We start from the raw sequence: 288,358 nt of genomic DNA on the forward strand, positions 1-288,358 counted from the left end.
GGGTTGGACATAGGGTGTGAGAAAAAGAGAAAACCCTGAGAGTCCCCCAGAAGGCTGGCGGAGGGTGAGTTCTCTCTGCGCAGTTCACAGACCTGATGATCTGCCACCTCAGCGTTTGTCAAACTTATCAGATCGCAAGAATCACTGAGATGATTACTAAAAACACAGATTCCTGGGGCTGGCACCATCGCCTGGTGGTTAAGTTCAGCGTGCGCCACTTTGGCAGCTTGGGTTTGGTTCCCGGGTGCAGACCTACACCACTCTTCGATGGCCATGCTGTGGTGGGTGACCCAGAGAGAAAATAGAGGAAGACTGCCACAGATGTTAGCTCAGGGCGAATCTTCCTCTGCAAAAACAAAACAAAACAAAACAAAACCCATAAAAGAATATAATAAAATAAAAATTAAAAAAAGACAAACAGATTCCTGGAAACTCCTCTGAACCTGCTGTTCAAAAAGTAGTAAAGAGGAGAAATCATTGGGCCTAAGAAAAATAAAACTAGGAAAAGGGAATAACCTTGAGGAGACTCAGAAAAAGCCTAACTGGAAATGGCCCACCGCACAAGGGAAACAGCCTTTGTATTCCATGTACTTCTTCTGGGTGAAAACTCAAACAGCTTAACCAAGAAAAAGGAAGTATTTATTATAAGGATATAAAGTACATCCTTGCAACAGAAATGCAGAGATGCACTCGGCTTGCAGGAAGGGACTAGAACAAAGAAGTTGGACAGGTCAGGAATCCAGGCAATCGTCCCTCTAACCTCTCTCGTCTTCGCCTTTCTTTGCATTCTTCTTTCTTCTCATTCTCCTTTTCTTCCTCATCCTCTTTCTCCTCCTCCTCCCCCTCTGCCCTCTCTCTTTTTCTCTGTCTCTGCAGATCGGCTTTCTCTGCTTCTTGGGCCTGTGGCGAAGATGGCTGCGGTGGTGTGCCGGCCCTGGCTCTTACGGACTCTTGAACAAGCCAGTTGTTATTTTCAGGAATTTCGTAGGCCAGCTGGTAAACATACCCATTATTAAAAATTAAATTATCTAAACTCAAGATAAATGAATTATATTAAAAACAAAGGTAATAAATACTCATCATGGAAAAGTTATTGATTCCTAATGATGTATTTTACTACATTTTTCTACTATCTGTGATCTGGAAGCTGTTTATGTCTAGTGTATCAGTATGTTAGAAATACTATATTATGGTATACCATTGTGCATCTTTCTTTTTTTTTTTTTAAGATTGGCACCTGAGCTAACAACAGTTGCCAATCTTTTCTTTTTGCTTTGTTTTTTTTTAATTGCTTTTTCTCCCCAAATCCCCCCAGTACGTAGTTGTATATTTTAGTTGTGGGTCCCTCTAGTTGTGGCACGTGGGATGCCGCCTTGGCATGGCTTGATGAGCGGTACCATGTCCGCGCCCAGGATCCAAACCGGCAAACCCTGGGCCGCTGAAGTGGAGCGTGCGAACTCAACCATTCAGCCACGGGGCCGGCCCCCTGTGCATCTCTTTCTAACTCTACCTTCAGTGGCCTCATGTTGGTAGCTTGAATTCAGCTGTGGTGGGAATAGTTACACCACAGAAATCGGCAAACATTATAAATCAGAGCTTGATTTATTGTTGTTGATTGTCAAAACTTAAGAAATCAATGGTGAAAATGTTAATAATGCAGAGTGGACTTAAAAATGTGCCATATCTGTAGCCTTAGCATTGGAAAGAGCACAAAAATTTGAGGAAATATTCTTTTTTTTTTTTTTTGAGAAAGATTAGCCCCGAGCTAACTGCCCCCAATCCTCCTCTTTTTGCTGAGGAAGACTGGCCCTGAGCTAACATCCAGGCCCATCTTCCTCTACCTTATATGTGGGACACCTACCACAGCACGGCGTGCCAAGCAGTGCCATGTCCGCACCCGGGATCCAAACCGGCTAAGCCCAGGCAGCCAAGAATGAGAATGTGTGCACTTAACTGCTGCACCACCGGGCCGGCCCTGAGGAAATATTCTTCCAGTGTTCAAAAACTATGACTCCTTTCAGCAGAGAAGTCCTCATATCACTAACCAGTAAAGTTGTGAAATATGTTTTTGTTGTTTTACTTTTGTCTTCCTTGATAACATAAATGAAATTATCAACCAACATTCATGTTGGAGCTATACTCATTCATCAATCACAACCATCGCTTTGCTACAAATATGAGTTCAGCAAAAATCGTTGAAAGCATTCTGTTAGAATCAATTGGCTATGTGGAATTTGCAAAAAAAGACTATGACATATTTTATTATCTATAAATTGTATGCCTTACATTGGTAAAATTTATAATAAACGTATGTATTAGTAATATACACATTTATTTTTCATGAAGAGTTAGCTGTTAAACATCTACCAGCACACCACTGGATGGCTGCATCACACTCTGAAAATAACATCTCTCATTCCCAACCAGATTAAAACATTGCCTTTAAATTCCAATTTCATATTCCCAGAGGAGGTCATCTAACCCACTAGAATGAGTCAATTGGTTGCCCTTGTTCCAATCAGCTAGAGCTGAGGATGCAGGATCACATAGTATGAAATCTTCCTTCAAGGCCAGGGAGCTTATTCTTAGGGAAGAGGGGAGGGTGATGGGTTGAGCAGGCATTCTAAACAGTGTCTACCATAACTCACTCAGTAGATAAGGAAAAACTCTGGCTTCTTTGAAAAGCAAGCAAAAAAGTCACACAGAGAGAAATGGCTGAGATGAAAAGACAGTAGAATAAGTTAGAAGGGGAAAGATGAATGAGACCAGAAAGTATTGTAGGAAAAGTAAAATTTAAGTACAGAATTAAAATCTATTTTGGACGATGACCTTTAAAAGTTCACCTTGCTTGTGGGGAAAAGGACCAGAGAAGGTGATAGATACAAATGATTACAGAGGACAGAGAACACATAGCTGTGTCAGAGACACAATAGAAATAACCGTGCTACCCTTTCCTGTACTGACCTAATCCTAGTTTTGTTGGAGGTGGCATTAAAAGCAGCATTTCACCATCCCCCTTGCAGCTAACGGTGGACTTGTGACGTAGTTCTGCCCAGTGAGGTATAAGCTGAAGTCTGCTGGGAATTGCTGGGACAGTTTGCTTTCTTGAAAAAGATGCTATCCCTTCCTCCCTCCAGCTTCTTTCTCCTTCCTTCTCACTGGATCATGGTTGTGGTGGCTGCTGCTGGAGTAGCCATATTTTGACCACTAGGGAAAAGACCAAGGGAATCAGGGCTTTAAGTTCCAAGACCCTTAGGACACTGAACCAAGACCAGCAACTGCCTATCCCTGGACAACACCATTATGTGAGCAAAATTGACCCCTATTTTATTCAAGCCACTGATAATCTGGGTTTTCTGAAACATGAACTCAAAATCCCTAACTGATGTATTAGCATGAATATAATTAGTGCTTCTCAGGAGAAAAGCTGAACAAGTGGATTAGACCTAATAATTGAAATTATATGAGAACAAAATTATCCCGAGATGAAGAAATACACAGATAAGAGAGCTTATTGTCTTCTGAATAAAATCAGCAAAAAGCTCTGCATCTAAAGATGTCCCAGCAAAGTACCTAAACTGTCAGGGAAAAGACAGATCCAGGTGGAAAACATGGGGAGACCAACAAAGGAACAAATACCAGCCTGGTATTAATAGAGGCATCTACAGAGTGTTATGGAGGAAAATATTGTGACCCAAGCATTTTACACCTGATGTGTCTTTCACGTGTAAGGAAAAAAGAAGAACATTCTCAGACATGCAAGAGCTCAAAAATATACCATACCTAACATACAGTGAAATACCATGCATTTATTTTTTTAAAAAAGAATAGGGGAGTTTTTTAGGTAGTGAGATGGAAAGATTGCCAAGATATAGTGTTACGTGAGAGAAGGAAATTGCAAAACGGTATTATAATATGCTACCTTAGGAGTTAAAGTGGTGGAAAAATAAGAACCTATATTAATAGTAGCTTGTTTTTTCATAAAGAAGTGAAGGGAAACATAAGAAACTAGAAACTGTGGCCAATGGTTTTTGGGGGAGGTGACACTGGGAAAATGGGGGGCAAGAATGGGAAGGAGGCTGACTGAGTAATTCTTCATACATTTTGATTTGGGTTTTGAACCATGTGGAAGTATTATGCATTCAAAAAGTAAACTTGGAATAGTATATTTTGAACTGCCAAATAGTATATAATTTATACATATTCAAATTATGTATTTAACATCTGCTCAAAAAAAGTACTTTTAAGATATACACCAGCTGGCCGAAAGAGGAAGCAAAGTTAAAGACTCAGGAATGGAGAAGCATATGACTGGTATAGAGTGGGTTGGCACACAAAGTCCAAGTCAAACATCCTCGTAATTATTGTAGAGCTGATTTCAATGCTAAATGCCAAAGCCAAAAGAAAAATTGGGGGGCCAGCCCCGTGGCTGAGTAGTTAAGTTCACATGCTCCACTTCAGCGGCCCAGGGTTTTGCCGGGTCAGATCCTGGGCTCAGACATGACACCGCTCATCAGGCCATGCTGAGGTGGCATCCCACATGCCACTACTAGAAGGACCCACAACTAAAAATACATAACTATGTACCAGGGGGATTTGGGGAGAAAAAGTAGAAAAAAATTGGAAGAATACATACAATATAAAATATAGTAATTTAGTAATAATGTTGATCAAAAACTTGGATTATATTATCAGTTTTAGGAAGGTCCCAAAGATAGTTTCACTTTGACAGAGGATCATAGATTAAAGAAAGCTTTTGAGAAATGTGAAGCCAACCACTGACAGGACTGAAAATAGGATATATGCTTTGCACAATATTGGAGATTATGGAAGAATAGAAAATGCAGTCCATATAGCAAAAGGTAGAAAATAAAGAAAAGCATAAGCACAAAACTAAATGCATAAATAAGATGAACTGTGTCAATTGTAATACCAGCATAAGCTGATTAAACTCTGTTACCAAATGACAATGATTTGCAGATTAGGGCACCATAACCATATGCTGTTTACAAACTACACCTATAATGAAGTAACCAAAAAAGCTAAAAATAAAAAAAAGTGAAAATTGTACCAAGGAAATACAAGTAAAAAGAAAGCAAGGTAGTAAGTTGACATCAATCGGGTAGGATTCCAGGTGGTTTTGTTACATTGATAAAATTCATAATTTTATTTCTATGCATTAAGATATTTGAAAAAAAATTGTTTGAAATCTTAAAAGAAGTAAAGAAAACATAATCATTATAGAGATTTAATTCACTCTCAGTATTAACCTATCAAGGAGGGCAAGAAGTAACACTACAGAGGATCTGAATAATACGATTAATAAAATTGATTCATTAATTATAAGTCAAAATGTGTCCCCTAGAAACATAGAATATGCCATTATATTCAGCATCCAAGGGACACTGGAAATATGCACTATTTATGCACTACAAAAACAAACAGAAAATCAAAAAACTCAGTATGTTTGCAAAAGCAGAAAATATCCAGACCACTTTCTCTGACCATGATACAATAAAAGCTATAGGTGAAAAATAATAGTTTTAATTTTCTAAATTAAAACTACTTGGAAATTTTTAAAAATCACCCTTCTAAATAACATTTAAAACAAAGGAGAAAGAATAACCCAAACTGCAATTGCTTAGAAAATAAAAATGATAAAATTGTACATCAAGATTTCTACAATAGGGCCAAAAATGTATTCCAAGGAAAATTCATACCTTAAAAAGTCTTCAACTTTAATAACACATAATACAAATAAATTAACTAATACAACTCAAGAAGTTGAGAAAATAGCAATGAAGGTAAAACTAGGGAACATGAGTAAAGGAAATCGACCAGTTGAAAACAACTAATAAATCAGTAGGATATGGAATACACTTTCATTTATATTTATATTAATTTTTTAAAGAAGGATCAAACTTTTCCACTGTTGAATAATATTTATAAGGAGGGTATCTTATAGCTCTTCAGAGGCTCTGTCAGGAGTGATGCAACACAAGGTCCTCTGGATTATCTGATTATCACTTACCTCACGCTGTGGCCTGAATTAAGGGTAGAGGCTTTATTGAAACCACGAAACCTTTTGTTAAAAATAAATAAATCGTGAACCTTGACAAAGGTTACTTTATAAAGGTTAAACAAACTTTTAAAAAGGTGAATTATTTGAAAAGATCAATACAACGGACAAGTCTCTGGCAAGTGTATCATTAAATATAAATATATTTGCAGTTATAAATATCTATGAATATTTTTAGGATTAAAGGATTGAAAGGATTTTGGGAGATTATAAAAAATCCCACTGACTCAAAGAAGAAAAAAAAAAAGTTTAAGGGAATAGTGTGTTCAACAAAATAGCGCAAAAGAACGGGAAGGATTGTTTAAAAGATCACATTAGTGGGGCCAGCCCCATGGCCGAATGGTTAAGTTCGCACGCCCTGCTTCGGTGGCCCAGGGTTTCACAAGTTTGGACCCTGGGTGCGCACCTGGCACTGCTCATCAGGCCATGCTGAGGTGACATCCCACATGCCACAACTGGAAGGACCCACAACTAAAATATACAACTATGTACTGGGGGGGATTTGGGAAGAAAAAGCAGACAAAAAAACAAAAAATGATTGGCAACAGTTGTTAGCTCAGGTGCCAATCTTAAAAAAAAAATCATATAAGGATAACTGATTAGTAATGGAGGGGAAAGATATTTAATTTCTCTTTTCACATAATTCACCAAAAACCAATTTATGGTATATTATATGCTCTCTCTAGGACTGATTTTTAAAGTTTTTTTTTTTTAACTTTTAATTGTGGAAAAATACACATATAAAATTTACCACCTTAACCATTTTTAAGTGTACAGTTTATTATTATTAAGCACATTCACATTGTCTATCCAATCTCCAAAACTCTTTTCATTTTGCAAAGCTGAAAGTCTATGTCCATTTAACAACAACTCCTCGTTCCCTCCTCCCCTCCGCCCCAGGCAACCACCATTCTACCTCCTCTCTTGATGAATTTGACTACCATAGGTAGCTCAAGTAAGTGGAAACATAGACTATCTGTGTTTGAGGACTGGCTTATTTCACTTAGTGTAGTGGCCTCAAAGGTTCATCTATTCGGAGCATGTGTTGAAGTGCCGTTCTTTTCGAGGCTGAAGAATATTCCATTCTACGTGTACACCACATTTTGTTTATGCACTCATCTGTTGATGAATGCTTGGGTTACTTCTTCATTTTAGCTATTGTGACTAATGCTGCTATGAACCTGGGTGTAATATCTCTTTAAGACCCTGCTTTCAGTTCTTTTCTATATTCCCAGAAGTAGAATCGCTGGATCCTATGACAATTCTATTTTCAATTTTTTGAAGAACTACCATACTGTTTTCCATAGCAGCTGTACCATTTTATATCTCCATCAGCAATGCACGAGGGTTCAAGTTTCTCCATGTCCTCACCAATACTTGCCACTTTCTGTTTGTTTTTCAAAAAATTATAGCCATCTTAACAGGTGTGAAGTGGTATCTCATCGTGGTTGTGATTGGCATTTCCCTAATGATTAGTGATGTTGAGCATCTTTTCATGTACTTAACAGCCATTTGTGTATCTCCTTTGGAGCAATGTCTATTCAAGTCCTTTGCCCATTTTTGAATCAGGTTTTTGTGTTGTTGAATTGTAGGAGCTACTTATATATTCTGGATACTAATCCGTATCAAATAGGTGATTTACAAATATTTTCTCTCATTCTGTAGGTTGCCCTTTCCCCTTGTTGATAGTGTCCTTTGATGCACAAAAATTTTTAATTTTGATGATTTACAAATTTATCTATTTTGTTGGTGTTGTTGCCCGTGCCTTTGATGTCATATCCAAGATATCACTGCAAAATCTAATGTCATGAAGCTTTTTCCCTAGGTTTTCTATGACGAGTTTTATAATCTAGGTCTCACATTTAGGTCTTTGATTCATTTTGAGCTAATTTTTGTATATGGTGTTAGGTAAGGGTCCAACTTCGTTGTTTACATGTAGATATCCCGTTTTCCCAGCACCTTTTGTTGAAAAGACTGTCCTTTCCTCGATTGAATGGTCTTGGCACCCTTGTCAACATCATTTGACCATACATGCAAGAGTTTATTTCTGGCTCTCTCTTCACAATGGAATCACCTGAGAAGCTTTAAAAAACACTAAAGCCTGGGCCCGGCCCCCAGGAGTTCTGACGGAAGTGCAGCCTGGGCATGTAGATTTTTAAACCATCTATGGATGCTTTTAAAATGTAGCCAAGGTTGAGTAATGAAGAGCTAGCATTGATTGAGAGCTTACCCTGAGCCAGGCCCCATTCGGCATGTTTTACGATCTTTAAACCTCACAATAACCTTATGAGATAGGTCTATTGTTTTCTTATTTATGGAAGGCCTAATGAGTCACAAAGAGGTTAAGTATTTGCCAAGGACACATAGTTCATAAGTTGCAGAGTCTCCACTTGAGCTCCAGAGCCTGTGCCCCCTACCGCAATGCTGTCCCGCCAAGGGTCACGTGCCAGTCCCTGCCATGATCCTTGCCTCCATTCCCCTGGGCAGAAAGATGACCTGTAATCTAAAAGGCAGGAACAGCTCCAGCCCCGCTAGAGGGGCCAAGGACGGAACTGATGGACACCAAAGGGAAGCCAGGAGTCTGTTTTAAACTCCTGGGGCCAACTCTTCCATGGACCCTCCCAGGTAAGACCACCAAACCCTGACTGAGCTGCCTCCCAGAGGTGTGTGAGCTGAGAGCCCGGCCCTTTCCCATCCCCTCCTGATTCTCATCACTGTTTGCCTTACCTGGGGCTTGAGGGGTACGAGCCCCCAGCACAGTCCTAGCAAATCAAATATACTTGTTGGGGCCGGTAGATCTGTGGAGAATCAGAGTGGCTTATTTTCCCCGGTCTCCTGGGAGACGTGAGCGTCTTTCAGGCTGTCTGCAACCCGGCCGAGGAGCCCCGGGAAGGCACGGCGAAGCTGGGAATAAAAAAGTCTGTGTGCTCCGCTCCCTTCCCAGTCATTGTGGAAAGAAGTCCTGAAAGGAAAAAGAGGGTGAAAATCAGGAGGAAAGTTGAGGAAGTTTAAAAAAAAGGCCCAAATAAGTAAAATGTGAGGTCAGAAAATAACTTTTATTTAAAAAAAATTCCAATGAGAAAGTCCAAAAAAGCTACGTGTATTAGTTACCTAGTAATGCACAATAAATTACCTCAAAATTTAGCAGCTTAACACTACAATAAACATTATTTCACATTGTTTCTGTGGGCGGATAAAGAATTTTGGGGGCAGCGCAGCTCGGCATTTCCGCCTCGGTCCCTCAGGAGGTTGCAGTGAAGATGTAGGCGTGTGTGTGCGCGTGAGAGAGAGAGAGAGAGAGAGAGAGAGAGAGAGAGAGGTGGGGGGAAGTACAGTCTTCTGTAGTCTTTTTTGTTTTGCGGGGCAGGGGGGAAGATTGGCCCTGAGCTAACATCTGCTGCCAATCCTCCTCTTTCTGCTGAGGAAGACTGGCCCTGAGCTAACATGCGTGCCCATCTTCCTCTACTTTATATGTGGGACGCCTGCCACAGCATGGCTTGCCAATCAGTGCCATGTCTGCACCCGGGATCCGAACCAGCGAACCCTGGGCCGCCGAAGCGGAACGTGCAACTTAACTGCTGCGCCACCGGGCCGGCTCCTTCTGTAGTGTTGACAGGGCTGAAAGGATCCACTTTTGAGACTCACATGGCTATTGGGACAAGGCCCCAGTTCCCCAGGACATGGCAGCTGGCTTCTTCCAGAGGAAGTGATCCAAGATGACACAAGCCAAGCCACAGAAGCCATCCACCATCATTTCTGCAGTGTCCTATTTGTTACACAGGTCACCTCCCCACCACATTCAGTGTGCACAGGGGCTGGAATACCAGGAGGTGGGGATCACTGGGGACCACCTTGAAGACAGAATACCATATTACATAAACAAAAATACGAGCTACCATGTCTGTAGTGCTTATATTGAGCAAGGCATTGTCCTAAGTATTAATACATTTAGCTCTCCCTAGAGCCCTATGGGGTAAATGTTGTCATTCGTATTTTACACATGTGCTAGAAAGAGGCACAGTGAAGTTCAGCTACTGGCCCAAAGCCCCACATCTTGTAGGGATGGAGGCAGAAATTGAAGACAGGTGACCTAGTGCCAGAGACACGCTGTCACCCAGGATACACCACTGCCTCCATGGGGCATTCAATCCCTGAGCATTAAAACAAAGAAGATTAAATCAAGAGTTAGAAAGAAGACAAGGGAAACTTAAAAACAGAGCAAAAAACCCCCAGGGAGTGGGGAGAGAAAGCCAGTGAACTAAAGGGAGAAAGCAGATCAATCAAATGGTGATGGTGTCAAATGGAAGTCATAGAAGACAAGAAGAAAAAGCAGGATAAAACTATAGCTTAAAATTCTGCAAAGTAAGATTTAGAGTTTTGAAAAGAACCATCAAAGGAGAAGCACAGAGCTAAAGCACAATGAAAGAAGGGTTTACAAAGATATGAAAGAAACTGAAACCGAACCCATGCGTGAAAAGCTAATCAGAGAGGAGGTTAAAAAGACAGAGGGTGGAAAAACCTCACTAGAGGCAGCTGAGGAGAGACTGAAGGAGGGTTTTGAGGACACTTTGAGCTCCTAGTGTCCTAAAATAGGCCAGGAAGCTTCAGACACCCTCTGCATCTGCGGCCTCCACTCTCTGTGGCTCCCGGTCCCGTGGGCTGAGCCCCTCACTTCCACCTCAGGATGCCCGGGGCAGAGTTTTCCAGAGCACTGCTTCTCAAAGTGGGATCCTTGAACCAGACACATCCCATCGAGGGAGCTTGTTAGGAATCCAGAGTCTCAGGCCTCCCCCCAGCTCGCTGATTCAGCATTTTATTTTTAATCTTTTTTTTTCCTTCTTCTTCTCCCCAGAGCCCCCCAGTACATAGTCGCATATTCTAGTTGTAGGTCCTTCTGGCTCTCCTATGTGGGATGCTGCCTCAGCATGGCCTGATGAGCAGCGCCCTGTCTGCACCCAGGATCCAAACCGGCAAAACCTTGGGCCTCCGAAGCAGAGCGTGCCGAACTCAACCCCTCGGCCACTGGGCCGGTCTCAGTGTTTTCTTTTTAACAAGATCCCAGGGGATTTGTGTGTACATTAAAGTTTGAGAAGTGCTGCTTTATAAGAAATATCCATTTCTTTCTTTGATTTTTAATTTTTGAAGTATTTTAAATATTCAAAGAAGTGTAAGGATAACGTAGCAAACACTTAGGAACTTACAACTCAGGTATAACAAATGTTAGCATTTTGCCAAATTTGCTTCAGATTTTTTTTTCCTTAATAAAACAGTAGAGGTGTGGTTTCTTCCTCCCCGCACCCCCACCCCCATCTGGTCCCCTTTCCTTTCCTGGAGACAGCTGCTGCTGTGAAGTTCCTGCGTCTTCTCCTCTGTATTCTATTTATACATTTATTACAAATGCAAAAATGCGTGGACACAGAACGGTTTTGTGTGCATTTAATTTTACGTAAATAGTCTCATACTCTGTGTATCTTTCTGCGACTGGCCTCTTTAACTCAGCATTGAGTCTTAAAGGTTTATCCATGTTGACACGTATAGGCTGAGTTCACTCCTTTTAGAAGCTCTATAGTATTCCTTTGATTGCATGTTGTGAAATGTATTTATTAGTTCTTTTGAGTAACATTTAGGCTGTTTCCAACTTTTTGCTATGACAGAAAAAGAAAAGCTGAAATGAACATTTGCGGGTCCTTGTGTACATGTGTGAGAGTTTCACAATGCTTAGCAGAGGGTTTTCTGGGTTGTCCTGTGTTTAGGTCTTTATATTTACTGGATATTGCCAAATTGCTTTCCAAAGTGGTGGAGCCAACTAACACACCTACCAACTATGTCTGAGTACTCTATAGTCAGTTCCTTACCCACACTTGACTGTGGTGGGGTTTTAGACGCTGGGCTGGCTAACCGAATACCCGTTCTAAGCCTTTCTGCCTGGCTTATCTCCATTGTAGACAGTGGATAATGAAATACCCATACTCTCTTCTCCTTTTCATCTGGAGTGGCCATGTAGCATAGTTCTGGACGCTGTATCTCTCCTGTTTTATTTTTATTTATTTATTTATTTAAAGATTGGCCCTGAGCTAACATCTGTTGCCAATCTTTCTTTTTTTTTTCCTTCCTCTTCCCCCCAAAGCCCCACAGTACATAGTTGTATATTCTAGTTGTAGGTCCTTCTGGTTGTGCTATGTGGGACGCTACCTCGGCGTGGCTTGATAAGTGGTGCTAGGTCCGTGACCAGGATCCGAACCGGTGAAACCCTGGGCTGCTGAAGCAGAACGTGTGAACTTAACCACTCGGCCACGGGGCCGCCCCTCTCTCCTGTTTTCTTTAACTTTTTTTTTTTTTTGAGATTTTTTTTTTTTTTCCCCATTTTTCTCCCCAAAGCCCCCTGGTACATAGTTGTATATTTTTAGTTGTGGGTCCTTCTAGTTGTGGCATGTGGGATGCCACCTCAGCATGGCTTGATGAGCGGTGTCATGTCCACACCCAGGATCCGAACTGGTGAGACCCTGGGCCTCCACAGCAGAGCCCGCAAACTTAACCACTTGGCCATGGGGCTGGCCCCTCTCCTGTTTTCTTAAAGAAAAAAGTGAGAAGCAAAATTGGCAAAATGTCAACATTTATTAAGAATTGATTGTAGGTACATAAGTGTTGAGTTATATCATTCTGTCTATTTTTCTGGATATTTGAAATACTTCGTACAGAAAAAGTTGGCTGGAAGGATTTTAAAGCTTTTGCTTTTCAGACAAAAAGGATCAGTGCATTAGCTTTGCTCTTTTTTCTCTGATTCTGGCTTTCAAAGGTAGATTCCAGCTACCTTGCAATCATGCAGCTGAGCTACTGAACTAACGTCCACGGTGGCTTACCTCCAGACTTCTCCAGACTTCTTGTTACATGAGAAAAAGAATCTCATATTTGTTCGAGTCGTTAGTTAGATCTTCTGTTCTGTTACTTGCAGCCTAATGCATTCTTGATTAGTATAGCCGGGCTTGCTAATTTTTGCTGATCTGAAGGATGTAAATGGTATCTTATGCTTTATTGTGCATTTCCCTGGTTACTGAAGAAGTTGAACTTCTTTTTATAAATGTTATATGTTTCGTATATTTACTGGTCATAGAAATTATTCCTTTGCCCACATTCCCTTTGGATTGTTTGTCTTTTCCTCACTATTTGTAGGTTTAATACAATATTTAAAAATACTTTGGATACCAATTATTTCTCAATTATATACATTACAAATGTTGCCTCCCAATTTGGAGCTTTTCTTTTTCACTTTGTTTATGGGTTTCCATAACTGTACATGAGTTCACGTGTCTGTATGAAATCTTTAAATTTTAGTGTAGTTGAATTTGACAATATTGAATCTTGTTAATAATTCTTCCCAGGCTGGCCCCGCGGCCAACTGGTTGAGTTCGCGTGCTCCACTTCAGCAGCCCAGGGTTTCGCTGGTTCAGATCCTGGGCACAGAAGTGGCACCGCTCATCAGGCCATGCTGAGGTGGCATCCCACATGCCACAACTAGAAGGAGCTGCAACTAGGATATACAACTATGTACTTGGGGGCTTTGGGGAGAAGAAGAGAAAAAAAAAAGTTTGGCAACATATGTTAGCTCAGGTGCCAATATTTAAAAAATAAAAACATAAAAAAAATTAGATAAAAGAATTCTTCCCTATCCAGAGGCATAAAGATAATCCTCCAATATTTTCTTCTAAAAGTTTTACTTTTAATATTTAAGCCTTTAATCTACTTAGAATTTATTTTGACTGTCATATGGGCTAAGGATCTTATTGCTGCTTTTCTGTCTGGATAATTGTCCCTGTCACATTTATCGGAGAGTCCACTCTATTTTCTATGTATTTGTAACTCCACCTATTTACTGCAGTGGTGGTAGATAGCCTCTAAGATGATCCCCAAGGATCCTGCCTCTTGGCGCTCAGGTTCTTGTGTAGTCCTCTCCCCTTGAGTGTGAGCTGGACAGAGTGACTCACTTCAAATGAGTGGAATATGGCAATAGTAAGAGTATGTCACTTCGGAGATTAGATTATTATAAGAAGATTGTGGCTTTCATCTTGGGTTTTCTCGCTCTCTCTCTCTCTTTCTGAACCACTCACTGTGGGGGAAGCCAGCCACCATGCTGTGTGAGCAGCCCTGCATATGGGTAGGCCTGTAAGATGAAGAATGGAAGCCTCTTGCCAACGGCCACGAGAGTGAGCTAGAAAGTGGATTTTCCTGCCTTCAGATTACTGCAACCCTGGCTAACAACTTGCTTACAACCTTGGGAGAAACCCTGAGCCAGAACCACTCTGTCACTCCTGGTCTCTTAATCCCCAGAAAGTGTGTGACGTAATAAGTGTTTGTTGTTTTAAGTTGCTAAAATTTGGAATAACTTGTTACATAGCATTCCCTAACTAATACACATACCAATTCCGTATATGTGTAATTCTCCAGGACTTTCCCTAACGACAATCGTATTATCTGCAGGTATGACAGGGTCTTTTTGGTTTTCTTTTTTTTTTTTTTGAGGAAGATTAGCCCTGAGCTAACATCTGCTACCAATCCTCCTCTTTTTACTGAGGAAGACTGGCCCTGAGGTAACATCCGTGCCCATCTTCCTCTACTTTATATGTGGGACGCCTACCACAGCATGGCGTGCCAAGTGGTGCCATGTCCACACCCGGGATCCAAACCGGTGAACCCTGGGCCACCAAAGCAGAACATGTGAACTTAATGGTTGCGTCACTGGGCTGGACCCTGGTTTTCTTTTTAATCCTTTTACTTTTCTTCTTTTTCTTTAAATCTTTCTTTATTGTGAAGAAAAATACTGATAGAGGCCATCCTTGTTTCTGTTTTTAAAGGGAATTCTTGTAACATGTCACCACTAAGAATGAGGTGTTTTTTTTTTTTTTTAATCTTTAATAACAGGAAAAAAACCAGGTTAAAGTCATCCTCTTCTGTTTCTAGTGTGCTGAGCATGCCCCACCCATATCTTAGATCCTTCAGGGTGCCTGGGCCCACATTCAAATGCCAAAACCTAGGAAGGCTGCTTTGCCCCAGTGAAAGGAAGGCTGGACATGCAAGGTAATCAGCAGCCCCAGGATCAGGCTCAAGCAATGACTTTCTCTTAGGAAGTGGTGTATAAACCCGCCAGCACCCTTATCCCACTGGTGGGATAATTGTGAGGCTCTGCTTCTGCAGAAACCCAAACGAAGACTAAGTGTTTTCACAAAATGGTTGTTGAATGTGTCACTTGTTTTTTCTGAATCTATTGAGATGACCATATGGTCTTTTCTTCTTTAATCCACAGCTGTGTGATTTATATTGCTATTTTCTAATGGTCAAACGACATCCTTGTCTTCCCGGGATAAACACGATAGTAGTTTTTGGTAGTGTTTGTTTTACACGTTGCTGCATTTGGTTAGCCAATGGTTTATAGATAATTGTTGCATCTGCGTAACTGAAACTGAACTTTCGGTTTCCTTCTTTCACTGTCCTTTGTGGTTTGGTGTCAGGGTTACACTAGTGGTGGCTAGTGACTAAGCCTCCTACAAACTGTTGAATCTTGTCTCTGAGTTTGGGTGAGATAGAGGTTTTCTGTCCCTTGAAGGTGATAAAAGTCCCTGTGAGGGCATCCAGGTTCGGGGAAGTATTTTGTGGCTGGAATTTTTATTCGGGTTCAATTTCTCTAATGTGTAAGTCTGTTCAGGTTTTCTATTTCTTGAACAATTTTTGGTAATTGATATTTTCCCCGGTAATTGTCTGCTGTATCTTATTTTTCAAATGTATAATTTAACATACAGAGCTCAGAGCTGCCCATCTCTCCTCCGATGTCAGGGTTGGGCAGACATGGAAAGGTGGCAAAGAAAAAAAAAGGATGCTTTCATTCGTCCCTGATGAGCCACCAACTCAAAAAGACATGGGGGAAGAGCTGTTAATTTCTCAGATTTTTCCCATTTACTCTCATTGAAGCCTTTTCACTCTAAATTTTCAAAAGCTCATTAAGTAACACAGACGTTCTGCGTGTAGGGGACGGGGAGAGCTGGGGCCCACAGGCTAGACAGGAACGGCAAAGGTGATTTCAGGCGAAGGTGAGCACCGACTGGGCAGACAGGAGGTTTTCCTGGCACAGGCACAGAGATAAAGCAAGGCACTCACCTGGCACCGAGGCCATGGCCATGTGATGGAGACCCAGAGGCCAGGTGAAGGAGGTGGAACTTTATCCTACAGTGACCTCATCTTCCACTCTTTGCCTAATGCACCATTTTGAAGAGAATTGCGGGGCCAGAGAGGGGGAAAAGACACGGACCTTTTCTTGCTACTTTTAAGCCCTTTTTAAGAGGTAGCTGAGGGATGGAGGAGAGGTAAGGCTGGGAAGAGGCTGGAGCCGTAGGGACAGTCCCCCCAGAGGAGCCGAGGCTCAGGTGTGTCCAGGGTGGGAAAGGTCAGCAATCCAACGGGAGGATTTGGTCCGGGTGCTGGGAGGAAAGGATGGGATGTGGCCTTGGGACAAGAATGCACAGGGGATTTGAGAAATTCAGGGCTTTGCAGCTGTGTGAGCTCAGGCAAGTTACATAACTCCCAAAGCCTTGGCGTAGCAGAATAAGGTCTCTGATTTTCAGCTGAGTTGCATGCAGTTTTAAATTCCTGTGGCTTCGCTATGGGGATCTGGGGATCTGAGGGGGGAGAGGGGGGGAACTTCAGGGTCGTATTTCCCAAGGCCCCCTCTTCAACCTCAGTAGCACCACCATTCCATATCACTTGTATACTGGCACTGGGGATCTGAGCAATAGCACTATATTTGGGAAGCCAAAAGATTCTGTGGTTTAAAAAATTAAATAGTAGGGGCCGGCCCCAAGGCTGAGTGGTTAAGTTCACACACTCCACTTCGGCAGCCCAGGGTTTCACCGGTCAAGATCCTGGGTGCACACCTAGCACTGCTCATCAAGCCATGCTGAGGTGGCATCCCACACCGCAGAGCCAGAAGGACCTACAGCTAGAATATGCAGCTAAGTAAAGGGGAGCTTTGGGGAGAAGAAGGAAGAAAAAAATTAAATGGCAAAAAGGAACTGTCATGGATATTCAACAACCATTGGGGTTTTTAAAACAGTGAAACATAGTGTTCTAGAAAAATAAATGTACAATGACATGCAAAATGGATTAGGGAGGGGAGATACTAAACCCTTGGTCCTCAAGGAAGGGTCTGTAGACCAGGAACATCAGCATCACCTGCAAGCTTGTAAGAAAGCAGAATCTCAGACTCAACCTACTGAATCAGCATTTGCATTTTAACTTTAGGCATAGTAGAAGTCCTTCAAGCCTGTGTTGATGAGGGCCCAAACCGGGGGTTTCAAATTCAGTCACCTGCTAGGACAGAGGGGTCCCATATATGAATGAGGAACCCACTGTGTGGGACTGGCAAATGGCAGAAAGACCCCAGTCCTCACTCCTGTGGGGGTGGGACGGTCACATCTAGCCCCAAAGAGTATGGTCATGCCAGAACAGAGGCATTGCCAGGACTTCTGATTTCTCAAGAGAAGCATGAAATCCAGATTCCAATGTGAAATCTCCTGGCTTTTTAATCTTGGCAGCCAATTTTTAAAATTGTGCTTAATTTTGAGAATTTTTTTTTTAAAAACTGAAGAGAGAACAATAAAAAACAAAACTGTTTTCTTCTAAGCCAGGGTATGAGGGTGAGGAAAGGAAGAGAGGGAGGAAAGAAATGGGGTGGGGGGGGAGGGAGAGAGGGAGACAGAGAGAGAAGGAAGGGAGGGAGGAAGGAAGGAAGGAATGAAGGAAGGGAAGGAAGAAAGGAGGGAAGGAAGAAAGGAGGGAAGGAAAGGAGAAGCTGCACAGGTTAAGCAGACACCTCTGGGAGTGGCAGTTTGTGGATTGGGTCATTTTACAGAGTATGGGGCAAAAGAGCGAGGGAGGGCTTAGGGCCGCCTTCCAGATTTCAGGGGAATCCTGGCAGTAGGAAGCGGTGGAGGGAGAGCAAGCAGGCCTCTGGGCTAGTCTTGTTTCTGGCATGACGAATGACTTGCAGGCTGTCTGGCTCCAGAGCCCAGCTCTTCCCCACAGCCATGGATGGGGTTACTATGTTGCCCTCAAAAAGAATCAGGAAGGCTTAGTGTAGAGACACGGGACTATCTCCAGGTTATATTATCCGAAGCCAGCAGGGTATGAAACAGTATATGTGGTATACTCTGGGTCTTGGTTTGGGTTTCCCCCCAGATAAACTCTGAGACAAGGATTTAAGTTCAAGTTGTTTATTTGGGAAGCGAGCTCTGGAAACCCTAGGAGGGCAGTAAAGAAGTGAGACAGGAAAGGGAAAGCAGCCTGTAATGAGTGGCTTATCCAACAAATTATTACTGTAAGCAACTGGAGCCAAATCCTGCTGAGAAGCTCTGGAAACCTCTGCAGAACTTGCACCCCCAAGGTATCCCACCAGAAGGATAGGTGGGGAGTGGGGTGTTAAAACCACCTCCTGGGGCCACCCCCGTGGCCTAGTGGTTGAGTTTGGTGCGCTCCACTTTGGCAGCCTAGGGTTTGCTGGTTTGGATCCCAGATATGGACATATATCACTCATCAGCCATGCTGTGGTGATGACCCACATACAAAATAGGGGAAGATTGGCACAGATGTTAGCTCAGGGCGAATCTTCCTCAAGCAAAAAGAGGAAGATGGACAATAGATGTGGGCTCAGGGTGAGTCTTACTCAACAACAACAATAACAAAAAGATACCACCTCCTGAGAGTCTTGGATGGGGCTCTCCTGCGGGAGTAACTCCCCCCATGCACAGTCTGCCACTAGTGCTTTGAATATTTTCCAGGTTTCCGCTAAGCCCTTGGGCACAGAACCACACTGGGTGGCAGGTGAGTCTGAAGGAACACAGTGAGAAGATAAGGTCCAAGGGTACTGACAGCATCTGCTATGCAGCTGTTTGGGTTAGAAGTTCTTTTTACTTGCTTGTGCCCAAAATATGTGTATGTGTGTATGCGTACGAGAATGCAAGAAAGCACTAAGAATGGTTGCTGCTGAGGAGGAGAATTGGGAGAGGGGGACAGGGATGTCACAAAGACTCTCATCGTGGAGCCTTGTACCTTTTGAATTTTGAGTGTATTACTTATTTTTAATGAGTACAGTTAAAGCATAGAGTTTTAAAAGTGGTCTGCAGGAAGGGAAAAGAATAAAAATAGTTTACAAAAATGACTTGCCTGTGGCATCTGAATGCAGGACAGAGGAGGTGGGAGGAGGGTGGGCAGAGGTAGAGACACTTGGAGAACAGACGCTGTTCAGGAGGGCTGAAGTGAAGGGTGTGTACAGAGACTGGGCAGCTCAGATTTCTGATTTCATGACCTTTTTTACATTTTGATAAATTAAATATGTATAGCATATAACTAAATGGGATTTAATGCTTTTGTCTTTACCAGACCATGCATTCAACATCTCAGTACAGACATTACAGTCACCAAGCCCAAGAGATGGGTTTGAGGGCAGCAAAATACAGTTGCCAACACTTTTCCTAACGTGTGTAAGCATTGACTGTTAGGGATCATCCCTTCGTTGATGCCAAGTTGAGTCTCCAGGAGCCCTGTTTAAAAAGCAACCACCCTCTCTGAACAGCCAAAACAATCTTGACACAGAACAAAGTTGGAGGACTTGTATTTCCCAATTTAAAAACTGACTACAAAGCTACAGTGATCAAAACAGTGTGCTACTGACATAAAGATGGACCTATAGACCAACGGAATGGAACAGAGAGCCCAGAAATAAGCCCTTGTGTCTCTGGTCAGTTGATTTTCGACTAAGGTGCCGAGACCATTTCATGGAGAGAGGACAGTCTTTGACAAATGGTGTTGGGAAAAATGGATATCCACATGCAAAAGAATGAAGTTGGACCCTTACCTTACACCATATACAAAAAAATTACTCAAAATGCATCAGAGACCTAAACATAAAAGCTGGAATTATGAAACACTTGGAAGAAAACATAGGGGGAAATCTTTATGAAATTGCTGTTCATAACTGCATTGTTCACAACAACCAAAAAGGAGAAGCAACCCAAACAAGTCCATTGACAGGTGAATAGATAATCAAAATGGTAAGTTTTATCAGAATTCTTTAAAAAATATTGCCCTGCACCATCTATAATGGGACAAAACAACAATGTTTCCTGATATGGTGCACTGAGAAGGATATGACGTCACAGTGGTGATTCTTGCCAAAAATGTTTAACCCAAATCTAATCAGGAGGAAAAACCAACAAACCCAAACCGAGGGACATTCTGAAAAACAAACACACGAGGGACATTCTTCAAACACGTGTACATGAAGGACAAAAAGAGGCAAAGAAACTCCTCCAGATTAAAAGAGATTAAAGAGGATTGACAACTAAATGCAACACGTGATCCTTAATTGGATTCAGGATCAAAAAGAAAAATATATACAAGGACATTATCAGGACAACTGGGGAAAGTGAACATAGACTGAATCTTAGCGATCAATACAGTAACAATGTTACGTTTCCCAGGTGTGGTGCTGTGGTTGTGTCAGGGAATGTGTTTGTTCTTAGGAGATTCACGGCGAAATGCTTCAAAGTGAAATGTCATAACGTCTGCAGTCACTCCCAAATGGTTCAGCGGGTAAAAAGGGAGAATGAGAGACAGCAGGGGAGGAGGTGCCATTGGAGAATGTAGGAGGAGGATTTATGGATGCTTATTGATCCTTCTTGTAACTTTCCCTGAGGATCTGAAACTTTCAAAGTAAAAAGGGATTAAAAACAAACTACAGATTACGCCTTGCTTAACGACAGGGATATGTTCTGAGAAATGTGTCCTTAAGCGCTTTTGACCTTGTGCAAACATCACAGAAACCTAAATGGGATAGCCTACCACACGCCCAGGCTATATGGTACTAATCTCCTGGGACCACCGTCCTATACACAGTCCGTCATTGACGGAGACATCATGATGCAGTGTACAACTGTGAACCCAAAAGTTGGAAGTTTATAAGGCACTGCTCCTGTGGGTGCAAGCTACTGTGGAGTTACAGATGCACCCAGCTGCGGGCTCAGGGAGGGGAGGCACCTTGCCTTGGAGTTTTCTACAAGGGAGCTAAGGTGAGCAGAAAGGCCAGGCCTAGTAAAGCTGGCAGGGAGGGAGCCGGAAACCAAAGATGGGGCGCTGAGATGAGCTGTGCCCAAGGGGCAATGGACGGGGATGTAGAGTTGAGGAAAGAAGCACGGGGATGTGATTTCCAGTCTTGATGCCTGGCCAGGCTGCCTGCTCAAACACATCTCCGCCGCTCCCATGACAGTGCCTAACAGTAAGGGAGACGTGGCTTTACTCTCTCAATAAACTCAAGTTAATTCATTAAACCAGCAGGTGCTGAGCACCCACCGCTGGGATATATAAATGGACGTGACTGATGTGGTCCCTCTGCCTCCCAGCGCCCAAAGTCCAGTCTAGAAGACAGACAGGGAAATGGTGTGACAAATGATTTGGAAAGGCCTCTTAACCTGGGCTGGTGTGGTGGGCAGCTGGAAAAGGCCCTCCAGAAGAAATTAACTGGCAAATTGGGGAGTAAGACAAACTAGCTGAGGGTTAGGGGAGCTGAGGGTGTTAAAAGTGAAGAGAAGGAAAAGTGAGAGGCCCCCAATTTGAATGTGCTTTTTTTCAAGGGACAGAATTCAGACAGATTTCTCCGAAGCCCAGCTCTTCCCCTTAATCGCTGTGCGGCATTGAGCAAGGTACTGAACCTCTCTGGGCTCTGGTATCTCTGGGTAAAAATGGAGAAAATAATGCCTCCCTGCAGTGTGAGGGTGAGAAAAATATGGTGCAAGGAGCACCTGGCACCTGGTAGACACCCGTAAATGTTAACTTGAACTTCAGTTTCACAACTTTGCCTTAGGCGGCTCTTGCAAGACAGATATCTGAGAAAGGTCTCAGTACCCAGAGTGTCCAGAACATATAGGAACACTTTTTTTTTTTCTCACCATGATGAAATGCTGTTTATTATCATTTAAAATCACTTACCACTTGACTATGGGCACATAGCACAAATTTCCATATCTTGGGTTACCTGTTGGTTATTTTATATTTTAAAAAATAGCTTTATTGAGGTCTAATTCATCTACTGTACAGTTCACTCTTGTAAAGCGTCAGGTGAACAGTTTTTAGTGTTTCGCAGAGTTGCGCGGCCATCACACCGTGTTCTACCTTTAGGTGTAGCAAGACTCCATAGAAGGTGGGCATTCTGCCTTTAGAGCCAGGTCAGAGCTGGCCCCTGGGGGCTCTGGGCAGCTATTCAGCAGCGCCCCACCCGGAGGAAAAAGGGAGGAGCCAGCATTTAAAGGGTTTTTTGACTCAGAAAGGAAGGGACTTACTGGAAGGAGAGTGAAAAGTGTGTAACACACCTGGCACTGGGCTGGGAACCTGGTACTTAGACCTTGGGGCTTTTGGCCTCATGCTTCCTTCTGCTCCATTCCAACGTTGTTGAATGCTTGCCTCCTCTCTCTTGGTCCCGAGGCCAACGTGCCTCCTCAGAGGGGCCTTCCTGGCTGCTGTATCTAACAAGGCACCAGCCCCGCTCTCTCTCATCCTGCTCCATTTGGGTCACGAGCCATAATCTGAAATGGTCTCCTCCTTGTATTTGTTGACTTGTCATTGACTCCATTTTAACTGCAAAGCCCTAAAGAGCAAGGGCTGTGTCCGTCCTGAGCGCCGTGCTCACCCCTGGGTTAGAGCAGCGTCTAACGGCAGTACTCCTCTACACATGTCGATGGCATCAGTCAATAGTGGCCGTTAATCACCTGGGGCTATTATTGACATTATTGTTCTCGAAAGAAAGAGGAAGAGGATCGTTTTGAGACAGAGCTTAGAGGAGGCTGAGGCGGCAGACGGTGGCAAAGTCCAGACGGTGGAGAGAATGAGGACAAAATCAGCGAGACTGTTACTTCCACTATTATTATTTTTTCACTATTCCTATAATTGACCCATTTCACAGGTGAGGTGTCTGATGCCCAGAGAGGTTAAGTGACTTTGCAAGCCCACCTAGCTGGGTTTTTCCAATCTCGCTCTTCACGTCTGTCCCCAGCGCCACAGCATTAATTCATCACTTCTCATCCACACATTTCGGCACCTTCTAAGTAGTCATCTATCCATCCATCTCTTTGCCCACCTCTCCATCCTCCACACTTAGTGACAGTGAGCTTCTCAAGAGACACCTTAAATGCCTACGTGTGTTACTGGACACTCTCGGTACTCACCCAGATGCCCAAGGGTCCCGTTGACCTTTCTGTGTGTCACTCCCCGGGCTGCTCTGTGCGTTTGCTTCCAGTGGCCTACATCTGTGCTCTCTTTAGAGCTCTGTCCTACATTTATACTGGGATACTGGAACTGCTTTGCTTGAAAGCCCAAAGAGGACAGGAGTTTATGTTTTAAGTAACAAGCACTGGAGTTTGAGCGCCCAGTTCCCTTGCCTTGAGCAGAAACCAACTTGGAGAAATAATTTATACTCCAGAACTCCCCTATGCGATCATGCCAAGGCTGAGACCTTACCTAAAATTGCCCCTCTCTTAGCTCCTGCTCCTTTCCTATTCTTCTTTCCCCACTCCCTTACCACTTTCTCCTGGGAGCCTTTCCTTCATAAATCACTTGCAAACAAACATTTATCTCTGGTCAGCTTCTGGGGAATCTGATCCAAGACACTGGGTCTTAGAATGCGATGCGGGGCTCTCAGCCGTTCAGCCTGGCCTCTCTTGAGTTTCACGGTGCTTGACCTCTGTGAATGAACTATGCGTTTATTAGCCTAGTGGATTGCCTGGAGAAGAGAGAATCTGACTACTTAGTGAGACATCAGTGTAGACCAGCCAAGAAACTCATGGCATGGTGCAGGGGCCAACCCGGGTGCTGTGGAAAAGAGGTGGGAAGAACTGATCAGAGAGAGAAGGGTAATGTGAAGACTTGTGTTCACTGCTGAACTTCAGAACTTCAAATACAACGAAGGGACTGAGTCGCTTGTAATCCTACCATCCACAGCTAATTACAGTTGATATTGCGGAGATTTTATTGTATCCCTGTTGGTTCCCTATGGCCGTACAACAAATTATCCCAAACGTAGAGGCCTAAAACAAAAGTAAGCATGTATCATCTCACTTAGTTTCTGTGGGTCAGGAATTCAGGAGGAGCCTGGCTGGGTGGTTCGGGCTCAGGATCTCAGACGGCTGCAGTTAAGATATCGACTGGGCCTGCAGTCAGCTGAAGGGCTGATGGGGCTGGAGGATCCTCTTCCGAGATGACGTGCTCACGTGGCTGTTGGCAGGAGGCCTCAGTTTCTTGTCACATGAACGTTTCCACAGGGCTACTTGAGTCTCCTCATAACAGGGCTGCTGGCTACCCCCAAAGCAAATGATTCAAGAGGGAGCAAGAGGAAAGACACAATGTTTTTATAACCTAGCCTTAGAAGCCACACACTGTCCTTTCTATAATACTCTTTGATTACACAGATCCACCGTATTCTGTGTGGGAGGGAAGTACCCTGTAAACCATTTACCTTCCTGTAAGCCATTCACAAGTGTGTAACAATAGGCGGTAAGGATCATTGGGGATCACTTTGGAGGCTGGCTATCACAATCCCCTTCCAATCTTTGCTCTATCTACTATTTCTCTCTTTTACCCTACATGCTGTCTTTTGTAGGAAATAATACTGGTTGCTCACCCAGCTGTCATTCCCTCTGTCTTTCTTGTTAACAGAGCACCAATGCATTCAGGTTTTATTATTCAGGATTCTTAGTGGCAGACAACATGACCTACTCTAGCAGAAAGTGACGTGTTTTGGTCACAGAATCATTGGCATGGCTGAAAAAACACGACCTTTTCTAGGGGTGGACAAACTATGGCCAGCAGGCTTGCTGCCAATTTTTATAAATAGAGTTTTATTGGAACACAGCTATGCCCATTTGTTTACATATTGCCTATGACTGCTCTCCCACTACAATGCAAAGCTGAGTCGTTGTGACAGAGATGATATATTCCACAAAGCTTAAAATATTTACCAGGTAGCGCTTTAAGAAAAAGTCAGTGTGCAATATGGAAAATAATATGGAAGTTCCTCAAAAAGTTAAAAACAGAATTACCATATGATCTAGCAATCCCACTTCCGGGTATATATCCAAAAGAATTCAAAGCAGGATCTCAAAGAGATAGTTGCACATCCATGTTCATTGCAGCATTATTCACAATAGCCGAGAGGTGGAAGCAATTTAAATGTTTACTGAAAGATAAATGGATAAAAAAAAATGTGGTATATACATACAATGGAATATTATGCAGCCTTCAAAAAAGAAGGAAATCTCGTCACATGCTACAACATTGATGAGCCTTGAGGACGTTATGCTAAGTGAAATAAACCAGTGACAAAAGGACAAATACTGTATGATTCCAGTGATATGAAGACTCTAAATCAGTCAAAGTCATAGAAACGTAAGACAGAAAGTTGGTGGCCAAGGGCTGAGGGGAGGGGCAATTAGTATTTAACGGGTAGAGTTTCAGTTTTGCAAGACGGAAAAGTCACAGGGATCGGTTGCACAACAACGTGAATATACTTAACACTACTGAACTGTGCACTTCAAAATGCTTAGGATGGTAAATTTAATGTTATGAGTTTTTTACCACAATAATAAGAAATCACAGCATGACTCCCCAAACCACATTGAGAACTGGAATGCCAAGGGCCCTGCTGCCCCGCCATAATCAGGCTGTTGCAAATGAGGAAGCTGCTGTCACAGTGGCCCCCTCCCGATCCCCATGCCCTGTTCACAGTAGCATGTGGGTGTTCTCTGACTCTGGCCTCTCTTCCGTGTGATTCAGCTTTTCTTCATAAGCTCACATGAGCTTTTTTTTTTTTTTTGGGTGAGGAAGATTGGCCCTGAGCTAACATCTGTGTCAATCTTCCTGTATTTTGTATGTGGGAAACTGCCACAGCATGGTTTGATGAGCAGTGTTTAGGTCTACACCTGGGACCCGAACCCCCAAACCCTGGGCAGCCAAAGCAGAGCATGCAAACTTAACCACTATACCACCGGGCCAGCCCCATCTCACATGAGCATTTTTATGGGTGGAAATGTAGTTTTGGCTTCCAGCCTTCCCAGTCCAGGAAGATATGCTGGAAAACAAATCCCAACCTCAACCATGACTGTCCATCAGCCTCCCCCTAGTCATGGGCCAAAGTCATTTTTTCAGGTATTCTCAATTCAAGGGTAAACCTGAATAGTCTAAGTCATTGGTTTTCAAACATAATCACCTGGAGGGTTTGTTAAAACTCAGATTCCTGGGTCCCAGCCCCAGGGTTTCTGAGCTAGAATCTAGGGTGGGGCCCAAGGATTTGTCTTTTCAGAAAAACCTCAGTTGGTGCTGATGGCTTTAGGATCATCCTTTGAGAAGCACTGGTCTAAGCCTCTGTTTCCTAACCTTTTGCACTGCCTGCCTCATCTAGATAAATGGATGCTGCTGCTTAGCCGGTGACAGACTTCAGGTCCTCTCAGCCTATCTGAGGGCTTCAGGGACCAGTATCTTGACCCACCTGTAAACCACCCACAGCACAAGTACATCTTGTCAGTGATTGGTTCAGGGTGGTCACATGACCCTTTTCTGATGAGCGGAGCTGAGATGTGAGGTTCTGATGATGGCCATTGAAAATGAGCTCCTTGCTCTTAAAAAGATGCCTAGGGAAGATAGCCCCTCTTCTTCAGTTGGGCACTGCTGTGAATGCAGGTTACACCTGGATCCACGGAGCCATCAGGCAACCATGAGGGCAGTTAGGCTGATATGTTGACCAGATGGGATGGAAAGATGGAGAGAATCTGGGTCCCTGAAGATGTCATCAAGTTCCTAATCAAATCTAAACCCATCCTTACCTCTGGGCTTCTTGCTAGCAGAGAGAATAAATTTTCCTTACTTCTTTATATCTTTATTCCTTACACAGAAATAGGACTCAGCGTTCTTTGTTATTTTCAGCCAAAAGTAATCTAATTTGTATACATTTTAATCTGCTTTTGGCTTAGATTTCATGAAGAAAATTTTCCTGTCATTTGGTATTTTTCTACATCATCAAATAAAATGGTTGCATAATATTTGTGCCAAAATGTATTTAACAATTCTCTCTGATTAGATATTTGGATATTTCCAGTTTTGTATTATTACAAAGCATAATATGATAGACATTCATGTCCAGAAATCTTTGCACATATCCATCGCGATTTCCTTAGGAAAACTTTATGCGTAGACTTGTGAGATTAAAAGGTAAGCACTTTTTTTTTAAAGTTTTACAATATATATTACTAAGGTTTCCAGAAAGGTTATACTAATTTAACTCTTCCACCGAGAGTAAGAGAGAGTTTCCTCACATATTGCCTAACACTGGGTATTATGCTTTCAGAAATCTTCACCAATTTGAGAGTAAAACGCGTTATCTCGTTTTGATTTACATTTTCTTATGACCAGTATTTGTCATGACAGAATGAAAGATTACAAAATGTTGTATCAACTATCTATATCATTTAAAATCGGTTTTAAAAAATCTAATTGTGGACCCTTTATGCCCTGAATAAGCTGATAAGCAGAGTTTTCACATATGCTTTCTGTTTAAAGCAATTAAGCAGAGAAGACATGATGAGGAGCAAACAGAGTGGTTCGCAGCTTGGGGACAGTATTTTGAAGTGCAGTGACAGAGAGTCACTCTGGCAGAGGCTGTCCTAAGAAGTTGCGCGCTTGTCCAAACAAGTGTCTGCGGAACAGTGGCGGGACGGGCCCAGAAGGCAGGGGCCTGCAAAGACTAGGGGAAGAATCAATCCATTTCAAAATTAACCTCTTAGGCGGCTGTCAACATTTTCCTACACTGAATTCCACACCTCTGTATGTTCGCTCTAGATTCTAGAATAAACGTTACAAAAGAAAATCAGCATTTCAGAACAAACAAATACATATAGATCCTTCCTCTCCAGAGGCAGAAGAACCTCGTGCTAAATGCCTCGGAGGCTTTTTTCCACAAGAGACCTACTTGACGTGAATCGATGAAGGAGAGACCCATCCAGGTGCATTCACGTCCATTCAAAACATTTGCTTAAAAACCCACCATGTGCAAAAATGAGACCAGGTCTGATAGGGTTGCCAGATTTAGCAGATAAAAATACAGGATGCTAAGTTAAGTGTGAATTTCACATAAATAGTAAATAACTTTTTAGGATAAGTATGTCCCAAATATAAATGGCAACCCTAGCTGGGAGGATTCCTACTTGCATGTTCTTTCCATCTCCTTGAGTTTTAACGACACTCTTCTGGTACTTATCCGAGGCCGTTCTTGGAACCACATGAAAACGAAATGCAGTCCTTTTACGAAAGACATGTACAAGAATGTTTGCAGCATATGGAATTCCAAAGTGGGAACAATCCAAATGTCCCTTGACAGGAGAATGAGTAAACAAGCGGTGGTCTTCACCCAATGGAACACCATGCAGCAGTGGAAGAGAATAAACTACTGCCACTTGCAACAACACGGATGAATCTCAGACATAACGTTGAGTCAAAGCAGCTAGACCCAAAACAGCACACGCTGTATGATTCCGTTTATATGAAGTTCAAACATGAGCAAAACCAAATGATGGTGACAGAATATTGGTTTCCATGGGAGGGATGGGTAATGATTGGGAGAGGGCATAAAGGAACTTTCTAGGAGTCTGGAAATATTCTGGGTAGTACTTACACAGGTGCATACATATGCAAAAATTCATCAACCATCACATTAATCTGTGTATTTTATTGCATGTTATATCTTAGTTTGAAAAAAGGGTCTAACCTGTCCCAGACCAAGATCTCTGGTTTTCTCCAGGCCCGTTTCATACATGAACCCACTTTTGCACCATGATTTTCTTCTCTACTCCCTCCATCTAGGCTTCGTATGAAGTTTTAAGGGATGTGTTATTGCTAGAGGGTCCCCGTCAACTATGGAGATGATGTTCTGTGCGCTCTTCACTCACTGTGCTCTTCTGTTTAGAGGCAGTCTCCAGTGCTGGAGGAGCCCCCAGGGCTCATTCCTCGGCCTTTATTCCTCTGCATCCACACTCTCTCCCTGGATGATCCTACTGAATCCACTGGCTTTAAACATCGTGTAGAGCTGATGACTCCCTTGTGCATAACCCCCACCCAGTCCTGCTCCCTGAGCCCAGATAAATGAATCTGGATGCAGCCATGCAACTGTTTCCTCTGGGGATGTCACGGATGGACATCTCCCCACCCTAACACCTCCTCCATCCATCCCCCATCTATGAAGTGGCCTCTCATCTACCTGGCTGCCCAAGCACCAAACCCAGACGCTATCCTCCATTTCCTTTGTGCTCCATGGACAGCCTATTGGCAAGCCCTGTCAACTTTATCTTCAAATTATATTTTGAATCTGCCCCCTTATCTCCCTCTCCACTGCTCTCCCTCTAGGCCAAGCCACCATCTTGCACCTCAACTGCTGTAACTCCTCCCTGTTCTATTTGCTTTACACTTGGCTCTTCCAATCTATTCTCTACATGCAGTGGAGTGATCTTCTTAGAACAGAAATGAGATCATGTCACTCCCTTGCTCCAACCCTCTAATGACTTCCTGTCATACTTAGAAGCCCTGCTCCATCTGGCCCCTCACGGCCCCGTCTTCAATCTCATCTCATTCCATCCTCCCTCCTACCTTTCACCTCCCAATCACACCAGCTGCTTTTCAATTACTCGAACACGACATGTTCTTTCCTGCCTCAGGACCTCTGTACTTGCTATCCCCTCTTTCTGGAATGATCTTTTCCCAAGTCTTTGCATAACTGGCTTCTTCAAGTCTCAGCAACCATATCCCCGCTTTAGCCCTTCTTTGCCACCTTACCTAAGATGGCCTCCTAAGCTGGTCATAGTCAGCCTGTTTATTATTCCTTTTTAGCACTTGTCACAAATATAATTATTTTTTATTTATTTGATGGTTGCCATCCCATGTCTTAGAGACAAGTCTGCTGAGCACCAGGAGCCCAGCCAGATACTGGGTATACGATGATTTCTCTTCCATCCTCCCATACTCATCGGGATGCAGGCTCACTGGGAGCAGGTCGGGTGAGTTTCTTATCCATCTTTGTGTCTTTGGTGTCTAGCTCCATGCTTGCCAGGTAGCATGTGACAATGAAGAATGTACTAACTTATATCAGATGAGTGAATGGTACAGCCAACAATCTGGGCACAAAAGGACCTAAATTCCAAGTTACCTTACATAACTGGAGACTTATCAAAAACAAAGAGAATGAAATTTAATATAGACAGAGTGCAAACATAGTCTAGGGAAAGACTTAGTACCTGATATTATGGCTCAAAACCAACTATGGGCTCAGTCCTACTGCTAGATTAGGCCCCTTGTACTAATACTTTGTATTTGTAAAGGCTATAAAAAACATTTGCAGAAAACACGTTCACAGTAACTATATCATTTAATCCTCACACCACCCCAGGTGGTAGATGGGGCAGACAGAATTATCTCAAGTTTACGTATTAGGAGACCTACATGTAAGTTAGTTAAATGGTTTCCCCAAGGTCACCCAGCAAGGCAGAGGTCTGGCAGGGACCCTGGGCCTTTTCTCCAAGGCTGCAGGAATTACATGACACATTTGTTCTAGGACCAAAGGAATATTCAAAATTAAACCTACACATCCTGCAGTATATACACGCATCTCTGTTTTCTAAAGTGCACATTCCTGGAGACAATAACTTGGTCCAGCTCACCTCCCTGGGCCTAAGTGTCCCAAGGCCCACTCTAAACAGGGGCTTCATCTCTTCTTTCTTCTGGAGATGGATCATGTTATTTAAAACGAGAACAGCCAATTTGTCAAGTATAAATCTGTGAACTGGATTTTTTCCTAAGTCTAATTGTTGGATTTACTTAATTAAAACTTTTTGTAGTATACATGCAGAAAAATGCACATAAGTGTGAAGCTTAATGAAATCTCACCAAGTGAATATGCCCAGATGCCCAGCACCCAGATGAAGACAGAACATGACCAGCTCCTTAGAAGACCCCATGGACCTCTTCTTTGTCATATCCCCCCACAGGGTGACAGCATCCTGAATTCCAACAGTTTGGATGAATTTTGCCTCTTTTCTGCTTTATATAATTACCAATGGATTTTTGTTCTTTTTTACTCCAAAACCCATGTGTCCACAAGGTTCTAGGTTCAAATGGCTCCTTTATTGAAGACAGCCCCGCTTCTTTACCTTGGCATTTCAGGACTTCTATGTTTTGCCTACAACTCATGCTTCCCTCTTGGCTTCCAATTCTCCAGGAGCCTAGGGGTTAATCCTGAATCTTTCTTTCTCTTCACGTCTCACCTGCCATCAGTGGTCAGGCCCTGTTGGTTCATTCTAACAGCTGAAACCATTGAATACCTTCTGAACATCTGCTATGTGGCAGGCACTATGTGAAGAGCTGGCGTACAGAGTTTCACAAATCAAGATTTTTGCCCTGGAGGAGCCGAGAATTGGTGAGGCAGGGGAGCAAGACAGAAAAACAAATCATTTCAGCATAATTTCATTCTAAATGCTAAGAACTATGTTGGGGTACACTTACACCGGCCTAGGGGTTCGGGGGAGATTTCCAGGAAAGACCAAGGGGGAGTCTTAAAGGATGAGTAAGAATGATGCAGAGGAAAGGTTAAGATGATCCAGGCAGGAGGAACAGTGAAGCCCCTGAAGGGCTTTTGAGGGGAAAACAGAAACGAACACAGCCACACTTTTCTTGACCCCAACACCTGTGTTTGAAGAGGGTAGGAGGTACAGGAGTCTGAGAAGGAGACAGAAAATCATGGTCAGAGAAGTAGGAGAACCAGTAGGAAATGCAGCCGCCACAAAGCCCGGGGAGAAGATCGTTTCCTGAGAAAACGCAGCACCAGCTGTGCCAAATGCCTCCAGAAAGTTCCAGTAAGGTGCATACAGAAAAGATCCCCTAGACTGTGCAATTCAGAGGAAAAGGCTAATTTACCGGGCGGTTTCAGATGAAAACAGGAACAGAAGCCAGATTGCCAGGGGGTGAAGATAGGAGGGAAGTCAGAACCAGGAGACAGGGACTGAAGCTGAGCTGAGAAGGTGCGAGAGGTGCAAGAAGTGGGGGTGATGCAAGTTTTAGAAAGGACTGGTCAGTGCTGAGATGCAGAGAAGGACACCTGAGGGAGGGAGGTGTCCGAGGGATCTTCAGTCCAGAGACTGAGAGGAGGGGTCCCTCAAGGGTGGGTGGGGCTGTGGAAAAGGGAGGTGGGGCTGAGGGAATGCACCTCTCATGGATGGTCTCCTAGAAGCAGGAAGCAAGTCGGGGGAAATGGATAGACAGGGAATTTGAGGTTATCTGAGGGTAGGGGGTAGGAGAGGTACCTTGTGAAGGACAAATAAAGAGTGGAGGGTTGCCCAGGTGGGAGACCCCACATGCATCATGGCTCAGGGCTTTGCTGCTGACCCGGGCTGGGCTTCAGTTGGGCGAAGTGGGTGTGGGGCTTGGATAGAGAGTGTGGGAGGGCTTGGGAGGGTAGGAGGAAGGGAAGGAGGGAGGCCATGGAGGGGCTGCTGAGTGAGGAGAGTGGGTAGAGGAGGCTGAGGGGCAGGGAACAATGCTTCCTTGAGCACACGTGCAAAAATCCCCGTGCCGGCCAGTTAGTGTTCCTGCCAGAGAGATTCCCAGAACTGGTATTCTGGGTTAAGGGTGTGTGCATTGAAACAGATAGATATTAACAGATAGATTTTTTTTTTTTTGAGGAAGATTAGCCCTGAGCTAACATCTGCTGCCAATCCTCCTCTTCTTGCTGAGGAAGACTGGCCCTGAGCTAACATCCATGCCCATCTTCCTCTACTTTCTATGTGGGACGCCTACCACAGCAATGGCTTGCCCAGCAGTGCCATGTCCGCACCCAGCACCCGAACTGGCGAACCCTGGGCCGCCGAAGCAGAATGTGCGAATTTAACCGCTGCACCACCGGGCTGGCCCCAGGATTCCATTCCTTTTAAAGGTAGAAAAATGTTCCATTGTATGGTTATACCCTAAAATGACATCTTGCCCACCAGGCTTACCACCAGGAGAGACATAGCCATGGGTACCAGAGGTCAGGAAGCAGTATCCTCAGGGTACCAGCAGTGGCTAGGAGTGCAGGTGAGAAATCTGCAAGAAGCCTCACCACACACAACATAAGAAGCTAAGGATGCCCCTCTGGAGGGTGGGGCGTGGTTGTGAGAACACAAGGGTCCAGGCTGTGAGCCGGCAGGGCAGAGCTGGCCTGAGGCTGGAGCGACTCATGCTCAGTGGTTGATCACTACAGAATATGACCTAGTCCCTCTCCGAGGGCTGAGGCCTCTAGCCCCTAAAAAGGGATCAAAATTTAGCCATCAATGTATTATTTGCCACCTACCAGATTAGCAAAGATTAATAGCATCCAAGGTTGGTGAGGGCAAAGGGAAATGGACCCTCTCAAAATCTGTGGGAGGGAGTCTAAAGGATCTGCCTTTTTGGAATACGATTTGGGAATATCTATCTGTTTAAGTGCACATTTATCTGTTAAAATCTATCTGTTGGGGCCAGCCCGGTGGCGCAGCGGTTAAGTTCACATGTTCCGCTTCGGCGGCCCAGGGTTCACCAGTTCAGATCCCGGGTGTGGACATGGCACTGCTTGGCAAGCCATGCTGCGGCAGGCGTCCCACATAGAAAGTAGAGGAATTTGGGCATGGATGTTAGCTCAGGGCCAGTCTTCCTCAGCAAAAAGAGGAGGATTGGCAGCAGATGTTAGCTCAGGGCTAATCTTCCTCAAAAAAAAAATTAAATTGAAAAAAAAAGGAATGGAATTCTGATATGTGCTACCACAGGGATGATCCTTGAAAACATGCTAAGTGACAGAAGTCAGACACAAAAGGACAAATATTGTATGATTTCACTTGTACGAGGTATCAAGAATAAGCAATTCATAGGGACAGAAAGTAGAATAGTAGTTACCAGGGGGCCACGGGGAATTATTGTTTAATGGGTATGGAGTTTCAGTTTGGGAGGATAAAAAGTTCTAGAGACGGATAGAGGTGATGAATGCACTTAACGCCACTGAATTGTACACTTAAAAATGGTTAAAATGGGGGGCCAGGCCCGTGGCTGAGTGGTTAAGTTCGCGCACTCTGCTTCGGCGGCCCAGGGTTTCACTGTTCGGATCCTGGGTGTGAACATGGCACCGATCATTAGGCCATGTTGAGGCAGCATCCAACATGCCACAACTGGAAGGACCCACAACTAGAATATACAACTATGTACTGGGGGAAGTTGGGGAGAAAAAGCAAAAAAAAAAAAAAAGTATTTAAAAAAGAAAAGAAAAAAAAAATGGTTAAAATGGTAAATTTTATGTTATGTATATTTTCCCACAATGAGTAAAAGGAATGAAATACTGATACATGCTACATTGTGGTTGAACCTTGAAAACATTACGCTAAATGAAAGAAACCAGGCACAAAGGACCACATATTACATGATTCTATTTATACTAAATCTCCAGAGGAGGAAAATCCATAGAAATAGGGTATAGATTAGCATTTGCCAGGGGCTGCAGGGAGCAGGGAATAGGGGGTCACTGGCTAATTGGTATGAGATCTCTTTTGGGGGTGACGAAAATCTTCTAGAATTAGATGGTGGTGATGGTTGTACAGCTTTGTGACTATACTAAAAATCACTGAATTGCACACTTTCACGTGGCGAATGTTATGGTGTGTGAATCATACGGCAATAAAAACGAACGAAAGTGTAGAGGCGGGGTGGGGAGAGGGCTGCCTGGGTATTCCATAGAACGCTTACGCCGTAGTTCATTCAGTCACTCCCCAATTGATGGACATTGGGTTGTTTTTCAATTTTTTTTGCTACTTGAAACTATGCTACAATGTAACTCATTAAACATGCAAAAAAAAAATCATTTCAGGCAGGACAGGGGCCTGCCTGGGCATGTCCCAGTGTGAGACTGATTTAGGAAATGTCAGTACCAAACTCCGCCCCCTCCCCCTCCACCTACCCCCCTCCCCCGTAGAGATGGTGTATGTATGAAACTCTTACCCTTGAGTTGATTTGACCTTGAGATGACTATTGTTTTGCTTTCTTCTATCACTGAAGATCTATTAAAAATTATATTGGTCCTTTATCACCCTGAAGAAACAACCCAAAGTGAGGGGAGTTATGGTTTAGCTCAGGGGTCAGCCAACTAAGACCCACGGCCTGTTTTTTGTACCAACTAAGGACGGTTTTTACGGATGAATATTTGCGATTTGATGACAGGAAACACTAACTTTCAATTAAGCAAAATCTTATTTCTCCCTCCCCCCCAATTCCATTCTTCTCACTAGGAGACCTGTATTACATAAAGATTATATTCAATTATTATCATTATATTTTGAATTTCATCAATAAAAATTTGTGGGAATTTTTTCTCTCTCATTATATAAGTACCTATATAATATCCTTGATTTTGCCCCTTGGCCCACAAAGCCCTGAAACATTCATTATCTGGCCCTTTATAGAAAAAGTTTCCTGACCTCAGTTCTAGACTCCAGAGAGATATTGGAAATAAATATTGTAAAGCAAAGCACTGTGTGAAGACGGAATAGCCCCAAGCTACAATTATGTCTCAAAAATAACACAGCCTGGAAATGACAGAAATTTCAATCAAATTATCCAGGTCACGAAACGTACTTGATATTTTCCGCTGATTTAGTCCAGAGAAGTTAACGGAGGAGGAAAAAACCCTGTGCGTATCAGCTGTGCCAGGATAGGAAAGTGTTCATGTAGGTTTTGAACTGATGATGATGATAAAAATAATTATATAAAAATAAGGACATTGATTGAAAACCTATGTGTTCAATTCACGCACGGAATAAGCACTTTATATGAATGATCTCACTTAACCCTCACAAGAACCCCGTAAGGTTGAAGTCAGGGTCACCCCTGACATCGACTCCGGTCTGCCAGTAGTAGTACTTTGGTCAGAAAAATAAAGAAGTAGCTGGAGAGTAGACGGTGACGGGCCTTGAAGCCTGTCCTGGGAAAAAGCCTGTATTCTGTTTCTTTTTGCCATGTTATTCTGCAAACCAGGAGGCCCTGAAGGATTTCCAGATGGTCAGTTCTGTGTTTCAGGATGATAACAAGAGTGGCTTTGGGAGAGAACTGTTGAGGTCAAAAGGCCAGAGAGAGCTTTTTCAATAGCCCAAGGAAGAACGTGTGAGGGTCTGGGATGGTGAATGCAGAGAAGAGAATTCCAGACACACTTTCCTGCTGGAATGGACCATGGGTGACAGACTGGACATAAGAGCCGAGGGACAAGCAGTCAGAACTGACCTCAAAGTTTCTGGTGGCAAAATGAGAAAACCCAGATAAGAAACAAGTTTGCGGGAGGAGAATAACGAGTAGTGAAGATGCCGTATTTTAAATTATGCCGTATTTTAAATTCTTGAATTATATCCACGGCAAGTTGTCTAGGAGACAATTGGAAATGTATGTCTAGAAGTTCAGAAAGATGTCTGGTCTGGAGAGAGAGATTTGGGAACCATGAGGAGACGCCTGCCATTCAGAGGGGTTCGAGAAGGAGAGAGCAAGGGACAAGATGGAGAGAAGGGAGATGTTAAGGAAAACCAACATCCTAGAATGAGCGTGGACAAATCTTACACCACTGAATGGGAAGTGGGGAGTGTAGGACAGTAAGCAAGACCCAGCGGTACTATTGCCAGAAAAGAAGTCAGTGGAATGCTGCAGAGCCATCAAAGAACAGGACTCTAAATAGGCAGTTGGACTTGGCAATTTGAAGGTCACTGGTGGTGTCTGAAAAAGCAGGGAGTGACATGGCCTGAGGAGTGACTGGGAGGAGGCGGAAGGAAGAGAGGTGGAAAGTAAGGTTGGGGAGGCTGGGACACTGGAAGTTCTTTTAGAATAGAGAAAATCTGTAAATGTCTAGGGAAGAAGACGGAGACACTGAAGAAGCAGCACTTCACTCCCCTTCTTTTATTCGAGCAGATCTCTCCTCTCTGGCTGAGCAGGACGCATGTCACGGGCCCCGCACGCCCGCTCCCTACCCCCGCCCCGGCAAAAACTTGTCTGGAAAATGCTCTCACTGCTGTAGAAGGATGGTGCGGTTGTTAGATGTACAGGGCAGTGGGACTTTTCTCTAGGTGCCGGTCACAGAAGCTTCGCCCTTATTTTCTCCATCTTCAGTGAGGATCGAAACACCTCAGCATGTACTGAATTTTACAAGCCAACTCTTGTATTTTGAAAATGCAAGTTATTAGAGAAGTAACTAGGATGACACATTGCTGATTCTCAAAGATGCAGACCACACCTTCCTTATCCGGTAAAGTTCCCACAGCTGCTGGTCACACCCCTCCCTCCCATTTATATGTGTTGGATATTACAATATCCAGAGCCCCAAACTATGTAAAACAGGCTGAAAACTCTGATGATCAAATGTACTCCTCCGCATGTGAGGTCAGACACAGTCACAATTCTTTAGCTCTCTCAAGAACTGCTTGGGGAACTACTCGGTTATTATTATTAGGTTGTAATAGCAGCCACGACAGTGGTTTCAAGATGGAAGATTCTATGAAACGGTAATTACTAGGTGTTTTTTTGGCCATGTGTTCAGATAGTCTTCAGCAGTGGCTGGCTAAGTGTGATCTCCAAACAGCAGCATCAGCATTACCTGGGAACTTGTCAGAAAAGCAAATTCTGGAGCCTCACTCCAGACCCCCGGCCTCAGCAGCCCTGGGGGTGGGGTCCCGTCTTAATGAAGAACTCCACGTGAGGCCGCGATGCACCAAAGATGAGGGCCACGAATTTACAGGCAGCCTTTCTGCTCAGCGGTCCTCACCCCTGGCCATCGCCTGGGGGCTTTTCAGAAATGCAGAATCTCGGGCTGCGGCTCAGAGCCACCGAATTAGAACCCGCGCTTAGGCACGATCCCCGGGGCCTTCGAGTCTGAGAAGCCTCGGTGTGTCTATGGTGTCCAGTAAATTAAAAGACCTGACGGCCTAACTGGAGAAACCGTGACATCGCCTTAAAGCATCCAAGTCACGGAGCCCCCGGCGCCGCAAACTGCTTGATTATCTTCGCGGAGCGATGACAGGGCTCGGTGTCAGGCGGGGTAAAAATGCGGGACCGGGAGGGGGAGACTCAGGGCGAGCGCTCTGCGTTCGAGGTGGGTCCCCAGGAGCAGGTGTGACGGGAGGGGACCTGCAGGGGGGCGCTTTCCACGAGGGGAGGGAAATACAAGGGACCTGGAGGGGGCCGCAGGGCACCGCGCGGGGGCAGCCGGGGACCCGGGACGCCTAGCCGAGGGTCGCGGGGTGGGAGGAGGCAGGGCCGCCCTCCCCCGGGCGAGGCCGGCGGGCGGGGGTCGGGGGCGGGGAGGGAGGTGGGTCCAGGCCGGCGCGGGGGCGGGCGGCTCGCCGGCTCCCCGCCCCCGGCCCGCCCCTCGGCGGCGCCATTTTGCAGGCGGCTGTCGCGGGGACCGGAGGCGGCGGCAGCGGCGGCAGCGGCGGCGGCGGCTGGCACTGCGGCGCCGAGCGCTGCAGCGGCAGGACGGGAGCCCGGCGAGCGGCAGCCAGGTGAGAGCCGGGCCGCTGCGCTCCGCGCCCGGCCTGCGGGCCGCACCTGCCCGGCCCGGCCGCGAGGTGCCCGCCGCGCCCACGAGGCCGGCCTGGCACGGCCCCCGCGCGCTGTCACCGGCCCTGCGGCGCGGCCTGCGCCCCCCATCCCGGCCCGTTTCCCGGGTCCCCGCGCTCGCCGGCCGCTCGGGCCGCGGGGCCCGTGGATGCCCGGGGACCCCTGGGCGCTCCCCGCTGTCGGCCGCGGGAGCCGCAGCGCGCCGGGGCCCTCAGGCCGCGCCGCGGGGACGCAAGTGGGGTCCCCTCGGGACCGGGCTGGCCGCCGCTGCCTCCCGGGCCCTCGGCCCGCATGTCCTGGGGGCGCTCTCCCCTCGCCCTCCCCGGGCGTGAGCGCGGGCATCCCCGCGCCCCGGAATTCGGGGCCATCGAGCAGGGGGGTGCCTTTTACATTTTCTCTTTCTTCTCTCCTACAAAGGCTGCGCCAAGTAATTTTAGAAGCGGCGGCTCCCACCCCAGGGTCCTTCTGTCTGGCTTGTCCCCCGGGGGTCGTGGGTCCCCCTTGTTGCCACCTTGCTGGAAAGAGAAATTGACATTTTCGATTGTGACTACGTTAAGGGCGCAGGATTTCCTCCTTCCTTTGACTCTTGATGTCCCCTTGGATGGGTAGCTGACAGGAACTCGGCCTACAGGCTGAGGGTTTGAAGCATGACTGATGGGAAATTCTCGATTATCAGGGCAAAGGGTAAATGCGGGCAAATGCAGGTGGAAGAAAGTCACCCATGAGGGACTTCTGGGTCTGGGGCATTATTAGCAGTAGCTGCTGCTTTTATTCTTGCAGTGCTGGGAGGAGAGGCCGGGGAAGATGCTGTCTCTGCTGACATTTGGGTCATCCGTGTGCCGAGAAGCCTGGGGATGTGTGAGTTGGCAGACCGGGAGTCCTGAGACAGTGTGGTTGGAGCTGTCATTAATTGGCCATGTGACCTCCCTTGGTCACTTTCTTCCTTTAAAGCCAGAGACTAGGTGGCTGGAGCCTTTTTATTTTTATGTTTTTGCATTTGAATGCTGCTAGGCTGGACCTCACCATTTCCAGTTGTCTACACCTGACTTTTCACCTTTGCACTTGAGTTTGCCCTCCTGGCCCCTGAAGACATTTGATTCTGGTGAGATTTATAAAGGGCTTTGCAGCTCAAAAATTCTTAATTCTGTGCTGGGTGATGGTTGACTCTATCAGGATCACTGCTGAACCTATCACTCCTGGTCTCTCTTAACTCATCCAAGATTTCATAGTTTTTGGGCACTGGCCTTTTAAAAGGCCTGCAGTGGGTGTGCCCGGTGTAAGCCCTCATGGCACACTTGTTAGTTAAAAGGAGGCGAGTGGGTGTGTCCAGCCTGCTGCCTCTTTCACCTGAGAGCTTGAGCATGAGCTGTCTGCTTTCTAGACTCTTTCCTTTGCCAAAATGGCGCGTGCCTTCTTTCTTTGAATACCAGGGCGTTTGTTTTTTGGTTTCTTTGCTCAAAGTGCAGAGTGATTTTTTTTCTTTTAAGAAAATAAGTATTTCAAGAGCTTTTCATATTGACAGTTTTTTGTTGCGTGGCAGTTGTGTTTTCTGGCTGTGGCACCATTAATTAAGCTGAGTTTTAATGTCTGTTGGGATGTTTCAGAAGTGCTTATGGAAGTACCTGGCTAGAATGTCGGAGAGAGTTTTGCTAGGTTTCACGCTTTGCATAGCAAAGTGTAGTGGACTTAGCGTGGCAGAAATGAGGCGTCGTCCCAGGAGCAAGCTCAGGTAGCCTTCCATCCATGAGCCAATCTGCTAATCCAGTGCCAGGTGCTGTCGAACACATCATTGTTGAATAAAACCCAGTGTTTTGCCCTCCAGGAGCCTAAGGTCTGGTTTGCTGGATATCGAAAATCCTGATTAACTCTTAGTATCCTCTTCTGTGTCTCTGAAGGCAAACCTGGGATCAATTTGGGCACTCCTTTCTGGCACCAGTGGTAGCTTGAGGAATTTTCCCATTTTGGTTAAGAGAATTAAAAGTCAGCAGGCATAATTTGCAATTATATAGTGCTTTGTACTAGTAAATGAAAGCTTTTTTAAAACGTATTTAATCCTCTTAGGCTTTTTTAATTTAAACATTTTACAGTCCTTCCTTGACCCATTTGCCAGCGTCGCCTATAAAACTCCCAGCACACAAGTTGGTTCCCAACGCCCGGTAACCTCATTAATTCATTTTCCCTCCCTGCTGCTCTTCCAGTTATATTCTCCGAGGGCCGCTGTGTCTGGGCTTTCTTTTATTCTTTTGCTAGGGAACGTTCCTGCTCCAGGTTGAGCTGTGCGTTACTGCTGCGGGGTTTAAACGAGCCCTTTGTGGTGCTCTCTTCCTCCTCTCCCTGGCATGGCTATTTCTAGCCTGTGATTTGGTCGCAGGGTCTCGGATGTTGGCTCTCCAATTATTGAGGTCTGCTTGCAGCTTATGCTTTTCATAGGCCTTTCACACCTTTAATACATTTGTTGAGAGGCTACTGATGCCACGTGGAGATTCCCTGCCCACATGGAGCTCACACTCCAGTGGAGGGGAGGCAGACAATGAGACTTCACACTCTGAAGAAGAATCTGGTGGGATCGGGGGTATTAAGTGTTGGGGTGGGAGCTGACATTCTAGGAAGGGTGGGACCGGAGGGCCTGAGTCATCTTTGAGTGAAAATGTGAAGGAAGTGGATCATGTGGGTATCTGGGGGAAGAGCATTCCCGGTGGAGGAAACAGCAGCTGCAAAGGGCCTGAGGCAGCAGAGGGAGAGAATTTGGTTTTGAGGTCACGGAGACAATGAGAGTTGGATCATGTTAGGCCATGCGGCACCTAGGAAGGCCTGTAGATTTTACTTTGAGGGGAGTGGGAGCCGTTGGAGGATTTTGAGTAGAGGAGGGACATGGACTGACTTCGCTTTGAATGGGGACGTGCTGGCTGTTGCTGTGTGAGAACAGACTGAAGGCCCGGAGGACAGGATTGGGCTGCAGGGTAACCAGCTAGTGCAGGGCTGAGGACCCTGGGTCAGTCCGGGAGATGCAGGGGAGTGGTAAGCAGTGGTCTCATTGTGAAGTGGGGCTGAGGAGATTGCTGATGGACTAGATGTGGGAGGTGAGAAAGAGAGTTGAGGGCCGTACTGAGGTTTCTGGCCTGAGCACCGAGCATGAAATTGGCCGTGAACTGAGATGCCCAAGGAGCCGTATAGGTCATGTTAAGTTGCTATGATGCAGTGGCGAAGGAGGGAGTGGATGTTTTGGGGAAGATCCTTCTCTATGGAAATGTAAATCTTCTTGGGAACTTCTCATTGTCCTTTGCTTTATTTCTCTCCTCTGACCTCAGGTCTAGGTGGCCCCTAAGGCCCTCTCTGAATATTTACCCCATGAAGGAGAGGTCCGTCGACTCATTCATTCATTAACCATTTCTTGCACTACTTCATTTTGCGTGTTATGCGAGCCTAGAATCTAAAGAGAGCACGAAAAGCAAAAATCTGGATTTGTCAAAAATGCCCCTTGACAAGTCCCTAAGTCCCAGAAAGTGTGGCAGACATGATTTGCATATACCGAATGCCTAGGTATTCGGGTGTAATGAGTGAGGGAGCGCACAGCTTATAATTTCAGGGAGGATCTCGTTCAGGACCTAAGTCAAGCGTTCGCACTGCCCGGAACGTCTCGGCAACTGTAGATCGCAGCTCGAAGCCTCTTCCTGTTAGCCACTGTCTTGACTCAAATTCTTCCTTATTCATTGTTTCTCTGCAGCCTCAATGAGTCCTTCAGGTTTGTCCTTCAGCGAGAAGGTCAGGGTTGCCTTGGGCCTCTGCTTGCCCGGCTGCCCCAAGCCGTGGCTCTTTCTGGTCCATGGTGGGGAAAGCCTTCTTCATTCACAGGTTCTTTCCATACATTTCCCTCCCAAAGCAGGTGATCCTTCAGGCCTCCTTGTGTCAGCTGCCCTGGGGCATCTCAGTGAGTGCCCGGCTCATCCGGCTCAGTGGCCACCTCTCTCATTGACCTGTCTGTGATCTTACAGAGTTCAATCCCCTCATCTTTAAGTTGCATGAGAGAGCAGTTTGAAAGATGCTCTTCTCTCCAGGAGGGTCTCCAAACAGTAGAGGGGACCCAAGAAAGACTAGACAGTGAGCCCCATGTGTTAGCCAATGCAATAATGGTGGCACCCACGGGCATCAGTTTTGTGCTGGGCACTTCAGGTCATTGTTGTTAGTCCTAACAACTGGTGGGCAAGGTGGTTCTGGTCTGCATTTTATCGATGAAGGAACTGGAGCTTGGTTAACTTCTCTAAGTTAACTCTTGGGTCTTTTTTTTTTTTGAGGACGATTAGCCCTGAGCTAACATCTGCCGCCAATCCTCCTCTTTTTGCTGAGGACGACTGGCCCTGAGCTAACATCCATGCCCATCTTCCTCTACTTTCTATGCGGGACGCCTACCACAGCATGGTGTGCCTAAGCGGTGCCATGTCCGCACCTGGGATCCAAACCTGCGAACCCCGGGCCGCCGAAGTGGAACGTGCGAACTTAACTGCTGCGCCACAGGGCCAGCCCCCTGCGTTTCTAACAAGTTCTCAGGTGATGAGTATGCTGCTGGGGGAGGAACCACCAGCACCTGGTTTGTAAATCGTTTTATTGGAACACAGCCATGTCAGAGACTGAATGACCTGCAAGCCTGAAATCTTTGCTCTCTGGCCCTTTATAGAGAAAGTGTGCTTCCCCATAATATATATGTGATCAGTGCTGAGCATTTTCTGTTGAGTTCATATTTTATTCTCAAGAGCTCTTTTATATGTTAAGACAGTGCTTAACAAATTAGCCCACAAAAGTATGGTATGGGGGAATAGATGCCTATTTTGAAGTGTTAGGGAGTATAACTAACATGACACTTCTTTTAAGTCTTTTGTTTTTTCTAAAAGTAATCTGAATTTTTTATTCCAGAAGCATCAGTGTTTGGTTTAATATGAAACATTTTTCCTCCTTAATCTTTGAATAAAGCTGATGCTACTAAATATGTTGTATTTAATCCTGCTTTCACTGTGTTTGAGAAATACGCTACTGAGATTTGCAATTTTTGGTCATAAGTTTCAAATATTTGTTCTATGCTTTGAATTCAAATCGTCAGTCTTTTTCTTTCCCCTGTCTTCTCTACCCCAAGATTTTATAAATATTCACTTATATTTTCTCTTAGTTTTTTTTTATATTTAGCTATAATTAATGCAATATTTGTATTGGAGTGTGGTATGAAGATTATTTTTTCCTTTACACTTACTCCAGCACCATTTATTCATTAATTTATCCTTTTCTTATTAATGTAAAAATAGCACCATAATCATATGCTGAATCTTTAGATCTGTCATAGGACTTATTCTTTTATTCCATTCCTTTGCCATGACCTTGCTGTTTTCATCATTATAATCACTTTATAGTAGGATTTTAAAATCTGGTATTGCCTATGCTCAATTTTTTTTCCAGTATTTTTCAATTTAAGGTTTCAAAAAATATATATATATATATATTTTTTTTTTTGGTGAGGAAGATTGTTGCTGAGCTAACATCTGTGCCAGTCTTCCTCTATTTTGTATGTGGGATGCCACCACAGCGTGGCTTGGTGAGCGGTGTGTAGGTCCATGCCTGAGATCTGAACTGCGAACCCTGGGCCGCCGAAGCGGAGCACGAACTTAACCACTCGGCCACGAAGCCGACCCGTATGCAGATCTTTTATAGCTGTCATTTTTATAGTCTTTCTTAAGATAGGGGCTGTAGATTTCTTGTTTATTGCTCTTTATTTTTAAATGTTTGCTATTTAGAATGAGGTGATTTCCCCCTTGTTCCTCCCTTCTGCCCACATAGACTGTTTCCTAAGTGGTGCAGAGCATATATCTACGTGCAGTCTATTTGTCTTATAACTGACCACATGTATTATTCAGGGTAGTTAATGCTAGCCAAACCTGTGTCCTAACAAAGTAAACATTTCTTTCTCACGTTTTTCTGGGTGGTTCTCCCCTAAGTGGTGAGTTGAGGAACTAGGTTCTTTCCATCACATAGCACAACTGACTTCAAAATGTGGCCTCTAAATTTGCCGTGGAATTTTGTGCAGGGAAGATTTTATTATGGGCCAAGCTTGGAAATAAGTGGTATTTTCTGCCACAGTCTCTTGGCCATGTGGTAGATGCCAGGGGGCTGGGAAACAGAGTCGTTTTGAGTGTCCGTGAGGAAAATGGACTAGCCCTGTGTCTGCTGTGGTCCTACCTAACCAGACTCTGTTACTCTTTTTTTCAACTGGTTCTCTTGAGTTTCTTGGGTATGCAATCACAATAGCTGCAAATGACCATTTTGGTTTTTTTTCTTCTTACAGTTAATACATTTCTTTTTCTTAATAAATCGTAGAGTACTTATAGAAGAGGTTTAAATGTCGTAGTGGGCCTTATTCTCAGTTTTTATTGAAATGCAGTATTACGTATAATCTTTATTAATATTGAAGTGTCCTATTTTCAATGTCTTTTCCACTAAATTAACATGTCATACATGGTGTTTTTGAATGAACAAAGTTTGTCACCTTGACGTTGACCTTGAGATTTTGTGTAGCACAGAAATTCTTGGTGGACTCTGTCCCTGTTATTGTGGTAATTCTCCAAAGAAGTTCCGTTTCCCTGCTGATTTGAGGATGACCTCAAATTTCTTGCCAGGAGGAATTATGAGAGTTCTGTCTCTCCTTCTGCCTCATCCCAAGGGCTTCTATTTTCTAGCCATGCCGCCCTGTTGTGTGGCTGCTGGCGTCTTTTGTGTCAGGGCTTCTGACCTCCAGTCTTTGAAAATGTTCTCCCTCAGAGAAGTTTTGTGGGTTCTTGTTTCTCTTCCTTTATTCTTTCGTCCCTGTGAAGATAAACTGAATATGCCAGCAATACCGATTTTCCTTTTCTGCTGAAGTTCTCCTTTTTGCTCCTGCTTCTTGACCCCCAGTGTGAGTTTGGGGCCTGCATTTCCAGGCTGCCCATCCAGCAGCCTGCGTCTGCCCCCACGCTGGATGATTGGTGTGGAGCGTGGTGTTTGCACCTTCCCCTTTTCGCTTCCCTGTGGGATCTCCTGTAGAGCTGGCCAGAGGGGCCCTGAATGCCAGGGGAGTGGAGGCTCAGAAGCCCTGGGAGTACGTGCGGTAGGAAATCTTGTTACTTCGCTTGACCAGTAAGAACAGACACGGGTCCACTTCGCTTTTTCTGGTGTTTAGTTCAGTGCTGAGGGTAGTGCTCTAAAGTGGCTTCAACTTTGTTTTCCACTCTGAGATCCCGTACTCATTGTTGTGTTTCTTGAATAGGTGTCAGTCAACTTCTAAAGTATATTTCCCAGACTTTGTTTTGACGGACTCACTTTTCATTGATATACATACGTCAGAGTGTGCGTGCATGTATCTCAAAAAAAGCTTTCACAAAACCACATGTGACCTTATGTGCTGTGTATTCTGATACTTTCTATTCCTATTTTATGAAAAAAAAAATTAGTTGTGATGCCCTAACTTGACTTTTGTGATCTAGTTGTGAAATAACGTAGCTCCGCAGTGAGGCCTTCGAGTTGGAGAACTTGTTTCTCCCCACTGTCACATGGGAAAGGAACCACGTGAGGTTCTGTGGGAACAACGGGGGAGGAGCTCGACACAGAGTAACCTTAAAAAAAAGGCTTTATTGAGATATAATTAACATACCATAAAAGCCACCCTTTTTACGCTTGAGTTGTCTTTAGTGTACTCAGTTGTGTTGGAACCATCACCTCCAACTTCAGAACATTATCATCACCCTGAAATGAAACCCCATACCTAGTGGCCGTCACTCCCTGTTTTCCGCTCCCCTGCAGCCTCTGGCACCCACTCACTTACATGGATTTCCTTTATCTGGACATTTCCTATAAATGGAATCATACCATATGTGGTCTTTTGTGATTGGCTTTTTACTTAGCATAATGTGTTTATGATTTATCGTAAAATCATCGAACATCATTAAAAATGATGTTTGATGATTTATTTATGTTGTAACATGTATCACTACCACATTTTATTTATCCACTAACCAGGTGATGGGCACTGGGGTTGTTATACATTTTAGCTGTTATGAATTATGCTGTGAACGTTCGTGTACACGTTTTTATGTGATCGTTTTCAGTTCTCTTGGGTAAATATCACGAAGTGGAATTACTGGGTCATTTGGCAGTTTTATGTTTAACATTTTGAGTAACTGCCAGACTTTTCCAAAGTGGGTGTATCAGCAACATATGATGGTTCCAATTTCTCCACATCCTCGCCGACACGTGATTGTCTTTTTGATATAGCCGTTCTAGTGGGTATGAAGTGGTATCTCATTGTGGTTTTTATTTGCATTTCCCTAATGACTAACGAAGTGGAGTATGTTTTTAAGTGTTTATTGGCCATTTGTATGTCTTCCTTGGAGAAAGGTCTACTCAAATCCTTTGCCTCTTTTTAAATTGGGTTATTGTCTTTTTATTGCTGATTTGTAAGATTTCTTTATGTAGTCTACATACCAGTTTCTTATCGAATATATAGTTTGTGAATAATTTTTTCCATTTTATGGGGTTGTCTTTTCACTTTCTTTCTGATATCCTTTGAAACAGAAAAGTTTTTAATTTTGATGAAGTCCCATTTATCAATTATTTTTGTTGTTGCTTGTGCTTTTGCGCTCATATCCAAGAAAACATTGCCTAAAGCCAAGGTGACAAAGATTTACCCTTGTGTTTTCTTCTAAGAGTTTTATAGTTTTCTCTCTTAGATTTAGGTCTCTGATTCATTTTGAGTTTATTTTTGTATGCGGTGTGAGGTAGGGGTCCAACTTCATTCCTTTACATATGGATTTCCCGTTGTCTCAGCATAATTTGTTGAAAAGACTATTCTTTCCCCCGTTGAATTGTCCTGGCACCCTTGTTGACGATCACCTGACCAGAATGACCAAGTTTATTTCTGGATTCTCGCTTCTTTTCCCATTGATTTATCTGTCTATCCTTATATCAGTATTACACTGTCTTAATTACTGTAGCTTTGTGTTAAGTTTTGAAATTGAAAAGTGTGAGTCCTTCAGTTTTGTTCTTTTTCAAGATTACTTTGGCTGTTTTGAGTCCTTTGCATTTCCATTTGAATTTTAGGATGAGTTTGTCAGTTTCTGCCAGAAAGGCAGATGGGATTTTGATAGTGATTGCTTTGAATCTGTAGATCAATCTGGGTAGTATTGCCAAGAGTTACATATTTTTAACTGAAAAATTTTAGGAGACAATATTTATCTGCACTAGGAGCAATGCATTCTGACATTCTAGCCCACTCTAGCTTGCCTCATTCCATTCTTTTATTTTTTTTTAATTAAAAAAATTCCTGGGCCCCAGCCCACTCAATTGACTTCTCCTCACTCTCATGAGCTCGTTATCTATTGTTAGAAAGACGTGCTTCAAGGCAGTGGTCCTCAACCTTGACAGCAAATTGGAATCATCTTGGGAACTTTAATAAACTACTTGCTGGTCTCATCCCAGAGATGGTGCAGTTGATCAGGAGTACAGCCTGAGGGTCGGGGTTTCAAAAAAAAAAAATCCCCCAGGTGATTCCAGTGTGCAGCCAGGGTCAAGAGCCATTGCTCTAAGTGAACTAAAATCCAGATATTTACCGATTTTAAAGCCTTTGCATAGTTGACTGAACATAGTATGGGACGGAAATGTACATACTGCTTGCTGTAGATCCTCGTGGGAGAAGCATCAGGTCACATTGGTGAAGAATGCGTTAGAGAGGTCTGTTTATGCACTTTCTCTTAATTTAATATGATCACTGACATTGTTCTCCTGAGAAATTAAATGATTTTGCTGTTGACTTCCTCCTGGGTGTCTGTAGTTGTCCCTTGTCTGTATAGAGAGCAAGGATAGAGCAGAGTCCCTGGAGAATATCTGTCATTTCTTAGGAGTTTGTGTGTCTTTTGCCTTCTTGCCGTAGGAAATGGAATGATTTGAGAAGAATATGCAGGAAATTCATAGCTATTTTAGGGATTGTCATGTAAAGAACAGTGAAGGTACTGGTTAGAATTACTATTGAAGTACATGAAGCTATTGGTGAGAATTAAGATCAGAATTACTAGAGAAATATCTAGAAGTGGGACAGGTCTTAGAATATTAAGGAGTATTAGGATTGTGGAAAAACTCTTACACATAAAGTAGCTTATTTTACTCAATATTGTTTTTTCTAGTTTATTTGAAGGGAAAATTTCTGTGTTTGTGTGTATGTATACATGCACACATATATGTATATTTGCATTTGCTTCAAAATATAAACCTATTTTTTTACTTAGGCATATCTTAGGCATATAACTGAATGATTAAATAACCCTTTAAAACATGATTTTTAACAGCTCATTTGTGCTGAATGCATCATGTTTTAGTTGACAAATCCTTCTATTGTTGGGCCTTTAGCTTGTGAGCTGGTTTTTGCTGTGGTGAATATAGCACAATAATGAACAGCCTTGTATGGAAATCGATGGGCATTTTTCTATTTCTTTAGGCTCCATTTTTGGAAGGGGCATATTTGCATTTTTAAGGCCTTGACACCTACATGGCATACATGCCAGATACTGCAGCCAGGTTAATGGGTTTCTTCCTATATTTCAACTTTTTTCTTTGCTTTCTTTTTAAACCAGTTTGGGTGAAGAATAGAATCATCATGTTTAGTTTGCTTTTTTTTGATAACTAGTAAGTTTGAACACTTTTAATGAGTTTTTTGGCCGTTTATATTTTCTTTGACTTATTCATTTCCTTTACCAATTTTTCTGGTTTCGTGTTTGTCTTTTTCCTGGTGATTTATAGCGGTGCTTTTTATATCCAGGATATTAGCACTTTAATAAATGTTACAAATATTTTTCCCATTTTGTCTTGTAATTTTATTTTAAGATGTATTTGAGAAGTTTTATTTGTAGATCGTATTTCTTGGTTTAGTTTTCAAAATAAAAATCTCAGTTTTCAAACTTTAAAGTTTCAAAGGAAGCATTTTGCTTTTTTTTCATTTTATTTTTTTTATTGTGGTAACATTGGTGTATAACATTATATAAATTTCAGGTGTACATCATTATATTTCCATTTCTGTGTAGATTACATCGTATTCATCACCCAAAGACTAATTACCATCCAGGGAACCATTTTTCTTAAAGATAAATAAAAATCTATCAGAATGTGATTTAGTTTAAAATATTTTTTAGATTTCAAATCTGCTTTGCCTGTTAAAGTATGATAAGAATAATCAGCTGAGCTAAAAAAGATAAAATTTGAATGTGAAGATTTTCAACATCTAGGTCCCAATAAATGAGAACTTGACGTGGGATTTCCTGAAAGTTGGGTACTCTTATTTTAAACAGTCCGAAAGGAGAGCCAGGTGTCATTTACAAGCTTTTCCCTCCAGTTTCGAGTTCTGATGCTTTTGGTGTTTAGTGCTTCCCTCTGTGCACATGTGGTGGCGATTTTGGGCTGATGGAGCTCTTGTGCCTTAATTCCTTACTTTTGCTTCAGTGCTATTAAAAAATAAGATTTGAGACTTTTGCTCCATACTTCCATAATAGCCTTGCATGACTTTTCTAATTATATTCTTTAGGCTTTTTCCAAAAAATGGGCTTCCCTTCGTATTCCAGGTCTCTGGAAACACTTGTCCTAACTAGATTTTAGGTCTTGTTAGTCTTGTTAACTCCTTAAAGTTGTGGATGGGAATTTAGTAATGCGTGTAGCACGCACAGGGAGCAGGCACCAAGCGCCCTCTGCGCATATCCTGGCGTTATTTTCCTCTTGACAGTTTCTGGTGAGCAATGAATCCCGTCTGGGTTCTGGTTCTCCCGCTGCTTCCAGTTGGGTTTGTCTCTGCTTCCCCTCGGTGCCCCCCACTGCCATCGGAGGGTGGGGCTTTGGGATTTCTGAGCCCTTTGTGTTCATTGTTTCATTGTCCCACGCAGTTTTATCAAGCACCCTCTTCGGCTGAGTGGTGGGTCAGACACTGGGGCACAGCTAGGGGGAAACAGCCCGCCTGGGACTCCCTCATGACCGTTTCCAGGTCTTTCCTGGTTCTGAGTTCAGAATTCTGACCCTGAGTCACATTAATCAGATTATGATCTAATCTTGATCACTCCTAGACATTTTGGAAAGGCTTTAGGGTTAGCGTACGTAAAATAGGCTTTTCACCTTGAACTCGACACTGCTTATTCACAGGCTAAGGCAGAGTTTAAGGAGAAAATGGAACTGTTTGTGTTAGCTGAGTTTGACATATTACCACCAATTGCCGTTGGGCTGCGTTTTTAACTGGGTTGTTTTGCCAGGAATGTAAATCAGGCATTACTCCTCAGATCCTCAGGTAACTGGGAAGACTGTCGAAGCCCCCGTGTTTCTTGACTTAAGTGTTTATTGCTTGATTTGTAATATGGGATTAGGTATGTTAAGTGAAGGAAAGGCTTTTAAAATTTTTTTGAAAGACAGTTGCAACTTAAGCATGTGGGCAAAATTACTTTTAGTGACTTGTTTTGCATATGTATTTATGAACTTTAAACTTTTTCTAATCACAAATATTATGCATGTTCATTAGTAATGTGTAAAACAGAAAAGCATAAAGAAATAAGATACCCAGGGGGAATCACCGTTAATATTTAGGTCAGCATCTAGGCTGCCTAACTTGCCAAATAATTGTAGCTTTTATATAAAAATGGAGATGTTCTATTTTTTTTTTTCCCCCACTTGGTAAGAGATCATGACTGTTTCCCCATGTTATCAGATAGTATACTATAGAATGACTTGGTAGTATTTTATTATGAAGTATTTTTCTGTCGTAATTTAGTTAGCCAGTCCTTAAATATTGGACATTTACTTGTTCTATGATTAGAATGAATGTAATTATACTCATCTAGTTATTTTCCTCGAACAGTGGTTTTATTGCATATGCGTTTTTAAAGGGATGGCTGTTAAACGTTTTAAAATGATTTTGACCCAAAATATCTGGCTAAAAATGATGGCAGATATTTCTCTGATCTTGGAATGGGGAGGGACTTTCTCATCACGAAAATATTAGAAGAAATTGCAAACAGATACTAGATTTGACTCAGAGATTAAAAATATATCCTTTATTTCGAGTCGCATAAACAGTGTGGAAAAAAGCAGTCATTTACTTTTTCTGGGGAAAATGTTTGCAACATGATAAAGGGTTAATGTCTTTATAAGGAGCTCTTACAAATGAATAAGAAAAAAATAAACGTAGTGAAAAAATGGATAAAAGGTACTCACAGTTCGTAAGAGAACTGTAGACGCACGGATCAAAGAAGTCAAGAATTGAAACCAGATGTCATTCTTCGCATGTCATATTTGCAAAAGTTAAAAAAGAATCTAGGAATGGCAAGTAAGGTTAACATACAGTTTTCTTTTCTTTTACTTTTTTTTGTTAGCTTGTCAGTTTCCCCAGAAGGAATTGGGAGAGTTTCCCATTTCCCATTTCTTACTGGGAAGGTTAAGAAATAACTAGCCTGTGAACTAGTCTGAGCCTGGCACTTTTTTTGAGGACAGTTCTTCGCTTTTGTAGTTTCCTCTATTTGTTTATTATTTGGTTTTCAAAAAATAGTTTTCCTAAAAAACTTGTCCACTTCATCAAGATTTTCAGGTACGTACGTGTACTGCTTTTGGAAGTCCTTTCAAAAATACGAACTAAATGTTAAAGCGGGAATAGTCCGTCGTGTTTTGTGTTTGCCCTTGTTTTCAGAAGATCTTCTTTGTCATATTCAGCAGGTGTCATTTGAATTTTTATTGAAGAGGTTTTTGCTTTTTAACTCAGGAGTAGGTGTTTTGTCAGCCTCTTTGGCATCTACTGAATTGATGCAATGATTCGGCTGCTCAAAGTTTCCGGCCGGTGGATGGTATTGGCCTTGGGGTTACATCCTTCCTGCTTCTGAAGCGTTAACATCCATTTTTAAGGAAATGGTAAAATACAAAGATGACGCTTCTATATTTCCCCTAAAACTTTTTGGCGAATGTGTTTTCTCTCTGACATCGAAGTCTGGAAGTCAAGGCATATAGTACTTTGGCAAACTCCAGTTAAGAAACAAGAGCAGCACTGTGAACATTTTCTTGTGAGTTCTGAGTGGCCTTTATTGGGGAAAGTCAGGTGGTGTGTCATTGTGCTCTAAGTGACATTTCCTCTGAATTACTCACTGGGGCCTGGGCTTTGATCTCAGTCCTGTAGCCTTGTGTGCAAAGGGCCGGTTTTCATGTTTCCAGAATCTGGGAGAACTTAAGGAGGGGAGGGGTGTTCTGCTGGCGCTGTGACACAAGTTCAAGGATGCTCACTGATAACTCAGTCTTGTTTTTGTTGAGTGGCTCCTCCTGCTTCATTCCTTTCTCAGAGATTCCCTTCTCCAAAATACATGTGTGTTTTTCCAGTATTAGAACTTCTGACCCAGTTCTGTGTTTTGGTTTCCGATAGCTGTTCAGTGGAGTAGAAAGCTGGTCCTTCCAAGTACTCGTCTTACCGATCAGCTTAAAAAAATACTTGCCAAAAATAAATCTTCATGGGTACCTTCACTTGCCCTTTCAGAGTTTTTCTGATTCGTAGCTAACATGACATTTTGTTAATTTGCAGCTTTGCCCTCATGGACCTTTTTTTTAATTAATATATTTTAGCTCTTTAAAGGTTTTACCAAAGAAGCATAAACATGTTGGAAAATAATTCTAACTTGTCAGAATTGTATAAAGCAAATTTTGAAAGTCACACCACCTCTTTACCCCCTACACTTCGAGGTGGCTTGATGTTTATCCTTTCTAACCCTTTGTGGTACCCACAAATATGTACTGTATAATTATACTTTTAATAAAAGTGGGATTATACTATCCATATTGTGCAACTTGCATTTTTCAAAGAACAGTAAATATTATTACAGTTTATTTAACTGAAAATAAGCTGTTCTTCTAAAGCTTTTCTTTTGTTACCTTTTTTCATGTTCCATTCATGTTCCATCTTTCCATTATTCCTCTTCTTGACTAATCTTCATTGATGGATGTTGCCTTTGTGCCTCCCTTCTGACTCTGTAAATTTTTAATAAACACAGCTTAAAATAGATTTGTGGTTGTGAAGATTTTATTTTGGGGAATCAGTTACCTTTCCCTTTTTTTTTTTTTGCCTTGCGTGCGACATATATTTAGAGGAAAACATAATTTCTGCATTCATATTCTCATCACTTAAAATGAGTAATATATTTTGTCCTACACGGCAAAAGACCACTGTCTAGTTTCTGAAATTAAGAAAAATATGGATCACTGGAGACTCGTTGAATGCTGGGCTGGTACAAGTCTAATGGCATATATGTGCTGATAACATCGGTGAATGGTGATGCTAACTCGCCTGGAACAAACAGTGGAATTGAAAGATTCGTAGCCTAAGTATTTTCCAATAAGAAACTTGGGATCTGGCTAAACCTGTGTCACTTGGTGGGTTTTTCTTCATAACGAAGGGCCAGGCTCATGACTGGTGCCACACTGGCTGTTCTGAGAGACAGCGAGTCAAGCTCTGGGTTCTTTTTATTGTAAAGTGAATGCATAGGTACAAGAGTATGCAAAACACATCCATTTAATAAGCAATAAAATGAACATCTGGTGACCTGTTGATAACCCAGTTTAAGAAATAGAATGTGACCCAGCTCTTTTGGAAGCACCCTCCCAATGTTTTAATACATTTTTAAGAGGCTTTAAAAGAACATGATTTTTGAGTAATTAAATCTTCTCTTCTGTTTTCCCCACAAACATAGTAATTTCAGTTTATTCTAGTGGTGGCATTGAGGCATGTGGAGTTACGACTAGAGATGAGGGCTCTGCTGTCATAGTCCTGATGGGCTCTGACCCCTGCGCTGTCACATCTCTTGCATGCTCCAGGACCTTGACCAGGAGGCCTCACCCCTCTTGGATTGTCTTACCTGTAAAGTGTGGGCCCAGGGGATCCCAAGGGTTGTTGTGAAGATGAAATTATGCATGTATAATGTGTCGCACAATGCCTGGCACATAGTGAGAACTAAAATCTTTAAAAACTTGTTTTGAATCAAGGCCTTGTGCTAGGGAATATGGAGTTAAAAAATTATCAAGGTGGGGCCGGCCCTGTGCCTGAGTGGTTAAGTTTGAGCGCTCTGCCTTTGGCGGCCCAAGGTTTCACCAGTTCAGATCCTGGGCGCGGACACGGCACCGCTCATCAGGCCGTGTTGAGGCGGCATCCCACATGCCACAACTAGAAGGACCCACAACTAAAAATATACAGCTATGTACTGGGGAGATTGGGGGAGAAAAAGCTGGGGAAAAAAATTATCAAGGAAAAAACCCAATTGAATGCAAAATTGCTTTTTCCAAGGTGTTCTAAAATACCATATTCCAAAATATTTTGTGCAAACGGGGAGTTTGTGATCCTGCCCAGGGACAGGCTGGGGCCTCAGAGATGTTCCTTAGGAGTGAGGAAGGAATAGAACGGGTTCCAGGATTGGGCACAGCTGAGGGAGAAGTCTGCTCGTACCAAGTGACTCCTGCTAGGTTTATTATTAGTCTTTATTTTTATTTACCATTTGTTTTTCTCCAGCTAGGTCTTGACTCTGCTAACCGGGCCTCCCCATGTGGTTTTGACCTTGGACCTCGGCAGGACAAGGAGATGTAGCTCAGCGGCTGGTACCGGGAAGCGTATGGACAGGTGCATGTCACAGCATTTAGGTGCGTCTGAAACCCGGTCTTTGTCCCGCTGAGTTTCGTGATAGAGTTGTGCTGACAGCCCTTTGGTGTTAGAACTCTTATGCTTGCCCTCTCACCCTTTGCACATGTCAGCAGCGGTCTAAATGCAATCTTGGGAATAATGAATTGTTAGGTTAATGCTAATGATAAGGTAATGGGCTTCTTTAGGCCAAATTCCGAGTAAGTAGATTAAACTAGACAATAAACGGGCATAGTCTTGCTGCTTATACTCATTACAAGGTAGGAGGTAAATATTTTCGTTTTCCTTTACGTACTTTCAATTTTTTTATCAGTGAACATTTGCGTACCTACTGCTGTTGGTGTTCTCCGTCAGGGTCACAGGTCTGAGTCCTGGGGATCAAGAGCTTTAAGAGCTGTTCCTTCACCCTTGTTCAGGCATTCTGCAATTTAAGTAGTGAGACTAAGCACATAGACATTACGAAGGAGCATGCCTTCTTGTTTTTTTTTTTTTTCCTCTGCTGTTGTCTCCTTCATCCCAAAAAGCTTGATGGGCATTTCGGTTATTTTAAAATTTTTGCTATTATAAACAATACTGCAGTGAAATTTCTTGTATATATTTTGGGGAGAATAATCATAAGTAAATTCCTGGCAGTAAAATTGTTGGGCATAGAGTGGAAGATTTTTCGGTTTTTTAATTTTGGTAGATATTGGCAAATTGTCCTGCAGAGAAGGCTGAGAATTTACACCCCTACTGATAAACATTCTCTCAAACACTTTGTCTTCTCACAACTAAATTTATTCAGTCTGGTGGGTGTAAAATGTTATGTGAGTGGTATTTTTATTTATTTACTTTTAATTTACATACAGTACCAGTCACTATTTAGGTGTACCATTATAAGAGCTTTCCCAGATGCTTAGAGTGGATCACTCCTTTTCAGAAAATGTTTATTTTCATTCTCTAATAAAAGAAGGCTGTGCTTTCTATTTAAAAAATAAATTTTAAAAACTTGGGAAATTCCAAAAATTAGAAAGAAGTATCCTTGATCCTACCACCTAATGAGACCACTGTGAACATTTTTGTGTTTTTCTTTTATTCTCTTTGTTTTCTGTGTGTAGCTTTTTTTTTCCCCGTAAGCCGTCATCGTCAAATTGTATGTGTTACTTTCTCAAAAGTGTTATTTATTAACGATGAGGGAGGTGAGGGGGAGACAGTTCCATCCGGGATACCTACAAGATAAGTGGTCTCCCAGCTGGGAGCGTCAGTTACACCTTTGTATCTCCATCCGCAGATCTCCTTCTCTGCTCTGTTCTTTCACGGAGCTTCTCTTTCGAAGCTCTGGTGGTTTTTGGTGAGCACTTGCCAAATGCACCTGCTCCTGCCAGCCCAAAGTCTGCATGCCCAGACCTTGTTCCTCACCTGCCTCGTCATGCCCTTTTCCTTCCTTACTTCCGAAGGACACTCTCTTGTTTTTTTCCCAAAGGTCATCTTTGACACCAAGTCTTAGATTTTTTTTTTCCTTTGAAATCGCTCCCTCTGTCCATCCCTTTTTCTCATCGCTCCGAGCATACAGGTGACAGTTCACTGCCTGGCTGTTCGTAGCTGAGGACACCGGCTCTGCCCACTGCCTAGAACCTGCAGACCATTGCCTGGTTCTGACTGAGGCGCATTTTAGAAGTTGATCCACAGATGCCGAGGGACTTAGACATAAACTGGATCAAAAACTTGAAGGAGTGAGGAGAAATTTTTGTTTTGTTGGTGGCTGATTTCTGAGAGGCCGTGTCTGGTAATTCTGGTGTTTTTGGTTTACAGACTGTGGGCTGTTGACGTCAGTGTCCCAGTTTCTCATTACTAACCATGTTATATAAAAATGCTGCGTTGTTTATAGTTCGATCAGTAGCAACAAGAGAATTAAATATTTACGGGAAAAATTGAGTAGTTTCAAAAACCTCTGTAAACACTAAGGATGATTGCGGAGCTTACATAAGAAGGTGAGGCGGGCGGATGGGAGAGTTGTGTAACGGTCACTCTGAAAGAGGTTCTAAGCATCTTAGATCAGCTCTGGCCCCTTCAGTTGGGTATGTTTTAAAATCAATGTGTTAGTGTTGGATTAAGACCAGCTGTTTACAAATTTTCTGAATCATTTGCTGACTTTCCGTTTGGTATGGAAAAATCTCGTCAGTAAATTTGTCCCATTCCTTCTAATGATAATTCTTTTTAATTACAGGTATTATTTTGTTTTAGGTTTGCTGTACGAAACCAGAATCTGCAATTCAGTAGTTTTGAAGCCCCTCTGTATTTGAGTAGTGTTTAGTCTTGGATGGATCCTGTGTTTTTTTTTTTTTCTGAGGAAGATTAGCCCTGAGGTAACATCTGTCAACCCTCCTCTTTTTGCTGAGGAAGACTGGCCCTGAGCTAACATTCGTGCCCCTCTTCTTCTACTTTATGTGTGGGACGCCTACCACAGCATGGCTTGCCAAGTGGTGCTGTGTCCGCACCCGGGATCCGAACCTGCGAACCCTGAACCGCTGAAGCAGAATGTGTGAACTTAACCACTGTGCCACCAGGCCGGCCCCAGATCCTGTATTTTATTTAGATTTCTTGTGCTGATTCTGAGCTTCCCTGAAGAACCCTTGGTTCCCCTTATGACCTTTGGGCTTGTGCTTCTTAGCACGTGGATTTCTGCTCTGGCCTTTCTCACATCTGCTCTTTCTGTCCTTCTCCCAGTGCTGAGAAGTCAGGGTATGCACCTGCTCCCCTCCATCAGTGCAGGCTGCAGAGCTGACTGTGGTGGAGGGGTGGTAATAGAGGGTTTGTTTTGTTGTTTGGACTCAGATATATGGCCCTGCCTATGTTGTGTGTGTGTGTGTGTGTGTAAATCAAAGTGTCAGAACACACTCCTTGGTTGGAGTCCGATCATGATTACCGTGGTTGTGTGCTCTGAAATAGCATTTACTTTTCTCTTTTCCTGGTATCCACTTTCTTTAGACCAGCGCTGTCCAATATAATTATAATGGGAGTCCCATATGTAATTTTCTAGTAATTATATTAAATACAGTAAAAAGAAGCTGGTAAAATTAACTTTAGTAATATGTTTTATAACCTAATGTATAAAAAATGTTAAAACTTCATGTAATCAATATAAAGTTATTAATGAGATATTTTACTTTTTTAAATAATAATTCTTTGAAGTCTGGTGTGTATTTTACACTTACAGCACATCTCAGTTGGACTGATTGCATTTCACGTGCTCAGTAGTCACATGGGGCTGGTGGCACAGCTCAAGGCCCACGTTGCTTTATCTGCCACTGAGTAATAAGTTTTCAGCTTGTAAGCTTTTGGGTTTTTGGGTATTTCGTAATGCCACCCACTTGTCACAGATTGCATGATAACATATACTCATAGTTGAATGATGCCTCGATCAGCTTCCCTTTTCTCATTTTTTTTCCTTTCAGTTTGAGAGGTTTCTTACTGCTTGGAAAAGGCTTCTGAACCAATTCAACAGGTAAATCGATAGGCAGTATTTCTAGATGTTAATTCATTTGTGCCTGATTTGAGAATAAAATAAATCCTTAACATACTTACACATATATGTATTTATATATAAAATTTTTTTTAGTAATTTTCTATTTTACCCAAGAATCACAAATACATTTTGTAGTTTATAATTTTAGACACATTAAAGTTTAGGGTCCAATGAACGATTCTCATTTCTTTTAAAAGAACTGATGGCCTAGGAAAATGTGAAGTACAGTACTGTTGTTAGACAAGCATGGCCTTTGGAAGATTGAAGAGAGTAGAAGGATATGAGGAAGAACAGGAGAATCGGGACCTCCTGAACACGGCTTTGCAGAACGTTTGGAGAGCCTGCCTCTTGACCACACTTCTCGTCTCCTTAGTTACTCTGCTGCTGTCAGCAGCTTCTCAGAAATGGGGGCCGTGAGCGTCTAGTGACAGGGAAGCGCTGACCCGCCCTGCTGCTGTTTCAGGAGCACAGTGCCTACATCAGTATGGCGTGTGTGTTCCACTTTGAGTCCCTTAATGTCTCCCTCTAGTTTGTCTTGCCTGCATATTTATCTCAGTATTGTCCTTCGGCAGTGACTTATGGTTTAAAAATTAAAGTGATATGCACACATTATAGAAAATTAAGAGCAGAAAGTCGCTTATAACCCTGTGATCTAGTGGTAATCACCCCCCTTGCCAGTGCTTCCTCCGTTTTCTCTCTGTACACACTGTAATGGGGTTATCATGTCTGCTTTGTAACTGGCCTTTTCCTCCACTCAGTGATACACTCAACACATTCCATCCCAGGGAATACGTCTAGTACCAATTTCTTTTTTTTGGAGGAAGATTAGCCCTGAGCCAACTGCTGCCAATCCTCCTCTTTTTCCTGAGGAAGACTGGCCCTGAGCTAACATCTGTGCCCATCTTCCTCTACTTTCTATGTGGGACGCCTACCACAGCATGGCATGCCAAGTGGTGCCGTGTCCGCATCCGGGATCGAAACTGGTGAACCCCAGGCCGCCGAAGCGGAACTTGCGAACTTAACCGCTGCACCACTGGGCCGGCCCCAGTACCAATTTTTTAATCTCCACAATATTCTATTACAGGAATGTACCTACAATTTAACCAGTTTTTTATTTTTAGACATTAATAATTTCCCCTCTAGTTTTGGATTATTCTAAGCACTATTTTAGTGAACAGTCTCATAATGAAAAATTTTAGCCTTTTAAAATTATTTTGTTATGATAAATTCCTTAAGAGTAGAATTGTTGGGTCCAAGGCTATGTGTATTTTACTGATGTTGTTAAATGACCATCTAGAAATGTTAAGCCAGTTATTACTCCCGCTAACAGTATATCCAAGTGCCTGCCTGCTAAAGGGAATTAAAAACGTGATTGGATAATCTTATGAGTTTGTTGAATGAATTATGAAAGATAGGTTTTGTTTATGCTCTTTTGGATTTTTCACATTTTTTATAAGAAAGCTTATACATGAATTATATTCCTGTCAGGAACACAGTGAGAATCACGTTAAAATATAAAAGGAATCTTGACAGTATTAGGAATTCTTACAGCCAAGTAGACTGCTTTTCAGTGTGTGCTGCTAAGGTGTCCTGAAGCCAGTATGCCAGAGAACCTGCCTCCTGAGGTGGTGGCTTGCTGGAGAAAGTTTTAGGTATACTCTTTACTCTCTGAGATCTTATTTTTTGCTAGCCAAAACTTAGGAACTAAATAGATTTCAGAAAAATGTGGATTCTGCACTGCATGAACTCAAGAAGAGCATAAATTTGAATAAGAAGGAGACTTGATATGAATTGTGGTCATTCTGAGGATTACTCCCTTCAGTTTGGAGGGAACAGTGAAGAGAGGTCTGGAAAGGATTTGCTGAGGATTGATAATTTGAAGAGAAATCTGAAATATGAATACGAATTCTCCAGATGTTGCAGCATTCCAGGTGGAAAGACTTAGCAGGCTGTTTTCCAGCCTTAATTTGACATTGCCCGTGAGTTTTGAAGTTCACCCAATCTGTGGTACCACTCTCGCTTTACTTTTTCACCATTGTCTGCCAACTTCTTGGTCATTCCCAATGTTTCTCAAGAATGTTGGCTCTTGGCGTGCTACTTTTTCTTTCCGCTGTCTTCTAATATCATCTCTAAGTCGTTGGCTCATCCGGTCTCTGGACCTCGCCATCCCTTCATATGATCTTTTCCATGGGCGTTTTGCTTCCAGTTCACTTCCCCTCTCCTGGGCCTTGTCATCTCCCACATGACACTCTTGGAATCTTGAGCTTGGAGAGTCTCCTCTGTGCACACGTCCTGTCCTTCCTCGCTCTCATTCGGGCACGTTGTTCCTGTTCCTCAGGCACATTGGTGTTCTCTGTCTTCCTCTTGCTTTCCTCACCCTCTTTACCTGCCGTGGTTGCCACAGGGAATCACGTGACTGTCGTCTTACCAGCATCTTGTTTTCCTCACTCTCTGAACTCGCCCCATGACTTGGCATCCTACCTCAGTGGCTCAGTCCTACTATTGAGATTTCCTGTGTTTTTTTGTCAGTTGCACTCTGCTGGAGACAAACCAGATATCAAGGTGACTTTCTCCATTACATATTTACAAATTTTGGGCTCAGACCCTTGAGTTCTGTATTTTTTTAATGTCATTCCTTTTACTCATCCTTTTCCCAATCTCAGCTCAGCCTCCTTCCTCTCCCCTATGACCTCTGCTTCTTAGTTCATTAAGAAAATAAGTTGTCAGATAAGTGCTCCCTCAACTTCCTGTCTTCCTACCTCATCGAGTATTGAGAAATAGTAACTAGCTGTGTGCGTCTCTCCCCACGTTATTCCACAGAGGATATGAGGCAATCATTACAGATGGTCTGTGTGGAGCTGTTGTAACAGACTGCAGGTCTACGGGGGAACTGCTTATCTCTCCCTGTGGCATAGTTAGACCTTCTTATCTCTGGCTTATGGAGATAGGCTTGTGTTTTCATAGAAGATAGAACTTTAGAAGTGGCACAACCCTTGGAGAGGGGCAAGTTAAATGACCTCCCAGGTGACAGAGCTCGTTCATGGCACAGTCTGGGCTGGAATCTCGATCACATCTTCATTGGCCTTTCCTTGTCTTAAATAAAATTACTTTAGATAGATTTTTTTTCTCCTAGGGAGAGGTTGGATTGGAAGCTAAGACGACATCAAATTTATTTGTAGTTTAAAAATTAGATATTGGATATACATGGAACAGAATCCAAAAGGTACATGAGGACAGACCCGGAAACTGCTTGCCTCCTGTCTGATCCAGCTCCCCTCTCTGGAGGCAGTCACTTCTACCAGCTTTTGTGTGTATGTTTGTGTATCTTTCCTAAAGATTGTCTTTGTCAAAAATTTGTTTTTAATTGTGAAATTTCAAATATGAAGAAAATGAGAGAATGACCACTCATACGCCAGAAACCCAGATCTAATAAGTCTACGCATGTTGTTTTTGCTTTAGATTTTTTTTTTAAAGAAAATAAAACATTTCAGATACCCTCTTTGTATGCTTTGCTAATCTCGTCTCCCTCCCTCTCTCCCAGAGGTAACTTTGCAGTCCCTATTTTTACTTTTATATTACATGTTTATGTATCCATAAACACATACAGTATTGACTGCATGAGTTCAAAGCTTAAATAAAAGATCTTATGTGGTATGTTTTCTGGAACCTACTGGCTCGTTCAGGAATCTGTTTTCAAGCCATGTTGCCCCAAGTGGCTAGAGTGCATTCATTTTAACTGCTCTGTTTTATCCCACTGTTTGAACATACCTGAACTTATTTATACATTCTCCTATTGATGTGTTGGTTGTGTACTGTTAAAAGCAAGGTGGAGTGTGCTGAGAAGTGGCATTGCTGGATCGTAGTGCACACACATCTTCAACCTGCTAGTTACCAAATTGTTTTCCCGAGTCTTTGAACCAGCTTGCATTTCTGGCAACAGAGTGGAAAAAGTCCTGTTTGTCCACAGCCGTGCCCACACTTGCTGTTGTTAAGCTCTTTTATTCTTGCCTTATCTGATGGGTGTGGAATGGTACCTTGTTTTAACAGGGATATGCCATGGTTTGTTCGTCCATTCACTAGTGAAGGTGAATGCTGTTTCAGTGTTTGGCTATTGTAAATAAAACCACTTAAACATTTATGCACAGATTGTTGTTCAAACATAAGTTTTCCTTTCTCTAGGTAGATACCCAGGAGTCCTATTGCTGGGTCTTAGGGTTGATGTATGTTTTAACTTCATAAGAAATGGCCAAACTGTTTTCCAAAGCACTTGTCCTGGTTTACATAACCACCAGGAGTCTGCAAGAGTTCCTGTCACCCTGTGTCCTTATCAGCACCTGGGGTTCTCTCAGCAGTTTTTCTCTTTGTTTTAGCCGTTCTAATAGGTATGTCATATAGCTTTTTAACCCAAAGAATGAAAATTAAAAGTTGATTATTTTAAAATGAGTAAAGTAATTGATTTTTGCCCTCCTTGGTCTTGGATGATCTTTTTTCCGCCTTAATTCAAAATCAGAGCATTGTGTAAGGGTAACCAAAGAATGAAGCAGAGGCAGTACAGAGCAGCATAACATCTGCTGCTAGAAAATTTGGTCAATGTATTTTTTTTGCTGTCAGAGAAGTTTGTTAAGTTATAACATCTTTGATTTTTTGGTTGGACTTTTTTTGGGGGGTTTTATTTCTGGAAAATATGTATTAAAACTTTATGGCCAAGAGTACTGAGATCTCATTTTAATGACGTCATCCACCTACTTGTGTGATTCCCCACCCCCTAGGCTTTGAATAAGATTTAATTTGAGGATGCTTGTTCCATTACTAAAAACAGAAGTGCAGAAGCCACAGATGTAGGCCAACACCCTTATTTTATAGAGCAAGACATTTCAGGTCCACTGGGTAATGACTTTCCTGCACTTACAGCACCGCCCATGGTGTACACCACCACGCGTGTCTACAAGGTGGGCTTCCGGATTCCCAGTGGAGTGCTGTTTTCCCACTACCCCTGTACTCTAGTGCATGGTGGTGACTCAGACACACTGTAATGTGAACCTTGAGTTTAAAGGATGCAGTCTTCGTAATGGACTGACTTTCAGAGTTGGATATGCTTGTTTTTACTTTTATTGCCGAATTCTGACATGTGCTGTCAGCACACATTCTGAGTCATGCTTTGAGATTATGAGTGATTAGCCAGCTTTTAAGCATCTGCCAGAGAAGCCAATTTAATTAGTCTTTGATAGTCAAGGGGAGCAGTGAATTTATTCATCCCACCCAGATGTTTACCCCTTGTCATGATCCTTCCATTTGGTTCCTCTGAAGGAAAATGACATTTAGCCAGGTTTGAAATATGTATTGATCCATTCGTTTTGAAAACTTAGTAGCTGGGGTTATTCCAAATGTGTTTTCTTGCCAGATTTTCTCTCTCTGCTTGTTTTTTATTTTTAGGGTATAGTTTTGACTGTCCTAACATACCCAAATTTGAAGAGAAACTTCCTTTTCATGTAATCTGGTTCCTTTTTTCTTATTGTTTCACCGTTCCTAGCGTATTGATTCATTAACATGGCTCAACATGGTTCCTGCAGCCAGTGAGAGAGGGAAGGGAGAGGGCGTGCTGATTTCTTCTCCAATCCCATTAGCTGAAACTTAGTTGCATGGCCACATCTAGCTGCAAGAGAGGCTGAGAAATGTTGCCTGAATTTAGCTGCTTGTGTGCCCAACTTAAAATCAGGGTTTCTATTAGTTTAATTAGTTGAATGAGAGAGGACTCTTGGAGACATCTGTTGGTTTCTGACACTTCTGCTAATGAAGAGAAGTTGGCACGTGAATCAAAGCAATGTGTAATCAGAAATAAATTGGATATGAAATGAAAATGTATTTTAATTGTCGACTCTTTATGTTTGAAATTTTCCAAAATAGTTTCTTAAAAACAGTTTTTTTTTTGAGGAAGATTAGCCCTGAGCTAACATCTGCTGCCAATCCTCCCCTTTTTTGCTGAGGAAGACTGGCCCTGAGCTAACATCCATGCCCATCTTCCTCTACTTTATATGTGGGACACCTACCACAGCATGGCTTACCAAGCGGTGCCGTGTCCACACCTGGGATCTGAACTGGCGAACTGCGGGCCGCCAAAGCAGAACATGCGAACTCAACTGCTGTGCCACCGGGCCGGCCCCTTAAAAACAATTTTATATTTTATAATTTCTTACTTTTACCAAGTGCCATTTAAATATTGTAACACTAGAGGGTGCTGTTAGTCAATACATTTAATTTTTTTCCCCTCAGTTTGGCTTATTACAGAATCAGAGTAGTAGTTTTTGTCCAGCTGATAATCCTAAAGCTCCTTTGATGTTTTACGCAGTTTTACAACAGTAGGGGCACTGGAATGTCAATATGTAACATTTATTAGGAAAGGAAGAAGTAATCACCAAATGTGTAAGGTTTAAAAAAAAAAAAGGGTAGTTTAGATTATGTCCTTAAAGGGAAAACATACATCAGAGATTACATTAATCAAATTAGATATTTTCAAAGCATAATTAACTTCTGAAGAATTAATTTGGCCAGGTTTAGCCTTTTAGTTGTTTTGCCTTATTTTTTGTTCCAAATGTCCTAACCTTGTAGAAGTACTAAGAATTGAGCTCCTGCTAATTTTGCCCCCAGTACAGTGGGAGGGGCCTGTCTAAAACTAGGAAAATGAGATGAACACAAAGAAAAACACCTCTCATCCCACTTTACAGAGATCACGTCTGTAAACTGCGTGGAACATCCCCGTCTGCTTTCTTAGCACACTTGCACATGTGCGTGTACAGTACTGTGGAAAGGGGGCGCCATGTGAGTTAGTGCTGGTGTGTGTGATGTGTTGTCTGTGTTCATTTTGTCGCTGGCTACCTTCCTGAAGTGACATGTTCTAGCTCTTATTTTTTTTCTTTAAAGATTGGCCCTGAACTAACACCTGTTGCCCATCTTCTTTTTGTTTCTTCTTCTTTTCCCCAAAGCCCCGCAGTACATAGTTGTATACTGTAGTTGTAGGTCCTTCTGGGTGTGCTGTGTGGGAACGCTGCCTCAGCATGGCTTGATGGGCAGTGCTGGGTCCACACCCAGGATCCGAACCGGTGAAACCCTGGGCGGCCGAAGCGGAGTGTGTGAACTTAACCACTCGGCCATGGGGCGGGGCCTCCTAGTGATTTTTTTTAGAACTCATTTTCTGACCCATTACCTGTAAATAATTCTTTTGTTTTCTCTTTTCCAATATTTGAACTTTAAAATCTTTTTCTTATTGTATTAGTTAGAACTTCCAGAACAGTCTTCTATAATGGAGGCCATCAGACTCGCTTCTGTTTCTGGCACTGATGGGCCCCGTCTGGGTTTTTCAGGGTATCTCATTGGCTATTGGCATGAGATAGGAATGCTTTTGTATGTGTGTGTGTGTGTGTGAGGAAGACTGTCTCTGAGCTAACATCTGTGCCAGTCTTCCTCTGTTTTATGTGAGATGTCGCTGCGGAGTGGCTTGACAAGCAGTACTAGGTCCGCGCCTGGGATCCAAACCTGTGAACCCTGGGGCGCCAAAGCAGAGTGGGCAAACTTAACCGCTATGCCACCAGGCTGGCCAGAGATAGAGATTCTTTTTGAGGACATTTTTCTTCTATGTTGGAAGGTGCTGAGGGTTTTATTTGAAAATTGATGTTGAGTTTTGTCAAATGCCTTTTTTGTTTCTGTTGATCTTAGTTTCCCTTCTACCTGTAGATGTGACTTGTAATACTAGCTTTTTTCCTTCTCTTGTGCTTTGTCAAGTTTGGGATCGAGATTATGGTAGATTTCTAAAATAACTGACAAGCTTTTTGTCCTTTCCTAGTGCTTTGGTACTGTCTGAGTAGTTTAGGAAGTGGCTGTCCTTTAATGCTTGGAGAGATGTGCCTGGGAGGCCACCTGGGCCCCGTGAATTTTTGAGTGGAAGGTCTTTATCCACCTTGGCCTTGGGAGGCTTGTTTAAGAGGCCTCTTGGATGTATTTACCAAATGTATCAATTCTGTTGCTTATTTCCTAGCTAATTTTTCTCTTTACTTTCTTTAGGGTATTTTGTTGCTTATTCTTTCTTGTTTAATTGTAAGGGTGTTTTTACAGTTTCCATTTCACCTTTGACCCAACAGTTATTTGGGAGAAAATTACAATTTTTGAAGATTTGCTAGATTTTCTTGGTGGATAATTGTTTTTTCTCTTTTTGGCATCATGGTCAGGCACTGAGAAGTAGAAATTCCTTTTCTGTGGGGGCTGAAATTTTCATTTGACGTGATGGTCAGTTTTCGCAAGTGCTCTTTGGCTGTTGAAAATAAAGCTCTGTTTTCTATGGGGTGCAAAGTTTGAATTTACTATGTTAGCCTTGCTCCTTATATTGGTGAGACTCTTTAACCGATACAGAATAAAATTAACGTGGAGATCAGACCTGTGTTCGTACCCCTCCACCCTCTTGCCCCCCATCTTCCTGGAGACAGATAGGTAGTTTATGAATTGTTGGTCATTACTTCTATATTGCTGACCATTATGGGCCTTACTTCAGTGAATGTTCAGAACATAAAAATTGACGTAATATTTCTATTGTGAATTTTATATTTTAGTAATGTAAAATGACCCTTTCCCCCCTTTTAATACTCTCTGGCATGAATTCCGTTGTGTCTGACATTAACAATAACACAGCATTAATGTTGGTGTATTTTCGTTTTGCTTTGTTTAAGGTCTGTCTTTGGGGATTTATTTTTTTTTTTATTTTGTTGAGATCACAATGTTTATAACAGTGTGTAAATTTCAGATGTACAGTATTACATTTCAGCTTCTGTACGGACTGCATCATGTTCACCACCAAAGTCTAGTTTCCATCTGTCACCAAACATATGTGACCCTTTGACCATTTATTTTTTGATACATCGGAGAATATTTTTGGTTAAATGAATATAATTAATTTACAAGTTTAGTTCGTGTTAGTCTGTTTCAAATTCTAATAGTGGTTTCCTTGAAGTAAAAAACATTAAAAAAAACCTGTTTCTCCAGTTGTCCTGGCTAAGATCTCATGGTATTTTTCCATTCCTGTCTGATTGGGAGAAGGGCTTTAGCATCTTCTTATCCCCTGTCTTCAGTCTTTATTAATGTACCCTTGTTTGATCTGCTCTATTGTCATTAATTACATTTTTTTACATTACATAGCATATGCTTAGAGACTAATTTGATGTATGTGTTCAGTTTTATAACTGGGTTTATGTTCATTATTTAGTTTTGTCCCCATCTTGATGATTTTGGTTGTCATACATTATTAGCAGCTTGTATATTACTGGCCTCTGTGAATTTTGCGTCTTATGTGATTGGAATATAGCCTGAAGCTTTTATTTTTTTTTTCTTTTTCATTTTTCCTTCTCAGCCCATGCATATGTGAGATTACAGTTTTTGGCTTTCCCACATGAAGGGCAGCTTGTCTGGGTATAAAATCCTTTGGGAAAACCTTTTCTTCAGTTCTTTATAGATCTTCCTTTTCTATTAACTTCTAGCATTTAATGCTGTCTTGGACTATCCTGGGGCTAATCTTAATTATTGCTACTATTTAAGTAAACCAAACATTTTCTCTTCCTCTCTAGATGTTTCTATAACTTTTTCATCCTGTAGTTAAATGTTTTCTCTGGAGTGTGTCCAAGTATAGGTTTCTTCTCTCTGATTTTGCATGGATCTGGTGCGTTCTTGTAATCTCTATACTCAGATTTTTATTAATCTCAGAATAGTTGTTTTTTGTTCTGTATCTTTTATATCTTTGTTCCATTTGTTCTTTTTAAAAGAGTTTTATTGAGATATAATTCACATACTGTAAAGCTCTCCCATTTCAAGTGTATAGTTCAATGGCTTCTAGTAAATCAGACTGTGAAACCATCACCATAATCAAATTTTAGGACATTTTCTCCCTCCCATGAAGAAATCCTGAATGTGTTAACAGTCACTCCCTTTTCCTGTCCCCCACTGCCACCCCAGCCCCAGGCAACCACTAATCTACTTTCTGTCACTGTAGATTTGCCTGTTCTGGACATTTCATATAAATGGACTCATACAACATGACAGGCTTCTTTGTTCTGTTTTCAAGTCCAGTTGAGAAGCACTGATTATTCACCTCTTGGCTTTGCTCTTTGCTTTTTTCCCTCCGTGCTACTCATCTCTGAACTGTTACTGCCGTTCTGGACCTTTCCTTGTCTCTTGAAGTTTCTCCAGCTTCTCCTCCACCTTTCAATTTTCTGCTGTTTTCTACAATTTAACTTCTCTTTGTTGCTTCTAGGTTAACTTTGTGCTTTTAGTTTCCTTACAGTTCTTTACCACCCCAGCTTATTGTCTCTTGGTCTCAGTCTGATTTCTTCATATAATTGTTTTATTAGTTTTTTTAATTCTTTTCTTCTTTGTTCCAAATTGAAATTTTCTTTTGGTTCCTGCAGTAGAACCTTTCTGAGGTTAGAGTGTTCACAGAACATCCTAAGTACAGTTCTTGTATTCAGGATACAGAAAGTGGAATATTTTTTCCTACAGGCCACATACTGGATTTTTCCTCTTAGCTCACCTTGAGCATGGGGTGTCTTGTCTACTTGGGTGTGTTGACCTGATGGGTGGGGTGTGTCACATGTGACCTGTGTTTTGGGCACTTGTGGTGGTGACTCTCCTGCCCCTGAACAGCTAAAGCGCTTGGCTCCCAGCCGTCTCCCCAGCTTCTCCTATGGCTTCTCCTCCAGTCAAGTGGCGTCTGCTTCTTAACGCTCTCTGCTGATTTCCTTAAGATTTTTCACGAGTAAGTAACACTTAGAGCTGCTTTTCTCCAGTTCCTCTTCTGCCTTTATCCCAGGGACCCCATCTCCCAAGATCTGCTTTGCTGCTGGTAGATAGATGCCTCTTCTGCCTGGCTGTTTCTCAGCCGAACCTCATGGTCCCTGTCTGGACTGGGGAAGGGCAGCCTGGTTTGGAGAGAGGAGGCAGCTATCTGTCCTCTCACAGCACATCTCGAGGGGCAGAGGTGCCGACCGCTCAGGTTTCTGGCAGGCCCTGGCCTGGAGTCAGGACTACAAAGGACAAAGTGACTACAGCTGTGGCTTCTTCCCTCTTACTAATACTAGATGGTCAGCATGTGTTTGCTTTTTGTTGTTGTTGTTGAGGAGGATTGTCCCTGAGCTAACATCTATACCACTCTTCCTCTATTTTGTATGTGGGAGACCACCACAGCATGGCTTGATGAGCGGTGTGTAGGTCCAGGCCCCGGATCTGAACCCGTGAATCCTGGGCTGTTGAAGCAGAGAGCGTGAACCCAACCACCACACCACTAGGCCAGTCCCTGTTTGCTTTTTTTAGTGTGTTCTTGGGTACTACCAGTGTTCAGTGGGGCCCTGCAGCTGGGACCTGCATACCAGATACCACAGTCACTTGGGCTCTTGGGGTTTAGCTCTCAATATTACAGTGATTTGTTGCCTTTGCCTATTATCTAGGGAAGAGATCATACCTTGAGATTTTTTTTTTTTTTTTTGCTCTGTATTCAGCACTTGCATGAGATCTATTTTTAATCTCTGAAAGTCTTTGAGCTTTGAAAACAGTGTCTTTGGGACCCCAATTGGGGAACTGAAAAATGACCAGGGAGTAGAATTAATCTCCCTTTTGTCTGAGCTGCAGGCAGTGTGGCTGGACTTGTTTGTCCGAACAGAAGGGTTTGGAAAGATAGGTTTTAATTTCCCTCATTTGTGTGGGTTTGAGAAATGTAATCCCAGCAGCTGCTTGGTTTCCACAGTAGAACATCCAGCCTGCCACGTTGAAGCCTGCTACAGACGGCCGGTGAGCGCAGCATACTGGAAGCATGCAGTAGCCGTTTGTAACCAGGTGGTGGCTGTTGTGTAACACAGATACATGGCATTTCTGACTAGGTGGTGTGGTTATACAATTTTGGCGAGCCTGTGTGGGTTATAAAAGCCGAAATTCCTTCAGCACCTGAGGTGTCTGCTCCTGAGCCCCAGGGCGATCCCAGCCCTGCACAGGCACCCAGCGTGGACTTGGTGGTGGCGCACTGATTAAAGAGTATTTTTGTGGATAGGGTAAGATTTCTCTCTGCAGGTAAGACCATTTCTTGGTACATAAGCTCTGCTTTGGGGAATTAGAGTCTTGTGTGTCTCTGTCTGTGTATGTGTCTGGGTCCACAGGTGTCTGTTTCCGTGTGTGCCCCTGTCGATGACCGGGTGTCTGGTTTTCTGTGAGCATCTGGCTGTGTGTGTGTGTGTCTGTGTAGGTGAGCGAGGAGCCTTTGACTCCAGTTTGCTCAGCTGCGTTACCAGAACATCTCCGAAGTCTTTCTCAGTGCTGTCAGACATTATTTAAAAAGTAATAATTGAACATTAACATTTATGCAGTGCTTGGAAGGTAGTACCCTTCACTAAATAAGTGAGAAAAGTGACATTAAAACCTGGTGTGCCACAATTAAAATGTCAGAATCAGTGCTTTTCAGGTGCTCACTTTATTCTCTGAGCGAGGTCCGGTCCTGGGACTTCCAAGGTGCTCCATGCTCCTTTATGTTTTCTTTTACACAGAATTTTAGAGGTTTGGGGAAATGTGAGTACACAAGCAAAAAGGAATGTCGATTGAGTGGACTTTGTGGAGAGCTGGAGTCTCTTTTATAGCTGAAAACATCTATTTTTAAATCCTTTTAAGGTTTTAAGGTTGTAAAAACCTCAGGTTTCAGGTTCAGACACCAAGAAAAACAATATGTCTGTGGCATAGGATTCTAAGTCATTGCAGTCTCTGTATTGAATAGATATATTTTTTATGAATTAGGAAGAACATGCTCCTTTGCAGAAGAATAATGTATAACATACTTACAGGCATGGGATGTATGTTAACGGTCAGGGAAAAGGCTCCCCTTTGTTGAAGGTCGGGAAAAAGCTATTATTTTGGTCACTGCACTTGGTGTTAACCTGGAGAAGAATTCCAGTGTTCCCACCCTGGGTAATGGCTGTGCAGTTTCGGCAGACCCGCTCTTCACCCATCGGGTAATCCATCAGCGTGGGTGAAAGTTCAGAGCACCCTTTTCCTTATCTTGGGAAAGTCTGAGGAGGAGACGGAACTTTTGGTAAACTGGACTAGGGGGCAGCAGGGGTGCGGTGCGGAGGAAAAAGATATTGCAGAAGAGATTTGCAAATGGAATTTCTTCTTCCAGATGATAGGAAGAAAGCAGATGGTTGAGAGAAGTAAGCAAATGTCCCAAAGTCCAGCAAAACTGAGCAGGTGTAATGGGTGGTTAGAAATTAGGGAAACGTGGAGTTTGGCCTCGCTCTGCAGGCGAGAGAAGGAAATTTGGTTTTGACACTTGGGGCAGAGGAAAGGATGAGACCATTCCAGAGAGGAACGGTGTGGTCTGAAGAGTAATCCAGGGAGAGGGCTTGAGCTTGAGGCTGGACTGAAGGGCTCCTTCAAATGCTTCTCCCAGCACACGTGCCTTCTCCAGGGGTCAGCAGTGGTGACAGTGGCTGGAGGTGACCGGGTGCCCTCCAGAGGCATCCCCTTCAGAAGGAGAGAAGGTGCAAGTCATCCCCAGGAAAGGGAGGATGGACCTGGGAGCTGGGGTGGCACTGAGGGGTTCAGGGTCAGGAGGGCAGAGCCACCCCCGGGAAATTACCGTAGCTCCCAAGGCTGACATCCTGGAAAGTGTGTGTGGGGGACATCAAGTGACAAAGGTCATTTGGAGATGTGGAGGGAGAGAAACCTTTCTTTCCCTCTGCTGACAGAAGCTGGGGGGCTTTCCTCGGCTCCCTCCGAAATGACCTCAGACACAGCCGCTCAGGCCTTTTCCGCTGCTCATCTTCAGAGACTTGTTCTGTTCGCCAGACTGTGAGGCCACTGGAGCAGCTTTGTGCTCTCAGAGCCACTGCTCTGCTTGCCGCTTGCCCTTGGCTTTTGTCCAAGGAGAAATCAGCCTCTCTGGCCTGTTTCTCAATTGTGAAGTGGAGACGTTAACAACCCCTCCAGAATTTTTATACGGGTTAAGTGAAATCATCTTTATGTCTTGGATGTGACAGGCAGTCAATTAATTCTGCACATGTTTTTATCTTTCATTAAAATTCCATATAAAATTAGCTTTTCAGTGGCTCCTGTAATGACTGATTAGTACATTTAAAACGCTGTTTAAATACAAAAACAATTTGTACAAGACGTGATAGGTTAAATCATAGAGTAGAAATAAATGCAATAAAACCCATCTTAATTCTGCTTGAGTTTTCTCAAATATGCATTTATATTTTAATTCTGGACCCCAGGCTATACCTTTGGCTCCACTCGCTCTCCCTCTCCCCTCTCGAGTCCCAGCCTCATGACTTCCTTGAATGAATTGGGGAGGTTCAGAATTGGGGCGGTTTTGTCATGGGTGTAGGACTAACTGGCCCATGGAAAATGTTCATGTTTTCCCCAAATATTTGAATGCCTTTTAAGTGATGGACACTGTGCCCCTGCCCCCATCCCTGCCTGGTCAGGGAGTTGGACCAAGAAGCCGTGTGCCATGGAAACAGAAGAGGGACAGCTCACTCAAGAATGCTGCTTGGAGGAGGAAGCTTCTTGAGCTAAGACCTGGGAACTGCAGGTCAGCGTGGTCTGTGCGGATGGTACCTGGGGCAGGAGAGGCATGGTGAGGATGATGAGTCTTAAAGTCTTGTCATAATTTTATGTAAATAAAGTTTGGGGAAGAGGTTGCTGCTGGATGATAGCAGCCACAGCAGCTGATACCTACAACATTAGGTCAGAAAAACAGAGATCCCTGATGACTTTGTATTTTAAAGCCCCCAAACCAACAGAACGTCAGCTGCCTTGACCTTTTACTGTACACTTGACTCCATCTTTCATCGAAGCGAGCAGTTGATGAGTCATTCTTCTCATCTGGATCGTATGACCATCTCTTTCCAGGGCTCAGGCTGTATGTAAACCCATATCAGCAAAACAGTCCGTTTCAGGCTGGATTTAGGAGCTTTTTTAGGATTTAGAGTTTAATTTGGGACTAGAGTTATTCTTTACCAAGGGCTTCTCGGACCAAGCCTCTAGAAGAGACTGAAGGAGTCTTCTGCAGGCAGCCTGTGTTCTTTACGATCTTCTCTTTCATATTATCAGTTGTGTATTTCACTTTATGCTCCATAAAATGTTTGCTTTCAGTTATGAATGATCCTCGCTGCCCACTTCACCCCATGGGTGTTCCAGGAATATTTGCCACCTCTATCTAGCTACTCTTCCTCCTCTCTGGCCCGCTGTGGAGGCCCCTGGTTCTGCTTGTAGGTAATTCCTAAGCAGTGCAGCAGCATTTGCCCAGGGGCCCTTTTCCTCCCCGAGCAGAGCAGGGTTGTTGCCACGGGGCATCAGGGGCCCTGCGGGTGTGGCCACGAATGCTCGGGAGTTCTCAGCAGGTGGTTTCTGAGATGGAACCTGGCAACCAACCTTGGGTTCCCCTTCAGAAATTCAGGTTTTATCCCGCTTCTGTTAAAATTTTCTTTCTCTCAAGAGAACAATCTGACAAATCAAGACAGTGACAGAAGGCTGACACAGCTCACAGGGGTGCAATGGAGATTTTCTTGATTGTAGTCTTTGAGGGGCTTTGGTTTAGGGCTCTGGTGGCTTTTAGAGAAAGGCCCTGATCCTGAATCCTCTCCCCAACGTTGTGGCGAGGGAACATTATGGTATCTTGTTACCAGTCTTGTCATCTTGTACCACTTTGGCAGATTATTTCTGTGAGCCTGTTGATTTAAGCTCAGCAAATCATCTGATTTAAATTGGGTGCTTGAAATATGCCTATTATGTCACTGGGCAGAACTTTCGTTACATCGGTGACTGACTTCTAGGCTTTTTTTGCCTGACCCACAATATGCAGTATTTTACCTTGAAACTCTGGGTTACCCTTATCGTCTGAGAGTGCTCTGAAATTTTCGTTCTGTTAAGTTTCATTGTTTTAAAAACTCTGGTTCAGATCCAGAGTCGATTTCATGGCCTGCTAATGGGTAGTGACTTGAGGTTTGAAAAATGAGAGCAAGGGTTCTTGGAGTGCTTTGGAAAAGGCTGCAAGGGTGATCGAGGTTTTTCAGTTACACCCTGTGAGCATAGCTGTCACCACAAGATCAAGTAATAACCACTCCTTACAGGTTCATTCATCGCGCATAAGTGGAATAATGCTAGCTAGGATGAGCGTCAGAATTGTAAACGCCCTGAAGCAGGACTCTCTGTATTAGGCAACCATTTAAGTCATTTCATTAAAGGGAGTTGATCATATATAAGGTGAAGGTATTTGTTCCAATAATCTTTTTTTTTTGGCTTGGATTAAAAGCGTTTAGGTCAAATGTTAGCATTTAACAGAATTTAATGGAGCAGCCACAGTTCAACTATAATCCCCTAATGATGGGATTAAGCAGAGAGCCACGGATTGGCTTTTAAAATGTGCTTTATCATTGAACCTGGCCAGCTCTGAAAGCTTGTTTGTATCTTGGAAAGGACCAGACTACCACTTGGCAAGTAGAGATTTTGTTTCCTTATCCCAAAGTCTTCCTTCTTAGTCATGCTCTCACCTTCTGGGTAGGTTTACGCAAGCGGAGAAAATCGCTTTATCCCACTCAGCTTGCCTGCCCAAGGGTGTGGGTGATCTGGGGACCACCAGCATCAGAACATTCGTGCATGTGTTAATGTAGGTTCCCATGTCCCAGTGCAGGTCTACAGAATCAGAATTTGGGGGAGGGGACATTTCTTAAGTTGGTGGAATCACAGGAGTTTTTGAATTCTTTTTTTCTTCAAAAGTTGATTTTGTTCAAGTATAGATTATATACAGTAAATGGATATACTTACAAGTGGAGCCATCGGGATCACAAGGAAGATATAGAAGCTTTCTGTCACTCTGAGATTCCTTCCTCTTGGAGTTCCTCCCTCTTGCTCTTGTCACCGCTCTCTGCTTCCTGTCACTGTAGCTCCGGGAAGCAGGCAGCGTGTCTTGTGTCCAGCTTCTTTCACTCAGCATAGTATCTGTGCGATTCCCCCATGTTCTTACGTACATCAGTGGTTTCTTCCTTTTTATTGGCGAGTATTTTTTTGTATGGACTCACCACGGTTTGTTTATTCATTTACCTGCTGATGACCTTTGGAGGTCTTGAGTTTTGGACTGTTGTAGTAAAAATAGCTTGGAACATTTGTCTGCAAGTATTTGTGTGGAAGAAATCTGTCTTTTGAATAAGTCTCCCAAGTGAGGCTTAGGTACATGAACCACGGATTCTTATTCTCTCTCTTCTTCTCTTTGTTATTCCTGGATCATTTTGGAGAACTGTAAGTTTTTGTGTCTAGATCAAAACATGAGTTTGCCATGCATGTATTCATTCAGTGCCGTGTATTTGGGGTAAATGTGTATCTCATTATCGTTTATTGAGTGTCTCTTCTGTGCTAAGAGCTGGGAATATAAAGGTGAATTGTCCCCGGGGGGAGTCTGCTGATCGGGAGGACTCGTAGTGGTTGATTCATTTAGCCAGTGAGTGCTTGGACCAGGGACTGCTCGGTGCTGATGCTGGGAGGACACGTTTTCTTAGGATTTGGTTGTGCTTCCAAGAAACACAAAAGGTCTTGGTGGTTAACTCCAGGAGCAGCTCAGCCCTTAAAGCCTGTTTGGATAGTACCCTCTTACTTCCGAGTCAGGGGGCCGTGGTGGGCCACAGTGAGAAAACTGACACTGATTCTTGGACAGGGGAGAACTGGTCAGATAAGAAAATTAAGTGCAGAAGAAATAATGGCTGGCTGAATGGCTGAGGAAATAAGTACTAATTAGAAGCTGTTATTCTGAATTTGTGTATGTTTATTGGTGGCTGGAGAGCTGGTGGTTCAATCCTTAGGGAATTGAATGATTTGTTAAAGATCCGAATATTTTGCTTTTCTGCTTAGGGCAGATTTCCCAAATTGCTGTTTTTCCACTCTGCCAGGCTTACGTTTATTTTAAGGTTGACCTTTTTGTTCCTTGGAGACTAATGATTTCCTGCTTACTCTAAGGTAGTAATTTTTAACTGCGGCCACAGGGCAGCTTTAAAACATCTGGATGCTCAGGCTGCAAGACCTATTCAGTCGGACTCTCCGGGCGGGCACCCAGGCAGTAGTTTTTTAAGTTCTTAGGTGGCTCCAACATGGAGTCGAAGCTGAGGACCACTTCTCTGGGGCAGCCTTGGTTATTGGTACGCCTCTTTATGGTCAGTTCCCCACTTTGCCTGCTAAGTGTCATTGACAAAGCCTTGGCTTTTCTCCGTTCTCTTCTGATGACAAAACTTACTTCACTGCTTGAAACATGAGAACTTGATTCCACATGGCCTCGTAACTGCAGAGCGGGGTCCCGACTCAGCAAAGAGGACTGGACTGCTCTCTTCCCTCGTTGAGGGGAACGGTCCGCTTCTCTGCCTCTGATTCTGAATAGTGGGCAAGAACCCAGTGCTGGACACCATCGGGCTCTTAGGGGAGAAAGTGGGCATATCTTTCATTGTTAAATAAGTAACTTTAGAAAATAGAGAAGAGTAAAAAGAAGAAAAGAAGTCCTTTATTGTCCCACTCATCAACATTTTGGTTAATATTTTGGTGTGTGTACGGGTGTGCGCACACTTACACATACACACTGGGTTGGTGCTGTACATACAGTTTTTTTAATTGTATAAATTGCCTTTAATTCTTTTCACTGATTGCCTCATTTAAAAAATCGCTATCTTCTATTTTATTACTATTATTGTGGTAGGAACATTTAACCTGAGATCTACCCGCTTAACAAACTTTTCAGTGTACAATACAGTATCATTAACTGTAGGCACGGTCTGGTACAGCAGATCTCGAGAACTTTCTCATCTTGCATAATAAACTTTATACGTGTCGAATAGCACCCCCCACCGGCAAACACCATTCTACTCTCTGCTTCTGTGAAGTTGACTGTTTTAGATTCCTCTTACAAGTGGAATCAGGTGATATTTGTCCTTCTGTGCCCGGCTTATTTCACTTAGTATAATATTGTACACACTATTTTTTTAAACCTATTTCCTTACATAACATGAGGTGAACATCTTTCCATGTCAGTAAATATTTCTGTGCCATCATTTTAATGGCTCCATGGTGTTCCTTTGTGTGAATGTACCACAGTTTAACCATTCAATTCCCTAGTGTTGGATATTAGATTTTTCCTGCTTTTTGGTCTTCTTAGCACACACAATTTTTTGGCTAAATCTTTATGTGTCTTAATTATCACCTTAGGAGAAATTCCTAGAAGTAGTGTTTCCTTAAGACAAATATTAAAATGAATATGAATGTTTATAACTTCTGAGTATAACCAGATTGGCTTCTCATTAGCAAATTTATTTTTCATTAGAAGTGTGAGTTTGTCTGTTCCTCTACCACCTTACAAATAAAGGTATTAAAAGTAACTAACATAGGTTTAGAAAAAAATGGTACTTCATTTCAGTATACCTTGATTCAATTTCAAACAAGGATCGAGCGTTTATTTTGCCATTTGTATTTGGAGGGGATTGAAGATTAGAAGCTTGTATGTTTTGCCCATTTTTATATCAAGGATTTTTGTGTTTTTTTAATTGATTTGTAGGATCTCTTCAAATAGTAAAGATACCAACACATTATCTTATGTGTATTATATTTTGGTTTTTGTTTGTGTGATTTTTCTCCATATGGAAATCTGGAAAATTTTATACTGCAAAATCTGTCAGCCTCTCTCTCTTTTTCATCTGTAATGATATGCTAAGAAAGGAGTCCCCCGCCGTAACATTATATAATCATTTAGTGGCTTTATTATCATTTTTTTAACCTTAGGTTTTACTTTTTCTGGATTTTATTACTTAATAGTGAACCGATTGTCTTGGCATGTTGTGTTGAAAAATCCATACTTTGTCTTACGATTTTCAGTGCCTCCCACATCACATATTCGTGGGTTGTGGGTTTTCTGTTTCTGATCTTTTTGTCTGTTTTGTGCCCATGTTGAACTCTTCTCTGCATTACAGCTTTACATTAGGGCTCCTATCTGATAGAGCACACTCTTCGTACTCTTTTTTCAAATATTTGTGGCTATTCTTGGTTATTCTTCCACAGGAATTTTTTCAAGCCTCTTTTTTCCCCTTTTGGGGTATTGATTTTTATTAAATGTATATACATTATGTTTATAGGAAAATGAATATTCTTACAGTAGCTTTCTTATCCAAGAATATAGTCTGTTTCTCTGGTTACACTGATCTCTTTTGTGGCGCTTAGTAATAGTTTATAATTTTATTCATAAAGGCCATACACATTTTTTGCTAAATTTATTGTGTATTTAATGGTATTATTGCCGTTTTAAACTGGATTCCTTCATCCTCTTATCTTGAGGGGTCGGCAGACTTTTCTGTAAATATCTTAGTTTTGGGGGGCCAGATGGCCTCTGTCACAGGTTCTTCTTGCTTCTTGTTGTTTACAACCCTTGAAAAGTGAGAAAACCGTTCTTCTCCGGGGACCGTACACACCCTGACCAGGCAGTAGTTGGCCACCTTCTGATCTGGCTGCGTCTTGCTGGAGGAGCTCTGCTCATGGCTTTTGTACCTGTTCTGGCCATCTCTGTATAGATTCTCCCAGGTTTACACATTGCTTGATGTGGTTGTAATTTGGTATTTTCCTTTCAATCTTTTCACATCTTTCCTTGGTCTTCCCCGTCATCTTCCTCTGTCAGTCAAATGATAGCAGTGATGTCGACACCCTGGTGTGACCCTGACATTACTGCGTCTGTTGTATCACAGATATGTTTGATGTTAACTGTTAATTTCCTTTCCCAAGTTAGTAACAGTATTCCGCAAGAATGCTGTTATATTATATGAAGAGTCATTATTTTTTTAAGCATCACTTAACTCATTCCACAAATTTTGGGGAGCCTTTAACATAGGTGCTAAGTTCGGGACCAGGATGGGGGGATGCAGGCTGTGGATACTGCCCCTTGTTCTGCAGCTGTCTGGCTGGGCAGGTGGACATGAGCTTGCTGTCTCATAACCATCTTCCTGGTTCCCCGACACCGCGATGCTGGTGATGAGAAGCACTGATGGGAGTTACCCCAATGGGCGAGGCTGAGGTGAAGGGTGCCTATTTTGGAGGGACGGCATGTGCAAGGGCCTGACACCTTCAGGAAACCAGAATACATCAGTGACAGCTGACTGGGGGCCAAGCTTCACAGTAGGCTTCACAGTGACCCCGCAGCCTTGTTAAGGGTGTCGTTCTAAGGCTAATTAGGACGCCATCAAAGGGCTTGATAGTTTCTGTAGCATGGTTGTGCTGGCTCCAGTATGGACTGGTGGTAGGGCCATCAAGATGGAACAAGAAAATGGGACAAGAGGCTTATGTGCTGTTGACGAGATCATGGCTTGCAGGGTGGCCAGAGTGCACAGCTTTGGGAGCTCCTGGTCTGCGGAGGGTGGGCTTCAGCCCTGGAGAAGGAGCTTGGCAGTCCTTGCTCCTGCGAGCTCCCTCAAAAGTCACACGGAGGGCAAAAAACACACAGCGAATCAGGCGGAGACAGTACTTCCAGGCCAGCTGGCTTGGACTCTGTTTGCTTTGGGAGGTCGGCTGTAAACTGAGCTTTTAAAGGACAGTGTATGTATGTCAGTCTTGTGTAAATGTTAGCAGGACAGGAATACTGATTAAAGTTTGAATCCTGCTCCACTGCTTAAAGCTGTGTATCCTTTGGCAAGTTACTTAACTTCTCTGAAGCTTTGTTTCCACTTTTGTGTGCAAATCAAGTAATACTATGCCTACTAGGGAGAAATAATTGCCATTTACGGAATGAGAGGGAAGGATGTGCCTGGCACATGGAGGCGCTCAGCTGGAAGACTGCTGTTATCGCTCTCACTGTGTGGTCGTCATCATTCCCTTTGTCAGAGGACATCGTTAGCGTCTTTCAGCCCAGCCCCTCCTCTCCCTTCGGCTTATGCTCGCTCGGGGCAGGATGGCAGTGGCCTTGCTTATTCTTTCTTCCACAAGGAGGAGGGAGGGGTGATGGGGGAACGTGGTGGCAAACATGGCCCAGGTGTCAGATTCCCTGGGGGCTTTTGCCTTTTGTTTTAACACACATTCTAACACAGATCCTAAGCTCCTCTCCCCCTTTCCCTCCCTCTTATCTTTTGCTGTGTTTGCGTCTGGGCCTTGGCATTTCCCCACACAAAACTTCAGCCTGGATGGATGACACACTCTGATCTCAGGTTGGTGCGTGGTTTCTGGCCTTGAGCCTGTCTTCATCACTCTTGAGTACTTGGCTGTGGGATGCTCTGTCACGAATGGTGACACCCTTCCCTTTCCAGACTTTGAGCCTTCTGCCCCGAAGCCTCTCTCAGAGCATCCTGCCCTGCACTTTCTTTGGCCCCATTTCCTCTTATGCTCACTTGGGTCTGTGTCTTCAGGACACTCCAGAGGCTGCTGTCCTGTGAGAGATGGGCAGAGGGAATGGCTGGGTCCCCCCAGGGTAGATTTTGAGGGTCAGATGCTTGGTAGAGAAATGGAATACAGAGTACTTGATGGAAAGTGGTCTTGTCAGGACGGAACTGTCGCCCTTTGTTCCTGGTGATGGCAGTGGGGAGGGTTGGCTGCTGCAATGGCTGTAACGTGTCTGAAACAACACAGAGACAGAATTAACCTAGGAGAGTAAATGTATTCTATGTGAAAAAGTCCTGTCATTTTCCTTCAAGTTACTGTGGGTGAGCGTGGATTGGAAAGCTCTGCTGGCACGCTCATGGCGATGGGGCTGGATGTGGACCAGTCTGATCTTCTTCGGGGACTCTATTCCAAGGGATTGGAGTGTGCAAAGGGTTTGTTATACAACACCATTATTTATAATTGGTTGTAAACATGATCCTCCAAATGACCCGCAGCAGAGTAGTGGTGATTTCTACAGTGGAACTTCACGTCGCTGTGAAATAGCATAGTTGTGAAGAATGACACACGTCTATGATGGAATAGGTAGCGGTGGGTGTTAAGGTGGTGGGACCACTGGGGGTTATCTGGATGTGGAATTTTAGGATCTGCCTTCTTTCCTCTCAGAATGCTGGGGACATCACTTTTTCTTCTGTTTTTTAGTTATTAGATGAGAAGTCTTTATATAATATATAATAGAATAAAAGACAATATGCTAGTCATTCCTTTATGAACAGTGTTTTTGTTTTTTTCTGACAGAGGTTTTCAGGGTTTTGTATCTGTAGAATTCAGACATGGTCCCGGGATGTGTGGCTGGGGTCGTCTTTCAGCGCTCCTCCCCAACACTGAGATGTCCAGTGGATCAGAAGTCTGTTTTCAGTGTGAGGATACGTTTTGTCTGCTCTTTCTTTGACTCCTCATCCATCTGTTCCATTATCTGGCTGTCTTTGGAACTCTTCTTCTGCGGACATTTGTTCTTCTGGCTCTAATATGTGTTTGTGCAATTGTTCTAATAATCTACAAGTTTGGTTTCCAGTAGTACATCTTCCAAGAGATTTATTTTGGCAATCGTGTAATTTCCAAGAATTCTTTTTGGTCCTTTAGTTAACTACTTTTTCTTGAATTCCACTGAGGATATGAATGAATCAGAGCATTTTAAAGGTACTCTCCTGATTCTTGAATTAATTTTGCCTCATGGGGCATTAATTCCACTCTATCTAGCTTGGTCTTCTTTCTGCTTGTTCATTCCCCTCTGATGTCCACTGACACCCCGCCCACTTCGTGAGACCTGGGAACCAACGCTGAGGCCAACTCTTTTGTGTACAAGGCTCCAGGAGGTATTCTCAACTGTGCTTTTTGAAGTTGAGGCCTTTCTTAGTTGCCAAATAGTTGTACTGTGGGGATTGCAGGGGGAGTTTTAAAATGAGATTTATTCTTTCATATTTCCAAGAAATCTCTGCAGTGTTTTCGTAATCAGAAATAAAATAAGCTGTATTATACATTATCACCATCTCAGACTCCCAGGTCAGAGACCCTGGTGCCATTTTGACTCTTTCCCTGGCCCTACGCCGTCTGCACAGGTAGGTGCTAGTTCTGTTCCACTCTCCAGTTTCTCTCTTACTGCCTTCCCACTTCTTCTCCTGTGTTGCTGCTGCCCTGTGGCCCCTGATTCTTACCTGCATGGACACCCCAGGCTTCGGATCTTCCTGCCTCTACTTCGTGTGCTGCTTTGTCTGCCTTTTGCACTGTAAGGAAGTCCCTTCCCAAAGCACAGGTCTGACCATCATCCTTACCCTCTTTGAGTCTCCTCTTTCTGCTGAATTGAGTGTAAGCTCTTTATCTTGGCACCCTCCGGGGGCTCTGTGGTCCTAGCTAACGTGCCCGCCACCTCCTGTGCAGTGAGCTGCTCAGTGACTCGTGTCCCTGCTTCTCTGAACCACCTTGATATGCACCTGGGTTTGGGCCACTTGGCTTTGGTGGGCAGGGGCAATCTGGAGGTGACAGGAAGCTGGCCTCCTTGGGTTTGCCTGTTGGTATCCCAGTGATGAGATCAGCAGGCTGAGCACTGTGCCCGGAGTGTCAGGCGTAGGAGGCCACAGGCGTGGTGAGAGAGAATCACTGAAGGGTATATGCAGGCACTTCAGGAAGAGGACAGACCACACCCATGGCGAAGCTGAAATACGTATGTAAGGAAAGGACCAGTAAAAAGTTCAAGGAAAGGTCTCTAATCATAGGAACCTGCGCAGCCACACAAAGTAACAGTCCCGTTGGTAGCCATATAGCAGCTGAACCACAGAGGAGGGTACACTCCTGCTTCTGTGCACGCTTTTCCTCTGCTAGGAATTGGGGATTTTTTTTTTGAATTGTAAAATACTATAATGAAGAATGTAGGATAAATCTATGTAGTTAACATACACCGTCTCTGTCAGAGCTACAAGTAGAGCCTTGAGTGTTTTCTAAGCAATGTCTGTAACTTCCCCTTTGAATATAGAAAGTCTCCACTTTCATGTGCTGGAAACTGCATAGTAAAGCAGGTCTTCATATCCCCTACAAGCAGCAGGAAAGACAGGGAAAAATATAATGGCCCACTCATCCCTGTTATTGAAAAGGGAAAATTATTTAAAAAGTCACTAAGCTGCAGTAAGTCCCGTAGACTGACTTTGGTATGGGCTTTGCTCTGTCTTGTGCTATGCATGTCCCTGCTTCTCAAACTAGGGGACGTGATCTTGTGCTCAGGATCCACATAGCACATTTGGGATGTCATTTTGGGGAGGAGGGAAATATCTTTAAACCAGGGTTTCTTAGTCTTGGCACTCTTGACATTTGGGGCGGGACAATTCTTTATTGTGGCATCTGTCCTGTGCGTTGTAGGATGTTTAGCAGCCCTCCTGGCCTCTGCCTCTGAGATACACTGGTAGCTCTCCTCCTGTCATGATGACCAAAAATGTCTCCAGATGTTGCCAAATGTCCCCCGGAGGGGACTTCACTCCTGGTTGAGAGCTGCCGCTTTCAACAGACAAGGATGTGACATGAACAAGAACGCACGGTGTGCATGGACATTTTAAACTGTAAGAGCTGCCTCAAAAAAGTGTGGTGTGTGCACCTGGCTCCTCTGTTCCATTGATGTAACTCGATGTTCTGGCAACTGTTTCTTGTAGTTTTCCCTTTTGTCCTCTTAACTATTGAATTCTCAAATTTTGTCCAGTTCTTTCTCTTTTCTTACTTGTTCGTGTTTTTCTCCCTGGCTCATCCAAAGTATTTGCTGAGTGAAAAGTGTCTCTAAGCGAATTCCTTGAACAGGAGGTTTCCTGCTTGTATTTTTAAACTTCTTATCGGTCTGCCTTCACATCTGCAGGACAGCTTGGCTGGATTCTTCATTCTCGATGGGAAATTAATTGGTGCTGAGCTCTGACATCATTCTAATCAGAGTGCCAATGGATGTTCTCTGTCCCTTCTTACCCCCACCTGCTGGTGGTATTTTTTTCTTCACCATAAAAATGTAGGCGTACTTGGGCACGTTGGACTTTACGTGTGCCAACCCTTGGAGGGGTCCTTTGTGCCCTCTCCTTTCTGAAGCCAGATTCTCTTCTTAATCTTTGGGTGGATCTCTCTTATTGTCCAAGTCATGCTCCTGTGGTTTGAAATTGAGTTTTTCATTTTCTCCTGCTTCACTGGAACTTGGCTGCATAGAACTGTGTTAGTAGCTCCTGCTTTTGACTTTGGCTTATATTTTCTCGTAGCTTGGAGTGTGGCACAGATTCTCTGAGCACGTCAGATCCATCATGGGTCCAGTAGTATTCATCTTCCTGCCCCTTGCTTATCTCTTGACACTTTGCCCCCACACCCCGGCTCCCGCCCCACTTTTTTGGTTGGATTTTTTTCCTTTAGGTTTATGTTGTCATTTGATTGATATTGAATGACTCTATTTTTTGTGTGTCCTCCTAGCCCATTTAAAGATCATCTTGCCACCTTCCTGGAATTCTGTGTGGCCGTTTAATTCTAGGTTGGTTTTATCTCCTCCTCTTTATGCTTTGGAGTGCCTTCCCCTACCTTTAATTGGGCACCTGTAGGGAATTCAGAATTATTTTAGTATCCATCCAATCATAGTAAATTGGCTATAACTGCCCTGTCTAGTATGATTGCCATTAGCCACAAGTGGCTATTTAAATTTTAATTAAAATTAGATGCAATTAAAAATTCGCTTTCTCTATCGCACTAGTCACACCTCAAGCGCTCAATAGCCTTGTGACTAATGACGACTGTATTGGACAAGGCAGATGTAGGACATTCCCATCATTGGAGAAAGTTCCATTGGATAGTGCTGGGCTATAAGATATTAACCATAATGCATGTCAGAGAATTACCTCTGCTATTTTTTATCCTTGGTATTCTGATATTTTTGATGAAATATGGTCCCCCTCTCCAGGGGACAATTCAAAATCAGCAAGTGACTAAATGAAGAGGGGTTGAAAAGTGTAATTAAGTAATGTATTTTTGGATGTTCGGATGTAACTTGTACTCTGACTGTTCTGTGCGGGAGACTTGGTGACGGTGCATCCCTTGTGGTGTGTATCCTTGAGGTGATTGGGCTGTTTTCTCTTTTTCTAGGGTCTAAGAGATGGCGCTTGTCGGGGTCAGCTCTGCCTGAGAATTGGGTGCTCCAGGCTCTGGACAGCCACCTCTGATCCTGGGCTCCTCGCTTGAACACGCCTTCCCTTCCAGCCACTCCAGTCCAACAGCCAGACCACTCGTTTTCTCTTAATGATGGGAATCGGCAAGAACACGACATCCAAATCTGTGGAGGCTGGGAGTTCCACCGAAGGCAAATATGAAGACGAAGCGAAGCACCCCGCTTTCTTCACCCTCCCGGTAATAGCATTCCCTTCTTGAGTCACTCTCAAGTGATTAATAGTAGTATGGGATTAGCTTTAATACTCATGTTTTCACTGAAGGTTGAGGCATTTGAAAACCAAATGCTTTTCACGTGAGAGAGTCTTTGGGAACGTTGTTGGCTGACTGGTTCTGGCCCTGCTCTCTGCCTGGAGTCACCTGATGGGATTAACTCCAGGAAGGAAGCATGCATTGCTAGGAACCTTGTAAAACCTGCCCGGTGCTTACTGTGTACTGGAGGATGTCGAAGGCTTAATTTTATCTCCAAAAATGTGTTCTTATGAAATAACCTGTAACCCGACTTCAGACTTGAATTGCAAGGTGGGAGAATGAATGAATGACTTATTGTTTGGGACCCAAGTGTCCGTGCTTTGTGATGGCAGCAGCATCCAACGTAGAGGTAGTTTTACCTGAACAAGTGATATCAGTCAGATAAGGCTGATGACACACATTCATTATATTCAATGCCAAGATTTTTGTACATGTGGGATTATGACTTGATGTGTATAAAGTTACCTAAAGTGTTGGTTTGAAAAAGAAGAAACCTCTTGAGAGAGAACTTGCCTCAAGGTGTTTTTCTCTTAATATTGAAAATGAGGTTAATGGCAAGGATACCATTCTAGGCTTCCTTAAAACATGGTCCCAGAGTTTGCCTCACTGCGGCATTGCAGTGAGAAAGAAAGATGTGAACAGAGCATCTTTAAGTACCTTGGTTGCCCGACTTGCGTTCAATGGTTCGATTTTTACCCTATAAATTCATGGAGAGATGTGCCACTGATTTTACACTTGGCATTACTGTTTTTTTTTTCTTCCTGTAAAGTGAAATTTTGAAACTGGATATTCTGTTATATTGAAGGCTTACGGTTGACACAGGTTTTCTAAAGGAAGAAGCAAGCCAGTTTTTCAAGTTGAAGTTAGATCGTCTTTGAGCAGTGAGCAGGAAAGTTTCGTGCGTGGGTATTCACTTCACTACTGACTTTCTCTGCTGCGGAGCCCAGCAGGCCATTCCCCCTCACTCTCCTCCACTTGAGAGACAGGAACTTGAGCACACCTTAGCCACCCACCTGCCTCGTCATTATGGCCTGGAGTTTTAGCTTTACTTATTTTCACATTCAAATTGTGGTATTTTACAGTTAGCAGTTACATTCACCGGCATGTGGTATCAGTTTTCGTATTAAGTGTTTTCTTATATCCGTCTCCTTCCTTATGAGTTTACTTTTCTTTTAAAATACACTGAGGGTCTGTGAATGGCACTGCTTCGTCTTCGTACGTCTGAAAATAACTATTTGGCTCTCAACTCTGGAGTGAACTTCTGTTAATTAAGCACGAGAGCCTCCCAGCCCATCTCCGTTCCTCTTGAACTGCTTTCTCGTGATTTGCTCGTCGTCTTCTGGCACTGCCTTCTGGATGGAGTCCCCAGTGTTACTTTCCCGTGCACTGATTCTTTGTGTCCACTTATGTGTTTATGTTGAATTTTTATTGCAATGATTATATTTCTTATTTCTACGATTTCTGTTTGGTTCATTGCTGCCTGTTTTTGGTTCTTGATTTCTGGTGTGTACGTGTTTGTTTTAAAGTGTGTCATCATTTAAGTCATTGAAGACCCTAATGTACTTATTGTAAAGTATTTCTCCACTTGCTCTATTTTCATCTGGCGTTTCTTACTATTTCTTTTAAGATTTTCTTCTCTCTCCCCACCACCCACCCCTTCTCTCTGTGGTTTTGCATTCTCCTTTCCTGGATGCGGTCTAGAACTGGGGCTTACAGTGGAGGTCTTACTCTTTCCCCCAGGGTGCAGACCGTGGCGCGAAGGAGTGAGGAAATGTTCTGGCCCCTGACTTTGAGCATACACCTGGTTCTGGTCCCCCACTTGTGTTGGGGGCCCCTGAGTCCCTCTTTCCCTCTGGAGCCAAGAGCTGCCTAACTGAGGCCTTCCAGGCCCCGATGTCAGCCCATTCATCGCTTTATGTTTCTTGTTTACAGAAAGGCTTGTCTGGTTTTAGGCTTGCCTCTTTTGGGGTTTTCCCCTCTAGTGTTAGTTTTTAGGAGTAGGGCTGGAAGGAGTGCTCCTCCAAGCGTTAATTTCTAGATCCGTCTTCACTGGGAGCCCTTGCGAGTACATGGGAGCTGGGAATGTGGACATAATATGTAGTTGAACGTAAATATAATGTGATATAAAGTTGATTTAACACTAGGGCAGCTTAATTTGGAAAGTTACAGAATTTTTAGCCCAGTCTCAGGCTATAAAAGTAAGCATGAAAAAGGGGGGTGAAGGGGAGGGGTGCTGGAGTCGGATCCTGGGAATGGATTGGGAGGGGAGCTCAGCACGTGAACCTCAGGGTCACTTGGAACCGAGGATGCCAAGGAGTGTGTTAACATGACCTCCCTCAGAGCTTATGAGAACGCAAAAGGTGAAATAAAAGAAGGAGAACAAAGCCTGTCGAAGAATGTTTATCAAGAAGTAGTTCATGTGATGGAATTTGGGGTTGGAAAGGTTTGTTAGAAAATACTTTGTAATATAGTAAAAATAGGAACACCATACTGCCCATATTTAATCACTGGTGACATTGCTACCCTAAGAAAACTTGAAAAAGAAGATAGAAGAGCGTTTTGAGTGATTTGCTTGTTGACAGGACTGAGGAGGGGCCTGGCTTGGAGCTGGTCTCTTCCCGCTGCCTAGTTGATGGGGTGACTTTGGTCACTGCCTTTCTGCTCTTAGGGCACATGTCTGTGTCTCCCTGTTCCTCGTTCAGCCCACAAGGTCTAGACACTAATTTCACAGAATCCAGCAGCCTTAGACTGAAAGTGGCTTTAGATCCTCCTAGTGGTTCTGTGGGAAGGGGAAATACAGGGATTTTCCCACTGTGTGCTTCACATGATGTGTTAATTAAGTGGCGTTGATATCAGATCACACAAGGTCCTTGTCCCCAAGGTCACAGCCAGTGAGGAGGACAGCAGCTGCACATAAGCAACGCGATGACAGGTACAGTGCAGTGAGCATCCTAGTTCAGCAGGTGGTCTTGGGGTGGGCAGTAAAGAGGAAGAGTGGGGAGTGGTGTTGATTTCCCTGCTGTACTTGATGCTCCAGGAGGAGCAGAGGTGAAAATGAGGCTCATGTTTCCTCCCGCTGCTTGTCAGTGTGAGCATCTGGCTGACAGGGTGATTCTGGTTGTGTTTTGTTTTTTTCTTTTCCTTATAACATGGCACCTCAGAGCATTGGAAAATGATATTTTGGATTTGTGGGGTATACTCCTATGAGATTCTCTAGTAGTTTTAAAGAGCGGTGATTTTTTTGCTGATTTTAAAACACCTCTCCCATGGAAAATATGATTCCACTAGAGAAGGAGAGGTGTGGGTAGAGGCAGGAGGAGTTGAGGTGGGGAGAGGACTCTTGGCTGTGCTGGGCCCTGGAGGCAGTGGCATCTGAAATGGACCTTGAGGTGAAAGGAGGCAGCAGTGGAACATGTCAAGAGGCTGGAAAGGACAATGGGCGGGAAGGTTCAGCCTGAGCCAAGTCAGGCGCCAAAGGGGAAAGAAGGATGCAGAGGGGCGGCCTTAGAACAGTGGGCCGAGAGCCTAGATTCTGGGTGGTTCTTGAGTGATTGGCCAAGAAGGTTACAGGTTTCTAGTCTATCAGTAAAAAGCTGTCTCTGAGTTTTGACCAGGGGAATAACCCAGTAGGCTGTGCTTTAGGAACACTGAAGAGTAGTCTGGGAGTACTGTAGAGAATGAACTGGAGTCGGGCACAATTACAGGGAGAAAAGTGTTGTCTTAGTCACCTCGGGCTGCTATAACAAATTACTGTAGACGGCAGGGCTTAAACAACAGACATTTATTTCTCGCAGTTCTGGAGGCTGGGAGGCCCAAAATAAAGGTACTGGAAGATTCAGTTCCTGGGGAGGGCTCTGTTCTTGGCTCGCCGACAGCCGCCTTCTCACCGCGTCCTGACGTGGCTGAGAGAGGAAGGTCTTGCGTCTCTTCTTCCTCTTATAAGGGTGCTAACTGCATCCTGGAGCTCCACCCTCATGACCTTATCTAACCTAATTACCTTTCAGAGGCCCCACCTAACACCATCCCATCGGGGGTTGAGGCTGCAACATATGAATTTTGGGGGAACAAAACATTCCATCCAGAACAGGTATCTGTTGCAATAATCATTTAGCAAGTATTTATTGAACACGTGCTCTGTAAGAGGTGGCCCATATCTGTGCATAAAACTTTACAACTTACTCTTGACCCAGAAGCAGTGAGTGGGCAGTTCCAGCACATGAGAGTGAGCACTGCAGTCGGGATTCCTGCAGGGTGCAACAGGAGCCCCTGGAAGGCCCCTAGACTCTTTTTGGGATGACTGGTTGGGGTGGGGACAGATTAGGACAGGGAGAGTGAGGGAGGCCTGGAAGGTACCAAAGGCCTGAGTGGGTGGCGGGGTGCAGGAAGAATGGAGGGAAGGCTGACAGACGAGGTACTGAGACTTGAGGGCCGGGACGGGAGAGGGTGGAAGTGAAGGATGACATTAAGATTTTATGTGTTTGAAACCTGGTTGTGTGGATTGTGCTTTTGCAGAAAATATGAAGTCCAAGGAAAACCATAGGTTTGGAGGATGGAAAGAGGGGAGATGACGGGTTTCATTTGAGAAGTTGTGAATTTTTTTTTTCCTTAGAGATTGGCACCTGAGCTAACAACTGTTGCCAATCTTCTTTTTTTTTTTTGTCTTCTTCTTTCTTCTTCTTCTTCCCAAACCCCCCAGTACATAGTTGTATGTTCTAGTTGTGACGACCTCTGATTGTGCCATGTGGGACGCCACCTCAGCATGGCCTGACGAGCAGTGCCGTGTCCACACCCAGGATGCGAACCAGCAAAACCCTTAGCCACTGAAGCGGAGCTGGTGAACTTAACCACTCGGCCACGGGGCCGGCCCTGAGAAATTGTGAATTTTTAATGCTGATGGGACTCCTAGACCCTGCAGGCAGGCACTGAGTGAGTGGGGCCTGGAGCACGGAGAGAGCAGGAGTGCCATCAGTACAGGCCTGGGGCTCAGGTGGTGTGGCTGAATCCGTGGGAGAGGATATGGCTGCCCGGGAGAGAGCTGGCCGGAAGAAAGGAGGGCTGAGGACCTCATGTTGACAGTGCCCACACGTGGGTGACCCCAGGCATCGGGACCAGGCACCCTTGCCTGCCAGGGTCTTGCTTCGTCACAGCTTTTCCAAATGCACACATTGAAGAACAGCCATCAGGGCAGCTCTGTGTTTGTCCTTTTCTCCAGATCTGTGCTGTCCAGCACAGTAGCTGCTAGCCGCCTGTGGCTATTTAAATGTAAACTAATTAAAATTAAATAAAATCTAAAATTCAGGGCCTTAGTTGCACTAGTCAAGTGCTTGATAGCCACACAAGGCTAGTGATTGGCCCGTCTCTTTCTTCCTGGTCAGGGCCTTGCTAGACTCTAAAATGCTCCAGGCTGCTATTTCCTCTTTGCTTTGGAGTCAGACGCTGGGTCTCAGGCTCTTGGCTGTTCAGGTGTCTAGAGACAGGTGTGCTGGAGCGCAGGGAGGGGGGCACGGAACCAACGCTGGTGGCTCCTCAGAACCAGCTTTGGGGAGGGTCTGCTTGGAGGGGGTTGCTGGGGTGTTCAGTGGGATTAAGGATCCCATCATTAGAGATTCTCTTCAGCATCCTGGGTTAGATAAATGCTTCCTTGGATGTTATAAGTGCTGATTAAAAAAAACTCCTGTGGAAGGGAATCAGCATTTCTTTACACAAAATAAAACAAAGACCCACGGCAGTAATGTAAAGAGAAAAAGAATAAATCCGTACGTAGAGGAAGAGTAATGAATAGGTCACAGTAAGAACGAGACACACAAAGCCCCAGGATTCATAGGAACTAGGTCATACGATCAGGGTTGATATTAAGTAGAAGAAACAGCAAAAGATCTTCTCCTTCTCCCACGGGAGTCTTATTAGGCAAGTTTGTGTGTGTTCAGAGGCAGCTAGGAAACGTGTAATAGGGAGGCATACCACAGAGCAAGGAATTAGAACCAGGAAAACAGTAAAACGTCTTGAAGGATTGCCATTCCCTAAGGACCCTGGCTGGGAAGCACAGCCTGGAAGAGGTCCTGTGTTTGCTCCGTTGTTCTTCTATGTCACTTGCTCTTGTCTCATCTGAACCTGGAGGGGCATCCAGGGAAACCAAGTTAATAGCCTCAACTATATTGTTGGCACAGGCCCACCTGTCATCCGGCCTGTCGTTTTCAGCACACGGTCATCGCTGCCAGTTCAGAGCTAGGCAGAGGTTTAGGGCTCCTTAAGTTTTGTTTCTGCTTCTTCTAACAGCCTCTGTGAGGATATTTAGTTCTCCTTTCTTGGGTGCCAAAAGTAGATTATTCAGTCTGGAGATATTAGGGGTATGGACTGAGGTTTAGCTTTATTAGGCTCAATTTTATGAGAATGGGAGAGATACTCATCTGTGTTCACACAATCCATAATTTGTTTCAGATTCCCTTAGAGTATTTTCCTCAGAACCATATAGTGTTAAGAACTCATAGACCCCCAGTGTGATAGGCACCACACAGACGGGGTAACAAGCTGCTTACAGTTCAGTAGAGTGTGAGATAATGGAAAATATATGTATTGGTCTCTGCCCCCGGTTGCTGGCACAGGCGCCTAAAACCCTTGTAAATTCCTGAGTGATAAGAGCACTGGGAACATCTTTTGTTCCATTGTTCTATTGACTCTGAGTGGGCTCCTGGACGGCTCCCGGGAGGGGGCGGGTCACCAGAAAGACCAAGCTGTGATTAGAAGGTTGGAATTCTCAGCCCCACATCCTACCCTCCAGAGAGGGGAGAGGGCTGAAAACAGAGTTAATAATTGCTCGTGCCTGTGTGAGGAAGCCTCCGTAGAAATCCCAGACGTACAGTAGGGTTCAGAGAGCTTCCGGGTTAGTGAACACATCCATTCGGGGAGGGTGACGCACCCCACCTCCACAGAGACAGCAGCTCCTGAGCTCAGGACCCTCCCACACCTTGGCCTGTGTCTCTCTTCATCTGTATCCTTTTTCATATTTAATAAACTGGTAAATGTTAAGTGTTTCCCTGAGTTCTGTGAGCTGTTCTAGCAAATTAAGCAAATCTGAGGGGGGGTTTGTGGAAATCTCCAATTTGTAGCCAAATTGGGCACAAGTTGTGGACAATCTGAGGACCTGCCACTTTCTATTGACATCTGAAGAGGGGTGGGAGCATCTTGTGGGACTGAGCCCTTAACCTGTGGGATCTGACACCATCTATGGGTAGGTAGTGTCAGAATTGAGTTAAATTATAGGACACTCAGCTGAGGTGCCAGAGAATTGCTTGGTGTGGGGAAAACTGCCCAGGCATTTGGTGACCACATATGTTGGAAGAGAAGTGTTCTGTGAGTGGTGGAGACCCACAGGGAAGAAAGACGCAGGAGTGACTGCACTGAGTTCTTCTAATATGAGGGCAGATGTGGCAAGTCAGCAAACAGACCCTGAGTGTTCGGGTTTGAATTCAGCGTGGGGTGCTGTGAGGGTGCCCGAGAGGGACCCTCGCCCAGCCGTGTCATGGGCATGGGCCTGGCTGGTCAGATGAAGATGCCCAGGGGAGATGACCTCCAAGTCCTGAAACATGTCTTGTGTCTCAGGTCAGGAGAGGGAGATGGAGGGCCCTCCAGCCGGGGGAGCAGCATGGCCATGTCCTGCTCTGGGCTCAAGTTTAGTACAGATGACACAGCAGAGTTGGGCTGGGCATGGGGGTGCTGATAAACAGTTGTAGCAGAATCAGTTGCACTCTAGTTTTGGGTAGAGAATTCCTGCCGTGGGTGTGGGGAGGAGAGCGTCTGGAGATGGGAAGGCGAGTGAAGGCGTTAGGCCAGTCCAGCTGAGCACTGATGGTGGCCTCATCTGAGAGAGGGGCAAGGAGAGTTCTTTCCTTCAGCAGGTGTTTATTGGGTGCCTGCTTCACATGAGGCTCTGGGAGCACAGCTGTGAAACCAGACCAGGTTCTTGCTCTTGTGGAGCTGACCTCCTGCTGGTGGTGAGGGGAGATAGACAGTAAACACGTCATGTGGCTGCTGGTGACAAGTTCTGGGAAGAAAAGAAACTGAGGAAGGGGGATAGTGTGGAACAGATGTGAGGTAAGATAGGGGTCATTCAGGACCTGCAGGCCGTTAATTTATCCCTTAAAAAAATATATAGGTTTTTCCACACAGGTTTCCATAGGTTCAGGGCTCTGGGGAACAGCAGTGAATTAAATAGACAAAAATCCCTGATCTCATGGAATTTCCATTCTGGTGGGGGAGACACCTGAAAAATAAGTACACCTGAAAAATAAGTCAAATGTGTAGATGTTAGATACTGATAAATACTAAGAAAAAAATAAAACAGAGACTAAGGATAGAAGTTGTTAGGGGTGAGGGAAGCCCGTCATGCAGTGTGTTGACAGCACGTGCAAAGGCACTGAGGCAGGAGGTACCTGGTATGTCTGAGAACCCTGTGGAGGTGGTGGGGCTGGACAGGGGGTAGGATGGGATCAACAGAGATTATGTAGGCCAATGATGTAGATTGTGGCCCTGGTAAGGATTTAGCTTTTCCTGAGTTGGATAAAAAGCTGTTGAGGGCTTTGAGCAGAGGTATGACTGCTCTGCCTGGTTTTAAAAAGGTCCCTCTGGCTGCTGAGTGGGAAGCAGACTGAAGGGGGAGCAGGAGAGTAGTCAGGAGTTGCCTGCCACAGAGCAGGGGAGCTGACGGGGGCTCCAGCCAGGTGCTAGGGTGTGGAAGTGGTGAGAAGCGGTTGGGCTTCTGGAGGAGAGCTGACCACGGTACTGACGGACTGGACGAGGGTGGGAGCAAGGGAGGAAGGAGGCAAGGGTAGTTCAAGGTTTTCCCCTGAGCATCTGGAAGATAAATTGGCCAAGTACTGAGATGGAGGAAGACTTGGGTGAGCAAGCTGGGGGCTGAGAGAGTCAGGAGTTTGGCGCTGGCCGTGGAGACACTGGGTGGAAAGCGGGACTTGAGCTGGTGCTGTGCAGGGAGGCAGTGTGGCGGGAGGTCCTCACTGGGGGTTAGCCGTGAGGAGATGGTATTTAAAGCCAGGGAATTGGATGGCATCGCCTGGGGGTAGATGTCGCTAAGGGAGAAAGGGGGTCTGAGGGCCCAGTGCGAGGAGCCACAGTGTTTGGAGGCGTGAAAGCTGAGGAGGGCCAGCAAGGGGACAGGTAAGGAGTGGTTGCTGAGGTCGGCGGGGAACCAGGCCAGCCCTTCCCGGGCAGCCGGTGAGGAAGGCACTGCGAGGGCGAGCTGGCTGAGGAATGGGATGGACTGTTGGGTTTAGCCAAGGCTGGGCCCTGGCCAGGTGAGTGCCAGAGAGGACAGCGGAGCTGAGGGTTTGTGCGGGAGTGCTTGTAGTGCTACACCATGGACCCTAGTGGCGTAAGGAGGGAGTTGAAACAGGGCTGGATCAAAGGTTTGGCAGGTCTGCCGGGGTCAGGAAACTGTGGGAATTGGGGTCCTTGGGGCAGCTAGGAGGAAAGACAGGCGGATGAGGAACAGGCAGCTTGGAGAGGTGGTAAAAGGGCAGATGTGATCAGATGTGGTGTTGCATTGGATGTGGGCAGTAAGGTACAACGGGAAGTCGATCAGGGGTTGGGATTGGGCTCCCGGGCGGCACCATAGAAATAAGAAATAATAAACTCGCAAGTAATGAATTGACAGAAGGTAGAATTAAAAATTCTGCTCTTTCGTGATGCTTTGTGTTCGTTTAGTCAGGAAGGTACTGATGCCCTTGGATCTGAGATGTCTTTTCCCTCTTCTTGTCTTCTCCCAGCCTGGGAGCAGGTTTCCTGCTCTGCTGCTGAGAATGACCAGCTGAAATCAGATCTCAACACTGTTCCACCGGCAACTTCTAGCACGGAAAACAGTTTTCTAGCTGAGTGGTTAGGAAGAGGGTTGTGAAGAGGTCACGGGCGGCGTGTAACGTTTGGGTTTTCCAGTGCTCCTGGTTTGTGCCGTGCTTCCTGCATGTTAGTTGCTACAGTTCCCCTTTACGCTCACAGGGGCCCGGGTTGGGATGATAGATTATATCTTAATTACAGCCAAACTTAAGCATATGAAATAGCTGGACACATTTTTAGCTCTTGAGGAGAAACTTTCAAAGTCTTTTTGAAAAAAAGCTCTTCTCTGATTATAAAAGTAATAATTTCCTAATGATGCTCATATTAGGAAATTGGGAAAGTACAGTAAATTATTTAAAAGATAAAGAATATTTTTGAATTGCATGGTTGTGGAATTGGTCAGAAAACACAGTGAGGTCTCCTCTCTCCCACCTTCTGTAGTTACTTGTCTACAAATAACTTTCCTTTCCTGTGAATTTACACTTAGGCCGGATGGGACCAACATGCCAGAGAAACAGAAGGCTTTCCCTGTTTGCTCTTAACGTTTTAGGGATTTTATCAGCATCACTAAAGCCATTATCCCTGTCTTTCAAATTATAGGTAAAGGAAGGAAAGTTTAAACGTTAAGTAGTTAAAAGAAGGAGGTGAGTGGTTGTGAGAAAGTCTGTAAAGAAAAGAAAGGAGATAATGACCCGTAAGTCAGCAAAAGAGGCCTGGTGCAGGCCTAGGGATGGATATGAAGAGGACGGAGAGGTTTCAGAGGAGCCAGGGCAGGGGTGGGGGGTGGCCAAGAGCTTTAAAAAGAAGGGCTGAGCTCCTCCTGGGGGAGCCCACGACCCCGGGGTGGTGGCCAGATGGGGGTGCTGGCGGACAAGAGGCAAGCAGCTCGGAGCTGTGCCCGCCTGTGCAAGTGTGCGGCCAGGGAGACAGATGCCCCTTGCTTTCCTTGTCTGTTTCCTGTTCTGTCCCCCTTCTTCTTCTCCTCTTTTCTTTCCTCCTTCTTTCCATTCCTTCTTTTCTTGTAAGAGAAGTGACCTTGACAAACATGGGGAGGGAGGCACTTCTGATTCCTCTAGGCCTCCGACTCTGATGGCAGAATCGAATATGCACATTTTCAGCAGTGAAAAGAAGGCACGAGGGGCCGACCCAATGGCCTGGTGGTTAAATTCAGTGTGCTCAGCTTTGGTAGCCCACGTGTGGACCTACAGCACTCAGTGGTGGCCATGCTGTGGTGGTGACCCACATACAAAATAGAGGAATATTGGCACAGATGTTGGCTCAGGGTGAATCTTCCTCAGCAAAACAAAAACAAAAACAAACAAAAGCCATGAGGTTTTTTAGTGCAAGTAGGCCTTGTTTGTTTTAAAAACTAAACAAGGAAGCCTAGAACACATCCTTGTCTTTAGGACTTTAATACCAGTTGCCGTGGAGTTTCTTCTTGTGCATTCCTAAATCGAGGGCTTGGGATTGTTGGATCTTAAAACTGAAAGTCTCAGTTGGATGGTAATAATAGTTGTTTTGGAAAGTGTTCTCTTTCTGTAAGAATAATTAGATCTTGGGATCCACAGTGTGTGATTCTGAGAAGAGTGTGAGGATAAAGAGAGTGCTTCCTGGAGCCTGCCCAGAGAACTGGTTAATTCCCCTTTCTGTAAGATCAGAGTTTGATTCTACTGCATAACGGCCATGATTTGGGGGAGGAGATGCTCTTGAGAGGTCAAAATTGAATAGCCAAGATGAGCAGCCTTTTCTGTTTAAAATGGATACATTGGAAAAAAATTTTCTTACAAAGGGAACATGCCAGTGTATACTTTGAAATAAAAACGTTGAGAAGATGGTGTTCAAATGAAGATTTTTATGGTTGTTAAGGGATTCTTTTCCTTACTCCTTTCTAGAGTTTTCGATGTTCTTAAAAATTAATTTTTCTGCTCTGGTTTTGAGGTCTCAGTTTCTTGTATGGCAGCTTACTTTTAATTTGAATAGAGTCTTGCTAGTTTAAAATGAAATGAGAGGTGTTAGTAACACAAAATGCCCATCTGATAGTTGGGACACGAACAATTTGGTGTGAACGATCGTAAAATGCCAGAGTTGCTGCGGTCCCATCCTGAGCAGGTTTACCAAGTTGAGCAGAGTTTTGGCCAATTATCTCTTACTTTGTGTGAGGCCAGATTCATAGAACCTCGGTCCTGGAAAGGGCCTTATAGACACTGTGCGCACTCTGCCCTTATTAAGTACTTGCTTTGTGCTCTAAGCTGCACCGAGTTTAACAGGAATGCAACAGAAGTAGTTGCCCAAGCTTCCTGCCTCCCTGTCCTGTACGGCCCACCATCACACCATCCTCTGCCACTGCATTCTTTGGGTCCTCTTTGTTTCTTGCCTGAGTCTTCTTGACAGCCTCCATATGGTGTCCTCACCCCCCAGCCTTCCTCCTTTCCAACCCCTCCTTGTCGTTCCCACCTGTGTCTTTTTTTTTTTTTTTAACAAGCAACATCTTTTTTTTTAAAAGATATTATTTTTTTTTAATTTTTATTTTTTTTCCTTTTTCTCCCCAAAGCCCCCTGGTACATAGCTGTATATTTTTCGTTGTGGGTCCTTCTAGTTGTGGCATGTGGGACGCCGCCTCAGCGTGGTTTGATGATCAGTGCCATGTCCGCGCCCAGGATTCGAACCAACGAAACACTGGGCCACCTGCAGCGGAGCGCGCGAACTCAACCACTCGGCCCACGGGACCAGCCCCCCACCTGTGTCTTTTGCATTTCCCAGGCTGCTTAAGATTTCTTCTTCTTCTGGGTGTTTACACCTGCTGAACCCCCACCTCTAAGTTCTCCATTCCCTCCTAACCTGTCTTCATCTAAGCTAGGTAGGCAGGCTCCTGAGCTTGCATGGTTTTGGGTAAGGTATTTCAGATTGATTTCTTTGCCATAACCTAAGCCCGTCATTCTGCTGGAGAAAAAAAGCTAATTCCCTGTGAGGATCTGATAAAGTACTTGAGGAGGAAGATCGTCTATGGGGGGTTGCATGGCAGTAATTGTCGTTTCTCCACTCCCTTTTAAGTTTTACATATTTTAAAGCATCCATATTTCTCCCCAGGCTCCACGGTACAAATATGTTGTCAGAGTGAAATGGAAGTAGTAAGAAAACTGATGTGTTTTTTTACTATATCTTTCTTGTAGTTTGCATATATTTCTGTTCAATCATTGCTTTATTATTTGTACAACTTTCTTCATTTACAAAAGAAATATAGTCACTGTTGAAAATTTAGAAGATACAGAGCAGTGTAACAAAGAAAAAACCCAAATCATTTAGAATCACATCAGCCAGAAAAACAACATGCTAATATTTTGATGTATTTCTTTCCAGAGATTTGAAACAAATATTTGGGTGTTCTTTTTATAAAATTCTGGCACACACACACACAAAATCTGCTTTAACTTCATATTATATCCTGGGATATCAGTGCCACTGAAAACATGACCTGTTTGTTTTTTGTGTGTAATTATGTCATTGTGACATAATAGCAAATCATAGATCTAACTGTTCTACTTTCGTTGGGACCTTGGGTTGTTTCTGATTCTTTGCCGTAATAAATGATAGCCTAGTGTATATAACCTTATTGCAGTAGTTTATGCTCTCAGCAGCTGTGTGAGAGAGACACCGCCCCCCTACCCTGTGCTAGATACTAGATTTAAAAAGCAACAAATCGATAAGTGAAAGACTGGTATCTGATTGCTTTAATTATGCATTTTAATGAGGAGGAACTCTTTTTCTCCCCCGAGTTCCTTGCCATTTATTATCTTTCCTCTGTGAGTGTCTTTCTTTCCTACCCCACCTCCTTTGTCTCTGTTGAGCTGTACTGATGATCAGGAATAACACAGAACTACAGTCATGTGCCACTTAACGACAGGAATTCATTCTGAGAAATGTGTTGTTGGGCAATTTTGTTGTTGTGCGAACATCATACCGTGTACTTACACAAAACCTAGATGGTATAGGCTACTGCACACCCAGATCATATGGCACTAATGTTATGGGACCGCTGTCATATATGTGGTCTGTCATTGACTGAAACACCGAGTTATGCTGCACATGACTGTATTGAACTTAGAATTGCAGAGAAAATCCCTGGATCAGACAGCAGTTTGAGGGAGAACCTGTAGCACTGCCAGCCAGAGCCGTGCCTGTCATGACTGTAGCCCCAGGGCACAGGGATAGCTCCTCTGCTTCCGTTTCTGGAGAGCAGCTTCATGTGTGGAAAGATGGGGCTTTTGTTTACCCCTTGATACCTGTGAGAGCCTGTGCAAGCCTGTGCACTTACTCATCCTTGAAGCTGCTGCCTCCTTGTCAGTATCAGGGATGTTTGAGAAGTAAATGAGATCATGCAGAGCAACATCAGATCATATGCACAGGAGGCAATTAATAAATGTTTCCTCCTCCCCTCCTCCATCTCCGCTATGCCCCTTAAACCAACGTACAGTGATGCAAACGGGCAGGCATGGAATCTGAAAGGGGCCTAATGCCATCTCTGTTGTACAATGCAGCTAGCTTTGGGATACAGCCCTGTCTGACCCCTCCGACGGCTTCTTCGAGGGCCTACAGAAGTCTGTGGGCCACGGTGGCTGGGGGACCATCTGCAGAGTTATTACCTACGCATTTTTTTTTTTTTAATTAAGATTTTTTTTTTTTTTTAAAGATTTTATTTTTTCCTTTTTCTCCCCAAAGCCCCCCCGGTACATAGTTGTATATTCTTCGTTGTGGGTCCTTCCAGTTGTGGCATGCGGGACACTGCCTCAGCGTGGTTTGATGAGCAGTGCCATGTCCGCGCCCAGGATTCGAACCAACGAAACACTGGGTCGCCTGCGGCGGAGCGCGCGAACTTAACCACTCGACCACGGGGCCAGCCCCATTACCTACGCATTTTTTAAAGCCTCAGCCAGAATCCTGGAGGGAAGAGCTTGGGGTCCAGAGTAAGGGTCTGCATTGCAACTGTGACTCAGACCCCGAGGGAATTACTAAGCTCTCTGGGCATCGGGTTCCTCATCTGTAAAATGGGAATGAAAATAGCATCTGTGTCAGGGGGTTGTTATAGGGATCAATGAGAAAATATATGTAAGCTTATTAACATGGTACCTGGCTCATATGAAACGTGCAATAAATAAGAGAATAAGGAGAAACTAGTGATTAGTGTAGCTAAAATGTAAAAATGCTTTGACAAAAGCTTTTTCACTAAAACATTGGAAGTCACGCTGAGATGGAGGAGAATCTTATTTTGCCCCATCCCATCTCCTTGAAGGATCATCCTTGTGGCCATATTCATAGAAACCAGGAAAGAAAGGGGTCCAGATGGAAGGGGTCCCACTCTCACACTGGCAAAGGTGGTGAAGGTCAGGAAAGGTTCCATATAATAAATACATGGTTTTAAAGCAAAAAGTGTATGTTGCTTGTCACTACGTGTGTCAACCAAACAGGCTGGTGCTTCTGCAGACGGTTCTGTAACCTGCTTCATCGCGTTTAACAAGACGTCCTCCACCTCTTCCCCAGAAAGTTTGGATGCATTTGCCTCATCCTCCTTAGCAGCAGCCTGGTATTTCACTTAGGGCATGTACCATAATTTTGTTAATTGGTCCGTAAAGGGAATTCTAGTTTTAAATGTTTCTTTTTTAAACATTAAGTGTCATATATTTGTGTGCTTCACAATTTAAGAATACAAAGGGTATAGAGTTAATATGCTGTTGCTCAGTCTTGCATACATCAATTCTCCCTACACACTACCTTTGAGAAGTAGTTTGTGAATATATAAGCAAGTGCATTCTCTGTATTTTCACACACAGGTGTGTGTATCTAAATATCTGTGTCTATAGCTCTGCTCTTGCCCTTTTTTTTGCTTACTCGTATGTCGTGGATGATGTTCTTTACATTCGTATGTCAGAACATAGCGCCCTCATTGATTTTATAACTGCAGAGCATTCTATGGTATGGATGGACCATAATTTATATAACTGTTTCCTGTTGATAGACATCTAGATTGTTTCTAATATTTTGCTGTTACAACTTGCACTGTAGTGAATAACCTTGAGCATAAGCCATTTCACTCAGATGTAAGAGAAGGATAAATTTCCAAGAGTGGGACTGTCGGGGCAGAGGGTGTGTGCCTTGGTAATTTGAGGGGTACCACTAAGTGAGCTCTCCTGAGGCCACTTCATCCCCATCAGCAGTGTGTGAGCACCTGTTGTGTGCTTGCCAATGGGACGTGGGTCAGACTGCACTATGACTGATTTAATAGATGGGAAAAGGTTTCTGTTAAGAGTTTTAATTTGCATCTCATGAGTGAAGTTGAGCATCTTCTCAAATGTTCAGGAGCCATTTATATTTTCTTATTTTCCTGTTGGAATGTTGACCTTTTTCTTGTTGGTTTATAGCCCTTACAGATTCTTCACATATCAGAGAATTTAGCTTGCTATCTATAAGGTGTTACTACCTGGGAAGAATGGAAGATGCCGGCCCCCTTTCAGCTGGAGTGCTGTAACCCACTGGGTGCCCTTGGGATGTGTTCTGGAATGAGTTGGAGGATGGGAGTCCACAGGGACATCCCTAGTTGAGCTCTTGCAAACATCACCTTGAAGGGAAGATGTTTGGTGAAGTGCCCAGCCTGGTGTCCGGCATGAATCTGTGCCCAGCGTTAGCTGTCACCGTCACCGTGGTCATGGGATGTGCACGAGAGCAGGAGCACAAACAGCGTTTTTAGTGTGGGCCAGTGATGGGCACATCATCCCACCAGCGCTTTGGGGTAGGGGCTGGTGTTGGAGAGGGATAAGGTACCTTCTGGCTCCTCTTGAAGGACGAGTTGTGCTGGGGAACAGGTGGGACACACCTGGAAGTGCGGAGGGTGCTCTGGCAGGTGCGGTCCCAGGAACCCTCTAGAGAAGGCTGAAGAAGTTAAGAGGCTGCCCCAGGAAGACCCGTGCTGGGCAGGAGGCCATGCTTCGGCTGCCGTATTAGTTGCTCCGGATGGTTTTGCTTGCATGTGGCCACCAAGTGTCACAGGGGGCTGCTGTGTTTGAAGAGGGGATGAAAACGAGATTAGGGACTTTGCTGCCTTGGCCAACTTCAGGGTCACTCGTGCTATGTGAGATCTACCAGCTACATCTTTTGGGGTGTTGTAACCTAAGATTGACACGCTCTGGAGTTTTAGCATATGCTGTATTATACTCGTTTTATTTTTCATGGCAGTTAATTTTGAAATTTCAAATAATATTGAAGTAGGTGGGAGATTTTTATGTTCTTTAAAAAGGGACTGGGAGGCACTAATCTTGATATCTTTATTCTTTATTCAAAACATTTTAATTGTAGAGTAGAGAAACGGATATCAGAAGAAATAATCGTGTGTGTGTGTGTCTAGGGAGGGTAAGAATAGTATGTGTTACTTATTAAAAGAATAGAAAGCAGTTAATTTGGGGTATTTTATTACTATTCTGAAAATGATTGTTTTAGTATAAAATGGTTCACTTAGCTACCAGACACGTGACACTGGTGGGTGAATTATACCAGATCTCGAATAGATGAGAATTGAGTTCAGAGCCCTCTGGTCAGAGGCACAGGGTTTCCCAGGTACCTGTACCCTTCACCCTACGTGTGTCTGCAGCCACTGACTCCCTGTGACTTCTGTTTGACTAACACAGCTGTCACAGCTGTGACACAACACAGTTGTGACTAACACAGCACGGTTGTCCTTCAGCTGTCAGCTTCAACTGGCATTGCTGTGATAGTGACGCTCAGCATGACGCTCCTTGGCTCTTGCTCCTGTCACTCCTGCTTCCTACACATTCGGCCATCTTGAGATTACTGTTTAGAAATGAATTCTTTAGCATTATTGTCTTAGCTTCGTAGAAATAAAATGCTCGAGCAAGAAAGACATTGTATTTATTGAGCAACAGAGGACCCCTCCCCCCGCCCCCCACCCCACAAAGGCTGTGCAGCCCTGCATGTTGGAGACAGGCAGAATCAACTGGACAAATGGAGAGACCTGCTTTCACAGCTGAGTGATCGTTCAGTATTAGTTTAGGGGAAAAAATTTAAAGCCACAAGTTTGGTTTCAAAGAGTCTTGAGGGGAGAAAGGACATCTTGTTCCCAAAAGGTTTTTAAATAATCTGATATTTTTTATAAAAACTTGATCAATTTCCTGAGATGAAAGATGCCAAGATTCCCCTCTGTTATCTGCATTGCTATTAATAACTCAAAAGAAAATCCATTTTTATTAAGTTTAGAAAGCTTTCTAAGACATGGTTTATTTCCCAGTTGAAATAATATTTAGAGCTTCAAAAATCTGGAGCTTTGATAGTATCAGCAACCTTTTTTTTTTTTATTCTTTTCTGTTAAAAAACACCTCAGTGCCTTTCCTGAAGAACTGATTTTAATATTTGATTCTTAAAATTAAAGTTCACATTTTTGGAAGAAATGGACCATTAGAATAGCTTATTTAATAAGCCAAAGGGGACTTCTTAGTAAAGCAACCTGGTGTTTGAGTAATGTTCTGTCACTCCTGCACGTTCACATGGTAGAGACGGCAGGTCAGAGCAGCCCCGGGCCTTCCCCACCTCCTGTGGCCTCGTCTCCCTCTGATGCCGAGTCCCTCTCCCTTCAGTAAAAACCCACTTGTTTCATGTCCCACTTGGTCCAGAGCTTCCCAGTTTCCAGCCTTACTCCCATTCCCAGCTGGGGCTCTGGCAGAGTGCGGAGCAGGGGTCTGGGGGGGAAGGGGCGCCTTTTCCCCCATTTGGGGATGAGGGTGGCATGGGAGAGGCAGCAGGTCAGCTCTGGAACATGAGGCTGACAGGATAAAAGGTGTGCTCCGAGGTCCCCGGGGATGGCTTGACCTGTGGAAATACATTAAAAATCGTAGGTCAGTAATATCTACTGTTAAATAAACTTCCCACACTGGCCTGGGAGAGTAGGCTTCCTTTATGGGATGATTTTTATGGATCATACATGTTTTGAATTGGCTTACAAACCTCTCATACCAGTTTGTCCCTCCATCCCTCCCTGTATCAGTCTCTTTGGGACTGGCACCTCCATCCACCCAGCCACCCAGGTGAGTGAACTGGACAGCGGCCTGGACTCCTTACCCGCCGGTGTCCAGGGCCGGGGTGTCGCCCATCGTACTGCAGTGGCATCTTCCCCTGTGCCCACCCCACAGAGTTGTGGTGCTGTGGCTCCTATCTGGGCAGTCCCCAGGGGCCTAAGGCCACATCCTTGCTCTCTCCTGAAGACTGCCTTCCCCAGAGCACTGTTAATATCTTGGTCTAGGCCACTGTCCCTTCTTGTGTGACAGTAGCCTCAAAAAGGGTCTGCCTGCCTCTGTTCCTGTCGTCATCCCGTTTACTTGGCCCCACCTTTCCACCGTCCTGCTCCAGGCAGAGTGGTCACCCAGAACATACATCTGCTCATGGCAGGCTTCAGGGCTCTCTGCTGCGTCCTGTGTTCAGTCAGAATTCCTTAACTTGACATCCGCTCCAGGTGGAGCTCCTGGGAGGTGGTAGGGCGGCATTTTCATTGCCTGGGCACAACAGGTGCTCAAACATGGTTTGTTGAATGAATATGTGAGCCTTTTCCTAGGCTGGGGAGCATCTGCATTTTTTAGTAGTTATTTATTTAATTACATGTGTGTGTGTATGTGAGTGAATGGAGCAAGTCAGGGGAGGAGTAGGAGTTGCTAACTCCTACCAGAGTCTCCTCTTTGGTGCCACAGATGCAGATAAAAAGGAAATTATTGAGGTGAAATTCACACAACAAAATTAACAGTGTAAGAGTGAACAATTTAGTGACATTTAGCACATTCACAGTGTTGTGCAACCATCACCTCTGTCTAGTTCCAAAGCCTTTTCATCACCCCAGAAGGATGATGAAGCAGTTGCTCCCTGCAGCAGCTGGTAATGAGTGCAGGTGAAGGCTAGTTTTAGCTAGAATAGGCCATTAAATCAGACCTGGGTTTCTCTGATGATTTAGTAACTAGGTTGTTGTTCTAAGAGAGTTCATCCTGAGTGTGTGTACTTCTTGGCTGCTCAGTGGGTTGAGTGCTGCTGTGATAGGACTTGGAGCCTGGTTCTAATAGTAAGTTAGTTTCGTGTTCTGAACTTGAACTTGGCTGGGATCATGTATCCTGCTGGCAGCTAGTTTTACAGGCAAACGTCAGGAACGCAGTTGTCTTTTATAGGAAGCTGTAGCATGACTTAGAGTTTTCAAAGCAACTCCTTATTTGAAATGTTATAAGAAAATTTTGCCCTGTAAGAATTATGTGCTAGTTAATTGAGCTCTTTAGCCTACTTGAAAACTAGCCTCAGACTTGGGTTATAATCTGTATGACCTTGAATGAGGAATTTTTCTCTGGCCTGATTTCCTCAACTACAAAAATACGTGGATTGAAATCTCTCTGGGCTGCCTCAATCCAAGCTGTGCTGCTTGGATCTTTAGTCTTTTTAATTTCTTCCCTGTTGTAAAAAGACATTGTTCTCATTTTGGAAAATTGCCAAAGTATATGAAGGGGAAAAGAGGGTAAAAATGGCCTCACAGATTAAAGATAGCCACTGTTACTATTTTGGTGTATATATTTTTTATCATCAGTTTAAAAAAGCAATATACAGATAACATATGAATGCATATTGATTGTGAAAGATCTGAATGCTAAGGAAGGGTTGGGAGTGAAGAAGGAAAGGCGCACATCTTTCCTGCTTGCCCCTTGGGCAACCTTCCTATTGGTCTGTGACTTTTCTGGATCCTTTACCAAGCATTCAGACAGGTAGGGAGGTTATTACAATTTTATTTTATTTGTTTAGCATAATTGGCGTAGTTCAAGGCTTAATGCTTTGTGACACTTTTTTTAATAGTATTTCTTGGAGTTCTTTCCTTGTCAGTACATCAGTTTTATTCTTTTGAATGGCTGAATATTATTTTTGAAATGCACACACCATAATTTAATAATGTCTGTCTTTTTGATGAACATTTAGGTTGTTTCCAAGTGTTCAGCATTTTAAATAATGTTGCAGTCACCAACCTTGAACATACATACCACTTGCCTGGATATTTCTAGGGGATAAGTTTCTATGAGAATAATTGCTGGCTCTGAGGAGATGCCTGTTTGAAATCCTAGTGCTAAATTACCCTCCACGAAGCCCATTCCACCAAGAACATAATCTCTAATAACTTGGAGCTTTTCCCCCACACCCTGGTCAGCACCAGATTCATCTTCTAAAATTTTCTCCTAATTTATGTAAAAAATGAAATATTATTTTAATTGGCATTTCTATAGTTTTAAATGAGGCTGAACAGCTTTTCATGTGTTTTCTTGGATATTTTAACTTTTTTTCTGTGAATTGTATACTCCTGTCCTCGCCCATTTCCTTTGGGTTGTTTGTGTTATGGATTTGTAAGTCTTTTCCATGAATCACTGATCTGGACCCTTGGTCCGTTGTGTGTTACACTGTTTTCTCTTATGCTGTCACTAGTCTTTTGTGTCTTTTTAGTGTATTTTACAAACCAGAATCTATACTTTTTGTATACTTTGTCTTTTTATCTTCTGCATTTAAAAAATGTACTTGTGCTGTTATTCATATGTTTATACAATTATTTTCAGTATTGTTTTTTCATGATAGATTCCTAGAAATGGAACCGTTTGGCTAAAGACTAAGAATATTTTAAGGTTCTTGCGACAGGCAGCCAGGACCTAAGATGGTATGTTGGCCCCCCCCCCCCCCCCCCCCCCCCAGAGCAGGCATGAAAGAGGTTGTGACTTGCCAGGTGCCCAGATGTTGTCTTCGAATCATCTCAGGATGAGTTCTAGTCCTTACCTTGAGGGCCCAGAAAGTCAATTTTGTTGGCATAGACAGCGCCCAGCCCTGCCCAATGCCACAAGCAAATGTGACACCAGCAGCCTCGTTGTCTTAATCACAGTGAGACGTATATGTAAGTTAGGTGAATGGCAGGGTGTGAGTTGCTCTGACCAGCACGTTTCCTCCTCCCGGGGATGCTGTGTGAGAAGTCATCATGAGGGGCTTACTTGGGAAGGGATCTTAGCCAGGGCAGCTCAGGATGCCTCTCCCCAGCTCGGAAACAGCAGCTTTGGCCTCTCAGCCCAGCCTCCGTTGCCCCTGGAGGACACTGGGGCCCCCACTTCTTGTGGTTTCTTTGGCTGGTCCATTTCTGGTCTCCCTCAGCTGTTCATGCAGCCTCACTCTATGGGATACATGGTGCGTTTTTCGATCATAGACACACATGTGGCCACTGTTGCAGCACACACTTGCCAGGAGTTTCATTTCAGAAAACTCAAAGCTTGGCTAATTTGGTAGGTGAAAAATACAGTTTTTGTCTTTTATGAGAATTGCAAAAGACTTTTGGGGACAGTGTTTCCATATAGCAGAGTGGTGTACGGTGAAACAGCTTCTAAATGGAGTGTTTCTCTTCAGGTGGTGATAAACGGAGGTGCCACGTCCAGCGGTGAACAGGACAATGAAGACACTGAGCTCATGGCAATCTACACGACAGAAAATGGCATTGCAGAAAAGGTACCCCCTCCTCAGCCCTACCCACTCACCTGCCACCGCCTCAGATCCTGTACAGGGACATGGATGTCCTTCATCTGGGGGTTTTGTCTTCTTCCCTCCTGAGTGGGTGTGTGCCTGGGTGGGTGTGTTCCCCTTGTAATGGAAGTAGAAGAAGTCATGAGGAATAGGAGTTATTTTTTTTGTTTTACTGGCAGTTAAGGGGAGACCCCTATAAAGGTCCTTATCTAGATATTTTAAAATGCCTCAGCTGGGTGCCAGAGGGAAGTGGTTAAGAGTTTGAGGTCTGAAATTGGGTCTGGGTGCTACTGTGACTCAGATCCTAAGGGAATTACTTAAGCTCTCTGGCCATCAGTTGCCTCCTCTCTAAATGGGTATAAAAATATCAACATCTGTCTTAAAGTTGTTGTGACGATTAAATGAAATAATATATGTAGGGTTATTAGCATGTGTACATACTGTGTGTGCGGTAGATAAGAGAGTGAGAGATCCAGCAGGTAGTTTGTGTAGACCATGAAAGTGCCTTGGACAAAGCTCTTTGACCAAAGCAGTGGACATCACACACGGAAGTGGGGAGAATCTTTTTGGCCTCGTGCCATCTCCTCGACAGGTCAGTCTGTGTGACCATATTCGTCAAGGCTGGGAGAGAGCTGCTCACAGAGGGTCCAGGCGCCTTCATTTCTTCCTCTTTGTACCTGCCACTGTGCCTAACACATATGGAAAGTTTGATGACATGGCATTTCCAGATTGCATTGCAGCCCTGAGTCTTCCCAAATTCGTTTGAGTTTTATTTGATAGACTTTTAAAACAGATTTTATTTTTATTGTGAAAATTTACTAATTTAGTCAACTATATAATGAGGCCTTGTATTCTAGCACCACTCTCCTGTACTGTAGACAGTGTGTACTGTATGTTCTGTGGCAGACTACTAGGAAGTTCATACATACAAACAGCACCCAGCTGGTGTATTAGAGCAGTAATTTTAATTTTACAGTGCAGTCACTAAAATGATAAAGAGCAAAGAAATTATATTGAAATTTTGAAATAATCAAATTTTTGTATCTGTGGTTTCTTTCTTTTTCTCTTTCTCTCTTTTTTCTTTCTTTTCTTTTTCTTTTTTTAATTTTTGTTTTTATAGCAGTAACATTGGATTATAACATTATGTAACTTTCAGATGTACATCATAATATATTTCGAATTCTGTGTAGATTACGTCATGTTTACCACCCAAAGACTAATGATAATCCGTCGCCACACACATATGCCTAATCTCTGCTTTAGCCCTCCCCCTCCCCCCTTTCCCCTCTGGTAACCACCAGTCCAATCTCTGTTGCTACGTGTGTGTTTGTCGTTGTTTTTATCTTCTACTTATGAGTGAGATCATACGGTATTTTACTTTCTCCCTCTGACTTATTTCACTTAAGATAATACCCTCAAGGTCCATCTGTGTTGTCACAAATGGCTGGATTTCATCATTTCTTATGACTAAGTAGTATTCCATTGTGTATATATACCACATCTTCTTTATCGATTCACCCCTTGATGGGCACCTAGGTTGCTTCCAAGTCTTGGCTATTGTGAATAATGCTGCAATGAACATGGGGGTACATGTATCTCTATGCATTTGTGTTTTCAAGTTCTTTGGATAAATACCCAGCAGTGGAATAGCTGGATCATATGGTAGATCTATTCTTAATTTTCTGAGGATGCTCCATACTGTTTTCCATAGTGGCTGCACCAGTTTACACTCCCACTGGCAGTGTAGATGGTTCCCTTCTCCGCACACCCTCTCCAATACTTGTTGTTTAGTGTCTTGTTAATTATAGCCATTGTGACCCGAGTGAGGTGATATCTCATTGTAGTGTTGATTTGCATTTCCCTGATAGTTAATGATGTTGAACATGTTTTCATGTACCTGTTGGCCATGCATGTCTCTTCTTTGGAGAAATCTCTATTCAGATCTTGTGCCCATTTTTTAATTGGGTTGTTGGTTTTTTTGTTATTGAGATGTATGAGTTCTTTGTATATTTTGGATATTAACTCCTTATCCAATATATGGTTTGCAAATATCTTCTCCCACTTGTTAGGTTGTCGTTTCATTTTGTTGATGGTTTCCTTTGCTGTGCAGAAGCTTTTTAGTTTGATGTAGTCCCATTTGTTTATTTTTTCTTTTGTTTCCCTAGCCTGGTCAGACATGGTACTTGAAAATATGCTTCTAAGACTGATGTCAAAGAGTGTGCTGCCTATGTTTTCTTCCAGAAGTTTCATGGTTTCAGGTCTTACATTCAAGTCTTGAATCCATTTTGAGTTGATTTTTGTTCGCGGTGTAAGATGATGGTCTGCTTTCATCCTTTTGCGTGTGGCCATCCACTTTTCCCAGCACCATTTATTGAAGAGACTCTCCTTTCTCCATTGTATGCTCTTGGCTTCCTCGTTGAAAATTAGCTGGCCATAGATGTGTGGGTTTATTTCTGGGCTCTTGATTCTGTTCCATTGATCTGTGTGTCTGTTTTTGTGCCAGTACCATGCTGTTTTGGTTACTATAGCTTTGTAGTATATTTTGAAATCAAGGAGTGTGATACCTCCAGCTTTGTTCTTTTTCCTCAGGATTCCTTTGGCTATTCGGGGTCTTTTGTTGTTTCATATAAATTTTAGGATTCTTTGTTCTATTTCTGTGAAAAATGTTATTGGAGCTTTGATAAGGATTGCATTGAATCTATAGAATGCTTTAGGATGTGTGGACATTTTAACTATGTTAATTCTTCCAATCCAAGAGCATGGAATATCTTTCCATTTCTTTGTGTTGTCTTCAATTTCTTTCAACAATTGTTTTGTAGTTTTTGGTGTACAGATCTTTCACCTCTTTGGTTAAGTTTATTCCTAGGTATTTTATTCTTTTTGTTGCAATTGTAAATGGGATTGTATTCTTAATTTCTCTTTCTGCTACTTTGTTGTTAGTGTATAGGAATGCTACTGATTTTTGTATGTTGATTTTGTATCCTGCAACTTGACTGTATTGATTTATCATTTCTAAAAGTTTTTTAGTGGATTCTTTAGGGTTTTTTATATATAAAATCATGTCGTCTGCAAATAGCGACAGTTTCACTTCTTCTTGTCCAATTTGGATCCCTTTTATTTCTTTTTCTTGCCTCATTGTTCTAGCTAGGACTTCCAATACTATGTTAAATAAGAGTGGTGACAGTGGGCATCCTTCTCTGGTTCCTATTCTTAGAGAGATATTCAGTTTTTCTCAGTTGAGAATGATAATAGCTGTGGGTTTGTCATATATGGCCTTTATTATATTGAGGTATTTTCCTTCTATACCCATTTTACTTAGAGTTTTTGTCATAAATTGATGCTGTACCTTGTCAAATGCTTTCTCTGCAGCTATTGAGATGATCATGTAATTTTTATTCCTGCATCCCTGGAATAAAACCCACTTGGTCATGGTGTATGATCTTTTTAATGTACTCTTGTATTTGATTTGGTAGTATTTTGTTGAGGATTGATGACCATTGATGGTCATCAGTGATATTGGTCTATAATTTTCTTTTTTTGTGTTGTCCTTGTATGGTTTTGGCATCAGGATAATGTTGGCTTCATAGAATGAGTTAGGAAGATTGCCTTCCTCTTCAATTTTTTGGAATAGTATGAGAAAGATAGGTATTAAGTCTTCTTTGAATGTTTGGTAGAATTCACCAGGGAAGCCATCTGGTCCTGGACTTTTATTTTTTGGGAGGTTTTTGATTACTATTTTGATCTCCTTACTGGTGATTAGTCTATTCAAATTCTCTACTTCTTCTTGATCCAGTTTTTGAAGGCTGTAGGATTCTAAGAATGTATCCATTTCTTCTAGATTATCCAGTTTGTTGGCATATAGCTTTTCGTAGTGTTTTCTTATAATCTTTTGTATTTATGAGGTGTCTGTTGTAATTTCTCCTCTTTCATTTCTGATTTTATTTATTTGAGCCTTCTCTCTTTTTTTCTTGGTGAGTCTAGCTAAGTGTTTGTCAATTTCGCTTATCTTTTCAAAGAACTAGCTCTTCGTTTCATTGATTTTGTCTATTGTTTTTAAGACTCTGTTTTATTTATTTCTGCTGTGATTTTTATTATTTCCTTTCTTCTGCTGATTTTGGGCTTTGTTTGTTCTTTTTCTAGTTCCTGTAGGTGCACTGTTAGATTGTTTATTTGGGATTTTTCTTCTTTGTTGAGATAGGCCTGAATTGCCATAAACTTTCCTCCTAGAACTGCTTTTTCTGTATCTCATAGATTTTGGCATGTCATATTTTTATTTTCATTTGTCTCAAGGTATTTTTTGATTTCTCCTTTGATTTCTTCATTGACCCAGTCGTTGTTCAGTAGCATTCTGTTTTAATCTCCACATTTTTCTGGCTTTTCTGATTTTCTTCCTGTAGTTTATTTCTAGTTTCATACCTTTGTGGTCAGAAAAGATGCTTGGTATTATTTTGATCTTCTTAAATTTGTTTAGATTTGTGGACTAACATGTGATCAATCCTGGAGAATGTTCTGTGTGCATTTGAAGAGAATGTGTATTCTGTGGTTTTGGGATGGAATGTTCTATATATATGTACTAAGTCCATCTGATCTAATGTGTCATTTAAGGCCAATGTTTCCTCATTGAGCTTCTGTTTGGATGATCTATCCATTGGTGTAAGTGGAGTGTTCAAATCCCCTACTATTATTATGTTACTGTCTATTTCTCCTTTTACGTCTGTTAATAGTTGCTTTATATATTTGAGTGTTCCTGTGTTGGGTGCATAGATATTTACAAGTGTTATATCCTATTGTTGGATTGTTCACTTTCTCATTATGTAGTGCCTGTCTTTGTTTCTTGTTACAGTTTTTGTTTTAAAGTCTATTTTGTCTGATATAAGTATTGCTACCCCTACTTTCTTTTCTTTGCCATTTGCATGGAATATCTTTTCCCATCCCTTCACTTTCAGTTTGTGAGTGTCTTTAGTTTTGAAGTGTGCATGTTGTATGCAGCATATATATGGGTCTTGTTTTTTTATCCAATTGGCTGCCCTGTGCCTTTTGATTGGAGCATTTAGTCCATTGACATTTAAAGTAGCTATTGATAAAAATGTATTTACTGCCATTTTTTTAACTTGTTTTTATTCCTGGGTGTTTTAGTAGTTCTTCTCTTGCTCTCTTGCCTTGTTGTTTGATGATTTTCTTTAGTAATATGCTTGATTTCTTTCCTCTCACTTATTTGTTTACTTATAGGTTTCTGGTTTGTGATTACCATGAGGTTTCTATGTAATGTTCTACGTATATAACAGTCTGTGTTGAGTTGATGTTCTCTTTAGCTTGACCTCTTTCTAAAAGCTCTACTCTTAATCCCCTCCTCCCACGTTTTATGTTTTTGAAATAATATCTAATCTCGTTTTGTGTGTGTCTATCCATTACCCTCTTATCATTGTAATAGGTAATTTTAGTATTTTTGTCTTCTAACCTATATATCTTCATAGGTGGTTGATTTGCTATCTTTACTGTATTTTTGCCTTTAGTAGTGATTTTATTGCCTGGTGTATGTGTTTTTTTTTTTTTAAATAATTTTTTTATCCCTATTTGTGGGTCATCGCTTTCCTGCTTAAGTAAGTCCCTTCAGCATTTCTTGTAGAACTAGTTTCTTGGTGATAAACTCCTTTAACTTTTGCTTGTCTGGGAAGCTCTTTATCTCTCCTTCCATTCTGAATGATAACTTTGCTGGGCAGAGTATTCTTGGCTGTACATGTTTTCCTTTCAGCACTTTAAATATGTCTTGCGACTGTCTTCTAGCCTGTAGGGTTTTGGGTGAGAAGTTTGCCAATAGGCATATGCGCCTTCTTTTGTATGTCACTTGTTGCCTTTCTCTTCCTGCTTTTAGGATGCTGTCTTAAATTTTGGACATTTTAATTATAATGTGTCTTGGTGTGGACCTGTTGGTGTTCATCTTCTTTGGTGCTCTCTGTGCTTCCTGTACTTGGATGTCTGTTTCCTTACTTAGGTTAGGAAAGTTTCCAGCTAGTATTTCTTCAAATAGAGTCCTGCCCCTTTGTCTTTCTCTTCTCTTTCTGGGACACCTATAGTACGAATGTTAGTGTGCTTGATGTTGTCCCAGAGTTCCCTTAGACTCTTCTCATTCTGTCTAATTCTTTTTTCTTTTATCTGTTCAGCTCGGGTGGTTTCCTCTGGTCTTCCCTCCAGCTCGCTGGTCCACTCTTCTATATCATCTACTCTGCTACTGAGTTCCTCTAGTGAGTGTTTCATTTCCAGTATTGTATTCTTCATTTCTGATTGGTTCTTTTTTATATTTTTCAATTCTTTATTGATGTTCTCACTGTGTTCATCCATCCTTCTCCCAAGATCAGTGAACATCCTTATGAGTTTTTGTTTGAACTCTTTGTCAGGTAAATTGCATAGTTCTGTTTCATTTAGTTCTTTTTCTGGGGTTTTCTCCTTTCCCTTGCTTGGAATGTATTCCTTTGCCTCTTCATTATTCTTCTTTCTCTGTGCTTTTATCTATGTATTAGGTGAGTCAGCTATGTCTCCTGATCTTGGAGAAGTGGCCTTATGTATGAGATGCCTTTTGAGGCTCAGCAGTGTGCTTCCCTCTCATCACCAGTCCAAATTATCCAGGAGTGACCCCTGTTTGGGCTACTTGTGTCCTTCTGCTGTGGTAGGGTTGCTCTTACTGCAGGTACCCAGGGAATGTGTTCCCTCCCTGGCCAGCTGTCTGTAAATTGGGTTTGGGGAGCCCCAGCACCGTTGGCTGCAAGATCTACTAGCACGCTCCTCTTGCAGTTTTCCTGTTAATTGAGTATGTACCTAGTGTAGCTGGTTGCTAGGCTCAGGGGCTTACAGTTGCTGTAGGCCTCAGGCCTCTAAGGCTGTTGTCAGCTCTCTTAGGATTGCAGCTGAGTCGGGCTGGCCCTAGGCACTGGTGCACCCAATTGTTTCAGGCTTTGGAAGGTGGAGTCAGTCCTCTTTGTGGCTGATTGTGAAGCACAGGTCTTCTGTTGCTGATAAGCCCTACCCCACCCCCCCCACCCCAGGTCCACACAGACTGTCAACACAGCCCTGGTCCATGCACACTTTCCGACCCCCTGGAGTATACCCAGTTGCCCCACTGTAAAGACCCCAACCTCTCCACCAATGCCTCCACACCCTCCAGAGTTCTCCTGGTCCTCACACAGGCCCTGCCCCACAGAGGTAGACACACTCACCTACCTGTGGAGGATCAAGGCACCCAGTCTATGCAGGCTGACAAGTAGCCTGAGGGCTTGCTGTTGGGTGGGGCTAGTCTCTAGGGTGGCCTTCCTCCCCTGGCTGAACTAGATTAAGTCTGTGCTCTAGTGGGTATGGCAGACTCCTGGGCTGTCAGGCCAGGGGAAGAACCTCAATGGCATCTGCCAGCGTCTGTGTCAGCACGCCTGTACTAGGTCACAGCAATCGCCGCCACCAAAGTCTCAGTCTCTGGAGAGAGCTCACCTCTCACTGAGATGCACCCAGAGCCAACCAGGTGAGTCTGTTTTCACCAAAAGACTGTGCAGCTGTCTTTTTGGTGATTGTAGGTTGCTCTCTGGGATGGTTGAATTTGTGCATGGGCCCTTTAAGAGCCAGGCTTTTTCGGCTTTCCTCCGATACCTTTTCTGGGGTAACCCCCATTGCAGTTAATAGCCAGTGAAGCCATAGTAGGACAGTCATCTCAGTTGTGCTGAGTCTGAAGGATGCTTATAGCGATAATGTGCCCCCGCTTAGGTCCCCACTCCTCCAGGGAGGGCTGCGTACATTGGGGTGGGTCCCGCCCAACCAGCTGTGAAGGTCCTTGGCTCACGAAGTGGCTTTTTCTCTCCAGAAGGAATTTCTGCCTCTTCTGCCTCAGTCAGGACTGTCGTTTGTTGTGAGGGTTCTTTGTATCCAGTTTTCAGTTTTCTCTCTAGGGTAATTTTTCCAGGAGTAGTTGTAACCTGGTTGTGTTTGTGGGAGGAGGTGACTTCAGAGTCTGCCTGCCACCATCTTGACAAGATCTCCATTTTCTTTCTTTTCCAGTTTGGGAGGTGGACATTTCATTTTTGACTATCTTGACCAATAATTTGGTCAAGCTATTATAAGTTTTGTAGAGCCTAATTAGATTCATGCTGAGATATTGAAATTCCTGTAGTCTTGGATTCCATGCTGCTCCTCGGAGCACAGAGAGCAGAGCAGCCGTGATTGGCATGTAGACTGATGCCTGGGGTCTGTGGCTGAGACTCACCCCACAGGGCAGGATCTGGGTGGGGGGGCACCATCTGGCTGGCTTGAGTCTCAGCATCCAGGTGGCACATGTGGTAATCAAAGTGCTTCTGAATTCACAGACTTGTTGGGCTGCATCCAATCCTGAGGTACTGGGTCCTTAATCACACAGTCACCAGGATTTCCAGGCTGTTGGCTGTCATGATTTTGGACTTCCTCCTCCGTTATCCAGGAATTGATGGCTGTCTTTTGAAATGAATAGTAAGGAGCATTAACACTTTAGGGCGTTTTCATGTCTACAACTATACCTTTTACTGATGATAGTGATCTGTTGGCAGGAAAAATGTCTAGCACGTTTATGCTAGACATTTACCTGTTTGGGTGAAAATCTTTTTCATCATCTAAACTTTAATACATTTGTATTTCCTTGAATATGTCGACGAAAATAATCCATAACCAATCTATAAATGAAAATTTGGGTGAGTTTATTCTGAGCTTAAATCTTAGGATTATAACCCGGGAGAGTCTTTCCGCAAAGGAACAGAGCACTCCAAAGAAGTGGGGGTATACAGGGTGGTTATATACCCTCAAAGAGTATGTTTCACATATGATTGAAATGTCCCTTTTGCAATAGTCACGAGGCTGCTCTGTCAGCACAGCGATTGATGGAAACGGCAGATAGGTCTGCTGTCTCAGTGAACGCTGCTGGGTGGCAGGTGTGTTGCCTCGGGCTGGGCGGTCACAGATGAGCATGAGCGCTGCAATCCGTTCCCAGCCTAAAGAAAGATGCTTAATCTTTAAGGAGATGCCAACGTTGGGAGGGGGAGAGAAGTTGCACCTTTATCTCAAGGGCCTTTGCTCTTGCCATAGGGAATCTCTAAAGCAGATATTCAAGGGCCTCAGTCAGGCCCTTTTGGAAAGACAAGGTCAGGCCGAATTAGGTTTATACCAAATGGCTTCTTCATATACTCCACTATATCCTATTACTTGCCATTTTTATTTGTCAAATACTAGTGAGATAGAGTATCTTCCTATTTTACTGGCCATTTTTCTTGTCTTCTGAAATGATGAGGATAGTGAGAAGAACTGCCTTGTATTAAATAATGCTAGTGATCTGGATCCTTGGCTGAATGCTTTAAGCAACCTGTCATATTTAATCCTCACAGCAACCCTGTCAGAAAGATGCTATCACTATCCTGGTTTTAAAGATGGAGAAAATAAAATATTCAAGTTTTCTGCTGTCTTGAATTTGTGCAAAGAAAACTTCACACCAGAGGGTGCTGCCCTTTGGGATCTTGCTTTTCAGATGGCGTTGAAAGGCTCTCTGAACGCCTGACTGGGAAATAAGAAAGCAACATTCAAAGAGAGACGAGAACTGGGGGCGAGAGACTGTCCTGCATGTTCTCCGTACTGCATGGAGATTATAGGGAGCTAGTCATTGTAATATGTTCACTTGTTTTATGAAAGCTTGACTTTCTGGGTGTCTGTTAAAACTAGTCTCCTGTTGACAGGCATTCTTTTTGGGGGAGCACTGCATTGGGGGAGTGGGAATTTGAGTCTTTTTGCTATCAGTGCTCCAGTGAATAACCTTGTACAAAGGTCCTTTCCCATACACGAAAGAATTTCTGGATGGAGGAGGATATGTATTTGTGATTCATACAGATATTATCAAATTGTCCTTCATGGAGTTATACCAGTTTTTTCTCCAACTGGAGGTAGAAGAGAGCCTGTTTCTCTGCAACATTGCAGAGACTATGTTATTAAACCCTAGGATTTTTACCAATATGGTATGTGAAAAATGTCATCAGTATGTAGTTTTTTAGGGGCCGGCCCCGGGGCCGAGTGGTTAAGTTCACGCACTCTGCTTCGGCGGCCCAGGGTTTCGCTGGTTCAGATCCTGGGCGCAGACATGGCACTGCTTCTCAGGCCATGCTGATGTGGCATCCCACATGCCACACCAGAAGGACCTACAACTAGAATATACAACTATGTACTGGGGAGATTTGGGGAGAAAAAGCAGGAAGGAAAAAAAGAAGATTCGCAACAGTTGTTAGTTCAGGTGCCAATCTTAAAAAAAAAAAGTATTTTTTAAAAATGAGTTTTAAGATTTTTATTATGAAATAATTTGACTTACAGAAAAATTCCAAAAATAATACGAAGAGTATACCTGCCATCCAGATTCCCCAAATGTTAACATTTTATGATATTTGCTTAATCATTCTCTATATACATATTATTTCTGAACTGTTTGAAAGTAAGTTACCGACAGAATGCTCCTTTATCCCTAAATAGTTTAGTCTTTCCTAAAAACAAAGACCCTCTCTTATATAATCTCAGTACAATTCCCCCAATCTGGATATTAACATTGATATAATTATTATTGATACATTAATGATTTAATTTCAGTTTTAAAATAAAAAGTGTTTAATTATTGATTAAGCTTTATTTGAATTTCCTCAATTGTCCTAGCAATGTACATCATAGCAAAATAAATACGTTAGTTAGTTTGGGTCCAGGATCCCAGTCAGCATCCCTTAGTGCACCTTATTGTTATGTGTCTCTTTAGTCTGCTTTAATCTGCAGCACGTCCTCGGTGTTGTTTGATCTCATTACCTGACATTTCTGAACAGCACAAACCAGTTCACTTTGTAGTGTGTCTCAGTTTGGCTTGTCAAGCTATAGTTTTACCTTGTATTTTTCATTAGTGAGGTTGCATCTCTTTTCACATGCTTAAGAGCCATACATATGTCCTTTTGTATACTTCATTCCATATCTTTTATGCAGTTTTACTGTTGGTTCTTGGTCTTTTTACTGACTTTTAGGAGATCAGTATGTATTAGGGAGATTCATTCTTTTCAATATGAGTTACAGATGTCACCATTTTTCTGTTGATTTTGCAGATGCTATTTTTCTTTCTTCCTTTTTTCTGAGGAAGATTAGCCCTGAGCTAATGTCCACCACCAATCTTCCTCTTTTTGCTGAGGAAGATTGGCCCTGAGCTACCATCTGTCCCCATCTTCCTCTACTGTATACATGGGATGCCTGCCATAGCGTGGCTTGATAAGCAGTGCATAGGTCTGTGCCCGGGATCCAAACCGGCACACCCCTTAGGTCTGCCTAAGCAGAGTACGCCAACTTAACCGCTATGCCACCGGGCCAGCCCCTGCTTATGATATTTTTGCCACAGAGAGCCAATGAAAATTATGTAGTTAAAGTAATGTTTTATGGATTCTGGATTTTGAGTCATGGTTAGAAAGGTCTTTTTTTATTCTACAGTTACAAGAGAATTCTCTTCTTCTAGTACTTTCATGTGTTTTTTCTGTTTAATAAATATTTGATCCATTTGGAATTATTCTTGAGAGATGGCTCCAACTTTGTTTCCCAGATGGCTACCCAGTACCCCAACTCCATTTATTGAATAATCTATCTTTTCTCCAACTGATATGAAATACTTTTGTCATGTACTAAGTTCCCACATGTCTTTAAGCCTATTTCAGGAGTTTCTATTCTGTTCAAATGTTCTGCCTATTCATGCACTAAGACCATATTCTTAGTGTAGCTAATGGTGTTTTAATATCTGTTAGGGCTAGCTTCTCCATACTGTTCTTTTTTAGAGTTTTTCTAACTTTATTTATGCACTGTGGAATTAACTTGTCTAATCACTTTCCTTTCCCCCTAACAACCCCAAAAATACCTATTGGTATTTTTATTAGGATTGCACAGATTAAGTCATTTAGAGAAAATTGGCATCATATAGATAATACGTGAATTAGAGAAAATTGGCATGTATCTAAGATGCTTAGTCTTTGTATCCGAGATTGTGATGTCTTTCTGTTTGTTCTGTTCTTCTTTTGCATCTTTTAGGAGGAGTTTTAAAATTTTCTTCATTTGTATCTTTCACATTTCTCAAGTTTGTTTGTAGGTAGTTTATCTTTCCCATGTCTATTGGTAATTGAACGTTTTTGTTCATTATATCTACAAAACTTCTAACTGTTGACTTTTATATGTTAATTTTATATTCCCTTACTTTCCTGAATACCTAATTTGTTTCCATTTTATAACTTGGGCTTTCCAAGTATACACTCACGTCGTTTGCAAATAATAATAAGTTTACCTTGCTTTATCTAATTTTTTTAATTTTAATTTTGTTATCTAGATGAATTGACTAGTACCTCTGGTAAAAGCAGCGGGGGTGAGAATGGACATCCTTAATTTTGGTGGTTGTAGTGTCTATTAATTATGACAGTGGTTTTGGGCTTAAATAGGTACATTTTACTATGTGAAGGAAGTGTTGTTATTCCTAATTTATTGAATTTTTCAAAATCAAGTATGGCTTTTGAATTTTGACAGATGCTGTCTAAGTGTTTAGAGATGATCCTGTGGTTTTCCCTCCTAGTATCTCTCAATATGGTGAATTATATCAGGCAGTCAATGTTGAACCATTAATGCATTTTTGAAATAAATCCTATATGGCCACAATATATTATTTTTTGTGTGTGTTGCTGGATTTTTAAAAATATTTATTTGGGATTTGAGCATTAATATTCCTGAATGGGGTTGGTCTCAGGTTTTTTGGAGGGAGTGGTGTCATCTTTGGAAGTGTTTTTTTTTTTTTTTTTTGCTTTTTCTCCGCAAATCCCCCCAGTACGTAGTTGTATATTGCAGTTGTGGGTCCTTCTAGTTGTGGCCTGTGGGATGCCACCTTAGCGTGGCCTGATGAGCGGTGCTAGGTCCACGCCCAGGGTCCAAACCGCCGAAACCCTGGGCCACCGAAGCAGAGCGTGTGAACTTAACCACTTGGCCATGGGGCTGGCCCCAAGGGAGGTTTTGATATCAGTATTATATTTGCTTCATAAAAGATTTTTGGGAGTGTTTATTTCCTTAACATGGGAATTTGTGTCTGTGTATAAAATATATAAATATTATACATAATATGTTAAAAGTATGTGTGTGTGTTTGTTAGAATTCCCTTTAAAATCACCTGAGTCTAATGCTTTTTGACGTACCTTTGAGAACTTCTGTTTCTACTTTGGAAATCAATCAATTTGGGGCTTATTTTATTCTGGAGTCAGTTTTGGTAAAGTATTTTTTCTAAAAAATTGGCTCATTCTAATTTTCAAGTTTATTTACATGGAACTGAGCAAAATAGATTTTTTATGCCTCTTTGTGTGATTATTTCCGCTTTATTGTTCTAGTTTTGTATGTTTATCCTTTCTCCTCCCGCATTGCCCCATTTTTATTTCCCTGTATTAGCTAGTTTTTTTTTAATTTAAAAGAACTGAATTTTTGACTTAGTGCAGCTGCTTTTCTGTTTTCTAGTGTGTCTGTTTCTCTTTTCTTTATTCCTTCCTTTAGTTTTCCTTTTATTTTCGAACTTTTTTGACACATAGCTTGTGGCATGCATTGAAGTGTTTCTTAGGGTTGGCTTTTTGTGGCTCTTCTACATAATTGAAATGAGTTAAATGTTTGTCACCTATCTTTTATTAGTTGTGGTGTCTTTGCTTATATTTTTGCCCATTTAATCTGCCATAAATTGAGAGATTAATTTCCCATTACTGGTATCCTTTAGGTTTCTCCTATTATTTCTTGGATTTTTTACTTTATAAATATTGTCTTTCTTATTTTTATTGTTTTTTTTTTTTGTTTTTATTTACTGATTAAAGCTTTTTAAATGGCATTTCTTTCCTCCTAGGTTCAAAATATTTTTGTTTTTGTGAAGATGCATGTTTGTTTGGGGTTTTTTTGAACTTGTTTTCTTCACACTGCATTGACCCTATTTCCTCTGGCTCTCTGGCTCTTATTTTTGGAGGCTTCCTTCATTGCCCCGGGAATGTGAGGCAATAAAAAATACGATCGTAGGGTCTCTGTGTGTGAGTGCTTTGTCCGCTGGTGGGCCTTGCCACTGAATACCCAGGTAGAGAACTGTCTTGTCACTGTGGGGTCTGTCGGTGTCAGCGTCTTGTCTCTGGGGCTGATCACTTCCTCAAGAAAGGAATCCTCTAGTCTCCTCCCGTGGGTGGCAGCCTGACTTCTGTAATCCGGCTTCTGGCTTTCTAGAAGCAGATGTGGATCCCACTGTTCATGTGTGTTTAACCCACATAGTGTTCCTGAGTCTGAAGTCTTTCTGGTTTATATTCTTCAAACAATACATTTGAAGGATGTGGATAGCAGTAGGCAACAGAGTGTCTGATTGGTTTGTGGAGTTAAAACCCATCCTCTTCCCATCCCCACTCTATCTTTTGCCTCCGAGCATGGACTCTTTCTGGGCTTCGGTTGATCAATAAGCTTACTTCTTCACACTCTCCCTCTTCAAGCACCCATGTTGTAGAATCCTTCCCTTTCCCAAATGGGTCACGATTCATGCAAACGGTTTACGTATTTCAGAAATGCATTAATCTCATTTCTCTTTCTCCTGTACTCTTTGTCCTTGTAGATTTGTGTCATTTATTTTTTCTGTGTGTTTTTAGGAGTTAGAGGAAATAACACATGTAGTCAATCTACTATGTTTAACTGGAACTCAAAAGCTGGTTGTTTGAAAAGACCAATGAAATTGATCTTTGGTGGACCTGATTAAGCAGGTCCAGCAGATATTAGCAGTGTGAAAGGAGATAGAAGAAGTGTACAAGAGAGTATTAACTGCAACTTTATGATAATTGGTTTGAATCTCCCTAACAGAGATTGGCAGGTTACATCCTGCGAGACGAATCTGGCCCAACCCCTGTTTTCATTAGGCAGCCATACTCATTTATTTACATACTGTCTCAGGCTCTTCTGTGCTACAGTGGCAGAGGTGGGTAGTTGTGACAGAACCATATGTTCCACACAGCCTAAAATATTTACTGTATAACTCTTTATAGAAAGTGCTTGCTGACTCCTGCTCTAGAGGAAATTATTTCCTAGAGAAAAAGAGACTGCACTTGGCCCCAAAAGTGCTAGACTAGATAAATAACAATAGAAGAGATCGGAAAGGTTAACAATCTTAAGAAGGCTCCAGCCAGAGAGCTGAGTTCTGAGTTCACTAATCTTTGAAGGACCAGTAATTTCTCTGTTCTTTAGATTATTTCAGACCATACAATAAGATGGAAAAGTCTCTTCAAAATGACATTATCAAACTATTACTGTCATCTTTTAAAGAAACCTTGCTGTTGGAGGTTTTTGCTTTTGCAGTTTTTTGAAGTGGTTCGTATTGCTCATGCAGTGATCGCTGAGTGTGGTGCCACAGTTTGCAGTGACCAGACACGTTCCTTGTGTCTCAGGGAGGGGCAGTGCGGCATTCGTCTCACAGGGTTAATTGATCCCCTTGACCACGCGGTTCCCTGCTCTCTGTCGTCTTGAAACCTTGCGTGGACATTTACATTAGTTCCATTTCTGAGTTGTAGAACCGCCTTCATTACCAAGAAAGATTTGTGTGTGTGTATATGCATAGACATCTTAGTCTTAGCCTGCTAGACCTGAAAGAGGACAGCTGCAAAGTCTTTTCATTTCTGTTTATCTGTTTTATAGTTAAAACTAATTATTTCGGATCATTAGAATAATATTGCTTATAATCTTATTCTAACCAGTTGTACTAATCTATTAATTGTAGTTTTACTTTACTCTTTTTTCAGCTATTTCTTTGCTACTGTGTGAGCAGTAACCTTCCCCCCCGTGAGATCATAGATAACGTGATGGTGTGGAATTGGCCTTTGTACAGAGAGTCCAGTATCCATAGTTACCTCATGTCAGCAGAATGGTCAGCTGAGTTCAGGGCATTCCCAAGATGTGAGCCGGGAGTTCCCAAGTCAAGTTCAGTGATTTGCTAGAAGGACTCACAGAATTCAGAAAAGCTGTTGTACTCATAGTTGCAGCTTATTTCAGAGAAAGGATACAAATTAAAATCAGTGGAAAAAGGAGCATGGGGCAGGGTCCAGGAGACACCAGCACAAGCTTCCAGTTGTCCTCTCCCAGTGGAGTCGTGTGGGCAGCACTTAATTTTCCCAAAAATGATGTGTGACAGCCCTCAAGGAATGTTGCCAACCAGGGAAGCTCACTGGAGCCCTGGTGTCCAGGGTTTTATTGGGAATCAGTCATGTGGGTATGCTGACCATCTGTGTGGCTTTAGCCTCCAGCCCCTCCAGAGTCAGACTGATACCATGCAACCCAAGACCCCCACCTTAGAGTGCATCATTAGCATGAACTATTGGGGCAGCCCAAGGCTTCAGGTAAACAAATACATTCTTAAGAGGTAGGATATTCCAGGAGCTCAGAGCTTATCTACCAGGTGCCAGATAAGGGCCAAACCTTTCTTTGAAATGTGCAGGGTTTGGACACCCCAGACTCGCTGAGTTAATCCTTTACTACACATCACCACGTATCGAATTCCTCACACACGTGTGCTTTCTTTACCACCCCTACCAACAAATTTTTAAAAGACACACATAATCCATTTTAACCCATTCAACATGGCAAATCTGCCGATATCATTGTTTAAATGGAAGAAAAAGTTCTCTCTGAAAGGTCATGTTCAGTTCACATTTGGATTAGATCGGATGTCGACTTACAACAGACATGTACCTTCAAGTGAGCCTTAGGTGAGCCTGAATTACATCACTTCCTTTGTTCAAGGGTATTTGGCCCCCAAATCTCTGTTGCCCTGTGCATGGAAAATTGAGTGACAAACACATGGAGTCAGTATCTTTCCATGTACCAAATCCACTGGACAAGAGGACATGAATTGGGCTGGATATTGTCAAGGCTCAGAATGTCGTCATCTTTATCTTTTTTGAGGAACATCTTTTTTTTTTTCTCCTGAGGAAGATTGTCCCTGAGCTAACATCTGTGCCCATCTCCCTCTGCTTTATGTGTGGGACGCCTCCCACAGCATGGCTTCACAAGTGGTTTGTAGGTCTGTGCCTGGGATCCGAACTGGTGAATGCCGGGCCCCTGAAGCAGAACACACAAACTGCTGCGCCACTGAACCGGCCAGAGGAACGTCTTTTGATTTTATTTCCTGTTAGGCACTTTGTTAGGTTATAAAAGACAAAAAAAGAGATGTACATCTCAGATTTCAAGAAATTGTTCTTAGGGTTTATAGAAGCCAGAGCAGTTTTGAGGGTATGTGGGGGAAGTTGGAGTTACCTTGAGTTTTCTGTTTCCCTCAGATACTGGAGGAGTTCTGAAGCGATGCTGAAGCTGAAGTTACTGGAAATGTTTAGACTATAACCTAAAGTGTCTGGTCTGTGAAGATTTTGGCATAAAAAGCTTGAACGTTTAACGTTTAAAAAAAATCTTCAGTAATAGGGGGAAAAAGCAGGAAAAAAATAGTCCCCTAAACTATAAATACATTTTTAGTCTATTTTGTGAAGAAAATTTGAGTCATTGTATCTGCACGCTTTTGACTCTTTCTCTCTTGGTCACCGTTGTGTCTGAGCAGTGGTGTTTTGATGGAAGGGTGTGGGCCTTTGTTTTCAGGTACAAGGACCTTTTCTTCTTGCAGGGAGGGGACGGGTAGGGGGGCAGATTAATGCTGTTTGAGAGCAGTTAGCATTTTGTATCATTTCTTTATTCGGGGCACCCCCCCAAGGACTGCTCATGCCAAGGTATCACTTGGTGGTTTCAACCTGGGTGCTTTCCTCTCCACACAGGAGGTCCCCAGGCTCAGGGAGAAGCTCTGAGCAAGCTGGGTGCTCTTGGGATGAGTCGATGGCAAGGGACACTGAACCCCAAACCCTGAGGACGACTGCCGCTGAGCGAGTGTGCTTGAGTGTTGGGGCAAAGTAGCCAAGGCTTAATTTTACAGGAGAGTAGCAGCCACTTGATCAAGTTATTTTTCAGTAACAGTGGCCTGTTCCGAGCTGAGCGAACTTCAGTCCTTGCTTTTATTAAACAATTCCTCGTCTCCCCCTCGCGCACAGAGCTCTCTCGCGGAGACCTTGGATAGCACTGGCAGTCTAGACCCCCAGAGATCGGACATGATTTACACCATAGAAGACGTTCCTCCCTGGTACCTGTGCATATTTCTGGGGTTGCAGGTAAGGTGATTCCTTTAGGATGTACCCACCAGCACATGTTTGAATTGCCTGTCTGGATTTTTTAAGATTTCAATTTTGATTTTTATTAATCGAAGACTTTATTATGAATTACTCTTTTAAGAATGATGAATGGGAATTGTTAACATCAATTTCATAATCGTGAAAGGAAGAAAAGAACAGGAGGAGTAAGTTAACCAGGGAATGAAAGAAGGAAAATGTTCGGGGAGTAAACCAGAGAAGTGACATGGCAGGAAGGAGAAAAGGTTGTAGAGATATAGACAGAGGGGAGGATGGAGGGAGGAGGAAAGGAGGAGTAGAGAAAAGAATTAGTGTTCACCTCCCATTCCTAGGTCAGCAATCCACGATCATGGTCAGCCCTGCCATGAAGTACAGGTGACACCGAAGTGCCACACTGGTCAGGACACACATGGGAGGTTTCAGTCTCATTTTTAAAGGAAGGCAAACTTTGCTGTGGTAGTTGTCTGCTGCAGCTTCTAGTGGAGGGGAGGGAAGGGTGGACAGGCTGGGCCACTGGCTGGGGGTTGCTGCCCTGGCCTGTGTTTGCCCTGGTTGTTTTAGCTTGGACCTTCTTCTGAGGTCTCACATTCCATTCTTCCATTTTTCTATTCTCAAGTTTGAATGATCAGTTCAACCTGAGGTATTTCAGATACTGAGGAGATTAGTCTCATTGCCCAGACAGGTTTATTCACTTGAAGATGGGGCTGTACCTGCCAACAGCTGATACTTTGGTCCAGTTTCCAGTGCCCTCACCCTTTCTTAGGTGTCAAAGCACTTGGCTAACCTGGACTGAAAGGAGTCTCATAAAGGAGGAGTGGCAGCCAAAGGAGCTGAGTGGTCTTGGTGAATAATTTACCTTGACCTGAGCATCCCAAACTAGCATCAGGAAACTTGCTTTTTGAAATGTTTGTATTATAGGTGTTTCTAGAAGTCTTCTTTGGTCAAATCGGATTGGGAAATTCTGCAAGCATCATGCCCTTCTTTTTTTCTGAGGAAGATTAGCCCTGAGCTTACTGCTGCCATCCTCCTCTTTTCACTGAGGAAGACTGGCCCTGAGCTAACATCCATGCCCATCTTCCTCTACTTTATATGTGGGACGCCTACCACAGCATGGCATGCCGAGCGGTGCCATGTCTGCATCCGGGATCCGAACCGGTGAACCCCGGGCCACTGAAGTGGAATGTGCGCACTTAACCGCTGCGCCACCGGGCCGGCCCCGCATCATGCCCTTCTTGATGATACACAGTGCCCTTGAGCTTGTGAGCAGCTCTGAGAAGTCCTGGATGGAAGTGTTGTGTTCCCCATGTGAAACACCTATTAGGGTTAATTGGGCTTCATGGACTGCAAGCCACACATTTTGGTAAACATGAGCAGAAATGGGGAACTGTTGAGAAGAAAAGTAGGAAGTTTGCAGAGCAGAGGTAGAAACTGAACCAGCAGCCTCTGGGAGGAAGGGAAGTGGGCACTAGTGCTGGGAACATCCTGCCAAGGCTGCCAGGAGTGGGGGAGGGGCCCAAGGGAAGAGTGGGGCGGACTCTTTCTAGAGGATTCCTGCAGCTTCTATATGCCCTGAACTGTTCCCTGAGTGTCAAACAGTGCCAGGCCGAAGAACAAGGTGGGAAACACCCTGAAAGAATTTTAAAAACCTGAAAGAATTAAAAAAAGAAAAGTTGACTATCTTAAGAATATAGATATAAAATTCTACATAAAATATTAGCAAATCAAAGTCCAGAAGAAAAATATAGCATGACTAACCTAGGATTTGTTTCAAGAATGGTTCAGTACAACACAATTTAAGTGAACAGATTAGAGGAGAAAGACCTCTGACTTTGGCAATCAGTGCTGAAAAAGCGTGTAAAAAAAGGAAAGATTCCCAGTAAGAATTATGTAGTAAAACATCACCAGTGCTTATATTAAGTACTTTCTTTGTGCTGCTCTGGAGTCATGCGAGTAATAAGACAAATGAGTAATAAGACATGAAAATGAAATGAAAGAAATGAATGAAAAGGAGAAAGGCTGAGACAGAAATATGATTTGGCATATGATATGAGCATGTACCTAAAAAACCGTAGGGATTCTTCACGTGGGCTATTTTTTAAAAACAACGGGGGAGGGCAAAGTAAGGATAAAACAAGAAAAATAAATGAGGAAGGGTTTACTCTTTCTCCCTCCGTCTCCCTGTTGCCCACAGCACTACCTGACATGCTTCAGTGGCACAATTGCGGTGCCCTTCCTGCTCGCCGACGCCATGTGCGTGGGCTACGACCAGTGGGCCACCAGCCAGCTCATCGGGACCATTTTCTTCTGTGTGGGAATCACGACATTGCTGCAGACAACGTTTGGATGCAGGTGAGATTGGGGTACTAAACTGGGATGCTGAAGCCCCATAAGGCATTGAACAATGTCTAGGTTCACCTAGGACTGCTTGGAAGGACTGGCTAAAGTTGGGGGGAGTGTCCTAGTGGCCGTTGCCCCCCCGCCCCACCATATTTCTTGGTGGTGGTACCACTTCCCACCCAGTTGTGCCAGCTGGAAACTCAGAATGATAGCTCCTTCCGTCCCACCAGCTGGTAGGGCAGGTTCTTTCTCCAGTACCCCCTACCCACCCTCATTCCTTTAGTTCAGGCCTGGACTGTTCTACTAGGTTGCCACTTGGTTTCCCTGCCTCCAGGGCTACTCTCCTCGCCTGGCTCTGTGGCTCTGTGCACTGCCCCCGTGCCGTCCTTCTAACATTCGCATCTTGCTTGGTGCTGCCAGGCTGCAGCCCCACTTTCTTTAAAAACCAGGATGTACTCACCCTTTAGGCTTCTCCCTTGCTCTCTGTCCCATCACCCTTCCAGCTTCCTCTGAGCCCTGCCCTCCCCTTCCCCGCACTCACGCTGGATGAGCTCCTCCCCAAGTCTGCCCTGCTGTTTCTCCTTCCTGTGCGTGTGCTCCCCAGCAGCTGGTAAACCCTGTGCATCCTTCCAGTCCAGCTTGTCCTCTCCCCTTTGTGAAGCATCCCTGACTCCCCAAAGCCTCCGTGTTCTCGCCTCTGAATTTCCACACGTGCGTCTTGTGTACATTCTCTAATGTGGCTCTTATTCCAGTTCCTCCTGTTTTATTTGCGTCTTTCCCCCTGGATCCTGCTCCCCTCCTGATGCCAGGGGTCCAGCTGGTTCACCTTCGCATCCCCAGCCCCCATCTTCAGTGGGTGTGGAGCTGGCATAGGAGAGAAGAGAACCATCCTTTCCTGCTCCTCCTGCAGGCTTGCTTTGTCCTCTCCCAACCTCTTTTGCCCTCTTGACAGTGCAGCCTCTTCCTTTACCCTGGGGCTCTGCTCAAGGGGAGGAGCCTGGGGGGCCAGGACTGTGCTCAGTGGGAGGGCGGCAGGGTAAGCTTGCAGGTTCTGTCTCCTGCTCCATTAGAGACAATCTGCTAGGGAAGTGGGTGCAGAGGCAAAGGGCAGAGAAGGCAGCTTGGGAATCATGGGCTATTCCAGTGAGTCAAGGTCTTCAGGGACATCGAGACAGTTGCCCCCATTTGGGGGGACGGGAGAATATGGGAGAACAGTGAGCAGGTTAGGGATTCTGGTTGGCAGCACAGGCAGCATCCTGGGAAGTGAGGTGACAGCTCCTTGCAGGTCTGCTGATGGAAGGCTGTGGGGCTAGCCAGCTCTCGGAGTTCTCAAAACCCCAGCCCCTGCAGGATGGCCTGCAGCCACCAGGCTGAGCAGATCCCTTACCTTGGAATGGGATTGCGGGGGGTCTCCTTAGGGGACCCCTGAGGGGAGGGGCAGGGTGTCATTGACCTGCTAGGGGAAGGAGATGTGTTCTGGGCGTTCCAGGAGGGCTTGATTCATTTTCTTAGAGCCAGGTAGTTGGATTTGGCTGGCATCATCTTTCATTCTTTTGAAATGGCATTCAAGGTTCTGTATTTCAGGGCCAGGATAGATTAAAAAGTTTTGTTGGCTGACTTGGGGGCCTTACCTTGTACATAGGGTACTGGTTTTTCCTAAACAGCTGACTCGTCACAGGGCTGGTAGCACAAACCATCTGTAACTGGGCAGTGCCTGTAGTCGGGAATTGTTGGCTGACTTGAAGGGGGGAATGAAAGCTGTCTTCTTGTGGTGCAGTGTGTACCGCGTGCAGCGCTGCCCTGCTCTCATGCCGAGGAGGCTGGCACTGTCCCACAGATCGACCTGGGAGGGCTGGGCACAGTTGCCTGATGGTGACACAGTAGGGAGGGCTTGGGGAACTTTCGGTGAGTGCTTTTGGTTATAGGAGACCCTCCTGCCTATCGTTGGGGCACAGGAGACCTAAACAGAGTGGCTTGGTCACTGCAGTTTGCCTCTCCCTCCCGCTCCGAAGGAGCAGTTGAGCTGAGAAGGAACAGGAAAGGGAGTTGACACACCTGCTGGGATGGCTCAGGCCCCAAGATACAGCCCTGCAGCATGCATGCGCGTGCATACATTCGTGCATGCACGTACACGTGCGTGTGTCTGCGCTCTGCCCAGGAGGCTCGCTGAGAGCAGCTTTCCTTGCTGTTTTGTGGCAGATGTCAGGGAAACCCCACCTATGTCTTTGGGTGGTGTGAGAAGCAGTGGGTCCCACCTTCAGCGTGGTGTGGCCAGCTGCTTAGCTGTCAGTTGGGAGGCGGGTGTCATGTCTGCTAACCCTGTTATTAGTGAATATGTGCTGCTGGGGTTTGGTGCGGTTTTGTCTTAGGACATGGGTTTTTCTCTGGCTGTTGGGATGTGGGATGGTGTCCATACTCTTAACCTGGGAAAAGAGGAAGAGAAAAACACTGACTCAGTCCCACAGATACTTAGTGAACCCTCTCTGTGTAAGGTGCTGGGTGACTGGGCCTGGCCATGGCGGTGATGAAGCAAATCCGTGCCCCACAGCATAAAGGGTGGCATCGGGGATTTGCAGTAATGTCCTGCTGGGGACTTAAAGGGACAGTCACAGAGGAGGTGGTAACATGTGAGATGGGTCTTGAAGACTCAGTTGGTTCTGTAGCTCTCGGCCAGGAGCATTGAAGGAGCATTTTCCATCCTGGGAAGTGTGGGGGCAAAGGCAGGAAATCATGGCCTAGTGAGTGACTTCCCTGACCAGAGCCTAGAGGTCAGGCTGTGGGCCAGACTCCAGGGCTTAGGTATTACTGAGGTCCGTGTGAGTGATGAGTTTGGCTCTAGCCCACATTCTGGAGGGCCCTTCCTGCTTTTGATCCTTAGATGGAAAGAGGAGAAGCCTGGGGTGTGCCATGTTTGCCTTGATTAAAGAATCTTTATGACTGAGTGAATTGAAGCAGCTGCCTTTGGGCTCAGGCGGAGTGAGGGAGCGCCCCACCCACCGTGACATCCGCCCTGCCCACGCTCCTGGCCCCTGGCGCCAGCGCACACGCTTACCTCTTGCTCTGCTCCTCTTTTGCTAACAGTACTTCTTCCTTCCTGAGATCCTTGCTTCCAGCTCCTGTCCAGTAGCTAACAGTGAGAAGGCCCTCAGTGGCGTGGTTTCCAGCTCCTCCAAAGCCTCAAGCTGTTCTTGACCCCTTCTTTTCACTGTTTGTCCAGTGTATATTGGAGGGCCAGCTGTGCGAAGGTGAACCCAGATGGTGAGGTGGGTGGGGCATTTCCCTCCTTGCCTGGCTGCTCACCACCTCTGGGGCTTGTTGCTGCACCTGTGGATTCCTGTGTCCCATCTCCCCCATACCCTGCATTGCTCTGTCCTTCACCCCTTTCTGTTAGAGTTCTGACTCCTCTTTCCCCATCTGTCCTCTCCTTCCGCTGTGCCTGAAGAGGCAGGGCTCCCCTGTCCAGCTGAATCACCTCTCATGCCCTTGGCCACAGGTTTCCTGTGGGTTTTGTGAGAGAAGAGCAGAAATCCCAAGAGTGGCAAATATCCCACTACACCACGCCCGCCCCCTCCTCCTTGGTATTTGTAACAGGGCAAGGTGGGCATTCAGGCCGCAGTTGAGTGAGGACGCACCCTTGGTACTCACACACCCAGCACTTACTCAGGATGGGGTTGGGGGTCTAGTCCAGCGGGCTCACAAAAGTCGGTGCTGTTCAGAGCTGGCCGCATTGCCGGTGCTAGTTAAAATCAAGTTGTGGGATATTTTGCTGATAACCTGTAATCCCATGGGCAGTCGGAACCTACAGTTCCCAGGGTAAAGCGTTAGCTGTCAGCATGTGGCAGACGATGGTTTCTCCTGCCTTCACTCACGGGGGAGCGGACCGAGCAAGCCTGAGGAGTTAGAGGGACCTGCACAGCATCACGACCTTGGACAGATGACCTCTCCAGCTCTCAGTTTCCTTTTGTGACAATGAGAGGAGGCTCTTCCTAGGCTGTCCTGTGGACATTTTGCCATGATTGTGTTTCTGTAGATTATTATAAGCTTCCTAAAATACATTTGGCAAGTTGTCGAGTATGAGTAAGAGAAGAGCCTTTTAGTTCTGCTAGATGCTAAATGGACCCTCATCCTAGGCTGTGAATGATCCTCTGATGAGACTTGTGCATGGACTTCCTGCTCACAGCAGGGTCAAACAGATGAAGCAGTTGGGGCAGAGGGTGTGGAAGGCTGGGACGATGCAGGAGGCAGGGGCCGATGCAGCCGAGAGTGGGGTTCGTTCCCAGTGTCCCAGCCTTGAGGAGTGCGGTGGGCCTGCACGTGGTGTTTTTGCAGTTTGGCACTCCTTTCCTTAGGCTTAGAGCAGCAGCGGGAGAAGGTTTTCATGTTCAGTTTTCCTGATTTCTAGGACAGATTTTCAGACTTTTCCAACTGAGTGGTTTACTGTGTTGTGTCTGAGTTCTCTACGTTTCTTTAGGTATTTGCTTACCACCTGCTGAGTACTCAGTGCTCCATCACACTGGATGCAGTGGGTACAGGGGCCTAAAGACCAGCCCTGCCTTTGAGGAGGGGCCCTTTATTCTGAGGAAGCTAAGACGACTGCTGGTCTAGAGCAGAGGCAGGAAGAGAGCGTGAGCATCCCGACCTGTGGGCTGTGGCCAGGTCGTCCCTCCTCTTTTCACATGGGCACCCTGGTGAAGGGGGCACGCTGTTCCTGGAAACCTGTTTCTTCCATGAAAATAACCAAAATTAATAGGGAACAGGGAAGGCAAAACAGACCGTATGCCTTTGCAAACCTGAGCACAAGCTTAGAAGGCCAGCGTTAAGATGTCACCTGGTAAACACTCTTGGGGGTGTGTTTTTCATGGGCTGGGCTAGCTGAGGCCACACAAACCATGTCTGATGCAGCGTGTGCTGCATTACCCTCCTTCCTTCTCTGCACGTCTCCCCTGGCATGAAAGTGGTTTCCTTCCTCCAGGGACCATGATAGTTTTGAAATGGAAGTCACGGCTCTCAGCTCCAGTTGTGTGATGTCTGTGGCTTTAGGGCTTCCCAGAGCCTCTGCCTGCTGGGGGTGGGTGGTTTCTGCAATGGCTGCTTCTTCCACCTTCCTCCTCCCCACCCTGCCGTTCCTTCTTCCTCCTCCCCTTTGACCTTGATCCCCTGCACTTTGCTTTCAACGGGGTCTTCATTGCCAAGTTCCCATGAGTGAGGTTTCAACTGTTCTCCTCATTCTGGCTGATTTGTGATGTTAATCCCAGCTACCCCTTGGGCTTGTTCCAGGAATTAGTACAAAAATTTTAAAATCCTGAGAGATCAGGGCAGAGTTGTTCAGACTCCCCCCGACCCTGATGTTGGCCGCCTGACCAGTCACACCTCCCTGGCTGCAGGGAGAACTTCTTAGCTGATGCCTTATCTTGGCTATTGCTGCCTTTTCCAACAGAGACCAAGTCTTGCCAGCAGCTCTGAGCTTCCCAGAGTCCCTGCCCCTGCCCCTGCCTCTGCCTCTAGGTGTCAGTGCAGAGCTGGGGGTGAAAGAGGGCCCTCTGGAACCCTGCGCCTTACCTGCCACGCTGGCCTTCCCCAGCCTTCCCTGAGGTGTGTCAGGCACTGTGTTTGTGGGGCCACCTCCAGCCCTTTGCTCCAGACGGCTCTTGGAAGCGTCACTGTGAGCTCCCCATCAAAAGACAAGACTGTAGATGGGGTGCGCCCCCCCACCCCACCCCCAGAGGAATCACTCCTGGCCATCACAGCTGGCTGTACCCAGACAGAACCTGTCTTTTCTGAGAAAAAGTAGAATTTTGGCTAAGAGAGTCACTAGCTAGTGCAGCAACCTGATTGGTCTGCCCTGAGGAGAGAGCGCCCTGGCTTCCATCCCTGGGTTCTGGGGGCCTGCACGTGGTGTGTGCTCACTGAGTATGGGGCGCTGAGGTTCCAGGATACTTCCAGGTCTCAAGTCCTGGTCTTTGAACTCTTAACTATTGATAAAACTTAGAAGAATGGCGGGATGCAGTGATTAGATTGGGGTGGGGGACACTGGGAATTCCCCCACACACGCATTCTGTTTCTGCATGTGTATTTGTTTGGAGTGTTGTGCAGTTTTTTGAACCAGTTGAAAGTGAAGTTGCAGACAGCATGCCAGCTCCCTGCTAAATACTCGCCTAGGTTTGAGGGTCTCCTGTGTAACCATTTAGCTCTCTGAGAAAGTTAACAGTCATTCTGTCATATCCTCTAATGTGCAATCTGTATGTAATCCCCCAATTTGTCTCTAAAACATCTTTTGTAGCTGTTCTCTCCACCTCCCAGAACTGGATCCAGTTAAGTGCATGTGGTTAATTTGTTTGTTGTGTCTCTTTGGTCTCTGTTAGACAATCCTCGCCTTTTCCCTCCAGATCATTGCCTTTTTAAAGAGTCCAGGCCAGTTGTCCTGTCGAGCGTCCCGTGGTCCGAATTTGTCTGATTGTGTCCTTGTGGTTGTATTTGATTTGTTCCACAATGCCCTTAATTGTTGTAAACTGGGAGATGGGGCCAGAGGCATGGTTGATTCAGGGTGAACGTTTTTGCCAAAATTACTGTGTAGGTGACAGCAAGCCCTTCATATTCTGTCATGTTAAGAAGGCACATAAAAGCAGGTTGTAGGGTTTTTTTCCCCAAAATAAAAAAATTATTGTCAATTTAACTCAAAAAATTTTAGATAGTACATTAAAGAGATGGGGGCCAGTGAGAACCTGGAGGTAGTGACCTCGGAGGAGGGAGCTTTGCCTCAATCCTCTACAGCTGCATCGAGGGGCTGTGGCCTCAGAAGTGGCATCAGTGCCATTCCACCATTTACCAGCCGTGTGACTTTGGGCAAGCTGCCTGGTCTCTCACAGCCCCCTACCCTTGTCTGTAAACTGGTAATAATGATGAAATTGTTAGTGAGCAACGCTTGACACCTGTCTGCACTTGCCTGTTGGCTCTCATTATTTTAGTGATCCTTCTGGAAGGAAAGGCGGTGGCTAGGTGCGAATGAGGCAGAGGGGAGTGCAGTGGGCAAGGGCTGGACGCCTGCAGGAGCGGCATGTCCTTGGTGAGTGTAGCAGGTGGTTGGGTGTGCTCCTCGGCCACACTGCCGTGAGGTTTGCTCCTTCAACTCTGGATTTTCTGGGTGGTCTCCCTCCTTCAGTAATCATGCTCTTTCTCTGTTTGCTAATATTTCTCGTGCTCCAGGGGACGAGGAGACTGACTGAACCCTCTTAGTATGTGTGTGTAGGGTTAGTGCATTTAGTTCTCCACGATCTTTTTTCTTTGACCGTCACCTTGCACTTGCCCTGCACACTCCCACATGCTCTGAATGGCTCATCCTCTCCCCTTTTCTCCTTCCTTTTTGGGCAGGTGACTGCCCTGGCACAGCTGGATGGGGATAGAGCAGCACCCAGGAGTAGGGGCTAGAGCTTCTCCCCGGCTACCAGGACAGAAGTTCTTCTCTCTCCTTTTTTAAAAAGTTTTATGTTTTTTGTAACTATTTGCCATAACTCTACTATTTTAAGGAAGATGCTGTTATTCTCCACCCATTTCCTCTCCCAGAAAGACATTTTATAAACATAATTTAAAAAAAAAAAAATTTTTGTTTTCTGCTTTATCTCCCCAAAACTCCCCTGTACACAGTTGCATATCTTAGTTGCATGCCCTTCTAGTTGTGGGATGTGGGACGCCGCCTCAACATGGCCTGATGAGCGGTGCCATGTCCGCGCCCAGGATCTGAACCCTGGGCCGCCACAGCGGAGTGCGCGAACTTAACCACTCGGCCGCGGAGCCGGCCCCTAAACATAATTTTTTTTAAGTCTTATCTATCGAGGGGTAATTGATACACGGTAAAATTTACTCTTTCGCATGTGCAGTGGGATGAGTTTTTCCCACGTCTGTAGTCCCATAACCACCACAACCAACAGATAGAAGAGTGCCGCACCTCAGAGAGTTCCCTTCTGCCTCTTTGTGGCTGGCTAGATCTTGAAGTAATAAAAGTGTCTTAGACTCATAAACCCTTGATCTGCAGTAGTTGATAGTATTGTGCTTGAAAAGGAGGTTATCAAAATTGTATCCGCCCGGCCCTCCTCTGTTCCTGGGCTCTGTGGGGAGGAAGCTCCTGCTGTGAGCTGTGGGTGGGGGAGGAGCTGCTGTCTGCTTCCCACCAAGGTTCTCCAGAAGTCCCTCTCATTGGAAGTGTTGACCAAAATAGTTCATGTAATCTTGGTATTTATCGGTAGGACCAGAATAACATGAACTTGAAGATGAAGGTTACACTTGCTGTTACTTTGAATTTGAGTTTTCTTTGAATTAACTTAAAATGGATTAGAGAGCCAAATGTAAGAATGATGAAAATATATAAGTATTAGAATAAACAAGGGTGAATTCCTTTATAACCTAGAAGTAGGGAAAGATTTAAACTAGGACTCACTCACTCTCCAGAAACAATAAAAGGATGTGATGATTTGATGACATTAAATATAAAAAACTTTTTAAACTTTGCATTGTGAAAATATATCATAAACAAAAATGACAAACTGGAGAAAATATTTATAACATTACAAAGTGTAATATTTCTAATATAAAAAAGCTCTGAAAAATCAAAATTAAAAAATACCAAAAAACATATGGAAAAAGGGGCAAAAGACATTTCACAAAAAAGTTATATAATGGTCCTTCACCTTATGAAAGGATCATCAAATTGACTTTGTAATAAGAGACATGCAAACTCAAGCTACCCTGAGATACCGTTTCTGACCTTTGTCAAATTGACAAAAAATAAAAATTTTGACAAGTCACTCTGATGGCAAGTCTGTGGAAGAGCAGATATTCTTACACATTGCTGTCAGGGGCAAAAAATAGTTCAAGCCTTTGAAGAGGAGTTTTGCAGTACAGTCATGTGCTGCATAACGACGTTTCAGCCAACGATGGACTGCATATATCATGGTGGTCCCGTGAAATTAGTACCGTAGAGCCTAAATGTGTGGCAGGCAGTACCATCTAGATTTGTGTAAGTTCACTCTGTGATGTTCACACAATGATGAAATCACCTAATGATGCATTTCTCAGAATATATCTGCATTGTTAAGTGATGCATGACTGTATCTAGAGTACATGTGCATTTACCATTTGATCCAGCAGCTCCAATTCTAGAAATTTACTCTCCTACAAATGCAAAATAATATGCAAAAAATTATTTATTGCTATACAGTTCGTAATGACAAAATATTTAACATGACTTAAATGCCCATCTATAGGAGACTGGCTGTTTCTGTACATCATACAATGAAATCCTATGCAGCCCTGAGGAAGAATGAGAAATTGCTCTACGAACTGGTATAGAGTGAGTTCTAGGATATATTGAAAAAGCAATTTACAAAAAAGTACATATATGTGTGTGTGCATACATATATGAAGAAATAAAGATTAGTTCATTAACTATAGTGGGTAAGTGGGAATGGGGTGGAGGGGATAGGGATGGGAGCAAGACTTTCCTGGTGTCTCTCTTCATATAGGTTGATTTGTAAACTGTATAAATGTTCAACATATTCAAAACATAAAATCTCTAAGGATGAAGAAAAGCAAACGTAAGATTGAATACACACAGAAACAAGTGAACGTAACCTTATGTCAAACTGCTAACCATGCAGAGAAAATAATTCAGTACTTAGAACATAGTACTTTGCACACCCTGAATGGGATATATTCTAACGACAAAAAAAAAAAAACATACAGAGAAATCTTAGACTTAGTAGTCTTAGTCTTGTTAGTAGTGACATTGGTGTAATTCTGGAACTGTGTTGTACGATGTTATAGGATAGAACAAATGAATAAGTATGTTGCTGATGTTGGAAATCAGGATGCTCAATGTAGGAGAAGGAGAGATACGAATATGGGCAGAAAGAAGGTAATTCAGGGTATTGGATTGAACTGGAGGTGTCATTATGACCCCATGATTCAAAAAAGAATTGTATCTCTGTTCACTAACTAAATGCCACCCCAGTAACAACGAGGCCACCTAGTGTTCAGATCTTGGTTTCTAAATACCGTTCTCCGTTAGAATGAACCAGGGCTCCGTTAGAATGACGAAAATATCTAAAACTAATAGCAACAAATGTTGGAGAGGTTGCGGAGAAAAAGGAACCCTTATGCACTGCTGGGGGGAATGCAAACTGGTGCAGCCACTATGGAAAACAGTATGGAGATTCCTCAAAAAATTAAAAATAGGACTACCATACGATCCAGCCATCCCACTACGGGGTATTTATCCAAAGAACTTGAAGTCAGCAATTCCAAAAGTCCTATGCACCCCAATGTTTATTGCAGCACTGTTTACAATAGCCAAGACGTGGAAGCAACCTAAGTGTCCAGCAACAGACGAATGGATAAAGAAGATGTGGTACATATATACAATGGAATACTACTCAGCTGCAAAACAGAACAAAATCATTACATTTGCAGTAACATGGATGGACCTTGAGAGAATTATGTTAAGTGAAATAAGCCAGCGAGAGAAGGACAATCTGTGTATGACTCCACTCATATGAGGAATTTAAAATTATGGACTAAGAACAGTTTAGTGGATACCAGGGGAAAGGTGGGGTGGGGGGTGGGCACAAAGGGTGAAATGGTGCACCTACAACATGACTGACAAACATTAATGTACAGCTGAAATTTCACAAGATTGTAACCTATCAGTAACTCAATTAAAAAAAAAAAAAAAACAATGCTGCAATGAAAAAAAAAAAAAAAGAATGAACTAGGGCTCCTTGGAGAAGTGGTGGGCTCCAGGGCTGGGCCTGAGAACGGTACAAATTGAGCCTGGAGCATCTTGTGCCAGAAAGCAGGAAACTGCTTGAAGAATGAGGAGGAGAGGGGGGTGTTATGTCAAAAAGAATGGGAACCTATTTGAACAGGCTGCTTTGGGCAGATTTGAGACAATTTAATTATTAAAAAGAATAGTCATGGTAATGAATTATAAAATTGAATAAAAATGGAATCCATGAGTTCACTGATGTTCAAAAAAGAAAAAGAGATAAGGTTGGACAGAAAGAAAAGCTCTTCTTTACAAAAGGATGCTAATTAATAAAAATGAATGAAATGATAAAGTTGAAAAATTATAATTTTTAAGCCCACTGTGTAAGAATGTTAATAAGCTAGTGGGAATATAGTATTCGCCCTGGAGCCAACCACAAGATGAGTGGGGTCACTGAAGCAGGTGGAGCCATGCCACACCTGCCTGTTGGCATGCCTTCTGAGAATACTTTTGGGGTTAAGGTCAGCTTTCCCAGTTCCCCCAAAGTGATGGTGTCAGAGCAAGGTCCTTCAACTTTCCTCTTGCCTGCGGGAAGAATGCAGGGCATTGGCTGTCTGGTGCCCTCTGACCTTCACCACATCAGGTCCCTGCGCTCCCACCCACAGTAAGGTGTCTGCAGCTTTCCGAGCATTCCTGGGTCTGTTGTGTGGCTCTCCTCTTGTACCTGCTCTTCTCTCTGCCTGGACTACTCATAACCCCTAGCATATGTGTGAAATGCTTCTCATCTGTTAGCGTAAGTGACTGCTCCTACACACTTCTCTGAGATCTCACACTGTCCTCATCAGTGCCCTTCAGGTGTAGCCATGATTAGTGTCTCTTTCACACAGCAGAAACCACTCAAGGGCCCAGGAGCAGTTTTTTCCATTGTTGTAGCTGCTTATAATTGTGCCCGTGTCTAGCAGATGCTCAAGAAATGGTTACCAAGTGACCCAAACGATAATCCGTTCACCTGGCAGAAGGACTGCCAGTCTTTGCTGTGCCTGGTGCCTCAGCCTCCCCTAGAAGTCACTGTTGAGGATGCAGATTCGAGGACCCCACTTACAATTCTGATGAACTAGGACTAGGTGGGATGTGGACATCTCCATTTTTAACCAGCATCCCTAGGGAACAGGGACAGCTTCCTGGGGACTAGGCGGGTGACTTGCAGAAATCATGGCCAGAAAGTCCTAAGTTGTAGGGGAGCACATTACACATTTAAGAGGGAGCTCATGAGATATTTCCTGCAAGAGATTGTATTTTCTCTGTGCCATGAATGATGAATAAAAATTAAATATTAAGTGAGTTGATGACGAAGAGAAGAGATAAGCAAAGGCTCAGAGGCAAGGACTGCGTGGGTGGAGGGGAGGTGTGTGAAGGGGGTGCTGAGGGAAGAGGCTGGGGAATGGGGTTGGGGTCACCTGGGTACCGAGGAGGAAATGGGGCTCCTCCAGCAGGGTTCTGAGCAAAGTGAAGGACTTGTGTGGGCTGGTCAGGTTCTTCTGCCGTCCTGGGGCTCGAGCCTGACGCAGGAATGTGTCGCCACAAAGGTGCCTGTCTGCTCAGCTTTTCTCTTACATTAGAAACATTCTTCTGCAAAAATTCACCACCTCCTCACATATGTAAGATATGCTTTCCCTGTAGACAAAGTTGGCAAACGTTTTCTGTAGGGAGACAAGCAGTAAATATGTTAGGCTCTGTTTGTGACTGCTCGACTCTACTGTCACAGCACGAAAGCAGCTGCAGGTGACGTGTAAGTAAGTGAGGGTGGCCATGTCCTGGTAAAACTGCTCAGAAACAGGTGGTCTGCCAGATTTGGCTTGTGGGCTGGTTTCCCAGCCCCTGGTGGAAAGAAAGGCACGGTTTAATTTGTTTCCTTACCAGTCGTCAGCACACGATAAAGAGCAGAGAGTCTTGTCTGCTTGGGGAGGCCGGGGCCTGAGGTTTGGGTGATGGTGTGAGTGAGGCGCCGAGGGAAGAGCCCTCCGATTGACCAGCGTCATGCTGGGCAAGTGCCTGAAGAAGCCACTTTATCAGATGAGGATATCAAGTGCTTTACCATCCTCACTCTTTTTCTTGGAAAATTGGCTTTGTTGATTGTGATTCAGGCAGGCTCTCGCCTAAGGAAGTCATGTGCTCTTGTTGCAACTTGCCCTAAGAATATTCCAGTTATGCTAGTGATTTATGCCGCTGGGTATGGAGACCACACTTGATGCTGGGTCCTTACTGCTGTACAGCCGCTGCTTGTCCCTCAGCCCGTACTGCTTGTGGCAGGCCCTGTGCACGGCTGAACGGTCAACACGTAAGCTGGCATGTGCAACCTTTTCCAGACCATCTTGGGCGGCTTTGTCTGGGGCAGCACTTGTGGGAATTTTCTATTAGCACCCACTTTCAAAGGAACCCGGGGTCCTGGTGGCATGAAAATGAGTGAGTGCTTTGCAGCAGTGCTCTCAGGGCTGGTGGTCAGGGTTAAGCCAGAAAATCCTTGCCCTGAAACATGCCCAGGCGATGGTCAGGTGAAGACTGAGGGCAAGAATAGTTTGTGTCACTGGGAGTGGCTCTCAGAGCCGGTCTTCACTTTCCCACATCCGATGAGTCGCCAGTGCAGTGTTGATTGCAGCCTTCCTTGGGACTGGATCTCTGAATGCAGCCCGTATCACGTTCCCTAGGATGCATTGCTGGAAGTTGGAAATGATAGTAAAACAGATAGATGCCATTTGGACCACTTGAGATGGCATCCATTCCTAATGAGGTGCTGGCCTCCCTTTACCCTTTCAGCACATTTCTGAAAAATTGTGCTGAAGAAATTTTTGTAAATGAAACAGTGTTTTTTCCCTTTGATACACGTTCCAACTCCAGGTGACCTTCACTTCCACTTGTGACGATACTATGCTCTGGGCCCCTCTGACAGGTAATTATAAATGGATGGTTGGTGGAGGGCATGCCCATGTGAGTGGCATCTGGTCTGTACTGTGTGGCCTGCCTCCGTGTCTTAAAGCCAGCATCCTGCCTACTCTCAGTTGATTTCGTCGCATGATTAAAATGGCCAGGAGAACAAAAGAATCTTGACCCTCATCTGGCTCGGAATGGTGTGTGCCAGCTCTGGACTTGTAAAGCAGCTGCTTGTCCTTCAACTAGACCCCCTCCCTGTCTCAGTCCAGTTCCTGTTTCATTCAGGGCAAGATGCACTGTCAGCTCAGAGGAGAGCAGGCTGAGTCCCCGACTGCTGGCCAGGACAGTGATACAAGGCTACTTGTGGGTATTGGAGAAGGATCTGGACGTCTGGGAGTTCCCAGTCCTGCAAACAGAGGGTGCCAGTTTTATATTTTACCCTGAAAGTAATGTTAAAAAAGGTTATTGAGGAGCTGGCCAAGTGACGTGGTGGTTGAGTTTGCACACTCCGCTTCAGCAGCTTGGGGTTCGCAGGTTCCGATCCTGGGCGTGGACCTACATACCACTCATCAAGCCATGCTGTGATGGTGTCCCACATACAAAATGGAAGAAGATTGGTACAGATGTTAGCTCAGGTACAATCTTCCTCGCCAAAAAACAAATAGTTATTGGGTTCTCATGGTAGCCCATGAAACCACCTTAATACAACTGTAGCTGCAATGCTGTACATTTCCAATAAAAGTCCAAATCTTTTGAATTTGAGTAGCTCCATTGTTCATAAAGTCATTATGAAGTACCTAAAATAAAATTGAATGATGGCATTTGAGGATGTCTGCATCTAGTTTGAGGATATAGACAGGAAATTTAACCAAGAGTCTGTAAGCTGTTTGGGTCCTTTAAAAACAAGAGTTAGAATACTTTTGAGTGTTTTTTATGAGTAAGCAGTATATTGCATCTCCTCTTAATTTGTAACGTAACAGCTTTCCTTTTCCTTAATAGGTCTAGATCACTAAGGTGACTTTAATGCTTATCTTCTGTGATTTAGGGCAGTTTTTGACTTATAAAATGGAACAACAGAGGGAGATAGATTTGTTCCCCATGGTAGCTGATAAGACTTTGAAAGGGAGGAGGAGGGTGGGAAGATCGAGGACATACAGTGGTGTTTAATAAGGAGCTCACCAGCTCAGCAGTACAGAGTCCCGCAAATGCCCGACATCCCCCACTTGCAAGGGGAAAGGTGGCGATGGCAGGGGCTGGGGTTGGGGTGCTCACCTTGGGGCTGTCTGTGGGGAGAGCCGCAGGAGGGGAGGACGGAGAGGCCAGCGGCCCCGGCTGCATGGCAGAGGCGATCTTTGCAGACGGGGCTCTTTCTTCCAGGTGTGTCTGCATTTGCTCATGTGCTGTTTGTCTGTGGAAAAGACTGTTAAGCTGTCAAATAGTGAACTACCTCGGTAGTTCCTGACGCCGTGATCATGGTTTTGGTCTCGTTTCTTTTAGGTTACCCCTGTTTCAGGCCAGTGCTTTTGCATTTCTGGCCCCTGCTCGAGCCATCCTGTCTTTAGATAAATGGAAATGTAACACCACAGGTAATTGCAGCTATTTCCACGTATGTCATTGGGGGCCTTTGATGCAGGTGATAAAAGGGAGGCCTGGACGTGCTGCCCTTAGCAGCGGTGAATCCTTTCTGGACTTAGGCACGGAACACGCAAACCAACAAACAGCTTAGAATGCTCCAATCCGTGGATCATGTTCCTGTCTCTCTCTCTGTCCACTCGTGCATCCCTAACCCCAGAGCAAGTAAGGACCAGAAAGGACCTCATTTCTCTATGCTAATGAAATTGATAAACATGGGAACAGATTAGAAAAGTATTTGTGCTATTTTTCTGCCTCTTTCTTTCAGTGGATTTTGCGAACCACCAGTAATCACTCTCTTTGCTGCGTCAGCATCCCTTCTCTGAACATCTCTGCTTTTTAAGGATCTGGCTGCTTTGATTTTCTGCAAATGACTTTCATCCCCCCTCCTCCCCGTAGTGATTGCAAAGATCCTTAAATAACCCGATAAGGTCAGGAAAAGATCAGATAGGGGATTTGAGAAAATCAGACCTGTTGTACTCTCAAAATACTGTTACATTTTTAGGTTCTAGGAGCAAAGTTTTCCAGCCTTCATTTCCTTCCTTGCTCCTAGGAGTTACTTTGTGACCACTGATTTGATTTAGGAACTGGAAAAGGCCCTCTGTTTTATCTAGGTTTTTAAAACATCAGTCAGGCAACCTTGCTATTGGGCTTTTCAATTAGCTGCTTGCAAAGGTTGGTCTTTGTGTGAGGCTGGCACTAGCAGTGTGCATCACTGCTTCAGTCAGCTTTTGACAAGCTGGGAGCTCTCAGTCGAGGAATAGCTCTGGTTAAGTTAGCGTGGGGGACTGCCCCGTTCAGTATGGTAAGCCGTACTGTCGCAACTTGAATTTCAGGGATGCGTGTTGATATACTTAAAACAGGCAGGAAATTCTTCTTAAAAAGAGTAAATTGACTATGTCCTGTGAAACATCAGTGTCACTCCAAGAAAAATTTTGTCTTTGTTTTTGTTTTCAAGATGTTTCAGTTGCCAATGGAACAGCAGAACTGTTACACACAGAGCACATCTGGTATCCCCGAATACGCGAGGTAAAGGAGGAGCGCTGCCTGCTCGTGGCTTCTTTGTGTTTCTTCTCAGCTTCACTGTTGGTCGTGCCTAAGAAATTGCAGTTGCTTATACTAAGCCCTCCTTTTCTTTTTCAACTACTGACATGTTTATTTCTGTTTTTAAACTGGATTTGGATGACATTACTATAAAATGAAGCATGCAGAAATGCTCTGTGCAGTCAGAGAGTATTGTTCTCGCCCTTGTTTCCCTCTTTCTTTCTCCCCCTTTCCTCCCATGCACCCACAGACCTGCCCACCTACACCCTCAAGCACCTTCCAGCGTAACCAGCTGAGGGATGTGGCGCCCTTGGACCGACCTTCAGAGGCTTGTCGACAGGCAGCAGAACTGTTCATTCCGGCCTCAGTGTTTGCCTCCATCTGTGGAAGGAGTTAAAGATCCTTGTCTACTATGATGCATTTGAACAGAACAGGGTTCGGGAGTCCTCCGACCTCAAGAAGAGCTGACAGTTTATCCAGAGCTTTCAAAACCTATAAGATCACTCACCGTTAGTTCCGAATTTGCACAGATACGGTTGTTGTGCACAATAGAAACATTCCTGTGGAATTTTTATCAATAGCACTATCTTTTAAATGTCCTGCAGGGGCTAACTTTTTAAAGTCAAGAGTCTTTGTACTGCGGTGTTCCTCTGAGGCTGGTTTTGAATGTCTTAAGTGAGAATTAGATCTGTCTCCTTTCTCAGTGGAAAAGGCAAGTTAGCTTTCTGTCCGGTGCCCTTGTTTGTAATCCTCTCACATCAGTCAGGTCGTCCTCAGGTCATGCCCCAGTCACACCTACTGGTTTCTTTTGGGGTTCCCCAGGAATTTTCCACCTCTATGATGCCTGTCGTATAATAACTTGATGCCTTGCAGAAGTGTCAGTTGTGGTTGCAGGTGACAGTGGGGTGCGTGATGTACAAGCGGCTCACTCTCATGTCTGTGCCTCTCTTGTTCCAGATCCAGGGAGCCATCATCATGTCCTCATTGATAGAAGTGGTCATCGGCCTCCTGGGCCTGCCTGGGGCTCTGCTGAAATACATCGGGCCCCTGACCATCACGCCCACGGTGGCCCTCATTGGCCTCTCTGGTTTCCAGGCGGCAGGAGAGAGAGCGGGAAAGCACTGGGGCATCGCCATGCTGTAAGTCTTCTCAGACCGCCCGGAAGTGGGCAGTGAAAATCTCCCCTCTGCCCACTACCGAGGGACAGCCTCTCTCAGCACTTACACAGACTTTAGGAGGCTTTTTAAGTAAGAATAGTCTGACAGTTTCAACTTCAGTGCTTCGTGCCAGGGAATTATTGAAGGGTCTTTTAGACCTGGAGGTTGGGAAGTGCCATGCAGTCAACTATTCCAAAGACTGGTTTGCCAGTGATGTGTAGAGGGAGGGTTGTAAGGTTTTGTTTTTTTTCCGAAGTAATTTTATTGGGATTATAATGGATTATAACTGCATAATTTCAGGTGTACATTATTCTTTATCAGTTCCTGAATACACTTAATCATGCTCACCCCCAGTAGTCCAATTTTTATCCATCACCATACATATGTGCCCCTTTCTCCCCTCCCCCTCTGGTAACCACTAACATGTTCTCTTTATCTGTATATTTGTTAGCTTCCGCATATGAGTGAAATCATGAAGTATTTGTCTTTGTCTGGCTTATTTCGCTTAATATCATACCCTCAAGGTCCATCCATGTTGTTGAAAATGAGACAATTTTCTCCTTTTTTATGGCTGAGTAGTATTCCATTGTATATACACACCACATCATCTTTATCCCTTCATCTATAAATGGACACCTGGGTTGATTCCACATCTTGGCTATTGTGAATAACGCTGCAATGAACATAGGGGTGCATAAGTCTCTTTGGATCATTGATTTCAAGTTCTTTGGATGAATACCCAGTAGTGGGATAGCTGGATCATATGGTATTTCTATTTTTAGTTTTTTCAGAAATCTCCATACTATTTTCCATAGTGGCTGCATCAGTTTGCATTCCCACCAGCAGTGTATGAGTGTTCCCTTTTCTCTACATCCTCTCCAACATTTGTTGTTTTTTGTCTTGGTAATTATAGCCATTTTGACTGGTGTAAGATGATATCTCGTTTTGACTTGCATTTCCCCATTAATTAGTGATGTTGAGCATCGTTTCATGTGTCTGTTGGCCATCTGTATATCTTCCTTGGAAAAATATCTTTTCATATCCTCTGCCCATTTTTTGATCAGGTTGTTTTTTGTTGTTGTTGTTGAGTTGTATGAGTTCTTTATGTGTTTTGGAGAACAACCCCTTGTCTGATCAATGGTTTGCAAATATTTTCTCCCAGTTGGTGGGTTGTCTTTCTGTTTTTTTCCTGGTTTCCTTTGCTTTGCAGAAGCTCTTTGGTCTGATGTAGTCCCATTTGTTAACTTTTTCTTTTGTTTCCCTTGCCCGAGTAGACATGGTATTTGAAAAGATGTGGCTAAGACCAGTGTCAAAGAGTGCACTGCCTACACTCTAGGAGTTTTATGGTTTCAGGTGTTAGGTTCAAATCTTTAATATATTTAGAGTTAATTTTTGTGTATGGTGCAAGATAATGGCCTACTTTCATTCTTTTGTGTGTTGCTGTCCAGTTTTCCCAACACCATTTATTAAAGAGCCTTTTCTTTCTCCATTGTATGTTCTTGGCTCCTTTGTCACAGATTAACTGTCCATAGATAGGTGGTTTTATTTCTAGGCTTTCAGTTCTGATCCATTGATCTGTTTGCTTTTGTGCCAGTACCATGTTGTTTGATTACTATAGCTTTGTTGTATGTTTTGAAGTCAGGGATTGTGATGGCTCCAGCTTTGTTCTTTTTTCTCAAGATTGCTTTGGCTATTCAGGGTCTTTTGTTGTTCCATATAAATTTTAGGATTCTTTGTTCTATTTCTGTGGAGAATGTCATTGGGATTTTCATTGGGATTGCATTGGATCTGTAGATTGCTTTAGGTAGTATGGACATTTTAACTATGTTTATTCTTCTTACCCATGAACATGGAGTATCTTTCCATTTTTTTATGTCTTCTTTGATTTCTTTCAATAATGTCTTATATTTTTCACTGTACAGGCCTTTCGCCTCTTTGGTTAAGTTTATTCCTAGGTACTTTATTCTTTTTGTTGTGATTGTAAATGGGATTGTATTCTTGATTTCTCTTTCTGCTAGTTCGTTGTTAGTGTATAGGAATGCAATTGACTTTTTAAAATTGATTTTGTACCCTGAAACTTTGCTGTAGTTGTTAATTATCTCTAATAGTTTTCTAGTGGATTCTTTAGGGTTTTCTGTATTTAGAATCATGTCATCTGCAAATAGCGAAAGTTTCACTTCTTCTTTCCAAATTAGATTCCGTTTATTTTCATTTTCTTGCCTAATTGCTCTGGCCAGTATCTCCACTACTGTGTTGAATAGGAGTGGTGAGAGTGGGCACCCTTGTCTTGTTCCTGTTTTCAGAGGGATGACTTTCAGTTTTTCACCATTAAATATAATGTTGGCTGTGGCTTTGTCATATGTGGCCTTTATTATGTTAAGGTACTTTCCTTCTATACCCATTTTATTGAGAGTTTTTATCATAAGTGAGTGTTGGATCTTGTCAAATGCCTTCTCTGCATCTGTTGAGATGATCATGTGATTCTTATTCCTCATTTTGTTTATGTGGTGTATCACATTGATTTGCGGATCTTGAACCATGCCTGCGTCCCTGGAATAAATACCACTTGATCATGGTGTACAGTCCTTTTAATGTATTGCTATATTTGGTTTGCCAATATTTTGTTGAGGACTTTTGCATCTAAGTTCATCAGTGATATTGGCCTGTAGTTTTCTTTCTTTGTGTTGTCCTTGTCTGATTTTGGTATCAGGGTGATGTTGGCCTCATAGAATGTGTTAGGAAGTGTTCCATCTTCTTCAATTTTTCGGAGTAGTTTGAGAAGGATAGGTACTAAATCATCTTTCAGTGTGTGGTAGAATTCTCCAGAGAAGCCATCTGGTCCTGGACTTTTGTTTTTTGGGAAGTTTTTGATTACTGTTTCCATCTCTGTACTTGTGATTGGTCTATTCAGATTCTCTATTTCTTCTTGATTCATTTTTGGAAGGTTGTATGAGTCTAGGAATTCATCAGTTTCTTCTAGGTTATTGAATTTGTGGGCATATAGTTTTTCATAGCATTCTCTTATAAGCTTTTGTATTTCTGCAGTATCTGTTGTAATTTCTCCTCTTTCATTTCTAATTTTAGTTATTTGAGCCGTCTCTCTTTTTTTCTTGGTGAGTCTGGCTGAAGGTTTGTCAGTTTTATCTTCTCAAAGAACCAGCTCTTAGTTTTATTAGTCTTTTCTACTGTGGGTTTAGTCTCTATTTCATTTATTTCTGCTCTGATTTTTGTTATTTTCCTCCTTCTTCTGACTCTGGGCTTTGTCTAGCTCTGTTAGGTGCATTTTTTTTTCTTTTTGAGATTTTATTTTTTCTTTTTCTCCCCAAAGCCGCCTGGTACATAGTTGTGTATTTTTAGTTGTGGGTCCTTCTAGTTGTGGTATGTGGGATGCTGCCTCAACATGGCCTGATGAATGGTGCCATGTCCGTGCCCAGGATTCAAACTGGCGAAACCCTGGGCCACTGAAGCAGAGTGCGTGAACTTAACCACTTGGCCACAGGGCTGGCCCCATGTTAGCTGCATTTTAAGATTACTGATTTGAGATTTTTCTTGCTTGTTGAGGTGGGCCTGTATTGCTATGAATTTCCCTCTTATGATTGCTTTGGCTGCATCCCATAGGAACTGGTATGTTGTATTTTCATTTTTGTTTGTCTCCAGGTATTTTTTAGTTTCCCCTTTGATTTCTTCAGTGATCCATCGGTGGTTCAACAATAGCATGTTTTTAGTGTCCACATATTTCTGACTTTCCTAGTTTTGTTTTTGTTGATTTCTAGCTGCATAGCATTGCGGTCAGCAAAGATGGTTGGGATGATTTCAGTCTTCTTAAATTTATTGAGGCTTGCATTGTTTCCCAACATATGGTCTTTCTTGGAGAATGATCCATGTGCGCTTGAGAAGAATGTATATTCTGCTGGTTTTGGATGGAGTGTTCTCTATATATCTATTAAGTCCATCTGATCAAGTGTTTCATTTAAATCTACTATTTTGTTGTTGACTTTCTGTCTGGTTGATGTGTCCATTGACGTAAGTGAGGTCTTAAGCTCCCCTACTATTATTGTGTTGCTTTTAATTTCTTCTTTTAGGTCTGTTAATCCTTGATTTATGTCTTTGATGCCCCTTTGTTAGGTGCATATATATTAATAAGTGTTATGTCCTTTTGGTGGAATGTCCATTTTATCATTATATACTGCCCCTCTTTGTCTCTCATTGTCTTTTCTAACTTGAAATCTGCTTTGTCTGAAAAAAGTATGGCAACACCTGCTTTCTTTTCGTGGCCATTAGCTTGTCTTCCATCCCTTCACTCTAAGCCTGTGTTTGTCTTTGGAGCAGAGATGTGTTTCCTGGAGGTAGCATATTGTTGGGTCTTATTTTTTAATCCATCCAGCTACTCTGTGTCTTTTGATTGGAGAATTCAATCCATTTACATTTAGAGGGATTATTGATATATGAGGGCTTAATGTTGCCATTTTGTCTCTTGTTTTCTGGTTGTTTTATGTTTCCATTATTTCTTTTCCTTTGTATTTCTGACTGTCATTTCATTTGGTGGTTTTCTGAGGGAGATTTCTCAGTTTTGTCTCTTTTTGTGAATTGTGGTGCTGCTCTGATTTTTCGTTTAGTGGTTACCATGAGGATTGTATGAAAGATATTGGAGATCAGATAATCCATTTTCTTATAACCTCTTATCTCCATTAACCTAAGCAGCTTCCTTCGCTTTCCTCTCCCCTTCTGAATCATTGCTGTTACAAATTGTTCTGTTTTTAGTTTTGTGAGTTTGTGGCTAAGTTGAAGTGTTCATCATTATTTTTGATGCTTTCTTTCCGTTTCTCTTCTAAGCCGTAATTGAGTCTTTACCTCCATATTTTAGTAGAGAGCTGCAGGTTTCTGATCATGTCTGTCTATTTATGTCCTTGCTCAGGGCTTTGGGGACCTTTGCCTTTTAGTTGCCAGTGTGAGGGCATCTTTAATGATTTCTTGTAGGGGAGGTCTAGCGGCAATGAACTCCCTCAGCTTTTGTTTATCTGAGAAAGCTTTTATTTCTCTATCATATCTCTATCATAACTATCAAGGATAGTTTCACTGGATAGAGTATTCTTGGCTGAAAGTTTTTGTCTTTCAGTATTTTGAGTATATCATTCCTTTCTCTCCCAGCCTGTAGGATTTCTGCTGAGCTGTCCACCAAAAGCCTAATAGGGTTTCCTTCGTAGGTTATTTTCTTCTGCCTTATTGCTCGTAAGAAAAGCTAATGTCTATTGCCAATCTTCATCTCTCTTTTTTGCCCCCCTCAAAGTATACGGTTGTACATTCTAGTTGTAAGTCCTTCTAGTTCTTCTGTGTGAGTTGCCACCACAGCATGGCTACTGACAAACAAGTGGTGTGGTTCTGTGCCTGGGAAATGAACCTGGGCTGCCGGAGTGAAGTGTGCTGAATTGAACTGCTAGGCCATCAGGGCTGGCTCAGCTCTTAACTGTTGAGGTTGTGCCAAGTATTGTGCACATGAGTTGAAATATCTGAGAAGTCACATCTTTTAGATGAGACTCAAAAATACCTCCAGACTTGCAGGAGACAGAGATGCTGTGGGAGGATGTGTTGTCATTGAAGGTCACATGGTTCCCCAGGCCAGTCAGAGCTCTGACACCTGTAGGGGGGTTGTGGTTCCTGCCAGAGCCCTGCTTGTCAGTGCTGGTCCCTGTGCACAGTACTGCAAGTCCATTAAAGATGTCATTTACCCCTTTCAGTAATGTCAGTAAAGACATCAAGGACTTTGATAATATTGTGAGATTATTAGAGCCACAGAATTCTGTGTACCAGAAATAGAACCCACATTCTCTTTTTGTGACTGTAGAGTGTAGTAAAAGTTGATCATATCATAGAGAAATGCTCCCAAGACTCTTGAATTTTATTGACCAGTAGAATTTCTAAAACAAATGAAAACAAACAGGATTCCCAGTTGTTTTTGTTTTGCTTTGTGAAATATTCTGTGGTTGTTCAGTAACAGGCAGCCGTTCCTGAGCCTGTGCATCACAGCTTTACATTTGCATATGATGAACTAAGGTGGGTGCAGAGTTATCCCTGTTCAGCAGCTAAAGAAACTGAGCCACAAAGATGCAAAGTTAGTTGCCCAGCATCATACAGCTAGTCAGTGGCCGGGATGGTTTTCAAAACCCGAATAGTCCGACTATAACTTAACGATAACACTCTTGCCTCTTTCTGTGTTAAAAACACTATGTACAAATAAAGTGAATCCTTGCATCATCATAATGCATATATTCTTACAAATTAAGGTATGTGAAAATATTCAGGATGGTTCTTAATTTTCTCCTTTCACCAAAGGTTGGTCAGTATTCTCCATACCAGGTTGGGTGTGTAGAAGGCATGTAAGAATATTCATTCAGTGAAATGCAATAAGTTCTCAAAAGGACAAATTATATTTACCATCATACAGTAAACTTAGAAACCAGTAAAAAAAAAGGGTGAACAAACCTCTAAACTGCTTAGAAGCTAAAAAACCACCGTTATAAATAACTCATAGTCAGAGAGGAAATTGAAACTTCATAATTGCTGATAATTTAGAAAATAATGATGATAATAGCACTAATCGCACTGACAGAGCAGTCCGAATTTTTCTCGAGAAAATTCATAACCTGAAAGACGAATGAAGTAGATGAAGAGCTTGTCTCCAGAAACTAGAAAAACAGGATAAAAAATGAGCCCAATGAAAGCAGGGGGAAAGAATGAATAAAGATAGGAAAAATCTGAAATAAATAAAAGTGGTATATCCAAAAGCTGGGCCCTTGGAGAAGAACGTGTGGACAGACTTCTGGCAAGGCTCATTAAGGCGAGAAGGGAACGCACGCACAAATGGAGGGATAAAACCACAGATCCAGAGAGGATGAGTTAATTCTATGCTCCCTGCCCCCAATTAAAAAAAAATTAATAAAATGGATGGTTTTCAGAAAAGCATAAGTAACCAAAGGGACTCCTTCTCCCCCAACCTCTGAAGTCAGGGCTCCTCAGAACGTGGTCCTGGGCTGCCTCCTCGACGTGCTCTTCCCCGGGAGACCTCATCCAGGCCGTGGGGCCAGCAAACATCTGTTATGCTGGTGACTTCCCCATAAACCTGCAGCCAGACCTCTGAACTTCAGCCTTGGATCCAGCCCCTGACTTGCCCTCTCCATTTGCTGTTATACAAGACATCTCAAACTTCAGAGGAAGAAAGCTCCAAACTTTTGATTCCTTCCTTGCCCCCCAAACCAGTTCCTTGTCCTGTTGTCCTCTTTTTGGTCAAGGCACAACTGCACGCTCCGTTGCTTAAACCAGGAACCCTGCAGTTGTTCTCGATTCTTCGCTTTCCCTCATCCCCGACGTACCACCTGTCAATCTGTCCTACCTCCAGAACAGGTCCTGTCTTCACTGCCACCACCCTCAACAAGCCTCACCCTCAGCCATAGCTTCTGAACTGGTCTCCAGCTTCTCTTTTGCTCCCTTCCTCTCCATTCTCAGTCTGGTCAAGTACTTGGCCATTATCTCTTCCAGGCCTCCTCTTCTGCCACCTTCTTTTGAAACTCCAATTAGACACATGCTAGAGTTCTGGAAGCTTGTAGGTCTTCTCACTGTCGCGATGACTGAAACCTCACCTGCTGCCCCTTGGTGCTCCATTTGCACCTTGGGCTGGGTACTCAGGGCCTTTTCGCTCTGGAACCTCGGAGTCAGAGGTGAGAAGTGATCTTCTCAGATGCCTTCCTCTCCCCTATTCCTGCACATCTCTTTCTGGAATTTCTAGAATGTTGGACCTCCTGAGCTCTTCCTCTCCTTTCCCTTCCTGTTTTCCATCTCTTTCCCATCTTTTCTCTCTGTTCATGGGAATTTTCCTCAGCTTTATCTGAATTCTTCTCTCAAGCTCTTCATTTTTGCTCTCACGTTTTTTAGTTTCCAAGAGCTCTTGTTTTGTTCTTGGGTTGTCAGCTCTGTGAGGGCAGGGCCTTGGCTCTGTGGGGGTTGCCTTGGCACCACCGGCACCCACCGTACCATCTGCCACAGAGCAGACGTTCTGTAAGTATGTTGTGAATACATGAGGGGAGGAGCAGGAGGTGTGAGTACACCCGTGACCACGGGAAAGGTCAAGAAGGTGATCGAAGGACTTACATTCCTAAGAGAAGCCCTGGGCTCCGTTGGTTATACAGTTGAGTGTATTATATCTTCAAGGAAGAGAGAACTCCTACACTGTTTAAACTGTTCTGGAGCTTTGAGAAAGAAGGGAAACTTCCCAGTCAATTTTATCTCAGTGACATTTCCTAACAGAACTAATACAAAAGGGAGACCATGGATCCACTGTTTCCTTACCGGGGTTGTGTAAAACCCTGAGCCGAGTTCATATGTGTTCAGGTAGCAGCGTGCTTAATAAAGCTCAGCATGCTTCTCTACTGTGAAGCTCCTTGCAATCTGTTAAAATGCTAGTGTGCAGAAGACTCTTTTCAGAAAAGGGCTTTAGTATCCAGCTCTGCACACGCTTATTCTTTTAGTGCCACGTTTGTAAACGTATCTGGGAAGAATGGTCCTTGGAACGTGGTTTGGGAATATGCTGCTATGGATAATATAATAAAAGAACAAGGCATTATGTGTGATTTCAAGAACTCAAGGATGATTAAATATTAGAAAATTTACTGATAAAATCCATTATGGGTCAGTAGTGGATTTTATTAATAAAAATCATGATAACAATTAAAAAAAATCAGTCAAATACAACCTAGATGCCTACTGCAAACTGTTAGCAATGTGGGAATAAAAGGATCTTTCATGGGGCCGGCCTGGTGGCACAGCAGTTAGGTTCGCACATTCTGCTTCGGTGGCCCAGGGTTTGCTGGTTTGGATCCTGGGTGCAGACATGGCACCGCTTGGCAAGCCATGCTGTGGTAGGCGTCGCACATATAAAGGAGAGGAAGATGGGCATGGATGTTAGCTCAGGGCCAGTCTTCCTCAGCAAAAAGGGGAGGATTGGCAGCAGATGTTAGCTCAGGGCTAATCTTCCTCCAAAAAAAAGGATCTTTCATGACTGACATTTTTAAATGCCTCATACTTTAATGATGAAAAACTTAAATCAGGCCTGCCTATTGAAATCAGAAACTGATTTAAGATAATACGTGTTTATCACTGGTATCATTTAAAGTCATTCTGGATGTGCTAACCAATGCATAAGACAAGAAAATAAAATAATATGAATCAATACCAGAAAGACTAGGGAGAAGGGAATGGTGACTTGCCCTTACAAGAATGAAAATAGGCTCCAAAGCTTAGTAACAATACTGTGGTCCTGGGACAGGCTAGGCATTGGTAGAGCAGAACAGGAGGGACAGAAATAGAACCAAGAAAAGAATTCACGTTTAGTATCTGATGGCAGTCATATTTGAAATCAATGAGGAATGGAAGAATTGTGTAGGAAAAATTATTTGGAAAAAGTTAGATTTCTAGTTTATGTCAAATTACATTTCAATTAAATTAAAGACTTAAATATAGAAAATAAAACCATAAAAGTGCTAGAAGAAAACCTACATAAACATTTAATAAGACAGGGAAGATCTTCTGATATTGAAGAGAGAAAGATTGATAGATGTTATTTCTGATGTATTTGAAACTCACATCAAAAACCACTGAAACTAAATTATAAGTGAATCTGGGAAAATATTTACAACTAATTTCACAAGAAAGGCTGATGTTCCCAATTCATAGAGTTTCATTAATTAATATAAAGGAGAGAGAGTTCCAGTGGAGTAATGGTTGAAGGATATGATAAGAACAACCATGTAACAAAGAAAAGGAAATACAGATAGCCAGTTAGTGTATAGAAAGGGTCCTCCTCCCCAGTTATCACAATGCATACTCGTCCCGTTAGCAGGGCAGGTACTGGTGGTGGATCAGCTTGTACACATAGGTTCCTAAGTCGCTCCAATACAGGTGGCATTTAGAGACAGGTTCTCAGAGGAGGTGAATGTAGCAACATTTCTAACACAGGCATTGGTCCTCAATGAGAACTGATTTTTTTCTTCAAAAAACTTATTTTTTGTTTACTTTTCTCATGGATAATTTCAAACCTATTCCAAAGTAGAATAGTGTAATGACCCCCCCCCCATACCATCACCAAAGACTCAAATCTTATTTTATCTGTATCCCCAAAAACATTTAAATTCTAGGCGTTTGAAGTTTAACAGTAATTAAACAGGGAAATGTAAAGTAAAATAGTAGTCCCACTTACCACCATCCCTCAAAAAAATCTTCTCATGGTTAACTAGTGAAAATTGAATATTTATCCTTCCATATTCTTTTATCGTTTATGCATAAATACAAATATATGCACATAGCTTTACCATTATGTTATTTTATAATTTGTTTTTCACCCCAGCAATTTGTCGGGCTCACCTTTCCAAGACAATGTGTTTGGATCTATTTCATTCTTTGTAAAACTGCACAATGTTAAATATTATGAAATAGTCTAATTTATTAAACCATCCCCCAATTGATTGAATGTTGTTTCAAGTTTTTGCTGTTGCAAACAATGCTGAAATACGTGTCCTGAGAGGTTCATATGTGAAGAAGGAATATTAAAGTAAATGATGATACAGTTTTTTAAATTGATGAAATTAGTAGAGATTTCAAAGTATTGTGGGACCCTGGGTGACGGGAAGTAACAAATGAATGTTCTTAGTCTCCGGGTAGGATTGTAAATTCACCCATCCTTTTTGAATGTATTTGGCAGTTTGTATCAGAAGCTTTCTAATAAGGTATTTATTGTTTGATCCGTTCTAGTCCTGGGAACTTGTCATAGGGAGATATGCAGACAGGTGCCAGGGAGAGGCGCTCCTTCGCGGCTGTTTATCTTGCTCCCAGTGTCATACCGTATGAGAATTGTTAAACAAGTTGTGATACATCCATGAGATGGAATGCTTAGAGCACTATGATAAGGATGCAGACCTGTCTGTTGAGGTCATGGCATTAGTAGGGGCGACAAGCTGGTTGGGAAGCAGCATGTAAGGTATGATTCTGGCTTGCGTCAGATGATGGCCTGTTTGTGCTCTGAGGACAAGGATGACATCAGTCCGTCCTGTCTCCCTCTCTAACCCCCGTGCCCAGGACTCAATGATGCCCTGTAAATATCCAGGGAGTAGAAGCCATTCAGAATCGATAGACCAGAATGTGACATGGTTGTCACTCAGTGGTGGGATAAGTGATCTTTAGGATTTTGTCTTTTTGCTTATCTGCCTTTTATAATTTCCCTACATTTTAGTATGTATTGCTTACATAATATTTGTAAGGTAAAAGAAAAGTCAGCAAGCAAGTGAGATATAAATGTGAGGTGGAAAGAGCCAGCTGTGGTGGACAGAACCCTGGCCTGAGAATCTGGGGCTCAGATCTTTGTCCCTTCTCTTCTTGGCCAAAGTGTGTGACCGTGGGCACATCCCCCACCTCTGAGCCTCTACTCCTGCCTCTCTGCCATGGAGCTGCCTGCCCTACCTGGACCACAGGTGTATTTGAGGATAAACATAAATTAGAAGTAGATGGATTTTAGAGTGGGAAGAAGATGGAGCATTCATCTGTCCAGTCCGCTCATTTAAATTGCGCTGCCGGATTTGGGCCTGAGATTTGGGTGTCCTTCCTCAAATTCTGTATGTCCCCATCCCCTTTTAAACATGCTTTGAGAAGTGACCACCACAACGCAGGTGTTAACTGTCAGGTGGAGTGTTACCTGAAATAATGATAACAATAATAGCAGACTTTGGACCTTTTTGGATCTCATAGTGTACACTTTGAAGTAAGTTAGCATTTTTTAAAATAGGAGAATTTTATGTTGCTCTAAGTTTAAAATAAACCAGTTTTAGTATCCCTCATGGCCCTGTGATTTTTTTGTTAAACTTCACCATCCCGGGGGCATTGGAATAACTTGGGCACTATGTATATTTTGAACCTGCAACTGATGCCGGCCTGGTGACTTTGTGGCAGGGCAGAGACCTCCATCACCAGGTCAGCGAAGCGCCTGAGTAGGTGGGGAGATGGTGGAGCAGCACAGGCCTGTGTCCAGCCAGCTGCAGTCCACACCTCGTTAGGCATGAGGCAGTGAAGCCGCACCTGATCGGCTGTGAATGGGGCTGATAATTCCATCCCAGCAGCTGGAACCATGCCCAGGAGCAAGGAAGCTTGGCTTTGGCTGAGAACCCACTCTTCTGCCAGCTCTGCCTCAGGTTGTCAGTGAAAGAGTGAGTCCCTATGGGTGATGAAACCCATTGTTGTACACCTTTATTGTTTCATTGCTGGGAAACCATCCCACACCTGCCACGCGGGGCACCAGACAGATGAGGACCTGTCGGGTCCCCCCAAAGGGAAGTCACTTGATGTGGCTGCCTCCGGCAGGGCTCAGTGCAGCTGGGTCAGGACTGTGGAGCTCGGGTAGAGGGACTTCTCAGCCAGCCCGGGCATTCTCGCCCCTTGACCAGTGTGGCGAGGAAGTTCAGAGCCCAGGCCGCAGATCTAGACCCCTTCGCATAGTGAATGACACACAGAAACCTCTCAGATTATTATTATTGTTGAATTGTACTGTATATAGCTTTACTTTTTTGCTTTTTAAAAGTAATTTATGCTCTTTATAAGTAAATCAGAAAATAGAGATAAGCAGGAAAAAAGTCACAAATCCTGTGGCCACCTGAAGCCAGTCCTTGTGAGCATTTTGGAGCCCGTCCTCACCTGTTTGTGCATATGTGTGTGTGTGTGTGTGTGTGAGAGTGTGTGTACAGGCACCTTGTGCGGTAGCTGCTTGCTTTCTAGTTAATTCATAGTTGTAATTGTACTATGCGGGAGGTTGTGTCTGGCGTCTTGCCTTTGCCCTGACATAGTGAGCTTTCCCGTCAGCGTGTATGTTCTTTGGGTTTTCTTATTCTACTTAGGAAAATCTGGCCAAAGCATTTACATGGCAGTTTCATTTCAATATCAAGAAATGCTAAGAAAAAGTTCTAATAGCTTTCCAAAAATGGAATTTCCACAAGATAGGATTTCCCAAATAATAAAGAGGACCAGCAGCTCTCTAGAGAAATTAGTTGGATGAACACATGGTCGTTTTTGCCATTGAAGCTTTGAGTATTACTTTAAAACACAGACGTACAACCTTTAACCTGGTGTATTTTCTTTCTCTCCTCAGGACAATTTTCCTAGTTTTACTGTTTTCTCAGTATGCCAGAAATGTTAAATTTCCTCTCCCAATTTACAAATCCAAGAAAGGATGGACTGCATACAAGTTACAGCTTTTCAAAATGTTCCCTGTGAGTAGTCACCTTTTTTTTTTCCCTGACAATATTGCCTTTGGTTCATATATAAAATGTTTTGGAAAAGGAGGGTTTTAAGCAGGTCCTCCTGAGGGACCGTGTCTGTGTCCCTCAGGGTATTAATGACCACCCACACCGTCCTGGACTTAAAAGCAGTGGAGGGTCCGATTCTGAAATCTTTCTAGCCGATCAGAGGAGGGCACTGATTGTCCTTGGGACTGAGGGAGGTCTGACTGCACGTGGCTTCTGCAGGCGCGTTGTCCCTGTTTCTTGTTTTACTTTCCACACGTAGGCTTAAAGTAACTACCTACATAAAACTGCTGTCTAAATGTGCTTCCTTCAGGGGGCAGGTTTTCAGCAGATCCGTTATATGTCTTTTCTGCAAAGTACTGATGCGGGTGGCTTCTGGGGCGTGATATTCAGACCGTAGGAAGGCATGTGTTTTGCCAACAACCGCCACCTCTGTGGGCCTGACAGAGCTTTTCCTGTGACCACTTCAGATCATCCTGGCCATCCTTGTATCCTGGCTGCTCTGCTTCATCTTCACGGTGACAGATGTCTTCCCTCCTGACAGCACGAAGTACGGCTTCTACGCTCGGACGGATGCCAGGCAGGGCGTGCTCCTGGTAGCCCCGTGGTTTAAGGTCCCGTACCCATGTAAGTGTTCTGGTGGCCAGAGGGGTCAGGAGCCCATGAGGGGCTGATTTAGAGGAGCTGGAAGTTGACAGAAGGTTCTGCAGCAGGAAAGGCCTTCTTTGTCCAGAATGTCCCCTGGAGCTCTTAGTATTCTGGTCCTCAGAAGATTCAGCAGCGAAAAAGGAGGCCCTATCCTTGGAGGGCCATAATTAACACACAGAAACTAACCGGCTTCCTTCTCAGATTAAGTGGTTAGTTCTTTGGGTTCCACTAGGATGAAATCCTGGACGAGGCGTCTCTTGTCTCTTGTCAGGTTTGAGGTCTAGTGGCTGGGATTGAGGGCAACTGCCCAGCCACCAGGAGGAGCAGATGGGAGTGGGAGGGGCCTGAAGATTGGCAAGCACACTGTTTGAGCAGGATGCAATTTGTGTAATCTTTTAAGGGGTAGCTATAATCTTTTTTTTTTAATTTGGCCCTAGCTTTCAGAGGTAAGTTGATATTCACAAATGGATAGAAGATGGATCCTAAGTTATAGTCTGTGTTGGGTAACTTCACAAAGTGGGGGATAGTCCCCAGCCGTCGTATCGCTTGGATCCATGTGTTGTACTTCCTACACCCACTCCCCCAAAGTGACTTGTGTGAACCCAGGGTTATTAATGCTTGGTTGTTCTATTGTGAAGACTCTGGTCCCGGCATTTGGGTTTTTTGTTAGATTTAAAGCCTGAGCTTCATCAGATTGTGCCAATTCATTCCTCTGCTTAGCAGTCCCATTTTCACATTTTATAATGACAAGGAGAAAAAGCAGGAAAAGCCTAGAATATTAAGATTGAGTCAAAGACAGCTGTTCTAAGCATGTTAAATGACAGCCACGTTGGCAGGTGTTCCTTCTGTTCTTGCACTAACAAACACTTTAAAAAGTTTAGTCTTTCTAAAATAACATTCTCATCAGATCATGTGGTCTAAATATGTATTTATGTATACCTATCCTTTTTCCAAAAAAAAATGCATGGTTTCTGAACATATGTATATAATCTGGGATACAGTGAGATTGAGTCAGCTGGTGAGGCCGTCAGGAGGAGGCAGGGGAGGGCAGGGAGGAGGGAGCCCCCAGGCGTGTGCTGGGTGGTCTCTCTGCTTTTGCAGGTGGCTCCCAAGATGCGCACAAATAGGAACACAGGGCTGGGGAGGGCTGTCCGAGAGAAGCAGCTGTGCCTGTGACGAGGGAGATCTCCCCCAGTGCCATAGGGCCCATGCGTGAGGAAGCATCACCGAGTGGACAGGACACTTGGCATTGTGATGGCAGTGAGTGCTGCCAGCTCCTCTTCAGACAGCCCTTAACTTCCACCTCCTGCCCTACTGCCAAGACTCCCCTGGGTAAAGAGACACCCCCAGAGGGCCAGAGAACATAGCCTTACGGACTCTGACGGTTTGGCTTAATTCAGAGACAGGTTTTCTAATATCTAGAGCTGTGGTTCTCAGTCTTCAGTTAGCTGAGAGTTACCTGGATTGATTGTTAAAATACAGATTTTTGGACCCAAAACGTCAATAGTGCCAAGGTTAAGAAACCCTGCTATAAGGTAACAACATAAATTAAAGGTTCCAGTTAAAGGGAGAGATAAAATAACAGTTAAGATAGAAGGATGGAAGCCAACAAGGTTCTTAATATATCTCTTTAATCTGAAGGAAAAGGGATCAAAAACTTAGAAGATTACAAATTTAAGAATGTTGAAGTAGGGGCTGGCCCAGTGGTGTAGTGTTAAGTTCGCACACTCGACTTCAGCAGCCTGGGGTTCACAGGTTCAGATCCTGGGCGTGGACCTACACACGGCTCATCAAGCCATGCTGTTTCAGCGTCCCATGTACAAAAAGTAGAGGAAGGTTGGCACAGATATTAGCTCAGGGACAATCTTCCTCACCAAAAAAAAAAAGTTGAAGTAGATGGAATAAAGATTTTAAAAATCAAAATTAAGGACTTCAGCCAGAAGGGAAAAAATAAGAAAACAGTAAGAGTAAAGAGACTAAGAAAATAAAAGGCAATTTCTGAAAAGTGATCAAAGGCAAAATAAAATAAGAATCCCTCCCCCCAAAGCAAGACACTTAAATGAAACCACAATACTACATCAGTAACAAGGTAAATATATAAAAGATTATTTAGAAAATATCAAATATTGCTTGATAAATCATTGCTTGAGAAAAGTCTCTCCCTAACCAACCCAGAGAGGAGACGTTGACCAAGCCTGTTGCTGGTGGGCAGAGAGCATGCCAAGCCGTTGCCCGTAGATGTGCAACTTGACCCTGACCACCGGCTGCCCCTGTGTCCTCTGCCTCCTCTGTCTGCTCCCACGGGATAAAGGGGCCCCAGGCCGGAGCAGTTCTGCCTTCACACACACTCCAGGCATCTTCTGCACATCTTACTTCAGGGGTCTTCTTTCTCTTCCCCCTTACCTATGAGGCAGAGGCCAGGCCTCCTCTGTGTGGCCTGTCGAGCCCCTCTTGCACCTGCCTGCCCCAGGCTGCACCCACCTCTGCTGAACAGCAGCCCATTCCTGCCCGATTCTGCTGATCTGCTGATGCTCAGGCCACTGCCCACCAAGGACGTCCCCTCCCCTCAGCTCTCCACCTCCAGACCCTCTCTGGACAGGGACCACACCTCTTCCTGCCTTGTAACTTGTACGCCTTGTGCCCCAGTGTGGGTTGCCTTCATTAAGTCTAACTGTTACCCTTTCCTAGATCTTTCTGTGACCTGTTCCCCCAGCCGCTGCACAAGAGACCATTTTATCCATCCTCCTTTCCCACTGTGCTTATACTTAGTGGCTCTGTTATAACTAATGGTTCAAGGCAAGAAGGTCTAGGTACTTTATCAAAGAAGTCTATTCGTTGTAACAGAGAAAGTTCCTCGTGCTGTTTTTATTAAATAACAACTATAGCTTTCGATGTCCAAATAGAGATTTTTTTCCTTTAAAGGTATATCTAATGAAGAATTAGCTACATCCAGATACTCAAAATGAAGCTACCTTAGGACTTCTCTTTGTTTTCTTAAAGGAAACTATTTAATTTGCCTTAACATGGTTTACTAAAAAAAAAGAAGTGCTGATATAACGCTAGAGAAGGGTTGTCTATACCTTGTGCCATGTTTACTGTTGGGATTTAAATTTAGCTGGTGACCTTTCACTGCTTTTTCATTGGATGCCCCCTCTGGGCAAGAGCACTATTATTTTGTTCCATGCTTTGCACAGCCAAAAATCCTCCTCCTAGAGATTTCTGTCCCAGCAAAGCAGGCTGTGCTAACCTGTCATTTAGTAGACACTGAATGTGGCTTCGAAGCAGGAAGAGCAGCGCTTGCCTCTTCCAGCCAAACAGTTTCTCCTTTTAAATAAAGACGTAGAGCAGACCGGTCCTGGTTACGGCGTCTTCATCTGACTCAGGAGCTGCTCGCGGGCAACTAGTGCAGCGATGACTTAGGTTTAAAAATAAGCGAGGAGTTGCCACAAGCTGCAGAATCTGAGTGGATCCTGTCGAGTCCCCTGACGTATCAAATGACTCAGCGTCCCGACCACTGCCTGCCCCGCTTAGAAAGCGTGCGAGGATTTCATGTTTGTTTTCCTTCCTCAGTCCAGTGGGGACTGCCCACCGTCTCTGCAGCTGGCGTCATCGGCATGCTCAGCGCGGTGGTCGCCAGCATTATCGAGTCCATCGGGGACTACTACGCCTGTGCCAGGCTGTCCTGCGCCCCACCGCCTCCCATCCATGCTATAAACAGGTGCGTCCTGAGAGAACAGCTCCTCCTCGGGCCCAGCGCTTCCAGCCTGGCTCTCTGGTTTGGATAGTCTTGGGGAAGAAACCAAGAGCGTCACCATGAAGGCAGCTGAGCCTCAGGGCTCTCCGTTGGCTGTTTGTCTTTGGACAAGTCGCTGTCCTCATTTTGCTCTCGTTTTCCTTATCCATAACACAGAGCAGAATTCCCAGCCTTCCTTCCTCATAGTGACAGTCACATGAGACGTTCTCTGAGACCACTCCAAACCTTAGACTCATCAAAACAAGAGCCAGACACCGCCCTGTACTCTGCTTCGTTTGGGGTCATCGATATGTGTCCCTCTGATTTCCCAGCTGTTCTAGGGGGTAGATGCTGTGTCATCTGTTTATAATTACAACTCATACAGAGACAAGAAGAGCAGGAACCAATGAAATCTGCAGAATCTAGATGTTTAGGGGCTGTGGGGTTTGTGTTCTCAACACACTGGGCTTTAGTTTCCGGGTGCCGGGAGCGAATTGGAGGCTGCAGAGAAGGAAAAACAGCTCAGGTTGTCCCCCCCTCTCCCGGCCAACTGCCGCCCTTCAGGAAGCGATTGTGTGTGATGAGATCCAGTGGGGCTGGTGTCTTAGCATCTCTTGCATTGTCTGTTAGGGTTTACATTCCTGATTCCTCGCCTTTCTCTAGTGGAGCTGTTGCGTATGGTTACGTTACTTATATATTTATTCTTTAAAAAGTTCCAATGTTTACAAAATTACAAAGCATTTCCTTCCTGATGAAACTATATATTCATAGCAAAGGGATCAAATCAATGGACAGCCTGTGTTTGTCTTAGATCCCAACAAGTGGCTCTGTTTTCTGGCTAAAATCTTTAATTTGGAATGATTTTCTGAACACCTGTGTCTAATGTGCAGCATAGAGAGGTGTTTCTCAAAGTTGAATAGGCGTGGGGGATGCCGTTCACAATTCAGGCTCTGCTTCGGCAGGTCTGGAATGGGGCCTGAGATCCTGCATTGCTAACCCTCCCGGGGAATGTGAAGGCTGCAGGCCTGTGGGCCCTGCCTTTGGGTCGCAACCGTTTAGAGCAAATTTCAGAGTGTTTCCCCCATTGAATGAATGTTTTTCTTTCCCCCGTTCCTTTACGTTTTAGGGGGATTTTCGTGGAGGGTCTCTCCTGTGTTCTGGATGGCATATTTGGTACTGGGAATGGCTCTACTTCATCCAGTCCCAACATTGGAGTTTTGGGAATTACTAAGGTACAAATATTTTTCTAATTAAATGGTTGGGCCTCTAAGCATTGATCCATCTCATTGACTGGTCTGACCACCGTGAGTTCCAAAGGGAATGTCTCCGATTCTGAGATCATCTCCCCCATCTCCCTTTTTGCATTGATGGGTTTTTGGAATGCCGGTGGAGGTCTCTCCTCCCCTGGCTGGCTCGGGGAGGCAGGCATTCAGGTGCTATCATTCCTCCATGAGCTCTACAAATTTGTATTAAGCACCGACCCTTTGCCAGGAGACTTCTAGGCAGACGGGATACATCAGTGAATAAAAAGAAAGCTCTCCCCAGCCTCGTAGAGTTCACCATCTAGCAGGGAAGACAAGCGATGAACAGAACACAGGGCAGGGCGGGGGGCTCAGGAGTGAGGGTGGGTAAGTGTTAGATAGGGTCAGGCTAAGCCTCCTTGAGAGGATGACCTTGAGCAAAGGCCTGGAGGAGGTGAGGGAGGGAGCTGTGTAGGTACCTGGGGAATGGGCATTCTGGCAGGGGGACGGCCAGTGCAAAGCCCTATCATGGGAGCAGGCTGGCATGTTGCGGATCAGCAAGGAGGCCAGTGGGGCAGGATCAGATGAAGTCCCCCAGGTCACGTGGGCCCCGTAGGCTGCCAGAGGCCAAGTGGAAGCGGGTGCCCTAGGGTGTGACTCCGTCTGTTTTTTGGGTAAAGATCACTGTGGCTGCTATGATGAGCGTAGCCCATGGAGGGCAGGGGAGGAGGTGGAAACCAGACCAGCTGGGAGACTGTGGGACTAGTTCTACGTGAGAGATGGTACTACTCGTTACAGAAAAAAATCGATCTTACGATAAAGAATTAACATGGTTTTTAAACCTTAGCAGCAGAGTCCTTCTCTTTCAGATGAAGTCTCTTGTGGAGTTACTGGATAAAGCAAGCCCCAGTGAGCTGCTCAGGTTGAGCAGGGCCTGGGCCCAAGTCCTGCTCGTTTGCTCTCCTCCCCACCTGACTCCACACAGACACCTGAGCCTGGGGCTGCCCCACGCCGCAGTCCAGCTTCCTGTAAGAAGGAACCTGATCCTGGGGTTTTCAGATTTGTTACTAGCAAATAAACTTTATACCCCAGTTTCCTTGGACCAATGTGTGCCGTTCGCCAGGGTGTGCTGCTTGTCCCCAGCCATTGTACACTGTGCAGCTAGACTGTTAGAACTGGGTCGCCCTCCGGGATGGCCTGTGTGAGTCGCAGGTCTTCCTCACCCGTGCGCTGTATTCTGAGACCTTGGGGGTGAGCCGGAGCCTTCTAGAACTGTTCGACCTCTGTAAAATTATTCTCTGTAAAATCCTTCCCCCGGCTGTCTACAAGATTCTATATCCAGATAAAAAGAAACCAGATACTAAGTTTGGTTAGTCTGGACTGCAAATCCAGGTGGGAGGGAGCAGGGCACGCACGGTGCATGCCTGACATATTAGTTGGTTCTCCTGTAAGTTGGCAGGCCCATCGCAGAGCTCAGCCTCAGGTGTGCAGATGGCCCCACCTGCTGCCTGTTGCTCCTGGCACATAGCCAGTGAGGGCTGCCTGATGGGCACGTCCTCCAGGATCCCTGGGGAGAAGCAGATGCTGAGCACGTGGGCACCAAGTGGGGCATAAACCGTGACCCTTTATCCAGTTTGCTACCATGAACTGTAGACATATAACTAACCCAAAATAACATACTAGTAAAATTGTAGTAGATGGTGCGACTCTTAGGGGAAAACAGTGTAACAAGCCCGTTCGCTTTCCACGCCCCTTTAAAACACGCCCTCCTTTAAGTTATCCAGGGTCTCTGTGAGGAGTAAGTAGTGTTGCAGGGTGAGGTGCCCTTCCAAAACAGGACTAAGGTGGTTTGGGGAATAATTGTCTTCATTACAATTTGAATGGTGCCGAAGGATTCTGAAGAGGTGCCCTGCCAGCACTATTTAATGAACTAATTGATCTTTTCTCTGAATCCCTTTTGTTCACTCCCCCCAGGCAAAGACGTCATCTGTTCAAGGACAGTGTCCTCCTTGGAATCGGTTTTCTTTGTTCTGACTGCCATGGGGGTCAGGGGTCAGGGTCGTTGAGCTGCCTTGGGGTGGGGAAGTGGGACTCAGCCGACATGTCTGCCGCTGACGGGAGGCCACTGTAGGTGGAGGTGTGAGTTCTGGGCTGTCTTCTGCCCCAGACTTGGGACAAGTCCCTTCTCTGAGTAGAACTCAGGCCTGAAACCCGCTGATTCTAGGTCTCCATCTGTGCTGTCCAGTACGGTAGTCAGTAGCTACGTGTGGCTATTTAAGTTGAAATAAGTTAAAATGAAAAACTCAGTTCCTCAGTCACACCACCCGTGTTTCAAGGGCTCAGTGGTCATGGGTGGCTGACAGCACAGATACAGAACGTTTCCCTAGCTGTAGAAAGTTCTGTGTGACACGTTGGTCTGGGCCGTTGTATTAGACGTCGGGCGTATGGAAGGAGGGTGGTCTTGGCTCTTCCGCAGACTCTGCCTCCATTGATGGCCTAGTATTTGCTGTCTTTTGTCGAGTTATGGCATTCCACATACCTGGAAATTCTAGCCTGTTTGAGCAAGAGTTGAGCTGCCCCTGCCGCCACGTGTTCTGAAGTGCTGAAGGGTTGGCGTCCACGTGCGGGACGTCCCTGCTGAGTGTGTTCCAACGTCCGGCCCACAGGGAAGGGCGCCGTGACATGGTGGGCAGGGGGCTGCTTTGGATTCCAGCCCTGACCGCATCACTTTCTCCTCGTGTGACCATGAGGAAGTTACGTCACCTCTCTGAGTCTCCATGCCCTGGTCTGTAGAGATAATTTGCAAGGCATCGGCGGTGATAACTTGACGTAGAGCACTTAGCAAAGAGTCCCGGCATGTGGGCGGCACACAGTAAGCTATAGACACTGTTAATAGATTCTCAGCCCTAAGTTTATTTCTGGGAACGGAGTGGACACCGTCTCCCCTGGCTGTACTCTCTCTTTGGTGGTGTCCAGAGGAAGGTCGTTTCTCCTCTGCTGCCTTCCACGCTGTTGGAGACTTTGGAAAGTCAGAAACACTGGATTTTTCCATGGCCCTAGAGGCAGAGCCGAAGTTCAGGAGGGAGGTCACAGGGAGGCGAGGAGGAGATTCCACGGATGGGCAGCAGGAAGGGAGATGCGAAGGCTCCCTGCCAGCTCCAGGAGGGCGGGGACTGTAGGGCTGTCTCTGGTGCTTGGAACAGAAGTGTGTACTGGGCACTTGGTTAATATTCGTTGAACAGGAGAATGGCTCACTTGCTGCTTGTTTTTTTTTGACAGCGTCTAAGGCAGATCAGTCTTCCTTCCGTGCATGGTTTTCATGTAAGATTTACTGTTTCAGGCATCCCTGGGGCCGCTTGGCCCTCCCTATGCACTCCTGACAGGGCTGACCCTGCTGGGAGGTGGTCTTTGCACAGGTGGTTCCCTCTGCCTGGCTGCTCTTCCTCCAGTGAACTCTTGCTCATTTCTCAAGACCCTCCCCAGCTCTTCAGTTTCTCTTCCCTGGGCTCCCGTATAGTGTAACAATCGCAGCAGTACAATTATTTGATCATAAGCTTGTGACTTATTCATCTTTGTAGCACCCCCCAGTCTAACAAGTGCTAGTCATGTAGTAGGTCCTTAAAAATATTTGCTGAAAAATGAGTGTTTGTAAATAAAAGGCTTCCTTATCATGTAATACAGCCAAGCATATATCAGTTTTGCTCAGTTTGCCAGTTTGCATGACATTTTCGATGCTTCCCTGCACTTGGCGGTGGTGTGGTGGCAGGAGCTGTAGAGCAGAACAGAGGAGCCTGGGCTCCAGGGTCAGCAGTGGCTGATCCTGGCTGGACAGCCCTATCTTCCTTTGCTCAGTAAGCTTCGACTTTGATTCTTAGCCAGCTGACCTGTGAGTCCTTTGAGAAGGTGTTGCAAACTCTAGACCAGTGCTGTCTGGGAGAACATTTGCAGTGGTGGAAATGTTCTACACCTGCACTGTCCCTTGCAGGAGCCACCAACCACACGTGCCTTCAGAACACCTGAAGTATGGCGAGTACAACTGAGGGACTGAATTTTAAATTTCATTTCGTTTTAATTAACTTGTAACTAGCCATCTTCTCCTCACTGTAAGTCAGAGTTAAAGCTATGTGTACCTGTGGACACTCTCTCAGATGTTTCTGGAACTTCCTTTACCTGGTTTATGTCCTCAGGGTGTTTTCCTGGGAGAGGCAGCGCAGAGTAGGGCCCAACAGTGCAGGATTCTTGAGCCCAGTGCCAGCTCCGCCTCCCGCCACCTGCGTGACAGTGGGCTAGATGGAAGTTTCTAGAAGGCAGAGATCAGGCTTAACAAATGAAGATGAGACCAGGTGGGAAATGTTATACATGGTGCTGTAGACGCCCAGAGTAGAGGAATCCAGCCTTAGAATCAAGGAAGGCTTTTCAGAGGACGTAGCATTTGGGTAGTGTTTTGAAAGACATGTCTGGGAACCAACCAGAAGGGGTGAGTGGGAAAAGAGTGTTCCAGATAGACAGGCCTGGACATGCCTGGTACATTGAGGAGCGAGTGATAAACCCCCAGCATGACTGGGGCAGGACACAGGGCAGGGAGCTCGTCAGTAGGCTTGGCTCCCTTGGGAAGAGCCGGAGAAGTGGGTTTTATTTCATGAGCACCTGAGGGCTTGGGCAGGGCCCTGACCTCCCAGATCAGTGTGTTAGAGAGGTCACTCCACCGCAGTGGAGAGGATGGGTGGGTGGAGGAAGGGCCAGAGGCAGCAAGCCCAAGTGGGAGCCTATCAAAGAGGCTCATGCTTGCTAGGTGCAGTTCAGACTGTTTGACACATCATTTCATTTAATCCTCAAAGCAAAACCACGCAGTTTATCGTTGTAGAGATGAGGGTCCTGCCATCCAGAGAGGTGGAGTAGCTTGCCCCAGTCACATGGTCAGGGCTGGCGTGGGAGCGTGAGCCAGGCAGCTGGGCTCAGGACGTCTGCACTCCCTGGCCTGGAGGCTCTGCCACCTCTCACGGGCAAGACACCATAAGGAGAGGATTCCAGAAGTGATTAAAGGTCTGGGGAAGACGGAGTCGTTGAGGCTGAAGTGCTTTGGGGTGGGTTAACTAGGTGAAGGGTGATGCCAGGAACCCTGAAGAGAAGCAGGGCCAGAGTAGAGTGTAGCTTTTGCATTTTGCATGTGAGACAGTAGGAGGGCCTCCCAGCCCTTGAGTGTGAGAGCATTGGAAGCCCAGGGCTTGAGTGCAGGAACGGTCCACGCTGAGGTGACATCACCCAGGGCTCGGAGAAGCGAGGGCCGAGACCCAGGGCCACCCACAGTCAAAGGGAGGAGGAGGGGGACGGGAATGAAGAAAGGTGGTGGGAATTTTCTGCTCTGGGTGTCTTTAGAGTAATTTGTAGTAATTTTCTATTGAGATCAGTCCTCATTGTGAAATGAGACTGACCCCTCCAACTAAAAGTTTTCGGAGTAATCCAGATCTTGTCTGAGGACATCGTTACATTTGCCCTTGGGGGTGCTGGGTCGGAATCTGTGCTGCTGGAGGACCTCTAGCTGAACACCTGTCTCTGCCCTCTGGTGTGTCCTGCAGGTCGGCAGTCGCCGGGTGATACAGTACGGTGCGGCCCTCATGCTGGGGTTGGGCATGATCGGCAAGTTCAGCGCCCTCTTCGCCTCCCTTCCAGACCCTGTGCTTGGCGCCCTCTTCTGTACTCTCTTTGGTAAAATTGTGTTTCCTTGATAGCGGGCTTCCCTCTCAGGCTCCTTTTCTTTCTCCACATTTGCTGATTTTTAGTAGGGACCATGGCTTTTTGCTGAATCCCTTCAGTAAGGTAGAAGGGAACACACTTCTATTTTAAAATACGAAAGGATGCACCTTGAAAAGTTAAACCTACATCACTCTCTGCGTTGAACTTATGTTAAAGGTAGAACCAAATGGAGAGTGATTCTGCTAGGAAATGGAAGATTACATTAATCTCCTTCATTGGCATTTCTAATTGATTTGACTCAAATACCTTCCCCTTTGAGTGGGCCATTTAAAACTGACCATTTTTACAGTGGGGCTCAATTTGATCTTGGTGTCATTCAGTTGTAGTCATCAGGGGCCAAATATTTGGGAGGGTTTCCCAATTTAATCAAAATGTTTGCATAGAAGTTTTAAGGGGGGGACCAATGTCCTTAGTTTTCTGCTTGGTCTTAAGAAAGCATAGTGTGATGTTTATGCCCCTGAACAAGCCCTAATAGAGCTTAGGCAGAGGGTCATTGGATCAGAGACCCAGGTGGTCACCTTCTGACCACCTGTCCTGCCACTGCACTGGTCTCCGGACTTGACACGGATGGGACAGAGAAAGGACGTGGTGGGGAGTCTGTCTTTGGCGGCCTGGGGCGTCTGGCGGCCGTGCCGTGGGTGAGCTCACGGGCCTGTGTGTGGTTCTCTCCAGGGATGATCACAGCTGTTGGACTCTCCAACCTTCAGTTCATCGATCTGAATTCTTCCCGGAACCTCTTTGTGCTTGGATTTTCAATCTTCTTTGGGCTCGTCCTTCCAAGTTACCTCAGACAGAACCCTCTCGTCACAGGTACAGAAAACAGGCCTTGAATCTGGGGGCAGTCGGAACCACAGCCACCAGTTCACAAACAGCTCATGCCCAGTTGGAGAGTCAGAAATTGTTCTGGTGAATGTCAGTCTGCATATTTCATTTGAATCTCACTTTGCCCAAGTTTATCTGGAAGCCCTGTGTTCTCCCCGCAAGAGCTGGCGTGTGCACATAACGTGCACATTAGGTCTTTTTTTTTTTTTTTACCGTGACCCTCTCCTTTGGGATGAATGCCTCTGTAAAACCTTTGGTTTCTCAGATGAATGCTTTATTAAAATGGGTAATTTATTGAAACAACTTCATAGACTCTGAAATACATGTTTTTCTACTAGGATTATAGCTACTTTGAATTCAAGATTAACCTTTAAACTCCTTTTTATTTTAATACCCCACTGTCATGAAGAGTGAGCAAAAGGAGCCAGCTGAGGAAATAGCTATTCCTGCTGATCTTTTATGCAGAATTCAGGACTGTTTTATATATATATATATTTTTTTTTTGAGATGAAATTCACATAACATAAAATTAACCATTTTAAAGTGAACAGTTCAGTGGCACTTAAATACATTCACAGTGTTGTGTAATCACTGCCTCTTGTCTAGTTTCCAAAGCTGCCTCATCACCCCAAAATAAAATTCCTTACCCTTAATCCCCCTTCTCCCGCCCTTAGCAACCACCAATCTGTTTTCTGTTTCTGTGGATTTACCTGTTCTGGACATTTCGTATAAATAGAACCTCACGATTCTGTGACCTTTGGTGTCTGGCTTCTTTCACTTAGCATCATGTTTTCGAGATTCATCCATGTTATAGCATGTAGAAGTGTTTCCTTCCTTTTTATGGCTAAATAATATGCCATCACATGTATATACCCTAATCTGTTTATCCATTTATCCATTGATGGACGTTTGGGTTGTTTCCACATTTTGACTATTGTGAGTAGCGCTGTCATGAACCTTGGTGTACAAGTACAGGCTGTCCTCAGTCATGCTAGTTATGTTCTGAAAAGTCACCGTGAACGTGGAATTAGCAAATTAGCACCCTTGCTCCTGGGGCAGACATGGCTGACAGCCCCGTAACTCAGGCCTGAATGAGGCTCATCTAGCAAGCGTGCTTTCTCTGTAAGGCACACCGTGGCTTTCTCACGATTAGGAGCACTAGACAGCACTTCAGCACAACACTTAGGGCCCATTTTAAGCAGCGAAATCACCAAGGAAAAAGCACAAAAACACACAAAAAAATGGTGCTAACAGGACACTTGTTTACAGTCTGAGCTGAAGCAAGAAGGCAGAGCCTTACCTTGTTTGCCCTCAGCTGAGAATATGTGTGTTGAGCAACTCACGTATTTCCCTGCTGTGCGTGTGCGTGAGTGACTGTGAAAGCCCATGAGTATTCATTCTGGGTTTACAAGTAAATTTTAGTGTGTAGGTGAATTCACAAATACAGAATCTGCCAGTAATGAGTATCAGCTGTGTTTGAGTACCTGTTTTCAATTCTTGTGGCAGTATACCTAGGAGTGGAATCACTGGTTTGTATGTTAATGCTGTATTTAACTTTTTCAGGAGCCACTCACTTCTTTCCTACAGCAGGTGAACTATTTTACATCCCTGCAAGCTGTGTACAAGGATTTGTGTTTCTCTGCATTCTCACCAACACTTGTTATTTTCTGTTGGGGATCAATATATTTTAAATATAGAAAGTGTGTGAACTTCTAATGACAAGGAGGTTCTTGCTGCTTTTTACATTGTAATATCATATTCATGTGTGGACATCTTTATAAATCCAGTTGCCCCTAATTAAAAGCAGCTAAGCACTAATTAGTAACCCAGAATTCTGAAACCCTTTATCTGCGGATACCACAGATATTTTTGTTGTCTTGTTATATTCACTTTGTGATTTTTTTCAACCTTACAACAACCATCTTTTATATTGATTTTTCTTTTTTAATCTGCAAACACCATCCTCAGTGGCTTCATAGTTCATGTTAGGGTGAACTCCACTCTGTTCGATTTATCTTCTATGCACCATTGTTAGGAATTTTTCCTATGGAGATATCTTTTGATTACTGTTGAAAGTATTCATGGCAGTTTATAACATTACTGGCATAAATTTATCTACACATGCACAACAGAAGTTTACACTGTCATGCACAGCATTGACTGGTGATTAGTCTGCCCTGGGGCTCCTTTCTAGGTCAAGGGCAGGCCCATCCTGGCTGTCGCAATGACCCGGTTGCTCTGGTCTGTTTCCAGGGATATCAGGAATCGATCAAGTGTTGAACGTTCTTCTCACAACTGCCATGTTTGTAGGAGGCTGTGTGGCTTTTATTTTGGATAACACCATCCCAGGTATGTGTAAATATCAAACATGCTTATTACAGATATGAGTTACTTTTTGCCAAATAAATACGGGAAGCAGGAAGAGTGAATCAGTTCAAAGCCAGCACTGGTTAAAACTGTCTTTTCTCCAGTGATTAAGATAACACTCGCAGCCTCCTTTTGTAAATCAGTCTTTTGCTAATAAGCTTATTAGTTGTTTTTTCCCTTCTTGCTGCGTTACTTTTAAGAGAAAAAGCAGGTAAATTCCTGGCACATGGTGACATGGCAGGGCGATGCCTGGGGCACAGTCCGGGCAGCCTGCCCTCTTGCACAACCATGCCCAGTGTCCTGCAATTTGGCTTTCGTCAGCTTGTCCACACACTTCCATGAGCCTTCAACACTTCTCCCCCTTGGGAAGCCTGTCCTTTAATGAGTCCTTCCTAAGACAGGTCCCCAACCAACTAAGACCAAAAGACAGGGAGCACAGTGGGCACAGGTGGCTGCCAGGATCAATGACGGAGAGATGGGTGGAGGCAGCTGTCTCCCCACCACCCATAACCCTTGTTTCTGAGCAGGGCGCATTCTGTGCCAAGCTCTGGGTGATGGACTAGGATGGGATTTGGGCCCTGCCTTGCAGCCTTCCAGGTTCCCAGAGGAGGCTGCTGTGTACATTGTGAATTGCTGCCATGGATGCACTGGTAGATTCACCTGCTATCTAGGACGTGATGCTTATTCTTGAGCTTGAAGGTTTTATTGAGATTTTCCCCTTAAGACAACCCACGTCCAAAAAGCCTCAATCAAGAGGCATCAGTTGAGGCTGTGGACACCTGGGATGAACACGTCTGGCAGAAGCAATCACCTGCATGAATAGGAGAAAGGTGTTAGATTTATGGGGTCAATAACTAATACCTCTTTCTCTCCTAAGTGAGAACTAACTGAGAGAGAGAGACACAGGAGTCAGACAGATGGAAATGAAAGTCAGCTTTGTCACTGGAACACTGATAGGAGGGTGGCTTAGATGTAAGAAAATAATGAGGTTCCTGAATACCGCACCATAGACTCGAGCTCATCACCCGGGCTCGGGCACAGAAGGATATTGTTAGATATCCCGTGTAGCCAAGAGAAGCTGCCAGTATTCCCGTCTGCACTGGGAAGATGTCTGAAAAGAAGTCTAGGAGCTGCTGAGCCTGTGGGCCCCGATCTTTCTCCCTGACTCATCTGTCAGGGTGCAGAGTGGCCTGGAGTGTTACACCAGTGGAAGTTCCTCCTCAGAGGAGCACGACAAGTGGGAAATACATGACATGTGCAACACACACACACTAAAATGGAGCAAAGCAGCGTAAAACTTGGTGTGTCTGCATGGAGGGGGTTGCCACAACCAGTTGATGAAGGCATTGTATATGGTATAATAAAGACTCTGGGCCCCATTTTGCAAGATCACATTTGCATTTTGGAAGTTTTTGTTGTTTTTTGCAGAGTGTTTGAGAACAGATTTGAAGGAGGGAATGGTGAGAGGGAAGACTAGACAAACAGTTAAGAGACCGATGTGATGGCCCTGGAAAGCAAGGACATAGCCTGGGCCAGACCTCCACCGTGAAAATTGAGATTGTTCATCATGTGGAAGGATGGGGGAGGCAGAGTCGTCAGGAGGTCATTTGAACGTGGGGCCAGAGGAACAAGGATGGGTTAGCGATTCTTAGATTTCTGGTGTGGGCATCTGGATAGCTGATGCCATTGCTTGCTCCTCAAGTGCGCTTTGTGTATATGTGTGTGTGTTCCACAGGTACTCCAGAGGAACGAGGAATCAGGAAGTGGAAGAAGGGCGTGGGCAAAGGGAGCAAGTCGCTCGATGGCATGGAATCCTATGATTTGCCGTTTGGCATGAACATTATTAAAAAATACAGATGCTTCAGCTACTTACCCATCAGCCCGACCTTTGCGGGCTACACCTGGAAAAGCCTCGGGAAGAGCGCAAACAGCCGGAGTTCCGACGAGGACTCCCAGGCCACGGTATAGCCATAGCTCGCCCTGTGGCCCGGCCGCAGTGAGGCGTGAAGCTGTAGTTCCTTGCTGAGTAACAAGCAGTAACATATATGTTTGTATATCTGCATTTACATTCTGCATCCCAGAGCTGAGACAGGTTACAAATAGCTTTTTTGTTGTGGGTAGTGATTATGTCTGATAGGATGTCTCACTTCTCTCCTTATTTAAGCCCTGACCCCTTGCCCTTGAGAGCATTCACTGCTGGCCATGGTCACTGAACTTGAAGGTCCTGTCCTCCTGTGGGAGTGGATGTTTGAAATCCGCAGTGATTCCTGGTTTTCAGTCCCCTTCCACCACCCCGTGCTAGCTTTCCTACAAGCCGCCTCCAGGGTCCGGGGGCCTTCTGTTCCGGACGCACCTGAACCAGCTTGTTTTTTTATTTGACCTCGGCCTGAACTGCAGAGACCACCTCTGATCAAGGGGCACCAGTATCCTCCCATTGTCACAACTGACAGGTCATATGTGATTCTGTGTTGCCTGATCCTCCTGTAAGAAGAGGCCGTTGACCTGATTGAAAACTGACGTGGTTACCCCGTGCCCAGATCTGTGCATGAGTAAGATCTGTACAGATACTATTAAGATGGAAATCTGTTTAGGGGCTTGAGGGGGAAGGGAAAGTACCTTGAAATCAGTATCTGATTTTCAACTGCTCTTTCTTGGTGCCACCCAGGTCCAGGCTGGGCCAGCACATTTGATACTGGCCTCTTTTTCACTGGTAGCTGAGACATTCCATCTGGCATTTATCACTCCTGGCTGGTATGATGGGTATAGAGTGCCACACAAGGGCACCAAGCAGACGTTCGTGGGAGCCTTAGCTCTGCTGTCATGTGGATGTCAGTTATTGTCACGCGTGTCTATAATTACAAGATTTTATTCCTATTTAATGTTATTGACTATAGCAGATTTTTGAAATCAGTGTTTTTCCATGTGATCCTCTTACCTTGCATCCCTATTACTTGTCCCCCACTCCCCTTCCCCTTATTAAGAAAAGAACCAGCATTTGTAAAGCTGTGGACACCATCAGGGAAGCTTGTTGTCATGGCTTTTGAAAGCCAATAACCATTGTTGTGGTTGTGTTTTGTATTGCTTGATACCACAAAAGTGTAAATACTGTAATGCCTAATCTATTTATCAAAACTGACTACTGGACCAGAGCCCAGAAACCGTGGGTTAAGTTATACGTGAATTTGTTTTGTGAAGAAGGGAAGCTGGGGCAGGTAACAAACAGAGCCGCCATATTGAATGGTCCGGCCACCTGGTAAATTCGTCACTTGCAGTTCTATTGCAAGCCATTTCTGTGGGTTGCCCTGTTGCATGTCCACTGAATCTTGATTTTGCAGAGAGGAAGATTAGATCCCCTGGTCAAATGCTGCCTTTCTTGTTTAAGTTAAAGCAGAAGGTGGTGAGAAAAGCAGCCTGCAGGCCCCCTCTGTTGAGTTCTAATGAATAACACTAAATTCCTTCTGAAAAAAATAACGTCTGTTGAATTTGGTTTGAGATTTTTCAGCCAAAGGAAAAGCCTCACTTGATGAGGTTGTGCTTCTTAAGTATTTGCTGACCTGGTTGAGTCTTAGATGGCGTTGGGCATTCCTGTCTCCAACAGCAGAGCATGGTTCTCGGCAGCCTTGTGTCCACATGGTGCATCTCCTGCCCCCACAGCTGGCTCTGCCTCTCTGCATTGGGATGTCTTTGGCAGCATTATTGTGTCACTGTCGCCTCTTTGACTCCTGGAAAGGTTGGGGCTTCAAGGCTTATTCTGGCAAGAATACTTCAGAGCCACTGCATTGTTTTGCCAAGATCTTATTGCAGATTAAGTAAAAAATTTAGATTCTAAATTACATTTAAATTTGTATGTCATGTTTTTTAAAATTGTATCCGATGCATAGTTACTTTAGAAGCACACTGGTTAACGGTTTTCACCTCTTTAACTTGGTAAGCCCTCGAGACTGACAGCCCTCCTACGCTGATTGCTCTCACTTGCTTCTATGTGTATTTTGCTCAGCATCTCCAATTTCTCTGCTCTGGAAAAATGGGGAAAATGGTTAAACATCCCAGAGATTTGCAGTATTCCAGCTCTAGGTGAGCAGAAGGACCAAATACCCAATAAAAGCATCTGAACCGTCGGTAATTCAGAAACAACTTCCCTTCAACTTAACGTGACCGGGCATCTTCCCTCCCAGTGAGTAATACTCAGGGTACGTGCTTCAAATGTCCAGAAGCCTACTCCTTTCTGAAAGCCCTCGTTGGGCCAGGTTATGAGGAGGTTTCAAATCTGCTGGTCCGGGCTTTGTCTTCTGCAAGCGTTCAAATGTGGAGGGAAGCCCTGTACCAACACCTCCTATCGGAAAGAGGGTTTTTGCCCTTCCTGTTCCATTGGGGCCAATGTTAGATTCTCTGTCCAAGGGTGGGGAGGGGACAGGAGGTGAGGAGGAAAGAGGGCAGCCTGACTAGAGGTCCCATTGAATCTGGTACTTTCTGCACTACCTGTGAAACTCACCTTTGCTTGAGGGATTGGAGTCTCATGACAACTGATAAATCTTGTACACGCAGAATCCACCAGCCGTTTTAGGACGTGGCCTCCTGCTTGCAAATATGCTAGAGAATGAGTCTGTAATTGAAAGAAAAACGTGTTCATCTGCTCCTTAGAGTTGAGCACACACCTGAAGGGGAGGTTTTGGGGAACGCGGTGGCCATGCGTGGTCTGTGCCTGTAACACTTCCCACTTACATTGTTGGCCTGCATTGCTGGGGCCGCATGCCCACCCTGCTTTGTTTGGCTAATAGAATGTTTTAGAATATTGTGGATGTAAATGTCCTTGGGCAGGGCATTCAGTCTCCAATTTCTACAGCGACCACCTACCCACCATCTTCACATTTACGTTGGCCATCCTGATGTACAAAGTATAAGGACAGTAGATATTGCCCATATCACAGTGGGGGACAAGGGAGACCCCCCCCCAACTGGTTTTGGTAAAGTATCTAGCATGGTTCACAGAATCATGGGAAATGGCTCCAGTCTCTGTAAGCAATTTTTATTCTCGTTCTCACTAGGGAATTAAACTTAGATTCATTGATACAGAATCTTTCTTAAGAGGGTTTCAAACGTTAACTTTGAGGAAGTTTCTTGTGGTTGATCAAAGCAAGAGAAGTGGCTTAACCAGGCCAGCTAGAATGAAGCATCCTGGGTCCTGATGGTTTCCCATTTTCATGGTAACAAATTCACACATGGGATTTGCTTTATGCTGTAGCATACTGACTTTCATGATGACAACTTGGTTTATGCATGAATATTGCAGTATTTCCATATAGTAAAATAACATTTCTGCCCAGGATAATAGTCACAGTTTTCCAGGGAGGGAATGGTATAATTTTCATGACAATGTCATGTGATGATAGAATTTCTCCATTGATGAATCTCTAGTATGTGTGTATACTTTATTTACCCATGCGTATATCTTATGTCCATGAGCTAAGTTGTTTTTTCTTTAATTCGTGTCCCTGCTGAAATATTAGTACTAGCAACTTAGGCTTGAAGTTGGCAACTCCAATCTTCCATAATATTGATGCCACAAGAGTGGCCAAGCCAGGTAGAAGGTGAATAAGGAAGGATCTGTGGCGGAGACCTCATTCTGGAACCTGTGTGGCGTGAGGACAGGCGGCTTCCTGCTGGTGGCTGTGTTGGGGTGCACACTCGGCTGCACACACCAAGCCTAGTGTGGCTGTTGCTGGAAGCCTTGTGTGCACACCCAGCCATGCCCACTGGACACCGTGGTAGCCCTGCACATGTGCCTGAGCTTTCACAGGACCCAGCGAGCCGCCCCTTGGCTTTAGAGAAGAGCCTGGGGTTTCTTATGCTGTGGGTATTGTTCTCTGTCCCCTTATGCACAGAGAACAGGACATCTCCCACCTTCCACCCCTCCTGCAGTCACAACTGGAGTGGTGCAAGAATGCCGCCCGTTTTTGCCAGCGTTCAGCTTCTGCCCGTGGACCTGTAAAGCACGTTAGCGCTGGGGAGCCCCTTTCAGCAGCCTCACACACATTCCTGTCCTTCTAGGCTGTTCTTGGCTCTGCCTCGTCATCATTGTACATAAGTAACGTCCAGCGTCCTTACAATCGCTGTGTGTGTCCCCCGGCACTTAGGACCCCCGACCAGCGTTGCCATCTTACTGACAGTTCAAGGGGATACCCTTTTTCGTTCATTCATAATGACCTTTGTTTGACACATTAACACATTTCTGACTGTTCTTAAAACAGTGGGGATGCTTGTGTTTTCCTTGAGTTTTTGTGACTGACTTTGGCTATGTACCTTTCTGGGATTTTGTTTGTTTTTATTTCGCACACCGAGGGTATCTGGGGTGGGGTTGTTTTTCGAGATGTGTAATTCTTTTATGGAGTTTTTAAAAAGAATTTTCATATTGTTTTTCTAACATGGCTTCATTAAACGTTTAAGTATTTTAAAAATATGTACTATTTGGACCAGATGTTGTGAATAATAGTAGAGATAAAGCTATTTTATTCTGTATTTTTAAAACTGTTCCGTATAAATAAAAGCTCTCCTGGACGCGGCTCTGCTGTTCACCTGCCTCCTCCTTTGGTCTTTAAGAAACCTGCCGTTAATTAAAAGTCATCACCCAGGGGAGGGAAAGGGGCTAATGAGAAATTCGTTTCAGCGAGGCACTCACGTTGCTGTTGTCGGGCATCCCGGAGCCTTGAAGGAGGACCACAGGAGCCGAAGTGTCATCAGCCCACGGCCTGGAGGACCATGCAGCTCCTTGGGAGGCTGCCTGAGTGGGTAGTGAGACCTCGGTTAGAGCATGTGCTCGTGCTGGACTTTGGGGTGAAATGACGAGTCTCTTAGTGGGTCATCTGGAAACTGGAGACCTCTTAGAGACTGGTGACCAGAAAGGCCGACTGTCCACACCGTGGAATCAAAGGCTTCCAGAGCAGCCTCGGTCCCTCCGGCCGACGGCGTATAGACTGGGGCAGGAACTCCCCAGATGTGGGTGCCGGGAAGGGCTCAGAGCCGAGCCTCAGACCAGCGGGTGACAGCTCCTTCGGTCAGAGGCGTGGCTCCCCACCGGGGTACGACGCTGAGTCCAGAGGGGCTTAGGTATGTTTCTTAATTGAGAGCAACCGTAGAGCCCCCCATTTCTGTCTCCGTCCCTGGTTCATCTCTGTCAGTTTTGGCCGTCAGTGACCCCCACAGCTGCTCCCATAGGGTGTGCAGCCTGCTGCCTGCTCTGCTCAGTGTCCTGACCCAAGAGCCGCTGCTGGCCAACCAGTCACAAGGTGAAATGTTTTCCCTTGCATTATATACATGTGAAAAATATGTGTAAGTGTTAAAAAAATAATAGAATCCCCACGTTCCCACCCCCAGCTGGGACAAATCGTTACGAATACTTCAAACCCCCTCATCCACCCCATGGGCCTCTTCTGGTGCATCCCCGTCCCTCGGCAAGAGAACCACTACCTGGCTTTTGGATTTATTCTTTCCTCACTTTTCTTCACAATTTTGCCATACATAGGCATCCCTAAACAATTTACTATTTAGTTTTAGTTTAGCCTGGTTTTGAACACCACATAAAAGGAATGAGTGTGTGTATTGGCACGTTTCACTCACTGTTGTGAGATTCTTTCATGTTGGCACATATCTGTAATGTAGTTCATCTTCACTACTGGGTAGTAAAATTTAAGATTAACAAAGACAGACCACTCTGAAAGCTTCCAGAGAAAATGAGCAGAAGCAAAGCCTAGAGCTGGGATTGTGGATGTCAGGTTTTCCAGCAACAACCTACCCTGTTTGTGGAGTTAACATTCTTAAGGACTAAAGGAAAAAAACTTGTTCAACTTAGAATCTTACATCTAGCCACTCAAAGGCCCCCATTTAAATACTGCGGATGAAGTACTTAAATATGAAGAGAAACAAACCTAGGAAGTGCTGCAGGAGAAAACTGAGGGAAAGATGAGCAATAAATACCTTGGTAAACCTGGTGTCTTGGTCTGTTCTGGCTGCTATCACAGAAAACCTTAGATTGGGTGGCTTAGAAACTGCAAACATTTCTCACAGTTTGGGAGGCAGGAAGTCAAGGCACTGGCAGATTCAGTGTCTGGTGGGGACCTGCCTCCTGGTTCCTAGATGGCCGTCTTCTTGCTGTTGTCTTCACATGATGGATGGGGCAAAAGATCGGTCTTTTGGGGGCCTCTTTTATGAGGCACTGATCTATTCATGGGAGCTCCACCCTCATGAACTGATCACTTCCCAAAGGCTCCACCTCCTAACACCATCACTTTGGGGTTTCAACCTATGAATTTTGGGGAACACAAACAGTCTAACACCTGATCATTAAAAATTAGTAAGGACCAAAGGAAAGAAAAAACATATCTATAGTGATCTCAAGTTATAATCCGAGGCCATATCAACTTGACGATGGGGAAAGAGGGGATATACAGAGGTGAGAGAAATAGGCCAAAATGTACCAATAACTGTAAATGGACTAAACTTGCCAATTAAAAGGTAGACTGTTAGGCCAGATAGCAGAACAAACCCCTGATATATGCTGTTTACAATACTGGTGTTCAAAGGTACAGCTGTGATTGTTGAAGGATGCAACAAGGTATCTTTAGAAGTTGATAGCATCTTAGAAAGTTTATAAAAGTTTCTAAGCTGACAGTCGTTTCCTGAGTATTGAATTTAATACTGAACTATATGGCTTATACTTTGCGTGTCTTTAATTCCAGAATTTTATTAGTTTTTAAAAATATTTTACAAAAGTCTTAGTCTGTGATGGGTTGGGAAAAACAATTGAAACTTCACAGATAGTTTAGAAGCATGGTTTAGAAGAGACTGGTTTACATAAGGACATGCGAAATTGAAAGTAAAAGATGGGGGAAAGTCACATGGGACAAATACTAACCATCTATTATATTATTTTCAAACAAAATGAATCCTAAGACTAAAAGCATTGTTAAGGATAGGGAGGTTCATGATGTCATGGTAGAAAGGTTCAGTTTACGAAGAGGAGTCAGTTTCAAACACACGCGCCTAAGCAGCCTCAAAATCCATGCAGTATAAATGGGTGGAACTATAGGAAGACATTGATAAGTCCACCTGCCGGTGGGAGATTCCAACACTTCCTTTTGAGAAGTCAGGCAGGCAAAAACTAAGCAAGGTTTGGAAGCGACCAAAGGGCATATTTAGAGCTCTGCATCCAACAACTAGAGAATACAGGTTCTTCGCAAGCACTCAGGGATGTTTCTAAAAGCTGTTCTTGTTCTAGACATTAAAGCAAGTCTCAAAAAAGTTTCAGAAATAGGTATTGTATGGAACATTTTCCCCGACTATACACAATTAAGTTGGAAGTTAATAAAAAAGAAAATTGAAAAATCTCTGTATTTGGATGTACACAACATTGCTAAATAACTCACCGGTTAAAGAAGAAACCAATAGTGGAAATGTTCTTTAATGAAGTTTATTGCTTGTCCCCTGTTGGTGCTGTTCACACCTCCCTCTGGAATTTGGATTTTACGTTCACACTGCATCTCCCAGGTCTTAAGTTTTTTTTTTCTCCTCTAAGTTGTACAGAGTTTCACTCATACTGTGTTTTTCCGTTTCCTCTAAGTTCTGGGAGAATTTCCTGAGCAATGATCTAAGTCACTGACTGGGTTTTCTAGAATACCTAACCTCTCACTCGTGTCTTCTAGTGCAATTTTTAAACAATTTATTTTAGTAATTTTCAAACAGACAGGAAAGTAGAGAGAATAACGTAATAGTCCCCCATGTGCACATCACCCAGCTTAGCAAATATTGACTTCAAGCAACCTCGTTTCTTCAACACCCCTCAACTTTCCTTCCTCCATTGTTTTGATCAAATCTCAGACATCTCACTTCACCTATAAATATTTCAATAGTTACCACTAAAAGAGAGTTTAAAAAACAATTATATCTTTAAAAATTAACAACGTTTATTTAATAATATCAAATATCTAGTCAATGTTCAAATTTCCAGTTGTCTCATAAATGTTTGAAATAGGATCCGCATAATGTCCACGCTTCGCCATTGGTCTCGGTTGATAAATCTCTGTCTCTCTCTGTCTCCCTTGCAGCATGTTGAACCATTTGTCCTGCACTTTCCTACAAGAGATGCTGAGTGCCTCCCCTTAAACACATCCCTTTGTCGGAATCTGGGGTGGGGGAAGTACCACTTTCTAAGTGGCTGTGTGTCCTTCCGTCAAGCTGCATGTGGTGTCTGTCCCTTTTCGTGACGTTTACAGTCATTGTTGCTCAATTCTCAGATCCATTTGTTTACTAGGGGGTATTGCACTTTTTAATTTGCCTTTGGAATTGTATTTCAAATTAAACTGCAATCTTCCACGATGAGATCTTTTCATACATGCGGTTACCTCTCAAATCCCACTGAAAATAGATCTTAGGAACTTTGCTTAAAAGTTTTCTTCCATTTCGCATGTGTGTTGCGTTGGGAGGTGTTTCTTCCAATTCCTCAGAACAGACTCTTCTTTTGGACTATTGGATTTGTTCACATACTTGGTGATTTTGTTTTCTGACTGCTTATATGAAGGAGCCCTGTGTTTGTTCAATAATAGGATTTACGGTGGATTTGCTTGACTGTTTTTCCCCCAAAGCTCGTGAGTTGAAATTGAAATGCTTTAGGCCTTTTGAGTTGGCCTCTCCTTGGACTTTCCTCAGTTTTATTCCATCTGCATCCACTTATCAGACTCTTGTTTATTCAGCAAGAACTCATCAGAGATGCTCTTCTAACATTTCCATTTTATTACAGATCCTTCATATTTATGTGAATGTGTGCTCAAAAGAAAGTAATGAAAATGTACTCTCAAACCTTTGATCATTATCTTTGGGAAGTGAGGTTACAGGGTACGTTTATTCCTTTTTTTCTATCTTTTTATTTTTCTGTATTTTCTATCTATTTTAAATGCAAATTACTTACATAAATATTTTTTCAAAGAAGGTGAAAATTTTATTATAAATATTCAGTGCTATCACAGTTTAAGAAGTAGGAAAGTCCCAGTACTCCTCTAATACTAGTATAAAACATTGCACTTCCTCAAATTGTACTTGACATTAAAATAACAGTTGTAGCCAAATAGATCTCAGTAAAAATATGAAAGTGCTAAAGCTACCGCATATGTCTTTGCTACCTTTTTGTCCTGTATAGGAGGGTTTTGCCTAATAAATGACATGACTTGGTGGATGAAATGTTCCAGAACATTCCATTCCCCCTGCAACGGGGAATGACTCTCAGATGGTGGGATTTAGGCATCTGCCCCTGAGCTGTGCCCAGGAGTCTGTAGTGACCACCCGCTCACTGCTCCCCAAACACACACACCAATTGCCTGAAATGGGCCAATGCTGTCTCCGGACACACGCCTGGGCAAAGGGATAAGAAAACTCTTCTTCTATTTGAGCCCCAACCTTCCAATCATTACAGAGGCTGAGCCTCAAAATCCCAATTTATATCATCTATGAAGCAACTGTCTTTGGAGATTCAAAGATGCCAGGGGGCTATGTGTGTGTTTGTGTGTGTACAAACACATATAAACACGTATGTACCATTTATTTGTTTTGTTATGATTTGCCTCTTGGGCAGCACGGGATCCATGGTGGCCTCTGGAAAATTGTGGGAATGAATATGGAGCAGGAAGAATGACCTTCAGAGAGGTCTTGCTAGGAACGAGCTTGTCCAACAGAAGACTGTTAGGAAAATAAAAATATTTCACCTCGAGGGGCTGGCCCCGTGGCCGAGTGGTTGAGTTCGCGCTCTCCGCTGCAGGCGGCCCAGTGTTTCGTTGGTTCGAGTCCTGGGCGCGGACATGGCACTGCTCGTCAAGCCACGCTGAGGCAGCGTCCCACATGCCACAGCTGGAAGGACCCATGGCGAAGAATATACAACTGTGTACTGGGGGGCTTTGGGGAGAAAAAGGAAAAATAAAATCTTTAAAAAAAAAAAAAAATTTCACCTCGAGTAGCACCCTAGCAATTTTTATTGTGGTTCAGTGATCAGCTAATGAGCTTTGCAGGCAGACAGACCCCTGCTCAGATCTCAGAAAGCCCTCTTCTCTGGCACTGTGGCAGGGACCGCCGGCTGTCTCCCAGGATCTATTCTCCCATTCTTCCAGGGTCACAGGATTTCAGAAGGGCACGAGATGACACTTCCCAGCCTTCCTGGTAGCAGAGTGTGATCATGTCCCAGGCTCTAGCCAGTGAGCTGTAAACAAGGCTGAGGGTGCAGCTTCTGGGTTGTGGTCTGAGAGGGTAAATATTTACCCTCATCGTTTAGACAAGGACGACACCTGAGAGGGCGAGAAAATGTGAAAGCAGCCTGAACTCCTGATGAGAGAGAGCAGCACAAACTTTGACACGAGAGGAAATACACTTGTTAAATCACTATTTATTGGGTCTCTGTTGTAGCAGCTAAAACTATGTCCTAACTATTAGAGATTTTGTCAATCAAAAACAATCCAAAATTAGCAATTCGTACTCTTCAACCTAACAGTAGACCAGTGATGCAGTCCTGAGCATGCTAGTGAAATTCTGGTCCTCTGTTTTTTTCTCTGTAAAATGGAAATAATGTTCATCTAGAGTTGTCCTAGGGGTTAAGATATAGAGCCTCATCAAGCTGGATTCCAGTCCTCAGTTACTCTCCAGGTCTCGTAGGCACACACAGATATTTTTACAGTGTCACGACCACGGCGTATGTGCTTTACCTGGAAGAATTGGCCAGGCCAGAGCTGAGACCTGGGTGTGTCAATCTGTACAGTCGTAGGCCACATCCCTCGTTCCTCTGTGTTCTCTGGACTAGCCAAATCCATAAGGGGCCCAGAACTTTCAAAGAGCCTCACAGACACCCAGACACCTTCCATGAGTTTGACCACCACCTGGGACTTTCAGGAGGTAACGTACAGGTGGGACTCAGGTGTCTACATGCCTGGGAGGTGCGACAGGACAGGGTCGCCCTGGGCTACATTCAAAGCCAGGAGTTCAGGGAGGACCAAAGAAAGAGAAAGAAACCCATTATTACTTTAGGGTTTTTTGCTTTATTGATGTTTTGAAACTATCAAAGTAGTATACGCTTGTTGTGACAAGTGAAACAAGGCGATCAAGACAAAGACGTGAAAAGTGAAAAGGATTCCCCCAACCCGCCCCACTGTCAGTGGCCACTGGGACCCACCTGGCGTATCCTTTCAGTGTTCTCCCTGTTCAACAGACGCACACATCATGAATTCACATATACAAGGGTTGCGCTTGCCTCTTTGTTTTTATGGACGCAGAACAGAAGCAGACTACAGTCCGCAGCTTGCTTTTTTCACGTCACAGTACAGCATCAGCGTTCCTACAAATGGGAAGATATGGAGCTATCTTCTTTTCCTGCCATTTTATGCGATGAGATACAATTCAGCATAAACAAGATCTTATGTACGCCGATTTCTTTTTAGTGGAGCCTTTTTTGCGTCTTTTCTGTTTGCTTGCTTCTCTTCTTCCATTCCCCTCTCTCTCTGCCCATCCTTCTGCACGGCTCTACTAATCCTTGTTAGCAGCCTGCTTTGTATCATTCATACAGTTCTCCATATTCATACGTTTAACCAGGTAAACATCTCTCTACCTACCTGCCTACCTGTACACATACACGTGCATCAACACCACACGTCTACATTCATTCATGTTTTGTTACTCTTTGCTCTACAAAAAAATGGATCATCTTATACAGTAGTCCCCTTTGGTGAGGTTTTGCCTTCCATGGTTTCAGTCACCTTCGGTCAACTGCAGTCTGAAAATATTAAATAGGAAATGCCAGAAATAAACAATTCATAAGTTTTAAATTGTGCACTGTTCTGAGTAGTGGGGTGAAATCTCAAGCCATCCCACCCCTTCCCGCCATGGACGTGAACCACCCCTCTGTCCAGCATAGTCACTTTACGTTACTACATGTCCACCTGTTAGTCACTTAATAGCCGTCTGGGTTATCAGATTGACTGTCAGGATCGCAGTACGTGTGTTCAAGTCACCCTTATTTTACTTAATGACTCCAAAGCACAAGAGTAGTGATGCTGGCAATTTGGAGATGCCAAAGAGAAGCCATAAAGTGATTCCTTTAAGTGAAAAGGTGAAAGTTCTCAATTTAGTAAGGAAAGAAAAAAATTGCATGCTGAGGTTGCTAAGATCTATGGTAACTTTTATTACAGTATATTGTTATAATTGTTCTATTTTATTATTAGTTATTGTTAATCTCTCACTGTGCCTAATTCATAAATTAAACTTCGTCATCGGTGTGTATGTATAGGAAAAAACATGGTGTATATAGGGTTCAGCACCATCTGTGGTTTCAGGCACCCACTAGGGGTCTTGGAACATACTCCCCACAGATAAGGGGGGACCACTGTACACACTTGTCTGCATCTTGCATTGTTCTCTCAAGAATATCTTGTGGAAACCCCTAGAAGTCAGCTGGCATCCCTCTAACTCATTTTTTCCAATGGTTTTGTAATATTCCCTGCTGAGGATTCACCGTAGTTTATTCAAAGTTCAGAGATATTGGTAATTTTCCATGTTTAGCCATCACGCATAGCTGCAATAAACATTTTTGTACATAGGTTTTAACAAATGACAAAATACACCCCCAGGAGTGGGATTGTGGCTAGAGAGTATGTGTATTTTAAATTTTAAGAGATGTTACCAGATTGCTTTCCAAAAAGTTCTAATAATTCTATTTCCAACAGCAAAGTAGGAGCATACCTCACTGCTTTCCTCATCCCTGCGTCGCTGCCAGCAACGACATTGTCTTTCTTTTAATTTTTGTCAGTCTAATAAATATGACATGAGATCTCGTGGTACTTTAACTTACCTTTCCTTGACCACTAATGTGTTTGAGCAGCTTTTTTTTTTTTTTTTTTGAGCAGCTTTTTTATATCTCTCAGCCATTTGGATTTGCCCTTCTGTGAATTACCTGTTCATATTCTTTGCTTGTTTTTCTTTTAGGTTTTCTTGTATTTTGTGAGAGTTCTTTCTGTTTTGTGGATATTTAACTCTTCACTGGTATTGCAAATATTTTCTTTCCCAAATGTATTTGTCTTACTATATCTTGGCAAGAAACACCAGAAACAAAGTTAACAGACAAATAAATTGGGGAAAAGAATTTGCAATACAGATAGAGAGTGTAATATCCATAATGCATAAGGAGCTCTTGTTAGTGTTTGCATAGTTAACTATGTCTGTCTGCATCTGCAGAGCGAGTGTGTTTCCTGTTTTGGTTACGATAATCTCCCGACCCCCAAGTTGTATGTGTCGTCTAAGATTTCTCTCTTGATTGTTATTATTTCATTTTTTACATTTAAATGTTTAATGCCTCTGGAATTTACTTTTATGATTGGTCGTTCCACTAATCTGTCTGTCCCCATTACAATGATAAGGCAAATCCATGGCAACTATTCTTTTCCTTATACTTATTGGTGTTTCTTGGGCTTTCATTTTATTTTTAAGAAACTGTACTGCTTTCTTACTACCAGCAGGAGTGGCCTGCATGGGGTGGTGGGTGTGCTGGGCTCCAGATCTGTGTGGTCTCTGAGGAGATGATGACTTGGAAGCTGGGAGGAAAGAGGGTGGGTTTGGAGGCCAGGCCCAGGGGCTCCTCAGATTTGCTTCTGGGAATGGGTCGCCGTAATAAAGGGGCCATGCTGCCAAGAAGATTAAGAAATTCTTGGAAGTCTAGCTGCCTATCACAGCTGAGGTCCGGTTTCTCCCTCATGTGGTCAAGGACCCTGAGTCCTTCTGGCTCTTTGTGAAGGCAGCCAGTCCTGCATTCACGAAGCTTAGGAACTTGCTCTTGGAGAGCTGGCGGTTGTTACCAACCTTTCCAGCACACTTCTGGAACGCAGCAATCAGGGACTTGAGCACCACTCAGTCTCTATAGGGCTGGAGATTTTTGCCTTGTTGGAGTTGAACCGGATGCTGTGAGTGGGGAGTGGCACAGAGAGTGGGCCTCAGTCATTTCTTCTTTATTAACATTGCGTTAATCACAGCTTATCCAATCCCTATGAAGCCCTGTTAAGATTCAAACGAAAATTACACTATATTTATACATCAGTTCCCAATAAAGTATGTGATATGTCCTTTTACTTGTTCAGCATCTTGTTTTTAAGGCCTCCAAAAAGATCTTACAGTTCTCTTCATACCGGTCTTATGCCTCTCACTAGATTTAATCAGAAGAATTTAACAGTTCTGTTGCTGTTGTACCTGGAATATTTCTTTGATATCTATTTCTCTGTATGCTGTTATACAGACAGATAGCGATTTTTATATATTTGTCTTGTATCTCGCCAGCTCACTAAATTCTTTTGTTAATTCTTTTAGTTTTCTTTTGTTAGATTTTCAATTCAAACAATCATGTTCTTGGCAAAAATAAGCTAGTTTTTGCTTTTCTTGCCAAAGGCTCTGATTCTTTTCTTTTTTCTTGGTCATATCGCAATTACTAGAGTTCTCAGGCAACGTTGAATAGTAACGACGATGCTGGACAGCTGTGAAGTTGCTGATTTGCGTTGAGTGTCTATTTAGAATATTTGTCTATTTAGAATAGGATCTTGGTAAATAGTCTTTATTATACATTTAAGCAGTTTCCAATCTTATTTAGCATTTTAATTAAGAGTGGCTGCTGGGCCGGCCCCGTGGCGCAACGGTTAAGTGTGCACGTTCCACTTCGGCAGCCCGGGGTTCGCAAGTTCGGATCCCGGGTGTGGACATGGCACCACTTGGCACGCCATGCTGTGGTAGGCGTCCTGCATATAAAACAGAGGAAGATGGGCATGGATGTTAGCTCAGAGCCAGTCTTCCTCAGCAAAAAGAGGAGGATTGGCGGCAGATGTTAGCTCAGGGCTAATCTTCCTCCAAAAAAAAAAGAGTGGCTGCCGAGTTTATCAAATGGCTTTTCAGCACTTGTTTTATTGTATGATCTTGTCCTTTAATTTATTGTAATGAATTACATTGCTGGAGTTCCTGGTTTTGAACCAGATTTGTGTTCCTGGAATACAGCACATATGCTCACAGTGGCACACTCTAGGCGCATGGCTAGGTTCTATTTGCTAGCAATCATTGAAGATTTTACGGCCCTATTCATAAGGGCAATTGATTATAGTGTTCTGTTTTTGTACTGCCAAATCAGAATTGGGTGTTCAAACTTGTGGCTTCATAAAATAAATTAGGAAGCTTTAAATCACTCGTCCATTTTCTAAAATAATTTAAATAACATTAAAATTGTTCTTCCTTCTTTAGAGGTAAACAGAACATGGCTGTGAACCCGCCTAGCTGTGGTACCTTTTCTTTTGGTAGTAGGTCTTTAATCACTTTGTTGTTAGTGCCGTTGAGTTGATTCTGCCTGGCAACGCTATGTAAAGCGGACGGAACCCTGCCTGGTCTTTTTGCGCCATCCTCTCACCTTCTGGTGCTCTATCAGACAATGCTCCACTGCTATTCATAGGATTTTCGTGGCCAATTTTTTCAGAAGTGGGTGGCCAGCTCCTTCTTCCTAGTCTGTCTTAGTCTGGAAGCTCCACTGAAACCTGCCCACCGTGGGTGACCCTGCTGGTATTTGAAATAACGGTGGCATAGCTTTCAGCATCACAGCAACGTGCAGCTGCCACAGCATGACAACCAACAGACGGGTGGTGTGGTTCCCTGACTGGGAAACAAACCGGAGCCACAGCAATGAGAGAACCGAGTCTTAATCACTAGACCATCAGGGCTGGCTCTTTAATCACTACTCTCTTTTATTATGTTAATCTGTCTGTTCAAATTTTGAGTCAATTTTACTAGAAAATTATCTGTTTTCTTTACGTTTCAAATGTACTTACATAGGGCTAGGTAAGTATTCTTTGATAATTTTTATTTTGCACTTTTCTGTATCTCCTTTCTTCATTAATCAACTATTAATTTCCTCTATTTTCTTTTGTTTTAATTTTTTGCTCTTTTTCTGATTTCTAAACACTGATCACAATATTCCTTTATCTTATTTAATCATGACATTTTAAGGCTATACATTCTATATTTTCCTCTGAATACAGTTTTTCCTGCTAATAGGTTTGGATATGAATTGTTCTCCTCTTCACTGGTTTCTAGATAGTTTCTAATTGCTATTTTGGTTTCCTTGGATATCTAGAAATGGGTTCCTTAACTTCTAAGTAGTAAAGATTTTTGTTACTTCAATAATTTTTAAAATGGAATTCTCTCCACATTTCTAATAAGTTTTGCTTTATATATTTAGTTTCCCTCTTGGTTGGTACTTACATCTTTATAGTAGTGCTGTTGGAGCCTTAGGCAAGGGCTCATCAAAGGGCAGCCTTGTAGGCTGTAGTAATGATGCTGATGCCCCATTCTCTATCATGTTGGCCCATCTGAGTTCACCTGCAGCTGCAGAGGAAGACAGTTCCCAGCACACTGACAGCTCCCTACCTCAAGCACCTGTACATCTTGCTTTCTCTCTGCTTAAGGCTTGGGCATCATGGGAGTTTGCTCAGCTGAAGGCAGGTGCACCTAGAGTCGGGGGGATAAGAGAGTTAATCTCAGCTAATGCAGGACCGGTGTAGGTGGGAAATGCCTCAGGCTTGCACCCTCCTATGGGGTGATTCTAAGGCACGTTCCATACAGTCTCTCAGAGAACTCACAGGATTGAGCTCCAGTTGTCCACAGAGGTAGCCTGCTTATTAGTGCACCTGTAATTGGCCTTCCTCCCTCCTTATCACACTTCCCCACTCCTTCACAGTGCTTCCTAGGATTACCTCCAAAATAAATCACCTGAGCCCAAATTCTTGTCTCAAGGTGTGGTGATTTCAAAATATGGTCACAAATTCTTTGACACTCCTTCCTTCAAAAGATGGCGCTAGGGGCCAGCCTGGTGGCACAGCAGTTAAGTTCGCACATTCCGCTTCAATGGCCTGGGGATTGCTTGTTCAGATCCTGGGTGCAGACCTAGGCACTGCTTGGCCAGCCATGCTGTGGCAGGCATCCCCCATATAAAGTAGAGGAGGATGGGCACAGATGTTAGCTCAGGGCCAGTCTTCCTCAACAAAAAAGAGGAAGATTGGCAACGGATGTTAGCTCAGGGCTAATCTTCCTCAAAAAAAAAGATCAAGCTAATTTCCCTCCCTTTGAGTGTGGGTGGATTTCATGACTTATTTCTAATGAATAGAATGCAGTAGCAATGACAATGTGTGTCTTCAAGGCTAGGTCATAAAAACATTACAACTTTCACCTTATTCTCTTGGATCATCCACTCTGGGAGAAGCTAGCCTCCATGTTGTGAGGATGCCCAGAAACCCTGTAGAGAGGCCCATCTTGTGAGGCAGAACTGAGGCCTCCTGACAACAGCCACGTGTGTGAGCCATCTTAGAAGTGGATCCTCCCGCCCCAGTCAAGCCTTCAGATGACAGAAGCCCCTGCTATTGTCTGACTACAGCCCTGTGAGATATCCTGAGCTAGAACCATATAGCTAAGCCACTCCCAAAACCCTGGCCCACAGCAACTGTACAAAATCACCAGCATTTATTATTGTTCTAAGCTAACTTTTGTGGTAATTTGTTGTGTGGCAATAGTTAATTAATACACAGAGTCTGCTCTTGGGTGAAGCCAAACTAAGACATGAGAGGCTGCAGGACATAATCCTATAGGTATGGGAAGTTGCACAAGGATTTCCAGGGGGAAGCTCCCACCTTCAACTGGCAGACCGCACCTTGGGTCTTTTCTGTCTTCAGGATGACCATTCTCACCCCTGGCCATGACTTGCATTATCATCCAAGGTGGTACACACAAATTGGTCTATGCAAAAATGAAACATTTTGTTTATGAATGACTGTTCTTTTCTTGGTTCTGAAACCTGTTAACATTTTCCACTGGTTCTCCCAGTATAGGCAGGCCAGTAGGTGACTTTTTAGGCCTGTTCAGGATCTGTGCAGCACAGCTTGTCTGCAGGCTCCCCGCCAGCTCCCTCCCCCTCACTCCGGGTTGCTCACCAGCTGCACAGAGTGTGGGGCCACAGCATCTCACCTGGGGGATCCACGTCCCTGTCTGGCTGTGTTCTCAGACTCCTGGCTGCCCTGGCGGCACAGCTGCAGATGTCCAGGTGGTCTTTTTCTCTGCACATCGGGGCCTCTGAAGCTGCCTCTCTCATAGGGGAAGTCTGAAGACTGCATCTTCGAGTGCAGTGCTTCTCCCAGAACTGAAACCATATCCCACACCCACATTTGACCCTAGGGGAACTGTGCATATGCCTCCCTGGAATAGTCTCCTGAGGAGGCCACGCTCATCTTGCCATCCCAGATGGCATCCATGGCTCCCAGAGAGGCTGGAAGTGGTCTGCCATCTCACGATCATCCGTCCTTCCAACACCTGTAGCACTGGGCACGTGGAAGGGAGAAGGGCTGTCTTTTCACACACTCCATCTGATGGACAACCTTCCCTGCCACAGGATGCCGCAGTGCCCACTCACCCCCTGGGGCGCTTGCCAGACTGAGTCTGCACACAGGGAACCTTCCGGGCAAACAGGAAGTACCAGGGGAATAGCGCCCCTAGGAGACGTCCTCAAGCAATGGCTGAAGGGAATCTGTGGCCAGCTCCCTCATCCCTCGGGTGGTAGCTGAGGTGTGTCCTATTCTCTTAGAGTTCCCAGCAGGACCTAGCTGCAGTTGCCCACAGTGTGACCTGCTCCACATGCCCTGTGTTGGTGTCCTTCACTTCCCCACTCCCTCACCTCCCACCTAAGAAATTTGCACTTGAGGCCAGCCTAGTGGCTCAGTGGTTAAGTTCGCCTGCTCCACTTCCACAGCCTGGGGTTTGCTGGTTCGGATCCCAGGTGTGGACCTACACACCACTTATCGAGCCATGCTTTGGCAGGCATCCCACGTATATAGTAGAGGAAGATGGGCACGGATGTAAGCTCAGGGCCAATCTTCCTCAGCAAAAAGAGGAGGATTGGCAGCAGATGTTAGCTCAGGGCTAATCTTCCTCAAAAAAAAAATCAAAACAAAGAAATTTGCACTTGAATATGTGTCTTGGGGTCTGAATTTGAGGGAACTCAAACTCTGACACCCACCCACAGTTACCACTGAACTTTACAGCTGCCCCTCCTGGGGGTGGGAAAAAGGGGAGGCTACACAGTACTCTGAAGCTTCTACGAACGATTTTCTCAAAATGGACCAACTAGAACAAAAATCCTCTTTCCAACCAAAGGCAGAGTTTACCTCTTCCTTTCAGCCTCTCTGAGTGAGAACTGTCCTCTCACACAGCAGCGCGGTGCCCCTTGAACTTAGTTACAAGGGGTCTGATGTCTTCAGGGGTCCATGTCAGGGTGGGGGGTCAGGGAAAGTGGGAAAGATCTCCTACGGTGTCACAGGCTACGGCCACAAGCAAATACTTCATGGAGCCCTCTGGTAGGCTTTGATGGCGGGCTATTCTAAACCTTTACGTTGACCTTTCTCCAAGTTCCAGACCCTAGAGCCTACTGCTGACTTGACGTCACCACGGATGCCTCTGAAACTGGACGCGTCACCTTCCCTCTCGACCAAACACGCTTCTCCTCCAAGCCCCATTGCTCTCCTTTGTGATTCCTCCCACTCTGTCATCTCCCATATCCAGTCCATCAACCATGTCCTGAAGCTGCCGCCCCCTCTGCACATCAACCGTTACCTCTGGTTACACTGATCGGTGTTACCTAGTGTTACCACTGGGAACACTGAAAAGTGCTTGGATCACTCTTTTCAGTTCTTCACCTGCCCTGAGTCCACACCCTGTGACCTGTGACTCCAGCTCCTCCCACTAGAGGAGGGGTATATGTCCCCACGCCTTGACTTTGCACTTGGCCATGTGACTTACTTTGGCCAATGGGATGTTTTAAAGACTTGACCTGTGCTTGTGTGGTGAGGCTTGCTCTCTCGTGCCTCAGCCATGACTATGAGAAGAACGTGCCCTGGGTAGCTCACTGGTCTCTGGAAGATGAGAGAATGTAGAGCAGAACTCTAGTCCTGCAGCATCAAGCAGACCTATCCCAACTGCCCTCCACAAATTAAAAGTGTTTTCAGTCCTGAGTTTTGGGGCTGTCTGTTGCACAGCAATATTGTGGCAATAGCTGACTGATGCACCTCTCTAGTCCAGTGATCACAATTGTGTACCTTTACTTCCATAATAACCTCTTAACTGGTTTACATGTTGTTTTTTTGTTCGTTTGTTTTTGAGGAAGATTAGCCCTGAGCTAACATCTGCTGCCAATCCTCCTCTTTTTTGCTGAGGAAGACTGGCCCTGAGCTAACATCCGTGCTCATCTTCCTCCACTTTATCCGTAGGACGCCTGCCACAGCATGGCTTGCCAAGCGGTGCCATGTCCGCACCCAGGATCCAAACTGGTGAACCTCGGGCCGCCAAGAAGTGGAAAGTGTGCACTTAACTGCTGGGCCACCGGGTCGGCCCCCGGTTTACATGTTTTAATCTTACCTCTTGCTGATCCATTCTTTAAACAGTGGCCACTGTGATTTTTAAATTGTAACTCATATCACATCTTTTCCTAGTTTAAAAGCCTTTGATGGCATCCCATTGCAGTTTTTCCAAGATCAAGTAAAGCACTTTTAGTGCTTTATGATATGATATAGAATGATATAGTCATTCAAGAGTTTGTGTAGGTCTCAAAATGATAAACAAAAGGCAGATGCACTTATCAAGTAAAAGAAAGAATTCAATAAAAATTAAGAGCAAAGAAATCCTGTGCGTGCTTCCTACAAATACAATGTCTCAAAACGGCATTCAGAAACAATGCTATGTTTACAGGAGTGCATTTGGGATGTTAAACCAAACCAGAATTAAAGAAAGCTCTCAGGTTGTGCCACCCCCAGGTCTCTGTTTTGGGCTTGGTTGTAGCTTGTACTATGTCAACCAAGCTAAGCTAGAGTTACCTTTCCCAGAATTCCCCCTACCATCTCAGGGTTGGCCGCAAGAGAAACTTGTGCAAGATCTGGAAAGAGATGTCAAGCAGTAGCAGCCGCAGCTGTTCCGGTTGGAAGATGGATGCAGGGCCCAGGTGCCACTGCAGCTGCTGTCCTTGTGCCTCATCTGCCCGATGGCCTCGTCGGCATGGGGCCAGTCTGGCCCGCAGCTCCCCCTCCTCATTCTGGATCCCTTACAAGTGTGGCTCTGAAGCCCGTGCTCCAGCTTCTGCGGGTCGCCTGCTGATTGTGGAAGACAGATGCAGCTTCCACTTTGTCCTCACGGTTCTGATGTGTCTTTGCAGGTTCCCATTCATCCTTGTTGTCCCCCACTTTGTGTCCAGCTTTTCAGCCTGCCTTGGCTGACCCAGGTTTACCAGCAAACACAGAGGCAACAGCCTTTTGTAGATTTCTTCACCGTTTCTTCAGCTTTGTGGTTCCTGGTTTGTGATTTTTTTCTGATCTTCCAACAGTCTTCCAGATGTTACCTCACTAGCTCTCCCACTAGGGCATGAGGTCTAATCGCTATAATAAATCCGTTATTTAAAGGCATCTCGTTGCAATGTGAATGGAACCCAAACTCCACCCATGGCCCGAGATATAAGAAGGCACGACCTGGCCTCTCCCTCCTCGTCTCGTGCCCATCTCCCTCCACCCTCCTCCTTGCTTGCCTGGGCACGACTCTCACCATTCCCTCAGAACAGGAGCCAATTGGCCAGACGCTGGAAGTTACATTCTCTGCACAGTCACTTAGCTACTTCAATTCCTCCTCCCCACCCCTTCCCTGATGGCCCGGGTGTGGGGAGGAAGAGGTTAAGGTTATCGGAATGCCTGGACAGACCGGGCCTGTTCTCAATCAGGGGCACAGCGGGAAGGCGTGGGGCTGCTTGCTGGGTCGAGGAAGTCTCCATAGCAAAGTGATTAGGTAGAGTGTGGGAGAGAACACGCTGCACGTTCATCTCTGTGCACAGAGGAGGGAGCGTGGGCCAGGGCCAAGGAGGGAGGGGCGCTCAAGGCCTTAAAGGGATGAAAGCTCTGAGAGTTGGCTTTGTGACTGCAAGGATTTGGCCAGCTCTGGGTGGAGGGTCAACATCTCATGCAGGGCGGGAGAGGTCTATGAACCGGTCCTGCTGGCTAGGCTGTCCTGCCCTCCCCTCCTTGGCTCCATCCAGAGGTTTCTTGGCCCAGGAAGCACATCTATCCTCCAAGAAACTTCCCCCAGTTGGCGCCTCTCATCCCGTCTGCATCTCCATGAGGGAGCTGGCACTGGCTCCCATCTGGCCCTGCAGTTTGGACAAATGTAAGGGCAGGGGAGCTGTGTTCCTAAAACAGCACAGGCACCAGGGACCTCGACTCGTCTTGAATTTTGTTTCTTGGCTGCATAAGTGGAACATAAAACACCTCTCACCTCCCCCCTTCTGTTCCAGCCGCGCTGGACCACACACTGTTCTCTGCTTGGGCCAGGCTTTTCATGGCTTGCTGTAGCTCTGCCTGGAATGTCCTTCTCCTTCTAAGGAAGTCCTGCTAACTCTTAAAGTTCGATCCAGATGTCACCTCCTTCCTGAGGTCTCCCCTTTTACACCTAGACCTGTCTTCCTAGGCGCTTCCATGTAGCACCTGACACCATTACAGCAAGGGGTCTCCACCATTAGCATGCACACAGAGCTCCTGGCCATCTTGTTAAACTTGAACATGGCCTGAGGCCTGGTTCTGTGTTTACAGCCAACTCCTAGGTGACATCGATTCTGCCGGTCCATTGACCACACTCTGAGCAGCAAAGAATTAAAGCATTTATCTCATTCTCTCATTTGAATTTTTAGGTCCAATGTTTTGGAACTTGCTACACAGGAAACGTTTTTTTTAATATAGCGTAATCTCTACTTTGAACCCCTATTTGGCTAGTAGCAGAAAATATAGTTTAATTTCTGGTAAACTTGGTCATTTCAGGTTAAATGCAGTTAATTCAGAAATTTTTCTCTCTGCCTGCCCCACCTCCACCTGCCTTCTAGGGTTTCATCTCAGGTTTGCTGGTGGTGGTGGTGGGCTTATGGAACATCTTGGCAATTGGGGGTGTGGAAGGAAGCATCTGGTCCTGGGGGTGTCCTGGTGGCTCTGGGTACAGCATCCTTCCTCCTTGGTTCTCCAAGAAGTCTGAGTTCCCATGTGGTCCCTGGCATGGCCCAGACCACTCTCTTTTCATGGGTCCCATTGTTCCAAATGTGAGACACTCTCAGGTCCCTCGGCTTTCTCCCATCTGGCTTCCATGCCCTTCTCTGGGGTATGGGAAATGTTGGAAATCTCCGACACCCCCTGCAGCTCTTAGAAGCTTTCTAGATCTGCCTAGATACCTCCATTACTATAGATGCCCTAAGCAGCTCCCACGTCATGGGTACCAGATTACTCCAGCTACCCAATGGGAAGTGGCATGGTTCCTCTCCACTTTCAGATTCCAAACTGGCCTGAAATCTGAGTCTTATGGTCCACCCTATCCTTCTGGATATAACCATAGAGAGGATGCAGCATGCTGGACGCCTCAGAAATATCCACCAGCATCTAACTGATTTGCTTTACCACCAGCTCGCTTTCCTCACGGCCGCTCTCTGCATCCCATAGAACTATCTTTACTTTTTAATTTTTTTGATCAGTTAATATGTGCATATTGAAAAAAAGAATTCAAACAGTACAAAAGAGCACTCAAATCATTAGACAATTTATTTAATCTTCTTGTCTTAAGACAATATCAACTGAATCTCCACCATGAGCGAGTGAGCGATGGCGCGGTGTGCTTGTCCTTCATGCCCCGTCTTTTCTCTCCTCTCCGCATCTCAGTTTTGATTGGTTATTACTATTATTAGTTCTAGTGCTTGATTTCTCTGTGGGGTTGAATTAACGTGTTTATGTGACACAGATCTTCTTTGTGCAAGACAGTTGAGCACTTCGCAGTTTGCTCATTATCTTTGACCCTAAGATACTAAGTGACATCAGTCTGGCTCAAGCTCAAAGACCACCAACGATGCGGACACCACCCCTGGCTGAAGACTGCTATCTAGTGGGTACTTACACAGCTTTAATTTATTTATATCTCTATTATTTAGGCAATCTACCTTAAACACATCTTTTCATCCCTTCCTATAAAAAAAATGAGGAAATCTAGACACTTGGATTCTTACCTTCACTGGTTTTCTAGATCTGCACCATAATGGTTTAGAACATTTATGTTTTGTTTTGTAATCATAATTCCAACAGTTGTTTTAACTTTAATCGCAAACATAAATGTACTCAGTGCTCATTCTTGGCGTTTCTGCCTCTGTTTCTCTATTCATTTGTTTATCCAACTTGGTTTTTTAGCATTTTCTTCAGGATGGCTGACTTTTTATAGTTTTGAAACTATTTGCATGTTTTATATTTGGACTACAGTATACAGTTCCTGGGTCAGGTTTTCTTTCTCTGTGGACACCATGGTGTCACATGAGGGACAAGGCTGCTTCCTTGTCTTCTAGCTTTGGATGTTGCTGTCCTGATGTCTGTAGCCAGCCTCATTTTTTTTTTTTTTAATGAGTGATTTGAACTTTCTGTTGAGTCACCAGAAGAATCTTTATCTTTGAAATGTGGTAGCATTAGTAGGATATGTTGGTGTAAGTTGGTCTATTCCTTTAGCAATTAATTCATTCAGTGAATATTTATTGGGGGCTCCTAGATGGTAGGCATTATTTTAAACATTGAGGACACTGAGGTAAACAAAAAGGACAAAAATCCCTGTACCCCTACCTCATGGAACTTACATTCTGGTGAAAAACTTAAAAGAAAAAAAAACTGTATACATTTCTTAGAACATAGTATGTCCTTTCAATCTATAAATTAAAATTTTTCACTTTTAGAAAGTTTTCTTTTTTTTTTTTGAGGAAGATTAGCCCTGAGCTAACATCTGCTGCCAATCCTCCTCTTTTCGCTGAGGAAGACTGGCCCTGAGCTAACATCCGTGCCCATCTTCCTCTACTTTATATGTGGGACGCCTGCCACAGCATGGCTTGCCAAGTGGTGCCATGTCCGCACCCGGGATCCGAACCGGCAAACCCAGGGCTGCTGAGATGCGGAACGTGGGAACTTAACCGCTGTGCTGCCGAGCTGGCCCCTATCTTCCGTGTTCTTAGCTGAATTTTCCCGAGTGTTTTGCTGCCTTGCTGAGTCCCTCATTTCTGTGATGGTTTTATTTTTCTCTTTCACTTCTTTCCTGAGCCCTGGCAGCTTATATTTCTCCTCTTTCCTTTGTCTTAGAATTTTTTTCTTGTGTACTTGTAACTTTTCTTTGAATTATTGCTTATGGGTGATTTTTAAAATTTAAGTTATTGAGTTTATGGGAAAATCTTTGGTCAAAATTTGTATCTCTCCAAGGCAAAGTCTTTCTCAAGTGTTTGCAGGGAGTCTCTCTCTGGTTCATTGGAAGCTCTGAACAACACACAGGGTTCTGTGTGTATTTGTGTGTGTGTGGTTTGGCCTTTCCTATGTCAGACACAGACTGCGGAGCCACTAACCCCTCACAGACTTTCCTTCATTCTGTAACGTTGTTGCAATGTCCTATGTCTATGCATTTTTTCATTCAGCACCCATCTCCCCTGTCACTCCCTGGTGTTATATGGGACTCAGGAAGACTCCTCTTCTGAAGCCAGACCTGTGTGTGTGTGACATCTGTTAACACTTAAGCATATTATCTTACCACGGTAATACATATTTACTCTTTTGTTACACTATAAGAACGTGTAACAAAAAAAGTAAATAATTCTGGCATGGTTCATGTTTGTTGAATGAATCAATGAGTGACAGAGCCTTCCGTGTCATAACAAAAGAGAAAATGGGGGTGTGGGATAGGAGGGGAAGACAGAGAAGTGAGAGCAAAGCACCAAAGCCAACTTCTGCTGACCTCGCAGCTTTGCCCAGACTGGTGGGCACTGTACTCTCACCCCAGGGATTCCTAAGGGATGCTCTCGCTGCTGCCAGTGCCCAGGCCTGTGGTGATGCAAAGAAGCAGTAACCCTGGCTCTCTCTATCCTCACCCCAGGACACAGGTCAGTTTCAGGTTCCCCATTTGGTTGCAGGTTTTGAGACTAGCAGTTGGTGAGGGTCAGTGGGCATCATCCTCCATCTGGACCAGGCTGCTGAAGAGGCAGAAAGCACAAAGGTTGAGAGAGGGACTTTGATAGACTGCCTGGGTTCACATCCCAGCTCCGGCACCTTCTGGCTGTGATCTTGGGCAAGTTACCTAACCACTCTGTGCCTTAGTTTCCTTCTGCAATATGAGGATAAAAATAGTACCTCCTCCTAGGGTTGTTTGAGAATTAAATGAGTTAATGCTTGTAACCTGACAAATAATATGAAGGGATTTGCTTTTTCATTCCTATCATTCATCAGATATATGTTGAGTACTCACAGTGGGGCAGATGGAGAAGGACATGAATTGATAAATGACATTGTCTTGGCTCTTGGGCTGGTTGACCTGAGGAAGTGCTCATGTAGACGCCTTGCGCAACTGCCCTGTGAGAGTGCTGAGGCAGCGATGGGGTGGGTGGGGACAGGCTTTTCAAGGTGGGCTCCCCAGGAGAGGTGGCACTTGAGCCAAGTTTTGGAGGATGAGCAGGCATCAAGAGCAGCTCCAGAATATGGCAAGGGCTTTAGGTAGAGCTCTAGTTGGACCAGGGACCTTAGGAGATGCTTCAGAAGCTGTGTTTGAATGGATCTTTTACTTAGACTATATGTTTAAATTGGGAGCCTCAAGGGTAAAGGGCACCGATTGAGGGCATGTCAATGGGCAAAGCCCTTCGCTTTGCACTACCATGAGAAACAGTCCAGCAGAGAGGGGACATAAGGGCATCCCAGGAGAAGGGAAGTGCCTGGGCATGCATGGAAGCATGAGAAGGCATGGCACCTTCAGGGAACCCACCATCCAGTATCTCTCAAGAGTGCCTAGGGGCCAGGGTCTCATGAAGAGGGGCTCTCGAGCCTGGCCATGAACCTGGGCCACCAGAGGTGGAAGGGCTAACAGGTTGGAGATGAACAGACCATATGACCACTTGGTAGAGACTCCAAACACTTTCCCCCTCTGCCCACCCCTCCCCTTTCTGAGAACACTGACCTATCTCACTTCCCGGCCCCATTCCTGCTGCTGGCCACAGCTGATCGCACGCAGAGACTGAGTGAGTTGATAACAGGTGCAGGATCTCTAAGTACATGTAGATGTTGGATCAAAGCTGCCATCTGGGCAGAAGTTGTATGAAGAGAGAAGGCAATACAACAAGCAGGGAGGAAGAGAGAGAGGGAACAGGAGACGGGGAGAGAGAGAGAGAGCGAGAGCCTCTAGGTCATAGTCTAGCCCATCCTGGACCTGGCTCATTTCCTTCCCATGAGTTCTGCAAGAAACTCATGGTTCTTTAAAATCAATCTCTCTTTACTTTGGCTGGCTCAAATGGCTTCTGTTTCTTGCAGCCAAGTGGTATGGTGAGTTAATTTCTTGAAGTCTCCATTTCTTTATTTTTTATTTTTATTTATTTATTTATTTTAAAGATTGGCCCTGAGCTAACAACTGTTGCCAGTCTTTTTTTTTCCTGCTTTTTCTCCCCCTATCCTCCCAGTACATAGTTGTATATTTCAGTTGTGGGTCCTTCTAGTTGTGGCATGTGGGACGCTACCTCAACGCGGCCTGATGAGCAGCGCCATGTCTGCGCCCGGGACTCGAACCAGCGAAACCCCGAGCTGCTGAAGCAGAGCACGTGAACTTAACCACTTGGCCATAGGGCCGGCCCCTCGAAGTCTCCATTTCTGAGCCCACCAAATGACATTGTTGGACTAGATGCCACCTAATACATTTTTTGGCTCCGTGATTCTTATTTTTCTTACTTTTTGCCGCTCTTAGCATGGCACCTTGCATACCATAGACGTCTGGTAAATATCTATCAATATAATTTTCAATGTGTATTCAATTTGTATTATGACAGGGTAACATTTCACACAAAGAGATTAGTATTTCAATACTTCCAAAAATGAAAAGGAAGCTTTGATGGAATGTGACCTTGGGCTTAAGGAAACTTGAATGGATTCCTACAAAAATTATATGAAATCTCCCATCTAATTTGGAACACAGTTCAGTTACCAAATTCTGTTTATAAACACTTTGTTTAGAGGGATGGCTGCCCAGACAGTTTAGCCTTAAAGCCCTCTACCAAATAAATACTTTTGGTGAAAAGAGACGTATTTGCTGGAAACGAATGATTCTAGACTATATACTTGGAATCCTTTGCTCTCCTTTTTTCCCCTCTTACCAGCTCTGTCTATGCTTTAACTGGGAGGAGGGAAATCTAGTAAGATAGGTCTCCGGTCTGGGGCCCGAGACTTGCGCACTGGAGCCTACTTAGGTACCAGTTGGACGTGAGCTTTAATCTACCCTCCCATCTCCAAGGATGAAGCCAGATACTGTCCCATATAAATATTTTAGATGCTATGGAAATTTCTTAGTGGTGGATAAAGTGGATTCCTCTAATCAAGATAGTCCTTCCTCATAAAAGATAAACTTGTGGAGTTCAGTGACAAAATTTTTCTTACTCAAATTTCCCTAGGTCTCTCCATTTTATGAGAGAAAATGTCGTCACGTTAATAGCCATAAATCTAAGTTTCACCTGCTCCCTCAGACTATAGTCATTGGAAAATACCTCTGCGCTGTTTTGGGAAGTGAGGTGTCCGTGTGGTGAGGGAGAGTTCCCAGCGGCATCCCTCCCAAGCTCATGAACAGTTCAAGGGACTCCAGACTTGTGTCCCCCAATACCCCGGTCATGTCAGCCAGGGTCACTTTATCCTAAGTTCTTTTTTTTTTTTGTATTAAGGACTTGTTTTTTGTGTTTCTTTTTTCCCCCCAGCTTTATTGAGATATAATTCACATATAACATTATGTAAGTTTAAGGAGTACAGTGTGATGATTTGATATACATATGTATTGCAAAATAATTACCCCAATAAGGTTAGTTAACATAGCCATCACCTAACATAGTTATGTTTTTTTCATCCTGTCAAGTTTTTTAACAGCTGGCTACTGTTAGAATAAACTACCCCAAACCTTCGTGGCTTAAAATGACAACCATCTATTTACTTTGTGCTTTCATAGGTTGGCTATTTGGGTAAACCCCGCTGGGCTTCCTCCTGCAGCGGTGGTCAGCTCTGGGTCGGGTAGGGAGTTTTGCTGATCTCGGTTGGGTGTCCCACATGTCTGGGGCCTTGGCTCCAAGCCGTGTGTTCTTTCCTCCTCCAGCAGGCTAGCTCAGGCTTATTCACATGGCAGAGCCATGTTCCAGGAGAAAGAGCAGAAGAGTGCAAGGCTTCTTGAGGCCCAGGCTCTGAAAAGGCACAGTATGACTTAATGCCACATTCTATTGGCCAAAGCAAGTTACGACGTCAACCCAGATTCTCGGTGAGGAAGTGGACTCCATCTCTTTGTGGGAGGAGCTGTGAGCTGTAGGCAGGGAAGGCAATAATGTGACCATTTTCGCAATCCATCCACATTTTCTGGGTAATGTCAACATACTAAGGCCTTGAAATAAAGGAGCTGAGTGCTGGAGTGTCGGTCCCTTAAGTGTTACTTAGTGGCAAGTCCCTAAACCATGACTGCTTGGGCACCAGAGTACCCCTGAGGTCTATGAAGCAGTCCTTCAAGTTGTAACTTACAGCCTCTTCCATCCTCCCAGGACTCCCCCACCCCCACCAGAAGTGTCCAGGGGCCCAGGTTAGGGGCAGAGTTGAGTGACAATCTCACTTCTCTTCTGTCAACTAAAGCTTTGATCCCGGACCAAATTTGGTTTCTTCTTTCCTTAGAAGGCACATTATCTCCCAGGTGGGCCTTTCTTCACCTCTCAGCCAAACACTTGTCCAGCCAGCCCACCATGCCAGTGTGCCAGACGTGTCCAGATGCATTCCGGTCGTGGAGGCTTCCTTCTTTCTCTGTAACTCATTAGATCTTCCTTTGTAGATTCTCACCTTGTGGATAGCAGAGGGGAAAAAAAGGAGTCTGACGCAATATTTTACAGTCCCAGTGGTCTCCTTAGGTGAAAACTCTCTCCGAGTTCTTCCTTCCTTCCCAGCTGTCTCCAAGATGGACCTTTGGGGATGATTCTGTCTTACCTTCTCTTGTGGTGGCATGTGAGGATGGTGTCTCCGGGTCCCCCTGGGCCCCCCTGCAGAGGGCCTGCGTGGGACCATCCCTTGAAAGCAGAATGCTGAGGGGTGATGGCCTCGTTCCTGAGCGTTTGCCTGGCATCTGCTGCCAAGGCCTAAAGCATTGTACCTCATGGTCTGGGTGCTCCATGCTCCTTCAGAGCTCTGCAGTGCGTCCCAACCTCCACGACCTTAGTTCCGCCCTCACCAGTGCTCCCTCTGAGCCTCTGTCCTGCCCTCCTGCCAGCCCCTGAGCTAACCCCCAGGGTCAACTTGCCCCTCTCCATGTTGGCTCTTAGACCAGGTGACTTGTGTGTTCTGGGTCACACCCCTCAGCCCACTCCTCATCCCAGCATAGCTGTGGTGGGCAGCTCCATGCACGAGGACTTGTCCCATGTCAAGTGCCAATGGCGGTGGCTCCTGCTCGTCTGTCTCAGATGTTCCCTTGAGGCCAAAGATGTCCACACAGCCAGGATGTAAGAGGAGGTAAGCTCTCTAAGAGCACTCCTCACCCAGTGGGGGATGCGAGTCAGCAGATAGCTGCCCCAGCCCCCCAACCCACAGACCGGACAATTCTGAGGCGCATTCTACACAGTTCCTCAGATGGTCCCGAGAGGAACGGGTGCCGGTTCCACACCCTTTACTAGCTTCTCCGCCCCTGTCTCACTCTCCTGCTTTCTGGGATCAACTCCTAAGTAAACGACCTGTTCCCAAGTCCTTGTCTCAGGTTCTGCGTTTGAGGGAACTCAAACTAAGGCCCTCTGGAAGGTCTGAGGCTCCCAGTTTTGCTTTCTTTGGAGGCCTCTAGTCCTCTGGCACAGGTGGGAACTTCTGCATCATGTCTATACCATGCAGGAATTGAGTGACCCCAGAAAGCTAGACCCAGGCCCTCCCTCTGTGTAACTTGGAGGTCCACTAAGTTGACTATAACGAGGCTGCTCTGTCCCCTAGGCCAGTGCCTGAGAACAAGGAGGAAGGAGGTGGGCAGCCAGTATGGCCACCTCCTCTGCTCTAACCCCAGACTCCCCTTAACCCATCAACATACCTCCTCACTCTGGTAGACGTTCAAACAGGGGAAAGGAGGCATTTCTGACTGTCTGTGTCCCCTGCTTCTTCCTCCCTCCTCCCAGAATCCACTGGGAACAGAAGAGTGGGCTTTGGGCCTCCCACTTCTCCTCTGCGTGGCCTGCTTCTCCTCAGGCATAAAGTAGAACTCTGATCGAGTGGCAAAGGCTGCCCCTTGAGATGTTAGAGGGCAGCATAAAGGAATTTGGAGAATCATTTTCTCTCTGGCCATGCTTGACATTCCTGCCACTGTTTTGCTAAAGAGAAAGGGGAAGTCAGCTTTGAGACTCTGAGCTCATGAGTGATGTGCTTGCTCCGGAAACTTGTGCTGTCCCCATATGGTAGCCACTAGCTACATGTGGCTTGAGCGATTGAAATGTCACTAGTGGAACTGAATTTTAAGTGTATATAATCTTAATTAATTAAAACATAAATTTAAAAACTGATACTCAATTCAGTTATTGGGAAACTTTTAGGCATGTTGGGAAAAACGGGTATGTGAATCTACTTTTTCAAGCAGAAATTTTATAAAACCTGAATACAGATCAAGTATTTTTGATGAAAATTTAACATCCAAATTGAGATGTGCTGAAGTATAAATACACAGAGTCTTAGTAGAAAAATAGAATGTAAAATATCCCCTGAATAATTTCTTTATATTTTTTACACATTGAAATGGTAATATTTTGGATATTTTAGTTTAAATAAACTATATTATTAAAATTAATTTCACTTGTTTGTTTTAATATGGCTAGAAAATTTTCAATCGCACCTGTGGTTTGCATTGTAGATGGTTCTAGGCAATATTTATCTGCTGCTTCCCTGGGGCCATGTGCCTCCGGCTTCAGTCTTCGGGGGTGGAACCTTGCAAGAAAATGTGGTTTAAGGGTGGGCTTCAATGTACTAGTTTAATATTTGTAAAATATTATCCCTGTTACAGAAGTATTGTCCCTATACTACCTTGAAGGAAAAAGGCCTATTCTTTTCTCTCCTGTGCCTTCTGTATGGGGAAATTGATGAAAAAAAAACCAATGTTTTCTGGTGTCTTGAACTAATCTGTCAAACAATTTATTCACCAAGATGGAGAATGTAAGTGAAGAAGAACAGATTTTGTTTTAAACAGGTCTGGGCTCCTGGTAGCCTAATTTGGACAATGTAAGCCTGCCCCTGGCCCCAGCTGATTGGTCAGAGGATGGTCACCTGACCCAAGCTGGGCCAATGAGCTGCTCTCCTGGGAGACTGGAGGAGAGACCGAGGGATTCTAACTCTGCCTGGCCGCTTTCTTCAACAGAGACGCTCCAAGGCCCAGTGATGGAAGCCGTGGCCACCCTTTGTCACGTGTCTGGGATGCAGGGAAGGCCAGCCTGCGATGAAAGAGAAGAGCTGGCCCCTCAGAGAAGACTTCCTGGGTTACTGGAAACCCTCTGGGCTCTGGATTTGCCTCTTACAGAGCTCTCCCCGGAGTTCTGACCCTGAGGTTGTCGAGAAACCCCCATGTCCTCATAACACACTCCCCGGAGGGGGTTCATGTTACCTGCAAAGGAAAGAAGCTTAACTAATACAGAGTAGCGGTTGGGGGGAGTGGTGAGGGAGGTGGGGAGTGTGGGGGGAAATTAATGAGAGACCTTTCTGTTTATGGCTCAAGGGGAAAGAACCAGAAGATAATTTTTTTTTTTTTTCTATAGAAAAAGCTGATCAGTGGTCTCCTTGTTCCGGAGCAGCTGACACAGTTTTCAGCACCACCCTACAGCTGCTTTTTGGGTTCAAAAGACTTTTGTGGCTGGCCTGGGAAGCAGATCACCATTTGTAACATTGTTTCTAAGGGAGACACATTCCAAGATCCAAACAATGAATTTATAAAGAATGTTTGGCTTCCAGGAGGGATGAGCAGATCCGGCTGTACCCTGGGGGTTGGCTACCCATTAAGGCTTAGGCCCCTTCCCTCTTGGCGTGGAGACCGACTCTGCAGGGCTGGTATATAAATGCGGGGGAAGAATTCTGATAAGAGGGAAGGAACAGCTAAGGAGTCCCCCAGCTGGGGTGCTCTGCGGCTTCCTGTGCACTGAGAGCCCCTGGAGGTCCAGGGATAGATAAGAGGGGGAGGTTAAGAGGTGGACAAAGAAACTTGGCCTCCTTCACATTGCTGTCACGTCTGCCAGTCCGCGAAGTCGAAGGGGCCTCGCTTAGCCCCTGCTCAGCTCAAACCGTTTTTGGAATAAGCCGGAGTGTTAGAAAAAAAAATCCTACATCCTTTGCCTGGGGAATCTGGGGCGCTCCAAGCGGGCTCCTCGGGGCAGCGTGACCGTTCCCTTGGAGTGGCTGTCAAAGCGCGGGGCGAGCCGAGGGGCTTGGGCCAAGGCGCTGTCCTTCTTGGAAAGGGCAGCGGCGAATGGGGTGAAGGGAGCCAGCTCATCCTCCCTACCCCCGCACTCCTACCCCCTCCCCGCTCCCCCAGCCCGGAAGAGGCGCTGGCAGCCGGCGCCCCGACTCGCAGGCAGAGAAGGAGGGAACGCGCAGCCACAGCATTGTCTGGGAGGGAGGGGAGAAGCTCCGCCCCCCCAGAGAGGAGGGCAGGGGAGGCGAGGGGAGGGGAGAAGGGGAGGGAGGGCGGGAGAGGAGGGGAGGAAGAAAGGCGAGGGAAGAGGGGTGTGGGGAGAGATGGAGAGCTAGAGAAAGAGGGGCAGGGAGGACGGTCAGATCGGACACAGGCAGATAAAGGCAGAAGGGCGGGCGAGTGGGCGAGGAGGGGCGGAGAGGGAGCGAGGAGGGCGGGGCGCCCGGCCCCCAATCGCGCGGCCGTCGCCTCCCAGCCCGGCTGGATTTGAGCCCGGCCCGCCGATCGCTGACCCAGGAGCCAGCTGGAACAGCCCCCCGGCCGCGGCACCCCCCACTTTCCAACTCCACGGTCCCCGAGGCGCGAGCGAGATGCAGCCGGCTCCGGACACAGGCAAGGCTCGGGGCGCGGGGTGCTGGGCACGGGGTACCGGGCGCGCGATGCAGGGCGCAAGGTGCCGGGCACCCGGCGGTCCTCTGACCCTTGCCTTCCTCCCGCCTCGTTGAAAGTTTTCTGGCTGTGTCTCTTGTCCCGTCCAGGTCAGCCCCTTGGACCTCGCCCGTCCCGGGTCTCCCTCCTCCTTCACCCTCGCGGGGTTCCCGGGCGTGCGGACTCCCCACGCGCGGAGAGGAACCCCAGCTCGCCCGCCTTCCGGCGGGAGAAAGTTGTCGCTCCAAGCTGGTCCTCCCCCTTCGACTCCTAGAGGGTCCTTCCTTCTCTCCGTGCGAAGGGCGGCGCCAGGAAGGCTCCCCGACCCCATCCCCGGGGTCCCCGGGACTTCCTAGCGAGGTGGGGCGTGGCGGCAGGTGCAGGGATGACAAACCCCTACGGCCCTGGGGGGTGGCCGACCCTAGTCAGGTCCACTTCTTCCCCGCCCAACGGACGCCACCCCGGAGGCAGGTTCCAGCTCCTTCTGCCTTCAGACGGGCGCAGGGTGCAAGGGGGCCTTCGGGCCTCGGGGCACTTCCCCTTTGCGGTCTCCCAGCCCGCCTCCGGAGCTGCTGCCTGAGGTCGCTGGGGACCTCGGCTTTGCATCGTCTCTCGCCTGAGAGAGGCAGGTGCCTTGGGCAGACCTCGGCCACTTCTGCATTTGCAGCGCCGGCCTTGCACTCAGCTGCTAAGCGAGGAGAGCCCTGGGGACAGCAGAGGGGCTCAACGGCTTGGCAGGGAGAGGAGGGCTCCGCGTTACCCTGGAGCGCTTTGTGGCTCCCGGGCTGTTCACAGCGCGTCGGTCCCTCAGCGACAGGAGCCCAGCACAAGGCATCTAAACGCTGCGATGCACTTTATTCCCAGGTGTCAGCCCCTGGGTCCCTAAAACGTGTTCTCCCAGATGACAGGCTGTCTCTAGAGCTGGTCAGGTTTATAGTGAATAGCTTACATGAGATGAATGAACATTTGAACCAATGAGCTGACAAATAACAATTTATCCTGGAGCGGAACTCGGTTCCTGCCACGGTTGATCTTGGTACAATGGGAGGAAAGAATTAGAAACAATGATTCTTTTAAACAGCTGCGAGACAGAGCCAGGGGCCTCCTTTCCAAAGCATCTGGCGAGGAATCTGGGGTTGGATTTATTTTACTCATCAATTCATATTTACTTGGAACTTTTTCTGTCGGTAGTCTGAAGAATTAAAGAAACTTCTCATGGCTAGGATATATTGGGTTGTTTCAGGAGAGTTCTTTTTTTTAAACTTGTGTCCTAATGCAGTGTCCCGGGGACTAAGTGTGGAGTTAGCCTGGGAGGTGCCCATTTGGGATCAGAAACCCTGTAGTGAGGCCATGAGTGTGGGCGCCAGCTGTGTTTTCTCATCTGGATGGGTCAGCGTGATGCCTGGAAGCTCTGGCAGTCCCATGGGCCTCAGGGGTTAGAAGAGGACCTCAGATGATGGCTGAGCTCAGAAAGGTGGTGTAGTTTTGCCAAGAGGATAGTTCTTACCCTGGGAGAAGGAGACACCTGGGGATCTGGGCTGGTACAGGTTGGGATTCCCTGTGCTGGAGGGGCTGGAAGGTGAGTTCCGCTCCTCCCTCAGAAGATGGGAGAGCAGAGATGGAATATTTGGGAGACAGGATAATATTTGGGGTGTAGCCTAGACATGTCTCATGCTCTTCTGCCCGCCTTTTTATGCTGGTGAAATCTGATTAGAAAGATGGTGGATACCTTTGGGGAACCTGGCTGAGAGGAGGCCAGGGGGTCTGGGGCCCCCAGTTGTGCCCTCCTTGAGGGGAAGGTGGGGACTGTGCCCTCTGCACCTGGCTGAGTGGGCCAGAGTGTATGTAAGAGCTGTGCCTGCTGTACCTCCAGCCAGCAGCATCCTCACCTTCCTCAGGGTGGTCCCACTCTGCCCCTGGGGCTCCAGAGTCCGCCTCTCTACATCTCTGCATGGCTTCTGTTTGGGGGTTCAGGGCCTCTCTCCAGTTTGTGTTATCTCAGGAATCGGTCGAGGATGGTAGACCACCCTACATCTTGTGTTCAACCCCTCAGATCACCTGCTCACTCTTGGATGCGCTGGCCTACCTGGGACCTCTCAGTCACACACTGGTGTGCTTTGATTTCTTGGTCTATTTCCTCGTGTCCCGGAGCCAAACTTTGTGTCTGCCTTCTCTGCGTGAGCTGCTTAGGAATGACCAAGAGAGTTGGCTGGAGATGTGCCGAGGACCGCACATCCTGGCACCTCTGCTGGAGTGCCAGGGCTGGACTGCAGGGCTTGCCAGAAAGGGGTCCTGTCACCAAAGCACCAAAGAACCTTGGCCTGACAATTGCATTCAGTCCTCTCCAGGATAGTTTGGCAGGAAGTGTCCTCAATGACTGGGAGGTGGGAGTGCAGAGGAGGGACCAGACTGCTAGTGAATCCCGCTGAGAGGCTGGGAGACAGACTGGGTGATCCAGGAGCAGTCCTGGGACGTGCCGGCGTCTCCCTGTCCTCTCCCGCAGAGTGGGCAACTGGGCAGGGCTCAGCAGTGTGCTTGGAGTGGAACAAGACGGCCAGTCTCAGCCCTGAAGCCGTGCTTGTCGAGAGCTGCTACAGCTGGTTTATAAAACTAGGACAGCAGTCCGCCTGCGCCTCCCGTCCTTCCCACCGCTCCTCACAGTATGCTCCACTTATTTACCCCAATAACACACTGTCCTATTTTGACACCTCCCTGCCTCTCCAGAAGAATTTTAAGTAAGTCCTTAAGGCCAGGGAAGCTCCCCGAGGCCCAGGATTGCTGGTTTCATTTATGGGTTCCCATGGAGGACATGGCTGTGGGAGAGTGGGAGGTAGGGGACAGGGCAGGAGGCACAGGGGAAGCAGGGCACAGTAAACAAGCACAGCCTCCAGACTCAGCTGGCTGGGCGGCCAGGGGGTCATTTTTGACCATCCCTGGATGGCAGACTGGAGCCTGTAATCACAGGTTGATGCGGCTGCTTGGGATGACAGCTTGAGGCCGCAGAACTCCTGCCCACGGCAGTTGTGGCCAAGCAGAGAGGGAAACCTCTCACAGAAGGGCTTGGGGCAGGACACTTGGCTAATTCCCGTGGGACGAGCAAAGTGACTTAAAAGGGCTTTTTCATTCCTTCTATTGAAAAAAAGTGGCGAAAAGATGCCTTGTGCTTTCCTTGGACATGTCAACCCAGAGTGATTTGGCAAAGTGGTTTACCTGTGTGGCACTTTACCCATAGTTGGCACTCAGTTAAGTGTTCGATTAACTGCTTGCTTCTATAACAGTAATGAAAAGAGTATTGGATTTGGAGTTTGAATGGCAACCTAACATTTTCTAGCTGTGTGATATTGGGCAATGAAATAGATGCTGGTAGCATCCTTCCTATGTTTCCTTGGCCTCAACCAATGACTGATGAGAGAAGGTACGTAAATACTCCAGCTCCCTCACTTCTCCGTTGGGGTGACTTTGGGACATGGTCTATGCTGTCTCTCAGAGTTGTCTAGGTAGGACTGAATCCGAATTACTCCTCCTTTTGTTGGCTGCCTTCCCTTCCCTGTTTCACTTTCCCACTCTCCTTCTACTTGCACTTGAACTCTTGTCTTAGGGTCAACTTCTGGGGGGAGGCTAACCTAAGACAGGCTTTACTATGTAGGTAAAAAGTCACTTAAAGTCTCTGGGACTCAGTTTCCCCAACTAGAAGATGGAAATGATAACTGTCTCACAGTGATACTGTGATATGTGCTCAGATGGGGGCCTGGCACAGGGCAAGCATTCAGGCCAACATTTGCAAGCTCATTGATTAATATAGAAGGGGCTATGATGGGTTTGGGAGTGAGTATTACGATGGACCATGGAGAATTATAATGCTTTGGAGAGAGAGGCCGTCCTTGGGTTAGGTGAAGACACTAAGGTCACCTGCTCATGGTTTTCACATTTAGATTGTGACCAGTGATGTGCTGATAAAAGTTTGACAACTGGCTCTTCAGGGGGAAAAAAAGCGCTGCTTTGTGGTGTTTGCTGATTTCTGTAGTGTAAATATTCCCACCCTGGCTGACTGCAGGCTGCCAACATGGCGTCTCTGAACACTGAGCTGGGAAGAGACATGCACCGTCAGCCTTTGAGAGCCAGTAGGAGCAGCTCCAGCACACACACTCTTGTTGTGACTGGGCTGGGATGTGACCTCAGTGATCCTCATTTCCCATTTTGTCCACAGGGTGAGGATGATAGGAATTGTGCTAGGTGTCCAAAATCTGAGGCATGTTCAAACTCTGTCCTTGAACAATCAGCTGAATCACCGTGTGTGGACTCTTCTGCAGTTCATTTAAAGATTATTGAAATGTTTATGCATGAATCCTTTTGGGCCTCAGTTTCCCCATCTCCAAGGCAAGGGATTAGATGATTCCACAGGTCCCTTCTAGCCCTTGGTCTCTTTAGGAAGAGTCCGTTGCATTCTCCTGTCCACACAAAAACAAAACTTTAACATGAGAAAACCTTTCATGTGCCCGCAATCACATTGCCCTCCGTGGGGCACCCAGCACTGGGCCATCCTAGAGTTTGGCTATTGTCTTTCCTGCTGGCACAAGGGAATTTGGTAGACATTGACCCAGTAAAATTCTACCTTCTTTGTGTACCAGTCACACTTCATGACACAGCCATAGTGTGTCCCCAGAGGGAGCCTGGGGAATGTGGAGGGAGGAGCTGGTTGCTTACGGAAAGGACGTTCTCTGTCTTCCCGAACCCCTATGCAATGTCATAGACACCTATGGAGTCCAAGAAAAGTCCACATGAAGAAAGACACTTTTATATGACAAAATTCAACATCTCTGGTGGGGTTTTACCCATAATGCTCTGTTGACAATCCTCCTGAGGGAGTTTCTGACTCAGCAATTCCACCTGTAGGAATTCTTTTTTTTTTTTTACAGGGGACGTTTCACCCTAGGCTAACATCTGCCAATCTTCCTCCATTTTTTTCCTTCCTTTTCTCCCCACCGCCAAACCCCCGTACATAGTTGTGTATAGTTGTAAGTCCTTCTGTTTCTTCTTTGTGAGCCCCTGCCACAGCACGGCTACTGACAGACAAGTGGTGTGATTCCACGCCTGGGAACTGAACCCGGGCTGCCAAAACAGAGCACAGAGAACTTTACCATGAGGGCTGGCTCAAGGAATTCTTATCCTAAGGATATAATTGGACAAGTACTGAAAAATATGTGCATGAGGATGTCCCTTACAGCATTATTTATAAAAACAACAACAAAAATGGAGACTAGATGCCCAACAATAGTAAACTTTTTAATTATGTTATACTATACATTGGAAAGCCATGTAGCTACAAAAAATACAAGATATAGATGTGTATCTATTAACATAGAAAAATATGATATATTTCTGAAAAGCAGGTTACCAAACAGTGTGCTATTTTTGTAAAATATATCATATCGTTCATTTATATTTGCCTCTGGAAGGAAGGATGGCAAAATGTTAATAGTGATTATCTGAATGGTGGGATTTGGGGAGATTTTGATCTTAATCTTTTTTCATATTAAATATTTTTTATGTTTAATTATGGTAAAATATACATAACGTAAAATTTACCCTTTTGACCATTTTGAAGTGTACAATCCAGTGGTTGTCTTAGTCTGTTTGGCCTGCTATAACAAAATGCCACAGACCAGTGGCTTATCAACAGCAGAAATTGATTTCTCATGGTTCTGGAGGCTGGAAGTCAGAGCCCAGGGCGTCAGCCTGGTCAGGTGAGGGTCCTCTTCCAGACTGGAGACTTTTCGTTATATCCTCACGTGGTGGAAGGGGCTGGGGAGCTCCCTGGGGTCTCTATTTTAAGGGCACTCATCCCATTCATGGGGGCTCTACCCTCTTGACCTAGTCACCTCCCAAAGTCTCCTCCTCCAAATATCACATGGGGGGTTAGGATTTCAACATAGGAATTTTGAGAGATTCACAATTATATGACATTAAGTACATTTGCAATGTTGTATGACCATCGTCACTATCCATTTCCAGAACTTTTCTGTCATCCCCAAAAGAAACTCTATACCCATTAAACACCAACTCCCCAGTCCACCCCCAGTGGCCCCTGGTAACCTCCACTCTACTTACTGTCTGTGAATTGGCCTTTTCTAGGTAATTCATAAAAAAAAAGTGGAATCCCTCAATTATTGTCCTTTCGCAGATCTTAATCTTTTTGCTTATTTATAATTTTAAGATTAAAAAAAAAAGTCTGTTTTACTTGTGTAATAAAAAGGAAAGGAAAGAGAAAGCCCTAAAAGAGAGTTGTGGTATTTGGTCTCTGGTGGTTTCATTTCAGGTGGGGCCACAAGGTCCTGGCCGTCCTTCTTGCCCCTGCTGCCGTCACCTGGGGTGGGGGTCAGGATCTCACCGTCCATCTCTGCCTGGCAGGACAAAGGCAGGTGGCCAAGGGTTGAGGAGTACAGCCCTGCCTGCCTCAGAGCTGGTCACAGTTGTGGCTTGCTGGTCGCTGGCCGCTGGGCCTCAGGCCCCAGACCGTCTGCTGAGAATTGTCTCATCTCAGGGTTTTCTGTGTGTGGTGGCGGAATTGAGAGGGCGCACTTGGGGTTCACCGTGCCTCGAACCTGACAGTGTCCTGCAGTGAGTGAGGTCCACACCAGGTGGAAGTGGGTTGTTGAGTCCACCTATCTTGAAGATTGAGAACCTCAACCTTTGTGTGCTCCAGAGCATCCTTTGTGTGTTCCAGACCCTGTGGCTTGATTCAACCTGTTAACTACTCACCATGGCGGCTGTGGGGATGGCTGCCGAATGCTTTGTCCATAGGCAGGGTCACCCTGGCTGGGGCGTGGGGAGGACTTTAGCTGGTGGGGTCCCTGAGGCCCCAAGTACTCTGGAGAGATGGCTGGCAGCCTCAGATGATTGGTGCCCCGTTCCTAAAGCCCCATCTAGGATCTTACAGTTGACCACATAGACATTTGGGGCAAGGAGTGCTCTCTCGTATGTGTGATGGGATAATCGGGGACATGATGCAGTGGGGTGAGGGCAGGGGAGGTGGTGTGCGCGCTTCAACTTCAGGTCAAGCCTGAGGTGAGAGGAGGTTGGGAAGCTTTGAGGACCCAGAATTGGGAAACCAAGTCACCTGGCTCTATTCAGGAGTCATGGGAGTGGGTCAAGTGGTTTTTCTCTGGGGTGCCTTGTTCTGTGGAAAAGGCGTTAAGTTCCTCGTTAGGTGAGCCCTCAGGAGGGCCTCCCTGGCCCTCCCACAAGTTGGTGAGAGGACGTAGATGTGAGAGGGATAGACGTGCCCACTGGGCTTTCTGGAAGTTTCTTGACCTGGTTCTGCCTATTTGCTGTCTGCCCAGTGGGAGACTGCTCTTTTGTTCCCAGACAGTTGGGGAAGTGTGAAGATTTTACAGAGATGGACATTGAAGGCCATTTTGAGAAGTTCTGTTTTTGTGGTGCTGATTTTTCTTTAGGGTTAGTCAGCAGAAGGGGGTGTCAATGTGGTTTCGTGGAAAACTTCCCCTTGGTCTCCTGGAAGTGTTCTGGAAACCCCCGGACAAGCTGTGTCTCCTGGCACTAGGAAGGGTCCAAGATGTGCTGTCTGTAGGGTATTAATGAGGTTAAAGCAGGGTGCATGTAAGATGCCCCACAATGGCTGTCCCAGGGGAGGCCTCAGCACACTCTGGACGCTTCCTTCACTCTCCCCTCCTTACTGCTTCTCAAGTGCAAGGAACCTGCCCATCTTGGGGGTGGAGGAGGCCAGTGGGTGGCAAGGAGAGGAAGCCCCAAGACCCCTGCACACAAAGCTCAGGCTCTCGGCCTACAGCACCAAAAAAGGAAGAACTGCTGGGGTTCCCTTCGGAAGGGGAAGTGACGTCAGAGATGAGTCTCAGAGAAGCCACTCGGTAAACAGGAAGTATGGCCAGAAAGAAACCTGTGCTTGTAGGAAATGGTGAACTGGAGGTGGCCCCTCCTCACCTGCCGGGAGAAGTCAGCACATCCCCACAGAGCCAGGACACTAACCAACAGCCGGGCGAGTGGGGCTCGGACATGTGAGGGATACAGGCCGTGGGCCTCCCTGTGGCCCGGGCTCCACTTACATCCTGTCATTACCGGGCTGGAGGAAAGCTTCATCGGCCCTCCCCCAGTTAGGACCTGAAACTACCCTATAAAATAGCCCTTGGTTTTGAGAAATGCAGGTCAAGGGATGCTCAGCCTTACTGCCTTATTAGGGCCAGTGTTGCCTCCACCAACTTCCTGCTGTCTCCTGGGGCCAACTCAGTCACACGGAATTTCACACTTGGTTGAATTTTAGCCCACGAGGGGGTACATGGCAGGGCCCAGTTGGCTGAAGGTGACAGAGGCGCTGCTCTAGGGAGGCGGGAGTGACCAGGCCCTTCCCTGGGGTCTGTAGATATTGGAGGGTTAGCTTTCTAACCTGGGGTCTTTGGTTTCTCTGGGCTAGAGTCTAAATTCTACACACACACACACACACACTCTCTCTCTCTCCCCACACACTCTCCCTCGCTCACCCATACTTATACATTTACACACACACACACACGCAGCTTTTTATGTCTGGAATGTTTACTTCCTTTATGCCTTTTTTGGTCCCACGCCAACACCCTGGTTCTCTGACATGAGGCTAAGGGCCTTTGGGTTTCCTTCTAAACATCCATCCAGGTCAAAAGCTTGTGGCCCCTGAGGGACCTCCCTATAAACAAGAAGTTGCTCATCCGGGCCTGTGAGGTGATTGTTTGGGTGGGTCCAGTGGTGACTTTACAGGTCACTACCTGGCCACTTGCCCGCTGGTATGGAAGTGGGAGGCAGGCCCTTCTGGCGGGAGTCCCAGGACCGTTTCCTCAGATCTTCCTCAACAGTGCTGGGGCTTCAGACCCATGTGTGAAAGGCCTGAGTGAGAAGGGCCGGGGTCCCAGTTGGCAGTGGAGAGAGCAGGGGCTTTGCAGACCAAGCTGCTTAGGGGGTGGGGTCCCAGCTTGGCCACGTGCTGCATCTCAGTTCCTCATCTGGTGGGTGGGCCAGGCAGGGGCCTGCCTCCTGGGATGGGAGCAAGGTTTCCTGTCAACAGGGGCCTTGTACCTGTCGTCAGGCTTTTTCCAGGATCAGGGAGCAGGCGGTTTGGGGGCCAGTGAGCATAAGGGATACCTCGTTCTTTAGACAGAGGATGAGATGTGACTGAGGGTCTGTGGCTCTGTGACATTGCAAGTGCCCAGGTCCCTGGACAGGGTTTCTGTCCCTGGCCCTTGCAGAGTCTGCTTTTTCTACAGCTGGTCTGTGCTGCCAGTCCCTCAGTGGCCTCCCTTCCCCAGGACTCAGCCTGCTGTGGCTGGCAGCTGAAGTCGGTCTGCACCTGCCTGTCCTGCTCAGAGTCCCTCAGATCCGGCGCTTAGTCAGGGCACCTAGAAGGAGCTCTGGGCTTCATGTCAGCTCTGTGACCTGGGACAGCTTGCCTAACCTCTGGGACCTTCTGTTTCCTCATCTGTAAAATTGTGGAAATAAAGCCTTCCCCATGCGTTCTTGTAAGGAGTAAGTAAGATAAAGTTTCTAGAGCCTTGGTACCGGCATAATAATGGCCCATCATAAGCTCTTATTTATGGTAGCTGTCTGTTATTCACATTTGTCGTTTTGTTATTAGCACAATAATAATATCATGAGTGTTCTGTTCTCAGTTTGTGGAACACCAGGTGCTAAGGCTAGTCTGCTGCTGGTTCTCTTGAGCTGAGCCCTTTCCACCTGCCTCCAGGTGCGTGCCATCCCTCCTCAGGCAGGGCGAGCCATCCTCTTTCCAGAGACCTTCCCTCCCTCTTCCCTGATGCTTAGCATTCTTTGGGGGGCCGGGAGGGACGAAGCCTTTAACCTCAGTCAGACATAAAGCTGAGCAAGTGCAGTACAGACACCCAGGACACTCGACCTTGTGTCTCCCTTGTTTCCTGAGCAGAGTGATTGGGGGCCTGGACACCCTGGGTGGGAAAGGGGAGGGAAGAAGTCCATTCGGGGAAGGGAGGATCAGTGGGTTGAACAGGACCCAACGAGGACACGGGCCTGGCCAGTGCGTGGGCCTTTTATTGAATACGGTGTGCAGGTGGAAGGCAAAGCGCAACTTGTTTCCTTCCGAGGCAGCCTGAATCTTGCCCCCGTCTGGGACACGCTCAGGTTCAAGAACAGCTTGTAATCTCTAGATCTTGGCAGGCCCCCAGGCCGCAGCTCAAGTCTCCTTCCTCGGGTGGCGCAATAGGGCTGGATTTCCTGTTTGCCAGCGACACTTCTTCCTGCCCTGTACCAGGGGGCTGAAGTGAAGAGGGGTCAGCACTATCTCCTCTGTCACTGCTTGGGAACAAAGCAGAGCCTAGGGCAGTCTTTAACACGATAGTGTGAAGCACCACGTGGGGTAACTTTCTTCTCCAACCCAGGAGCTTCACATTGTCCCCAGAGGCAGGGCCGAGCACAGAGGAGAGGTGGGGACAGGCCCCAAAAGGGGAAGCTGTGGGCCTCCAGCAAGCGTTTCCTTTGCATCTGGGGCCCGGGGCTGGTTTCCTGGCTTCTGTGGTGTGCGTGGGTTTGCACGGGTTTGCCTGACGTGCCCTTTGCATCAGCTCTGTTTGCATACACTGACCCTCTGGGATGCTCTCCACTGTTCCCTTTCCCCTTGAAATATTAGTAATGGGGTGGAGGACGCGAAAGAACCAACTCAGTCTGCTTTTAGAAAATTCTGTTCCTTCCATTCTTAAAGGCTGCTTTGAGATGCGTTTAGTGGTGTCCTCAGTCTACACAGCTCTATTCCTATCAGATTTCATGGTGGTTCTCAGCCCCGGTTGTACATTGGCCTGACCTGGAGAGGCTTTAAAAATGCCCATGCCTGGGCCCCTCCCAGAGGGCCTGATGGAATTGGTCTGAGCCTGGACATCAGGACTTTTAAATCAACTCCTCTTCCCCTCACCCACCCCTACTCCGAGAGAGTCTGAAGCGCACCCAGAATTAGAACCTCTGAGATGTCGCCTCTCAAGACCAGCCGTTCCTCTTTCCCCTTTTGGTTTCGGCTGAGGCCTTGCCAGGTACACGGCCCTCTCACCCGTCAGGGGTGGCTCTGTCAGGTTTGTCCTTCTGGGAATTCTCTCTGGAAAGCCCTCCCCTCCGTGAGTCTGTCTCTTTCTCCTAGCTGCCTTCCCTTAGAGACTGGGACTGCCTGGGTGCTGTAAATTGTCTGTTGCCCCCCAACCCCCCATCTTACCCCAGGAGCTGAGGTGGGGGTGGGGTGTGGCCTGGCTCCTGCGGTGCAACCGGGAAGACAGCTTGGGAAACAAAAAAGAAAAAACCACCACAGCGGGGGTTCTTCATCTCACTCTGGACTTTCCTGCCAGGGGTTGCCCACCTCGCTGTTCTGCATTTGCCCTGCTCCCTCTGGGGACTTTCCAGTTAACAAATAAGATGGGAGATACTTAGTCTCTAGGCTGGAACTGTCTAGGGATTGGCCAGCGTCCCGGGGAAGCCCCAAGACCAGATTAACTTCAGCATGTTCTCCCCTAACAGAAAGTGAGTGAGGGCACCAGCGCTTGGAGGGACCAAGAGCTGAGAACAGAGGAGATTCTCTTCTCTTTAGATTCCTTCTCCCACCTCCTCCAGCTTTTGGAGGATTTGATGTTTGTGCTTCTTGCAGGAAGCTGAGCTGGTGAATTTCAAGGGCCTGGACTGCCCCTCATTTATTTTTGAGGGGCCTCGCGGGGGAGGCTGGAAACACCTGTGAGTGGGGGTCTGTGAAGAGGAAGAGGAAAGGATCTTTTGTGTGACAGCTATGGAGTTTGACTGGTGCAGGGCTGGGGCGAGTCTGTCCCCATGCCTGCAGCTTAGCCTCGCACCGCACCTGGTGGTCCTGTGTGCGCAGCTGTTTCCTCCCAGCTTGAGGGTGGGAGGGAGAAAGTGACAGAGCCAGGAGCTGCTTCAAGCCCAAACATGGGGCAGGTGTACTGGACACTGTTGGTACCCACCCAGATGCCCTTTATCTGTTGTGTGTTATGAGTGTTGACAGGTCTTAGCTCCTCCGTCATCCTGAGAGTTGCTCTTGCAGGGAAACATCTGGGAGCTTGCCCTGTCCTCCCCGGAATGGCCCTCAGCCAGTGACTGAGTGGCACAGGGGTACAAAGGCTTGGCATGCCTGACTCTAGGTAGGACACCTCTCTCGAGTTACTCACACCCCGGAGCTCCCGTGGGATCAGGCTGTGGCTGGAGTCCAGCTGAACCCACGTCACGCCTTAGCTCCTTCCCCTGCAGTGTCCTGCTTCCCTTCCTCATCCTACGGGTTTCTCCTGAAAACACTTCCTCGTTAAATCACAGCACAGGAATCCTCATCTGGGGCTGTCTTTCTAGGAATCCCCTGACCTAAGACAGCAGGTTAGCTTTTCCTGGGCTGGCTGTTGAACCCACTCCGTCCCTTGGAGAAATGATGATGATGAGAATATTTGCAGAAGAGAGGCGCAGGCTGGGAGCTGGGGGTCCAGAGAGAGGAAGCTCCAGGTCCCGGAGGGGAGAGAAATACCAGACAGATGGTTTCCATGTGGTGGTGAGTGCTGTGATGAAGGACACACTGAGGAGTGAGCCCCTGTCCCCCAACACTTCCCAGGGGCAGCGGGGACAGTTGTTGGGGGGGCGGCCTGGCTAAGTTTTGGATCAGGGTCTAAGGAACATGGACTGAGGAGGAGCATGGGCACACTCTTAGGGCGTGAAGAGCAGGCCCAGAAATTTCTCTGAGGCTGGGATGTTGCCACATTCAGTGGCTTAGGAACCTTCTCTTGTCCAGGCACTCTCTTGGATCTTAGGGAAAGTTGTACCCCCAAGATGTCTTTGGAGCAGACAGGAAGTAATGGAAGTGTCTCCACGTGGGACATGGTAGGTTCCACTGACAGGCTGGATGGCATCGCCTAGGCGCTTAATACAGCTGAGGAGAACCTGGAACATTCTGAAAGGGCATGAAATTAGTGCCAGAAGAGAAGACTGACTGGTCGATGAACCCAGTGGGTCTCCCACAGGACTAAGGCCTGGGAGGTCATGCCCCGACTTGGCAAGCCCAGAATATTCACGTCTCCAGACATTTTACCAGAGTGCTTGGTAGTTAGCAGGCATTCAAGATACATTTTATCTTTTAAAGTTTTTCTAAAGAGAAGTTGTACTGATTTAGAGTTCCTGAGGGGTAAATGACCATGTTCCCAGAGGGAGTTCAATAGGTTTAAATACGTTTTAGACTTCCGAAGAGGCTCCACGTTAAAAATTGTATCAAATCTGCGCTCTCATTCATGTCCCCTTTCCCCTCTCAACCCCTTTCTCTGTGTGGGAAGCTCTAAGCTGTTTCAGTTCTGCGCCTGAGATGCTGGCTGATGTGGGAAGCTCCTCTTTCCTCCCCATCTTGGTCTCCCTTTTTCAAAGAGGTGATGACAATCACGTATGCATTCCTAAGGCACTGTGGAAGTGATGCTTGTAAATGATTCTTACAAGGCATTTTGGAGTGCAGGAGGGTACCCTAAATTCTTGATAATAATAGAGAAGGCAGAAGAGTTGCAACCAGCTAGCTGAGCGACTCCCTCTCTCTAAGTGAAGATATTGGCAGGTTCCCTTGGAGGAAGTGTCCACATCCACATTCCAGGCTCATCAGCTGCCTTCCTCTGCCCCTTCCTTGGATGAGGAACAATACTCTGTTGAAGGAATATCGGACTGAACTCTAAATTTCCGGCCCTTTGTTTGCTGTGCTGCTGTGTTTGCCTTAAAGTGTATGTAAATTTAGCTGGCTTATTTTTTTTTCCCAGCTGGCTGGAGGTAGCCAGTAATTTGTGGTGATGGTTGGAAGATTGTGAAGAGAGATGCAGAGGTTGTCTTTGAGACAGACAAAGGAGAGGTTGGGTCCTAGAATCAGTTACCTGTAATTTCGATTCAAGAGTGTGGTAGGCTATGTAGGTATTTTCCTAAGACTTCTTCCCCAAGAAATGTAAAAGTAAGAAACAAGGTGGGCAGAAGTCAGGCTGGAGACAAAGATTGGGCAACATGAGGCTTTAGGTCAGATTTATAGCAATGGCCTTGGTAAGATCACCCAACAGGTAGAGAGTGACCAAGCTTTGGAGAATTCCCACACTTGGGCCATCAGACTACTTGATTTATATCAATCTGGTAGGTAAAAAAATAGTGATGAGAGAGGTTGGACATCTTTTCATAGGTTTATTAACTATTTGTATTTATTTTTCTGTGAGTTATCTGTTCATGTCCTTGCCTAATATCCTATTGCATGTAGAATCTTTTTCTTATTGATTTATTAAAGCCTTTTACATATTAAGGACACCAGCCTTTTGTCATATGTATTGTGAATATTTTCCCCCAATTTGTCATTTGCTTTTTGACTTCAGATAGGCTAAATTTCTTTTCTAAACAGAAGTTTAAAACTTTTACACATTGGTATCAGTGTTGTCTTTTTATTTTGCCTTCTGGATTTTGCATCTTGCATAGGAAAGTTTTTCCCACTTCAAGTTTATATATATCCTACATTTCCTCCCAGCATTTTATTTTTTAATCTTTAAATTTTTAATTCATCTATGATTTCTTTTGGTGGAAGGAGTAAGGTAGTGGTTTCGCTTCCCCACCTTCCCCTTTCCAAAGGTCAGCCAATTCTCCACCAACATTGTTTTTTAAAAATTAATCTGTCTTTTCTCTGCGATTTAGAAATTTAGCCCACATTCTATGTTCCCAAATATATTTGGGTCTATTTCTCTATACTATGTTGTTTCATTGAAGTGCCCATGTTTTCTCAAGGACCACATAGTTCTAATAACTATAGAGAAGACTTAAATTCTCTAGTTGATGTTCTCAGGAGATTTAAGAGGAGATGGTACCACAATGGAATTGTCTTGAGAGCGGGACAGATTACTCTCAGATGCAAAACAAAACTACCAAATTATAGGTTATGATGGAGGCAGTGAACAAAAGAGAAAATTCAGTCAGAGTTAGAAGATGAACTGGAGACTTCTGAGGAAAATAGGGAAATGGAGATTATGAGTAAAAATCATAAGCAGCTTGGAGGATAGCTGCAGGCATGGATGGATGGATGGATGGATGGATGGATGGATAGTGCTAGAGAGAGGGGATAGAGACATTGAAGAAGAAGAACCAAGAATGGAAGGAAGAGAAGCAGTAATCAAAGAAAGAATACAATGACATTTCCCTGTTGGAGAAAGACTTGATTGTTTAGGCTGAGAAAGTCTCTGAAGACCAGGCACCACGAATCTGATTTCTGCTCCAAACAGGCCATGGAATTGGCTCTGGCTGAGGTCTCCCATGACTTTGTGTGGTAAATCAGAGGCTGCTCTGGTTTCCCTTCCTTGGGTTTCCACCACCAGCTCCTGGCTCTGCTGACCACGGCCTCCTTCCCAAGGCACCTTGTTCTCTTGGCTTCCAGGGTACCATGTTTCCGGTTTTCCCTATTCCTCTTCCAGGGACTCCTCTTCCTCTGCCCATCCTTGACCTAGTGGGGATACGGGGGCCCTGGCCCTTCAGCCCTCTCTGCTCTCTCGCTGTTGACTTCATCTGCTCTTCTGACCCCACTCCCTCAGCTCATGCCAGGCCTCTCTCACTGGAAGCTCCCATGCTTTCACTCTCCTGGGCAACAGACCTAGCTGTGCTCCTTGTCATCTGCGCTGGAGGGTTCCATGTCAGCGCTTGTAAGTGTCACCCACCACCTCTGTCACTGTTCTCTCCATCAGCCTGGATGCTGCCTTTTAACTCTACCTCAAATCTGGGAGCATCCCTTTCCAAACTTTTTTATTGATGTCTCACGACTTTTTCTTCTACCTCTTTAAGCTCTCTAGACTCTGTTCCTCCATCCCCCTTCCCCCCTTCCCCGCTCCCCCTGCCTCCGTTCTCTTCCCCAATCCTTTCTCCACAAAGCAGAGGGTAGGGTGGGGTGATCTTTTCAAACTTCAAGTCAGATCATACCTTCCCTTTATAACTCCCTTGTTTTCCTATTCCCCCTGTAAAAAATGATTACAGACTTGGTGGTTTAAAACAACAGAAACTTACTCTCCTACATTCTGGAGGCCAGAAGTCTGAACTCAGTTTCACTGGGTCAGCGGGGCTGTGCTCCCTCCAGAGGCTCTGGGAGGAATCATTTGCTTGCCTTTTCCGATTTGTGGCTCTCCATTCCTTGGATCACGACCCTTTCTCCATCTTCAGAATCTCCCACTGCCTCTCCCTTATAAGGACACTTGTGGTTACATTTATGGCCCACCCAGATAATCTAGGATAGTCTCCCCATTAAGATCCTTAATTTCTTCACATCTTCAAAGTTCCTGTTACCATATAAGGTAACATTCACAGGTTCCAGGGGTTAGGACCTAGATATCCTTGGGGCCATTATTCAGTCTACCACACCCCCATGGCACCTCAGTGCCCTCTGGATAAAGTCCAAACTCCTTGACATGGTCCAGGTCCTGTATGCGCATGACTCCATCTTGTATACCTCCAGTGTATGTGCTCCTTCTGCCTGGACCGCTCTGCGCCTCACCTTTGCCAGCTCCCTCACATCACTGGGGTCTCAGTTTAGAGGTCATTTCCCCCAGGAAGCCCCTGGGACCCCACCCAAGTCCAGATTAGGTGCTCTTACCGTGTGTCGCCGTAGCACCTGCCTTTCTTGATAAAACTGTCTGTCTGTCCCCTGGTATCTCAGACTGGACCACACACCCTTGAGGGCAGGGCTGTGTCTGTTTGAATTGCCATCAGTAAGAGCAAAACGTGGCACATGTTAGGCATGCAATAAATGTTTTTAAGTGTGTAAATTTACATATGCATAGAAGGAGTACTTTTTAAAAAACTGGGTGCTCACTAGTTATGGGTAATTGTCACTTAGAAAAAAAAAGCTTTCTCACTAGTCTGATTTTCTTTCCTTTTTCCTTTTTTTGCAGTACATATGTACTCTATTATTTCTTTTCTTCTTTTGGAAAAATAAAAAGTTTAAAATTTAGGAAGAACAACTGTGTTTTAAGGTACCACTTTTGGGTACACAGGTGGGGTATGAATTTTCCGAATGGAACTAGCCCTCCGTCCCTCTCCCCCCACTTACACCTCTTCCTTACGGGGCTTTGTATTAGTTTCCTTTGGTTGGCTGAACAAAGTGCCAAAATTTAGTGACTTAAAACAACACAGATTTATTCTGTTCCGGTTCTGTAGGTCAGAGGTCTGGCATGGTTCTCCCTGGGCTAAAATCTAGGTGTCAGCGGGTTCGTGTTCCTTTCTGGAGGCTCCAGGGGAGAACCCGTTTCCTTGTCCTGTCCAGCTTCCAGAAGCTGCCAGCGTCCCTTGGGTTGTGCCCCCTTTTCTCCGGCTTCAAAACCAACCACAGCGGGTTGAGTCCTTCTCACATCGTTATCACTGTCACACTGACTTTTCTGCCTTCCTCTTCCAATTAAAAAAAACACTGGGGTAGGGCTGGCCCCGTGGCCGAGCGGTTAAGTTTGCGCGCTCCGCTGCAGGCGGCCCAGTGTTTCGTTGGTTCGAATCCTGGACGTGGACATGACACTGCTCATCAAACCACGCTGAGGCGGCGTCCCACATGCCACAACTAGATGGACACACAACGAAGAATATACAACTATGTACCGGGGGGCTTTGGGGAGAAAAAGGAAAAAATAAAATCTTTAAAAAAAAAAAAAACAAAACAAAACACTGGGGTAAAATACACGGAAAATTTACCATCTTAACCATTTTGAAGTGTGCAGTTCAGCGGCATTGAGTACATGCACAGTGTTGTGCTGCTGTCACCACCATCCATCCACAGAACTCTTTTCATCTTGCAAGACGGAAACTCTGTAACCATTAAAGAATAACTCCCAATTCCCTTCTCCCCCCAGCCCCTGACAACCACCATTCCACTTTCTATCTATGAATTTCACTAGTCTAAGTACCTCATATAAGTGGAATCATATGGTATTTCACTTTTTGTGACTGGCTTATTTCACTTAGCATAGTGTCCAGATGGTTCCTCCATGTTGTAGCGTGTGTCAGAATTTCCTTCCTTTCAAAGGCTGAATAATATTCCATTGTATGTATGTACCACACGTTGTTACTCGGTTCATCCACTGATGGACACTTGAGTGGCTTACGCTTTTTGGTTATGGTGACTAATGCTGCTATGAACATGAGTGTACAAATATCTCTTCAAGATCATGCTTTCAATTTTTGGGGGCATATGCCCAGAAGTGGAATTGCTGGATCATATGGTAATTCTATTTTTAATTTTTTGAGGAACCTCCATATTGTTTTCCACAGTGGCTGCACCATTTTACATTCCCACCAACAGTGCACAAGGGCTCCAGTTTCTCCACGTCCTCACCAAACCTTGTTATTTTATGTGTGTTTGATAGTAGCCATCCCAATAGGTGTGAGATGATATCTCATTGTGGTTCTGATTTCTGTTTCCCTAATGATTAGTGATGTTGAGCGTCTTTTCATATACTTACTGGCTATTTGTATGTCTTCTTCAGAGAAATGTTTATTCAAGTCCTTTGCCCGTATTTTAATCAGACTGTTTTTTGTTGTTGAGTTATAGGAGTTCTTTATATATTCTGGATATTAACATTTTATCAGATAATATGATTTGCAAATATTTTCTCCTATTCCATGGGTTGCCTTTTCACTCTATTGATTCACTTTGAAGGACTCTTGTGATTATATTGGACCAACCCAGATAAGCCCGGATTATCACTCCACCTTTCGGGGGCTATTATTCTGCTTACCACAGGCCTCATCTCTCTGCTCGGGCCTCTGTTAGGACCCGTTTCTCTGTCTCCTTCATCAGCAGTTGAATGAGCACATACATCATCCCATATTGCTCGTGAGTACCTGGCCTTCCCCACACTGATTCTCACCCTCTCCTTTGATCCTAGTTTCTGCCCAGACTTGGGGAATAGAGAGGTCAGCATCTGGTGGGTGGGTAATGGGCCCCTTTATCTGCCTCTGAGTCCCCAGTCCCCTGTGACCACTCAAAGCTCCTGGCAGTTGGGTGAGGCAGGAAAGGGCTTCTGTTTGTCTTGGGCGTGGCTGCCTTTCTCCCACAGATGCTCCTTTTCATGCATGCCTCCAGCTCCTCGCTTACTACCCAACTGTCCTACTGTCTAACCCTTTTTGCTCCAATTATGTATGTTGTATAGTTATCAGTAGTCCAGAAAACTACAGAAAGGTCAAAGGGAAAATTTTAAAAAATGACTGCTATTGTAAAAAATGTTGAATTCAATTGATATGGATGCTGAAGTATAGGGGAAAGTGACTGATGCCTGTAATTTACTATTTTGCTAGAAAGTCAGTTACTTAGTTACTGTATTGAGATATAATTGACATATAACATTGAGTAAGTTTAAGGTGTACAATGTGATAATTGGATACTATATATTGTGAGATGATTACCACAATAAGGTTAAACACTTCCCTCACCTCACCTAATTACCATTTTTTTATGTGTGATGAGAACACTTAACGTTTACTTTCTTTGCAACTTTCACCTGTAATATACAGTATAGTTGTCATGCTGTACATTAGATTCCCCAGAACTTATTCATGTTATAGCTGGAAGTTTGTACCCTTTGACCAACGTCTCTCCATTTCCTCCACCCCTAGCCCTTGGCAACCACCATTCTAGTCTCTGTTTCTATGAGTTCAGCTTTTTTAGCTTCCACATATAAGTGAGGTCATACAGTACTCGCCTTTCTCTGTCTCATTTACTTCATTTAGCACTATGCCTTCAAGGCCCATCCATATTGTTACAAATGGCAGGATTTCCTTCTTTTTTGTGACTGAGTAGTATTCCATTGTGTGTACGCAAACACACACACATATACACACACACCCCCACACATCTTCTTTATCCATTCATCTGTCGATGGACACTTAGGTTATTTCCATGTCTTGGCTGTTGTGAATAGTGCTGCTGTGAACATGGGGTGCATAAGTCTCTTCGAGATAGTTATTTTGTTTCCTTTGGATATATAGCCAGAAGTGGAACTGCTGGATCATATGGTAGTTCTATTTTAAATTTCTTGAGAAACCTCCAGACTGTTCTCCATGGTGGCTGCACCAATTCGGATTCCCACCGACGGTGTACGAGGGTTCCCTTTCCCTCTACATCCTTGCCAGTGCTTGTTGTCTCATATCTTTTTGATAATAGCCATTCTAACAAGTGCGAGGCGATATTTCATTGTGGTTTTGGTTTGCATTTCCCTGATGATTAGTGATATTGAGCATCTTTTTATATACTTGTTGGTCATTTTTATGTCTTTGGAAAAATGTCTGTTCAGATCCCCTGCCTATTCTGTAATCAGATGATTTGTTTTTGCTATTGAGTTGTATGAGTTCCTTACATATTTTGGATATTAACCCTTTACCAGATATATGGTTTGCAGATATTTTCCCCCATTCCATAGGTTGCCTTTTCGTTTTACTGATTATTTCCTTTGCTGTGCAGAAGCTTTTTAGTTTGATGTGATCTCATTTACTTATTTATGCTTTTGTTGCTTGTGCTTTTGGTGTCATGTGAAAAAAATTGTTGCTAAGACCAATGTCAAAGAGCTTCTCCTCTGCTTTCTTCTAGAATTTTTACAGTTCAGGCCTTACATTTAAGTCTAATCCATTTCAAGTTAATTTTTGTGAGTGGTGTAAGATAGGGGTCCAATTTCATTCTTTTGCTTGTGAGTTTCCAGTTTTCCCAACATTTATTGAAGAGACTATCCTTTCCCCATTGAGTATTCTTGACTCTCTTGTCAAAAATTAGTCGAGCGTGTATGTGGGTTTTTTTTTTCTGGGCTCTTACTTCTATTTCTTTGGTCTATGTGCCCAAACCATACTGTTTTGATGACTATAGCTTTGTAGTATAGTTTGAAATCAGGAAGTGTGATGCTTCCAGCTTTGTTCTTCTTTCTCAGGATTGCTTTGGCTATTTGAGGTCTTTTGTGGTTCCATATGAATTTTAGGATTTATTTTTTATTATTTTTTTTCTTAGATTGGCACCTGAGCTAACAACTGTTGCCAATTTTCTTTTTTTTTTTTTCCTGCTTTTTTCTCCCCATATCCCCCCCAGTACATAGTTGTATATTTTAGTTGTGGGTCCTTTAGTTGTGGCGTGGTGGACGCTGCCTCAATGTGGCCTGCTGAGCAGTGCCCTGTCCGTGCCCAGGATCTGAACCCTGGGCCGCCGAAACAGAGCACGTGAACTTAACCACTCGGCCACAGGGCTAGCCCCATAGGATTTATTTTTTATTTCTGTGAAAAGTGCTGTTAGAAATTTGATAGGGATTGTATTGAATCTAGAGATGGCTTTGGGTAGTATGGCCATTTTAATGGTATTCTTCTAATCTGTGAACATGGGATAGCTTTCCATTTATTTGTGTTTTCTTCAGTTTCTTCCATCAATATCTTATAATTTTTAGTGTACAGATCTTTCACCTCCTTGGTTAAATTTATTCTTAAGAATTTTATTGTTTTTGATGCTATTGTAAATGGGATTTTAAAAAATTAGATAGTTTGTTGTTAGTGTATAGAAACACAACTGGTTTTTGTGTGTTGATTTTGTATGCTGCAACTCTACTGAATTCATTGATAATTCTAACAGCTTTTTGGTGGAATTTTTAGGATTTTCTGTGTATAAGATCATATCATCTGCAAACAGAGACAATTTTACTTCTTCCTTTCTGATTTGGATGCATTTTATTCATTTTTCTTGCCTGATTGCTCTGGCTAGGACTTCCAGTACGATACTGAATAGGAGTGTTGAGAGTGGGCACATTTGTCTTGTTCCTGACCTAAGAGGAAAAGCTTTCAGTTTTTCACCATTGAGTATGATGTTAGCTGTGGGCTTGTCATATCTGGCCATTATTATATTGAGGTACATTTCTTCTATATCTAATTTGTTGGATTTTTATCATAAAGGAATGTTGAATTTTGTCAAATGCCTTTTCTGTTTCTATTGAGACGTGATTTTTATCATTCATCCTATTAATGTGATGTATCACCTTAATTGATTTGCGTATGTTGAACCATCCTTCCATCCCAGGGGTAAATCCCACCTGATCATGTTGTATGAGCCTTTCAATGTGCTGTTGAGTTTGGTTTGCTAGTATTTTGTTGAGAATTTGTGCATTTACATTCAACAGGTATATTGGCCTATAGTTTTCTTTTCTTGTCTGGCTTTAGCATCAGGCTAATGCTGGACTCTTAAAATGAGTCTGGGAGTATTTCTTCCTCTTTAGTTTTTTTGGAAGAGTTTGAGAAAGATTGAGATTAATTCTTCTTTAAATGGTCGGTACAATTCACCAGTGAAACCATTTGGTCCTGGGCTTTTCTTTGTTGGGAGGTGGGGATTTTTTGTTTGTTTTTTTGTGGATTTTTTTTGTAAGGAAGATTGGCTCTGAGCTAACATCTGTTGCCAATCTTACTCTTTTTTTTCCTTCCCAAAGCCTCAGTACACAGTTGTATATTCTAGTTGTAAGTCCTTCTAGTTCTTCTATGTGGGATGCTGCCACAGCATGGCTTGATGAGTGGTGTGTAGGTCCGCACCCAGGATCTGAACTGGCGAACCCTGGGCCACCGAAGTGAAACACACAAACTTAACCACTCAGCTACAGGACTGGCCCCTGGGAGGTTTTTTTCTTTTTTTTTTCCAAAGATTGTCACCTGGGCTAACAACTGTTGCCAATCTTTTTTTTTTTTTTTCTGCTTTATCTCCCCCAACCCCCCTTGTACACAGTTGTATATCCTAGTTGCACGTCCTTCTAGCTGTGGGATGTGGGATGCCGCCTCAACGTGGCCTGATGAGCGGTACTATGTCTGTGCCCAGGATCTGAACCCTGGGCCACCACAGCGGAGTGTGCGAACTTAACCAACTCGGCCACAGAGCTGGCCCCCCTGGGAGGTTTTTGATTACTGATTCAATCTGCTTGCTCATTATTGGTCTGTTCAGATTTTCTATTTCTGCATGATCCAGTCTTGGTAGGTTGTATGTTTCTAGGAACTTATTCATTTCTTCTAGGTTATCCAATTTGTTGACATATAATTGTTCATAGTAGTCTCTTAGGATCCTTTGTATTTCTGTGGTATCAGTTGTAATATTTCCTCTTTGTTTCTGATTTTATTTATTTGAGGCTTTTCTCTTTTTTTCTTCATCTAGCTAAAGGTTTGTCAATTTTGTTTATCTTTTCAAAAAACCATCTCTTAGTTTTGTTGATCTCTTCTATTGTTTTCCTGGTCTCTGTTTCATGTATTTCTGCTCTATTCTTTATTATTTCCTTCCTTTTGCTAATTTTCAGCTCAGTTGTTCTTCTTTTGCTAGTTCTTTGATTTTAGGAAATTTTAGCAAATTAGGTTATTGGCAATCTTTCTTTTTTCTTAATGTAGGTGTTTATTGCTATAAACGTCCCTCTTAGAACTGCTTTTGCTGCATCCCATAAGTTTTGATATGGGTGTTTCCATTTTTGTTTGTTTCAAGATATTTTTTGATTTCCCTTTTGATTTCGTCTTTGACTGATTAGTTGTTCAGGAATGTATTATTTAATTTCCACGTATTTGTGAATTTTTCAGTTTTTCTCCTGCTGTTGAATTCTAGTTTCATACCACTGTGGTCAGAAAAGGTACTTGGTATGATTTCAATCTTCTTAAATTTTCTAAGACTTGTTTTATGTGTAATTTACTTTGAAATGCATCAAAAATAAGATGGATTGGGCCAGCCCTGATGGCCTATTCATTAAAGTTTGGTGTGCTCCATTTTAACAGCCCAGGTTCGGTTCCCAGGCACAGAACCACACCACTTGTCTGTCAGTAACCATGCCATGGTGCCAGCTCACATGGAAGTAGAAGGACTTATGACTAGAATATATAACTATGTACTGGGGCTTTGGGGAGGAAAATTTTAAAAAGAAAGGAAAAGATTGGGGCCAGCCTGGTGACATGGTGGTTAAGTTTGCATGCTCTACTTCAATGGCCCAGGGTTCGTAGGTTTAGATCACAGGTGCAGACCTGCACACCACTCATCAAGCCGTGCTGTCCCACATACAAAATGGAGGAGGATTGGCACAGATGTTAGCCCGGTGACAATCTTCCTCAAGCAAAAAGAGGAAGATTGGCAATAGATGTTAGCTCAGGATGAATCTTTCCCAGCAAAAAAAAAAAAAGATGGATTGTTGAACGGATAAAGGGATGTATAGATGGATAGATATGTGATGAAGTAAGGATAGTAAATGTTAATGGTAGAATAGCCATGGATACCTGGCTATATATTGTCATATTTCTTCAACTTTATGTTAGAAAATTCTCATGATAAAATGTTTGAAAAAAAAATGCTGCTAATGTCATTACCCAGAGAGAGCTGGCCTGCCGTTCATTTACATATATATATATATATATATACACACACACACACACCAGGGGCTCTCAACCACTAGTATTATCTGCAGACATTTTTGTTATGACTGGAGCGGTGCTGCTAGCATCTAGTGGGTAGAGGCCATGGATGCTGCTGAACGTCCTCCAGTGCATAGGACAGCCCCCACCACAAAGAATGGTCCAGCCCCAAATGTCAGTGGTGCTGAGGTTGAGAAACCCTGAAATATGTATATATTCATTCATATAAATGTATATATATGCATGTTTTATGCTTACGTGTATTAAATGTCTCTCACATTATCGTATTTTAATGGCGATCATAGGCACATATGCTGTGATTTATTGCGCCCAGCTGTATTTGGGCATTTTGGGGGTTTACCAATCCTTAGCATACCTCAGTAGAATCTGAGCCTTCCCTGTCAGACGGATCTCTATTCTGTGTTGTGGAGGTCTCTTTAGGGAAGACTCTCTGTCATCCTTGGAACCAACTTGGGTGTCAACATTCTTTGCGCCTGGGGCATTTGTTCTGGGGCTGTCCAGGGACGGTCATCTTTCCTTTGAGTGTTTTTTCCTCAGAGGCTGTGGCAAGCAGAGGCAGCAGCTAGCACTGTGGCATCTCACTAGCCCTGGGTCAGCAGTGGGTTGCCCCAGCTGTGGATTTGGGATGGGGACAGAGAGCCATGTCCCCCTCATCCTCTGGCCCGAGTTCTGCTGAGTTCCTAAGGACACAACCTGACCTTAACCTCTGTCTTCTCCTTTCCAATATAGGTCTCTCCTTCTGATGAAAAGAGAAAGGAAGAATGGACTACAGTCACCAAACTTCCCTAGTCCCATGTGGACAAGATAAATACATTTCCAAGTAAGATATTTTGCTGTAATGTTGTGTCGCCAGTGGCCAGTCCCATGTGGATGGAAGCCACTGGCCGAGGTGCCTCCTCTGCACATGAGAGAGCTGGGGCTCTTGTGCATGAGAAGGAGCTGAGCAGCCGAGTGGGGACCAATGAGAGCATCAGCAAGGATACTGCTATAGATAAATACATGCTCCTGGAGCCTGGCCATAGAGAGTGAAGTAAAGGGGGGCCTCAAGACAAGGCACCTTTGGGGGCTCAAAAGAGATGGTGTCCTAGAGGGCTTCCAGGAGGAAGAGTTAATGATGGCTGCTCACTGTCCTGTCTGTGGTGTCCCCGGCAGGGAGTTCTGGCTTGGTTGTGTCCCCGTGCTGCTGGGGTTCTGGCTAAAATGGGCACAGGTGCTTCCTGAATAGAAAGAGATGGTTTCATTACTTTATATATGCTAAAATCTCGTGAACTCGGAGTTTTTGCCAATGTGACAGAGGCTGAGCTAAAATGGGCTTTCTTGAACTATAAGTTTGAGGATGTATTTTTATATCCAGCACAGGGATTTGTACGTGCTGGATGCTCTGTATCTTAGCTAAATGTTTAACTTATCTGAGACCAAATTGTTTCAAGTCCTTCAGACACACGTGGCCATATACGGACCCACGGTTGTCTGAGATATGCATCATTCTTAGCTCTTCACTGAAGGAGTTCCCCAGGGACTTCTCCTGACCAGTAACTTTAAATCCTAGTTTCAGATCTGTGTACCAAACAGCTTTTGTTTCAGGTTATTTGGAGTCACGTTTTTTCGTAAATTCATTTCGGCTTATGTAGAATTATTCCAGTTTATCTAGATTTAACTTGTCAGGAACTTCTTGGAATTTCCAGGCAGTTTGACCTCTGGCATCGCCCCAGATCTCTCCATTGAAGGGCTGCATTTAGGGGGACCCAACTCCGTTCCCTCGCGCCTGAGAACAGGCAAAAGTGCACAGCAGCCTCCTCGAGCCTCATGCACTTTAGGTAAAATTTGACTAGACTGTTCTGAGGTTTGACGAGGGCTCACCCTGATTCAACCTGAGGGTGGAGTCCGCGCTCTTCCGTGTCCAGTAGAGCTGTGCTGCCAGGCGGGTCACCCAGAAACCAGTAGTTAGCGGCTAAGGGGGCTTCAGAAGGGCATTTGTAAGTTAAAAAAAAAAAGTTTTTTTTTTAATAAACTAAAAGTTCCTAGAATAGAATAAAAAGATCAAGGCACCTAGAATAGAATATTGCCAGGGCCCACAAGCCCCCTTGTGCCCATTTCTAGTCACTGCTCCCCAAGGTGAACCACTATTCTGAATTCAGCATCCATTTCAAACTTTATATAAATGGGTCATACAGTATGTGCTCTTTTGTGTCTGGCTTATTTTACTCAACATAATATCTGTGAGATTCATCCCCATTGTGTGTAGCTCACTCATATTCTCATCACTATATAATGCTCCATTGTGTAACTGTAGCTCCCTTTATTCATGCATTCCGCTGTCATGGAGTTTGTGTTTTCAAACACATGATAAGGTGATGTCTATGAAGCATGTCGGTGGGGCCCAGACCTATCCCTTTTAACTTTCTGAAAAGCCTGGAAGTTTCTGAGTCTCATGAAGATCTGTAGTGATGGTTGTCTCCTAACTCACAGCGTGCGTGAGGGAGGAGAGGCCGGAGAAACCCTGTGTGTGGGCTTGGAAGTGTATTTGCCTCCCTGAATCGGTGACCTGTGAAGGCCTGCGTGTTTAGCTTGGGTTTGGGGAGTGTGGGCAGAGCTGTGAGCCCGCACCGGCAGGCCAAGCCCTCCTTGGTTCCTGGAGTGCGCCTCACATTCAGTCTGTTCTAGATGGTCTTTACTCTTAATCTTGATCTTGGGGGAAGATGGTGGAAGAACTCTGTGTGTGTGTATATGTGTGTGTGAGTGTGCGTGTGTGTGTACGCGTGTGTGGACAAACACCCAGACTAGGGTGACTGAGGCCAGGTTAGAGGTGAGAAAACGGGAGCAACTGTATTACAAGTGGCTCCAGCTGCGACTGTCACACCTCTTGTATTTTTCCCCTGAGGAATGAACTTCTCCTGCATCTGAAGACGTACAACTTGTACTATGAAGGCCAGAATTTGCAGCTCCGACACCGCGAGGTAAGGAGTGCCCAGGGAAGGCTTGTGAGCCCCTTCCCCGCTGGGCCAGCCCCGTCTTTGTCTCCCTGTGCCCTGGCCTGAGGGTCCCTGCCCTGCCTCCACAGTCGGGGCCGCTCATTTGGGATGTCAGTGGGAGTCGCTGGAGTTCTTGGAAGGAGACCCCAGGTCCAATTTTGTTCTAAAGGGATGAGCTTTTCTGTCCTGGAGACATTCCTGTGGGGGTGTGGCTGGGCCAGCACCAGCCTCAGTGGGGCTCCTCCCCAGAGAGGCTTTCGTGAAATGCCCCTCTCCGATGGCTCTCCAGCAGGCTTCCTCTTCTTGGGTAATTCAGGAAGCTTTCCCAGTCCTCTGTTTACACACCTGGGCCCATGTCCTGTTGCTGCAGCAACCCAAGAAAGTCACATAAGCTCTGGGTAGTAACTCTTGGTCCTCCCCCACAGCTGCAGCAGTCTTCCTAAGGTGCCTTCTTGGAATGCCCTTTGCTATCCATCTGTCTTTCCCCAGCCCCCATCCTGAATCTAAGCTTACTCATCCTGTATCCATTTCTGTAAAGCCTCTTATCAGATAGATGGTGAGTTATATAGGAGCCTGTAGAGTAACTTATACTCCAGTGTTCTTGACTGATAAGAAGGTATGCGTAATGCCCTTCTAAACACATTTTCAGGTTATCAAGCCATGGCGATTTAATCCACAGAAATAGATATGAGATGGTAGAATTTCAGCTACTAAGGCAGGCTGGTTGGGGACAGTCTGTGGGACACAGTGGCCTTTTCTGGGTCCCTCAAACCAGTCCACTTAGGCAGAGTCCCCCTTGGGGTTAAATTCTGCCCTACAGTCATGTGATGTACAGTAATGGTGCCAGCCTTGGCTAGCTAAAGGGCCACGTGTGCAGCCTGTGCTTAAATAAAGCCTTTCTCCCCGAGAACCCCGAGAGCACTGAAGTTGTTCCAGCCCTCTCCTGCCTTCTCTTATTCCCCTCCCCCTCGACCCTGGGCCCCAGGATCCTCCCAGAAGTTAGCTGTTCATCGGACAGGTGTCATCTTCATCCATGGGGCTCAGTCTGACGTCTGTGGCCCCTGCCCATAAAACATGGCTTCAGAAAGGTTTTTCTGAGACTTGGGAAAGAACGCCTGATTCTTTTAGGTATTGTCTTCAAAGCTTCCCCCAATTAGTGGCTGGGCCATTAGTGAGATTTTGGTCCTTAAACAGCGTTTCTGGAGTGTGTCCTATAGAATAAATTGTCAGAATGCTCAATGATTAAAGGATTTTATGGTCATAAATGAGATCCATTTCTTTGGGATAAAACATGGAAATGACCTTAGAAGGGTTTCACGTTTAACTCCTTATCAGTCAACAACCCTTGAATATAAATTTGGAATTCTTGCGGGATTTATTCACCTCTTGGAGAGTCATAATGTAACACATGAGCTAATTATAGGCTCTGGAAAGTTCCGCTGTTAAGAAATCTGATTAGCACATCGTCTCCCAACTCATTATCACTGACACCCCTTAGGTAACAATTGATCTGCTGGAGGAGCCAGTATTCTGTAGAATAAACTTGGGGAAATGTTACTTTAACCTTCCTCCACCCAGCAGGTCAGATTGCTAAATGTATGTGATAGCTAAAGACACATGGCTTTCCATGGTCGGGGAGGGAAGGTAGCTAACTCAAGAATTTAGCTCTTGCTTCTGTAGCAAGGCCAGTCTCACTTACTTTAAGAGATGTATTCTTCTTTCTTTAAAGTCATTAGCATAAAAACAAGAAAAAGTTTTTATAATTTGCACATGTATATTTGAATTTTGAGGCAACTTTTGTGCTGACCTATGAGGTCAGCTTCACGGCCTCAGGGGTAGTTTACAGTGGGTGTGTCTTGGAGCTGGGGTGTGACTATAACTTGGCTGCGCCCAGCTAGGACACATCAAGGATGCTGTCAGTTGTCCCCCACTGTGGTGCTGGCTTCTGCGGGGCTTTTCTGGCTCACCCTGCTGATCGCTCTGTGGGCAGGAAGAAGACGAGTTCATCGTGGAGGGACTGCTGAACATCTCCTGGGGCCTGCGCCGGCCCATTCGTCTGCAGATGCAGGATGACAACGAGCGCATTCGTCCCCCTCCATCCTCTTCCTCCTGGCACTCCGGCTGTAACTTGGGGGCTCAGGGGTGAGTGAGAAGAGATGGGACTGGGGGTGAAGCGGGGGTGTCTGGGGGTTCTGTGTGTTCTCAGGCAGGTAAATGCCACCTTCCAGCAAGCCTTGACCCTGGCTCCCATCCCAGCACCTCCACTGCCCACCTGCTCTGGGCTTGGGATGGGGAGAAGGGGGAAGACGTTGGTGTGACTGGGCCTCCATGCCTGTCACCACAATCACTGAGGGAGAGTCAGAGGGAGGAGGGGAGGTGCTGAGTCAGAGAGGGGAAGCACCAGGGCGTGGGTGAGCAGCACGTCCTTTGTCGTGGAGAATTTCCAGGTCTCTGGGGGATACTGCTAGTGGCCGGGCTCAGCCTGCACATTCCTGACAGATGTCCGCTGCCCAGCATCCTCCCCACAGGGACCACTCCTCATAGAATGACCCTCCTCCAGAGACATGTAGGGCTCAGACCTTCTGACCAAAGTTCTCCACGTTTTGGGGGGACCTGGAAGAAGCAAAGGAATGTCAGGCCCTGTGGAGCAGCCAAGCGCGGTCAGCTAGGGGTCTGCTCTTTCAGGTCACGCCTGGAGCTGGGTGGTGGCGTGATGGTCAGTAGGCTGGGAGGTCCCATCCTCCATGTCCCCAGCAAAGGCCTATGAAGACCGAGCCTGTTCCTCCCCTCCCTCCACTGCCAAATGAGTAGTCGAATGCCTCTAGAAAGGCACGCCCTCTTTACTGTCTTTCTGGACTTCGCTTTTGAGGATCAAGTGACCAGTCTTGTTCCATCCTGAAACTTGCTGATGTTGACAGCCCTTGGGCCAGAGCGTGGGTGGAGGGTGCCAACCTCTCAGCCAAAACCACAGTGATGTTTTTTCTGTTTTAGACAAGAACTAGCCCTCTCTGTTGGCCACATTGAACGTTTTGTTAAACTCCACGGCCAAATCTATCTTTCTCTAAAGTTGAGAGAACCCTACAATGTGGCCAAACCCTGGAGCTGATCTGGTTTCTTTCCAGGGGAATTTAAGGAGCAGAGTCTTTGCCCATCCCATCGGACGCCGGGATGGCCAGTCAAGGTTCTTTGGTTTTGTCTAACTTTGCTGGTTTCACACTCTGTTCTGCTTTCAGCACTTCCACTGTATTTGATTTCCAATGGGCTGAACCCTTTCCACACCCCACCCCGACCCCAGACTGTGTTACAATCTGTTCCTTAAGTGAGATGATTTTTAAAATTCCATTTGACCGTGTGGCCTTTGGCTGGGTTTGCTAAGGGGTCCTTCATTCTGCATGCTTTTTTTTTTCCCTTCCCTGTGGCATCAAGCTGGTCTTGGTTGGTTCTTGAAGCCTGCAAATACTTTCAGAGAGTTTTCAGGAATGATAAATGTTACCCCAGATGCCTGCTACAACGAAGTGAATTCCTGGACCACTGTGTTAAGAAGGATGCTGAGACCAACTTCTGCTTCAGCAAGAGAGAAAGCTTTGGACAAGGGAGTGGGCAGTGGCCACTGTGGGCGCCATGTGTTCACCATTCCCGAGAGGCTCTGAGCAGTTCTGCTCTGGGGCTCAGAAGTCCACAAGTCATACTAAACAGGAAGTTCTTTCAGATTTTCGATTTTAATTGTCATTCCCTGAAACTATCATTCCTGGACCATTAGTCCCATCTCTACTGGGTCCCAGGATCCCACACTCTTCTCACTATGGGATGGTCCTAATTGGTTAAATATGGTTCTCCTTTCTCGCCAAATCCTCTGTTAATTTGGGGTGGGATTCTCTGAGCTACTTCCTTTGTCTTTTTCGGCTTTGAGGTGTTATTTGCCAGTGATCACGGCTACACCAGGGCTCAGCTCAGGCTGCTTGCTTGTGGCCTTTTCTCCAGCTTGGCTGAGCACTCCGTCCCTGCCACCCTGACAACACTGTTGCCAGTGCCACTTCCAAAGCTGCCCTGAGCCCCGTAGCAGCCAACCTATTACTTTCCATTCCTTTTAGATGCCAGAAGGAATTTCTGAGTTATTCCCCCAACAGAAGTGGATCTGAGTTGGTATCTTGTCCTCAGAAATAAATGGCCATTATTAGGGTTTTCCAGATAAGCTCTAGAACCCACAAGTGCTTAGAAACAGTGCAGGCAACACACAGGTTTTGTTCTTTGGCGTTCTCCATCCTGGCCTCCGTGAATCAGGTGCTTGTGTTGCTGCAGAAGCTGGAAAGGAGCATCTTCTCTTTGTAAAACGCCCCCTCCCCACCCAGTGCTCAGCCCAGGGCTGGGCTACCTTCATGGGACACTTGGCACAGCCTGCCCACATCCTTCATCTCCTCGTGGGTGCTGGTCCCCAGCCTAGCACAGGCCAAGTGCTTCCCCTGCAGAAGTCGGGGAGGGGGGATGAGGGAATCTCCCGTTCAGAGGCTGAACCAGTCTTCCTTTTGTTCTCTGCCCTCTGTCCAGCCCCACCCTGAAGCCCCTCAACATGCCCGACATTCAGATCTCAGAGGTGGACGCCCCGCAGGAGAGTGACCAGGGGACGAGCCCCACAGGTACCTGCGTGGTGGGAGGAGCCTCCTCCAGGTTGGGACCGACTGTGTGAAGACTGATGTGGTAGATGATGTACACTGTTACTTACTTTTTGAATAAATAAAATTCACACGGTTCAAGGTTAAGTATTAAAAAGAATTAAGTCTCCCATCTCATCCACCTACCCTCGAGTTTCTCTCCCTGGAAGCAACCTGAAGGTGTCCTTCCTAAGATAGTCTTTGCAAACGCACACCAACAGACCTTTCTGGGTGTCATTTCTTTTCTTTTTCTGCTTTTTCTCCCCAAATACCCCCAGTACATAGTTGTACATTTTAGTTGTGGGTCTTTCTAGTTGTGGCATGTGGGACGCCGCGTCAGCGTGGCCTAATGAGTGGTGCCGTGTCTGCGCCCAGGATCCGAACCAGCGAAACCTTGGGCCATCGCAGCAGAGCGTGCGGACTTAACCGCTTGGCTACGGGGCCAGCCCCATGGGTGTCATTTCTTTTCTCCCTCTTTTTTGTATAAGTAGTAGCATTTTGCATATCCCTGTTTCTATTACTTTGTCTTGAGGATTGTTCCATACAAATCTATAAGGACCTTCCACATTCTTTACATCTCTGCAGTGTTCTATGGTATGGAAACGTGATAATTTAATCACTCCCTCTTGGTAGATATTTAAGTCATTTCCAGTCTTTTGCTGTGATAAACAAGGTTGCCATCAGTGCCCTTGCACATGTGTCATTCCACACATTTGTCAGTGTCTGTAGGGTTCTCTCAAGTGGAATTTTTGGGTCTGAGGCTATGTGCATTTGTAATTTTGATAGATATTGTCAGTTTGCAGTATCTTGCAAGTCCTTCTATCATGCTTATCCTGTGCCAGGCACTATTCTAAGCCCTTTATGTGAATTAACCCATTTAAACCTTCCCAACAATCCTGTGAGGTGGATGCTATTATTAGGGCCATTTTATAGAAAAGGAAACTGAGGCACAGAGAGGTGAGTGACATATGGCAGTGGCAGAGCTGGCGTTGGAAACTGGGAGTCTGGCTCTGAAGTCTGTGCTCTGAACTCATCACTGTATTACTTCTCAGTAAATTATGCATTGTTTTCCCCTCAAAGGGAAACACAGTTTTTACAAAATATATTTTTGGGAGGTGGTGGGTGCTGTAGCATTTGGCCGTGTGTGTGCAGACTGCCACATCCTGGGCCCAGGCAGACAGAGCTCACCCCCCTTCCCTCTCAGACTCCAGGGGCCTGAAGCCCGTGCAGGAAGACACCCCACAGCTGATGCGCACACGCAGTGATGTTGGGGTGCGTCGCCGTGGCAACGTGAGGACCTCCAGCGATCAGCGGCGAATCAGACGCCACCGCTTCTCCATCAATGGCCATTTCTACAACCACAAGGTAGAGGGGACAAGGTCGCAGGAAGCAGGGGCAGCCCCAAGGTGGGCAAGGACCCTTCTGGGGGAGCTGCCACCTCAGGGCTACAGACACCTGGGAAGCCAAGTGTTTGCCATTCAGTCTTTGGCTCCTGGGTGGGCTGCAGGTTCTGCTGGCTCCAGGAGGGATGAGGGACCCCAGATCAGGAACCCCCTTAGGTAGTGGGTGAGATGACCCCACAAACAGTCCCCATCAGCAACTCCCCCCTGCCCTGGCAGATCCATGTGTTACCCTCTTCCTGCACCCTGTGCTTCCTGGCAGCTGTGTGGTCTGACTTTTCTATGAGCTCAGGGCTGCCCCAAAGCAGAGCAACAAGGCTCAGACTGGGGGACATTGGTATACCACCCACCCTACCCCAAGCCAGCTGACCCTCCCTCCCTCCTGCTGCTCGGTTCCAATCTGGCGCCTGAAGCAAGTGCATCGTGGGAGAGTGCTCAGACCTTCGCATGTTGAAGCCACCGTGGAGGGGTCTGTGCATGGTGTGTTTGGAGAGAAGGCCTCCCTCTTCTGGTCCTGTCCCCTCCCTAACCCTGTTGCTTGCTGAGCTCAGACCCCTCCAATGCCAGAGTTACCCAAAGCCCAGGGCTTTTTGTTGGCATCAGAGCCTGATGCTTGCCAGGTGTCAGGGAGCTCTCAGGGAGCTTGAGGGCCATTGTCCCTGTGCTCTTTACCCCAGGTAACAGGGGCAGCACACCTGGGTTGTAGTGCCTCGTCCTGATCCCCACTCTCACCCTGATCTGGACCCCTCTATTGACAGACATCAGTGTTCACGCCAGCCTATGGCTCGGTCACCAACGTCCGCATCAACAGCACCATGACCACTCCACAGGTCCTGAAGCTGCTGCTCAACAAATTTAAGGCAAGTTCGCTCCTCTGGCTGATCTCCGATGGGCGGCACGTGCGCCTCAGGGCCATGGAGAGTGCGTGGGGAGGGGGACACTGGGCAGAGGGCTTGGATTCTTAAACCCCTCGGCATCAGCATCCCCTGGGAGCTTGTTAGAAAAGCAAGGTCTCAGGCCCCAGCTCTGAATCAGACCCACCGAATCAGGAGCTGGGAGGTGAGGCCAGGGAACGTGTGCACTAAGGCCTGCAGGGGATCCTGGTGCCACTGAGTCCTGAGAGCCACAGCCCTCAGGTGCTTTGTGGGCCCTAGAAGGACCCCAGGCCTGATGGCTGGTTTGGGGCTCTGTGCACAGATTGACTTCCAGAACACTGTCGGGGGACCTACTTTGAAAAAAGAACCTTCAACAGATGTGCGAATTATAGTGCATGAGTGTTTTTGAAGTCCTGTTACTCTGTATGTTTTCCACAATCCCCTCTTAAGTCTTTTGGACACTGGGTATTCTTATTTTTGATGGAAGCCAGTGTCTCCCAGTGGCCTGAGGGCACAGGCTCTCGGTTTGAATCCTTGTCCATCACCTGCTGGTTGGATGAGTTGGGCAAATTACTTAAGCTCCCTGTGCTTCTGCTTCCTCATCCGTAACCTGAGGGTGACGGGACCCCGTTATGGGTTGTTGCGAGTATTAGATGAATTAAAACATGAAGAGTGTGAAGAACTGTGCTTGCTGGGTTGCAATAACCGTTAGCTCTTATTGTCTATAATTATTGATAAAGTTACCTGCTCCCCCGGCTCCTCATCGCTTCTGAGTTCTGAGAACTTTAGCTTGGCAGTGTTGAAGAAGGGGGAGAGCCTCAGAGTTAGGATGTGTAAATACATGATCCTATTCAGCAAGTATCTTTTGCTCCTGATTCAGATCGAGAATTCGGCAGAGGAGTTTGCTTTGTACGTGGTCCATACCAGCGGTGGTAAGTCTGAAGAACACAGTGTACTTTAAAACTTTTAATTAACTCAAAATAGCAAGTTAAAAAAACACCAAACAACCTCTGCCTCATTCGCTTGTTGTTTGGGTTTTGGAAACTTGCAAGTGTTGTTTGCCTCCAAGGCTGGTGGGCTCGCTGGATGGGTTCACTGGGGAATGCCGTACGTGGTCGGCAAACAAACACTAAAACAGAACTGCCTGTTAAAAAAGGAACTAGATTTTCTCGAGAGACAAAAAACATCAAGTCCTCCAATGCAGCCTCTTCCAAGAATTTGAGGCGTGGTGGTATTGTTGGGGAGAGGGGGGAGGGAGAGGGAGTGGTGGCTTTGAACAACACCTGTTGAATTATTCATTACAAATCAGTCTCCTGACTGTATGGCCGCATCTCCTAAGGTGCCTGGGCCATTTGAGCCCCTGAGTTGACCACTGCTTATGGTGAGAAAGGCCTCAGGCCAGACTCAGGGCTGCTCCTGGCTGTGTGTGGTTCCAGAGAAACAGAAGCTGAAGAACACTGATTACCCACTGATTGCCCGGATCCTTCAAGGCCCATGTGAACAGGTGTCCAAAGTGTTCCTCATGGAGAAGGACCAGGTGGAGGAAGTCACCTATGATGTGAGTCCCTTACGATCGGATGGTCTGTCCTCAGGAGGGTGGGGATTTGTTTGGGTTACCTGCACCTGGGGTATAGTTGGACTTTTTGGCCAAAGACCACAGCCCATTTGGCTGCCATTCCTCAATACAAGGTTTTCTTGAGGCAGTAATGGCCACAGGCCAGGAGAATGAACACAGAGGCTTGAGTTAGGGGTGTGCCCTGTGGGAGTTGGTGGAGGAGTGTTCGGGCACAAAGGGATTTCCATAGAAGAAGCAGACATCTCGAGCCTTTCCAGGCTACTGTAAGAGGGCTGAGAAGTTCCTGCAAACTGTCTCAACAACTTCAAGACGTTAGCAGTGATTGGACCTGATCTTATGTATTAGTTAGCTTTTGCTACAGGAACAAACATCCCCAAGTCTTAGCGGCTTGCAACAGCAAACGCTGACTTTTCTGTTCGGGATTCTGCAGGCTGATAGCAGGGGCTCTGCTCTAGGCTGTGAGTTGAGTTCAGGTCTACGGTGCATGTCTCAGTTAGAGACCCAGTCTGGAGGGCCACTGGCTACCCAGGGTATGCTTCTCATGGCACATGGCTGGAGTGCAAGAAACCAGGCCAAACCATGTAAGCTCATTTGAAGCCTCCGTTCGGATTTGGTGTATGTCATGTCCACACACATTCCATTGGCCAAAGCAAGTCACACAGCCAAGCCCAACATGGATAGGGTGGAGAAATATACTTCTCCCATGGAGAAGGTAATGGAGTAGGGTGGGGACTCTGGTGTGGGAGGAGGAGCGATTGTTTAACTTCAGCTCACCTGGGAGCCCCCACCCCCACCCCAACAGCCTCTCAGGAGCAAGTTCACATGGATGCCTGTTTGACACTTGAAACACAAATCATCATTCTGAGTCATGGCTGCTCCTTACATTCTCTTAGGGGAGAACAGAGAGGTTTATTAAATATCGTGGGTTTAGAGCTTTCTCTGCATCATGGAATCAAGAGAAAGTACTTTTCCGTGATTGACATCACCTTGTCATGAATTGGATACATGGGGTGAAAAACGAGAAGTTATGAGCTATGTGTCATGTAAATGAAGTGATCTTCATCGCAGATTCTATACCAGCCTTGAGAAGAATGAGGCTTAGCTCCTGTCTTTAAGGAAATCTTGGATTAGTGCAGAAATAGATTTCCCAAGGCCTTGTGCCTGACGTGAGAGAGGCGCCAAAAGGAATTGGAATAATGCTGGGAGGGGGCCAGCACCCACACTTACCTCTTCCTCCCCAGGTGGCCCAGTATATAAAGTTCGAGATGCCTGTCCTTAAAAGCTTCATCCAGAAGCTCCAAGAGGAGGAAGATCGGGAAGTAAAGAAGCTGATGCGCAAGTAAGCGTGGCCCCGGGCTGGCTGGCCGGGCTTCTCTGGGGCCTCAGAGAGGGGCTCTCTCTTCAGGTGCCTTGCAGGGACTGTGCTGAGCTGCTGCCGGGGCCTGGGTCTTACGGACCTTATTCAGGGGGCTGACAAATCTGCATCTCAGATGGGAACACAAAACTTCAGTGTGTTGGTCTCTTCCTCTCGTGTCAGCTTTTCATTTTGATGGGGGCGGGGCATAAAAACATCCCGGTGATTTCAGGAACGTTGTCCTAGTAGTGGACGGTAGTCAGAGCCACCTGCCTCTGAAATCCTTCCTCACGCCCTGCCTCCCTTTTTAACATTTCTCTTCTGGAAGTTACATTTGAGTTGAAAAGTCTGGTAAAGCTTCTCTCTGGGGAAGATGTTATGATTTCTTTGCCATATTTAGTCATAAAGTTGTCTGCATTTCGTGGGTATGACAGAACAATTGATTAATTTTTGCCAGTAGAGAATAAAACCAACACTATGTTGTTCCAGACTTTAATAGTAGCTTTTTCTGTGCAGTGCAAAGCCCTGAACATAGGGAATGTCCCCATTAGCCCTGCACAGTGGTGCCCACTCTAGTGGCTGCATTGCCATACTCAGAGAAGGATGGGAAAACTGCACTCAGCCACAAGCCTTGGACCCCCACGCTTGGTGGTTGCTATGGGCTCTTCTGCAAAATGCTGCTGCTAATATTAGGTTGAGCCATATGAAGTTGCCATGTTTGTAGGCCACCCTAGAATGATCAAATAATGGCAATTTCTTGTGGTCCAGCCTAGGTGATTACATGCTACTGTGCCTATAAAGTACTATGCATAGTGCCTTGGGCATAGTAAGCACTCAATTAATGGAACCCTTATTATGGTGGTGGTTGTTATTTCACCTTCTTATCCTTCTTTTGCCAGACTCTGTAACTATAGTACAGTCATGTACCACGCAAGGATGTTTCGGTCAATGACAGACCGTATATATGACGGTGGTCCCATAAGATTAGTACCATAGAGCCTAGGTGTGTAGTAGGCTGTGCCATCTAGGTTTGTGTAAGTACACTCCACGATGTTTGCACGATGATGAAATCGCCTAATGGTGCATTTCTCAGAACGTTTCCCCGTCGTTAAGCGACACACGACTGTAAAAGAATCCACTTTGGAGGTAACCTCTTCAGTCTCTCTCATCCTGTTGTGGAAATGAACACAAGCAACAAAGTGGCTAAAGGGTGGGCCAATCCTAGAAGCAAAGGGACAGGACAGTCAGCCCATACAGCTACAGAGTGGCAGAGGGGGATCGAGAGGAGGTGTGTGTTGTTCTCTCCTCTCCATCGCAGCTGTTTCTGTCCCCAGGTACACCGTGCTCCGGCTAATGATTCGGCAGAGGCTGGAGGAGATAGCCGAGACCCCAGCAACAATCTGAGCCACAAGAAGGAGGGGATCCAGACACCACAGGGGCCACCGTTGACATGAGAAGATCCACAGTAAGGTGGGCGCCTTCCTTCCACGGAAACGTTTAAATATAAACCTCTCCAGCTCCCCACAAGCCGCCGTTTGCTGCCTGGAGCGAGATGGAGAAGTCAGCAGACAACTCCCCAACCTTGGATCCTTGCACTCCTTTCTTTCCCTCACAAGGACTTTTGATTTTTGTTTATAAGGAGGACCCCAAAATGTGTGTTTGTGCGCACATGCACACATGGTACACATCTACGTGCCTACCTGGTATTTTGGTAGTTAAATTCCAAGCAACCAGCACAAGTGCCATGAGGCTGGCAGATGTGCTGCTTGTGGGCAGGAAAATCAAGGGGGTCACTGGTCTGAAGGGTTTAAGCTGAAGAAAAGATTCCTCCCCTCAAGTGCCAGGGAGCAGCCACACGTGTCTCCCCACATTTAGAAGGGGAAGGGACCTCAGCAAGCTCACCTTTCAGAGTATGTATATGTTAGTAGAGATTCTCCCTGTATGCCTAGAAGAATCAGGATTGTAAGATCCTTGGAAATTAACAAAATAACAGCCCCATGGCCTTGGGGCAGGTCCCAGGAAAGAGAGAGAAACCAGCACTGGGGTAGATGCAATAAACCCACAGGTTTTTACACTGGAAACTTTGATTGTTTTAAGTAACAAAGACATACATGATGAGCTGTGTGGATGCCTGTAGAGAACGGATTCTGCCTCCATCCTCGCCTCCGTGGCCACCTCTAGGACACAGAGGGGAGCCTGATGTTTCTCTCAGCACGCCCAGCTGCAGATCCCAACTCTTTGGGACCTTCTTGAGTTGAAGGAAAGGTCTCGTGAAACAGGTCTCGCTGGTTTGCACATGGTGGTGACTGGCCAGCATGGCCAGGGCCTGGCCTTGTTCTGGGTGGGTGGGGGTGGCCAGGAAGTTTCCCTCCTTGAGAAAATGTAGAAGCTCCTTGCAGAAATGACAGGTGCCCGGGAGTCCGGCCCACTTTCACCTCAACAAGGGGTCTGCCTGGTCTTGGAGCTGAGGCTGTGTGTTTGAAGTCAAGGCTTTATTCTTTCCAACCTCTGGATTCTTGCAAGTTGCCCTCATGTTTCACGTTTAGATGGACTCCAAAAATGAGGACTTGTCCTATTACTGACTGAGTGTGGGCTTCAGGGAAGTTCTTTGGGCTCCCCTGTGAAGGTGCCTAGGGAGGACGGGGCTTCTCTCTCAGCCTGAGCAGCCCCCTGGGTGATCTTTAGAGCAAACCCCAACAGGAGGAAAGGGCAGGGACGGTCTGTCCCTGGTGGCCCCCATCAGGGAGATGGCAGGTAGCTCAGCAGCTGCAACAGTTTGAAGAGGAACAGAGATTCTTGGAGCAATGTGTGGAGATCAAGCAAGACCAGGAGCTCCTAACAGCAGGTGTCTAAGTCTTGTTGGGATGAGAGCTCTCCATCTCTTCTCCAGTTTCTCTCCAAGAAAAGTTTGGAGAGCAGGGCAGTTGAGGAAATGAGAGGAAATCGGTGCCTGCAAAAAAAGTAGACCTTTGTAGCAGAGCCGGTCCTGCCCCAGGCACCCTCCTGCCCCCCTCCCCGCCCCTGTGGCCTCCATGGCCTCTTTAGATGGCTCCCAGCTGTGGTCTCATTGTTGACTTTCAAAAAGATGGCACACTGCCACCTGGCATTTTGCCAGGGCTTTCTTAAGCAAGCCTCCCTCCTTTGTGGGGACAGCACCACCGGCCCCGTGGGACATGGACTGGAAATCCGGAAGGCCTTAGTCTCAATCAGACACCTCAGTGGGCTTCCGCAAAATGCACAGAAAAAATCCGGGGGCGGGGTCAGAGGCGTCCTTTGTTACAGATGGAAAGAGCAGTTTCGTGAATGCATGCATACTTCCTGAGTTTTGCATTTGAAAAAATGACTTGCGAAACTTCTCTTCCAGTTACTTTTATTTTTGAATGTTCAAAGCCTTTGTTGGCCCCAATAATTCTCCTTGGGGAGTTAGGGAGAACAGTTTTCACAAGGCAAATTACTAACCACTACCTTTTATTGGACAGCTATTTCTGGTTTATAAAAGTTCTCTTTAATTTGCACTAGCACTACGATAGTGTTAAACATGGAAATGTTGCAGAATGTCAGGTCTGCCAGATCACTCTCTGAGAAAGTGACCCTACGGTAGACTTGGCTTTTTAAAGACGGGGGTCGGGATGGAAGGGAGGGGAAATCGTATCTGACACCATACATTCCGTTTAATGCAAGCCGCACTCTTCCATTTAGGCCTACCCTGTTTAGAGATCATTTCTCACATCCTAATAACCCGACCAGGAATTTTGGAAAGGTTCTTTGAAATAGCAGCAGCTGAAACAGAGACATTTCGCCGCCATGTGGAGCCGGATTTTCTCACTGGTATCACATGGCCTGGCAGCTTTGAACTCCTCGCCTGATTTGTATGGGTTTATGTAATTGCGTGCAATGAACCTGAAATTGTGTGAAGAACAAAAGGCCAGCTTGTAGGGTATTTTTCCTAACTTGTGAAAAGCAGTACAGCTACATCTGGCTTGCTTTTTCCAGGGCTTATGTTACAAGGTGATCAAATGAAGGAAAAACCTGAGTCCATCTGGTTGGGAAGGGGGTCTGTTTCCCCAGTGATGGTGGAATTAAGCACAAGGTCACATTCTCTGTGACCAGGTTAGTGGGAAGATGATGAGTTAAGGAGGGGGGGGGTTGAGAGGGCGGGGGGTGGTGCCTTGGGGAGGGACTGAGAAGCCCAGGCGCCAGGCTTGCCTGGACGTGTTGGTGAGGAATGTGCACATTGGTCTCCAGGCTGGACCGACTTTAACTGGGAGTTGAGGTGGAGGCAGGAGGAGCTCAGGTTAGCCACCCATCCACGGGGAAAATGATGAGACTTGAAGTCAGGGTTTTGGTCTGAAACTTCAAGGAGAAATATTCTCACCCTTCCCTCCTCCCAACCGGAAAGAAAACAATACTCTCTCCTAGACATCTCCAGATAAAGACATTTTATCATCAGTGTAGATAAGACTTTGACATATAATGACCAAAAAAGAAAAAAACCTGTTCTCTGATGCAAAAACGTCTTGGCAAGAATTCTTTTCTGCGGAGTTGAGTGATTATTTCAGAGTTAGGAGGGTGGCATGGGCCGCAGAAGGGCAAGAAGCACTCAAGAAAAGAGAAGCTCCTTTAAAAAAAAATGTATTTCAAAGCTCTGTAACACTGAGAACACGGTGTCATAGATGCATCTCCGAGAAAGACTTCTATATCAATGAGGGAATTTATTTCACTGTCTCATGGCGACCAAGTCATGATGTAGGGGCTGAGGTAGGAGACAGAGATCTCCCTGAGCATCCTGAGGCAGCGGTGCATTTTTGAGCATCTACAAATGGTTTTACCCAATCTTGCCTGAAGTGGATGAGACGAGAAATGATCTCCTAGAGAGGTAGAAATAAAAGCAAATATGGCATCCTTTCTTTCAGACGCAATTGAAAGGTCTTCCCCCGTCACAGGAGGTTACAGCGCCCCCTGTGTTTTAACCAAGCACAAGATGTGGACAAGCTGTGAAGGGAAAGCCTGAGTTTACTCTTAGAGTCTTCCCTGGAGGTTGCAGACCTGTCTCCCAGGTTGATGGTTTCTGGTGTGTAATTGCTAGTGTTTCTTAAAGGTTTCCCCACTTGTTTTAACTTTGTGAAGTATTCTTTTCTTAATTACACTTGCCTTTCAGCAATGGTACATGACCTGGTTCAATGTTTGGTTCTGAACTTATAAACTGATGTGTTTAGGAATCTTAACATAATTTGACAAGGCCTCAGTAGGGAGCTGTGAATTTCTGTAACATTTTGATATGTTTTAATGCACCGAACTTAGATCCTGTCAAAATAAAGCACTTTTCAAAGAGAAGTCCCCCGTGGACGGGTCTGTGTGTGTGCGCTGGGTGGGGAGCTCTGCTCTGGGAGGGCTGGGAATAGGAATGTGAAGGCGCAGGCAGGAGATAAGTTGATTTTCTACCCCCGGGGTTTATGGTTTAAACGCGCTCAGACTTGGCTGTAATGTTCCACATAGGAAGTGAAATGAGAACGTCCCAGTATGAGTCTCAAGTTCAGGCCCTGGTGGAGACACGAGTTCTGGTGGAAAGAGCTGGGAACCGCCACTCAGTGAGGCTGGAGTTTTTTCCTGACTCGACCCCTGGCTTGTTAGGCTCCTGGGACTGACTCGCTGAAACTTTCTCTAGGACTTGGTTTCCTCCTCTGTAAAATGGCCAAGCCACCCTGCAGGGGAGTGTGGGGACCTGGGCTGGTCTCTGTTGGAGGCAGCCCTACAGGGGTCGCCCAGCTTAAGACCTTCAGACTAGGGCTCAAGTTCCACCCTATGATGTGGGGGAAAGTGTGACGGTTAATTTTATGTGTCAACTTGGCTAGGCCACAGTATCCAGATATTTGATCAAACACTAGTCTAGATGTTGCTGTGGAGGTATTTTTAAGAAGAGATGAACATTTAAATCAGTAGACTTTGAGTACAGCAGATTATCCTCCATAATGTGGGTGGGCTTCATCCAATCAGTTGAAGGCCTTAACAGAAAAAGACTGACTCCTAAGAGAGAGGGAATTCTGCCTCCAGGCTGCCTTTGAACTTGAGCTGAAACATAGACTCTTCCACGGGTCTCCAGATTGCCAGCCTACCTCACAGATTTTGGACTTGCTAGCCCCCACAATTGCATGAGCCCATTCCTTAAATCTCTCTCACACATACATACCTTACTGGTTCTGTTTCTCTGTGACTAACACAGAGGGGTTATGTGATTGGTGTGTAACATTTGGATATGTGATTGACAGTTGTTCCTAGGAAACGTGGCCCTGGAGCATAAATAGTGGCGAACATAATTTGGCCTCTAGGAAAAGGTTAACAACCAAAACAAGATTGTTAACGTCTCCAAGCAATGTTTATATATATTTAAAAAGAGAGAGAGAAAAGCTTGGAAAAATCACTGTTCCCTTGAAGTGTTGTTTTGATTTCCTATATTTAGAGTTTTCACTCCAAGTAGGAGCTTTTTTTTTCTTTTTGAGGAAGATTAGCCCTGAGCTAACTACTGCCAAGCCTTCTCTTTTTGCTGAGGAAGACTGGCTCTGAGCTAACATCCGTGCCCATCTTCCTCTACTTTATATGTGGGACGCCTACCACAGCATGGCTTTTGCCAAGCAATGCCATGTCCGCACCTGGGATCCGAACCAGCGTACCCCAGGCCGCCGAGAAGTGGAATGTGCAAGCTTAACCGCTGCACCACTGGGCCAGCCTCCAAGCAGGAGCTTTTAAGTTGCTGCATTAACTGGGTGAAGGATTTTGTACTGTACATCACGTGGATGGAAGCCACATAATCATAAGATAAATGGTCTGGTTGGGACCCCACCAGACCCCCAATCAGACAGTAAGCCTTACAGAACTCAGAGTGCCTATAATTACCATCAAATTCCAACAGCCTTCTGCCAAAGGAGCTGGCAGTTTCTGGCTTGCTTTATAGAAACAGATTTTATGAAATAATTTTGTGTTGTCTATTTTAGGTAATGAAGTTACTGCTGAATGGAGTTTGCTCTGAGCGCAAAACTTTACTGTGAAGTTTTGAATATATTTGAATAGGTTTTGCTAGAATGCTTAGATGCAGGCAAACTTACTGAAAAACTGAACTTGGGTAAAATTGACATTGCTATTTTCATTTAAAACCATGCAAAATAAAAATGATTACTTATGATTTAAGTATATAAGTCATATAAGTATGTCAGTTAAACTTATATAAGTAAGAAGTATATACGTTATAAGTACATACATCTATTTCACTTTAGAAGTTTTAAAAGTATGGGCCCTTTGGTGGGGCTGGTTTGTAAGTCCTGGTTTACTCAGTTTCACTTCAGCTCTGCTGTTCTGGTGTAATTATCAATAGCTGCCCTTATTTCTCTCTCTGTGTCTTTTTTTTTTTTTGAGGAAGATTAGCCCTGAGCTAACGTCTGCTGCCAGTTCTTCTCTTTTTGCTGAGGAAGATTGGCCCTGAGCTGACATCCGTGCCCATCTTCCTCTATTTTATATGTGGGACGCCTGCCACAGCATGGCTTGATAAGCAGTGGATAGGTCCGTGCCCGGGATCTGAACTGGCAAAAACCGGGCTGCCAAAGTGGAGCGTGCATACTTAATTGCTGCGCCACTGGACCAGCCCCTCAAAATGCCCCACTGTGGATGATAAATATGGTCACTTTACACATTGCCCAAAAAGCAGCTTATCACCACTTTAATATGTGAGGTTTCTAAGACGAAACCATAAGTCGGAATTTAAATGTTACATTTAAATTTTAGGATAGAACTGAAATCTAAACACACATTTTGGTGGAAGACCAACTATAATATGGATGTTTTATATGTCGATGTTTTGATAACACTGATTTAAACGTTCTTGCGTTAGAGCAAGATCCATTTTTCTGAGTGGGATTTTTAAATTGGACACATTAGCATTAACTAGTGACTTTGAATGTCACGCTGCCCACACATGCAGAACCATCTCAAGATCACCAGCACCCAGTTATGTGTCTCTTGCAGCATCCTCCACGGAGAGGAAGCTGGGCGCCTGGGAGGGTAGCTTGTGCCAAAGACTGGGGCAGAAGGAACAAGACAACATGGGTGTGTCTTGCTAATGGAGAGTAATTATGTCTCAGAGATGTCTGGGGTGTAATTTCGGGCACAAACTGCCGATGAGAACTCCCACACCTAGCGAAAATTGAATGTCTGGGACCATAAAAAGCCTTGACTCCAAAATGATCCCAAGAGAAGATTCTAAAGATAAGGACATATTCACAGAAATGTATTGTTCAACTTAGATTGTTAAAGTTCCTTAGCCAAATTTTGGCTATAAGACAAGTTGTCACAAAAATCATTTTAAGTAGTTTGACCAAAACCTCTTGAGTTAACTGAGCAAAAAGTGAACTACAGTATCTATGACCCATTAAAGAAACCAAGAAGTAAAAGTTGAATTTAAAATGGTCATGATAATCGAGAGAGAAATGAGTTTTACAAGGTTGCTAAAACAATGTGAATATATGCAAATTTATTTTATTTCTATGTATCAGTCATAAAAGATTGAAAGTAAAATTTAAAAATGGAAATGTATGCCTCATTTATGGATTGGAAAGATGGCAGGTCTCCCCAAATGAACCTAAGTAATCCCAATAAAAAGCCAAGGAGCACTTTTTCTACCTTCCTGCCTTCCTTCTGTGATAATGCTCCGGGTAAAATAAAACCATAAATATGAATATTATTCAGCCATTAAAAGTATCATTATAAAGTTATGTAGAAACATGGGTAATATTATCACACAAGTGAATAAAATAGACTGTTCAGTATGACTTCAGGCTTTTAGATGAAAATTTCCTGTTTAGTACATCCGAAAATATTGAGGCTCTAAAAAGCATATATACACATAAAACACAAAAAAACAAAAACAAGAGTCAGAAGATTAATACCAGCTAGGCCCTCATCTCCCTGCTGGGGGTCAGTTTCTCCAAGCACAAGACTTCAAAATCTCTGTTATTGTAATAGGAGGCCCATCATGCAATTGAAATGCAGCCCCTATGTGCCCAAACCCTATGTGTGTGCTCACGCACTGTACATACACACATGTAATATATGCACACATGCACACACACACATCTCAGTGGGATGATCACACCCAAAGTTCTCAGATCTTTGAGGACACCAGCCACTCTGGCTTCTTGAGTGTGCGGGAGCCTGAAGGATGGAGCCCCCGTGTGAGGAACTGTGGATTCCCTGTGTTTAGGCTCAGCCACCCTGGACACCACTTTCTAATTGTCCTCTCGATGCTCCTTTTAGGAACTGGACAAGCAAAAGCTTTCAAAGGAGAAAAAACTCCCTATTGTAAATTCTGGAAGCCTGAGGTTAGCCAGAATATGCTGTCAGACTGTTCTACTTTCAGTTTCTTACATTCTGAAGTTCTCTTTATTAAGAATTGGGTTCTAGAAGCAATGCCTGATTGGCTAACCAAGGCCTTGTGCAGCGGATTCTGGATAAGTGGGTGCTCCATCCCACCCTGGCACGGGGGACACTCCCTAGTCCTCTATCCTCCCTCCTGCGCCTGGAGGTCTGCACCAGGAGCTCAGGAACTGCTCTGACTTACACCCTCACAGAGCAGGGGCTCGCTTCCTCCAAGGGCTTAAGAAAAGATGTCTGGGCATAGCCGCAGTGAAGATTACTTCTGGACTGACTCAGATAATTATCAAATCTAATTAAAAAATAATTAACTCAGGTACCTACCAGGACCCTACAAAGAGATGCACACTAAACCAACAATAAACAACCCTCTAAAATAACCCAAATGATGCTAAGATGCCCTTATAATCCCCCCACCTTCAAAAACCTCAAGGATCCTTATAAACCCCATGCCCGTGGTTTTGAACTTCAGGGGGCATCAGAATCACCTGGGAGACTTGGTAAACCCGAATGCTGGGCTCCAGCCCCAGAGTTCCTGATTGGGCAGCTGGTGTCACGTGGGGCTGATAATTTGCATCTCTGGCAAGTTCTCCCGTGATGCTGATGCTGCTGGTCTGAGTAAGTAGCCCTATTCTAAAGGAGTATAAAGTGATGGTTTTCAACTCGCTGTACATTGCAATCACCTGGGGAGTTTTACAAACACTGATGCCTGTATACCATACCAAGAGATTCTGATTTAATTCTTCTAAAGTGTGGCTCTGGCAGCAGGATTTTTAGCATTGTCCCTCCCCTCCTCATCACCCTCTTCTGTTCCTGCGTGCACCGAATTTGAGAACCACTTCACCAAACAATCCGAAAAGATCCTAAATGAATCCAAACAACCCTAAACAATGAAACATGACCCCACGTAAAACATTTAAACATGATAAACAATTAAAATAACAGTTAAAGTGATCCTAAATAACTCTAGGTTTCCTAAATGCTATTAATCAACCCTAGATGATCCTAAATGAATTTCAAATATCCTATACAACAATAAAAGATCCTAAGTGTCCAGAAAAGATCCTAAATCATCCTTATTGGCTCCTAAAACCCCTATAGGACCCTAAACCTTGAATGAACCTATTCTGTACCTAAAGAAGTCACATGATATTTAGCGACCCTAATGACCTTGAACCTTTAAAAGAGTGCTAAGTCCTTATCCAGCCTACCTAGACCCCAGTGGTCTCACCCCACCTGCTCCTGGGACCCCCTTGCCTCCACCCTCCTCAGCAGTCACTGTGCTTCACACTCTGGCCTACTGTCCTTCAAACATGCTAGACTTCTCCGGCTTCTGGTCTTTGTACTTGATGCTCTTTCTGGAACACTCTTCCCCCAGCTCCTCACATTGGCTCTTTTTCGATTCAGGTCTCAGCACAACTCTTGCTTCCTGGTGAGGCCTTCCCTGCACGTCTTACCTCAAGCAGTGGCCCTCCTGCTGTTACCCTCCGCTTCCATCTTCTTCAAAGCACTTTTCACTGACTATATTGTTGACTTATTTATCTCCTCCACTAGAACCCAAACTCCATGAGGGTAACCCCAACACCTAGAGTAGGACCTGACCCTTGATAGGCACCTTGCTAATATTTGTGGAATGAGCGAATGGATATCCAGACATACCCTAAAATCAAAGACCTCAAAATGTCAAGAATGATAATGCTAATAACAACCTCAAGGTCTTGACCCAAATTCCTTAACAATCGTAATCCCCATAATCCCAGCTAAAATGAATTTAGAGATCCCAAACTATCTAATGGGTCGCAAGTCGCTCCAAATGCTCCTAAGCCCGCTGAGATCCTAAACTACCCGAAATGGCCTAAGACGTCAAACAGTGTTAAAGACACTGAAGAGGGATAAATTACTCAAAATGACTTTAAGCCCTAAACGATCTTCAATGGCTTTAAATGATGCCAAATAATATAAATCATCCTTAAAAAGCTCTAAATGACCCCAAAAGGACTTAAGTCTCTAAAGGCCTTCAGTATTTTTGAACCCTAAATGATTCTAACTCTAAATGCAGAAAACATCCTGAAGGAAAAGAAATAAGCCTAGTTCTAAGGACTCTAAAGAACCCAATGATTTCAGTGGCGCAATGGCTAAGGTGTCTAACAACCCTAACGCCCTAATGACTGGAAATGATCCCAAATGACCCTAAACCATCTTAGAACGGAGGGGTTCTTGCGGGGTGAGGAATCTTGTTAAGATGCTGATTCAGATTCAGCAGCCTGGGGTGGGGCTTGAGACCCCGCCTTACCATCAAATTCCCAGTTTGATAGTAACTGCTACTGGTGTTGCTGGTCCACAGACCACACTTTGAATAGCAAGGCTAGAAGCTACAGAAACTTGAATGACCCAAAAGGATCCTAAGAAAACTAAGACTACCCTACATTCTAAAATGTCCTCAAAGATCCTAAACAAAATTCAACCCTAAACACCCTACGGTTTCTTAAATGATGCTTAAAACCCTAAGGCCAAAATAATCCCACATGACCCTGAACTAACTCAAAACAACTCTGTATGACCCTAAGGATCACAATAGACTCTGAAAGATCTGAAACGTTACACCTCCCTAAAGTACTTTAAAAATTCAAATTTACTCTAAATGACTCTAAACCCCGACAGTCCAAAAGACCCAAAAGATCCTAAATATACCTAAAATCTGAGATTCCCTAAACAATTCTTATTGATCCAAAATTGTCCTAAGCCCAAATTGACCTTAAATAATTTCAACAGAGCCTAGATCTGATGACCCTGACTTTCCCAGGTTCAGTGACACTAATGCTAACAGCTCCAATGACTTGGCATTAATGACTCAGCAATAAGCAGACACCTTGCTGATGGCCTGTCCTGACCCCAATTACCCCACATGCCAACAACTCAACATCTACACCCCAAAGAACAGAGCTCGATTATACACCTTGACTTTAATCCTGACCCGGGGACGCTACTCACGCTGAACCAGAAGACCCTGAGTTCCAACAGACAATGGATTGATGCCTTCACCCTCAGAATCCTAACAACATGAGAACAGTGACAGAGATTACCCTGAGGCTTCCCTGGACCTAAATGTGACTTTGGCTCTGAATCACAGAGCCCTGAACGCTAATAACCTTGACCTTAAACCCAAACACTGAAAAGCAGTATTAAGATAGCCCAAGCATGGCACCGACTCTGATTCTCCTGATATGGGGCACCATAAATCCTCCTACAACACTCCTCACACTAAGCCCCATGTGCACACTGTTGATGCAAATAATCCATAATCAATCTATAAATCAAAGCTGGGGTGAGTTCATGATGAGCCTGGTCTGAGGACTAGAGCCTGGGGGCTTCCTGCCCCAAGGAAGGAAGGGCACCAAAGAAGTGGGGAGTACAGAGTGGTTATACACCACCTGGGAACAAAGAGTATACATCACATAGGACAGGAACGTCTCTTTTACAACAGTCACGAGGTACTTTGATAGCACAGCAGGTCAGTGGTCACAAGGTGAGCACAGCAGGGCGGTAATTAACCCTTAGCTTCTAGGAAGAGATACTTACCTTAAGGAAATGCCGCGATGGGGGAAGCCACATCCCTATCTTTAAGGGCATCATTCTCGTCTTGGGGAAATTGTACATGCTAAAAGCAGTTGTACAATGCATGCTCAACAGGCTACTTCAGGCCTTTCTGGAAAAACAAGGTCAGGCCGAATTAGTTTTAAACTGAATGGCTTCCTTATATACTCCAATATGTCCTATTGTTTGTCATTTATTTATCACACCAACACAGGAGGATGAAGTTACAAAATACGATGAAGTAACATCTTTTAGAAGTTCATTCTACTTTGGACCTGGGGCCCCAAAATCCACCTGAGAATTGTGCACCACGTTTTTCTCAATGTAATTACTGAAATTCATCCTGAATTACGACAAACATAATGTAGACGTTAGCCTTTATAAGACTAAATGTAAGCTGCCCTTATAGTCATGAAGTTGCTTTTCAGGCCCGTGTGACATTCAGCACGTCGAGGGAAGAAAAATGCCAGCAGCTGCCACTTAAAGGACCAGCCAGCCACAGGAATCCACACAGGACATTACTGCAAATGAATCTTGCCGAGTGGTCACGACTTAACCTGCTTTATTCCCCCTAAGGAAGATGCTTCAAAAAAAACATCCCCCTGAAAACTCAAGATCCATGGTACTGTCTTTCTTGGGGGACATATTGAAAGATAATAATTTGGTTCCAATGAACCACATAAAGGAGCTTCAAGTCCTGATGATGAAGATCTGTCTCACAGTGCGTAATAATTTCTTTATCGGAATTTGTAGAGAAAGTAAGTTAAAGGCTACAGATCTAGCACAAAATCAATTCCACTAACTGAAAGTAGATGCCAAGACATGATGTTGAGTGAAAACAGCTAGTTGGTAAAAGATACAGACAAGATGGTCCTTACTTATGCATCTGACACAAGCACAGAAATACTTCGTACATAAACGTACAGAAATAGATCGGAAGGATATCTACTCGTTAAAGGTTACTTCGAGACGAGGATAGAGGGGTGATGGTGATGGCTTTACCTGTGATGGATTAACTTTTTTCAAAATATAGTTTCTCTTTTCTTCAATGATGTTTGTGAACATAGTTTAGAGAGTCCATCAAAAACAGCTCTCTCGGGGCTGGCCCGGTGGTGCAGCGGTTAAGTGCGAACATTCCGCTTTGGCAGCCCAGGGTTTGCTGGTTTGGATCCCGGGTGTGGACATGGCACTAATTGGCAAGCCACGCTGTGGTAGGCGTCCTACATATAAAGTAGAGGAAGATGGGCACGACGTTAGCTCAGGGCCAGTCTTCCTCAGCAAAAAGAGGAGGATTGGCAGCGGATGTTAGCTCAGGGCTGAACTTCCTCAAAAAAAAAAACCCCCAAACAAACACAAAAACAAAAAACGGCTCTCTCCTGCTCCTTCCGGGCCTCGCTCCCATCCTCTCCACAACTCTCAACTCTTCCAGCCGATTCCTTGCTGTTTACCACTTATCTTTAATGCACTGATGTCTCTCCTTCTGATTTGCTAATCTGGGGTCTTATCTTTCTGTACCTCCTTCCCCACCTTCTTGTGCAAATCCTAATTTTTGGTTAGATCCATGTCCAGCCTTTACATTATATGACTACAGAAAAGCTGAGCTGTGTACTACACTATAATTATTTTTCCTTTTTTAGCACAAGAACAACTGTTTCCCTTGAAGTTAAAAATTGTCTTTTTTTGTTTTGCTCAGTTTTCTATGTATTTTTAATGAATTCAGCCTCACACTAGTTTCAAATTCTCTAAACCTCTCATATGTTCAGTTTCCCACGGCATTCTGTCAGTTTCATTTTCTTGGAGGCTTGTCCAGAAATCAGTTACCTTCCAGGCCTGGTTCTTGGTTGTCAGGAGGGGTCTTTCTTCACTCTCTCCTCGGCTCTCTTTGTCTCTCCATCTCCGTCTCTTTCTTCCTACAAGCCCCGTCTCCCTCTTTTGGGTTTACTCCCTGCAGGACTGCAAATTCTGACTTCTCAGGCAATCGGTGCCCTGTAGGAATGCAAGCCCCTGGGATTCAGGAACTTCAGATTTTTCCAGAAAACCTAGAAATCCAGATTACATGAGTCTCCTGATGTTTGACATACACACTATGCCAGAGAGAAAAAGACTCTAACCCGAGTGGGTGTATAGGCTGCCACGTTGCTATCTCTATTCTAGTTACTTTGATTTAACTACAGTCACATTGGCCTCCCCAGGCCATGCGTAGAGTCCAAGATTAATAAGACCTGATAGAAGAAAATCCCTGTATTTCCCACAAAGGAGAAAAGTGAGTTGAGAGGAGCTGCTGGCCTTGCAAGACTTGCTCAGGGTTTCCTTAGTTACAAGGGTTTGGGTTAGAACTTGACATTCAGGGCAGACATGGGCTGTGGAACTTGGGGCTCAGCCCTCCCTTTATCCTTGTAACCCTGGGATAAAGTTACGACTCATTCCATTGCCTCCAACTTTGCACCTGCATCTCCACCATTCCAGCTGCGGTGGGCGAGGTGTGTGCCCCAGTCTAATAGGGCCCAACCCCTCCCCCTCAGCTAGGCACCATGGATACCCCAGGACGCTGGAAGGTGGGCAGGCAGCAGAGTGTCCTTTTCTTCTGAGGTCCCAGCAGGGGAGTGCCTCTTTCCCAAGGTCATCTAGGCATCTGTCTGCACGGTTAGCCCAGAGGCCCATCTGGTCATTTGCACACCAGTGACTCTTTCTGGCCTGCCTAGACATCCCGGCATCTTCAAACCAATGAAAGCACATCCTGGCTTGAGTCAGCTTTCCCAGCTGTGCCCCAGGCTGCCTGCCCCTCTTGACCTGTCCAGATCTAATGTTCTGCCTCCTGTCCCATTCAGAGCTTCCCTTAGGGCCTGATGTGAAAGGGACCAGCAGGGCCTTTTGGCTCAGGTTCAGGTTCATGAAGGGCCTTAAATGTGTGCTGGTCAGTTATCACCAGATGAGATACAGTAGTCTTAGTTTGGGCTCCTCCAGGAGCCGACTCTGAGACCCAGAATTGAAGGCTAGTAGTTAGTTGGGAGGTGATGCCAAGAAGCACTGGAAGTGGATGGGGAAGTATGATAGGGAAGGGAAGGAAGCCAATATAGGGTGTGTTACCAATTAAGTTACCACTATTGGCAACTGGAGCTCAGTCCCACTGGGTAGAGCCAAGGTAGGGCACACTTCGGAGTTCTCCCACCGAGCGGTGAGGGAGCTGGGGTATTTGCACACCAGCTTCCATCGGGCATTGGTCAGGGGCTGCCCTTGGGGGCTGGGGGAGGCATTAATTCCCAGGCACATCTGGCTTGCAGGGTACACAGGCAGCAGGGGCACAGGTGCTAGCTATTAGAGGTCAGGCGTATGTGCACAGAAATGGCGAGTGATATGGACAATGTCTGTCACATGAAGTTGTATTTGCATGTGTTAACAGTGGCAATTTGTCAGATGTAAATATTTAAACTATTTCACATTTATGGAAACTTGTTTCTGTATTTCTTCATCTTGCAATTTCCTGGATGCCCTAAAAAGAAAAGCCTCTCTCCTCCACCCCTCGGGACATTCTGGGAACTTATTTAGGGCCAATCCACCCTAATTTGCCCCTCTCAAGAGCCTTAACTTAATTACATCTGTGAAGATCCTTTTTCCATATAGATAACACTTACAGGTTCCAGGGATTAAGATTTGATATCTTTGGGGGGCATTTCCCAGCCTACCACACTATGGAGAACCTGAACTAGTTTGGAAAAAGTGAGGTTAGACAAAAAGGATGCCTGCAGTCAACTGGATGCTTAGTAGACAAGAAAATGCATAATATTGGAAGCTGGAACATTGCCCAGCCATGAAAAACAAAGGTAAGTGGAGCTGGCCAAGGCGGGGCTGACCCCAGACTCCTACTCCTGGCACCCCACTTCTTGGTGGTCATTCTCTTCTCCTAAGCCATCTCAAGGCCACCGTGTATTTATGGGTAATCCCCAAAGCAGTTAGTAAAGTAGGGAAGCTTCAATTCTTTCCCCCTGTCATTCATTTAACACTGGAAGCAATTGAGATCCCAGACAAAGAGACAAGAAAGAGGGCATCTTCATCTCTGGGAAGACGGTGTGTGCCAGGGGAGGAGCCAGTTGGCGATTCAGAAGGCGAGCCCCCCTCTGTGTAAGCCTCAGAGACATCCTGAAGCTGTCCCTCTATTTTCCTGCTCCCCACCCAAGCGATTCGCTCCAACTTGTCTCACTTTGGGTAACTCGTCTCCATTCTCAGATGACAGCGGATGGCCCCATCTCACATACTCAACCTGGCTTTTCTTTCTCTGAGGGGTCCAGACCATGGGGTGTTTGGGGGCAGTTTCGAGATGGTCTCCTTCATTCTCCTCAGAGCACACAGTTGTCAACACAAAGGTATCTGCCAGACAGAAATAATGAGTGAAGGCATTTTGGGGACACACTGCTGAGCTTTCAGCCACCAGCCCCCCTTACAGAAACCTTTGCCCTACAGACTCTCGGCTTAATTTAGGCACCATGTAGGCCAACCAGGCATCTGCTCCCTGGGACACTAAGCTTCCTTAGGCTGTGGTCACAGGATGGCCTGGGGACTCTTAGGAGGGGGCAGTTACGGAGCTCAGGCCAGTGATTGGGCAGTGCCTTGGATGCTGATGGCATTTGGCCTGGTCTCTTTTTTTCTGAATCACCTTTCAGCTGTGTTCCTGGGGCTTGTTTTTGGGTAGACATTGGTGCCCACTTGCTGATCACCCCAGGCCTTGGGGCCCTCCAAGTGAGCCTGGCTCTTCCAGGTCCCGCCCATTCCCCACTGCGTTCTCCACCTGTGGTCACAATGCCCTCCCTGGACAACTTGGACCCAGCTGCCCCCACTGCTGCCCAGGCCACTCCTGCCAGCAGTCCTCAGGTAGCTGTTCAGCTTGGCTGCTTCCTCCTCCTGCTTCCTCAGACTTTGCCTGGAGGTGGCCCTGGGGCTGACTAGGTTAGGGAGCTCTAGCCTTCCTTCTTCTAGTCCCCTAGTAGCTTCCGACCACACTTAGAACGAACTCCTACACAGTCTTCAAGGCCCTCATCACCAGTCCTGGCTACCTCCTCCACCTCATCTCACACGCGCCCCGTGCTGCTCCCCTTGCTCACACCTGCCTCCCCACGGCCTTGACACGTTTTCAACTTGGGCCCTTTGAACGCATGGTTCTCTTCCTGCAGCATCTTGGCAGAAAGAGACACCAGATCTTGGCATGGCTAACTCATTCTCATTTTCCAAGTCTCAGCTCAAATGTCCCCTTTGCAAAGAGGCCATCCTGGTCACCTCGGTAATGTCTTCCCCAGTCATTCTTTTCATTATTTAAAAAGTTTTTTAATGAGATAAAATATACATGCAATGAAATGCTCCTATCTTAAATGTACAGCCTGGAGAGTTTTGATGAATGTATACTTCTGTGTAGTGATGCCGCAGTCAACATACAACCTCTCCTCAGCGCCTTGTTAGCACATTGCCTTGTTTCACTCAACTCTGTAGGACATTGTCTTGTATATTTGTTTGTTGTCTGTCTCCCCCTCTACAATGGAAGCTCCCAGAAAACAGAGATCTCATCTCTCTTGTTCACTGCTGTATTCCTCATGTTCAAGACATCCTTCTTGGTTGCACTGAATGAATACATGGTCTTTTCCATTTGTATGAGCACGTAGCCCCTGACTTCTAATGCTGAGAACTCCCCCACCGTAATCCCTGGGGTGAGGAATGGCCTTCCCCTCGGTGGAACGGAATTCAGGAGGCAGGTACCCCTGGGGTGAATAACACTCTTTGTCCCTCGGCCTCTGTGTTAATGAAGTTGTCAGAGCTCTTTCCTCGACCTGGCGCTCTGCCTCACCGCTTCCACATCCCACACCCGCCCAGTGTGAGGGCACCACCTTGGAGAGTCAGGGTCAGGGCCATCAAACACAGTCCAAAAGCCGAACGTCATTTACGTTAACCTTGAAGTGGTCGGGTGACGCATGAGTGTGTGAACTGGAGTTTGTGTGCGCAAGCGGCACCTTTCAAATCGATTTCTGTTTAGGCAGAAAGTCCTGGCAGACACCTTCCCCCTGAAATCACCAAGGTTTTTAAAAGCCCAGCTCCGGGAGGCGGGGAGTGTGGAGGCAGAGGATGAGGGCGACGCCCCCTGGTGGTACCTTCAGGCTCTGTGACTCTATGAGGATTTCGTGTTCCTTGCACCACCCGCGTATTAACTGAGCGTAGCAGCCCGGCTCCTCGTTCCAGGCTCAGCTCTGAGAAAGATCTGGGGAAAGAAAGACAGGCTCATGTTTCAAACCGGGGTAGCCTGATGGTTAATGCGAAAGGCGAACTCTGCCGAAGGCCTCTTTCCAGGCGGTGAGGCTGTGAGCGGGGCTGGCGGGTTCGGCCTTCGCCCATCAGGGTCGGTGGTTTTAGCGCGCCCTCTAGTGGTCAAGACGCCGTGCTACTCCCACTCCCACCTTGTCTGACCAGCGGCCGCCAAAGCGGGGTAGGAAAGGAAAAGACTACAACCTCTATTTTAGTTGAAATAATTGAACTTTTTAAGTCTTAAAAATAGTGACATTTTGTCCTTGCTGGTTTGTGTGTCAGCCCGTATCACGTTGCTTAAGGTAAGGGGGCAGGGGTTCCCGGGAGCGCAGGAGAGCCTGGTACCCCGGAGACGCTGCTGCCTGACCCCTTCTCTGGCTCCCTGTTTGGGACGTACAGCTTTTGACACATGCCTGGTGTGTTTGATGCTTTCTGAGCCAGACTGCTCAGGTTCGAATCCTTCTTCCCCTACTGTGAGCCCTGGATTACTCTCTGCCCACCTCCATTTCTTCCTCTGTTTAATGGAGATAATATTAGGACCCATCTCCCAGGGCTGCTGCAGGCATTAAATGCCTTTAAAACATGTAGAAAGGTGCCTTGGTGGGGACTGTATAAGTGGCAGCAACTATTATTACTTAGTTTTACTTAGACTAAAACTCTCACAGAAATCCTAAGAGGCTTAAAAATTACTGCAAAAAATATAGACGGAAGGTAATACGAATAATGCAAATAAAGAGGTGGAGAAGAACGACCGCTAAAACTGATATATAAAAGTCCATGTGTATAATTTATAAATAAGTACTAGCGCATGCTAGACTGCTCACTGAGTGCGCGTCCAATCTGAAAAGCTTGGGGACTACTGGCTCTGAGCGGGATGGGGACGAGGGATCCCCAGTGGATGTGTGAGCTTCACCCTGCTCATCTCCCTTGATTTGCTCAGCTGCCCTTTGGTTTGGCAGGGCTTCAGTGTCATCTTTCATGTGGGGACACTGAAGCACAGAGAGGTTAGCAGCCTTGTCCACAGTTACACGGTCTGGTCACTGGCTGAGCCAGGCCTCTGGACTGCAAAGGCTGCTGGTTTTCACACGCTTCTAGATCCTTTCCATGACAGTTAACCTCTTGTCTGCTCCATTCTCCTTGGAGATGCAAGGGGAGGACCATCAGCCTTTGCAACTTACCCTCTGGCTGCCTTCTGCCCCCCTCCCACTCTCGTCTCTAAGGATAAGAAGGTTTGGGACCGGGGGAGGTCGGGGTCAGGTCCTGCTCTGAACTATGTCGATTCCGCCATGTCCAGGGTAGAGAATGTCTTGCACAGTTTTTGTCCTGGTCAGAGCCACTTTCATGGGCTTTTTTTTTTTGCCATTCTGGACCACAGGCTAGCTGTTGTAATTCTCAGGCCATGTCCAAAGCAATTGCCAACAAGTAGACATGAAGTTGCACACGATTAACAAAAGAGTCTTTTGTTAAGTGAAAGTTTGTCTGTGTCTGAGTCAATCTCCAACAAAAGCTATTTCCGAAAAGCCAATTTATGATGGTTTTTAGAATAATTGCTTGGACTTCAACGTATATTTCTGGTTCAGGAGCTCATTTGGATGTATTTCAAGGGATTGCTTAGGAACGTCTGTTACATGCCAGACACTGTTCTAGCTGCTGAGGATACCAGATAAAGATACATAAGACAGACAAGTTCCTTGCTTGCTCGGAGCTCGCATTCTAGTGGAGAATGGTGGGATAAAATTATTAATCACAAGTCACAATGTGGCTATTGAGTGGATATGTGGATTCCTCACCCCTTGCTGTATCCACATGCCTGCCTGGCCTCATTCTGGGTGGAGGACACTTCTCCACACCTTGACCTTGGGCTTAATCATAAGGATTGCTTTGGCCAATGGAATGTGGGTAGCAGTGGCAGTGTGTCCATTTTGAGCCGATGTCTTTAAAGATCTCACACATTTCTGCTTGCTTTATTACTCTTCCGCCATGGCCATGAGAAAAACACACCGGGCCTGGTCCTTGTGGGAGGATGAGAGACATGAAGCAGAGCTGCCCCCACCTGTCTCACAGCCTTCCCACGCAGAGCATAGCTGTCTAGCCGAGCCCAGTCTAGATCAGCTGAACTCCAGCCAACCCACAGATGCCAGCAACAATACAGGGTTGTGGTTTTAAACCATGGAGTTCTGAGATGGCTTGTTACACAGCAATAGCTTACTGATACATGTGCTTTGAAGGGAACAAGAAGCTGGGATAGATACAGATGAGTAGGAGAAACCTACTTTTGGTAGGATGGTCTGGGAAGGTCTGGTGAGAGCTGACATTTAGGCTGAGATCTACAGCTTGAGAAGGAACCTTTCGCAGGATGAGGGGAGAGGAGTGAGAACAGACAAGGTCCTGAGGCTAGAAAGGACTTGCTGTGTTTGAGAAGCTGATGGAAGATCTGAGTGGCTGAAACAGAGTCAGTCAGGGAAGATGGGGCCAAGACGAAGTTAGAGGGAGGTACAGAGCTTCTGAGGCTGGTGTAAGGAGTTTGGATTTTATTCCAGTTACAATAGGAAGCTTTTAAAAGCTCTTAAGGAGAGAGAGAGTGATTGATTTTGGGTTTTTAATAGACAGTCCTTGCTCCTGTGTGACTAGAAGCGGGAATGCCAGTTAGGAAGCTACTGCACACATCCAGATGAGACGATGGCAGCCTGGACCAGTTGGTGGCAGTGGTGGTGCTGAGAAAAGAGTGATTAATAGTGCATATTAGAGTAGACATTATTGGACCAAGACTTCTGGTTTAGGGTATGATGGAAAACTACCATCAGCTACCAATTCACCTCCCCAAAAGCCATTCCTGAAAATCCAGAGGAGAGAAAGGAAGGTAGATAAGATGACGGATGCGTATGTGGCATTTGAACAAGAGTGCGGAAGTGATAGGAGCAGGGTGGTAACTAATACTTGTTGAGCACTTCTTATATTCTAGGGAGTGCCCCAAGCGCTCGACATTCCCACAGTCACGAGGTAGGTCATCATCTCCACTTTATAGATGAGGAGACAGAGACACCATGAGCATCACTGACTTGCTCCAGGGCACACACAGCTGGGAAGAGGAGCAGAGCCATCTGGGGTTCGGCACAGTCTCTGCGTTGGCCATGCCTCAGGGGAGGACCCAGGAAAATGGTGCTGGAGTTTGCCTTTGCAAGGCTTTCTGAGGTCCCTGAGCAATGCCTCTCTCCCTGGCACCGTCACTTGGATACCTGAATGCTCAAGGCCCCTGAGCACCTCTCGCACGTCGTCTTGTGGTATGAACCTTTTAGGGTCCTTGACTACCCATCCCCAACCCCAAGCTGCGAACTCAGCTTTGCTACCATCTCTGGATGGTGGCTGATGCACCCAAGAAACTTCTTTCTTGGCTGATAATGTTAACACACATGGTTCCCTAGAGTTAACATTTGCTTTTAAAAAAGAGTTCTGTTTTAAATGCATATGGAAAAAGTCAAGGTTTTTGAACCCAGTTTTCTATCCCTTTTGAGATCTGGAAAGTCAGTTTCTGGGGTGGAGCCTGGTTTCATGGTGATGAGCAGGAGGCTCTCTTGGAGCTTTGAGGCGTATTCCTGGGCAGTGGCTGGTTCTCACACAGATGCCCCCACCCCAGTACAATGAGCTCCCGGGCCAGCTGTGACTTCGCCCTTGAGAACCTCTGACTTTCCTCTGGCTCTTTGTTCAGTTTCCTTTCTTGACAGCTGCCATTCTTCCCATCAGCAGGAAGAGATGACAAAACCCGGAGCCAAAACTTCCTTCAGCTGACCCACACCAGGCCCGGGACATGTCTCAGACTCGGCGGAGAACAATGGAGCTCTCCTAGCGCTCAGGAGAGCCTGGGGCCCGCGTGCTCTGAACCGTCTTCATCCTCACCTGCCGTTTTTGCTGAAGCCGTTCCCCGTCACCCCTGGGGGTTGTTGCCTGTTGGAGGTCGTGCCTTAGGCGACTACGAACATTCTTGTCTTCTGGTGGACCTGACACTCCTTTCTCTTAGGTCTATACGTAATATAGGACTGGAAGTGACAGCCTGTCTCTGAAGACTGGTAAATTGAAGTTTACGGGATTTTCAGCTCACTAGCCATCCTGTAGGTGGGCAGAGGGGAAATCAATGTTGGCTACGTGTCTAGATGAGCTGCTCCTCCTGGACTCCCAGCGGCCCATTCCCACCTGTTCATTCAGTGGCTGAGGAAGATGCCTCGAGAAGGCAGGAGCCTCCTTCAGAGCTACAGCAAGCCTTTCTTTCTCTGGGAGACAGCCCCGTCTACCTCTCACCCAGGGCTCGCCAAAGTTTCACGTGAACCAGAATCACTTACGTGAGGGAAGGCGGTGCCCTGGCCATGGTTCTAAATAGAGAGAAAAACAGGGTGCCACACAGGGGGTGGTTACGGGACTGGTTATATAACCTATAAGCAGAAAGCACAACTGGGGACCCCAGGCTTTCCAAAGCTCTGGCAGGGCCCCCGGGGCCAGGAAGGCCGACCTCTGTGGTCTTGCTTTGGGTGGGGAGTAGAATGAGGCAGAGCCAGCCGGATGCACTGCTCCTTCTTGGCCCTACACCAGGGCCGTGACCTTCAGCTGAAGACTCCAGCAGCAAGGGATGATCTTCCAATTTCATTGACGAAAATTATAAAAATACTGACATTTATTAAAAGGAGGCAACAAGATGTGGAGGTTAAAGTATGGCCTTTGAAACCAGACTGACTGCCTGGGTCCCCTGCTTACTGTCAACCATGCCAAGTCCCTAAGCCTCAGACTCCCTTTCTATAAAATGGACGTAATTATAGTGTCTGCCTGACAGGATCGTGAGGGTTAAATAAGCCACCGGCGACTTCTTGGAACAAAGCCTGACACATACTAAGCACTCAATAAATGCCATCTGTTCATTTTGAAACTTTGAAAATAATTATCAGCATCTCTAGTTGGTAAACAATTCGATTTATAGGTGTCATTTTTCTTTTCTTTTTTTTTTTTTTTTGAGGAAGATCAGCCCTGAGCTAACTGCTGCCAATCCTTCTCTTTTTGCTGAGGAAGCCTGGCCCTGAGCTAACATCTGTGCCCATCTTCCTCTACTTTATACATGGGACGCCTACCACAGCATGGCTTTTGCCAAGCGGTGCCATGTCCGCACCCAGGATCCAAACCGGCAAACCCTGGGCCGCGGAGAAGTGGAACGTGTGAACTGAAACCACTGTGCCATCGGGCTGGCCCCTCAATTTCCATTTAAACTTTTTATTAAAATCATCACAGATCAGTAGAAGCAAATAAAGTGTGTAAGAGGATGGATGGATGCAAGAAGGATTGTGTAATTTAATTAAAACCTAAAACAAAAAAGCAGTTGTCCTATGTCTGTCCCTTAGGCTCCCAAGTGGACCAAGCCATAGCCACACGTCCCAGGCCCTGTGCTTGCCCTCAAGAAACAGCAGATATCCAGGCTTCTTTGGGGGCTGTCCCTTCTCCTGGGTCCCATGGCCTTACTCTCATCAGCATCAACAGTGTCACCTGACAAGAAGATACTAATGGCGGAGGAACTGCCTGGAGCCACTCAGGCCCTCTCCCTGGGTAGCCTCCTCAATGTTTGGTTGCTAATTTTAAACTCACTAGAAGGAATCAATCCACATCTCAGGGGCCGGCCCGGTTGCCGAGTGGTTAGGTTCCCGTGCTCCACTTTGGTGGTCCAGGGTTTCGCTGGTTCAGATCCTGGGCGTGGACATGGTACTGCTCATCAAGCCATGCTGAGGCGGCATCCCACATGCCACAGCTAGAAGGACCCACAACTAAAAATATACAGCTATGGGCCGGCGGGGGGTGGGGGGGTGGGGGGTTTGGGGAGAAAAAGGAAAAGTAAAATCTTAAAAAAAAAAAAATAAGCTTCATCTCAGTATTGGCTCCTCAGGACTTCCATCCTCACAGAATCTGGAGTTGGAGGGACCTGGGGCTCATCTGGTGGTTCCCTTGCCCTCTGCTGCGGGAATTCCCTCCACGGCACCCCCACTGAGGAGAGGATGCTCTGTGATGGAAGCCCCAGGTTTGGGAGCAACTCCTTGCCACTGCCCTGCACCCCCCCCCTGCCTTGGAGTCCCTTGTCTGCCGCTGTGTAGGCTCCCTCTGGGGTGGCATAGGGACCCCTTCCTCCTGGGATGGGACTGAGAACAGATCCTCAGGCTCCTCAGTCTGATCCTTGACCACCCAGGGAATGGAAAGGCAAGGATCCACCTTCCAGGGATCCAAGTTCTCAGGTCCAGACAGAGCAAGGAAAGGAGGTGCCAACTTTCCTTGTGTGTCTTTGCCCTCCCCAGCCCTCACCTCCCAGAGCAGGCACCAGCTTCCGCCCGCTAAAGTTGAAGTCTTCCTGACATGCAGGACCAGCCACTTAATTCGCCGGGCCCAGAGCTAGTTGAAGATGTGTGCCCTTCTTAAAAAATTATTAAGAATTTCAAGGCGGCAACAGCAGAGTATTAAACCAGGCACAGGCCCCTTCTGACAGTTGCATGGGGCACATGTCCATGAAGCTGGCCCTGATGACAGAGGTGTGCCCTGCTCATTGCATTGTCCTGGTATTTCTGAAGCTCCTTTCCTGTTTTTTTTCTTTGAGATTCAATTCACATACTATAAAATTCACCCCCCCCCTTTTTTTTTTATGAAGACTAGCCCTGAGCTAACTACTGCCAATCCTCCTCTTTATTTTGAGAGGAAGACTGGCCCTGAGCTAACATCCGTGCCCATCTTCCTCTACTTTATACGTGGGATGCCTACCACAGCATGGCGTGCCAAGCAGTGCTGCGTCCACACCTGGGATCCAAACTGGTGAACCCCAGGCTGCTGAGAAGCAGAACGTGCGAACTTAATGGCTGCGCCACTGGTCTGGCCCTCTAAAATTCACCCTTTTAAAGTGTACAGTCAGTGGTTTTTAGTACATTTACGAAGTTGTACAACCGTCGTCACTAATTCCAGAACATTTTCACCACCCCAGGAAGAAACCTTCTGCCTATAACAGTTGCTCTCCATTCCTCCCTCCCCTCAGCCCTTGGCAACCACTAATCTACTTTGTCTCTATGGATTTGCCTATTCTGGACATTTCACATAAATGGAGTCTTACAGTGTGTGGCCTTTTGTGTCTGGTTTCTTTGACTTAGCATGATATTTTCAAGGTTCATCCATTTGTGCCAATCCCGGCCTAAGGGTATGAGAGGTCTAGTTGCTTGACATCCTCGTCCCCATCTGCTAATGTCAATCATTCTGGTAGCTAGGAGTATCTCAGTGTAGTTTCAATTTGCATTTCCCTGATGATGAATGAGACTGAGCATCATCCCACTGTGCTTACTGGCCATTTGGACATCCACCCACTATTTTTGAGTCATTTTTCTTTAGAGTCTGGCAAAGGGATAATGCCTTTCTTTTCCTCTGAGTTTTCTTAAAAATTCACCCAAGTTAGTTTATATTTAATTACACAAGTATTATATGATTACGTTTTCATTGATTTCTCATACCTTTGCTAAGACTGAATATCGGTAGCCCTAAATTTGATGCGGGGAAACAATCTTATTGATATTTTAACGAACGTGCATTTCTCTGATTGTTAGTGAGATGAAGCACTTTTTCTTATGTTAACTGGCCACTTGTATTTCTTCTACGTTTTGCCTTTTCATATCCTTTGTCAAATTTTCTGGTTGTTCATCTTTTCCTCATTGACGATGGAAGTTATTTGTACATTCCCTGCAGTAATCTATCTGTTACTTAGTGCAAATGCTCTCTCCTCTTCTGTGGCTTGTATATTTTTAAAAGACTCTGTTACTTGGAACAGTTTTAGATTTACAGAAAAATTGAGAAGATAGTGCAGAGACTTCCCACACACCGCATGCCCAGAGTCCTCTATTATTAACGTCTTATATTAATATGGTACTTTTGTTACAATTAATGAACCAATACATTATTTAGTTCTCATCTCTCCTTGGACTTCTCTTGGCTGTGACAGCTTCTCAGACTTTTCTTGTTTTTGATGACCTTGATAGTTTTGAGGAGGACTGGTCAGATATTTTGTAGAATGTCAGATTTTTGTAGATAAATTCTTCTATTGGACTTGTCTGATGTTTTTCTTATGATTCGACTGGGGTTATGAGTTTAGGGAAGGGAGACCACAGAGGTAAATTGCCGTCTTCCTTACATCGCATCAGACGTGCATATTATCAACATGACTTCTCTCTGTTGATGTTGACCTGGATCACCTGGCTGAGGTCGCGTTTGTCATCTTTCTCCCCTGTAAAGTTCCTCTTTCCATACTGTCTTCTTTGGAAGGAAGCCACAAGCACAGCTGTACTTAAGGATTGGGGAATTACATTCCATCCCCGTGAGGGCAGAATATCTACATAAATTATTTGGATTTCTTCTACGCAGGAGATTTGTCTCTTCTCCCCCATATATTAATTTATTCAATCATTTATGTATCTCATTATGGACTCAAGGACATTTACTTTATTTGGGCTATAATGCAGTACGACTTTATTTTTTTGTTCAAAGTGTTCCCACTTTGGCCGTTGGGAGCTCTTTCAGTTGGCTCCTGTGTGCCTTTGACATATTCCATTCACAGGGGTTTGTTTATTGTTTGTTTTTGAGCATTTCCTTATTTTCTGATACTACAAGATGCTGTAAGCTCATCTTGTGTATTTCTGCCCCGGTCTTTGAATCAGCTATTTCTCCAAGGAGCCCTGGTTCCTTTTATTGGAGAATGGTATTAGACACCAAGGTCTGGGCACTGGGTGTGTTCGTTGCTACTAGGGTGTTGTTTCTTCTAGGCCTTCTCAGCTGACAGAACAAGGAAATATATTTGTGTACACTAACCCATATACACATATCTATAAGTATTTGTATATATAACCTTCTGTATCTATATTGAGCTAAACATGAGTCTATACTGCTGTCTCCAACTCTGCTCCGTTACCACATGGATCATTCTAGCCTCCTGCCTTTGCTCCTCTGTGAATGCCTACTCCAACAGTGAGGAACCTGGTGCCTACTATCAACCATCCATTTAATTAATTGTTCAGTAGTATCAGAATTGTTAATCCACACCCCGCAGGAAACAACTGTATTAACCAGAGTAAAGTGCACAACACATGTGACAGAGAAGGACTTGGTGACTCAGTAAGGACGAGGTTGGCTTGCAGCTGGTCTGTGGAGGTTCTGTGCTTAACTAACTCCAGGGGTGTCTGGAAGTCTGGTAGAGACCCTTGGCCAAGCTATGGATTAATTATTCTTGCTGGTGATTTACAAAGCGCTGTTTAAAGTTCAAAGCTCTCCTGGAGACAGCCTGTGGCAGCATGTCCACGTTATTTCCGTAAAGATTGATGGCATTTGGTTTACATGTTTATCCAGCCTGATTTTAGCTATGTGACCAGTAGGGTGTAAGAGACCCCTCAGTAAGCTTGTGCCCTGACTCCCTGAGACCAAAGTATCACACATGTATCAAGAAAGTGCTCACATATCTTTTTGAAATGAAGGATGAGACAGATGGTACTGATAACGCAACAAAGAGCGTGCGTATGCTTCAGTGCGGCTTGCTTATGTGATCTCAGCAACACATTCGGTAGCCAGAATAGTTCTAAATTATGACTTTAGGGCCAAAATAACACGATTTTAAATTCTGTGGATTCAATAACTGGATTTTTAAAGAAATGCAAATGGTTAAACATGGAGGATTTGACTCTTTCCTAACATTAGATAATTCTTTTCATTTATCACAGAAAGAAATTTATGGTATATTTGAAAGACATGTCCAGGGGCCACCCCGTGGCTGAGTGGTTAAAGTTCCATGCAGTCTGCTTTGGTGGCCTGAGTTCGTGGGTTCAGATATCCGGGTGGGGACCTACTCCACTCATCAGCCATGCTGTGGAGGCATCCCACATACAAAGTGGAAGAAGATTAGCACAGATGTTAGCTCAGGGCAAATCTTCCCCAAGGAAAAAAGGATGAGGATTGGCAATAGATGTTATAGCTCAGGGCAAATTTTCCTAAAAAATAAAACCCAAAAAACATGTCCAAACACTCCAATAGAATAGGAGAAGTAATTTCTAGAACTCAAGGCATCAGGGAGGATTAGAAAGCCACTTATTTCGGCAGGATTGTAGTGAGGAATAGGGAGAGGTTAGCAAAAGGGTACAAACTTTCAGCTATAAGATGAATAAGGTTTGAGGATAGTTGATATCACTGTATTACATAGTTGAAATTTGCTAACAGAATAGAACTTACCCAAAAGATAAATATGTGAGGTGATGGCTGTGTTAATTAACTAGATGGGGGGAGGCAGGGAGATCCTTTCACAATGAATATGTATATCAAATCACCACGATGTACACTTTAAATATCTTCCAATTTTCTATGTCAATTCTACCTCAATAAAGCTGAAAAAAAAAAAGGTAACCTACTTGTCTTCATCTCCTGGCTTAAAATATTCAGTGTTCCTGCTTTTGTGTGTGACAGGCGAAGAAAAAGAGATCTTGCTGACTAGGATACAATAACACTGAAGGAAAGCTCTATAATTTCTTGCCCACATTTGATTGAAACATCCAGAGCTGACTGGCAGAGCTTGTTGCCTCTCCAAACAATCCGGGAAGTGAATTAGAATTTTCTAGTTTAAAAGAAAGCACAGGGGGCCAGCCCAGTGGTGCCAAGGTTGTTTGCACGTTTAGCTTCGGTGGCCCGGGGTTCACCAGTTCGGATCCCGGGTGCGGACATAGCACTGCTTGGCAAGCCATGCTGTGGTAGGCGTCCCACATATAAAGTAGAGGAAGATGGGTATGGATGTTAGCTCAGGGCCAGTCTTCCTCAGCAAAAAGAGGAGGATTGGCAGCAGATGTTAGCTCAGGGCTAATCTTCCTCACCAAAAAAAAAAAAAAAAAAAAAAAGGGAAAGAAAGAAAGCGTGAGAGAAGAATCCAGCTGGACGTGGGGCTTGAGGAACGGCTCAAGTCATCTTCCTAGGGGCAGAGATAGACGCTGTCCGGGAAGATGACCACTGCAAAAAGGGCCTAGTTTGCGTGTTTCTGCACTGCCCCCTGCTGGCTGATGCTGGAACATTGGCTCCTCCTGTGGCTCTAGGAAGGCCTAATAGGATGCCATACTGTGGCTCTTGGGATGCAGGGGGCTCCTCAAAGCAATGTGATGAACTAGAGGCAGTCAGGTTTGGCTGAGACTCCCATCAGGGGAGACCAGGACTGGGAGGTAGAGGAACAGCTTCCCCAGGGCATGACAGAGCAAGTTCCAGTGCTTCCAAGAAGAAGGGATAGGATCTTAGTGGAAGGAAAAAGGCAGTGTAATTCAGGAGTCAGACAGGCAGAGAGGCAGTGAGGACCCCACCCCGAGGGCTCCAGTGCCCACAGACAGTCTGGCAAGATTGAGGCAGCAGCTGTGTGGAGGGGCAAGGTGACCAAAACACTGTTGGGTTTGGAGGTGCTTGCAATCCCCTCCACCTGCAGATGAATAATTATGTCACAGAGTGACAAGGGGGCTGGTTATTGCACCTAGAATCTTCGGAATGGTCTTCTGGGGGTCACATCTGAGCTGGTCCTGCAGTGTGAGTAGGAATTCTGCAGGGGATGGGGAAGGGCCTGAAAGGGTTTGGCCCTATGGTGGGACTGTAAGGGGACTGTGGAAGGTGAGCTTGGAGAATGAGGCAGGTCCGCGCCGTGAGGGACTTTCCATGCACTTTGTTGAGGTGCCATGGCCTTCTGAGCACAGCGGAAGGCCCTTAAAGGAGTTTGAAGAGGTTTCGTGGACCCTCAAAAACGAAAAACAGGAGATCCAAGACAGACTGTAGAGATCGCTTTTTTCTGCTTTCCTTGAAGAATCAGAAGTGTTTACAACCTGGATTGTTTCTGATACATCCAAAGGATGTTCTCGTAAACTTGCCATGTTTCTTTTCAACCATTTTGTACTCTGCCCTTTTTTATTTTGCAAGTAAACTCTGGAGCACTTGGGCTTTTGTGTGAGCGGAAGGCAAAGAAGTTCATCCCAGATTACTCTGAGCAGCTGATGGTGATGCTGCTATGACGCTGCCGGAGAGATAAGGAGTTCTTTAAGACGTGGTAGACTCTCCTAAGTGGGCGTGGGAGTAGCAGCAGGAGGAAGCTGGGCTTTCTCTGGTAAGATGGTGTGTGTTCGCTAATTCATTCACTGGTTGATGCGCTCAGCTCTGTGTTCGGGGCTGGATGGGATATAAAAGAAGCAGCAATTCCAGCCCTTATCTCTGAGGAATCCACATTCTGCTTAGGACACTTGGAAGAAGGGGGCAATGTCAGCAAAGTAAGATAGTGCAGTAGATCTATAGGTAGGTGTTAAGGACATTTCAGTGGGATACAGGAGATCTTTGTGGAATCAGAGATGAGTTTTGCTGATTTGGGGGTAAGCGATAGACATAAAGGGTGGACTGCAGTTGGGGAAAATTCTAGGCTTGAGGTAGGGCCAAATACCAATGGATGATCCCATGTAGAAAGCCATTAGGATAAGGACTGCAAATCCAGGAACCCTGGACCATGGACGGAGAACATTTGATGGTGTAGGACTTGCATAGCAGGCCAACACTCCCCCGCAAGCCTGGAGACTCTGTTGTGTCTTGTCTTAGTCAGTTTGGGCTGCACAACATAGTACCATAGACTGGGTGGTTTATAAACAACAGAAATTTGTTTCCCAGAATTCTGGAGTCTGAGAACTCCATGATGAAGGCAGTGGCTGATTAGGTCTCTGGTGGTGTCAGTTTTGATTCTTGGTTCATAGACAGCTATCTTTTGCTGTGTCCTCACATGGCAGAAGGGGGAAGGGAGCTCTCAGGGGGTTCTTTTTTTCTTTTTTTTTGCAGGGGAGGATTTGCCCTAAGTTAACATCCATTGCCAATCTTCCTCTTTTATTTTTCTTCCTTTCCTCCCCGGCAAAGCCACAGTTCATAGTTGTATATTCTACTTGTAAGTCTTTCTAGTTCTTCTATGTCAGCCGCCACCACAACATAGCTACTGACAGACAAGTAGTGTGGTTCTGCACCTGGGAGCCTGGGCTGCCAAAGCGAGTGCATCAAACTTTAACTGCTAGGCCATCAGGGCTGGCTCGCAGGGGTCTCTTTTATAAGGGCACTAACCCCATTCATGAGGACTTCACCCTATGACCTAATCACCCCCCAAAGGTCCCACCTCCTAATACTATCACATTGGGGGTTGGTATTTCAATACACAAATTGGGGGGCGGGGGGTACACAAACATTCAGTCCATAATGCGTCTCATTCCCCACCTCTAGGCACTTGGGCCTTGTAAATTTGTGCCATATGTCTGAGATAGTAGACTCTGGAGCTAATCGCTGTATTTTCATTATCTTTAGCACTCACTCAAGATGAGCTGATGAACCGTGTCTTTTGTGAAAGATTACTATAATTAGAAGTTGAAGCTACTCTTGTCACATCTTTTGATGCATACTCTTTTGCTAAACCATAACATCTTTTTTTTTCTTCTAACTATTGCCCTAGTTTTTATGTGATTATCCACTCAGTTGTTGATGGACAGTTAAGTGTTCCCCAGGTTTGGGTTATTGTGAATAATGCTTTCACGAACATTCATATACAAGTTTTTGTTTGTTTGTTTGTTTTTGTTTTTTTGAGGAAGATTAGCCCTGAGCTAACATCTGCCACCAATCCCTCTCTCTTTGCTGAGGAAGTCTGGCCCTGAGCTAACATCTGTGCCTATCTTCCTCTACTTTATATGTGGGACGCCTACCACAGCATGGCTTGCCAAGCGGTGCCGTGTCCGCACCCGGGATCTGAACCAGCGAACCCTGGGCCACAGAAGAGGAACGTGCGCACTTAACTGCTGCACCACCGGGCTGGCCCCATGTACAAGTTTTTGTGTGGACATAGGTTTTCATTCCTCTTGGATATATTCCTAAGCGTAGGATGGCTGGGTCATGTGTTTAACTGTTAGAAACTGCCCAACTGGTTTTCGAAGTGACTGAACCATTTTTCACCCTCACCAGTTGGGTAGGAGAGCTGGGAATGGGTTTTGATGTGCCTCATTCCCACTTAATCTTCAGGTTTCAGCACAGACATCAACTCCCAATTTCAATACCCAGATGCCCTTTACTTGTGCGTGGCACTCATCACATGCGAAATTAGAGACAGAATTCTATTCATTGTTCAAGTCTGTCTCCGCTATTGACCTGCTCCAAGTTCCTTGTCTGTGGTCTCCATCTCTGTGTCCCCGTGGGCTGGCACAGATGCCCAGCGCATGGAGCAGCTCAGTAAATGTTTGTTTCCTAGTGGGCTGGCCGGTGGGGTGGAGTCCAGCTTAGCTGCCCTCCTTTTGGTCCAGCACACAGGGTTCCGTGTATTCTGTTCTCCGGTGATCACCTGGTTTCACTTCTCGCAAACTCCCCACGCACAGTCTATCTGGGGTTATACCCGGCTGTGTGTGTGGTCTGCACATGTACCACCTCTGTCTAGCCCTTTAAGCCTTTGGGCATGTTATTCCTTCTTAGAGGAGCCCCCTCCCTGCCCTGTTCTCTCACTGTCTACTGGACTCTGCCTAACCTTCATCTCTAATGTCCCCAGCACCAGCTAATTGTCCCTGCTTCAAGCTCCCATAGCAGCCCCACCGGTTCCCTTCGAGCCTCTGATGTCTCCCCATCACTGTGGACTGTGGACATTCCAAAGCAATGCATGCTAAGATTCTTTTTCGCCCATAAAATTCGGTCAGGTTTCATTAGAAAGCATAAATGACCACCCTTTAAGTCTTGCAAATATACTTATATATACAACTTAGCCATTTATAAAGCTACTGAAATAAATTCTGCCCCTAAATTAAATAACTTTACCGTGCAATAGGACTGAGTGCCATTAAGTACACATTTGCCTGAATCTATAAAGCTGAGTGATGCTGTACATGTGGCTTCAGAGTGACATGAGAGGATGTCCTGGAGTGGGAGGAATTCTGGAGGCTCCAGCATCCCCCTTGGGAGGAGGAACAGGTGAGGCAAGTGGTCAGAACAAGGGAGCCAAACATGAAGCAAGATGTAAATGGGACGCCTCAGACTCATCATGTGCCAGACTTGAGCTGCTTCTTCTCCTGGATGCCTCCTGCTCTGGCTACAGCCCATTCCCCATGCAGCGACTAGGGCCATCTTTCTAAATGCAGGCCTGATATGGCATTCAACTTCTCAACACCTTTCAGTGCTCTCTCTTACCTACACTCTCACTCCTCAAAGTGTGGTCCGTGGACCAGCAGTGTTGGCATCATCTGGAAGCTTGTTAGAAATGCAGGATCTTGGGCCCACCCCAAACCTGCTGAAGCAGAATCTGTGTTTTACCAACATCCCCAGGGAACTCATGTGCCCATTAAAGCTTGAGAAGTGCTGTCCTGTGGGACACAGGACGAGGGACTGTTGCCTGGTCTTGCCCCTCTCATTGTCCAGCCTCAGGTCATCACTCTCCTCCGTACACCCCTACATCCCCGCTGGACCAAACCACTTGTAGCTCCTTGAATGTACCACAGTCTTTGTTTTTTCTTCAACGATGCTGCCTCTTTCTTATCTTTTCTGGGTATCTCCATCTATCCTTTCCAACTTGCCCTCTCTGGAAAACCTTTCTTTCTAGTGCTCTCCCACACTGCATGGTCTTTGTCCACTTCCGCCTCAGGCTTCGAGCACCTTGAGGGTAGCCGTGGTGACTCTTTGGGTATCTGCAGAGCCCCGATGATGGTCAGGCACATAATAGAAAGCCGATATAGATTTAATCCAGCCACAGCCCCAGGCACCATCTCTTTTCTGCTCTGGCCTCAGCTCTTCTGGCTGCCTCTGTGTGTCCACCTAATCTCTGCACGTGTGGGTGAGAGGTCTGGAGGGCAATCTTCAGTCCATCTACAGCCCTCACTTGAGATGACTTCGGCTCTCATTTGAGAGGGCTATAAAAATTGTCTATAGAATGAATGAATATGCGTAAAGGTTCCAAACAGTTGAGTTAGTTGTGCTGGAGCCAGTTACAAAGGCTCCCGAGAGAGGACTGCGCACATCTCTTCCAAATTCTCAGTTACCACGTCACCCTGCTCACTTGAAATTGGCCAAGTATATTAACCATTATTTTATTTTCTGTATATTTTGATGTTTTTGACATTTTAAAAAACCTTTCTGGGGAGAGACTGTCCCTCCCTGGGCCAGCCAATCCTTAGAGATAGCAAGGGTTCAGCGGGGAGCATGCCTTTACTGTGCAAACCATACCTCCTCCATCGGGCCCATGCACCCAGGGAGGCAACATTCCTCCACTTTAGAGGGCGGGGTACCAGAGAACTAGAGACTGCCGCTGTAGCCCAAAGCCCACTGAAATTATTCGAGCTAGGGGAACTGTAATGTTAAACTTTTCCTTCAAGGGCATTGACCTCTTTGTGTTGTCACTCGGTCACCTTTATCAATTAAAACCGAGGCATAGAATACCAGATCACTATTTACACCACAGGAATTGGCAAATGGTACAAATCAGAGCCCCCTGCCGGCCTTGACTTGCCCCATCCAGAGAGTAGTCTGCCAGTGCATCTCTGTTGTGTGTGCGTTTGTGTGTAAACACCCAAACAGCAGGGATCTTGCCTTTCTTGCTCACCATTATAGCTCCAGCACAGAGTAGACAGATACATAGTAGGAATTCAATGAACGTTTGTTGAAAGAAAGCACGGATGAACCCACACAATGCCCAAGATGAGGCAAAGAAGGACATTAGCTAAAATGGGGAACATAGCTAGGAGCTGAGATAGTGCCCAGAGGAAACATTATCTGTAATTCTAAGTAAAAGCCATCGGCCAAGATAGAGGGCCAATGACCTTGAAATCTAGATGAGGAGGCCTCACACACAGGCTCAGGTCCTGCCCTGGGTGAGAGTCTAGCAGCTGGACTTCTGGAAACATCCATCTGTACAGGTCAACATCCCTCAGCTGAGAAGGAGCAGGTTTGCAGACCACACTAAGTCTGAAATTCCAGGAAGAGCTTTTTAGGGTCTGCTCTTGTGACAATGAACCCAGAAAAGCCCTTCATCCTTTGGCTGTGTCACATGGGCCAAAAGCTGAGGAAAACCCACCAAGTCTTTGTCTCCTGCTCCGTTTTATTTTTTTCCCTAGGGGAAAAAGGTGACGATGGGGTTTGACTTAGGCACAGGGAGGGATAAATGACATTTAAGATGCTAAAAGGGTTCTGGACCTGGTTCTAACGTGTGTGTGTGAGTTTCCCCACACACTCAAGCAATTCTCTGACACCAGCTGGGTGTCCTATAATTCAACTCAATTCTGACACTATCTACCCAGAGAGAGCATCAGATCCCACAGGTTAAGGGCTCAGTCCTACAAGACTGCTCCCCGTTCAGATGCCAGTCCCAAGTCTAGGGTGTCACCTGTGCTTCTGACTGACTGGCTAAGATCAGAGATTCCAACAATCCTCCTCCTTGGGCTCAATTAATTTACTAGAGTGGCTCACAGAACTCAGAGAAACATTGACCCACTATATACATATAGTAGGATATGTAGTAGGAGATATATATATCCTCAGGAACAGCCAGATGGTAGAGATGCATAGGGCAAGGTGTGGCGGAAGGGCACAGAACTTCCATGCCCTCCCCAGGTGTGCTGCTCTCCCAGCACCTCCACATGTTCACCAACCCGGAAGCTCTCTGAACCCTGTCCTTGTGGGTTTTTATGGAGGCTTCATGACATAGGCATGATTGATTAAATCATTGGCTCTTGGTGATTGATTCAGTCTCCAGTCCTTCTTCCCTTCTCAGAAATCAGGAGGTGGGACTGAAAGAAAGTTCCAACCCTCTAGTCATGGTTGGCTCCTCAGGTAACCAGCCCCTACCCTTAGGGGCTTTCCAAGTCACCTCATTAAATAAACTTAGTTATTGGGGAAAGGAGCTTATTATGAAAAATGAGACACCATTTCACCTTTATAGCCCCGAAGCAATTTCAGGAACTGAGGACAAGAGACCAAATATTGTAAAAAAGATGCTCCCATTGCTCTTTTTGCTCAGGAAATTCCAAGGGTTTTGGGAGCTGTGAGCCAGGAACTGCGGATGAAGACCAAATATATACAACAAATATATTTTGGTCATCTGATGACTAAATATATATTTCTTATAAATCACAATATTGCAGATGCCATAAGCTCCTCCATTTTCTTCTTAATCACTCAGTAGCCCTGAGTCAGAATTGCCAGTTAAAAAAATTAGAAATCTTAATTTTGGATTTGGAAATTCAAGTACAACAGAGTTGGTATGGGTCTCACCTAGCCAGGACCCAAGCTCCGCTTAGTCCTTGAAAATTCCTCTCCCTGGTGTTGAACATTTTTTTCTTGAGCCCAGAGCCCTGAGGGCATAACACCCTACCTGTTGGATGCTGATATCACCTCTGATGAGCCTGAGTGCATAATTCTCTCCATGAATGGTCTTCTCCTGGCCCCCTCCTCCCATAACTTCCCCCGTCGCCCACCTCCCTCCATCAAGGGAGACCAGCTGTGTTAGATCCTCGTCCCTGACCTGGTTCCAGCTTCCTTGAGTTCCTCTCTGGCCTTCTGCCAATTTCCGTCTATAATTTATGGCCAAGCCTGTTGGAGTTAAAACAATCTGTATTGTTTAAGAAGGCAATGCTTTCCCACAAAGGGATTAAAATCAGATCTGGAAATTCCAAGGATGGACTGGGTGGGTGAGTGGATGGAGATAAGAAATTCAGACCAGCATAGAGGGAAACATCTTGGGGATGCAGGGACACTTAAGTATTGGAGGATAAGCTCTTTTTGGGGGGTTAGCCCTGGGCTGTGTGCAGCCACCAGGAAGGTCCCTTTAGAAGGAGGGTGGTCAGTGCACGGGACCTATTTCAGTCTGAGGCCTCCCATGGGCCTGGGTGAGGGCTTCCATTTGCCAAGCAAAACAGCTGAGTCTGTTTTTCTGGAGCGGGCTTTCAATGCGCTGGGATAGGCTTAGAGATGTCTCCAAGACATAGTACCTAAGTCCTGTTTGGCAAGAAATGACTGACCTTCCTATTTTGCCCGTGCCTGTTATTCCCAGTGGCATGGGAGTTAGGCTCCCTTCTCTTCCACCAGGGAAGCTGGTGCCCAACTGAAACGGAGTCTTCTGCCAGCAGTGAGGACAGGAGCCCATGCTGTGTCTGACCGTGTGCTCTTGGGGCAGAGAGAGCTAACACAGCACCGCTTGCAGGAGGTGTGCTCTTCAACGGAGCAGCGTCTGAGCTTTCAGTTGGGGAACGGAAACTTGTCACGATGCCACCTCTGTGTAAGTCTGCTCGATCACTCACCAGGCATGTGTGGTCTGCCAATGTGCTCTCACTGCCTGCACGTGGGCACATGGGCCCCACTGTCAGCACTTCAGCTGAGACCCTGGCAGACTCCAGAAGGTGCCACGCAGCAGCACACGGGCATCTTAGGGCGTCCCTGTCCAGCCATATACAGCACATGAAGAAAAAGTGTTGGGTAGAGATGCAAGATGTGACCAAACCACAGGTACGCAGTGGGGCCAGCGGTCCCTGACCCAATGCCAGTCACTTGTTATCAGAAAGCTTGAGGTAGAGAGGGTGGGCAGCTCAAGACACACTCATGGCCCCCACCTGGGGCATACCTCGTTAGGACCAGAGGGTGGGGTTTCCAAATGTTGCCAGGTACTTCCTAAGCAAGGTGGGGTGGGAGGGGCTCCTGGGAAATGCTGGATGTCTGCTGGAGCTCGGAGGGGAGGGGCAGTGTGGGCCACTTCAATGGTTTGCTTGATGCCTGCTCCTTTCTGTCTTTATGACCTAAAGGGCATTCTCACTGGAATGCAGATATTTGCATGTGTAACTTTACTAAAAATTTTAGTAATTTTTACTAAAGTGTAATTTTACTAAAAACTTTACCCTATGGCTCCCCTGGCTGTTTGGGAGTGTAGAGCTGGGCAAACACACCACCCTCTGGCCAGGATGCCCGCACACACACCACATGACTCTCAGGCTTCTCATCCAGATATTTTGGGCCATCGACCAGGTTTAGAATGGAAATTGCCAACAGTTTTAGGATTTTCAAATGGTGCTTATGGTCTGAAGTCGCTTGGGAAGCTTTAAGTGTGTCCTCTGCAAAGGGGAGAAGATGCTCAAGCAGTGTTTGTAGAAAAGCCGGCTTCTCGTACTTAAATGACATAGAAACTCTTACAAGTTAACTCCATATGCTGCAGGTGGGAGTTGGAATGGCTCCAGCTACACAGGAATATAATCTAGTTATGTGTTGAAAAATTTAAATTGAACAGCTTTGCTCCACAAATTCTGCATGTGTAAATCTAATCCACAGAAACAAAAGTAACAGATTGCAAGTTCGTATGTACAAGGATGTTTATTGTTTGCAGTAGCGAAAAATGAGACAAGCTGAAGGTCCATCAACAAGGAAATGATTAAATTGATCAGTGTCCATCTGTGCCATGGAATATTACACAGCAGTCTAAAAGGACGAGGTAGCCAACCAGCTGGCTGATGAAGTGCAGAGAGCTTCATGATGCACTCTTAATTTAGGCAAATTGCAGAGGAATAAATGTGATATGAATATAGTATTTTTAAAAGGAGCACTCAAACAAAAAAGTCTCCCTTATGTGTCTGAGCACAGCGAAAGTGTGGAGGCTTCATCTCGGTGGGAAGGAGTGGGTGGATTGGGGAAGGTAGAGGGAGAGGCGAGAACACAACAATCAGGAAAATTAAAAAAGCATAGAATAAAGTTAAGGGAAAGTTAGAATATAAAAGCTCACCTATATTATGACTGCAAATATGTACATTTGT

At 45.1% G+C, this 288,358-nt stretch overlaps 3 protein-coding genes across 16 annotated transcripts in view; 2 read left to right on the forward strand and 1 right to left on the reverse strand.

Annotated features, from left to right (window-relative positions):
- The first annotated feature begins 38,573 nt into the window (after positions 1–38,573).
- SLC23A2 (solute carrier family 23 member 2) lies at positions 38,574–181,329 on the forward strand. Of its 14 annotated transcripts, none has more exons than XM_070588865.1 (18): positions 38,588–38,730; positions 55,360–55,483; positions 58,916–58,965; positions 86,029–86,289; positions 108,658–108,756; positions 126,885–127,001; positions 129,211–129,368; positions 144,538–144,626; positions 145,631–145,701; positions 146,674–146,855; positions 160,051–160,171; positions 160,675–160,831; positions 164,423–164,570; positions 165,712–165,817; positions 171,403–171,532; positions 172,253–172,390; positions 174,656–174,751; positions 176,505–181,329. In XM_070588865.1, the coding sequence occupies exons 4-18, from the start codon at positions 86,182–86,184 to the stop codon at positions 176,735–176,737; spliced, it is 1,953 nt and encodes a 650-aa protein (XP_070444966.1). In that variant the 5' UTR covers positions 38,588–38,730; positions 55,360–55,483; positions 58,916–58,965; positions 86,029–86,181; the 3' UTR covers positions 176,738–181,329. The 14 variants fall into 14 exon arrangements, with proteins under 14 accessions (XP_070444964.1, XP_070444962.1, XP_070444963.1 ...); XM_070588856.1 differs by having other exon boundaries at positions 38,597–38,730; positions 55,356–55,483; XM_070588861.1 differs by lacking the exon at positions 58,916–58,965 and having other exon boundaries at positions 38,582–38,730; positions 55,356–55,483.
- Positions 181,330–210,464: 29,135 nt separating this feature from the next.
- On the forward strand, positions 210,465–253,574 carry RASSF2 (Ras association domain family member 2). Its single transcript, XM_008519790.2, has 11 exons — positions 210,465–210,949; positions 236,144–236,234; positions 238,296–238,371; positions 240,377–240,528; positions 242,932–243,020; positions 244,240–244,400; positions 245,194–245,295; positions 246,191–246,242; positions 246,747–246,868; positions 248,128–248,225; positions 249,575–253,574. Exons 2-11 carry the CDS (start codon positions 236,176–236,178, stop codon positions 249,642–249,644), a joined length of 981 nt encoding a protein of 326 aa, XP_008518012.1. The 5' UTR covers positions 210,465–210,949; positions 236,144–236,175; the 3' UTR covers positions 249,645–253,574.
- A 34,328-nt stretch (positions 253,575–287,902) lies between these two features.
- Positions 287,903–288,358, reverse strand: part of PRND (prion like protein doppel) — a 7,691-nt gene continuing 7,235 nt past the window's right edge. The window contains exon 2 of the mRNA XM_008519789.2: positions 287,903–288,358. This exon is cut by the window's right edge and continues 2,889 nt beyond it. The gene's annotated coding sequence lies outside the window, so the exon portion shown is untranslated.

The sequence above is a fragment of the Equus przewalskii genome, chromosome 21 (assembly GCF_037783145.1).
Source record: "Equus przewalskii isolate Varuska chromosome 21, EquPr2, whole genome shotgun sequence".
In the NCBI taxonomy this organism is placed as follows: Eukaryota; Metazoa; Chordata; class Mammalia; order Perissodactyla; family Equidae; genus Equus; species Equus przewalskii.

Coding starts and splice junctions, on each gene's coding strand:
- RASSF2 (XM_008519790.2), top strand. CDS start 236,176: ATGGACTACAGTCACCAAACTTCCCTAGTCCCATGTGGACAAGATAAA. Junction 240,529..242,931: donor TGTAACTTGGGGGCTCAGGG/GTGAGTGAGAAG, acceptor CCCTCTGTCCAG/CCCCACCCTGAAGCCCCTCA. Junction 248,226..249,574: donor GTAAAGAAGCTGATGCGCAA/GTAAGCGTGGCC, acceptor TTCTGTCCCCAG/GTACACCGTGCTCCGGCTAA.
- SLC23A2 (XM_070588863.1), top strand. CDS start 86,182: ATGATGGGAATCGGCAAGAACACGACATCCAAATCTGTGGAGGCTGGG. Junction 86,290..108,657: donor CCGCTTTCTTCACCCTCCCG/GTAATAGCATTC, acceptor GTTTCTCTTCAG/GTGGTGATAAACGGAGGTGC. Junction 144,627..145,630: donor ATGGAAATGTAACACCACAG/GTAATTGCAGCT, acceptor TTTGTTTTCAAG/ATGTTTCAGTTGCCAATGGA.